This window comes from Melanostigma gelatinosum (assembly GCF_949748355.1).
Source record: "Melanostigma gelatinosum genome assembly, chromosome: 10".
Classification (NCBI taxonomy): domain Eukaryota; kingdom Metazoa; phylum Chordata; class Actinopteri; order Perciformes; family Zoarcidae; genus Melanostigma; species Melanostigma gelatinosum.
In genome coordinates, this window is record NC_136643.1 from 21,094,670 (window position 1) to 21,383,027 (window position 288,358).

At 41.8% G+C, this 288,358-nt stretch overlaps 1 protein-coding gene across 1 annotated transcript; it reads right to left on the minus strand.

The window, feature by feature from the left end:
- Positions 1 to 14,794: 14,794 nt before the first annotated feature.
- On the minus strand, positions 14,795 to 231,722 carry lrp1bb (low density lipoprotein receptor-related protein 1Bb; the record flags this gene model as incomplete). The annotated part of the gene is made up of 92 exons (XM_079277460.1): positions 14,795 to 15,763; positions 16,779 to 16,853; positions 18,206 to 18,356; positions 18,716 to 18,806; positions 19,491 to 19,567; positions 21,212 to 21,325; positions 24,056 to 24,160; positions 24,519 to 24,693; positions 25,279 to 25,440; positions 29,706 to 29,870; positions 30,284 to 30,409; positions 32,212 to 32,385; positions 32,635 to 32,751; positions 34,173 to 34,279; positions 35,017 to 35,240; positions 35,530 to 35,771; positions 35,977 to 36,096; positions 36,644 to 36,778; positions 37,068 to 37,211; positions 38,327 to 38,449; positions 38,562 to 38,684; positions 38,976 to 39,108; positions 39,237 to 39,343; positions 39,638 to 39,770; positions 40,860 to 40,966; positions 41,996 to 42,112; positions 44,312 to 44,431; positions 45,231 to 45,350; positions 45,674 to 45,790; positions 46,061 to 46,154; positions 46,421 to 46,569; positions 46,698 to 46,886; positions 47,191 to 47,390; positions 47,635 to 47,816; positions 52,201 to 52,323; positions 55,897 to 55,982; positions 56,076 to 56,259; positions 57,560 to 57,747; positions 57,983 to 58,123; positions 59,087 to 59,209; positions 59,672 to 59,800; positions 60,699 to 60,818; positions 63,914 to 64,036; positions 64,265 to 64,414; positions 64,626 to 64,739; positions 65,406 to 65,525; positions 65,724 to 65,852; positions 66,853 to 66,978; positions 69,022 to 69,214; positions 71,425 to 71,629; positions 73,790 to 73,979; positions 76,702 to 77,073; positions 77,289 to 77,413; positions 78,098 to 78,249; positions 78,413 to 78,539; positions 78,793 to 78,922; positions 82,919 to 83,053; positions 85,054 to 85,185; positions 85,389 to 85,514; positions 85,637 to 85,777; positions 90,870 to 91,019; positions 93,990 to 94,084; positions 94,377 to 94,551; positions 94,792 to 95,019; positions 95,233 to 95,364; positions 97,999 to 98,243; positions 98,587 to 98,751; positions 102,212 to 102,416; positions 102,968 to 103,165; positions 106,440 to 106,685; positions 108,878 to 109,078; positions 112,399 to 112,581; positions 114,439 to 114,609; positions 114,698 to 114,778; positions 119,473 to 119,586; positions 120,520 to 120,645; positions 122,267 to 122,410; positions 122,732 to 122,854; positions 124,071 to 124,260; positions 124,868 to 125,087; positions 129,267 to 129,447; positions 129,754 to 129,990; positions 131,239 to 131,382; positions 131,509 to 131,701; positions 133,882 to 134,104; positions 138,713 to 138,875; positions 139,583 to 139,840; positions 142,265 to 142,393; positions 143,039 to 143,158; positions 160,145 to 160,282; positions 174,956 to 175,078; positions 231,632 to 231,722. The coding sequence occupies 92 exons, from the start codon at positions 231,720 to 231,722 to the stop codon at positions 15,623 to 15,625; spliced, it is 13,935 nt and encodes a 4,644-aa protein (XP_079133586.1). The 3' UTR covers positions 14,795 to 15,622.
- Positions 231,723 to 288,358: the final 56,636 nt, after the last annotated feature.

The window sequence follows — 288,358 nt, forward strand, 5'->3', positions numbered from 1 at the left end:
TTTCATATTAATTTCTGTCTCCACGGATATTGTACCCTGAAGCTGATATGGTAATGAGATTACAATTGTCTGTTTCTATTTGATGTTGGGGGTGTGATCTGAATCTGAATTGATCCTCATTATAGTCCCATTATTGGAAGCCTCACATAAGAATGGATCTGCAACATCATTTCAACCGGCATTGTGGGTAATCATTCATGCAATGTAATTGATTCTCTAATCCTATCCCAGTTAAGGTTGATGTTGATGTTGAACAATTGAGCAAACCTCAAATAAACATGGTAAAAAAACCTGTTCCTGTCTCAGTGGTTTCAAGGGTAGCACAAATGTTTGACTAAAATAGACATATTCATATTAAAAAGCTGTTCTTAACTCAGCCCTTCAAATATATTTACAAATAATTCAAAGGAAATAACAATGAACAATAAAAACCTCTACAAATAACAATAAATTCACTTTAGTTATTAGCTTTGTGTATGACCAAACAGAAGTCAATGGAAGGGATTGCACTGCACACACCGTTCAATTTGGACACACAATATTAGGCACAGTGTAACATTTAGGGCGATTAATTGGCAGGAATGGAATATAATATGCAAAACTATGTTTTCATTCAATTGATCTGAAACTAAGAGTATTTTATTGGCATTGACAAATACTTTTAATTAATTCAGCCTCCAGCAAAAGGGTGCTTTCACAGAAACAATTTACTCTGTGTGATTATTTTCTAGACGTAATCTGAATCAGTTTCTATAATTCAATAGAATACTCAGACACCTAATCACAAACAATCGCTCTTGCAATTGTTAAGAGATGGATACCAAAAAAAAATCAACAGGCAGCCAATCACTTTATTAAATCAACCGTACATTCAATTATGCAGGATCTTTGAGTCTGTTGACTCTGTGGCTTAGTATTAATATGAAAAACCACATACTTTATCTTTTTCTATAGAAGTTAAGCACATGTAGCACATGGCATTTATGTATTTTAGAAGAAACGTTTTCGATGATTTCTCATATTTATGACTTCCTGATTGTGCGATAATGAAGTTATTGCTCTATATCCTGAGGAGAACCATTAATGTCTCAAACCAAATTCTATGGCAGTCCATTAAGTAGCTTTGGGAGTATTTCACTTCAAACCAAACATTTCAAGCTGCTGGTGGAGCGATCGAGTAATACTCAGGAGGACACCAGAGTCATTCACAGTGGATCCATCAAAACATCAATGAGATAAATCAGTCTCAGATGATGTAGAATTTAAAAATGGGGAAGAAATTGATACAAAACTGTAAAGTCACTGGGGATTATCAGCAAACTATGCAGCTTCATAACTGTCTTTTGCTTAGAGACTTTATATCATCCCATGACTTATTCCTATTTGATTTATGTATATATTTTGGTAAAATCCCTTTGAAATATCAAATAATTAGCACCTTCTAAATGGAAATAGCTTTGCAGTTTTGCAAATTTAGTTGTGTTTCCCTCACTGAAGTATACTGTGCTCTGTGCATAATTTATAAACTGCAGATCATTTTCAGACAGATTACACAGTTAGAGTAAAAATCACAATATGTCTCACTGACATGAAGATATTCAAATACTCTTTCCAAGCAACATTCCGAATTGGTTTCATGTCGGCTGAACCGTAGCTATAGGCAATAAAAGACTTTTGGGATTGTTAATGCGGAGAAAAGAATGTAGCACCAACTTCATTTGAAATGCTACAATTCTCAGATGGCTTAAGTGGGATGAGTGTAATGGCCACCAGGCTAAGAAGACGTGTATCTGTCAAAATGTTGTACAAAGTGATGGATTGTGAAACAAATTAGTTTAACTAACGAGAGTCAAAGAAATGCTTTTTTCTGCATGTGTTTTCTACAGCACAGCCACTGAGGAAAATGCATGCACTATAATGACAACATACCGGGCCCTTGCAAAATGATTACCAAATGCATTATATTGTTATTATTTATGTGGATAGCTGTTGACAACTATCGGATTGCTTTCAGTGGCTCATGGAACACATACAATATAAAGTATACAGTATGTTTTTGATTCAATGATTTTGCTTTTCAGTTTTGTTTCTAGTACGTTGCCAACATAAACTTTTACGAGGCTGCAATTCTTAAATTTTTTTTTTTTTCAATGAAACATTTGCATAGTGGTAATAAATTAGCAGAATTAGAAGGGTGACCTGAATTAAGATAACTCTACCATGATCAAGCAAGTATGATAAATGGCTGTCTGTTTAACTCCGTCTTTCTAACCAAATATTTCGAAATGTGGTGCCAGATTCACAATCATGAACTTAAAAGCAAGCCTTGAAATACATTTAGTTACTTAAATATAAAAAAACAACAGCATAGAGGCAAGAAAGCAGCAAAGGCTGTAGACAATGGTCAATTTCTATGATATTTCTTCACTGACAAGATTTGTTTCTGGCAAGTGGCAGTAAAATGCAAAAGTAGGTCGCTTTTGCCTTCAAAGATGTGTTCATGATGAATAAGTGTTACTCTCCTGTCTTGAGATGTGTAAACTGACATCACATTTCTCTTTCTGCTGCCTCGATAACACGGCGGTCTACTGGTCCTCACAGGGTGATGGGATGAGATTCATCTTTTTTTACCGGGAACTTAATTTTCGAGGTTATTGGCACCGAACATATTTTTGACTTTACAACAGTGCACTTTCTGGATCGTCATCTCGTTCCTGCAAATTAAAGGCAAACTGTACCTTTTCGGTGCCTTGCACTCTGAGGTGCTGAACACCTTTGATAATTAGTCTTCTTTTGAGACGGACTATTTTAGTGGTTGGATTTCGAAATACGAATGGGCTTTTAAGATTTAGTTTCATCTCACGGCTAGAAGATTCTGCAGTGGACTGATGTGTGAATTGGACATGAGGTGTTAATGCTCAAAGGAGAATATGCCCTTCATTTTAAGGTTGCTTGTTGAAATAGTTACCAACGGTTTGTTTCAAGCAATTACGACCAGTGTGAAAGTCATTGCGGAGGTGTCAGAAGTACCAAATCTGCCCTTTCTCTGTGCATTTTTACGGGAACACCAGAAATAAGAATAACAACTTCAACTATTGCAACAAAGTTATATGAAATTGGCTGAGCTTAAGAAGTTGGTGTGTTGATAAAAAGTAATATAATGCAACAGAAACAGGTGAGCCAACACACATTCAATTTCTTTTTTTCCAGATATTCTCGAAATTGTGTTAACATTTGTGATACATTTGGTTGGAAAATTGCCGATAGATGCTGGCTCAAAGAAAACTCTGGAGGCTCAACAATTAATTTCACTTTTTGGCAATTTTGAATGTTATTGGAAATATTAAGGGTGAAATGAAGCATGTTTGGGGCATATTTGAAAGGGATTACAGAATCCTACAGGTGGCAACAGATGCTACGTCCACGTCAACAAGAGCTTCATCGAGTCATTATAACAGTAATGCTGTCATTGTATCCCACGTACAGAGAGGATAAGACGAGACAGGATGCATCCAAACAGTCATATAGCTGATTTTCTTAAAAGGTAATTTGAAACATTAACATGTGTGAGCAGAGAATGCAGGCTTAAAAACACTGTAGACCTAAATTATGTATGTGAATCTGTCACCTTTTATCCACTGAGCAAAAGATGACACTTCATATTTTCTGTACTTTTAATAGAACGGGGGAACCTTACAAAGCTTAAAGGCGGTATATTTCGAGGCTTCTGTACTGCCTTCAAATAGACACGTATCTTGATCATTACACAAAAAACATCTTCACGTCACTGATGCTTTGTTCTTTCTGAATTCATTATACATCTGTAAAGAAGAGAAGGGATGCTATTCCTTTTTGAACATTTTATTGAGGAGAGCTTTTGTTTCAAAAATGGACACATTACGTATGATAAATGAAGTGAATGGTGTGACTGGCTCATTGCCTCTTTTCTCTTCTCGGTTTTACTTTCATAGGATTTGACACTCTCAGCCATTTCTTCCCAAGAGTAAGGTTTTAAGAGTTTAATAAAATTAATATATGGAGCTAAGGTGTTTACCACCTGAGTTTAGGGTTCACTTTAGCTTATTAGCAATAAATAACAGGTATAGCTAAGGCTGATGGATCATTTTGAATGTGAGAAGCTGATTCAATTTGGATGAACCTTGAGTGTGTAATGTACCATAATCTTCTAGATTCATCTAATGTCTGTTTTGGCAGTTTTAGGGTTACATTTATCAAACAGAGGGCTACATTATTTGTTTGTTCATGCAGTGATGCCTTTTCTCTTTCACACAAGCACACACTTTGGATCAGATTTAAACAAACATAACAATTCTCACTTCTTTATTCAGTTTCGGAGCCTGAACAAAAATGTCCTGATGAATTAATTTCCCTGCATATTATGTTTTTTGCCCAGAGGCGAACCACACCTTATTATTTGCTGGTGTCGGTTTGTCGCAAATAAATAGCAAGAAAAAGAGGTCTCGTGTCCAAACAAGATTCAGAGAAACGTATTCATGCCTTCATTTCCAAATAGGTGGACTAACGTATTCTTGTCTGGTTTGTTAAACAACTTCAGCTCATTTAGAACTATAACAAGAACCAAGAGAGCTGTGCATATAACAACTGCCCTTACATATTTACACTGGCTTCCAGCTACATATAGAAGCAGAAAGCTGCACTCAGAGTGCAGATCTCCACCAGATGTGTCTACAGCCGCTGCTGTGTTGTGTGACTGAATGAATACAACCCACAATAAGGCTAACCCCCCCCCCCCCAAGCTATCGCATAATTAAGCAATAGGCCTAAGCCTCAAGAAGACGTGGTTTACAGTGATGTTAGAACAGCTTACGACCTATTTGAGTAACCAAACTACACAAACAAAAATGAATTGCTCGGAATTGACAATATGGCTCGAGAAAAATAAGCAAAAACATGCAAGCTAGCTAAGAAGTTACATCGTTAACTATAGGTCGTTGTAGTTTGTCTGCTTCGGATGGAGATGAAATGCTGGGCGGCAGCAACAGCAAGTATTTTTTACAACGAAGCAGCAGGACAGAGTGGGTCCTCTAGCTGCTCAAACATAAATCCCTGTCGGCTCTCTCTACGGATTAAGGCTGCGGTTGGTGGTTGCCCTCCTTAGCTCCGCGTCCCATATATGCAGCTTCACATTGAAACGGAGTTTATTGCCAAGATCCTCAGCTGCGTTTGGATTCAGTGCCTGCGAGTACTCGAGTTGTCAAGGGTTGGTGGTGAGATATTGTCTGTCGTGTCCCTCTCTGCAAAGTTTTTTCCACTTCAACAAAGACGTCAAACTGAACTCTACAGACACCAGGATAGGCTGACGGGTGAATCATTGACGTTCTGGTTCAGCCCTGCTTCTAGGCCAACATCACTGCTAGAACCTAGCTTAGCTACATTTTGCTGTTTGTTTTAAATTCAATAACCAGATCTTTCTTGGCACACCAGGTCTGACTACATCATCTATAAAACAGTCCCTGCTTCTTTTTCTTGACTTTTCAAGCTCTTGATTTTCTGCAATTAATTTCAAAGTACCTCCTTTCTTTTTTTATCTTCCTCCACTATCCTGTCAGTCTCTTTCAACCACTTATCCACGCTGAGCTTACCCAGTCAATCAAAATTCACAAGTTATTCATTGGCACAGCAATACTGAAATTGCAATGTGGTGAGTGAGTATTTTACAACAGCTTTAATCAAGGAAAGGAATTAGTTTGGAAAATAACACAGCAATCTCGCACAAAAACCTTTCTGATCTCCCAGGCGAATATTAACCCAGTAGGGCACTCAGAATTTTTGAAAAAGCAGTCAACTGGTGACCAAACAAGATGAAGCTGCTTTATACATCGCACACAGATGGAATCATCTTCCTGATGGACTCAATGCACGCCAACCCCGGCCCTTTTCACATCTTTAAAAGATCTCTGATGGATTGGTTGCTCCGCTGCACTTTCATTTCCTTTGATCCATTTTTTTCGTTTTATGCGTTTTATGTTTTTCATGATGCAGGCCTAACATCTCTATAAATAATTCATATTATATTTATTAGATGCTGTTTTGGACTCCTCACTAGATCAACCTTTAAAAAAGGCGGACTTCACTACACATCTGGATACCGCTGTGCTGAATCTGTGAATCTATAATACATAGATACAGGCTCTGCGTACAACCACACTCTTTAGTAATTCAAATCCAGTCCGGTGCAGCAGAGCATCTTTCCTGGCCGGAAATGGTCATTTCCTGTACTCATGATTAATTAACTCTTTACATTGACTGAGGAACTGACCAATGACAAATACTTTTAAATATTCAGGTTACTTGCAGCGTTTCTTTCTATCATTTATATTTCAGTTAATATACAGGTTCATGAGTTCATATTCAAATCCAGATCATTGATCTTACTTGTGAGTAAAACATAGTGCCAAGTCAAATACAACTGCACAACGAATACAAAACACACACTGCACCGTGTGGGATACATAATAATAATAATAATAATACATTTTATTTATATAGCGCTTTTCATGACACTCAAAGGCACTTTACATTAAAATCATCATACATTAAAACAATACACTAAAAACAAAGTACACAATAATAGTCACACGTTAAATGCAGTTTCAGGTGACGTTGCTTTGTGAGGCTGTGAGGACTGAGGAAGGGGACGGAGATTGGACAGATTCACGTGTTGTTTGTTGTGGTGACGTAACGAGGAAGTTCGGGTGCGACAGGACCACAGGGATGGGATGGAGTTTGAGGACGTGAAGTTGGAAGTGAACATGCGACCAGAACCTCTGTGTGAAGGATGGCCTCGGCGAAGTATTCATCGTTCAATACATGCCTGCAGTGAGATGAAATGTGCCATTTATTCAAATCATCGTCGAATGTCTCTTCGCCACGATATGGATTGGTTGTCATGGTTTCTGAATTCATTGCAATAAGGATGTTAAGTTGGGGTTTAACGTGGATGAATTGTTGGTACCAAAGTGGAGTCGTAAATTAGCTCCTATTATGATTAATTATGGTGGAAAAGGGTAAACGCAAACATAATTAAAGGTTGAAGTTTAATAGATAATCATCGTCCTGGAAATATGTTCCTTTGATCTTCAACAGATGTTTATTATCTGGTTAAGTCAATTGACCCTAAGTTTTGTTTTTTATTCCAATCGAATCAAGTTGCTTCTGCCATCATAATGATTGTCATGTTGAACATTTCATCAATTATTTAACTGTAGATGTTAATGTACAGTTCACCCAGAGTTCAGCTGTGCCATGGTTGTGTGAACTGTTCTCCAGTTACAGTAAAATACATACACTGTACACACTGTCCCTGCAGGCTTTAGGTCACCTGAACACCTGACAGCAGCTCAGTGGACCTCCAAAGGACTCTTCACATCACAAACATCCCCATTATAGGCATTATAGAGAACAGTGTGTGTACACTGTTCTCTATAATGCCTACATGTTCAGTTCCCTGCGCGTCATCCACAGCAGATTAGCGAGACTCTAAGGCAGACAGGGGCACAGATGACACCACACTCACCGGTGATGAATATGGTTGCTGGCCCTTTACTTTTCATTAACACTTGCACAGATTTGTTTTTTTTAATTTTATCTCTGCTTCTAATGCACTGCAGACACATTTTTCCAAAGCCTCCATCTAAACCTGACACCCACAGAAGATCTGCTTTAAAGATGTTGTATCTGAGGAGAGCACCAAAGGTGTCGTTTAACACCTTTCTTGTTCTCTGTTCACACAGATTACTGCAAATACAGGATTCACTAATGTGCAAGCGTGTCAATGATGTGACCTTTTTTTTCTTCTATAAGTAAATGGTAATAGATGGTAAATGGACTTGTACTTGTATGGCGCCTTTCTAGTCTTCCGAGCACTTTTAAACTACATGTCATTCACCCATTCACACCCATTCATGCACTGATTTCAGGTGCATGGAATGTGCCACCTGCCCATCAGGACTAACCATTCATACCAACACTTATACACTTAAGGCACAGCCTTCGGGAGCAATGTGGTTTAGTGTCATGTCCAAGGTCACATCGACATAGACTGGAACAAACCAGCGTTCCTCGAGTAGACAAGTACACAACACTAACAGCCTGGTGTATATCACATCCCACCAGCAGTCAAAACTGTATCCGGCCTCCTACTGCATTTCAACATGTCACTGCAACAATGCACAACTATTTAAAGAACATATGATTAGCTTGAGCCCATTCATAGTGACACATTTTGATGGACAGATTATGCATGAGTCGACAATGTTTTTGGAAAATGCAAAAAATATAATGTATGAACTATAATCACTGCACTTCTTTCTCTGGCATTACACAGTTGATATGTGTAACGCTGTGAATTGACTTCAACGATGCACTTTTCACACATTCGTCGATATTTTCCAGTGGATGACAATACTGCTAGCATATGCTCCACCTACAATGTTATGTGTTGGTGGTACGTGTGCATGTACACCCTCGCAGGGGCGTTTCTGAGTTCACTGGGTCTGGGGCTCCACTCAGACCATCTGGGGTTGAGGTGTAAGGTGTGTGTGTTTGTGTGTGTTTGTGAAGGCCAAACCCTCCCAAGTCCGTTGAATAATAGCCATGTTGAACAGTTATCTTAACTCTTAGTACATTTCCCTGTAGCATTTTTCTGTGAGCGCCAGCGTACATATATTCCCAATGAGGAGAGTGCTGATGCGGCCGCCTAGAGAAAAGCGCTGCACCGAGCGTCTTTTTTTCAGAACTCTCTGAGCCGCCGCCTATTTTTTGTGCAGCCACTCTGAGCGCTTCTCTGATCTTTTAAGAAAGGCCAACACTTTCTGCCAGAAAAAAAACACTGTACGAGCAGAACCAGCATGGCATGCTGCGCAAATGGACTACAAGACTACAGGCTACAAGAGGCTACAAGTTACTCAGCCCCACTCCCTCAGTCTCTTTACATCCACACACACAGGCAGCAGCACTTTGGCATAGTCAGGAATTAAATCATGTACATTTTATGATGATTCATATATATTCAGAAAGAATCGGGGATGGATGAAAAACATTCCCGGCTAAAACTCAAAAATGTCCTGCACACAGCAGGTTTTGGTGACTTATCTCTATAAACAGATTCTGCATCCACATGTAGAATTTGTAGGCAACAGGACACAGTTTGGGCTCCGGAAGCGCTCTGGTTTCTGTTTGTTTTCCGAGTTTGAATTGACCAATCGAGTTCAAGCAGGCTTTGGTTGAATGCAGGTAAACAGTCCGTGTGGAGAGCCAAAGAGGCGGAACGCTTTGGCCGACATTCAATCTCCGAACCTACTGGCTATCTGACAATGATTTCGATTTCTATTGTTTTATAAACATCGTCTCTCAACTCCAACTCTGCTCTTGTAACTCAAGTTCCTTACTGGACTTTGAAACAATGACCAACGCACTGGAAAAGTTTTCACCTGGAAATCCCAAATACAGCCTTTTTGCCACGAGAGGCTTTTCCTCAGTCAGACCGATAGCCGATGGGTTCCGAGATTGGGGTGACTCAAGCCACACGAGTAGGTGGATTCAAACTGGCTTCTCTACTGCTGAGCCCTGTCTGGCACCACAACAATAAAAATAGGGGATGCTACAGCTGCTGTCTCTCAAGTAGGTTGCAAAGCTGGAGGAAAGGCCAAGGTTGTTCCCCCTTCCTTCCATTTTTCTTCCTTTCTTTCTTTGAAGGGAGCAAATGAAGGGATATCTCTGTTAAGCTTCCAGCCATGACAACAAAGGCAGCATACAGGAAACTACACAGTGAACAACCACCAACAAGACAGACATCTAAAGTCAGTGGGCTTTAAAATGAAAATGTTGACATTCGCATTGACACATCCCAAAAGATCAGAAGTAGAATCCTGAGTTTCACCTGCTCATGACCCTTTCACAGCGGAAAGGGTCATGAGCTCAGGTGCTTCCTGCCATGCTGTGGGCCTCGACTAGCACAGAGAATCCATGGGGGAAAAAAGCTAACATATCATTTCCTCAACATCTCCTACCACAGCAGGTTTTTTGCCTCCTGTAAGCAGGCAGGGCCTTGTGCGACTGACATGAAGAGGATTTAAACCAATAGCGTGATTATTGCTGCAGCCAGAGCTCGGACTTGCCAACTGTGAATATGGCACACAGCGAGGCAGGCTGCTGTTGAGGTTCAACCAGACGCTTCAAATGCTCTCCTACTTTAGGCCACCTTACAAGTTTCCAGATCAGGCCACAGACAGGCAGACAGAAAATGGCCAATTTGGCACTGAGGAATAGAGAGGTAGAGGCGAGCCCTGAGCTACTTTAGGAGTATTCACTTTCTTTTTTTTTCTCCGTTTGGATGAATTTGTTTGCAGATAGGAGTACACCACACACTATGGTCTGTAAGTATATCCATCATGCGTAATGGTCCATGGAAGTGGTCAGTCTGTGGCTAATAGATCAGATGTGTAAGAGCACAATCCCTCCAGCCATGCATATCTGGCCGTATCAGAACAAACAAGGGAAAACAAAGTCCTCTGTTCCAGTCCACCTCTTTCATTTCCCACCCACAGACTATATTGCTGAGGTAGGGAACAATTGTTCTGCTACATACCCCCGCTCCTCTCTCCACTTTAGAGGCAGTCTACAGGGAGGAAGAGAATGAACAGAGAGGCGGAGACAGTCAACCAGACGCTTCAAATGCTCTCCTACTTGTTTGGCTATTTTCAAATGCACATCAGTCTAAAACAGCGGCTTATGGGGTCACCAAATTTGAGTTTAACCTCACATTTTTCTCTCTGTGACTTTGATTTTCACTACAATATATAAGTTCAGTTCAGTAGTTCAGTTGAAGTTTCACGGAATGTTAAAATAAGTCATGGTGAATATAATGGTTCAAAATAAAATGTGGTCATCATTGCGTGTATTTAGAACAGACATGATAATTCCTGCCCTATATGGGCTGAGAGAGGTTAAAAGTTTCCAAAGTCTCCATAAAATAAGTGACAATAGTCTGAGAAGGTCAGGCATGTTTGTTAAAATCACCTAAAACAGGAATCATGTCTTTGATTTACAACGGGATCAGGATTCAGCACCCTCTTGGATAAAAGCATGTTTGGCCTCGGTGGTCTTTAGTATATTAAAATGATCACTGGGTCTTCTAAGTTTATCATTCAACAAAGAAGTTTCTATGATGTAAAGAAAAATAAATCGGGGTGCTGAGATAACCATGTCTCAGTGGTGACAAAACAAAAATCAAAGATTTTGAAAGTAATTAAATCATGGCATAAAACATTTATTGTTATGGGATCTGATATTTGAAACACCAAAATAAACAGGATTGCAATTAAGGGGAGCGGATAACAGAGGTTGCCAAGGGATTCCAATTAAATTGTTATGATTTGCAAGAGAGGAGTGTGATATTGAGCATGCTGCTCTGGGTCTATGACAGGAAAAGATTTTAGTTGAAAAAGAAAACATACCAGTTTAAGGGAGCTGAGTAGGGTGCAGAAGAACGGGCTGGTGGTGGTGACGTAACATCACCTGCTGTGCCGTCGTGTGATTCCTTCAGGCCAGAGTCGGTGTCCTCAGAGAGCATCTGACCCCCCCGGTGCATTGTGAACACTGTGCATTAAGAACCTGTCCATTTAGCTAGATCTGTGTGCATGGCCATGAGTTTAAGTATATTTCTGGTATGTTTAGTATAGGTATATCATCATACGCTTAGAAACAAATCCAAATGACTTGTATATCACTTATGCACTTATACTAATTCCATGTTTGAATTACTAGTGGTCCAATCAGCATGTGGTCTTCAGCGCTGCAAGGCTGCTGCGATCAAGGACTGAGAGCAGGATTGTTGCAGGAACACAAAAGCTGCCAAAAGAAAGAGTGGACTCTCCCACAGATTCATTGGCCAACGTTAGTGACAGTGCGGCTTTCACTGCGGGGATTACAATTCTGCCCCATTTCCCCCCTTAATCCGGTCATTAGTCAAGGTTTGCGAGGACACGGAACATCCTCCACTTCAGGCTTCTCTGCTGCATGTAAATACGATGGCTTGTTGACCAACATTTCAAGAACAAAAGATGTATTCTTTAGTAAAAAGCCTTTAGAAATGAGATGGATGGGAGTGCAATGCTTCAGAATGTACTTTACAGGTATTTTTAGGACTCGTTCCAAAACACTTGATAATAAAAGTGATTTATGAACGATGATATCATTTGTTACCTGTCATTCTTTTAATGATTTTCTACAAGGTCAGCACGTCTACCTTCCACACCCAAACTATACGATGGAAGCTAAATGTAACTCGTGGCTCCCACTGTTTGCAGCTTACTCAAATATTGAATATTATGAAAGATATAACAGTAACTTTGGGCTCAGTAGTACTAATAATTATTTTGTAGAAAACATTAGAAATTTGATGATTGTTAATGGACATCATGGACACCCTTCCCTTTAGGATTAAGCGTAAATCTAGAGTAAGAATGTTTTCAAATAATATCTCCATATTAGGTCGTTTTAGTCTCGTCTAAATCCCTGTCTGGTTAACTGGAACAAAATGCTCTGAACATGGAGGGTGTGTCATGTTTATTGATGTCCAACCCAAGAATTACTGATGGCTTAATGAAAAAGATTCTCAGCCGTGCTCTAATATTCACTTTTTGGTTGTTGCATTTTTCCTCGGTGCAGGCTGTAGCATGAGTATGCAGGAGCTGTGGTATATGATGTGAATACGACTCCTGCTGTTATTGATTCTGTCCGAGAGATGAGCCCTCTGGGTTTTTCTCATGTTTATGCAGGAGAATGGTGATGCTTGCTAAGTGGAAAAGAGACAATGAATCAATAGGCAAGGTGAGGGGAGGGGAGAGCCAGGCATCTCTTAGTTCAGGAGGAGTTTTCAAATTTCAGTTTTGTTTTCTTTTGATGCACTTTAGGGGCTGAGTAAGTGACGCTGAGTTCTATCACTGGAGGTCTACATTAGTTCAAGACTGTGTCGCCGATGAATTACAATGTACTGACACTGTTGTTAGTTAGCTGACCATAGATTGTAAAGTCGGTTTGCAAAAAGTATATGATACAAAAGACTGTAGATAAAGCCAATCAAACGTATGAGTCAGAGTATGTGTGCACTTCAGGTTTCGGTCTGTCAGCCGGTTTGACCGTGGAAACGCGAGGCGGCTTGATCGCAGTCATCTCTATGCATGCTGGGATTGTACTGCTGATCTCTGATAAACATGAGTAATAAGAGGAAACAACCTTTTGTTTTCCTGAGATAACGAGTTGATTATCTCGATATTTCGAGATAACGAGATTTTAAAAAAAAATAGAAAATTGCCAGGACGGCCATTCTCGGCTTCAGTACAATACAACTGAATTTTAAGCTCAGTGAGTGGATATTCATTGCAGAAATGCTCTTGGGAAGTTAGTTTACTCTTCTCTTCATGTTTATATGAACACTGGCTTGTACCTTTTGACTTTTTGAGAAAAGAACCAGATATTTCCCAATGGAGTAGCTCATCTTTTGTACCGGTGATTCAAACCAGGAGGGTTTCTTGTCCAGCCAAGCCTGAGCAATGCAACAAATACAAGTGACCCAACACATGTATTCGTCGGTTGTCCGACGAATACATGTTTTCAAAACCCTGAACTCATTTTACACAACTATATCGAGAAAACTGGACATGAGATAGCAGAGTCAAGTGGTTGGCCCTTCATCTCTTTCGACAAACCGCGGTACTGCAAACCCCATAAACCACTATTCTAAAAGAGATGGAGATGAACTTTGCAACAAGATCCTTACATGTTATAACACAGGATCCCTCAATCAGCACAGACAAATCAAACATTTGATTCATTCGAGGTAGTTTACTGCTTTGATATTCTTCAGCCACAGTTGCAGCAGCGGTGCAGCGATTCCCCTTCCTCTCAGCATACTGGCTTGTATGCTTTATCCAAGAAAAAAACATGTCCAATTACAGTCACACATGTTTTTGATTTGTAAAAAATGGGCCGGATTTATACACACCTTAATCTGGACTCGCACGTTTAACATTTTGGAAATGTCCTGTCTCATCAGAGTGGATTTCACTGGCGTCCTCAAAGGTTTACTGTGGAGGACAATTAAGGAAACTGGAAACCGGTGGCATCTATTTGTACCATCTTTTAAAATGTGGTGGGCTGCTGATCCAGCTGATGGCACAGACAGATACAGAAAAGGGCAGGAGTGCCGCTGCCTCCCTCTGGTTGCCATGGCGCAGTGTGTGGAGAGACGGACATTGTGAGTATAGTGAAAGGAGACTGAATTGTCATTCAGCAGAAGGCTCCGACGCTGTGTCACCACCACCAGGTAATGAATTGTATTGGTCTTCTTGCACACACAGGGAGGGCAATAATCTCCCATCAACCACGTTCCTCTGCGCAACAAGCGACAGACCTCACACTGTTGATCGACTCGTCAGGTCAGTGGCCACGTGTACCGCGGAAACATAACGACCGTGCCAGTTTGATGACGGGTTGAACGGGCTGCAGTGGGATCTGCTGTGGCCTCAGAAAGGGACACAACGTGGAAATAAGCCCCCTTTATTCAATATCGATTTACATTTTTATATAAAAATTACTTACATTTAATACATTTCTTCAAAATACAAGCAGCCAAACAACATACAAATCAAATACAAAATTATAAAATTTCTTATATTTATCATCTTTCCTGTAGTACCAGATGTGTTGATAATAACTCCTAATAACCTTTCATAGCTGGGGTAAATCTCTTCCTTGTCTAAATCTGTTATTCATCTGTTGATATATGAGACCTAGAAAAATATGGTATTCAGTATCTGTCTTTTCAGTGTACAGTAGAGGATCCGGGATTCTGATCGGAGAACATTCGAGGGCGGCTTCAATCTCTTTCACCAAAAGATAATGTGGTATATTACGTTAGAAACGGGGCAGATGGAGCTGTAAATCCACAGCTATGAAAAAGACAGGATAACATGTGTGAGAAAAGATCACGTTGAGAGTATGGCCTTCACTGGGAATCCAGTAAGTAGATCCTTCAGGTACCGAGGAGAACAAAAAAAATATATAAAACCTCAAAAATATAAAGCTTCAGTGCTTAGAGGAGAAGCTTTGTGGTCCGATACGTCATATGACATGTAAAAGAAGAAAAATAATTTGGCCTTAGAAACATTCCACGTCACTCTTCTCAACGACACTTACATTTGTTCAGAAAAATTGAGCCGACCTGCCTTCGCTTATCTTCACAAAACGACACACTGTCCGGATTCCACTTCAACTAGAAACAGTTATGGGTACAAATGTATCGCACTGCCAGGTTTAAACTGTGCGCAAAGTGTGGCTTGTGGTGTTAATAAAGTGTTTGCACATCAGCAGCTTAACGTCAGTGTCATAATTTATGTTTGACAAACATTAGAACAGTAAATGGAAAATAAATCTCTTCAGCACACCAACAAGGACGTTATGCTGATGCTAAACCAGTAAAACCTAAGAGCCTCGTAGGAAAGAGAGAACTTCTTGTTTCCTCCTTTATATTATACATTGTCCAATGTAGTAAAAAAGAAGTACAAAGTGTAAAGTTAGGCTATGCGGCGGTTTCATGAATTGTCCCCTCTAGTTTCTTTGGGAGTAGCTCTCTCCTCTCATCAATACTGATGACTGGCTTCCGGCAGTTTTGCCCGTCGACATAGATCTTTGCATACACTGGGTTGGAGTAGTTCATGGGCTGTGAAGGAAAGAAAAAAGAAGATCGAATAAAATATGGATTTATATAAATCCCTTTAGAACAATGAGATTCTTAAAGCTGCATTAATACACTGTTGTTGTTGTTGTTGTTTTGGAACAAGCTGAGAACACAACATCTGTCAGATCATCTCTTGTTGTTGTGGCAAAAAAACGTGAGCAAACGTTTTTAATTAAAGCCAGTAGGTACGAAACAGCATCATCATTCATCTGGAGTCGTGTTTTGTACACTTGGTGAATCCAACTCTCTCAGCTCTGTTTTGGTCTCCACCGCCTCGTGAGAGAAACATCTGGCTCTTTGGCTGCTAAATACCTCGCTGTGTTCACTACTGTGGCTAGTGGCTAACTTTGTCAGTGTGCTGTTTTTTTTGTGGTGGGCAGGTAGCATACAGATTGAGGTTGATAAGAGTTTGCAGGTTCAGTTTGCAAAAAAAAAAAAAAAAACGTGAGCTAAAAGTGACTAATTGTGTGTGGGTTCATTTCAAACAAACTCCTGTTCCACATAACACAAGGGCCATTTTTAGCTATATAGTAAAAAAAAAAAAGGTTTTAGGGAAAGTCCACTGTGACCATCAAGGTTTTAAAGTGTTCTATCTATCTGAAGCAGTACAAAGAAAAGGACAAGACAAGACTCCTAGATGCTATTAGTGGATTGTTATTTGGCATGCAATAGTACGGTAACACACAGCAACATGCAGGAGGAAGCCAATTTAAACATAAATCCACGCAAAGCCCACTGTCTGAAGTACAGTACAGCAGTAGCTTTAAACACGTTTTCTTTTGACGTTTCGGAAATGAAATGCTGATCTCACAAATGATGTAGGAAACAGATGAAGAGGACTGTGGATGTTACCGGGACTCACTTTGAGCTCATTTATTTATTTGGTACGGGTAGTTAAACGTTTGCCAGGTAACTGCACAGTGCACACTGCTTGCCTACATGAGGGTGAATTTGTTTTTCTAGAGGGCAAACACAAAGTAAAGTTTGGAACATTCACCTGTCCGGGGATTACCTCCTTGGGCACAGAATTGATGCCCAAGGTGTGAGGGTCACTGGATTTTACACACCAGCCCTGCAAAACAACAGGCACCACCTCCGTTTACAGTGCAAAAGTTAAATTCACTAACACAGCTAACACCAAACAGTTTGTCGCATTATGACAACGCATCGCCATCTACTTTTCATCCGTCGACAATCTTTTTTATGAACCAGGAAAACTGCTCAGAGTTGAAAGATTTGTCGGGGACCCGAGAGAGTGTAGTGGAACACATGAACTAGTTTAGACTCGAGCCAGCACGCCTTTGTTGAAAGTACAGCCAGATTGCACTGAGAAAAGCAGATGTCAGAGTTGGCAGGGCAAGAAGCAATAGCATTCGGCTTGAAGCTCGAGCAGGTAAAGCTAGATAACAACATCAGTAAAGGTGTTATGAGTCATTTGATATCCTGAGTATTAGTGTGGGGTTGAGGGCCATGAACAGAATAAATCACCAGCCGGGTGAAAAAGCCCTCTTCGTTCATGGCACGTGAGACATTACTGCACACGACCGTATCTCCAGAAAACCTGATGCAGTTCCCTTTTTCATTCTTCCCAACACCACATGTCACATTATCACAGTTATTGGAGCAGTTCAACTCAGAAATAAGATTGTTTGCTCAGGTTATATACACCCATGTACTTGCATTCTCGGCTGAACTATGTTCAGCTGGGCGTGATTGACAGGGCGTCACTAGTTTAATGGCAGGAGATGCGGGTTGCAGCAATAATCATTAGCGGGTGTGCTAAAGATCAATAAAATCAGCTCCTCTCCCTTTTCAAGCGCTGTACTATTTATCTAGGATGTGTAAGAGGACATGATTGAATATGGCTACTCGAGTTCTTAAAAAGTAATGCACAGCACTTTTCATAAACGCGTATGGTGATAAATTCGATAAAATGTCTGGAAATAGTGGAATTCCTGTCAAATTAGTTCTGAGCATAGTGATACATTCACACAATAGCTACATATAGATCCAAGGATGATTTACTGAAAATAATACAACTTGTTTCTAACTCGATAAACTGCAATATTTCTTTAGCACATTGGTAATGTTGGATCTCTTGTTTCAGATCCATCCTGTAAAAAAAGTACACACGATATGGTTTAACTTAAATCTGTTGTCCGGTCAATAACATGAATAACCATTAAAGCTAGGGAAAGGATTTAATGTCAGAGTAAATCAGCGAACGAGCTCGCAGCATTTTATAATATACCAGCATCAAATAAAAAAGGTTTCTTGTTAAAACTGAATAATTTGACACGTAGTGACAATGAAAACAACATGGAAGATATCATGAGAAGGATCTTGTTAAAAACAGTTAAAATGAGAAGCTGAGCATATTTATTGTTTTTGCGGTTAGTTTGTCATCGAGCTCATGAAGCCAACCTTGTGAGGGTCCAGCGTGAAGTTGGGTCGCAGCAGGCTGCCTGCATCAGCGTGGTTGTCGTGGTCCACTTCATACATGTTGTATGTCGGGTTCCCGATCTCCACGTTTATCCCTCCGTTTGTCATGGGCTGCCTCTGGACGCGTTTTCCCCTGAGGTGTGCGGAGCCAGGAGTCATTAACACGATACACAACATGCAGGTCAACATGCTGCTCAGCTCCGGCCCAGGTCCACACAAACAAAGAAAAAAAAAATGACATCATACTGCTTGGCACACTTGGAGTACCAAACGTTTTCTGGGCAGACCTAAAAGCTGAACTATAATCAGAGGCTTTCGTGCAGAAGTCAGGTTGAACATGTTGAAACAAACAACAAACCTTTCATTTATAAAGCAAATCTGTCCATTCATCTCCAAAGCTGCACAGTGTTGCATCTCTCGTCATCTGTTGTCGCTTAGAAGCCTCTTTCCTATTTATATTCTATTTATATTCCATTTTATTTATTTTCTTACCTTTGCCTCCGTCTGCAGATGAAAACACCTGCTACCACCATCACGATCAAGATTACCAGCAGGACCAGCGGCACAATGATAGCTATGCTCCCTAAGAGACGGACAGAGAGGAGATGGCGTGGAAAGATGAGCAACGACTGAAAGGAGCTGAGATGGGCTCAGATAGTGACACGTTGTGTGTAAGCGTGCCTGACTGAGGCTTTAAAAAAAGGCCTCCTTTTTTTCCCTTGGGCTTTGTATCGACGGCACACTTTACTCTGTTTTCAGAACAGCTTCCCAGTACATATGGTCTATGCAGTAATATTGATGTGAATAAAAAGAGTCTATAATGATAATATAATAATTTTGAACACCTGCAAATATCTTAGCAAGGAAATGAGGACGAGCAGAAGTCCCAACGGTGACGTGGTATTTAGAACTTTTCCTTCAGAGATTTCAATGTTTGACTTAAAATTTGCAGACAGAACATTCACATAAGTGAACTGAACTCTAATTTATACAAGGTACACCTGCTTAGGTAAAAGGCTTTTCTTTTCAAATACTGCAAACTGGAAAGGTTGGATGGAGTTCAGGAATTCTTTGCCAATCAGGACCAAGTCCAATTGTGTGCTGTGAGTTGGAGTAGGCCTAAACCTCCCTGTAAAAATGTGTGGATGCTTAAAATACGATAATTTAAGATGTACAAACATGGAGTGCGGGCAATGTAGGAGCGACATACATTTATTCATACATACAGGAAACTGTAAGGTTTTATAATTCGACTTGGAATACTCACCTCCTCTGGTGTTGTCTGATCTGCTGCTTTTAGGGGCGGGTCTCTCACACTGTGTTCCTGCCCAATTGGCTGAACATCTGAAGGAGGTCAAAAGAGAGTAAAACTTAATCTACCATTAGAATATGATTCCTAGCGGAAAACTGCTGTGAGAACAGCTTTATAACATGAATTACATTATGATGTGACCGTGGCTTACAGATACAAACACATTATGATTCAGTCTCGCTATGAAGTGCTTTGAGCCAACACAAACAAAACACCACCTGGAGAGAGAGCACTATGTATATACACATGCTGTGTCCATAAACAGTGTGTGTGTGTGTGTGTGAATTTACATGTTGAATATTCAGTGTGGAAAATATCAAAAGGATGACAGCAGGACAACAAGTCGTCATCTCATTTGTGTTCCAATGGGATTCGATGGGCGTGATGTATGACCCTCGTTAGAGGAGGTGATATTTAATTCCACACAACTGACGCAGATGGGTCTGTTAAGCATGAGTGATCTGGTGGGTGCGACTGGATGATGACAGAAAGAAATTACTCTAAATGACATGCACGCTAAGAACATCAGGCTATCAAAAATAAGAATGCAGCCCCACACAGCCAGGAAATGAATCACGCCCCTTGTTAAACGAAAGGTCACAGCGACATGAATTTTAATGAAATATTGGGAGCAATGAAAAGACTAATTCTTTAAGAAATAAAGAAATTCTCTTAACCCGGGTTTAAAGGCATAAACACTGATTACTGATGAGTTGTTTCAACCTAGCCAGTTGTCTGCATTCGTGATGACTGGTCGATAACATCTTGAACTTGCCTTCATGCAAAGGTTGCAAACGCACAGAATGATGCCCACATCACACAGACAGTGTCAGGTTTTAGTTCATCCCCTCCCGAGTCCTGTGTGCTGGGTGACGACTGCATGAGATGGGTGGCAGTGGAGGGGCAGCAAAGGTACAGAGTCATGCAGCAACTGATAATGTAATAAGTGCCACGTCAGCGAATACTTGCTCGGAATGTAACACTGTTGGTAAAAATTGAGCTTCAAGTAAAGGATTTTAGTTTCTTATGAAATAAAAAAATATAAATATTTTACTACTGAGGCCTAACTGCTGCTTCTGCTATTGCTACTACTACTACGGATAACAATACAAATAATAATACTTGTGCTAAAAATAATATTAATAATAATAAAATACATTTTGGGGAACATGCTTATATGCTGAGATAGATGAACCTAAATGTCAGTTGCTAAAGTCATCTCAGGGTAATAAGACATTTATTTTAAAAGCATACTAATTACAGTTAATAAGATAAACTATCCTCCTTTGAGCCAGGGCAGTGTGACAAAACGCATTTCAATCAAAATAGAAAGTCATGTCATTTTTACGAAAGACACACTCCAGTCATATTCAAATGGCTGAAAACAATTTCAATGAAGACCAAGAGCTTTTCTAAAAATAAATAAATGTGATCATAATCTAGGAATAAAATAACGCCATTATACTGTCTTTCAGTTCACCATTTTGGCCTACTTTTTGACAAGTCATTATCTTATTACACTTATTACATGATAAGTTGCTACAAGGCGGCAATGTGACAAAGAGCCCAAATACTGGACTGAGGCTGGAATGGAGCCGGATGGAGTTGGGGTGTGGGTGTGGACAAAAAGGGGTGAGTGGGCTCTGAATACAGCTGGAGATGTGAGAAGGACCTACTTGCAGCGTGGTTTGTTAAGAGCTGTTAATGTGCACATCCCCTCATTCTGACAGAAGTAATCGCAGGGGTTGGCCAGCTCATCACAACGTTGGTTCTTGAACCCTGACGTGCAGCTGGAAAACATTGTGTTGGGAGTGATAAAAGGGCCCAGAGAATGTATATTGCTGCTTGATGAGTGGAGACCGACATTGCAATCTCTTTCAGCAGCTTCAGTCATAAAATATGAGAAAGTCAATGTTGTGTCTGCATCAAGGAAATTAGCATAATAAATAACATGAACACAAGTCAACTTTACTGCTCACTGAGTGAGAGAACATCTGCAAGAGAAGTGTTACAGCGGTCACACCTCAGAGATGTGTTTTTTCTTGAGAAGTAAGGTGTTTGATTGTAATAATAAGACCAACAGAAAATTAATTTTGACTAAATTTCAGCTGAAAAAATATAAAAAGAGAATAAAATAAAATGTAAATATCTAAATGTATAAGATGTATTAAAAACACAATCATAGAGAAGATACTGTATTGTGAATATCACATTCTACCACATACACAGAAAAACACATACTGTAATGTCAACTGTCAGTCAACAGTCTATTACTACGTTATACATAATAATATGTTCAAGAAACACAATCACAGCCCTTTAAAATAAATGAAAAGTGCACTTATATAGAGAGCCGAACTGAAACCAGAACTTCCGGGTTCCTGTTCCAGAAGTAAGCCCCTTCAAATCACATTCACATTCCTAACAATACCAACGACAAATACATCCAACCTTGGAAACAGAGGCTGAGTCAACAGTGTGTTGTGTGGCTTGCCTCATATGTTAAGATAAGGATTTATTTAATAATTCAGCTCATTTTTTTTTTTTTTTTATATATATATATATACTTTATTGATGAGAATGCACCATATGACATAAAAATCAAAGAGCAAGTATTTTCATTTTTTTGTGCACGTGTTACTCAGTTTACAGTAGTAAAGGAGAAAATAACAAGAAAGAAATAATAATAATTCAGCTCTTCTGTTTGTCTTGGAATAAAGAAAGAAATGTTGAATGAGAGGCTGCACTGAGGTGAGGTGGTTTTAACCCGGAAGTCGTGATTTCAGCTCTCTATACTTTTGCAGTTTCACAAAACAATATTGAAAATTGTTTTGTGACTTGTTGAACGGATTCGACCCTGTGTAAACATATCAGTGTCACATTTAGTTCAATAGGAATTTTTGCATCCAAATGTTAAAATAGGATATATTCGGAAACATAATCCATACAGTGAGGGAGTAAGCTACATTTTCATTTGCATTTGGATAACTCATTCTAAACTGAACCCTAATAATAAAACCATATTACATATAATCATATTTGAGAAGAATATGGGACCTGTTCAAACTCCATTGGATCCTGAATGTGCCAATCCTGCAAAGACATCTTTAAAACGTTCTATCATAGTCGGTCTGGACAGAGTGTTATTCAGAAGTAGAATGAAAAGTCAAAGTGACACATCAACATTGTGTCACATCAAGAACATCTTTTCATCTGAAAGAAAGTAACGCTATTGTACACACGTATTCCAAAGCCAGCTTCTCAGCGACATCATCAGAGATGAGTCGTACTTCAGATAAAATACTGTTGTGGTTATCTACTGATTGACAACACAATTGTTGAAGTAAGTGTGATTTTTTTTTTTTACATTTTGAGGGGAAAAAAGCTATTGTATAGTTGAAATGCTTTTCAAGAATAATGTATAAATAAATCTCAGTAAATAACCGTGAGAGCTTGGGTGTTTACCAATGGCTGTCTTGAATCACACAACTCTGTTCAATATTTTTTCAGTGTTTAATGCGAGAATTATCTTTGCAACTGATGCAGTTCTGCCCTGCAAGGTTTTTTTTTTGCTTTGGGAAGGCTTGATGAAATATGCATTTACTCAGAGTATTAAGGGCAAACATTATGATTTCTTGACACAGACATATCCATCATCTCACATAATCTCTGTTCTGTGCAGCAAATAATAAACCACATTCTCAAGATCGATTAACCTCCTCGAATAAGATCATTTGCATAGAAATTGATTCTATCTCCTGGAATGTGTGAGTGATGACCGCACAATTTCAATTTAACTACGGTGGACAATGGGCAGTTAAAAAGAAAGAGTTTGGCTTTTGAAAAGGATTTCCAATTTCCTCCTTGGAGAGATTTTCAACACAGCACTGCATGTGATTATAGTTGAGGTGGTATTAATCTATGGCCAGCGCTTATGAGTCGTCTTTCACAATAATTCCCCCGTGTCTGCCAGTCAAGCTTTTGTCTGTTACAAGTTTTTGCCATTGGATTTCATGGCGTGTCCTAACACTGACACATTCCTCAACTTCTTTTTTTTTTTTAGAAATTCTAAAACCTACTACTGAAGAGAGTCAGAGAGGCCTGACATCAGCTCTTAACTGCAAGGAGGAACAGTGTGATATGTTCAGAATGGCAAAGCTTTGAAGGGGCTTTGAAACCCTTTTTTTTTATCTGCCTAAAAACCTTAAGCCACAGTGAGGTGTCACACAGCATAAGATGGTGTACTGGCACTCAGCTCCCTGCTGTGCCATGGCCTCCACAGTGACATCAAATCTTCCCTCAATTTAAGGATTTCTTTCCAGAGGAAGACATCTATCTTGTTCTCCGAGCAGGGAATTGGTACCCCTAGGTGATTTTTTTGAGTGTTGCTTCTAAGGCCTGTTTTTCTGGGGCACAGAGCCAGCATTTGAATGGAAACAAGACAGAGTTTGCATAATAGTGGAGAACATTCGTTTTTTTTTCCTCCCCCACTTTCCTTCACCCATTAAGCAGTGACTTACTGACAGAAAGGCAGGTTGGTGTCGGGGTCCAGGTGACAGGTGCCTCCATTGTAGCAATAGCCGTCACACAGCTGACAGCTCGGTGCTATTCTGCCATTTGTGCAACTAGGGGGATGAAGAAATAATGGATGCTAGCGACAAGCAGACAACTAGACTTTTACAAGAAGAAAATTAGTCAGTCTTGGTTTTGTCAAACATATTCATTATTCATATAAAGCGGGAGAGTTCACCCAGCTTATAATTCTTTGACATTACCACAACCTTAATTGCTGTAGGGTGTGTGGCCCAATACATTTTTCAGATTTAATCAAATCATTTAATTCAGCCTGCATATACAGCAACTGAGCCTTGAGGATACACCGAGGAACTGATGCTTTTCCTTAAATGGAGAGGACCATACAGCCCGAGCATTATAGCAAAAGGGACGAGGGACAAGAAAAGTGAGCAGATACCAAGCACTCACTTGCAAACCACATCTCCCGTCTCCTCGTTAATGAGGCAGGGAGCTCCGTGGCATCGGAGACACTTGTCCACCTCGCACTTGTTTCCCTCAAACCTCGCAGGACACACACACTCCACATAGCCGCTGCTGGACAGCGTGCAGGCCTTGGAGTTCACACAGTAGTGATGACAGATGTCTGTTCCACAGAAAGAGAGATAAAAGAGAGAGAGAGAGAGGGTCGTGTGTAATGAGAAACTTGGAACATAGTTTAAGCTGGTCTGATTAGAATTGTACAGGGCTTTAATGGGACTCAATTACCCACATCAAATGACATCTTAGCCACAGATGAAAACATATCACCCCTTGGGCAGGCAACGTTAGGAAAATACTAATGATGTGCGGTTGAAATTGTTTTCCCGCAACCCATTATGACAAAGCATTGCAAAGAAAATACATTGTCACGTCAGCACAGAAACACCCAAAGGTTTTTCTGATGGTTTTGATTTCGTTTATCTGCAAATAGAGGCGAATGCGATGTTTGTGGAAAGAAAATATACTTAAAGGGGTTGTTTTTGTTCCACACTCTGCGTTTGAACTTTGAAACGCTTAGTTCTATAGATTTCATGCAGCATAACTGAATTCAAATCAATGCTTTGTTGTGACTGTTCTTGCGGTTAGCCTTGAACGGCTAATGTCATTCATATCGAGGCCAAGTTCATGACCTCTATACTCTGTTTGTTGTTGTGTTTGCTGCCACAAAAGCAATGGGTGCAGGACTCACGGTAAAGACAGCGTTCCCCAGTATATTCTGCCATACAGCGGCACACTGGCTGGTTCCCCTGAGTGATGTCACACGTTCCCCCGTTTAAACAGTAGTTGTCACAAATCCTCCTCTCACAGAAAGGCCCTGAGAAGCCAACAGGACAGCGGCATGTAGGCTTACCTGGACAAGAAAAGGGAAGATTAAGAGAGCATGTTAAGCATCCTACTGACAAGTATTGCCCGTGTATCCAAATCCTGATATAGTTTATTCCTCTGTGCCATAGACCACCAGTGTTGTCCTGTGTTGTTGCACATGATCCATTTTGTGTCTCACATACACTGTCCTGCTGCTGTGAGTACGTTCCAGCGCTTATCAAAAATAGCCAACAAATGCACTTCCTGTTTCAGTAACCTTGCAACATGGCCCGGCTGTTTTGAAAAACAAACCTTTTTCAAAATAATCGACATACTTGTGACCTGTTTTATGAGCTGCCATGCTTATGCATGGGCCATCAATCTGTCAATACTAGTTACATGTTGTATGGAAATGACACTCCCATAGTCACCATGACAGGTGCTGAATAGAAGCAGTAAAAAACATCCAGTACTTTGGCGAGAGTAAAAGCAAAGATACATCCTTCCATCCATTCTTTTTAGACACATATTCATGTGTGGGTCAAGGTGACCACCAGTTGGCACCTATGGAAAAGAAGCAAGCGTGCCCTTTCTCTCAGTCATGTCCTCCAAGTCTGTCTAGGGGATCCCAAATCATCCACAGGCCACACATAATATGCATGAAATTCCTCCAGTGTGTTCTGGCTCTGCCCACGGTTTTCTTCCTTTTCAGACATGTCTGGAATATTTCTAACAGGGAGGCAGGGAGCATCCTAATCATATGTCCAAATGACCTCAAGTGGCTTACACATGAGGGAGTGGTGTTCTACTTAGTGTTTTTTTAACATATATATTTAATTCCCCAAGTTTTAATAGCCTTTTCGATCTTACATATTCCTATATTCCACACCTGAGAGAAAAAGCCATCCCCTCAGCAGCTATGGAACCTACATCCCCATGAATAAGACTTGTGGATCAGAGACATCCGAACCAGTAACACCCCCCAAGTGATTGCCAGTCCAGCAATTTGATTGGTCTTAAACCACTTGACAATTTAATAAAACCATTTTAGCGGTGAGCCCAGGCATCCTGTAAAAGAAACACACTCCGGAGTCTGGTGCTGCACCACAGACGTACAGTATTACAGCTCCCCAAAGGTGAAGCCAAGACAAAAATGAAAAATGAAAGAACACATATAAAATGTTCTCAAAGATGGTTCCTGTCATTTTAAGCAGTTCTCATCACGCTCGTGTTTGTTCAAGTGTTCATTTTTCTGATAAGTCTGGTGTTACTTGATTATTTGGTACAATAAAAGGAGTGTGACGTCATGATTGACAGCTGTGAATGAAAGCTGCCACAACTTTATGCTACAGGCACACGTAAGTGTGTCCCATTTATTTTTTGCAGTTTTGGTGACTGCAGTTAATGAGCACTATAGCAACTACCACATAAGCTTTGTGCTGCGCCCCACTGCCCTGTGAAAGTGGAATGAGTGTGATGTATTCTTAGTAGAGTAACTCATTATCAGCAGGTGGAAATGTTTCAGTAAAATCAGTTCTTCATATATTCCCTCCAAAAGCAGTGCACTCGCCACTATTTACTCACACGTTCATAATGGACAGGCAGGATATCAAAGCTGGTTTTTCACACTACGCTACTTGGTAATTTCACACTCCACAACTCTGTAGCTGGGATAATCTGGGTTAGAAATGTCAAAGTGACAAACATTCTGCCTCCAGTCACATCTGTTCACTCAATGGCTGCTGGGGTTTAGGCTCTCTAACCAGGCACTACTTTTAATCTAACAATCTAGAAATTAAGCTACAGGGCTGCCAAGATGACAGATAATGCATGCATTTGATGGTTCAGGTAATGTTCCATCAGTGACATCTCTTCACTGGGTTACAAATCATATTTTACATTTATACACGTACTTTATGGCCAATTTTAAGATATACATATATGTAATCACTGTCTGTCAACTCACAGCTAACAGACACGCAGATATGAGTTGTAAATAAATGTTGTGTTGAGACAATTAAAGCCTCTATTGTCAATAAAATGGTGGTAACATGTTGTGATAATTAAGGACTTTTGCTAACAAAATTCAATTGGTGGTCAGTGTAGACTGAACAGCTTTACACATTTGTGGAAATTCAACGATTGGCACCTTCGATTTTTGCTTCAGAAAGCTTTGTATTAATTATCTCAGGGTAAATACGAATCCACTGCAAAATTGTAAATGCATGTGGTCGTTGCATACGGAGGGCCAACATGGCAGCAGTCAGCCTACGTTATTCGTCTTAAGTATGTCAACATTACATAATAGGAGAGAAAGGGATACCAACGTTTAGCGTCTTTGACAAAGAAAAGCAAACATGTTTCAAAAAGGGGGCCACTTTTTTTGGGTGTAATGTGAGTTCTATGAATGAAGGTAAAGTGTGTTTGCGGATGATTTGGGTTCCTAAATGAGTCAGCAGAAGTTTCCCGAATCCTTTTCCGACAGCACTCCTTCTGCGGTACTTGCAGGTCCCTAGACCACACGCTGTGTGTACAGAGGCTGTGTGTACAGAGATTTATAAGTAGCAATTGACAGCAAAGAGTAATGTTGTGACACGAACACGCAGCGTTTCAGAATTTTCTGAACACATAGTACAAAGACTTTTTTTTTTTGTCAGGCATTAATAAAAGTCATAAAAACATAGATAAATGAGAACAGTTGTGCCTCTTTGGTTTGTGTTTTGCTGCCAAAAGTTCCATTAGAGTGTAGGTAAACCAGTTCAAGGGACCGGAGAGCAGGAATTCAATGACACCTTGTGTTTTTATAGATAAAACTGGAAACTGTCCAGCTTCTAATTGATTGTGAAGTTGCCTTCAGTCCCTTTTTTATCACCAAAGCAGGGACTTTAGGAAACCCATTTGATTATATTTGCCTCCCACTCATCTCTAGACAGATATTTTTAAGCCTCAAAGACATGTGTTTCATGCAGTCAGACCTCTTCTCATGAGAATAAAACAGATTGCCGAACATGAAAGAAACAAAATGCATGTCCCCTTCAGCACGATACATACGGTATGAAAACACTTTCACTTCCCTCTCAGCTGTCCGCCACCATAAATAGGAATACAATTCATCATTCAGTGTAGCATGTTGGACTCCAACTACAGAGCTTGTGAATGAAGAACAAAATATGACTGATTGTCACCAATAGGAGCCCTGCCTTCTCTTATTCAGCCCGGAGGCCATCCCACAGCTGGTAACATGAATCTCATGCTATCTCGATAGAAAGGAGGAAACATAAACAGATTTCATTCTTTGCTTTAAAAAAAACCAGCAGAGTGAAACATGGCCGATTTGAAGGAATAAACGTTTAATCAAAACCATTCGAAACAAAAATCAAAAGCCCACACTTTTATCTCTCCAACTGTGACTTCTCTGATGCATGCACAAGCAAACAGTCTCTCACGCAAGTTCGGCATGTGTACAGATGGAGTGAAGCCGTCTCTGTTCAGAGCATATTGTACTCCACTCTACACTGCACACTTGTGGTAAAACTACAAAAGAAAGAGCTTACAGAGACTTCAAGTCGCGTACAATGACGCCATGAGAATACTTTTAAAGAGACCGAGATGGAGTAGTGCCAGCGAAATGTTTGTGGCTGCACGAGTCAATACTTTCAAAACTGTTTTTAAGAAATCTCATGTATAAATGAATCTGTCGACTGAATGACTCTGAAAATGGGATCATACTTGTTTTAACCAACATAAGGTTTAGTACCACACGCTACCAGTCCCAGCTGTGGCGACATTGGTACAGCTGTCTCTTTGTAAGGCATTGCTAGGCCGATGTACTTTTATTGTTTGTGTCTGTAATTTTATGTATTTGTCTTTCTGGTTGCCGAGTCTGAAATAAAGTGTATCTATCTATAACTCACACTCAAACATATTGCTTGATTTGCCATTTTATCATTCAATGAATACATCTTTAATCATTTTAAACCACTTGGATGAGGCTCTGTAGTGACAAAACATTTATGTGGAAACACAAACCACTAAAAGAAGACAAATGTGGTTGAATGCCATCACTGGGTCAGCGTTACAAAGGAAATGTGCCGGCAACTCTGAATTGATCAGCTGAATATAAAGGAATGCAACACATCAACCATCTATTCACACATGCTGGATGCTTAGATTGCAGTGAGGACAACATGACAATTTATTTACGAATATATGTGAAGATAGAAATGAATCACGAGGTGGACGCAAAGTAATGCAATTGCAAGGAATGCTGCAGATGTTTTTCGACAGAGTATTTTTTTGAAGTAGACTTACCCAGGGGTGAGCCCATGCAGGTGCCTCCGTTCAGGCAGTAGTCTGTGCAGTGGTTGACCTCACAGCGCTCCCCTGAAAAGTCAGGCCAGCAGTAACACCTCCAATCTCCTTTCTCATTGGCTAAGCATCGGCCTCCATTCTCGCAGGGGGGACGGCACAGTTCACCTTCGGAACAGCAAAGCCCATAATGTTTACTGTGCTGCAGTGTGAAGCACTCAATCACATCAACCAGGGCTATGTTGCTAATGTCAGATAGAAACAACCACAGGGGTGAGAACCAGGATATTCAAACAGATGAGCATTAACAGAAGCTGCATGCAGGAGGTAGCTTTTATATACCTCAACACACATCAAATAGTCACAATGTGTGTTTTGGTCCCAGCTATGAGTAACTATGGATGTCTGATCAAATTGAACATCCATGCTGTGTTTTGATACGTTCCCAATGCTGTTCAGTGCATATCAAAATGTGATGATCACAACACAAGCCAGGGTTTCCATCATCCACTAATATAAGCAGTGCTACATCCTCCAACAAGTCATCTTTCTATGGCTTGAAGAAGCAAGAGTAGGCCTACCTGAGATCATGGCTTCACTACAGGTGCCATTGACCAGTACCCTCCCCTCTGGACAGGTACATCTGGCACCAGTTGGGTTGAGCAGACACATGAAATCACAAGACATTCTTAGGCATGGATTTGACCCTGTGGAGAAATAAAACAAAAGAGCCAAGAATATAATCTCTCCGTCTGGCCTGAGATGGGAAAGAGAGGTTTGTTTGTGAAAAGCGTGTTTGCTCTGTCTCAGAGTAAATCTATTTATTTCAAGTGTTTTAATTCCAGTTTTAAAGAGTGTTATTTTCTCGAAGGCTAAAACATAATGAATAACATCTCACAGGCCTCCTCTCCATGCAGATTAAATAATCAACGATTGTGAAACGTGTTAAGAATTTCCCATTGATTTCCCATTGATTTCCCATTGTCTGATTGATTATCAGCACTCTGAAGTGCTCTTCCCGATGCCGCTTAGAAGCAATGTAAACATGTCATAGAAAAGTACTCAGAATTAATCAAAATTACACACACTTCCACAAAGGTGGGTTGTATTCCAATAATAGTATTACTCAGCAGGCGTAAGCTATGACAAATCACTACTTTACGATTAACGTTTGGATTTAAAGCGACATGAGACAGCTGTCCAAACTGCAGGTGCACTTCACAAAAAACTGCATTGACAAAACAGATTTAAAATGTATTTTAGATATATTCAGAGGTAAAGTTGTTTCGTGATGAAATGGTATAATTATGTCCCTGAGTAGTCATTGGTGCTTACACAGCATGTAGTATATTCTAAAGATAATCAGCGGTCAGATTTTAACGACGAGAGCCCAGAACAAATCTAAATGTTCGTGAGAGCTTTGCTAAAGAGATCAGGCCTCCATGTCATATCTTTTTGCAGGCTGTGCACATCTTCTGCCCACAGACTTCGCACTACTCGGCTGGCCTAATGAGTCTCTGGGGGTGGAAACAGCTGCCCTTTAAGTGAAAACCCGAACAAGACTGAGCTGTCTGATGTTCTATAACCATTAACACCAGAGATGTAACAAATAACTCAAGTGTGTCTGGTACATGAAGAAAGTGAGAGGACATGGTTGTTTTGATTAACTCAGTCTCAGGAAACAGATGTTTTTTTTAAAAGTCGCACACCTGAAACAGTAACACGCCTCAAAGAGAGCTTCAATCAACCTTAAGAGCCTGCGCTGTTTCTTTATGTAATATGTATCCAATAGGTATCATTTATCATTTCAATGTGGTATATTTCTATTCATTTAACAACACTAGTTAATTTCCCTTTTAATTATTCATTTTCATGACAATGCATTGATAATAACAGGAAGTTTTTTTTTTTGCACAGTAAACTGATTATTCATAACTAATCATGCACCTATAGAGCTTACCTCTGTGTACAAACATTATATAGTGGCTTGTCTTTGCGAGCTATACTTGGCATTTACTAAACTGCAGTTGTCTTTGAGTGTTTGATCAAGCTGAACTTGTTCCTCCTCACATTATCCATAACCACATGTGTTAATTACAAGACTAAGACTTCAAAGACACATTTAAAGAACCAGAGTTAAGTATTGGTTGACATTTCCATTTTTCCAATATCCTACATATTCATTTAGCTTTGTTTGTATGAAACTTAGGTCCAGACATCCACAGAAAGACACGCGAATGAGACGTCACTCAGTCATGACTTATTCACAAACCATATCCTGAAGTCGGCCCAGTGATTGTTTATGATGGCCTTCTAGAAACCCTCTCCACATACGTCTTGTACAAGTGCACTTTATTGGATGTACACAGCAATGTGAATGACTGTTAATACAATTATGAACCGTGGCTTTCTTTGGCTAATACTCTCCAGTTTGTTGGATGACAGGGAGCTTTATGAATATAAAATGAATACTTTTTACATAATACAAAAAAAAGAGAGACGAGCTTACCATCTTGCTGTTTGTATCGATGAGAGATCAAAGCATTGGTGGGCTTCTCCATCCCTACATTGAGAAATTCCACCGACTGTTTGCCGTGCTTGTGAATTTTGAAGACCTCATGTTTTAATCCAGTTCCGTAGATGTAGTCTTCAAATATATCAATTCTGTATGGTTGGGAAATCCCTGTAAATCCAGCAGAGAAAGCAGCTAACATCAAGAACACAGTTTTTTTTGGTTTTTTTTGCTGTGGCAGATACAAGAAAGCAAGAACATGCATGTGGGCAGATTGTTCTCAACGCTTTGATATCAAGCTCACCCACAAGCAGTCCTATTGTTGCAATTATTTCATGAAAGGTTGAGGAAACCAAAGTGCAGCAAGAATATTATGTGTTGAAAAGAAGAAGCTGTGCTTTGTCTTCCAGTTGTCTTTACCGTGTCTCTCACTGATTGTAACCAGAGGGTCCGAACCATCCAATCTCATGCTTCCTATCTGTGAGAGCTCAGGATCTGCCCAGAATAATCGCTGGTTGAAATAATCAATGGCCAGCCCTGTGGGAGGATGAAGGAAAGAAATGTATTTACCTGAAAAAAAATGACACTGTGCTCATCGTGGAGTCCCTCGAAGCAGGAGACCTTCAGGTCAAGATGTATGTATGTAGCCGATGGATAGGATGTGGAGACAGAGCTTTTCTTGTTTCTATCTCCCTCTGGCTGGTTTGCGTTCAACATTCATTTTGCTTGTGTCAAAATAGCATCGTTGTTCTGTCATCTCTGAATGCTCACATTACAATTTCAAATCAGAGAACCACTTTTACTTTCCTCCCAAAAGTCTGACTGCGTAATCGAGCACCTCGCTGGGACGTTTAAATAGGTTTGCGTTTTTCTTCAGATGATGAATTCCTCTTTCTGTGACCAAGACAGAGCCCGGGTCCCTTGAATTAAAGGAGGCCAAAGCAGCTCTTCAAAACTAGATCAGCACTAAGTGTCTCCCTGTAGACAAACCAACACATTCCGAGTTGCTGTAGAGTATCTTCTTATACATTTTAAAGCTGTGACTGCACTGGCTGAACAATATATATATATATACATGTATATATATATATACACATATATATATATATATATATATATATATATATATATATGTATCTACATCTAAAGCATCTACAGTAAGGTCACTTAATGAGACGTCCCCTAAAAGCAGGTTTCATCTTTCTTCTGCATTTCTTTAGTTGAAAGTGTGAATTTGCTCTCGTGGTTAAAGTATTAGCTAATGAGCCTGTCGGCCAAGTCAATATCTTACAGTGCATTGTATATTCAGTGGCTCGTTATGATGGAATAACGTCTCTTAAAATGACAAAGTATGAAAATGAGGACAGCTGATCAAACATACATGTGAATACATTGAGTTGAATGGTTATCAAAGCAGCATGTTCAAATGTAGCTGTCCGATGATGAAAGTATCCTGAGGTGTTCTGATGACCAGCAGCACTATCTAACAAGTGGGCATGTCCTGAACTTACACAAGGCATGAGGCATGAGGCGACTGTGGCTAAGTAGAGAGTAGAGTCGTCCTTCCATCACAGTGTGAATGAGTTAGTCTGACAGGCAGGTGGCACTTAGCCCATGCCATCAGTGTGTGAATGATGATAAGTAGGGTGAAAGTGCTCTGAGTGGTCAGAAAGACTAGAAAAGCACTTTACAAGTACAGTCCATTTACCATGTATGTGTGTGCACGTGCCTTCAATGACAACTCTCTTACCTGCCAATGGTTACACACTAGTCCACTGAGTTGAAAATGTTTTTACGAGAAAGAACGAGTATTCAGCCTCAAGGAACACACAACGACTGATGTTAATATGACTTTGTTTTCACGAAAACTCCACATGGTGCCTTAAAGACACCAAAGTAATGAAAGGAAAGAGATCTATAGCAATGTAAATGAATTATGGACAATAGAATATACCTACCGGTGGGTCTCCTGAGGTTTTTTTCCAAGAGCACTCTGCGCAAGGACCCATCCATGGCTGATTCCTCGATATGAGAGTGATCACCTATTACGCTCCAGTACATCATACTGCAACAGACACAAGACAAATGCTGTACCTCCCATTTGCACCATCTTCTTGTTAAAGATTTGCAGATAGCCTGCATAGAAATGTACCTTTTTTACCTCAAATAACATTCATATAGCCTGATAATGTCCAATTGTGTCGCTGCTATTGCCACACATTTGGTGTTTCTCAGCGCATATTCTACATGAATCCATCTTTATTTGCCAGGTAACAAAGTATTATACGATGACGCGGCAGATGAGAACATTCGCAAAGCCTCACGATTCATTGTGGGAGTGATGTATCAGCTGGGTGTGGCAGCCTTGTTATTGTTGGAGGGCACCTTTGATTGAGCTGCTGTGAATAACAGTAAGCGATGTAATAATAACTGATTATGCCACTTCCACCGCAGTGGAGTAATTAATGGAATGTTTACATTTCCAATGACCGTTAAGAAAAGGTTAATTGATGACATTTTCCAAGTAACTCCTTTCCTTATGTTTTGGAAATGTATCTAATAACAAGTGCACAGAAAAAGGACCATATCTTAATGTTTTTGTCAATCTTTGATTTAGCATCTCACTCACATCTCACTCACAATACAATGATTGTATTATGAGGCAACAGCGGGGGATGTTTGGCAAGACAAGTTGCCTAATTGTTGATTGGAGTGATAAACTCCATGGTAGGGAGGAAAAACTACATCCCAGATCTACTGTATCAGAATGCTTATAATAAAACCCCGCTGTGCACAACTTACCCTCTGGCTGGGTTCACAGCGATGGCGTATGGCTCTCCTGCTATGTCAGTAATCAAGCGGGTGCAATTTGGTCCCTTTAGTTGCCCCACATTGATGGAATATCGTAATTTAGTCCAGTGGGCTGTGTAATAGCTGAACCAGTGCATCCGAGAGTGATCGGTCCAATAGATGTTGCCTGTGATCCAGTCGGCAGCGATGTCTCTGGGTCGACGGAAGTCTGAACACTGCAACCAAGAATAACCGCAAATTCAGGTCCTCTATCCGACATACACATCCAGAGTTGTGTCGCAGAAAAGGCATAGCAGAAACACATTTTGTCGAGTGTAGTATCCACTATGTGAAACAACTTAACATGTTGTTGTATCACCTTTTAATGGATTTGTAGAAACAAGCATGCTCTTTGATTCACTCAACCCATACTTTCTCAACCTTTGAGTTGAGAGAATATGCAACAGACGCAAAAGATTTGCCGTGACGCTTGAAAAAACAAGGACACACATTAGATATACTTACAATGTTTCTGACATTTGTTTTAGTTTGACTTCTTTCTAGATTGTCTTTGTAAAAAATCCCACCGGGATTAAACTGGGTAGCCCAGATAAAGTTTTGGTGGTGAAACAGAACATCCATCCCAATAATGCGGGCATTGTCCTCGATGTGAGTGAGCAGTTTGTGTCCGTGGCTCTGGTTAAACGGATACACAAAACTTCGGATTTCAGTATCATTAGCAATGTAGAGCACTCGATCTTCTGGTCCTGCCCGGTGAGTTGTTAATATGTAAAAAAAGAAAAGAAAAGTAAATTGGTGAAATTCCATCTTGGGTATTAGACAACAGTACAAACACAGTGCATACAAATACAGCATATCATTTTACTCATTTTACAATGCGGTCATATCACCAAATTGGCATGTCTGCAGAGTACACTACAGGATATTTGATATTAAACTTCAGGATCATACCTTTTGCTATGCAGTTGCCATTGATATCCTTATAATTTCGGTCACATGTGCACTTAAAAGATCCTTTAGTGTTTGTGCAGTAATGAGGACATGTGTCGAACTGTAGGCATTCATTTATCTCTGGAGAAAAGAAAAGACTGATTTAATCAGGAACAGGTTGCTTTAGAAAACAATATACTTTTCATGATTGCTGAGACACTTTATACACATTGAGAGATGATGGGGAATACATGACAAATACTTTCCAGCCCAGAGGAGTCATATTATGTAACATGCATTCTTTTGTAGATTATCAACATTTAATGATATTTTTGACTGTAGCTTAATGCTATGGGGACTGTGGGTCTTTGTGTCCTGTGCTCTCCACGTAACGGGGAAGACTGACAGTTTATTGTCATTAAACTCGAGGCCCTTGTCCATTTTCACCATTTTCATTGCTGAGAAACTGGCATGTTTGTTCTTAGCAGATATATTTGACTTTTTAATATGAGAAGTCACTTATAATGAAACCTCAATATTTATTACATTATATAATGAATCCTGACAGTATTTGCAACTTAATTATCCCTGTATCTTAACCTGGCGGATCTAAAGAAAATAAATTGTTCACCCAACAGTTAAATGTTAGAATGGGGGAAAAAAAGGAATACAACTGATTGTACATTACCTTCACATTGGCCTGTCTGTTGGTTCCTCTGAAAGCCAGGCTTGCACTGGCATATAGCAGTAGCATTTGTTTGGCTGCAAATCGCATCCTCTCCACATGGATTTGTTTTCTTTTCACATACATCTCCACTGGAAGCTAGAAATAAAGACAGGACTTTGATTACACCGGTCCTCTGCTTCTTAGATACCTGCTGTGTGTTTCTTTTGATGTGCAGAAGCAGAGAGGGCAGCATCTTCTTTCATATAGTACACAGCACACGTCAAACGCGGGCAAACAATATATTACCATAACTAACAAAATAGCACATCTAAAATGAGATTGCTATACTTCTTGATGACATCATTGGTGACATTTGGAACTTTCATCTCTTCCGAAACGCTCCTTTGATCTGTTTGCTCGAGTCAGCTGGTGCCGCTGTACTTACAGGCCTTGCAGTCTTGCTCGTCCGATCCGCCATCGCCGCAGTCACTGAAGAGGTCGCACTGCAGCTGGACTGGGATGCAGCGTTGGTTACTGCAGGTGAACTCGGTCTTCCCACAGGGCCGAGGTCTTCCGGCCATCACCTCCGCTTCAGTACGCACAGTTTCGGTTGAGAAGACAACAACAACAAAAACTCAAAACCTAACTCGTGCGGCACCAAATATTCAAAGGTAAAAATCACAGAGACAGCTGTTGAATGTTGAATTACTTTGCACATTTTGTTTCTGATCATTCGTTTACTTGAATTAACGGTAGTTTTCCTCTATCCTAGCGAAATATACCAAAGAAGAAGGAGAGTTTGAAGGAAGTGAAAGAAGAAAATGCGGCGACACAGAGGTGGATGGAGGGAACAGTGGGATTAAGGTGAGATTGAACGGATGGATGGAGGGACGAAGAACACAATGGTGAGAGGTAATGGAGTGAGGTAAGAGATGGATGGATGCATCAATGGAATCAGAGAGGAAGATGAATTGAGGGTCGGCAGCTGTTATTCCGTCGGGCATACCGGAGAAGATAAAAAGACATTTTCAACATAAAATCCCACCCAAATAAAAGAAAACAATGTTAACTACACCAAACGTTTTACAAGGCAGCCTGTGAGGTGATCATTTGGTATGAAAATAAATGTTAAATCCGAAATCTTTTCCATAATTTCCAACTGTGCTGGATTGTATAATTGCATGACTTTCAAATAGATGGTAAACACAGTTCATTCAGTACTAGGTTCAAGTCAGTTCAAGGCCAAGAATCCTCTTATGCATTAGAAAGCAGGCCTAACCTTTGACCCCATTTAACATGTTGTTAACGGCTGGGCTTGCTCACATTTATCGACGTGGTCAGAGTTTCATATTATACACCAAAGGGTCATAAGTAAGAAGGTCATACGATAAATGTGAGTGATAAACAAGTAAACAAAGCTTCTTTTCAGGGTTCATGAGCTAAAAACAGTTGGGAGCCTCTGATTTGGAGTTCACTATTAAGGTTTGTATGTCATTTCCTGTCTCCATTAAAAAACCGTGGTCATAGGTTGCCAAGTTCTGTCCCAGTTCATATTTTAAGCTGTTCTCTTTGCACCGCTGTGGGTCAAGCACAAGTGCATCAGGGGAGCATGGTTATCAAATAAAACAAAAAGACAATAACTTTAATTGTATTTTCACGTAAAAGCTTTTAAATCACATCTCTGTTGGTGCATTTTGTGCTCACCACACTCGTCTTCATCCGAGTTGTCACCACAGTCATCGACTTTGTTGCAGACTTGGTCTGTACGCAGACACACATGATCATTTCTGCAACGGAATGGCCTTGTAGGAGGGCAGGGAAGCTTTGCTGGAGATGATAAAAAGACACAAAAAGTTAGTAGATATGTCTTTAAAAAATAGTAGTGGTTTATAAAAACAGTTTTCAAAGGAAAGCATTGAGAGTGACACTTTCAACCCACCACACATGTCTAAGTCTTCATCGGAGTTATCTCCACAGTCGTCCTTGCCGTCACACACCCACGTGTGGAGTTTGCATAAGGTGTTGTTGCAAATGAACTCATCAGCCCGGCAGAAGAAAGCACCTGCAATTACAGAAATACGTCTTTCAACACTCTACCTTGGGTAGAAAAGTGCATTCAGGGAGTGTAGAAGATATGACTCAGAAATTGTCTCAGACAAGATTGAATGAAATATCATTTAACATAATGATCCAGAGAGCCCTGAATCATTTTGCCTCACGCATGGAAATCGATTAAACTCATCTCAAATCTTTCATTCTCATTGTATTTAAAATCCCTACCACTGCCACATGCTCTCTGAAAAATATCAGTCGTCAAAAACATAACACAACACACAAACACACTCATACCGACCCTGGCTGCAGTTTTCCTCATCACTGTGGTCCATGCAGTCCAACACGTCATCGCAGCGCCAGCGCCGAGGGATGCAGTGGGCACGATTGAGGCAGAGAAACTCATCTTCTCTGCACTCCTTTACACAGCCAGTCTGTCAGCAGAGGAACACAGTACATCACCACAAATGTCCATTCTAGTAATGTTGTCAGCTGCAATCAGAAGACACCAAAACAACTCGTCTTTTTTTCTTTTTTTTAAATCTTGTGAAGCGGCACTGACCTCATCTGATCCATCCAGACAGTTGTCGTGTCCATCACACCGCAGGCTGGCTGACACGCACCCTCCGCTGGCACACACGTACTCATTCACCGAACATGAAGGGGCCACTGGAGGACGGCAAAGCATAATGGATTTATGCTGATGAAATGATGTATACTTTCTGTTAAATTCACATTCTAACATCGATTAGAAAACGTTTTTAATATTTGTCACGATTGACGTTGACAAGAGAACCTCTTCCTTCACCCATAACGGAAAAAAACAATATGACTGATTGTATGATATAAAAATATCTATATATGCCAGAAAACGCAATGTTTAGAAACAGGCAATGTACAAGTACAAGTCAGTACACCATAGACAATCCCTTTAAAAAAAACTAGAGGACGTTCGTTTTGCACCTGTCTCCTGGCAGTTTTTCTCATCTTCCCCCATCTTGCAGTCTTCTTGGCCATCACACAGCCACTTCAATGAGATGCAGAGGTTGTTGTGACACTGAAACTGGTCATCCGCACAGCGTGCCTCACAGCCTTTCTGTGAACGCACACAGTAAAGAAATACCGTAACTATAAGGTGGATAATCCCCGTTATGATGAGGTTGTCATTCACTGCTCGTTCTTTGTTTTTCGAAGAAAGCACTTTATGTCTGGGAAATATCACTGAAGGCACCACTGATGACGCAACTGTTCTTTCCACAAGGCAGGGTTCACTGTTCATTGTCTGATGCTGTGCAAATGTTGAACAGAGCAATACGCTAACAAGAATAATGAATAGTAATAATAAACCTTTGTCCTTGAATTATGCATTGCACTGCATCATTACCACTGATTGAGTATTTGTTGAATGAATCCTGCAAAAAAACCATACAATGCATTGATAAAGGCACATTTAAGGCAATTTCTTCACATATTACGAGAGCGTAAAATCACAATGGCAATTTGAAGGTTGGTAAATGAAGATATTCCAGCATATTCATGAACTAAACGAGCACTCTTTGTTTTGCTGAAAGGTTTGGGGGATTAGCATTTTCAGAAGCAAAGAAACACAAGGTATTTCACGCAGTAATGTACTTGAAGGGACAATAACTCACACACAATCGAAGGGATATTTTCTTCCCAGCATTGTTGGAATATAGCGACCGTGACGAGGAGATTTGGATCAACACAATGATATGTGTCGGGAATGGGATTATTGTCTTTGCAGGAGGCAATATGCTTGTCCAATTTAAGCTCCCTTTCCGATTGGGATGTTTAGTCTGTGCTTGGGCTGCGAGCTCAGATACTAGCACACATTTTCAAGCGACCAATTAAAGACTACACCACAGTATTGACAGATAAATACTGTTATTTTGTTGGTTACATATATATACATATAATAGTCCATAACAGAATGGTTAACACATGTTTAAAGTGCTTGGAATGATTCCTATTCACGTTGTTTGAAAGAAAAAGACAACATGTCCAAAATGCTCATGGTTGATTTCAAAGATTTCATCTTTTCGATCTATTTTCAAGTGTGCAGTGACTTATTCTTAATATAGCGTCTTGCTAATGTCTGTGCCTGATGTGGGTTTACCTTCCTCTTTGATTGATAAGTAAGTGGTACACATATACAAACACTGGCCTCATCTGAATTATCCAGGCAGTCGTAGTCTCCATCACAGCGGAATCGGGAGGAGATGCAGTCTCCGTTAGCGCAGGCAAAGTCCTTGTGGTTGCAGGTGACTGGCTCTACGTTGAGAAAAACAGACGCAACATCTTGCCAGACTGTTTCATCTTTCAGCGGTATACATAACAAACGTACATCCCCTGATGCAGTGGTTGGCAAAACCAATCATTTTAGCGAATTAGGAGTAATTTTGTATTAGAAGTGAAGAAACTGGCAAAGCTGATCAAGATGTAAATACATTGATTGCGGCTCTCACAATGGAGGGGGGGGGGGCGACATACTTCCTGAAGCCAAAAAGCTTGTATCTGCCATTAATGCAAGTCTGTCCCCGAGGACAATATTAGGACGCAGCTAAACAGCTGCATCAGATCCAATGTCTGGGCCCTCCCCTTGTTATCATGGACTGTTAGCTCACGCAGTGTGTGTGTTATGAGTTGTGCTGCAAAAATAAATTCCCAGCAGGCGTTGCAGCAAAATCGGATTTGCTGTCTGCTGGACCACTTGCTTAATTATTTGCCGTCCAACACTTGACTGGCTTTTATTTGCATCTCAAGTGACATTAACACACACACACACACACACACACACACACAAATGCAACAGGGACTTGATTGCACATAAGATATGCAATTTAACAAGGTGGGTTACCAGTGTCATTTCATGAGTAAATACAAGTTTACTTCTAAAAGTGGTGATGAACATCCAAACGAAGGGGAATATTAGTTTGGAACATTGCAGAGAATAGGTGATATCAAGAGCTCAGGAGTCTGAGCCTCACATTATTCTCAGAGAAACAGCACAGATAATAAAAGAATGCTTGAAAGAAAGAGTTGAGCCCGGCTGAGTCGATAGTGGGAAGAGTCACCCAAGGTGTATAGATACAAGGGTGTGTGTGTGTGTGTGTGTGTGTGTGTGTGCGTGTGTGTGTGTGTGTGTGAAAGAGAGAGAGAGAGGTGGTGTGATAGTGGGAGGGGCACTCGGGTGTCTTCGGAGAAGTCCGATTCTTCGCTGCCTAAGTGCGTGTAAAAACGTCAACAGTGTATATAAGCGAACAAACTGAGCTGCCAGAAAGTGAGGAGTCAGGTACTCACTGCAGTGCTCCTCGTCTGAGTTGTCTCCACAGTCATTCTGGCTGTCACACCTCCAGTGGTCTGGGATGCAGTTGTTATTCTCGCAGCGGAATTCATGAGGTCCACAGGTCTTTTCATCTTTTTCATCAGGAGCAAACAAACACGAAGATGAAAATGGCTTCAAAGAGCATGAATATTAATCGTGTGGTAGCTATCATATTTTCTACGTGTAGTAATCAACGTTTCCTCAGGGTTTCCCTAAGCAAGTCTGACACCGAGTTCAAAACACAGTCTGCACCCCTGGAGGCGAACACGCCGTAAGATGAAATACCTGACTGTGCTAACAAACATCCTCAACAGAATTTGAGACGGGAAGTTGGCAAAATTGAACTTTCTTCCGGAAAACATCCAAGAGAATTACAGAACACAACAAAAGCTGAAGCATTTGATTCTGGCTCAGTTATCCGCACCCAAACTGTGTTTCTGATTTAGTGTCCTGTCAGTGCCAACAAGCACCAGTGCATATGATAGTGATGTGTTGACAGCAGCTGGGATGAAATGTCTGGCTATCAGCGTGTCACTTCTTTGTCTTTAAAGTTACTGATTTTTTAGGAAGAATTATTTAAAATGCCCAAAGTGACACTGATATTCGCAGATTTCTTCTTGGGATGCTCATACAACTTTTTAATACAAAAAAAACTAAAAATTATGAGTGAAACAAGACTGAATCATCTTATGCACAAGGTGTGAAAATAGTGGACACCTTTAACAAATAAGCTGAAAGTAAATTGGTAACGACTTAATGCTTCCGACTTAAAATACCGAGCCTGATAATCAGACTGAAGATCTCGATAGAGGTCTGGATCCAGGCTACAAAATGTCAATGACACAATTCAGAGTCAGCTATGGTCCTGAAGTATTGCAGTATTAAATGGGACATTCCAGTGTCAACAACATTAATGGGCAGAATTATCCAACATATTTGCATTTATTTCACAGAGAACAGATGCTTTGATATTTGCTCCAGCAACAATTCCTCAGAATTGGGTTTTCAAAGTCAAACTGAGAGCTTCCTTTTAAAAAGTCATTTGAGTGCAGACATCATCAGGGATACTGGCCAAGGTAACGCTGTCATCAGTTAGGGAAGAGATGCGTCAAAAGAGAAGCCTGGATCTCTTTCCAACATGACAGCAGGAGGAGAGAATCGGGAGGGAAACAGAGGACACAAGGCAGCAATTCATTAGGAAGCAGCTCAGTCAGTCACTAACAGCTTATAAAAGACGTGACGCTGGAAACAAATGAAACAATATTTCCCCTCTAAGTCAGAGCTCATTACGGCGCTAACAAGCAAAACTTCCTTAAACAGTCTGAGGTAATGCAAATTAAAAAAATAAGATGGCAATAGAGCGGCACCGTCTCCTTTGAGTGATCTTAAGTGATGAGAACTTTATAGGTGATGAAAAACCCGATGACACAAACTGCAGCTAATGCAGTTTGAGGGGCTGAAGTCAAACATCAGTAAACTACACGAAAGCAGCAGCAAAACCTCCACATGACACCAACCTAACATCACAACGGCATCTATTGAGAGGAGCTGTGACTTATCAAACATTGAAGCATGAATATTCTGTTAATAACACTCAAATTGAGATGTTGTACAACGACACATATGCTGATAGGACTACTAGTAATCGTTCTTATTCTTCAGATGTCACACCTATAAATAGAAACCAGCTGGCCCACGCACACCGGGGGATGATCTGTCCCCTGCCTATGCAGGCATACATTGTGAAAAAAGTCCCATCGTGTACCTAGACTTTACTATTAAGAAAGTGCATGTTCAAAATATCATACTGTGCATGATGACCGACTTCATGACTGGAGATACTATGTATTCGATCTCTTTGACAGGAACATTTTTAAATTCTGTGCGGTAAAACTTTGCATTCTTGTCCTGAATCGAAGAACTCTGGCTCTCCGCAAAGGCATGTCAAGCAGATATCACCCAGGTGCATAGTGCTGGAAACGTTCCCAAGGTGCCCTACCTTAGTAATAATGGCTTTTGTGTGTCTGAGGTCAGCATTTGAGACTGACAGCTGCTAAAAACGCCAGGCAAACGGAGATCATAATGTCGAGCTCTGACTGATGAAAGGCACAGGCTGTCCTTCAGGGCATTCTCCCTCAGCACATCATCAGACAGGCGGTGAGAACACATCGAAGTACCAGAGTGAAGCCACGTGTAAAATGAATTCAGATTGAAATCAGAGTATTCTCCCCTTTAACTGAAAAACAAGGGAAGTGGTGTGATTTATGGCGAAGTGGGTTTCAACAACTTACCGCAATTAGCCTCGTCTGACCCGTCTGCGCAGTCGGGGTCCTCATCACAAACCCAGAGTTTGGAGATGCAGTGCATGGAGGCCTTGCACTGGAACTGGTCTGGCGAGCAGGTGCTTTCAGCTGTAGGCAGAGAGACAGGCAGCGTGTTTAGGGATGGGAGAAATGACCCGAGTGATCCCAGTGTTCATAAAAACTACAGCGATATAAGAACCAGTGAGGCAGCCACTCATTTCTCCAAAAAAGCCTCGCATACCTTCACAGCACGTTATTATAGTAAGTAGCTGCTTGTTATAAAACCTCACATTGTTTCAGATAGCATTGTAATTTCAGTGGTGCAGTGCTCATTACAAAAGTGCATTCAAAACCACATCCAATCATTGTGGAAGTCTAAGGGTGAAGTGATTAGCTTCACTTTAATTAAAGACATCTTTTTCTAAGGCTCTTTCTCCTCCTTACTTTCTTGCATTCTCCCCCCCCCCACACACTCTGATCCCTCTTGCAATCACATGCAAGACAAATGCAGCAGCCTAAAAGACTGGGTGTGATATGGGGTGTGATATTCTCGTGAGTTACATCACGGCAAAGATAATCTGTTCTTATCCTCTGTGCGATTAATATCTAATCCCTTTTCACAGAAACAAGGGCTTCCTTTGGAATTCTCGACATTGCTACGTAATGTTAATGTCGCCATATAGTCTGTCCGAACACATTAATAAATGAAATATGTCAAAAAAAAAGACAATTCAGGTAATTTATCTGAATCCACTAGATTAGATCTTGACTTTTATTTTGTTATTTATCTGCAATGTCGGGGCAGACTGATCAAACGGAGGATACATTCATTAACTAACGGGGGTAACAGCTCAGTAAAGCCATTTTTAAGACAATGAATCCTTAAAGTATGAATGCAGTGCCTTACGGCAGTCTGTCTCGTCCTCTCCGTCTCCACAGTCGTCCTGACCGTTGCAGCGCAGGTTAAGAGGGATGCATTTCTGTTTCCTGGTGCACTTGAACTGGCCTGACAGACAGATGTACGTCTCTGAAAGAGAAAAAAAGGGGCAGGAGCAGCGGGAGGATGCATCAATAAGAGGTGTTAGGAGTCCAAACAAAGCTAAGCAGCTAAACTATTATTACTGACTAAGAGTCAACCTATAACAGAGCCGGTTTATGAAAACTCTTACATTTACTGTTTAAGGTTTTGTAAACACACAGTGTCTGCTAATGCAGCATTTCACCTTTGCTGTTTGTATTGAGTGAATGGAAGTAAATGAAAATGAATGACAAAAAATGATCTCGATTCACTTTCTGGTGTTCAACAAATGAATTCAGTTAAAATCATCCTCTTAGATGTTCCATCCTTACCACAGTTAGCTTCGTCTGAGTTGTCGCCACAGTCGTTCTCGCCATCACAGATGAAAGGAGGAAGAGCACAGAGGCCAGTACCGCACTGAAAACGCCCAGGTTGACATTTGAATTCAGCTGTTGGGAAAAACAAATCATAACTATATATATATATATCAGGGTTTATGCTCTGAAGGTTCAATCAGAGATCATATACATCGTTACTGAGCATTGTGTAAATGCTGTTAAATGCTAAATATATAAAACAACAATGACAACAAACGGACATTTGATTGAAAGTAGAAAAGACTCGATTCAATTTTAACATCCCTCAAAAATAGGAGTTGACAAGTTCTGGTTCACAGTAGTACTATCTTAAAGCCAGCCTTTGAATAACATCGCACTCACGGCAGTCAGTAGGTTCATCTGATCCATCCCCACAGTCGTCCACCGTGTCACACTTCCACCAGAAAGGGATGCACTCATCTGTCCCGCAGCGAAACTATTAGTGACCCAGACAAATATTCAAAAAAAAAACCTGAATTTGGAGCCAACATTAATATTTGACTCTCCTTTTAAGGTCAACTTTCTTCAAAGCCAAAGTCAAAATCAATACACGACCATTTCCGAGGACCTACCGCACATGCCAGAAGAGGAAAAGCATGTGAGAGTAAAGCAATTTGCCCTTCGGGGGAAAAGTACTGGTCAGAATATAGCAGCATCACTGTGGTACAACTAAACTTAGAAGTGGGAGGAGAGATGGCTGACCTGACTAGAAGTGCAGTTGGAGAGGCAGGTCTTATTGTCAGCAGCCAAGTAAAAGTTAGTCGGACAGGCACATTTGTGTTCTCCGCCGGGGGACAGAAGACACAAGTGGCTGCATCCTCCGTTTGCAATCTGACACTGGTGCTTGGGTACTGTACAGAAGGACAGAAGTACGTAGCTGAGTTCAGACTGTGAAACACAAATCATTTCCTTCACAAACTACAACAACTGCTCGGCATGAGAGGATCGAATGAACATGGGTGCCAGATGGACTTCAGACCTTCAGGCTGGCGCAGGGAGTGGTAGACCTTGATGGATTTGATGGCTTGCCAGGAGTTGAGGATCTCCAGCCCTTGAGCGCCAGTCGTCTTATGAGCACGTCGTAGTGATTTGGACTTCCCATCCGTCCAATAGACAAAGTCCTCAAACAAAGTCAGAGCCATTACCCCTTGGATGTGATCATTAGATACTAGAAAGGGGAAAAAATGGCTGTGGTAAGCTTCAATTAAATGCTAATTATACCCCTATACCATATTTACCGTCTTAAACAACAGTAATATTGACACTGCCATTCATCCTTTAAGTCTAACTATGCGTGTTTAACATCGACAACACAATTTAAAAGTCAGATTTAGAGCAGAGTTTAGAGTTGTGCTAAGCTAACCAGCTGCTGGCTCCAACTTCTCACAAAACAGATATGGGCTGGTAATCAAAGTGTATTTCCCCGAAAATGTCAAACTCATCTTTTAACACGGACAACACCTTAGTCCCACCTTTGCGTCTTTGGCTGCCATCCATGTTGGCAAGCAGGATGTGGTTGTCGTCTGCCCAGTAGAGCCTCTTGTTGGTGTAATCGATAGTGAGAGCAGTGGGGCTATAGATGTCTTTGTCAATGATAACCGTTTGCCCTCGGCCATCCATGCCAATGCGCCCAATGTGAGGTGGTTCACAGCAGTCGACCCAGAACACGTACCTAGTCAGAAGTACAGCACAGTTCAAAGAGCGATATACTTCAGCAGGCAAACGTGATGGGAATAAAGAATCAGCACCGACACAAAATGAAACTCCTCTAATGAGAGCTGGATCTAACGGCTTCCAGGTTAATAATCTGAAAGGAGCAACTCCATCCCTGCTCTCCCTTAAGCTGTGAAATCAATCCTTATTAAGAAAACACTCAAGCATCATGGTGAGCTTTACAGTAATGATAACAGACTTACCCTGTCTGGGGGTCCAGAGCTAGATCTGTGGGGTTCTTGAGGCTAGAACTGATCAGGGCGGTGGGGTAGAGGCCGTTGGCTTTGGACACTTCCAATGTTTTCTTTTCCGCATCACACCAGTACAGATTTTTTCCGATCCAATCCACTGCTAAGGCGCTGGGCACTGCTGTCTTGTGGACTATCTAGTGATGCAGGGAGAAGAAGATCAGTGAAGCTGTGTCAATTGCTCTAAATTCTTTCATGGATGAACGTAAAGAACTGTTTAAAAATAATCTGATATAAATAACAAATACAAAGAAATATTGTCAAAAGTGTCTCTTATTAGTTTGCTACTGTCAAACATAAGAGCATGTGCAAAGAAAAGGTCTTACTCTGTCAGGTAGGAGCAAATATATTTCAAGGAATCAAAATCACTTTTCGTTCAACAAACAACAATCTATGGCCTCAGTGAGACATTATTTTATCCTCCATCAAAACAAATACAATCTAATTTTTCAAATCGCCTTCAGTTATCAAGCTCCTCTTCTGTGGAACCAGCTTCCCGTTTCAGTCCGGGGGGCAGACACACTCACCACATTTAAGAGTAGGCTTAAGACTTCCCTCTTTGACAGTGCTTATAGTTAGGGCTGGCTCTGGCTTGCCTTGGACCGGCCCATGGACAAACTGGTATAAGCAAAAACTACAGGGGGACTTCCTACACTGAGCACCTCTCTCCTCCTCTTCTTCACCTCCGTCTGTATGCATTGATGTCCCATTAATGCTCATTACTAACTTTACTTCTTCCCCGGAGTATTTGTGCTTTCTCGCCTCACAGGATGACCGCAGTTTTATCTGGACACTGGTTCTTCAACCAGCCATGGCCCTGCTGACACCTACTACGATCTTCATTGTTAACATTATTAATGCTATTACCGATACCATTAATGCACAGTACTGATTTTGTCTCTTCCCCGGAGTCCTTGTGCTTCCTCTCCTCACAGGTTTCCATGGAGCATGGTTTCATCTGGACCCTGGTCCTTCCTCCTACCATGGCCCTGCTGACTCCAACTGCTAATATCACTTTTATTATTACTCACATTACTATTTCATATTACCGAATAATGCACATTATTGACCTGCTTCTTCACCAGAGTCTCTGTGCTTTCTCGCCTCACAGGTTCCTGTGTATCCGGGTTTACCTGGACCAGGTCTTGCCTCCTGTCGTGGTTGTGTCATACATTGAATGTGCTGTAATTACATTGAATGTGTTGTAATTCACTATCCTGTTCTACACATGACATCATTGCACGTCTGTCCATCCTGGGAGAGGGATCCCTCCTCTATTGCTCTCCCACAGGTTTCTTCCTCTTTCCTCCCCGTTAAAGGTTTTTTTTGGGGGAGTTGTTCCTGTTCTGATGTGAGGGTTCCGGGACAAGAGGATGTCAAATGTGTACATATTGTAAAGCCCTCTGAGGCAAATTTGTAATTTGTGATTTTGGGCTGTACAAAAATTAATTGAATTGAATTGAATTACAGATGTGCAGAGACTTGGCAAATGAGTCTGCTGATGTCTGAAAAAGCAACATGACACGAGGACAGGGCTGCTGGTGGTTGCATCATGGGTAAACACACTCTGTAGCCTGTGTGCAATACCCACCTCATCTAAAATATTGGACGGAATGAATAAAATTCAGAGGAAGAAAATGAAACCACAGTAAATAATGTGTTGTGTGTTGGATGGATATTTATTTACGCTTTAGAATGTATCCGCTGTGAAACAATCAGAAAGTAACTTTTTATTCTCTCATTCACAGCACCGCCGTGCAGTGTCTCTCTCTTTTAGTGCTCGCCCTCTCATCTCATCTCGCTCACAATCTCCAATTTTCTCTCCGTCTTTTTGTAAATGAGTCGGGAAGCGATATCAAAGCCTGACTTTACTTTTTATCAAACAAGGAGAAATACTCTCCCGTCATCCTGAAATGGTCCTAAATTGATGTTGCAGTAAATTGTTTTAGGAATGAAGGGCTACACATGCTGAAGCAGAAACAAAACTGCGTCGGTGATCCCAATAACCCCCACCCTGAAACTTTCTGTACTTTCAGAAAGTACTTTCCCATAAGGCAATTTTTTTGTCCCCGGAAAATGTCCCCGGATCTCAATTTAGATCCTGGACCCTGCGGTCAAAAGGCAATGACTTCCTCAAAAGGTTGCTCGTCGCTGGTGAAAGGGGCTGTGCAGAACGCTGAGTCAGATGTGATTACATATATGTCATTCATTTGATATGTGTACGATTAGGATATGTGCTTCTTGCACTTACACTTACTACTTAGTCATATTTAGGTATGTTTATGTGTGCACAGTATTTTTCACATATTCACATTTCACATATTGAATTAACTGACAGCTCATAGAGTTTTGCTGAACGTTAAAAATGTCCTGGCATCTTTATTGAGGTCAGGATTCCTGTGATTTCACTTGGACTCAATGTGAAAGAATGAATGTCGGGTGTTAAGAAAGAAGTATGTGCAGTGTTTTGCCAAATCGAGCAGTTATGTCTGAACACTTAACCAATTCATTAGGGTTTCCAATGTTGTTTGACCCACGCATAATTATGCACAACAAATTTCTCATAATAGAGACTAAAGACAAGAGGGCACAAATCATTCCTGCTGCTGTAGCTACAGTGGCAACGTTAGTAAGAATATAATTCATCTCACTCAGTACAAACTCATAATCACACAACAAAACGTATTTTAATTTGCATTCATAGCTGTGGTAGCTGCTAATATAAATACAGTGAAACGCTTCAGTCGATGTGCATGAAACCCTTTTGTGTGTGATTTTGAAGAGGCCTGTGCACTAACTAACTCAATACCCCTAAACCAGTCCGGGATTTGAGTCGTTGTTTCGAATAAACAGTCATTGTGCCAGCTGGCAGATACAGCCAATGCCTTTAAACCCCCCCCCCCCCTTTACAAAAATATGAAATGAAAATGCCAGCCATGCAATCTGTCATTAAGGAACAGGATGTGCTTTGAGGCCTTTTCTGTCACCGTTTGCAAGAAAATATATAAGTATCACTCCTTGTGTAGTATTTGACATCACAACTGGCTCCTCGGGGCAAAGAGGAGTTGATACTCATCACATAAAGTCCTTCTGGTTGACTCTATTCATAATACCTCACGGTTGATCAAAAGGATTGCTTCATGTTGCACTGAAGGTTAACTTGTGAGGAATGTCAGCATTTAGATGAAGCTCATCAAAACACAATGAATTCAGAGAAGAGTTACGTTAGATCTATGCAGTCACTGAGAGCGGTCTCACAAACCTTTTGTCCTTTCAGTCATTTAAAGTCGAACGTGTTCTTCAGAAGACTCATCATCACTCATTTTCTCCATTATTTGATCAGTCTAAAGTGTTTCGCAAGTGTTTTTTGTCACTATAGCAACATGTTTTAACAATGACAGCATCTCACTTTATGGGATAAAAGTATAAAACAAATCATTAATGTTACACTGGTTGTTTTCTTTCAGCTATAAAATGCTAAATACCTGCTGGGACATCACTGATTGCGTAGCTTGAAGAAAACAGCAAAATCCTTGAACGTTTCAACCCACATAGGACGGTGCAGCAGAAGTGCACTCTTAAGAAATGTTGAGATGAACAAAATAAATTATACAATTAAACTACCTCGTATTGATTAAACCACATAATTCAATTAATCTCTGCCTTGGTCAGATGAAACTCCCATCTTGGCAGAGAAAATCAAATCCTCAGAAATCCTCTCTGCCCACCGATCTTTTCTTCTTCATATGGCAAGCGTACACCAGTAGCACAGGATATCAGTGGCTCTTTTAATTAACCCAACGACAAAAGCTCCTCGATCTGTGTGTCAGACAGTTTCTCCTCTTGCTAAGCTGTGGCAGTGGCTCAAACAGACACTTTGGTAGTAATTGAGCTGAATAATACCCCCACACACACCAATGTTAATGAGTTGGGGATGGGCGACCCAGCAGGTGTCCCCAGTGTCTGGGCTTCCATCCCACGACCCCGATGCACCTTTGGTGATAACACCAGACAGTACCACTGTGTCATCAGGCTGATTACATTAATCTGAAAGCCACTGATGTTATTCCTATTATTACAAACACACATTCATTGTTGTGAAGATAACAGGCCGTTGGCTGCCGACAGAACAAATCCAGCTGAAAACCCACCTTTTCAGGCTGGCGTTTGAGTAAAAACCCATGTCCTAGACCTGCTCTTAAAATATGTTTTAATTTTAATTTTTAATTTTATTTAATTTTATTTTATTTTATTCTGTGTATGCAATTTATTGACCCTAGGGTCACATTGTGGTTTTTTATGCTTTTAAATTTCTGCTGTTAAGCACTTTGTGATATCATGTCTGTGAAAAGCGCTCAATAAATAAATTTCATTTCATTTCATTTCATTATGTTGACTATGTAACAGGCGCCCATCATCAGCTGATCAGTGATAATGAACCACTCAAAGCAACATGCTCGGTTTTTCTAAAACTCATGGCAGCGTATGGCATGCAGTCACAGCAACTGAACCCTGTGGTACCTTGAGGTCGCTCCCATTGAGGCGCATTCTGTTGATCTTTCGACCACTCGGCCTGGTTGAGTCGACCCAATAGATGAATTCTTTCTTGTAGTCAAAGTCGATGTGGATGATGTTGTTGAGGCCCTGAGGATACAGAGGAGAGAGAGCACAGGGATATACAAACGTCATTTGTACTTTCAGCGCCTATTAAACAATAAGAGATCTTGAGTTCTGTTTATTTATTAAGAAATTCCTATCCGTATTATGCCTAATGTTATATTAATTCCCAGGTCTATATAACCTACTTTACAGCATATCTATGATGCATCTTAATATGCATATTAATGTGCTTTATTATCATATGCACAATTATTACAGAGAAGTAGTCATTGGCAATTACGATATTGGATCTCAGGCTCCCTTCAGAAATGCTCATTAAACATACTGTATATATTTAGAAAGACAAATAATCCCACAAGTAAAAATATTAAAATGGCTACAACATTAAATGGTCTAAATTAGGTCTAAAATATAAACATAAGTCAAATAAATGAGTGTATTGAAAACTGAATGTAATCAGGAGTGCAGTAAACGTATATATGCATAATTGGAAGTGATACATATCAATAAATGAATACATATAATCAGACTCTCTCCCATTTAAACAACAACAGGCGGTGTAACAGCTCACATTGTACTGAAAGTGTATTTTTAAGCTTCACCTCTATTTCCTTCCGTTTAATGTTTGTGACTACAGTGATTGTGTGTTCTGAGATCTGCCAAAAACCCACGTAATCGATACTCAACATTGCCTCTACACTGGACACTGACAGAGGACTGGAGCTGCTGCAGTGCTAATATGCTGCTTTGTCTCTGTAAAAAAAGCCAATCCAATCCAGTGAGGTTCAGTTTAATTCATTACTTCAAATGCCTACAGGTAGGAATACCAACAGGATGAGAAACACAGCAAAACAAGCCCAACTTCTACAGTATCTGTGTGTGATGTGATATTTCCTGTACAGGCAATATTGATTCAGGAGCTTCTCCCATAGGTCCCAATGCTTGCAGCTATATAGTGCATTTGGAGAGCCATTGAATTCTCAAATGCTCTGTGAAGTTGAAGTCCTATCAAAGCGGCAGAGTGAAGTGATTCCCTACTTCGTCATGCTCCCACGACCCCACTGTCAGTCAGACAGAGATGCTCGTCAAACAAGTGCCCCCACCCTGCTGTCTCACACTGTGGGTGCTGACAAAAGGTGTCAGATAATCTGACAGCAGAAATGAGACATCTTCATCAGATCATCAGCACCCTCACAGACAGTGTCCTGGGGGAACCCTTCTCCACTCTTACATCAGTTATCGAGATGAAACCCCGCATGGCCCTTTTATCACTGTCTCTATCTACCATTCATTCTCCCTGTGGACAGTATATGGACCAACCAACTATAAAATGAATCACACGCTTGTAGAAATAGATTCTGACACAAATATATTCGATTTAAAAGTTGAAAAAGGTGTGCACACACTGTGCAAGTACTCATATTGTCATCACTGTCAACATATCATTGATTTCCTGTTCGGAAAATGCAACTATTTTTCTTTCTTTAAGACATATCTGACAGTAAAACCTTAGAGCGGTGGATACAGCTTTATTTGCCAACTGACTTCACTTTGATGTTGCAATTGGCTACTAATTCAACCTTTAAATACTGATATAATTTTGTGGCAACATGCTAAAACGTATCGATACTGTACTTCATGTACAACTGTGGCATTAAGTCATTTCTCAACACTACAGTTGCGTATTTGTCAAAACAGAGCAGCTTGAATGGCTTTCAAGAATGGTGTTGAAGTGGAACCATTACATTTAGAGTAACTTGTGTTTGTGGAGGGAAGACAAATTTACGCGAACTGCAAAAGCAATACATAATGCTGCGTTCACACCGGTCGCGTTGATTTTTTGACGCACTGCAAAAAAGCGTCCAACGCACTGCAAAAAAGCGTCCAACGCGCCGCCGGTTGTGTTCACACCGATCGCCGCAAAATCTCGTAGCGCCGGAGAGGGGGCGTGGTTTATCGTCCTGGAAGCCTCCATCTGGCCGCCATTGTTTTCCGCCGTCAACCATGACAGGAATAAGGACAATTGCTGCTCTGTACGTGTTGTGGAAGTCCCTCAAACATCGGAATGCCAAACGCCGTCATGTCTGGTTCATAATATTGTTCAGAGGAGCTCCGTGGATTGTATCGAGCTGTATTCACTGTGTCTAGCAAGCCACCGGTCGCTGTTTACTACAGCTGTAGGAACACAAAATAAACTGATTTGGCTGTGATTCAACGGCAATAAACCGACAAAAAGGGACTCCGAAATAACTACGTAATGATGCCGATTTGTACTTGTCTTCTCCGACAAAAAGGGACTCCGAAATAACTACGTAATGATGCCGATTTGTACTTGTCTTCTCCGACAAAAAGGGACTCCGAAATAACTACGTAATGATACCGATTTGTAGGTTACTGGTCTTCTCAATGGAGCTCTGATGGATCGGTGCTAGGCTATGCTAACATCGTAGCAGCTCCACCAGCACTCAATAACGTCACGTAGACGTAAATACGGCAGCGTCTATTCATTGTTTGTACCGTATGGTTTACACACACACATGCATACACATAGTTTGGTCCGGTCTCTGTTGATATGAGGTATCGTAGCGCTCTGGGTGAACACAGACGGCGACAGGATTTATTTCCTGATTCAACAACGGCAGGAAGCCAGTGATGACAGGGGGAGCAACTCAACGCTGATAGGCTATCGCGCCACAGCGTCACGCGATTATGTCGCTGAAGTTGAAAAATTTCAACTCGCGCGTTGGCGATTTTGCGGCGTCCAACGCGTCGACCGCGTCCACCGCACTGCAATAACGCGTCCAACGCGCCGCGGGATCGCAAAATCGAGGCGGGCCAGTCTCATCGCGTCTGTGCATAGACTTTGTATGTAATCTCGACGCGCGTCAAAAAATCAACGCGACCGGTGTGAACGCAGCATAAGGGTAATGCTTTACATAATATCATCAACGGATAACCTGAACAGGGTATGTAATGGTGTGGTAAAGTGGTATGAGGTCAGTCACGTATCCACCTCCACTTAGCAAAGTCATGTGCATATTTCCCTCTCTCGCTTCCATTAACACTAACATGCAGCGATTCAAGTGAGTTGTGGCTGATGAGAACGCCGATACAGACAGTAAAGTACGTGGAGTCAAGAGGTTAATATAAGAGGAGACTGCAGGATACCCATAGGTTGATTTATAGTGAATCACAGCGAACCATTTGTGGTTATCAGAAGTCAGATTCAGGCATTGCCCGGAGGAGCTGAGATGAAACCTGATGATTCAAATAGCTTTTCCATGGGGTCCTTCATAGGGTGATTGTGCTCTTTGCTAATCCGAATGGCCAGTTTACTCTGCTCCATGTGGTGGGGTTTGAGAAATATGTTTTCATTTAAACAGAATACATTTTCAGTATTACTGAATGTCTTTATTTGAGGTAATACATCATTTTCAGCATGCGTCTTTCAAGAATGTGCAGCTGAATCCGGTGCTTCCGAGACATCAGTGGGTAAGTAGGCTGAAGCACACTGATTGATTTGCAATTATGTCAATCTGATAATGACACACACTTCTTCACTACAGGCACAATGGGGGTGATGCACATATTGCTTACCTGTTTTAAGATGGTGTAATTTGAACCATCCGCACTCAGCTTCCGGATCTCATGGTGGTCTGCCATAATGAGAAAAGGCTCTTCAACTGAAACGAGGAAAATACAGCGTTAAGGGACCAGTGGGACTTACAGTTACGCACTCATATTCTGCAAGATGCGAGATGAAAAATCAGGCTGACCTGACACGGCCTTGCATGTATTCGGATAGCGCTCCAGGGCTTCATAGCCATCCACACACAGGCATTTGTAGGAGCCATAAGTGTTGATGCAGCGCTGGCTACAAGGAAGGGTAGTGGAGCATTCGTCAACATCCACACACGTTTTCCCATCATCCTTCAGATGGAAACCAGGCCAGCATTTACACTAATGACAAAACAAAACATAAAAATGGTTAAGATGAATGTCTCGGTTTAGCCGTTATGACTCTGCCGCTTAACTATTTCAAATGAAAACAATTCATTCAAGTCAATCAGTACAACCACTAGACTCTGTGTACAGAGCTTCATTGTGGTGCTGGTATAGAAACAGTGCACTTAAAGAGGCTGTGCTTTTACAATCATTTGAAATCAATCTGTAACAACTGAAGTATATTTCAGATTCCAATACCACTTTCTAAAAACAATGCAGGTAAGCAATGAAAATGGATCAAATTGTAGCATCCAACATATATGATGACATCAAAGCTGTGATATAGAGATACTGTACCATGGCTGAAAAAAAAATACATCATACGTCAGTCGTACTTCACCCCCCAAAATGACTGTGGTGCTTGAATCAGCTGCTATGGACCCAGAGCAAATCCCCTTTTTTAAATCCACAGTTATAACCTTGAGGGCCTTAGTGCTGATTTCCCTGTTCAGGCCACAGATGGATGAGCCAAGGGTCTGCATTGATGTGCTCTTTGTCCAGCTCTGCCCCTGACATGACAGGGAAGAGAGGTTTTCTGTGCTTTCAGCCAATTTTGGGATGCAGTTCGCACCGTTTCATGGAAGAGGAGGAGAGGGAACTCCAGGGACGAACGCATACACTGCAGCAGTCTGACAACAGTGATGGCCACCCGAGTACTCCAGCGGACGTGGCCTTGAACTGGATTCAACCCTGATATCACATGCCACCATTGGAGCGCAGACAGTTGTTGGAGACTCTCCTCACAGCATTCAAGGTTATTCAAAAAGTGTGTATGCGCCAACCCACTTTATCTGTTTAATAATGTGCAAAAAAAAATAATTTTCGGTCATTAATCATTAATGTCCACATTGTTACAAATATAGCATCTACATTTCACCTGCTACTACTAATGATGCTCGAGCTTAGAACTGTAGATCAAGTCTATGAATTCAAATGGTCCGATGTTAAGTGTTAGCTGTGACTCGTATTTATAAATGAGCACTCAGTGCAGTGGGTTCACTGAGTTTGCGTTAGCACCAAACCACGATGACTAGGTTGTTCTAGATGCGGTTTTATTCAGTCACCAAACTTGCTGAGGGGCTTGCTGTTGTGTTTGCTTTCAGTTTTTGTTTCTGTCTCATGTCTGTGTATGTTGCCTGCAAACTAACACTTGGATAGTGTGTACAAATATGGATCTATTTCCATCTGGAAGTGCACTCTGAAGAGGAGTGCACTTCCAAGCTACTGAACCGTGACTAGTCCACTGGTCACTTACCTTGAATCCCACAGGAAGGTCTTGGCAGTCCTGCGTGCATCCACTGACTCTGCGGTTCAAGCATTCGTTCACTTTACAGTTCCTCTCATCCGACTGGTCTCCACAGTCATCTCTCCCATCACAGAGATTCCCCTCAGAGATGCAGCGTCCGTTGGAGCACATGAAGAAGGAGCCATTGCACAAGCTTCCTGAAAAGAGAAAAACATGACTGTCACTGGCACAACGCCCTTTCATTTCTCAACAAAGTTGGGGAATGTCTTTGGCCCGACAATGGATCTCGACAGATTAATTCCTTTCAAGGAATCTCTCCTGGTTGTGGCGCCTTTTGTTTCTGCCATATGTCGCCGCCAGTTTCCTGTGCGAGCGGTGCAGCCGGTGACACTGATGAAGAGATTCCAGTAGCGAGCCAAGCAGCCGTCTTACCCGCGGCCAGACATTTGAGGTTCAGAGGTAGTTCGTCAGAGTGGTCGGGACAGTCTGCGTAGCCGTCACACTCCCACTGAGAGCTGAGAAGACACCGGCCATCCCCGCAGCGAAATTCCTCCGATCCACAGGAGGGATAGACTGAAGAAAGAGAGATAGACACTTATTCATCAAGTCACACTTGGGCTCAGCAGTGACACGGCTTCAATTGAGGATGGAATTATAACGGAATTAAGTTCAAATCATGAAAGATAATTGTTCATTGTTCATATATAATTGAAGCATCCATATAGTTAGAGTGTATACAGAATTATTCCTGATTAACAGATCAAGCCATCTGGAGGCGTAACGGGGGTGCACAGCTGCATTGGCCAATATTTCAATAATAAATGTTCAAAAACACCAGTCATCACAAATCACGGCTGTGACAGATCATTTCCTCTGGTTCAGACAACAAAAATGATATATACACAAATAAAACCTGGTTGTCCTTATGTTTATAAGTATCATAGTATCAAATAAAAAAGAAAAAAAACCCAAATAACAGAAACTCAGGCCAGACCAGAGAAACACGACCTCATCTAAAATACCTCAGCTGCAAAAGACCTGATTTAAGGAGAGAGAATCTCTTACTCAAACTGTACAAAAGGGTGATTTAAGAAGTGCTGGATCATTTACACAATATTATGCTGTATGTATTATTAACATGATATGAATATTTAATTTTCTAAATATCACGGCTATCGCCAATACTATTACATCACCCGTAATCTTTACACAGCAAATACTTGTTTGCTGCGATATTAATGGTCGGAATTTAAAATATAGAACTTAACTGGACTTTATTCTGGGCTTCATTTGCTTGCATGGTGACTTTGACTTTCATTCACTTCACCCTAATTCGTTTAAATGCGTTTTTACTACCACGGAGAACCCCTCGTCTTCAAATGTGCAAACTTCAAATGGTATTATGTAAGAAAAGAGAAACAAGTGCAGCATCGCTACGCCAGAAAACAGCAGCTTTCAATGAGGGTAATATTCATATGCTATTCGTGAATACTTTGGTGAATATTCAGAGCAAGAGATCAAAATAAATCGACTTGCCACATTCCACTGACTCATCAGACCCGTCTCCGCAGTCGTCATCGTGGTCGCAGACGAACCGCTGGAGGATGCATGCTTTGTTGCGGCAGCGAAACGAGCTGTCATCGCATGTGTTGTTGGGTGCTAACGCATGAAAAGAAAATGGTCAAAATCGAATCAATGAATAGACATGTTTCCTAAACATGGCTTGGCATGAAATATGTGTAGAACGTTAACATAATTCAGTTTTTTTTTCAGTGTTTGGTAGGCTTAAATCAAAGTAAGACTAATAAAGTTTGAATTGTCCAGAACTAATTTGTGGATGGCAGTCCAAATTGCACCACTTCAGAGAATACAATTGTACAAAAACCTCCATCGTACACTCCTTCCCAAAATATAATTGTTTTCTTCTTCATGCTTGAAATAAAAACAGCAAAGGGATTTACAGTAGGTGTAAAGTGGATTTCATGTTCCCTGCTTATTGTTTTATACAATGAAATCCACAATGTTACAGTGTAAACAAGCAATCATTTCTTAATTCTGTGTTTACACGAACTTTCTCTTGTAAATTCAGAGAGGTATTCAGTGTGTAGAACCAGTGTTTACCACAGCCAGCTGCAGAAAGCTCATCACTCCCATCCGGGCAGTCCCTTTCACCATCACAGAGCCAGCGTTTCGGAACACAGGCATACGACCCCGGGCAGCTGAACAGCCCTGGAGCACATGTCACTGAGCCTGAGAGGAGAAACAGGACCACATGCTCCATTTTCAAAAAGCCAAAGAATACAATGGGTCAAATGCACCACAGAGGAGAGTGAGTATACAAGGGACACTGAGCTGAAGCAGATGCATTTTGTTTTGTTGGGACGGGACCTTCTGTTATCAGTGAACATTCACCAGTAATTCCAACAAACTAAAGCTCTTATTCTTCTATATTACAACTCATAGAATTAAGGTTTTGAACTGATACCCCTTTATGACCTGAACAAAGTCTTAATTTTCTTCGGGCAGCAGTTTCCCTTATGCAAGCTAAACAATAAAGACAGTGCTATTGTGAGAAACAATTATTTCCTTCTGTGGATTCTGTAAGTCAGCAATACTCGCCTTTATCTTAGGGCTGCCCTTTAAGACAAAGGAGAGCAGTAGAAATAAAAATGGCTGCAATGAGAAATAAAAAGGTAAATACAGAAGATCAATTCGACTTATAGCTGGAATGCATATCTTGTTTTTGACGAGAATTGTTTCTGGGGAAACCTTTGGGCCATTTCATTAATATTTCCTTGACACTCCATTACAATCCAATTACACAACCAACGTGCACAGCACTTCTTGTCTCTTTATTGCGGTTGGATTCTTTTTATTTTATTCTACAATGCATTACGCACACTTTTCATTTGCCCATTGAAAAAGCTGTGCCTCTTGGGCCTGTGATGAAAAATCTATTTGCCTCAGTGCCTACTTGAATCGTCAGAGAGGCCTGCGGTCTCATTTGTTGTCTCATTAAGGTTGTTTCATTCTATCCATTCATTTCCAGCTCTGCTAGAGGAACACATGGAGCTGTCACGCGCAATATAGCGGCTGTGACCTTTTACACCGACGGCAGATTCCCCACGACATCTGAAAGGGCACTAACCACAGATCTGCACGCTCTCGTCAAGGCCGTCCTCGCAGTCGTTCTCTCCATCACACAGCCATTGTTTGGCAATGCACTTGTTCTTTGAGCAGGCAAACTGGTTCCACAAGCACGACGAGTCTGCAGAGGGCAGTGGGGAAATGAGCTTCAATGCCATAAATCAAACAAAGTGAGGGGGAAACAACAGAAGTGGCATACCCTATAGAAGAGGCAGATTGTTTGTAATCAGAACACAGCAAGTTGGCTGGCTTTTTTTTTTGGTACAAAGTTTTCCTGCCTTGCAGCAAACATGAGTGTAGTTGCCACACAAAAGCCTGTAAATATAACATAAATATTCTCCTTTTCTCTCACAGAACAAAGACATTTTGATGAATGCTTCTGGTTTCTGTGCAGGGAAATAGAAACATCAACTGAACCCAAACCAAGTGTCGAGACTGAATATCTCATCGATATCAAAGCACTTAGGTATTAATTATTGACGTTCATTTTATTAACTAGGCTGCTAGGGGTTAGAAGAAACAGTTGGATGTCAAATAAGAGAGCCATCTGCTGATCACTGTGTAAAAAGCTATTCCAGGTCATTTCACAGTACAAGGAATTCTGGTAGGGAGAAGGGATGGAGTGTTTCTCACACCGCGTTGCTGTCCTTCCTGTCAGGCTTTGTACATCACAGCAGATTCACATGCCTTGATACGAAGATGTAAGATACGGATAAGATAAACATTCGATGGCTAAATCTGGAAATCATGATCATCCAGACTTTTTGTCGGTGATACTAAATTTGCACTTCAAATGCCGCTTCCACAGCTGTTTCAAGTGTATAACAAAATAGAAGGTCTACAGCAATTTAAATGTATCAAAGAAAGTCTTTAATGTCTCATTTTCAATCGTGTTTCAAACAGTTGAAAAGCGCATTGTTCATTGTGAAGTGCACAAATTACTATTTCATCTAATCAGCTGTGGAATTTGAAATTTCTGAAATGTAATGACATTTTCCTCAAACCACTTTGACTTTGCAGTCAGATTATCAGTGGCTGGAGCTTTTTATATGGTAATTAACTGAGAGGAATGGGAATATTGTCTATTTGTCCTGAAAAGCTATTCAGAACTGCTCAAAGAATCGTGGCATAATTCATATGAGATCTGATATAAAGCGCATTTGAAGCATGGGATGTTATCATTTCACACAGGCACAAATGACATTTTATATCAAGGAATGGAAATGCTGTTCATGTGTTATGCATCTCTCTAACAACGTCCAACGTTACAAAATAAATCAGATAGCTCGAAGAACATAAAATATGGAAACTGGATTGCACTGAACTGCTGCCTTTCTCTATCTGCTGCGAGTGAAATGTGAACAAAGGAGCTGGTTAATTATCCAGGAAGAGCAAAGCCGACAAGTAAGAAATCAGCAACATTCAGTCAAACGTTCTCAAAGGCAAAGACATTTAAGTTCTATGGCCGAATTGTACGCGTGTTATCCTTCTTGAACTTAGTCCCTGATGTCATCAGTCCCAAACAACTTGAGTGGTTTGAAGGCCAACAGCAGAGCCGTCGCTAGTACAGAGTAAAAAAGAAAAACAGTTGAAGGGGAATGCAACGACATTCCTCATTGTTCCTCATTCAGTGAGAGGTATTTGGTGTCGGTAATTGCAACTTGCAATAGCGACATCTCTCTGACCTCACAGAGAATGCAATAGCAGCTCTGTGCACTGATGACAGCATTAACTGCTGAGTGCTGCGTGACCTCTCACATAGAATGGACCAGGGGTCGGGACTCACAGAGAGGTCGCAAGTGATCTTATTAGGGTCGCCAAAAGAATGTGCTGAATTTCTTCCATAGTCCTTGAACAGTTAGATAGATAGATAGATAGATAGATAGATAGATAGATAGATAGATAGATAGATAGATAGATAGATATACAGATATACATATAGATAGATAGATAGATAGACAGATAGACAGATAGATAGATAGATAGATAGATAGATAGATAGACAGACAGACAGACAGACATCTTTACTGATGAGAGGAAATGAAACTCTGCCTACATGCGTGTATTTGGTTTCGTTTATAAAGTATTTTACAAATGTCTTCAACACATACATGAAATTAAGTTGTGATTCATCAAACGTATGTCTTAAAAAAATGTCTGGTTTACCCTTTCAAGCTGATGTCAGGTGATGTGGAAATGGCAGTAAGAATGTTCAGTGCGGACAAATTCGCTCTTCTCATGATTTATAGATGAGGTCTGTTGTGAATTGGGTCGCTTTGTTTGTCGTTTTTTTATAAAGTGGTTCAAGACCACACAGTCTGTGGGCTAGATAGGCAACAGAATAGGCTGACAACTCAGATACTGACGACTCCATCAGATAAAAATGACATTGTGTATGCATGTGACGGTGATGAAGCTTAACAGCTCACCAATAAAGCACCCAGTCCATTGTGCTTTGGTGCCAAAAGCAATAACACGTGAATGATTATGTGTGCAAGCTATTGGTTTTGAGGGCAAATTATATTAATCCATACCATGACTTAATTATGGTCCCCCCCCCTGTTTAATTGGACGGCTCTTGACTGTCCCAGTTAGCTCTGCATACATTTGCACGGATCAAAGCACAGGTACGAATGCTCTTGCTGCTTCTGGTGAGGGAAGAGGAGTGGTATTGTAATGTGTAATCCCTTCATATGTCCCTGTTTTCTATTGAAACCACACTTACATCCTCAGTTTCACTGACTGATACCTTAATTAATTAATTGAAACACAGAACGTGCTGTGTATTGTAATTTTAAGAGAGGAATGAAAAGGAAAAAATATGTCCTCAACAGCCTCACTCTCTATTTAGGGTGCGAATTAGACTTTCAAACAAGCAGCAACACCCACTTGAAAAATCTCAAACACGCAATAAGAGGGGGTGGCAAAACAAAGTCAAGAGAAATTGCCTCATGGCATGATACACAATTGTCTCGGTATCCTCCTTTCATCTTGTATAATATGTGTTGCAGGCCTGGATCTATTCAATACGACAAAAGCAATACAACAAATAGCTTCTTGTTAATGGAAAATAAATATCCATTCCAAGTGGCGACAGTGTTGTGTACAGCAAAACAAATACCTCATCTGTTTCTATACCCTTTAGAGAACAAAACATCATTTGAGTTCATTGTGTAGAAGCCCCTCCCCCATGAGAAGTAAGACATGTTGCTTTACCACACTGGAATTCATCTGCTCCGTCTTCACAGTCTTTTTGGCCATCGCACAGCCACACGCTGGAGATGCAGTTCCCACTCGGACAAGCAAAGTGGCCTTCCTCGCACTTCTGCCCATGGGACACTAGGACGAGCAACAGAACCAAGTCAGTCCTCTGGGCATTACCAATGATTGAGGCCATTATCCTTTCCTAAGCGCTCTCTGAATATCTTATTTCCCTGTCATAATCACCTCTGGAAATGAGATCTGTCTTAAGTCTTTTCTAATTGAAGCTGGCTTCTCTTAATCTGTCCCTGAATGCAGACGCAATATAGCGCGTCACTCTGCGTGTGTTTGTCTGGGGGTGCTCACCCTGGCAGTTGGTCTCGTCGGCATAGTCTCCGCAGTCGTTTGCGCCGTCACAGATCCATGTCGGGTGGATGCACAGCGAGGTGGAGTTGCAGCCGATGAAATCCTTTTCCATCACCCCCAGCTTGTAAAAGTGAGAGCAGTCGGTGTGGTCTGAATACAAAACACAGCGCCACAATAATTATCTCGTCACAATGGAAGTAATGGTGGAGGTAAGGGTGAGACAGGCAATCTTTCAGTCTGATCCAAGTGACGAACACAGATCTAAGTTACTGGATCTCTCTGATCCACAGGTAGAGCTGTGTGTTTACATTTTCATTTTCGTACCATAATTGCAATGCAAATCACAGGCTAAAGGACTTACTGCAGCTTTTTTCATCTGAGGCATCGGCACAGTCGATGACCTGGTTACACCAGGCTGAGCTGGGTACACAGCTTCCATCCTTGCACGATGATTCTGCCGAGCCACACGTGACATCTGGGGGAGAGAATTAGCATTTCAAAAAGGTAATGGAAACAGCACTCAGAGGCAATTACAGGTACAGCTGACAACAACACTTAGAACTTCTTTCTGGGGGTGGTTGGAATTTGTCCCAGTTGAAAACTGCCGGATAACAATACAATCATTCCATTTTCTAACAGCAATAGAGGATGTTGTTGTTGATGCCAAATTAAAAACAAAATGCAAAGCTGAAGATGGCACACCATAGTGGAATAAACTTCTTCCTGAAATCCCAGTCTGCTAAATTGGAAGGTCCACATTAATTAAGAGAACACCTTGTGGGCGCAATCAGCTACAGTTCTAAGAGTTTATGTACCTTTGATGCTATCCAACTTTAGTCCAATTACAGCAAGGGAATGGACACAACTGTACTGTTTCACTGGACATTTTGTTCACCATCAAGGACAAAACAAAAATCAGTCTGGCCATATTGACGAGAGATTGAAATATTGTCCAGGCATGTGGCGGTTCAGAGCCTCTTTGCAATGCCTGCACTCTTTATGATCTTGGGGCTCATTAGACAGTGAAGGCTTAGCACAGCATGTGGCCTCACATTCCGTATTAATATAAGCATTAGTGCCGCTGGATCCTGCCCTCAGAGGCAGGACGGATTGAACAGGAGATCAAACGGCTGTGACTCACTGCTGCAGAAAGCTTCGTCAGAGTTGTCCCCACAGTCATCGATCCTGTCACAGAAACGACTGCTGGCCACACACCGTTGGTTGTAGCAGGGTCTGAAACCCTTCCGACAGCTCCTGTTGTCTGAACACAGTGAAATTCATGAATAATTAAGATATGACCAAATGCTTGCCACTTTTTCGTACCATAAATATTAACGACAGGCATCAATCAAATGTCAGCTATTTCTCCGAGGCTGCTAAATCAAACCAACACATTTGATCCGATCCGCTACCTTCTTATCCAAATCTGCTTCAGACACGCTGTGAAGTGCTTTCTTACCACAGTATTGCATCTTCTCATCTGATTTATCTTTGCAGTGGGCTACTCCATCACATGTTAGCTGGTAGTTTATGCACTCGCCATTGCCACACTCAAATTCAGTGTGGATGTTGCAGGAGGAGTTTTCTGCTGCAGAGGAAGACAATGAGGGTGACGAACTATGACTGTCAAGATCTCAACACACTTCATACAACACAGGTTAACCCAGAGGCAACATTCCACTGCCGACTGTCGTGAACTCCACATTTACTCCAGCAACCCAGTTTCGGTTCAACATTTGTAATATGTCATAACTGCATTCAAAATAACCCCGTTACCCTTATAAGCTACTTCAGCTTGCGGGAGATATGAGCTGTGAAATCCTGGCACGTTCCGATGTTCAGTTGTATCGGACATTTTCATTCCATATAGTACACTGATAACACATGTCAACAATGTACTTTTAGTTATTTCAGACATCAGCCGTGAATTCAAATTCCAACAATGAATCCTTCACAGACTTTGAGCAATCTCTGTCTCAGCTTCTTGCTCTAGTAGTGAGCGGAATCGGGGTGTGGAAGAAAAAAGCCTGTCGTCCTCTACCGTGACATCCAGGCTACCATCCAGCTCTTCTGACTCACTCGCTTGCCATGTTTAGTCTGGCCAAACCTCCCTCGTTTAAACAGCTACTCCCACCTTATGTTCTATCCTCACATTTCAAATTCAACCAGCAATCTGTCAAATGAGAAAGCCAGACAACATTGAAATGCTTTTTGTCCTTTGACGTTAAGCAGGTCACTGTGACATCCAATACTTTCAACTTTGTTTTCTGCTACCTGCTGGCAGATAACATTATAAGTGTTATTTTCCCGAAGTAATCCCGATGTAATGCTTAGGCAAAGAGGAGGAGACAACTTTCTGTTCTTGATAGTTCATGCTTTCCTGTTTGTGTTGTGTTATGCTGAAAGAAATCAATTCAAAGGTTCATGTAAAGAGCACAAACAAGAGCTTAGCCTGAGTGTGGACAGAAGCCAGGTTAAACTATGCATGCAAATGTATCCATAAAGAATGCCAATCGATATCTGGTACTGAGAACGTTCCAAGCGTTAGCATTTGTGGTGTAATTGAATCTTAAATCGTCATGACTTACACACGCATCTGCTGTCATCCAACAGCACACGTTCTCCACGGCAAGTGCAGTTGACCCTCCCATACGGCGTCAGGAGACAAAGGTCACCGCACCCTCCGTTCATGTGTCGGCATGGGGATAGCTCACCTTTAATAACAATCACAAATAAATCGATTGAGCGGTCAGATGCAGTCAAAGGGAAAAAATCTCCCCTTGGTCACAGTCTGTTAGATGTCATTGGTCTAAGATGTCCAATACCTTCGTGGAGTTATCTTCTGAACCGTCCTTGTCTCCTGTATTGTTGATAAGTGATATTCCAAATACATCTTAAAAATCTTTGGCAGAGAATTTGGATTCTCTGCGCCTACCATAGGACTTCCTAAATGGTTGGTAAATTAAGAAAGAAGCTCTTGCTTTTTTTAATCTGAGGGCCTGACACAAAACCTAATCAATAATGTAAATGCATGAGATAGCTGGTATCGATTTTTTCAGATAAAATTAAATTGCAGCTGAGATGGAAACCTCTTGGTGTGATGTGTTATGGCATGGAATTGTTTGTAATCACAGATACCAGCAGGAATAAAAAAGTACAGCACTAAACCAAAAATAGGCAGATGTTGTTATTCAACAACACATTTCTAGGACAGGTATTTTTATTTATTTGTTTTTTATATTAAGCATGGATCTGAAGTTTAAAATGCTGCCATTTAAAGACTCATATTAGAACATATGAATAAAAGGGGATGTTCTGTTGCTAAAGGCTACCACTATCCCTTACTGACAGGTAGCAAATGTATTACAATTTTTGGTCCTTCTCTGCCTGCGGCGCTGTGTGAAAATGCTTTGTGTAGCGCTGTGGGAATCATGTATTGCTTTAAATCGCATGACCAAACTGCAGACATAAAAGAAAAATCCAATGCTCGTCGAGTCCTGAGAAAAAAAACGCAGCAAAGAAGCTTAGCAAGAAGAGACATCAGTATCAAGAGCAAGTGTTCACAGACCCTCTGTTATTACCTGCCCTCCAGCCATGAGTATTTTATTCATGAGGAAAGAAACTATTCCTCTGCTCTGCAACTCAAGTAAACCATTTGCATGATTATTTGTATTCAGGATATTCATGACAAGGACAATGCAAGAGGTTAACAATGTACAAACAGAAAAAGTAGAAACTCATTATCAGAGCAACCATTGTTGGTCACTACACATGATGCTGTAGACAAGCAGGTGCGCCCATGCAGGTCATAGGATTATTTCTCATGACGAGATAAAAGAGGAACAGCGGGGCTCTAGGCATCTGAGTCCAACCAGTGGGACACGCTTAAGCCCACTCTCCTTTGTCCTACTTGGAAATACAACTTGTTACGACACTTTAGAGACTCCCTTTACAACGTAGGCTACTTTCTTTTATTAATTGCCTCTGAAAGTTAAGTTTCTAGCCATTCTAAATAAGATTACGTTCATTTGTCATACCCACTGTTTTTAACGTCACAATGAGAAGCATCGTTTAAATATTTGCTTTTATGACATACCAGTTGTCAGATATTATCCGCCAATATTACCAAGAATGCACTTTTATTCATCTTTAACAAGATCATATAAATATCCTGCCTCAATGTGTGTCACAAAGTTTCCAAAAAAATACAAAAGTTATTTTTAGGCTATGCTTGTCAAAAAACGAGTATCAGCTAAAATTTGATTCTCAGATTTCTTTATTTGAATTTAGAGTGTGTTGTCTATTTGACAGGAACACTGCGCTGTAAATTGCACTCGTTAAGCTAAAAGCTCATTTCCATCTATAGTCCTTGGACCAGCGATGTGCAGTGTTGATGAAGTAAAAGATAACAGTTAATTGTGGGGAATTAAAACATTTCAATTTCACTTTGAAACATGTTGATATTGGGGTTGGATTCAAATAACCAGAATCGATCTAACTTTATGACTTCCAATGACAAAATGTCAAGTCAGTGGGGAAGGAAACTGTATGCATGCCTCAAAAACCAAATTAAAACACAAGTGCATTCAAACTGTATTCGTGGCACAGATGATGAGATTAATGAATACGCACATGCTTACAGTAAACTTCTGCCAACAAGCACACAGTATTGCCCAGGCACCTGCACACATAATACGCAAACATTTTCAGACACAACACTGCATCCGACGGACATCTCCGTGTGTTCAAATACTCACAGTTGTTGGTGTCCCTGGCCACAGCTATAATTCCCATTGGTTGATGAGGTATGTCTGCTCGAAGCACCTTGGTGTCACCACCCGTGTACTTGTTTGATCGCAGCACAGACCGGCGGGCCCAGTCTGACCAGTAGATGAAATCTGCATAGATGGCAAGCCCGTAGAAGTTCCCAGGTCCTGATTTCACTATGACCTAAACATTATAGAGCAAATGACCCATGTTAGAACTGCTTTCCATCATGCTTTTCAGATTTAAGGTCCGTGCTGTCAAACGCCACTCGGGTACTAGCAAATTTACAGTGAATGATTCGATATGCCAGAGTAGATAATACAGCGATAATAAGAGCATACCTATATTTTACACAGTCAATATTTGCACCTTAGATCTGGCTGGAAAAAGCATTGGCAGAATTTTGAGTGCAACTCCAGCAATAAATGCGGAAGACAATGTTTTGACTCATTAATCAACACATCACCCCCGCTGCCCACATGACTGCTTCACCCAGATGTTGGGGGAGTAAATGACGGTGTCATTGGCAGGGAGGCAGGAATCCATCAGATGCATCCTGGTGGGACTCTCCAGGTTTGTGGGGATAAGGGCCACCAGCAGCTTTGTAGTCTCAGACATTAGTGGGACAGGCTTGTAAGCACCGTCACATTAGCCCTGTGCCATACTGGGATTAATAGGACAGGTGTTGATTAAAGGAGCCCAGCGTGTGGAAGCAAAAACTGGCCATCAGGCAAGTGAGAGACAGAAAAAGAGGCAGAGAGAGAAAGAGAGGGAAAGATAGATCGCCAGATGGGATTGGATGAAACATATTGATGGGAAAATTAGATTTGGGAAACATTAAGTTGACAGCCAGCTACATATTACTTTTGCACTGAAGCTGTGTTTTGGATAAATGTGAACATGTTTTATAAGTTCTCATCTTTCACTCTCAATGTGGAAATAAGGTACTTCAATTGCAATCGCCAGCAAACTCCAAACTGATGACCTCAATGAACCTCGGTTTTACATGGGAACATTAAAATGCCCAGAGAGCACAATGCTGACATTGAAATGAGACTAATCATTCCCAGACAGCTCTCAATGTATTTTCAATCTATTCATGGTAAAAAAGGACCATCTTTTCCCCCCTAATCGTGCTGAAATCTTCCCCTATAATGCACTCTCCTGCCCTTTGTGAAGCACTGTATTCATTAACAACACGGGTTGTCCGCTCTCAAAATGGCACGGGGGAGTGAGCCCTGCCACAGCTCTTGTTATTTTCTGCCGCCAACCTGACAGCATGTAATGGCACTGCTGCAGAGAAGAGGGTTAGCTGGGCATTCAAGGGCACACCACCACCATCCAAGTCTTCATTCATAGGACTCAATACGTAATTGGTATTCTGTTCTATAATGGGCTTTATTGTATCTAATCTGGGGCCTAACCCATTCATTTTTATTGTTCCAAAATGAAATTCTGCAGCCATTGGCGATTTTGCAAAATGAAAAACCCACTGGAGTGACCAGGAGCCTGAAGCTTCCATCTCCGCAGTACGTTCTTGTATATATTGGATGGGTTGTCTTAAGATGTTCACAATCGCAGTAAGGATAAGTGCTGAAGTTGACAATCTGCTACTTCTGTTTAATTTACACATTTTAATTGGAATGGTGAATTTGCACCCAGAGCGGTCTCACTGCAAAGCCTTCATTAGCAGGACTCCACTGCAGCGAGGGCAGGTGGGGACCCAAAGGTGAGGACTTGCTGAGTCGTGTGACCCGGCTCAGCCAGCATATGGGTAACTAATTGAGATGGGCCAAGGAGCTGAGCTGTTGAGGTCATGTCAAGCTAAAACTGAAATCCATAGCAAAAAAAGTCAATTTTGCACTGTAATCTTCAATATGTCCACTTATTTATAATATTTCATTCATCCGGCTGTGATTTCATACATTATACATGCAACGTTTCATGGACAAAATCAAAACTCTCCTCCCTGAGCTCCTTTACTTTAGCGGGGAATGGCTTCTGTGAATAAGGAAACCATCTGTCCCCTCAGAGCTGAAATATCAGAAAGAACATCAAGAGGTATTTCTGATCCCATCTTCTGTATAGAGGATCATGTTTCAGGAGCTCAATAGGAATGGGAGATTAAATGGAAGAAAAAAAAAAAGTTTCATTTCAGGAGAAAAAGGCAGATCAATCTGACACCCTTGCTTCTCTTATGTTGTCTAATGAAACATCTCCATCACTGAGAGTTTTGTGGAAGAAAAACTTGCTTTGATTCATGGGAACTTCAAAGGGGATATAAAAAAGGTGGACCTTTTAAACAAGACCCTGATAATGACAGAGATAAACAAATGCATTGCTTGAAATTAAGCAACCACGATTAATATCCTTTACCTTATTTTCATACTCACATATCTGCTGGAACCATCGTAGTCACATCTCTCAATTTTGCCAAGGCTTCCATCTGAAAAGTAGAGCTTCTCTGCGTTGTGGTCAATAGTCAGTCCATTGGGCGTCAGGATATCAGAACCAATGATGACCCTCATGTTGTTGCCTGCTAAGGTGGATCTCATGATGCTGGGTCTCTGCTCGTTCCAGTTGGTCCAAAACATCAGGCTAACATGTGAGAGGGACAACCAAACATGTAATTACTAGTGAGCAGTCTTCATTTACAATTCAAGCATGGCTTCATCTTAATGTATAGATGTCACCAGAGACTGTCTCCGTCTCCCAAAAGACGCACTACTTCACCTTAGTACTTCTATGAATTCACACCACCTGGGCAAGAACCACAAAGTACGTGCAGTCTATAATTAAATCAGGGAGCAGGAATGATGGCTTTTTAAAATAGCTGCTACACCAGGAAACTCTCTGCCATGCTGGCATAACAAACCCTAATGGACAGGGAAATGTTTCTCCCCTGAATTAATTGCTGGGGGTTTATGCAGTTGTTTCAGTCAGTTATCAACATGTTGCCAAGACCTCCGTGGCCCGTCATCGGTTTCCCCCTTTTTGCCCTGAAGGAGCTCATCACCGATAAAGCGGAGCTCAGTTTCTCTTTGATACAACGGATTAGCATCACACATCGTGAGATAGAGGTCATTTATTCATATTCCCTTGTGTGAGGACTTCTAAGAATATGAAAAAACACAGATGACAGCAACGGAGTAAATAAATGAAAGATGTATATCTTAGTTTATATGGGTTTGCAAGATGGATGGTTTTTAAATCCACAGAGATGCAGATAAACCGTGAAAAAAAAAAGAGGTGGATATGTTTGAAATTGTATAAAAAAACCTTTTCAGCTCCTGGGTTCTCACTTCATGCTATGATGAAGTCATGGAAGTCCTCTCTAGTGTGGTAATAACAAGTGTGGTTCCGGTCAGAAGTCACAACCAGGGACTGCAAATGAATCACTTGAGTTTGAATTCTAATTATCAGACAGTGCTGCTGGGGTGGGATATAGTGTCACATTGCCAACCAAGGATATAGTCTGAGGTCAAGAAATGAATTTAGTAATAAAGTGCAAAAGAGGGAGCAATATACTACTCACTCTTGTCAGACTGCTCGCAGAAACATTTTTATAATCATGAATATGCAAGTGTTACATGAGAACAGGATGTGACAGGAAGACTGAGGTGTTATCTTTTGAACATCAGACATCACCCTTTCTGAGAGATTTCTTTTTTTTTTTACTGGCACACGAAAGCAACTGTTAAATCAGGTATTCACAAAGCTATGAGTACAGCTCGCAACAGATAAAAACACTTACACCTGAAGTGTGAACATGCAAACCACAACACATTCCATATCCCAGACCTATTGCTATAAAGTTTGTCTCTGAATAAATCTAGGCTATGAGGTTGCCAAAATGATTGAAAGCAAATATAATCACATTGACAGCAAATGCTGTACATACAAGTCTTGTTACATACAAGCATGCACATGAATATGATTTATTCTAGTTTAAACCCTGGCATCAACCTTCCGTATTGAGGGTAAATTATCAAAGGCTTTCTAGAAAGTTCTGAGAGCAATGTGTATCCCCAAACGTTACTGTATCTTTGGGAGAAAGAAAGACCTGACTCATTGAATGACATCATTCTGTTATGCGTCTTCTGGACCATAAAGATAATAATGAAGATCAAAAGCGATGTAGAATATAGTGTTATCAGCATAGGAAAAGCAAATACTTGAAGTGGTAAATAACAGAGAGTAGCTGGACACAAAATATGTAGAATTACGTGCCACTAGGTGTCTGATACCGATGCACAATGCATTCAACAAACTCCAATGTAAAAACCGCCCACGTAACTGAACATAGTATAAAGAGCGAGATAGTCCACACAGGGTGGGCGGAAGAGGTGTTGGGTCAAACAACTGTGGATTTGATGCCTTAACTTAACTTCCTGTGAAGACGTAAATTTATTTTGAAAAGACACTGCATGTAGCGAGTGGAAACTGGCACTCCCACGTCCACAACTAACGCTAGAGGGGTACCTTGAGCCTTATAGTTTGAAGCTGGGCCACTGACCAAGAGTTGTTATTTGACAAGAGGGGACAGGGAATCTGTTGGGCATGATGTAATTTACATCCATGCCTGTCAAATTCTTTTCTATTTGTCATAATTAGCATATAAATTCTTGAGTTATTGCCAAAAACTTGTTTCTTTTTGAGGTAACAGTGATCTTTGACCATTACATGTGAACTAGATCAACCTTGAGTGCATGTGGACGTTTGTGATGTTTGTTTTTGTTACTTAGAAGAGCTACTGACTTTTGACACTCATCCAGGGCCAGGACATGCGGATGGTCTTCCTCCGAGAGAGTGACCACGGCCTGTCGACTGAAGGCACCGACTCGCTTCTGGTCCACAGTTTGTCTGGTGATGGTTGAAGTAGTGGAGCTGGTCCAGTACAACGTGTCCCAGGCTCGGTGGTAGGCCAGGCCCTCGACTGAACCCACATCTAAAATAACAGACACAGAAGACCTCTGCTCAGGTTCCACACAAAGTAAATGAATTCAGACACCACATCTTGCATGGTTTCATGAAAACTCATGTTTAAAGCTGCATTTGATAAATGTTGAACATATATCTGTCTCATCAGTCTAGATAACAAGTAATGGCTGTAACAAAGTGTACTACATCCTTTGTAAGTAAAGAATGAAAGTTGTTAACAAAACACATACGATTATTTCTGTTTTATGAATGTGTGTTCCTGAGGAGCACATATTGATCATGTTGTGGGGCCTTAGGGTAATACAATTAACCCAAATTAAAACATTTAAGTTATCTGCCACTTGCATCTGGGGCCATTAAACTGCAAAGTTCCCCCATTGCAGATTTAGGTAAAATATAGACTTTGCTTGTAACAGATGGCAGGTTCAGATTGTGTTAGAACCGGTATTATGTGTCCTCGTGATTGACAGGGAGATGACTTCATATCTCATTACAGACAGCTATTTGTTGACGCAACAGTCACTCAGCAACTGAATATGTTTTCACTGCGAACCAATTTCCTAAACAGAGAATATGATTAGGTGCTCGCAGCCTCCCAGGTCGGGTGCAATAATGTGACTGACGGAGGAGACCCTCAGAGAGAGAGTGATCACAGACAGAACACCCGGCCATATCGTTTGATCATGGACACTAGATGTTGTATTTTGTGGCTATGGTTTCATAAATGACCGTTTGAATGTGATTGATTGTGCAATATTAATACAATATTGCACAAGCATCAATTAATAACTGCAGTAATACTGTGTCACTGAGTTTTCATGTACTGGTGTAAATGAATACGACTACTGCTTCCCATGGACCAATTTATGGTATTCGTGGAAGCCTCTGATTAATGAATTGTTTCCATTATGCTCTGGGAGACTACAATTATGAAAACGTTTTTTTTTGGGGAAAAAACTGTAAGCAGCAAAACAAATGTTGCAAAAAGAAAAATGTCTAACCAGTACAACAACAACAACAACAACAACACAAATGCCCTGCTGAGTACAATAGAATGTTGAAAGAATCATATAAAATCAGTTGAACGAAGCATTCAATTTCCCTGGAAAGAGGAAATGTGATTCTTAATTACCTTACTTACCCTGATAGAGCCTATTTATTAAAATGCAATAAAGACATGCTAAGCCACTGGCCCCTAAGGTCAGATATAACAGAGTGGTTTCTCAGGGCTTCGGAACCTCACTTGCATGAATCGGGTTCTGTTTGTGTGTGAAATGGCATCTGTAAATGCAGCCCCTGATTAGCCTTAATGGTGAACATTTGGCCAATTCCAGAGATGTGTCCCCTTATCTAAAACCCATAAACGGTGCTCTAGAATACTTAAGACACAACCTGAGTCAGCCGATCACTGATTAATAGTTTGCAATAAAAGGTGTCTGGCAGTTTGGAGTTCCTCACAAATTGTTGGCCCGGGCGAGGGAGTAATTAATGGGGCACATGGAGTTTAATTCGGGAAATATGGATGATTAACATCTTCACCTTCCCTCAAAGACGTGATGCAGGCAGAATCTTTTTGAGGAAAACAGAAGAGATCTTGCTTTTACATACAGTGCAGGGGAAGCTGCATAACATCAAATAAGCTAATTTGACAACAAGGAAGATCGTGGTATCCTAAACCAGTTTTATGCAATTTAAACCAATGTTGTCCTTCCCTTATATAAACTACATGGGTTTGTTTTTACATGTATTCAAGCCTTTAAATTGTACAGTGTACTCAAATGAATTCTTTGCACCACTTTGATTTAGCGTCTCGCAAATGCGGGAGTGTGAAGGACACTCACAGATCCCGCCGAGGGTTCTTATTAACGCTCGTTCATTTCTGGAAGGTAAATAAGTAAGCAGAAAGCTCTCTCGGCAGGGTGCGCGAGTGGGAAAACTGCCAGTTTCCCAGTGTGAAGGGTGGGTGGGACGGTGCTTAGCTCTGCTCCAAGTGGAAACTTCACAGAGGATGCTAGCCGAGCATAACAGAGGGTTTCGCTGTTCATCTGACTCCAGTCAAGCTTATCAAGACAGGACTGACTGGGATTTAGTGAAAGAATAGAGAAGGATCGGTTCCATCATTCAATCTGTGACAGTCAGTAAGCAGAAACCTTTCAAACATAGGTATTATACCCCACTGATAGAGTATTAAATGGTCTTTTCTGTGCTGGGGGCAAAAAAGGAGCAGCAGAGAAGTGAGTATGTCAACATAAATGCTACGATATTGATGATAATGCTATGCTACCTACGTACATGCTATCAATAATATGTGAATAATGTGCCGCATATGATTGTAACATAAATCAATATGACACCACCTACAGCGTTGATGTAATGAGAGCAGCACATCACAATAGCAACAGCTGCAGTCAAATGGCAGTGTCTGTACTAGATCTGCTCGGCAACAGTGCCACTGTGCACTGCAGAAGCATGTTGGCAGCAAGCTCAGCCCAATACACAATCCAGGTAGTTACACATACAGTAAGCCTCGAGTACAATTTACATGCTTAAAGTGCACATGTTACGTCGCAACTCAAAACTTCAGAGGGCCATATTGATTAAAATTGGTAATATACTTGTGCAGTCCAACCTTGCATCCAAGCCACTGGTAACACTGTAGCATAAGACGTTATTATCAGTGGTGGGGATGTTGTACATGCAAAAACACTTTGGGATTGGAGAATACTTACTTTCTGCAATGATAGATCTCCCCGTCCAGTCATCGTTAATCATCTGGATGTTTCCGAAATGGACGTCACTGAAAAAGATGCGGTTGGTCCGAGCCGTCTTCTGACTGTAGTCAAAGGCCAGGGCGATGACATTCTTGAAAAAAGCAGGATTTTCAAAAGGCTGGACAGGTGAGTTGAGGTCATTCTCATCAGAAAGGTGGATGCTTTTCAGTATGGTCCTCTCAGAGAAGAGCAGATAACCTTCATAGCGCTCACAGGCAAAGCCGTCCTCTGCCAAGCGACCATGGGCGCAGGAGCAAGTCCGGCGACCGCTACCCAGGTGGAAGCACAGCTGCTGGCAGCCTCCGTTGCTCCTGGCACATGGGTTTGTGCCTTCAAAACACAAACAATTGCTCAATTATTGATTTGTTTCAGTTGCTGCCCCCTTGCAAGCATCTTTAAATTGTATGTGACTGTACATCACATATGAGAACCATTGTAGCGGTGCAGCAGCCGCACATTAAAAGTCCTAAAACACTAGGTCTAGTGAAAGACTGCAATAGTAAGCGACATCGTGTAAATCTAGACTTGTAAATTGAATCCTTTACCTTTTTCTCTGCCTCTATTGAAGACTGTCACATCCTTCAAATTGACTCCCAGACCACTCCTCACGGTCACAGCCTCACTGGTGTCAGTCTTGAAGGCACGTCGGATTGAACCGTTGGAGTGAGCCCTGAAGTACACCAACACATGAATCACGCATACTGTACTCTGACTTTTCACGAGGTACGAGTTAATGACGAAGTCAGATACATACAAAGACTGATCATTCATTTGAAAATGTTAAAGCACAATCAAAGACTGCTGTCCCCCAGTCCTGACATACAATTCAAGTTGTTGATGATCAAAACACAATAAAGCTAACAGCTTCTTTCCGTTGTGGGCCTTGTGATAGGGGGGGGGGGATGGGGAGAGAAAGAGATAATTGATCTTCAAGTCATGCAAGAGAGGTTAAAAAACATGCAAAACAGACAAACAAACAAAAGAGACACGCAATTAATTATTTAAAAACCATTTGTTTGACCAATAGTTTGAAACCTGTCTCAGTCTGTTCTCTAAATAACTGAAGGTGTATGAAAATGTATAAAGCGACCAATTCCATAAAAAGAAAATGCGGCTTCATCAAATGTAACTTTGCGTTTGAATTTACACAGGGCGAGGAAAGATTCTCCCTCGATGATGACCGTGAATTCTACCGAGAGTATTTATTTAAGAAACTAGGCTGTGACCGTCACGGTGAGGAACTGCTGATCTTAATATCTTCCGAAACCTTTGAAAGGAAGGGTTTTTGTCAGGTTAGTATTGTGGGTTTTGCAGGGCACTGCATGTGTGCGCATTTATGAAAATAATAAATTACCTGTCAGACCAGTAGATGTAAGAACCAAACACGGCCACTGAGAACAGGTCTACGTTGGCCACTGACAGTACAATCTCCCGGCTCTCCCCCGTCTCAAGGTTGATCCTCTCGATCTTATCCGTGCGAGCGTCGCACCAGTATAATGTATTTTCCTGGAAGGTAATTTTAAATTGCATATTACAAACCGAACCTCTTAGTCAAAGTCCTATTTTAGCCACAAAAGAGATGAGGTAGGGGGTACAATATTCAGTAGCAGCACAATGGAGGGGGGAGAAGCTTGGTGATTGTGTTTTTTGCATCTGTGTGCATCTGTACCTCGTAGTCTATGGAAATTCCATTGGGCCACATGATGCCTGAGTTGACTAAGGTAACCTGGTCCGAACCGTCCAGACGGGAGCGGCCGATGCAGGGGTTCTGGCCCCATTCAGTCCAGAAGAGATACCTGGCGAGCAGAGTAGTATCAATGTTCCTTTAAATTGATTAGCTCAGCGGTGTGACAAACATTTCAAATGGGGTAGATGATTTAAAATTGAACAACAAAGAGCCTCTCTATTTGCATGACTGCCAACACACTGAAACCAATATATGTGATCGGTAAACAGTGTCGGTCTGCCAATATATCGGTTGGACTTTACAGCAAATAATGCACTCAAATAGGTAAAACACAGACATGACAACACAAAGACATGGCCTACCCCTTCTGTGGATGTACAGCGATGGCCCTAGGTTGATCAAGGCCTTCAGATATGACCACTGAGCGGTATGCACCATTGAGGCGAGAGATTTCTATTAGATTGAAACCATGGTCCGTCCAATACAGGTTTCCTGTGTAGAAAAAAAAGCAATAGCCTGGTGTAAATGCAGCAGTGGTACATGAGAAGGTCCCCTTGTGAACTTACACATAAACTATGAATAACTAATCCCGCACACGCATTTGCCCTGTGAATTATACCCAACACCGTCACTAAAGCTTGGTGTGTTTTAGCATTTCAAAACAAATGTACCAAGTTAAAACTACCGCAACAGTACAACAAAATAGGATAATTAAATGTGGACTCTTAAATATCAGATCTTTGTCATCTAAAGCTCTACTAGTAAATGAGCTAATATCAGATAATCATATTGATTTATTTTGTCTTACTGAAACCTGGCTGAGTAATGAGGAATATGTCAGCCTAAATGAATCAACTCCTCCAAGTCATATCAATACTCACATTCCTCGAGGCGCCGGCCGAGGAGGTGGAGTAGCAGCCATCTTTGACTCTAGCCTATTATTAAACCCTAAACCTGAACTAGACTATAACTCATTTGAAAGCTTGGTTCTTAGTCTTTCACACCCAACCTGGAAAACAATACAGCCAGTTATATTTGTTATAGTGTACCGGGCCCCAGGTCCGTATTCGGAATTTTTTCAGTTTTTATCAAGTCTAGTCCTTAAAACAGATAAAGTAATTATTGTAGGTGACTTTAATATTCATGTGGATGTCGAGAACAATAGCCTCAGTACTGCATTTATTTCATTATTAGATTCGATTGGTTTCTGTCAGAATGTACAGAAACCCACTCACTGTTTTAACCACACTCTCGACCTGGTTCTGACTTATGGCATTAACATGGAAGATGTAATTGTCTATCCACAGAACCCTCTTCTATCGGACCATTATCTAACAACTAATTCTTACTAACGGAGTGTACACCGTTAAGCAAGAGTTACTACACTAGATGTCTATCTGATGGTGCCGTAGCTCAATTTAAAGAAGTGATTCCGTCTGTATTTAACTCGATACCATGCTTCGATGTGACAGAGGACTCCTGTGCTAACTTTAGTCCGACCCAGATTGATCATCTTGTCGACAGTGCTACAAGCTCACTGAGAAGGACACTAGACTCTATTGCTCCTTTAAAAAAGAAGTTGGTAAAACAAAGGAGGTTCGCTCCATGGTATAACCCTGAAACCCACAAATTAAAGCAAACATCGCGAAAACTTGAAAGAACATGGCGTTCCACTAACTTGGAAGAATCTCGGTTACTCTGGCGAGACAGTCTTAAGACATATAAGAAGGCCCTCCGTAATGCCAGAGCAGCTTATTACTCATCGTTAATAGAGAAAAATAAGAACAACCCCAGGTTCCTCTTCAGCACTGTAGCCAGGCTGACAGAGAGTCACAGCTCTGTTGTGCCGAGTATCCCTATAGACCTCAGTAGCAATGACTTCATGAACTTCTTCAATGATAAAATTATAATTATTAGAGAGAACATTAATAATCTCCTGCCCTCGACCGATCTTTCCACAAATAGAGTAACCTTAGAAACAGCTGTAAACCCTGATATATGTTTAGATGGCTTTACTCCCATTGACCTTGACAAACTGACTTCAACAATTTTTACATCTAAACCTTCCACCTGTCTCTTAGACCCTATACCGACTAGGCTGCTTAAAGAAGTGCTACCATTAATTAGCACAACTTTATTAGATATCATCAACCTGTCTTTAGTAACAGGTCATGTACCACAGTCCTTTAAAGTAGCTGTGATTAAACCTCTTCTTAAGAAGCCCACTCTGGATCCAGAGGTGTTGGCCAACTATAGACCGATCTCGAACCTTCCCTTCCTCTCTAAGATCCTTGAGAAAGCAGTTGCAAATCAGTTGTGTGACTTTCTGTGTAACAATAGTTTATTTGAGGATTTTCAGTCAGGATTTAGAAAGCATCATAGCACAGAGACAGCTCTGGTAAACATAACTAATGACCTTCTAATCGCATCAGACAAAGGACTCGTCTCTGTTCTTGTCCTGTTAGACCTTAGTGCTGCGTTCGACACTATAGACCACTACATCCTATCTATCGGATCAATCTCAGTTTGTTTATGTAAATGATGAAGCCTCGATGAAGACCAACATCAGTTATGGAGTTCCACAAGGTTCTGTGCTTGGACCATTCTTGTTCACCTTATATATGCTTCCTTTAGGCAATATTATCAGAAAACACTCTATAACCTTTCATTGTTATGCAGATGATACTCAATTATATATATCGATCAAACCAGACGAAACCAACCAGCTTGCTAAACTGCAAGCGTGTCTTAAGGACATAAAAACCTGGATGACCTGCAACTTCCTGATGTTAAACTCAGACAAAACTGAAGTTATTCTACTAGGCCCAGAACACCTCCGAAATCAGTTCTCTATTGATATAGTTTCTCTAGATGGCATTGCGCTGGCATCCAGCAGCACCGTCAAGAATCTTGGAGTTACCTTTGATCAGGATTTGTCTTTCAACTCTCAGATAAAACTTATTTCTAGGACTGCCTTTTTTCACCCACGTAATATTTCAAAAATCAGGCACATCCTATCTCAAAGCGATGCAGAGAAATGAGTTCATGCATTTGTTACCTCTAGACTAGATTATTGCAATTCCTTATTTTCAGGCTGCTCTAATAAGTCTCTTAAATCTCTCCAGCTGATCCAGAATGCTGAAGCTCGTGTACTAACAAGAACTAAGAGGAGAGATCATATTACTCCTGTATTAGCTTCTCTGCACTGGCTCCCTGTAAAATCTAGAACATAATTTAAAATCCTTTTACTCACCTACAAAGCCCGAATTGGTCAGGCTCCATCATATCTTAAAGAGCTTATAGTACCATACTGCCCTACTAGAGAGCTGCGATCCAGTGATTCAGGGTTACTTGTGGTTCCTAGAGTCTTAAAAAGTAGGATGGGAGCCAGAGCCTTCAGTTATCAAGCTCCTCTTCTGTGGAACCAGCTTCCCGTTTCAGTCCGGGGGGCAGACACACTCACCACATTTAAGAGTAGGCTTAAGACTTTCCTCTTTGATAGTGCTTATAGTTAGGGCTGGCTCTGGCTTGCCTTGGACCGGCCCATGGACAAACTGGTAGAGGCAAAAACTACAGGGGGACTTCCTACACTGAGCACCTCTCTCCTCCTCTTCTTCACCTCCGTCTGTATGCATTGATGTCCCATTAATGCTCATTACTAACTTTACTTCTTCCCCGGAGTATTTGTGCTTTCTCGCCTCACAGGATGACCGCAGTTTTATCTGGACACTGGTTCTTCAACCAGCCATGGCCCTGCTGACACCTACTACGATCTTCATTGTTAACATTATTAATCCTATTACCGATACCATTAATGCACAGTACTGATTTTGTCTCTTCCCCGGAGTCCTTGTGCTTCCTCTCCTCACAGGTTTCCATGGAGCATGGTTTCATCTGGACCCTGGTCCTTCCTCCTACCATGGCCCTGCTGACTCCAACTGCTAATATCACTTTTATTATTACTCACATTACTATTTCATATTACCGAATAATGCACATTATTGACCTGCTTCTTCACCAGAGTCTCTGTGCTTTCTCGCCTCACAGGTTCCTGTGTATCCGGGTTTACCTGGACCAGGTGTTGCCTCCTGTCGTGGTTGTGTCATACATTGAATGTGCTGTAATTACATTGAATGTGTTGTAATTCACTGTCCTGTTCTACACATGACATCATTGCACTTCTGTCCATCCGGGGAGAGGGATCCCTCCTCTATTGCTCTCCCACAGGTTTCTTCCTCTTTCCTCCCCGTTAAAGGGTTTTTTTGGGGAGTTTTTCCTGTTCTGATGTGAGGGTTCCGGGACAAGAGGATGTCAAATGTGTACATATTGTAAAGCCCTCTGAGGCTAATTTGTAATTTGTGATTTTGGGCTGTACAAAAATAAATTGAATTGAATTGAATTGAATAAAGTGAGAATCTTCACCAATCGATACCAACTTGACAGCCTACAGTAATAAACTCCCAGTGCCCGGGGAGTAATGACACTAACCAGCGATCCAGTCAACAGCGATGCCTTCCACCCGGCTGATGCCGGTAGTAATGATGTCTTCCCTCCAGGTCTGATCACGTTTGGCCCGGGATATTCTGTTCAGACCCATGTCAGTCCAGTACACCGTGTCATTTCCTGCAAAACATACAATAGAGTTAATTACAAGAGAAAATGGGATGAATGAATGCGGTTGCCACAAGAAAAGTATTTATGCCCTCAAACAAAGCAGCTCATGAAACTGCATTTTATTGCCGCACGGTCCATTTCACCAAATGTTGTGTGGGACTATAAAGTATGATGGCAAAAATACCCACGTAGTTCATCCACAGCTCTTTGTTGACATACAGTGGCTGAACAGCAAAGGCAATTGTCGGCTACATTTTTACAGGGCAGTTTATAGCTTCATGCAAAACATGGTGTTGGTAAAACTGTTATCGACCCTTTCTGATTCTACAGCCTCATTGCAAAGGCACATACAATAGCATGTCATGTATTTATGATGCAGTCTTCAAGTGCATCTCCATGCATGCCTGTCAGTTTGGCTCTGTACAGGTTGTTAGGAGGTTAGGTGGTTTAACATGTTTATTTGCACTTTCTTGTTGCTGGTGCCTTCCCACGCTCTTAACACAAAGCACAGATACGACAGAATAGAGCTGCGGGGCTTTCATCTGTTCTGCTCTGGCAGCCCGGCTTCTGTAATGACGAGTCAATGATGTACGTGAGCTATCAGCTACTGCTCTTGGATGGGCTTAGTAATCCATGGCAGAGAAAAAGGTCGACATAGAAAGTCTCAGTCGAGTAAAGTCCAGTACTTATACATGTTTATATAATTACAGTGGGCTTGTACACACCTTGAAATTGTTTTATAGAGACTACCATACATTTCTGTCATCAACTATCGTTCATTATTTATGTTCCTTGCGGTTGAGATCATCAATACCTACCACTGAATAAACTTCTGTTAATGGATTTTTAATTTTTGTGGATTGCATTGAAAAAAAACAAAAAACAATGTCCCAGTACCTCAATGTTCTGGTACTGTTTCTGGTACTGTCCCTTTATTAGATAGTAGTCTGTAGTAAATTATTCATTGTATAGTAGTGACAGCGTAGGCATGTTGGACTCTGACTCTGCCACAGTCAGTCAGTTGCGAAGATATTATATTTCCTCGACCTACAGCTACATTCAAATTTTCTCCTCTCATTTTTTGCAAACCTACACGGGAAATTAATTGAAAACATGTGGAATCACCCAAGCGTGCATTTTTTATCTGGTGCCTATTTTCTAAAAATAATTGTTACACATCCTTGGTATATGAAACCTTGTGTGTGTGTGTGTGTGTGTGTGCGTGTGCAGTTTGTTTGTTTCCTACATAGCTTTTGTTATCATGCTTCAGTGGCAACCAATTATACATATGGAACGCTACCGGCCTATAGTATATTCATAGCATTTGCTGGAGTAATACATCTATCATTTCTATCATATGTATATCATGTGAAAGGAAGCAGGGATGTAACAAATGACATCACGAGCTACTCTGTTCATGTTTTGCAATGCCCTGGTTTACGGAACCTTCATTTGATACAATATCTTGGGAATTGCTTTGTATTAGGATTGTGAGTGAACAGTAATACATACTGAGGTTTCTATGTACCGGTAATGTGATTTTTTTACTCTTTCATCTACGCTGCACTTTCACGAGCCCATAGACCATTATTCATAAGGTTTGAGCCTATTATAACAAAATCCTTTCCCTCCGCCTTGTTTTAAGATTGAGAAGGAACGATTTGGACTGTAGGATATTAAGGAGGGAAAGAGCGGCATGTTGTGTAATATAATGTAATTTAGTAACTTCAGTTACATTTAACTAGTTACTTAAGTATTGCTACGTATATATATATATATATATATATATAAATATATATATATATATATATATATATATGTATATAAATATATATATATATATATATATATATATATATATATATATATATATATATATATATATATATATATATATATATATATACACACTCGGCCACAGTCAGTCAGTTGGGAAAATATATCTCAGATATATCTGCTGACTTATATGCAATATCAAAATTCCCCTTGTGTGTTGCATGATACCATACCTGCGTGAAAGTCAACTCCCACAGCAAACAGTGTTCCTGTAATGGGCATAAGAGCTTCACTGTTGTCATTTGGGTCAAGCGCGATTCCCCGGATTCCCTCATGGATGGAATACATCAGAAATGAGTCAACACCTAAAGAATGACAATTGAGCTATTATTCCCGAAACAATGGTGTTAAAGCATTGTGAACAATGAATGCACTATGCTTTATGTATAGATCAATCACATGCACTCATCATTCTCATTTAGAGTCATCAATGCAGTAGATTTCAAAGATGTATGTCGATAAAATGCTAATACAGGCAACTCTTCAGCACATCGTTTGGGGAACGTACCCTCGCAAGACATGCGGTCGCTACGCAAGTTGTAGCCAACAGTGCAGGAACAGCTACGGCCGTTCTCGGAAGTGGGGAAGCAGAGCTGTGAGCATCCTCCGTTGTTGATCTGGCACTGGTTTCTTCCTGAATGTTAAGCACAACCAGCAACAGGCAAGATATCAGGCACCATAAATAGGTGCTTGAGGGTAGTGTGTGTGTGTGTTTCTGTGTCTTTATCAGTGTGTTGGTAACGTGAGCATGCTTACCTTTCTGACCATCCCTGTCGTACACTTTCATATGAACCACGCCGCTCGTCTTGTTTCTCAGGATCACAGGGTTCCGTCCGTCTCTCTTGGTAACCGTTCCCATCTGTGCCGATTCGTCATCCGCCCACCAGAGCTTCCCGCCTGAAACAATCAATGTCATTTGGAGATATTGATGTAAAAATATATATATTTGGCCACAGACTGCAATGCAAGGGAAAAGTGTACATTTTGCTTCAGGTAGTACCTCATCATTACTGTATGTCGTCTTTACTGTATGCACATTACGTTCAATTCTAACAAACATTCAAAAACACCACAGCACAAACAAATACCAATTCCATGTTGCTCTTATGCCAGAAAGCCTATTTATTAATTGAGGCGTTCTCTGATCTGATTTGAGATCAACGACTGGAATACCCTGTTCCGCGCTCTGTCCACTTGCTGATGATGATCCATGTAACCCGAAAGGTTTCAGACCAACAAAGACACATCCATGCGCTTCATCAATTTGGCTGCCTGACCATTATAGCACAATTGTAATTTTCAATCGGGGAGGATTTACACATACTTTATATTTGATGACCATGAGATGCACATCAAATTTCTCAATAATTGCTATTCAGCAGATTCCCACTCCTCATGCATGAACCGCAGTGATACTTATCAATCTAATTTGGTAACTTTGGTCACAGAACATGAAAAAAAGATTAGACCTCATTTTTCTTCTTTCATAAGATCATATTTCATGAGAGAAAATTCTCTCTCATGCGCCAATGTTTGAGTTTAAAAGCAAAGTGCTGGGTCTGGGACCAAGGGAAATGACAACATGTACTGTAGTTGTTATGTGTCATTACATTTCACTGTCTACTCCCTGACGGACCGGCTGGTCTGTCCGGTTCTGTGTGACAGCGAACCTCCAGGCATCGGTAATGCTGCCTCTGTGAGCATCAGTGATGAGTGTGTCTTTGTAAAGAGGCACATGCACAATAGGCTCCTGGCACATCCAGCCACCGACACACTATCCTCCAACCACCCAATTCTGTCCTCAGCAGAAATCAGCGATGCACAGCTCAGGCACTTTGGCACAGACTCTACAGACGTGACAGGAACTCTCAATTTTTGAAATCCCACTGAAGTGCAAAGTGGAGAAGAGTCAGGTGGGCTCCTCTCGCTTCAAAATAGACACTGTATATGGAGTGGAGATGGACTTTGAAAGGGCCACAATTGCAAAAATGAACCATTACACGGAGGAGGCGGGCTTTAAAATAGGCAGCATTATGGACAGGAAAATTGCTATTTATCAACATAAAAATTGTTTATTGAAAAGGATCATCTTTCTCAAAGATTAAAACATTAAACAAATGTTTTAGAAACATAGCAACACTCCACACCAAGGAATGACTCTGCTCAGCAGCAGCAGCCACCACAAATGAAATGACTTACAGGTAAATAAACCCGTCTGAGCTACTTTGCTGGTGCAAACAAAGTGCTGCAGTTTATTACTCTCTTCGGCTCCAGTATATTACTGTACAACTACACTATATAGAAAATGTATGTCGATGAAAAAAGCACTACCTTGCAGTCAATACACGATATCAGACGATTTAGTGACATATTTGTATTTACAAAACAACCAAACAACCAAAAATGTTGCCCTTTGGGTTTCAATCTACAAATATCACATGAAGCCTAGATTCAGTTGTGTTATCTCACCCTTTTTGATTTATTTAGAATAAAAACACAAACACACTGAAACAATTCCCACTTGCATTCATAGCTTCGGGCTCAATGTCATCCCTGAAGGGAACGCAAAACTCGCTTTCACAAATCACACAAATTCCCACGAGTGAGAATGACAGTCTACATGCAGTTTACAAAACATCTGACCCTGCAGGGCACGCTAGCCCAGATTAGCTTTGCACTCGGTGTTAATTTCATGCCGTGGGGACCGCTGGCTAGCTGCGATTGCTCGCTCGTGGCACATTCATATTCAATTTCCACCTCAACCGCTAGTTTGATTGCAGGCAAGTCAAGGCTGATGGATCACCTACATCTTCTAAATAGAAGCCCTCACCTTTTCCTCAAGCCAATCCAATTATTACAGAGCCCCGAGATCTGAGTGGATCGACCTTGTGTCACTAACAGTGCCTTCATTACATCTTTTCACAACCAGCCCTGAACAAGCACTAAGACATGTGTGCAAAATGTAAAAGTCAAAAGGAAACATGAGCACCACAGTGCGTTTGTTTCAACACACTGCTGAGTGGATCGTCAGTTTGATCAATTGTAGTTATTTTGCAGGTTAGGGTTTTAATTTAGCCGGTCACGTGTGGATGTATGAGGGAGATACAGATCCTGATAGAACTCAAGCTTTCCTCAGTCACACGTGACGTTGTTGAGTAACCTCAACCACTTTAAACACAACCAACTGATCGATCAAGCTATCACAGACCAGAAGAGAGAGTCGAAACGATCGCTAGATTGGTGTTAATTGACGTCCGTTGATCAATCAGCACAAGAAACTTTAATTACCCATAATTACTTGTCAATATCTAACATGTTATTTCCCTAGCAAGGGCTGTACATGTTATCTGTATGTCAATATTGTAATTCTAATACTTTGGTCTGTTCCATTAGGAATCCAATCAGTTTGCTGAGCTAGTAAGACAAAGAAGAAAGAAAGAGGAGATAAAGAAAACATTGGGGTATAAACCGAGTGGCTGGTCAGCAACTTCACTTAATTGCATCTTTCACCATGGAGACAAAACAACAACATCTGCAGAAGGGACATTTCTCTGTAATGGGTATCGCCAACAGACTATTCCCTTGTCAACAAAAGAGGCTCAGGACTGGAAAATGACATGTCGGTCTGCTGCCCTGCTGTCAACCCCGAGCCTCATTTTCAGCTGACCCTACACATTTCACAAGCAGCTCAACTTCTACGGAAAAGGAGGAAAGCATCTTGGTTCAGTATGAGAAGCTGAATGTCTCACTGACAACAAACAGTGTGTGAACATTACACCAGATGCAAAATACTAATCACAGGCTAAGATAACTATTAAATGTGCAGTATTTACAGTCAACATTAAAGTCGTAGTTTTAAATGGGTTTGAAATGCATGTAGAGACATCGTGAGCTGTGTTGTTTCAACACTGAATGAGGTATCTCTGCAACATACTTTAGGAAAATGGTTCTATCATTGCTGACGTATAATCTGGTAAAGGTTGAAAAAGAAGATATAATTTGCTTCATGCATTATTAAACACGAAACTTAACGTTACAAATGTAATATTAATAGCTACACTTAACAGTGGGTAAAGCCAATCACCTCATGCCTAGATTATAAAAAAGGATGTCATATCTCATTTACGGTGGTCTTATGAGTATAAAATATACTTTTCATGCTCACATGAATCCAAATGTAAATGTTCAACCACAGTGAAATTTCTCTTTTTAAAAAAGTACAATAGCGATGCAACACAGAGCTGTTCATTCTACCATTCAAGAAAATGTCATTGATTGTGATTGATGAAGACTTGCAAACACCATTTCACTGCTTTGCTGTAGCTGCTACTGTGCAGGAACCGAGTCATTAGTCTATGTCACCTCCAGTTTTATCTCTCGCGGTAACGCAGTAATGAAGTCTCCGTCATCCGTATAAGAAACAGTCCTCCATAGCCAAAGTCTGCCGATGAAATTATCCAAAAAGATGTGGCTTGGGGTTGCAGAATGCTAACGGATAACAAACAGTGGGATTCCAACTGCCACTGCTGTGTTTTTCGGAGTGTGTTTATACTCTCAGCACTTACAGTACTGACAGATATCCACCACACATGAAATGAATAAATGCCACGATAAGTAACAAGCTTCAAGAACAACACTATTGATTTCATTTTTTCCTTCAAAAATAAGAATGACTCTTTGGTCCAAACACACACACACGCACACACAGACAAACACACACATAACCAACGAGTCTCTTGTCAGTATGTTCTCTCCCTTCTCATTACCAATCTTGGCAAAGAAAATGTATTTGCATAGCTCACTGGGAAGCTGCCCAATTGCAGCACTGTGGAAGTGAGACAATTTAGAAATTCTGATTTGATTTGAAAAAATTAAAGAAAAATGAAATTGTATTAGTCACCCATTTGAAGTATACAGGTATAGCCCAAATGCCAGTTTCATTATTTACCAATTCAGCAATAAAGGTTGATTTCTGTGGGCTACTGAGACCGGGGGGTTTTGTAACACTGGGTGATTTGTAACACTGTTAGTTTGTCCAATCAGAAAGGAGCGGCGATGATGTCATCAATACCATACACTCCCACTTCTTTGTTGAACTCACGAGAGAAGTGACAAAATTGAGCAAAATTGTGTATATTACGGCGCAAAAAATATTTTCAGGTCAGAAAGTAAATCTTTTTTTAAATCAAGATTATGTTTTGCATTGCATTCATTGTATTGTATATACAATGGTTTGGCATACGCAACCTAAACAAGCGGTTTCTCAAGTGTAATTTGATGTTTTGCATGCACGCTAACTTTAAATCCACATGCCAAAACTGTTTTGTAATAGCTGCTTGGGGTGCGCGTAGTTGTCACAGTTCATGAAAAAGTATTTTCTGGGCCCACAGAGCTTGGACCAGCCATCGACATTTGCCATAGCTGTGGCAGGGAATGACCCTTATTAAGGCCGATGTGACACATGCACCTACAGCAATTGTTTTGACGTAATTATTTTTCCTTAAAGAAAAATAAGTGTTTACATTTTTCACTGAATAAAAAACAAACATAAAAGACTGTTTATTCTTCATCAAGGCCTTCCATGAATTGAATTGAATCATTTGCTCCAATACAAGTTATTACTACCATCCCCAGTCTCCCCAATGTCTCTCCAGAAATTGCAGGTATAGATTTCTAAATGAACCTATGAGTTGATGGATTACGTGACACATTGGATTCAACACCGATACCAAAAATCAACACATAATGAACATCCTCCTTCCTTTTCATTACGAACGGGGTGAGAAAATCAATCATCAATCACTGCTGCACCACGTTTTAATTATCTAATGCCCCCTGCTCCTTCACACAAAGTGAAGCACAACTGTTGCAAGGCTGACTAAATAGCTCCATTCTACAGCCACTTTAACCGGTTAAACATGTAATCCCTCCACACTCTCTGACTAATCCCTAATGGCAATCTGATGCACTCGTGACAAGCCCCACTCACCCATCACCGCCAGAGCCGTGCCTTTGGCTAACTCCCTCTTTAGAGTCTCCAGCACTTCCAGCCCATTGCCGTCCAGATTGCACCTGTTGATAGTGCCATTGGCTGAGCTTATCCAGTACAGCTTGTTGGCAGTGTAGTCTATTGAGAGACCTGTGAAGGAGGGGGACACCAGGTTAGCAATCATTTGTGTTAGGATTCGCTGAGCAAAACACTGAATCAGAGACTAACAAAATAAGCAATAAATGGGACAACTAAATCATAAAACAGTAAATCAGCTGTAAAAAAAGGAGTAGACTAGGCATGCTACATGTAACCTTCCTACATGTGAACATCAACATTGTTGGAATGAAAAGAGTGAGACTGGGCGCTTTTTAAATCCATTTCCTGATATGATGGTGTCCGGACAACTCACTGTCTCACACCATGTGTTGGATTTATATCTGGCAGATTCACAGTCACAATGCGTCATTAATTCACGCTTGTCCCCAGGTCTGCCCCATAATCATAAATGAAACCAGTGAAATATGGGTGCGCCCTGCGATCTGTTATGCTGGCAGGCAGGCAGAGGAGAATGAAGAAATGCAGAGAAGACAATGGTGCTGCTTGTGTGACAAACCGGGAGTTTGACTTTGAGCTGTGTGAAAACAGCCACTGGAAATGAAGACCAGCTAAATGTGTTTGCTAAATCAAGCTGCAGTTCCTCACTTAAGCATGCATCATGTGGGGAGAGAGTTTACTTAAAAAGCAAGCGAGCACAATTATAGAAATATCAGTCACATAAACATGACCGAAATGTTAAACATTGGGCAGCAGCAACTAATAAGTGTTCCCAATGAATTGAAATGATTATCCTCACAGTATGAATCAGTGTTGTGCTTGCTCGGAAAGATTGCTATGCAAAAATATATCTGCGAGGACTAAGCTGTACACACCTGTATCTTTAATCTAAGATTATGTACAGTTACCCTATTTACACTGAATATTGTCAGATATGGATGCTGGAGGACATTAATTTCCCCAAATTTCAATGACACATCAACAGAAACATCGTACATCGCTCACCTCCCATACTTTCAGTGCATCACAGCAGAGATAATCCACAACCACTGCTCAATGATTTCAGACACCACAAGTCTGATCCTACTCTACAGCTGCTTGAAGGAACTTGTGTGGACAATTTTCTGAATCATTGCCCTGGATGGATTTCTTGTACTAGATTTTACATCTGTGTTTCTCTTTTTGCCCCTCTTGTTTACATAAAATTAAATGTATTTACGTTTCATTTTGAGTGGATTTCTTATTCCCCTAATAGCTAATTGTAGATGGTGTTTTGAATGAACTGAAAATACAACAAAGTAATCATACAGGCACAGATATTCTAAACAACGGAAGTATTGTCCAGAAAAAAACCAGATTCTGCTGCAGACCTGGATTTGTTTCTTCTCTTGTCACCTTTGCTATCCTTTAAAAGCATCACAGATCAGTCAAAATGGTGTCTGCTGTGTGCATGCAGTAGGTAGGTATAGGGACCAGAAACATACAGCCTACCCTTTCAGAAGAAGTGAACCTTTATTTCTATTTAAAGGGACAGTGTGGACGTTTTAGTGGTTTGTGGCAAGTTGCAACCAACTAAATACCTCTCAGCTCAGCCCCTCCCTTTCCAAGCGCGTCAGATAACTACGATGGCCTACAGGTAGGGATACCCCACTTCACCCGAACTTCAGATATCGTAAAACAGAAAAGGCTCTGTCCAATTAAAAGATGATCCAACAGTCAGTGAAGGAGTCAAAATCATCGAAGCCAGGAAGGCGGGGTTGAGCATTGCTGTGAATTTGTTCAGCTTATCAAAGGAAACGATCTCACCGATGTACAACAGGTGAACCAGGAACACAAGAGCTCATCGCGCAGTGTGGAAGGCAGCCCTTGGCAGATGGGAGAGGGAGACGCTGGGCTTGAGCAACATGCGGTCCACAGTAAGTTACATAAGTTAACTTACATAAGTACGTTAAAACAACTTTTGGCTTCACATGTGAGATGAAGAGCGTACTCCTGGGTCACAGTCCTGTGTTTATTTGACCTGTGGGGACGTTTTTATGGGGTGAAGACAGTGCCGGGAGCAAACCAGGTTCATCCATTCATAGCTATCTTATTCACCCAAGTGGATATTTACTTTCTATTGTGATACTCATTTCTGTTATAGTGCAAGACTCACATAGAACTGGTTCTGTGATGCTAACATAAAGGGTGTTGACACTCTAATCATGTATGAAATGAACTCCCATGGGAAGAACAAACAGAGAAAAGCAACACCAATTGTTTTTTTTTTTTTTGCTGCAAACTAATTTAAAAGTAAATTATTTCTTTGGGAATTTTACCCATGACATTTACCCTTTTACCCATGACATTCTTTGACGTTGCCTGTTGCGATAACATCACCACTGAGGAGGAGGATGCTCTGTCTGATTCTTGTTGACATTGTCGAAATGAGGAAAAATATCACCAGGTACAAACATTGCTGATTCCATTTGCAACTGTCAGGGCATGTGCAAGCATTGAAATTAACTGATTATAAACAGATAAACTCAACTTTTGTTATTGCTATAACTTTCACGAGAACACCTTTATCAGGTAATCTTTGTCAAATTAAGGTTCAAAAAGGGGGAATTACTTCAAATGAATTTGTAATGAGGTGAACGCAGACGTAAAGTGCTGCATGCAGCAGCACAGCTGTTGATGCTCGTACATTTAATTGAATTAAATTACCATAAATTGAATCCACAAACAAGGAATACTGACACACTCCCTCAATTTCTGTCTGGTTCTGTTGGATGTTTGCAGTGGGCTACCACACATCCTTCCAGACAATCAAACAAATCAAATGCTCTTGGATTATTGGTGAATGTTATGTGGTTGCTTTAATCTGGTTATTTATATTCAGATCAAATCAGATCACAATGTGCATGTAAACATACTGACTTTATGTAAACTGAACAGACATCATTTGAAAATAAATGTAATTTCACGTATGTAGGGAAACAATCTTCTTGGCTTGGTCACCCCTGGAGCTACAGCTGGATAGAAGGTCGAACTCAGTATGCTCCATAAAGCTCTCATACTGACCTACAGGATCCCTCTGATTCTGGTGGAGGACCTTGCTGTTACTGCCGTCCATGTTGGCCATGTTAATGGTGTTGCCATCTGTCCAATACATTTTCCTGTGTGGGAAGGTGTGAGGTGAATAGTTAGTGGTCCAGTTAGGCGCGAGATATACCGTATAATCAGGTTTAAAACATAGTCGATAAATATTACCGTTTTATTCACTGAAAATTGAATGTAACCCCATCGATTTTGTTCCACCTGACAACCTTGGAAATATCTGCACAAATAATTCAAGCATATCGTCTTTACGACAACACGGCTTTGATGGCTCGTACAGGCACGTTTCCTGGTACTATGCATCGGAGGTGAGGTGCTGATGAAGTGCACGGACTGCTCCGAGCTACTTACCCCTTGGCGGGGTGCACTACAAGGCACCTTGGCTTATCAATGCCGTGGATGATGGAGGTCTTCAGGGAGCCATCAAAGCGAGCCACATTGATCTGAGACTCGTCATTTTCAGAGCTGAGCCAGTATAAGTTCCTGGAAAGCCAGTCTAAAGCCAGACCGCGGCAGTTCACTATGTCTGTCGGGGGAAGAGCAGGAAAAAACGATCACACCTTTGGTGCTTTACAAAACTCTTATGTAAATAAGCTCAAAGAGAGGTATCAAAGAGAGAACATAACAACAATTACATATTAAAGTTAGTTATTAATTACAACTAATACTCCATGACCATGAACAGTACGACAGAGTGTGTAACAACTAATCAACCGCACGCAGCTTTAGCTTTGTATTTTCATATGGATGTCTGGAATACACCCACCTGCAGAAATGATGGTCTCTAGCTGGGTGCCATTGATGAAGGCCCGTTTGATGGTTTGGGTTTTGATGTCAGCCCAGTAGATCCTCTCCTCCTGGGCATCATAGTCCACCACTGTGACATCATCAATGTCTGGCACCGTTAGCGCCGTCATGACGTTCATGTAAGGGTTGTCAACGTCCACGCCACGGATTTCAGACCGCCGCACGTACAGGAGGAACCTTTTCAACGCTGGTGAGATGATTAAGAACACAATCATTCCATACTAGCAGATCCAGGTGAGAGTGTGACAAAGAACAGCCTGAATTTGAACGCCGATGTCAATCAAAAGTTCAGAAATTCACATGTGAAGCGAAACACCTGCCCTGTAGTTCATAACATCCTATAGTTTTACAGTAACATAAGGAGGAAGCATGAACAAACGAGGAAGATGTTGTCACTCACCAAAGCAGGATTGTTTGTTGGGTGAAAGCTTCATAAGGTGCGGACAGGTGCAGGACGAAGTGCGGTTGTAATTGATGAGACACAGATGTGAGCAGGGACCACGGCCATCATTCTCCTCACATGGGTTAGAGGCTGATGGGAAGGGAAGAAAGAGGAACATATATACGAACGCTCAGTATGAGAAGTTGAGATGGCAATCAAAGAGATAGGGCCAAGATAAATTAAGACCCGAAACTGCCGACAGTTTTTTTACTGGACCAGCACAGCAAGCTCACTTTACACCGCTTTCAACTGAGCACTTAGTATCTTATAGAAGCAATACACGTGTAGTCTGCTGTCATGGATTTCTTACTGTGCCCTTTTCAGAATAAATCCCCACAGTAGAACTAAGGAAAGAAACCCTCAGTTTGATTATTTTTCCATCATGCTGCAATCACATTTCATGCATCATACACATCCAACTACTCTGGATGATTAATGTCAAAACAAGCACATTCAAAGTCCATTTTCTGGACTCCTTCGGCAACACATTGGAGAGTTCCATTGTATCACAAATGTGGCTTATTTATGACAACAACTAAAAATAATTCAACTCTGTCTCTGCGAGGTGTAAACAGCACCCAGCTAACTCAGTTATGCTCACAGGGAGACAGCTGAACAGGGCTGCATTCACCTGGATGATGGATAACAGGCAACAACAACAACAACAGAGCCACGGTGCTTGTTTGCTCTAAACTGTCAGATGTAGACCCATATTTGCTATATCTCATTGGTCATGATAACACCGTCGACACAATTACAGTGTGGTTTGTCTGCCTGCAAATACTAACTGTGTGTTGTAAATAGAATGAATCTTATATTGAGAATAACAATTGTGACTTTACAAATATCCAACTGAATTAAGCTGAGCCAAACCTCTTTGTTTATGTACTAGTACTGTGCAATACTACGAGAAGTATTGAAGACCACACAGTGAGCTTCTAACCCAAAAGCTGAGAAGAGAAATAAGTGGAGCCATTGATGATCATGGGAGCATCTGAAAAAGTAATTTTCTCCACATTTCACTCTGTATTATGGTGCAAGAGACAAACATGTAGGTTTCTTTGTGATGCTCTGTCTGTAATCAACAGCGTGACTGTTATAACTGTGATGTCTTGGGACTGCCTCCTCATTTAAAAATGCTCGCTACCCATTCTAATGTAAAAACACATTCTTGGCTTTTGAACTGACACACGTAATATTTAAAGGTTGCTTATGCCTCCAGCGGCTCGCCACTGTGGCACCTGCTGAATAGATCTGCATATTGGTGTTCAGTCATCCTTTCTTCATCCATCCCTTCTTTTTTTATTCTCTGGTCCAGATGTTTGTGGTCTAGTGGAGCATCACATCCCTAGGCCTCGGTTCTGGCTGGAGTGGATAATAACCCACCCCCACCCCCTGTTTAGCTTTTCTAAAATAGGATTAGGCACGCTTTCTGTCTTCTTTGCTAAAGCGGTCCCATTTGCTCACACTTATCTATGGTGAACAGTCAGAGAATGCAGATACAGGAAGGAAACAAGCAAATTAACTCGCGACACACTGGAGAAGCAGAGGAATCACTGAATAGATGCAAACCCGATTACCACAGTAATAATCCCCATTTAAAGATGGTGGCTTATGAAGAAGGCTGAGGCAGACACATTTGAAGCTTGGCAATGCTGAAGAAGGCCATTGAAACAGAAACGGATCCATCCACCAGGCGGTCTTGGCACACATGGGCCAACATGTTCCTTAATCCAGTGTTTTATTATTGGTTCTGCTTTAACAAATTCATCAAAAATCCATTTCAAAACAACCTATCTAGCAAACAAAAAAAAGTAAATTGAAAACAGAATTAATATGATTATCAATTTGAGCTTAGTAATATAGCTTGCAAGCTGATGACAAGATCCAGATTCCGAAGCTTTCACTGGAAATGCGATATTATATGCAAGATTAATATGGTTTCAAAACTATTCTTTTAATTTCCTCTCACCACACGACATTATTTCCATAACTAATTGATTCGATAATTGGATATGCTGCAATTATTCACTGGCAGATGTGCTTCCCATTCTGTGTAGACGCCTTTATTCACATTCAGTCGGGGGGAAAAAGCCTTAATAAAGTGGTATGAGCAACTTAGCATGGAATCATTTCGATGGTGAGATAAACACATTCAGGGGTACCATTAACTCAAGCTAGTTAACACTCTGCATGAGCACCCTTTCCATTCAGACACATGCTCATTGATTGACAGGCCAAATTAATTTCCCTTTTTGCAACACAGGAATAAATTGTGTTTTAAAAGATAATGCATCCTCAGTCAACATCCTGTATAGATAGATTGACTATGAATCCTTTTTTAATTTAGATTTTTGGAAGTACGTTTGTAGGTTAAACCCCTTAACAAGCCTGACTATGACAGACCCAGAGGAGAGTTGTTCGTGCTCTTGAACCTACTGAACCGTTGTAATTGCTGCTATGGTTCTGGTGTCGTTTGAATAATACTTCTTTGGAATTGGAAGGTCAGATGTATTCTAAATGATCCAGAGGTGCCATGCTAAATAAGATAACAAGCCCCCACCTTGAAGGTCTTCATCGACTGCAATGCAATGGGGTTCAAAGTCCCTACTGCATATATCCCAGGAGAGCAAACCTGACAAATTGTATGTAAACCTGGTTCCAGCTAACAAAGTAAAATGACCAACTCCAACAGTAAAGCCACATTAAAAAACCTCTTCTCACCTTGTGGCTGCCTGCTGGGGTGGAAGATCTGCAAGTCAAAAGGCTGAGCACTCGTCTTCTGGATGACTGTGACATTTCGCCCCGTCCACTTATTGGCTCTCGCTAAAGTGTTCGTCCTCCAGTCTGTCCAGTAGACATTGCCTCCGAAGAGAGACACAGCAAACGGATGGGACAGGTATTCGTGGCCCCTGAGGATCTCAATGACCCCACTTCCATCATAGAGTGCAGAGAAAATGGCGTCGGAGCTGTTCCAAAGAGACCGACACAAACAGCCATATCAACGTCCGAACTGCTCTTAAAATGCATTGAAAGGGAGGAGTAAAAATAGGCAGATTAAAGTGCAACACACCAGTCCACTGATGGAACTGCTGAATTGTTCAAGACCCACTTCAAACCAAATATGGGCATTGTACACTGCAGATCTTTAAACATGACACATCCTCAATTATTTAATGGCCACTGGGAGAATGGAGCTTCAAGTTCAATTTTGACTCAGGGACTGGTAAAACGTTCTGAGTATATAATGTCACACATGTAATGAAAGTTGTGAATATTTCTCCACACAGTGTGAAAACTTGAATGGTGTACCGTGCGTCTGTCCAAACGATCCTCTTTTCCAAATGATCCAGAGTCAGTCCATTAGGCCAGGCGCCGATTTCCATATCCTTGAACACAATGTGTCGACCGCCTCCGCTCATTGATGCAGCCTCGATTCGGGGGAAAGTAGCATCCCAGTCGGTCCAGAAGAGGATCCTTGGAGCAGGAACCCAAAGGCAACACTTAGTATTGATCACTGGCTGTTTGTTTTTATGAGGAAAAACAACAATAGACAAAATACCCAATTTATAGATCCACTAAAAAGGGCTGTTAGACCATAACACCATCTAAGAACAATTCCTCAGTCACATGCAATTTTCAGTGCTACAACTATAAACTGAAAAACACAGTAAATGCGTATACAATGCTGTTGCAACTGTATGTATTAACACAGACAGTGGCAGTGATGGCTGTCCAGGAACAGCACCAGCGATCCAGTGCAACCCCTCAGCATCTGCAGCATGCCTCGAAATGGGAGGCCATCTGTTTTATTGTGACTTCCCACTGCTCAATGGGGCCTGAAAACGAACGCCGTCACTGATGTGACCGTCGGCAGAATCCTGAGTCTCAGCAAATAACACCTATGTCCTGCCTTGGTCGAAAAAGTCAGCTAGAATGAAGGAGAAAATGGGTGCTTGAGCTTAAATCACATACTGACGACAACGAAACAGTGTTAGGAAGAAATATCCTTGTCCAGATCAATAGCCGTATTCACTTGATAAGGCCTCCCTGATCGATGGCCCACTCCTTTGAGTGGATTCAAGTAATTAGATTTGAATTATTGCCCTGGAATGGAAATGCGCCTTTAAGCACCAAAAGCACCCATTAATCCTGCTCTGTACAACCATGAAATGTAGTCATCCTCACAAATGTGAAAGAGTGCTACAGGAGAGAGTGCATGAGCAGATTACTCATTTCCTAGGGGTGTTAAATTGATTTTAGTAATGTCTGAGTTTTGCTTAAATCGGCTTAAACTGCTGGCTACTGCTCGGATGCATTCGCCAAAATAGTACCAAAATAAATAAAAAATACATACATGCATAAATACAAGCAACACACCTAACAGAGAAAATATAATGTGCTTTTTTACATTTTTTTAATAATTTGTACGAGTTTATTTCAAATATTATATTATATTCTTTAGATAGGGGAACTGTGTTTGCAGCACTCAGAAAGCAAACAACTACGTGTTTTAATTAATATGTCATCACTTTGTTAGAACTCTGATACAATTATACTACTAATGTAGTATTTACTTTGAATCTTTAACAAATATGTACACAAATCTATCAAACTGGAAAGTATCTTGATGGACCAAAATGTACCCTCGAAGAGATTTTTTTTAGAAATACACTGGTCAATAATGATAGTTTTACAATAGGCCACATATGATGCAACACATCTGGGGGACATCGAGAGAGCAGCTGTTGTTGTGAATTGAGTTGTGACAATTGCAATTCACAGCAAATTAAATCATACTTTCAGGTGCACGTAAGATTGGCTAATCGACCCGGATCCCACCCTTCTCTACCCAGACTACTCGGCCAACCAGTAGAGTCACAGCACAGGGACATGATCCTCCACCAGCGTCATCACCTGTTTGCACCAGCAAACACTGACGGCTGTGCAGCTGTGTTTGAAGCGGCACCCGGCCAAGACAGAGGCATCGCTGCTGGGAGGTGAACCTGGGTCTCTGCATTAGTGGGCGAGTGTTTTTTTTCTCTACCTCGCTCAGATGCCCCTGGATTTTTTTTTTAATCAGTATCTCTCCTTGCAGAACTAATTTCCCCAACTTACAGGAGTTACAGCAATATTTTTTCCCTGCATGATATATTGAAACAATATTCAATATTCAACAAAAGACATGGAACTAATTATAATTCGATTGACTTTTTTATTTATTTTTTGTTATTCTACAAAGAATCCCTCAAGAAGTATGTGGACATAGTTGCAAGAACCCAAAAACATCAACATTGCATTATTTGCAATCCACCGATAAAATGATTTTATGCAAATTACGAAATAACACCGTGGTCATTTCTTATTGATGAGCTGGAAGGACACGGAGGTCTGCATGGATACCAATCCCAGCCATGCGCACTAGAACAGCTTTTCAGTGAGGGATGGTATATTTCCTTTTCTGAAAAACTATTTTTTTTAACTTAATTTAACATTGGAGGACAGATAATAATTTTTTTCGGGATATTTAAACCTCCAACAAGCCAACCTATTAGGTCAAAACCTCAAAAAAACAGCCTGGAAATAAGAGCATGACTGATGCACTATTTTGAAAATACTGTCAGTACTACTATCCATTATGCACATCTTATGTGTAAATCAGCATCGGTCAGTGCTTATACCGCACATTTGTTTTATCTGTGCCTTGCACAAGTGCATAGCGGATCGATGGCTGCTTGTTCTCGCAGAAGGAATAACGATTCAGTTGTCAATAACCTCAACAGAATACAACAAGCAGCTACAATTAAATTGTCCAAATCATCCAATCAGAGTTATTTCCATCACCCGCAGCACGTCTGTCCCCGAATCTATGATCCTAACGCTGGATTAAAGCACCTTCAGTGCTGGACAGTGAACGGGAATCTAAAACAGATCTTACACGCCACGGAAAAACTGATTAATAAGGAAATACAATTGTATCCTTCCTGACACAACCCACCATGAAATCTTTGAAAATTGAAGGCCATGCCAACAGTGAAATACTCACAACTGTTTGTTTTCCGTTCACTATAATTATAAAATGCTGAACAACTATGATGCACTAAAACCTTTTATTGCTCTGTAAATCTCATTTACAGATTGAAAAGAAGAGGAAAAAATAGCAAACACACACACACACACACATAGCATGAAAAACTGGCATCATGACATGACAAACCTGAGTGTTTCCTCTTCAGGTAATTCAGTTTCATTTCAAAAGGGCAGATCTCAAAGTTCCAAATTCTTAACAACAGTCCAAAACAACAAACATTAACGAAGCCTCCCAGGTGCCTAATAACCAGCCCGATACCCCCAGTGCGACGTCATCTAACAACCTCATTTTACGAATCAAAAACTGTATCACAACACTTGTTACATCGAGAAAAATAAGTAATCGATGCACTGTAACAGATGTTTTCAAGTCTTCAAGATGTGACATTTCAGAGTCACAGAGCAGTCTACAAACACTCTCCACATGCATCGCAGCAGGATAAACAACCATGGTTTTGAAATGGCCCCGAGGGGAATGAATAAAAAGAAAAAGCATATTTTGCGATTTGTATTTGAAGGTCTTGCTGAAATAGTTTCAAAGAAGAACATTGCTGGGGAACAAAAATGAATGGGCAGTAAAGTGTCTAAAGTGGGAGCAATGGTTGGGGGGGTGTTAGCTACATCAGCTGTCATTATTGTAACGGAGCGTACGGCACCGTTATTGATGTTCACTATATCTGCTGCTTTAATGGACCTTAACACAGCAGAGATCTCCATACATCGAGGCACATGCAGACGTGAGAAAAACAAGGAGGTTGTAATGCGACTTCATTCCAATCGTCTCAGTGCCTGATGGATAGCACAGCTACCAGCAGGCTCTGTATGCGGGAGGTAGTGCGTAACATACCCCTGCCCCGGGTCGAGAGCGATGGCCCGTGGATGCTCCATGCCGCCGGCAATCAGTGTGGTGCGCATATCTCCGTTAAGCTTGGCCACCTCAATCTGGTCCAGATTGCTGTCAATCCAGTAGAGTTTCCCCGTAATCCAGTCCACAGCCAGGCCCTCTGGCGTGGCCAGACCATGCTGCACGACCACCTCAATCCCTGTCACCCCTGAAAACAACAATGACAACAACAACAACACGGTAGCATGACTATGTAGCACTGGCATACGCTGCAGTCAAGGGGCAGAGCTGCTGGTCGTTGTATCTTTACAGTGCTCGAGGCAAAAGGGAATGGAATAACTAGTACAACTACGAGGTGCATTCTACGGCTCCGCAGAGGAAATAAAGGCAGGTGAATGTACTGCCACCAACAACAATACAGAGCAAGGGAGGAATTCTGATTCATCATTTCATGAGGGGGGAGATATTGTACTACAACAGCTCAGGACTTCTGGTCCTGCAGTATTTTTCAACTTTGGACTACCTGTGATAAATTTGCAGGGAGAGACAAACGGACACTATCAACTCACAGCATCAGACCTGAGTATGCGTAACAACAGTCGAGTAAACCGAGAGTGTTATCATCGCCAGTGTCTCAGACCTCCATTACAGCGGCCGCAGCACAGATGAGCATGACATGACTCTCTTTAGCCAATACATCACAGCAGTCTTCAGATAGCAAATGTTGGTGCGGGCGTATGTATTTGTGTGTGAAAATACCGCCAGACTCGGAGAGCCTTCCTCTGTAGATCTTATCCTCCACCACATCTGTCCAGTAAAGGAGGCTTTGATTAAAGTGGAAGTCTAGGGCAATGGTGTTCCTCAGTCCCGGCACCAGCAGGCTGTAGTCGCGCTTGTGAAGGTCAATTCGTCTTATCTCGTGCCGGATTGAGAAAATGATGAAAGCCTCAAAGGGATCTGGCCAAGGAGAGAGACAGGAAACAAGCACCTTGTTTTTTTTTTGTAAGTTTAAATTGTGACTCGACAATGCACGACATCATGTCCAGCTTTGGACATGATGGAGTGAGCAGAGAGGGCGCTCTTTTTTCTTTAACAAGAGTATTTTCTGAGGAACATTGTTGTCAAACGTTAAAAAGATATTGCAAAAAAAAATAGTTAGTAATTAACAATACACCATGAAACCTTCACCCACAAATCAACAATGGGATACTTATGAATGGTCTCGCATTAGGAAACGTTTACACTGTCTGCATTTTTTTTGTGAAATCAAAGTAACAATTGAAAACATGACATGGGTCTCCTCAAGTGCAATGTCACACCCATGAACATACACACACACACACACACACACACACACCAGTATACACATACATTCACTCACACATAGCTGAGCTGAGCTTCATGTGTCAGACAGACACTATCGTAACAAAGACCAAAAAAAGCCTGTTTGTGGGAGCAGGTCGGCCAGGCAGACACAAATTGTTGCTGGTGAGTGTCTGCTTTTCACGCCCTATAGGTGTCTGACTGATCGTCCTACTTGTTCTAACTTCACGGCTGTCCTACTGAGTGGTGACATCCATACCGTAGTACAAATTATGAGGGCACACATCCTCCGGTTGGTGCTCATGGTGAAAAAAAAAAAGTCAAACAAATAGATAGTAGCCTAAATAGAAAAAACACTTTTCATTGAAACGTTTTTTATTACAAAGCAGGTCCAAGTGCTATTTAAATACTGTGAAAGTATCATAATGCGCAATCCATGGGGAAATATATTCCATCTTCAGAAGCTCTGCCTGTAAACAAACCGTCAGGGTTTTCTGCACAGTTGCAATGTCACAACTATACAATATATGAACATTTCACAGTTTTACATCCTAAATTTGTCCCAATGTATTTCCTTGTTGCAGTTAAGGAATATATATAAAAAGGAAAGTTTACATGAACCTGGAAATGAGCATAATATGTCTCCTTTAAATCTTCAGTCATTGCTATTTATCCTACAATACCGGTGCACTTAGAATAAACATGAAGCACACCTTCAGCTATAATCAAAATGTTCTGTGCTGTGCCTTTCTTTTTTTAAATAAATTGATTATTAAATTGTAAATTGGTTATTTTTCATGTGTTTTTAACATCAGTGCTTTGTCAGCGTTTGTAGTTTGACAGTGTGCTCTGTCAATGGATTGACTCAAGGCTGGGCTAAAAAAGGCAAGGGATCAGAGAAAGCATAGGCTTCTGTTATTAAAATGCATCAGCTTATTAACCTAGCAACGATCAAAGATCGACCTAATGCTTTTTTTTTTTTTACATTAGCTAACCAAATAAAATTGAACTGACCACCAGGTACAAAGGCAACGATAGTGCATACATATTATAGGCCTTTTTTTTAAGAATCAATGTTGACATGTTACAGAAGGAGAAACACAGGTGAAAATAATACACTAATGACGGCTGAATTCCATTTAGCTGCTTCAGTCTCAGGGTCCTCGCAGTGTGCATGCTGGCTCACGGCTTCGTGAGACACTTGAAGAGAATGGAACCATTGTTCATGTTGTCAGTGAAAGCCGTGCTAGGACAATTCAAAAATGTCTGCTGTGAAAAAGACCCGTTGTTTCTTTTGATGTGACACTACATAACTGGTGATAGCTCTATCTATTATTAGCTGGTAGAATTGGAACATGACTGATGTTCCAATCACTAAAGCAGGGTTATGCAGAATGACTGTTCGCTGAGATACAATCTATTTCCCATTAACATATGGTGGACATGTATAACAATAAAATGTTTGAATAAAGTGCATTGTGCAGATCAATTGAAGCAATTGACCTTAATTTAGTTATAAATATTCATTTCACTCAGCTCTCTCTCTCTCTCGCTCTCTGTTGATCCACTGTGCACAGCACATACTTTACAATATATCTCACTGGTTGATACCACTATGTAGAGCACATTTATATGCATCGGTTGCAGCCAAATCAATTTGGTTTCCAAGCACTCTGGGAATCAACACATTACAGTTTTCCATTTTCTGAAAAGATGGATGCATTTGAAAGTGGTCTCTAAGAAGTTGCTAAATCTAGTCCCAAGTCCTAAAGCTGGCAACAGAGCTTGTGTACTGAACTTCTCTGGCCTTGCCAACTGAGGTTTAGTTCAATCAGTGAGATTATTTCTGCTTCTGAGAAATGTTTGTGCAACTAAAACTCTGCCCACAACATTCGAGACGAAACCATTCTTTAGGGAACAGAACTGTAAAAGATGCAATTAAAATGGTGTCCTTGCTTCAATGACACATTTCGGTGTTGCGAGCTACAATGTTACTGGAGTGAAGATATGTACTTGCAAATCTTTTATTCCTGAGATGTGCAAAGGAGAATGAGGTGTGGACGTGTCCTAGGGACTTCACAAATAATCCAATAACGCCTCTCTTCTTTCTACATTGGAATGTTTGTGTTTGTATACAGAATTCGATTTATGATGAAGCTTTTAAATTCCGATCGGCTTCCACAAAAAAAATTGTGTGCTCTTTTCCTGCGTTAATGTAAGATTAAAGCTGCAACTGCCATCAATCCCGGAGTGAAATAGAGAAGCAAGTAATCAAAACGGGGGTCCATCAATCTGAATGTGACAAGCAACAGCATGTGTGTGTGTGTGTGTGCATTTCAAGAGCCCTCCTCATCAAATACATTGTTCAATAAGAGAGCAGCTGACTGTTTGAATTTGAAATGTGATACTACATGGGCGAAACAGTTGTGTCTTTATGGGATTGGTCCAGAGGTGAAGTTGCGTGCGGCTGAATGAAGTAACAAAGCTCTGGTGCTTTGAGAAGGGAGAACACGCTTCCTTCACTCAGCATCAGTACCGATAGAAACAGACAAGACCCATCGCACAGATGTCTCTTCAGATTTTGATTGAATTTGACTTGACAGTACTCTATATCAACACCTAGTACTCGTCTTCAGACTACCGCTCCTGTTCCCCGGCAACAACACAAGAACCTTAAAAGTCTGTAGTTTGACTTTTGTTAAGTTTCCTTCCCAGTTTCTTTGATCTATGGTGTGAACCTTGCATTCATAATTGATACTTAAAACTATTCTTCATTAAGGGCACCAACACGCCATGAACACGGTCAAGCTTCCAACGCGATAAACTTGAATTACTCACAGTCGCACACCATCACAGCCGCCGAGAGTTTCAGTAAAAACAAACGTTAAAAAAAGCTCGAGTCTGTTACCTGTGCTGTGACAGCTGTCTCCGTCTGGGTCGAGCGTCCATCCTGGATAACAGGAGCACTTCACCATGGTCTTGTACTGCTCACACACCTGGCTGCACTTCAGGTGACTGCTGCAGTAGTCCACCACTTCACATGTCTTGTTGCTGGAGTCTAGGTGGAGCCCAGGGGGACAGAAGCACACAACCCCTTTTCCTGGTGCCACGGTGCACTGGTGACTGCAGCCCCCTCTGGCTACAAGACACATATCTGGGGTGAAGAAAGGCCAAACATCCTTAGAAACGGTGCAGACGTTGGAGGAGGGGCTGGGATTTGAAAGAGCATTCGGAAAAATACAGTGTGTGTGTGTGGTGGCTCTGTAAGATGGTAGTGTTTGAATCCGGATCTTACGGACACATTTATTGTCAATAATTGCATGCAATCTTTAAGTCACATGGATAACATATTTTCAACTCAGAGCAAGAGATCATGAGCCAAACACAAGTCATGTGACCACAATCTAATGGAGATACAGTTGTGTACAGTGAGGAATCCTTCATTGAGCAGATTCTCTCAGGCTTCACCTGGGGCTGAAAGCTTTTTATTTCCATCACACAACAGAAAAAGGAGTATTACTCTTCCTTTCAAAAGTGATAGAAAGACTGACAAGATTGTGTGCTCTAGAGTCTATTGTATTGTTTTTTGTTTGCAGATCAAGATGGTAGGGTATATTGGTGAAAATGAAACTGCTCCAGTGTCTTTTTTCCCACCGGTAGGAGGGTGTTGGTGTATGTGGTCACAGTTGTTAATGGATGAGAGTTCTGTTGAGCTGGATCAAATCAATCAGACTCTCAAGGTCTATTTGAACACATAATTGTCGATGAGGAGGCAGAAACCCTCTTCTTAGCTTTGATAACACGGACACTCAAAGGTCCTGGAAGCCCTCCTCCCCCAGAGGCTTGGTTAGTGGTGCTCTAGGAAATGGACCTCCATGTTTACACTGCTCACTTCAGGAGATTAAATGGCTGGGGTTATTGACATGAGATCCGTTTCTTCTCTCTTTAGGCTGCTGGATGAACTCTTCCACATTTGCGGTCATCGAGAAGCCAGAATATTAGTCTGTGTTCTGTCCCTTTCTGAGACAACACACCGATTCCTGGCCAAGCGCTAAGATGCTCTATGTGAAGGATGCAGCGGGGCGCCTCTGGGAGATGTTCTGCACCATCTCATGATAAAACATCAGATTCAAGTTAGAGTTAGCATGAGTCCCGTGAGGCGCCTCAGCAGGTAACGTGTCCTGAACCGCTACAGTGAAAATTAGAGGATGTGAAAGTGCTTCAACTTTTCCAATTCATTTTTCTGAAACTCTGCACGTCTGACAAAAAAAAAAGTAAATTATGAGGAATAAAGAGCTATATTTGGAAAGAGAAGAGGAATGTGCTGCAGTTTTCATTTGCAATGTGCATGTGGTATGCTAAATTGCAACTGTTTTCTTTGTTTTATTTTCTCTAAAACAAATAAAGAAATGCCAATCAAAGGGCCTTAAAACACAGCTGGGAGCATTGCAGCATCCACAAAGCCTAAAAGTATGGGAGCCATTATTTTTGACAGTTTTTTGTTGGTCTTTTCACTTTAAAGTGATTCTTCACCCAAAATATATCTTTTGAGTATCAAACACTGACCCCCTGTAGGCTTGAAGTGTGGCTATAAAAAGCTCCTCGGGAAGAACAGCAGCTATGGTCAGCATGGATTTAGTTTTCAACTTAGAAAATCAATATAAACTTCTCAAACCTCTCAGAATCGTACTTGTCAGTCTGTCACCTTCCTCGGAGGTCAGAAGGTCAGGAAGAAGCAGAATATATTCAGCCAAAGTTGTGACTGTTTGGGACAGACTGACCACACTGATGTACAGTATTATGTCGTCATGTCTGCTGTGTAAGAGGTTACCATCGAACTATTGGAATCTATTGTGACAGACGCAGCTCAATTGACAAATAACTGACAACTACGATAAACCTTTTTATGCCCGGGGAGTGTTCGATAATCTGTCCACACACACTTGTGTGTGCTTTTAGTCAGGGGCTAGTTTCTGTCCTAGTTTGTGGCAACAGTTTGTGAAAGGCCAACACACAGGGGCATGCTGTATGGGCTACCTTGCTTAGCCTGCGAGTCACATTCTTGGTGGGTAAGAATGTGACTAGCCTGCACAGAGCCCTGATCACAACCTCGTCAAGCACCTTTGGGATGCACTGGAACAGCAGGTCAGTGCCCAATCTCTAACATCTTGTGGAAAACAGCTCCCAGCTGGGTAGCAGCTACTACGACAGCATATAAATCTCAATCGTGGTGGAATGAGATTTTTAGAAATCAAATGTTCTGATGATCTACTCTACTTAATTTTCAGGATCTTGCAGGAGGACGAAAAAAAAAAGACTTGACATGCAGAGACAGAACCGGCGTACCGCAGATGGGTCCTTCGTCCGAGCGGTCTGCACAGTCCACTTTGCCATTGCAGATCTTATCAGGTGTGAGGCAGACAGAGGTGTCGTTGGCACAAGGGTACTTGGGTGGCTTACAGACAGCAGACTCGCAGGACTCTTCATCCGAGCGGTCCTCACAGTCCATGTCCCCGTCACACACCCAGCTCTTCGTGATACACTTGCCTGTAGAGAATGGAACGTGGAGTCAGGCAGACTTTAGCTTTTTTTAATGACTTAAAAACTTCACTGCAGTTCAAACGATGTAATCTCGTTTTAGTTAGCGTTGAATAATATGGGCTTCTCAAAGAGGTGGCCCGTCTTATGACTGAAATTTAACTTTCCATGCTTGAATTTTCCAATTTTGAATTCGACAAATGTTTCATTACTTAGTTATTTTACCAAATATTTGATATAAATATTAGACAGCAAAAATCCCATGCTTTTTTTTCCCCCTGGGGGCCTCATTCAACAACAAACTCTTTCTCAGTTCTGTGCTAAATGTTCAACTTGATGATAAAAAACCCCACAAGATCAATATTCCTTACACTGACACGTACAGTATCATGTGCAATTCCCTCATTGTAGGTGAGATAGAGGCAGCTGGAATCACTGAGGGTGATGAGGAAGAAAAGAATGCACACACTGGGCTGTATCATTTTGCCATACTCTCAGGTAAAGCATGGATAGCAGCATTTTCAAATTTACATTTTTTTCCATCAAGGCTACATCATAGGGCTTTGTGTTCTTAATGGTTTATGCTCGGTGCCGGATCAATGCAAACCAACATGGGAGGCTGAAAGCGACTGCAGTGGGTGTGTGGAATTAGTGTGAGATCAAGCGTGTCTGTGTGTGTCTGTTTGGCTTCAGATCACGTCTAAGCTCCAGCTGTCCGCACAAAAATAGTCAGATGACACTTTTGATTTAGCTCTTCATTTTCTAAATTGCCTAATATTATGCAAGTGCAGTTGCATGTGAAAATGCAAGCTGATGTGTTATTCAAGTACACAAGCTTTTCATGCGTAAAATATGGATGACACTTTGGGGCACAGGAATGTTCCATTTGAACCGTCATCAAAATGGGAGTGTTTACGGTAATGAACATGGACAAGGAAGTTAATCATGTGTACGGCTGAATGAACCAGTCTGGCTCCTGATTTCACCTTAAATGACAACGGAAATCTCACAACTTCAATTTGAGCAGTTTTATGAGTGCATGAATTTGTGGCTCAAAAAAAAAAAAAAGATATTTTTCAGGGAGTGGGAGGCACAAACGGGAGGTTTACTTACTGTAACCATTGCTTATTACTTTGAGCAGGAAACTGTGAGTAACTGTATGGTCGTTGAGGTTGTTCTTTGTTGTTGTATTTTGCTCATCATTAAGGTTTCTATACTGACAAGATATTCATATTTATTGTCACATTCTATATGTTTTTTGTTTTTGAAGATTACGTCTCATACAGTACCAGGCTCTAGTTGACATTTCATTCTTCTTTATTTTGCTAGATTTCAGATGAATGTAAAGGCTACGCAAGTTGTACAGTATGCACCGATTAGATCCTCAATCAAAACACACACACACACACACTGCTGGGGGGGGAACAGCGAGTAGCTGCCAACACAACCAGTCATGGTTGAAAAAAAGTTGATGGAGGAGAAATGCTTTTCTTCTCATACTGTACACTGTTCAGAGCACTTCTCTCAACCATCGCAAGCATATTATTCAAAGTACTACACATGGACATGGGTAGAGACATGCCCAACTCAACCTACTAATGATAGTCATGGGCTGGAGGCACTCACTGCTTTCCCATCGCCTGAGCCGGTGGTCCTGGACTAAGCCTGTGAACACTGGATGATCTGTGACTCTGAGAGGGACATTGCCAGACGAATACCTGTATTTACAGGAGCAATTTCTCTGAATAATCTCTTTTTGTTGAAGAATCCTTCTCAATTCCCGTTCATATAAGGGGAGCGATTGGATAGAAATATTTACTATTGCACTCTTACTGTATGTTCAGCACTTTTGGTTTTGCCTTGTCTTGTTGTTGTTTTTCAACTGGCATTTTAACAATTAAATCAATTTTATTCAGTTGTACTGTTGCATTGAGCGGAAAGTCCACATAACAAATTCCTATCTTTGTTTGTGATTTATCTTGCACATGTGGAAATGCATCCATCCCCAAAGGTGGAATGACCGAGATAAAGCATCCATATTCCCGGCATTCGAATTGGGCATATGTCTAGAGACTGAGTCTTCACATCTTGCTTTTATCAGAGGAGTTGAGAAAAAAAGAAAGAAATACAGCTCATCCTTCCTTTAATCCATCAGAACTGTTGGCCCCTTCAGAAACCCTTTAGAATAGTACTGGAGAGGGCACTCTGTGCTTCAGAGGAGGACAGAATGAACTGCACCAGTGCACAGGGGTGTGACACTGCAGAATTACAGTGAATAATAATTGTGTGGTCCAACCAACCTTTCACCACGCAGCATTGCCTCCATTCTTGATAATACTGTCAAGGGATGAGCGGGAAAGCTGCAGAGCTAAAGACAGAGAGCAAGTGAATCTCTCTCTGACCTTCTCTTTTCAGCTGAGGAAAGGAAAGTGGATGCTGGGTTTGGGTACGTGGGGAGTTTATCCAGGCCATTTAAATGGTCTGTTCTAATTGGTTGAACAAGTACATGAGTAAGAACTTCACTGCACTGCTCCAAAGTGGAGAATGGTTAAGCCTCTCGAGCCTGTCAGAGAGTGAATCCTTTATGAAAAGGAAGACAGTCATTTGCTTAATTTATAACTGATACAAACACACAAAAAAAAAAATGTTCACGAAATGACTGAGACATTTCCGTCCTCTTTGAAGACCTGAGAAAAAGACGGGGGTGAAAATGTTGAGGAGATATTTTTCATTACAGCTTAGTTAAAATCTTCCGGCTGTGTTCAAACTCCAGAACGTCGTGCTCCATTTAGAGGTGGAACTCACGATTGTTTTTGATAATTTTGAATGATTAACCCACACACAAAACAACAAAGCTGTCCATATAATCACTGTGTCTTCACAGCATTTCTATACCAGAACTCTATACAGTCAACAATCAAGTCAGCTGATTTGGCTTTCTCTCTGTTGCTGCGTGTTACTGTCCGCAATGCTCAAATTAGTTCAGCCAGGCTGCCATGCGGTGCATCTGTCCCAGGCGAATGACGCAAGAGTTACTCACTGAACTCAAATGCAAGCTGAATTTAGTTTTCATGCCTCAGGATCTGTTTTGTACCCACACATCAACCAACATTGTCAAATGACGAATTAAACGTAAAAAAAAAAAATGAACGCTACAACAGTGTTTGCACATGTCAGACTTTAAGAGCCATGCATTCAGTGGCAAGTCCCCGAGACAGTAAAAAGGAAGCACCGCCATCAGCATCTTTATTTCGACACAAATAGTTGCCGTTATATATCTTTCACTTCTGACCTCAGTGTGTTGTTTGGCAGTGTACTGTATTCACTACCTGTATCTTTGCAGGTAAACTTGGCCTTGGGGTCGCACATCCTTTTGGTGCCCTCGCAGTCTTTCTCGTCGCTCCCATCCTCACAGTCCTTGTCTCCGTCACACCTCCAGCGTTCTGGGATGCAGGTTCCGTCTGTGACACAGTGAAACTCCTCTCCGCTGCACTCGATCACAGATGGCAGCACTGGAGCAAAGAGTCATTCAACAATTACTGTTTCACAGATCTACAGCACACTGTCATCAGCAAAGGCTCCACATTGAACTATTAGTTCACAAGACATCTTGTACTGTTTGAAAATATGTGTCTTTGCAAGTGGAGCACTTGATCTCGATTGGGAGGAGCTGAAGAAGTATTGGACTATGAACTTCCAAAGTCATTTGTGGTGTTCTATCTTGGCAACTGTTCAATGTGAGGATACAATATCTGGTTTAAATCCTGTTCGACGAACAAGAAGGCAATCACCAGGAAGTGGTGCAAAGAGGATCCTCCTACTTTAAGACACTGGCTGGACACTGTAAAAGAGATATTAGAAATGGAAAGACTCACACATGTACTGAGAATGCAATCATCATCATTTTTTGGAGAAATGGGACAAACTGACTTCTTATAAGACCCTTTACAGAGTTACCACTGGAGCCATTGAATAGAGACAGGGACATCTTGTGTGGTATAATACTGTCACTGCTCATGTTTGTTCTCTTGTCACTAAATGAAAACAAACAAAACTAAAGTTGAAAAAAGAGAAATAGTAATCTTTAAGATTTTCATTGAAATAAATGTCTCCATCTAATGCCGATTGAAATAACACAATGGCGACTGAGCCTGCGGCCCACTGATGAAAGCCCTGGCATATGAAGCATATGAAGTGTTGAAATATTACGATAATGTCTGCAGTGACATTGGCAGAACAAATCCCAAGGGCACTCTCTGGGAAGTGAGGTCCAAAAACATGCCTGCAATTACCATTAATCGCCATGAGTGCCGCCACAGAGAACGAAATGGAGATCTTCCAGATTGTACCTTAAAGGTTTATGCCTGTAAGATGTCTCTGTCTTGTTTAATGACTATGCTCACTATTTCCTTCCCCAGCTTGGGTTTAGGAAGCGACACCAATATGGTGTATGTGTTGCAGGTATCGGAGTCACTGGACCAATCATCTGATGAGAGTTCATTCACAAAATGAATGGCAGTGTGGAATACATCCCGTTCTTTTAATAACGGCTTCATATTTATAAATAATTTCAAAGGAACAAAATTGTATATTTTAAACATATAAAGACGTTCGAAACCAAATAACACCAGGAGAACTACAGTGTTAACAGCACTATACGCACGCATTTAAAATCAGTGTGGTGTCGTGTATCTTCAGTATCGATGATTTGGTTGATACTTAAAAAGTCAAACCCGCAAAAAACAACATTTCCTCAACAGCTGAGGCAAAGATAAGACGGATTCAATCCCCCGGAGTAAAAGCAGAAGCAGACACGGGGGAGTGGAGAAGCCTGCAGTTCCCATCAGGAAACAGAGTTTGATGAACAGTCAACACATTCTCGTGACAAGCAAGTGAGCTGTGAGTTTCTAGGAGCTTGCAGGAGCTTTCTGTGGTAATTCGATGAAATGATTCAACTCCTGATGCTAAAATTCCCCAGAACAGAGATTAGATAAGATTAGTCACACGTGAGTGTGAAAACAAAGTTATTGGACTCAAGCTGATTAACTGCTAAACTTGTAATTACAACACTTAAATTGAAACATGATTTGAATTGTAAATACAATAATTAGCACACTAAAACAGATATAAAAGACAGCTACGCTCTCATGAACCGACTACCAGACTACTGTGTTGTGAGGCAGATCTTTCAAGAAGTAAAAAAGTGCATATTCGAGTGAAGGCCTTTACATATACTGGACATATTATAAAGCATTGGCTTCATACAACTAACACTTTGACGTCAGCCGTGAATAATAACAATGGTCATCCTCTGTTATGTGAGGATGAGTTCGTCGAAGCATTTAGAAAGGAAGTGCAGGGATTCTTACGTGCTGATCCACCTCTGCAGGTCGTGTTCTCGTCACTGAAGTCTCCACAGTCATTGTCGCCATCACAGGCCCAGTGGTCTGGGATACAGCGCCCACTGGTGCACTGGAAGTGGGCGTTGGCGCAGGACTGGATGCAGCCCGCTTCATCGCTGCCGTCTCCGCAGTCGTCATCTAAATGCGCGCACGAACAAGACAAATTCATTCACGAACAAGCTTTGAATTCTATGTCGAGTACGTTCAAAGGATGCTTCTTCCTCACCTGCATCACAATGCCACGTCACACTGACGCATCGGCCATTGGAACAGCTGAACTGGGTGAGGGGCTCGCAGGTGGGGAAGGCTGAAAAGGTTTGAATACAGGTACACATTAAGTAGAATGCTAAGTTGCCAACCAAGATAAACCAATAGATGCACTGCAATTCTACACATCAGTCAATGTTTTTTTTGTTTTTACTGGTAACTGCCACAAACAATTGTAAACATACACTACGCCCATGTGAACCAGCACTCATTATCATTTGAGTTGTTTAATACTGTGGAGAAAAGTCTCCACATTATTCCATTTTTAGTATAAAATGAAGTATCACCAACAATGTTACGAAAAGGTGGAAGACGAAATATGTGGTTGAGATTTTTGACAGTAATCTGTAAGCATTTTAAGAAGAGAAGATGAGAAGAGATGCAAATCGATGGCCGAAGAGCAAAACCGCCAATCTGAAAAATGCCTGGATCATTTTGCAGATAGGATCTTGGCAATATTTCCATCATTTGGTGCAAGTTGGAAGAGGTTCTACAAAATGATGCTCTAAATTATGTTTCAATAAAGGGCGGGATTATTTTAAAACGGACTGAATATGAACAGCCTTCCTTGTTCTCATCCGAAATGAAATCCGGCAATCAGAACATTCTGCAGATAGGAGGTTTTGTGCTTTGGCCCTTCTCAATGCTCTTTTCAGCCAGACGACAATGCAATCATTCCAGGTAACGGTCACCCTTATTGAGAACAGCTTGTAAATGCAGGCCGTTCTGTCACCACAAAATTTAGATTATGTTGGATGAATGCGATTTCTGAGCCAGCATGGAGCAATTAAAAAAAATAAAAAAGATTTAGTCTACAGCCTAGTGACTCTGCGAGGCCGTGCTTTCTGCACAGCAGTGCTTAATGTCCAAAATACCAAATTGAATGGCAATCCACGTTGATAGTTGTTGAGACATTTCATGTAAAAAATCAGAGGATCAGCAAAGTCATTGGAATACATCACCAGGGAACCGTGCATGTCTACAGCAAACGTTGTGCCAAGTAGTTGTTGAGCTGTTTCACAGAATAACACTGTGACCTGCTTGTGACCCCTTGTGCTAAATGTTCAGAAATACTTTTCAGAGTGTTATAGGTGGCCCCGGATGGAGGAGGAAAATAGAAGTTGAGAATAATCCTCTGAAACTCCTCTTTTGAATAATGAATGAATGGAATTTATTTATAGAGCGCTTTTCACAGACATACCATCACAAAGTGCTTAACAGAGCAGAAAGTTAAAAGCATAAAAAACACAATGTGACCCTAGGGTCAATAAATTACATACACAGAGAAAAATAAAAAATAATAAAAAATAAAATAAAAATTAAAAACTTATTTTAAGAGCAGGTCTAGGACATGGGTTTTTACTCCACCTCCATCAATGCTTTAAAGTGGGCCTTGCACAGCCATGTTTTATTTACAACAAGTTTGTTTTCACTCTCTTGATCAATGCCTCCAATCACAAAGAAACATGCTCGGCCCTGAAAAAAAAAAAATAAATCATCATATCACTCTTTTTTGGAGTTGCACAAAGAGCTGCAATAGTCACATCATGATGGTTGAGTTGACATAGTGTACAAAACAGAGTACTATGAACTGAGTGCACATTGGGAGTTCATGGCGGTGTCAGGATCCAGGATCCCTGTCTGACCCGTTGTGTGTTTCCCCTGATCTCCTCTCCTCGTGTGTTCTGTCATTCCCCTGTTTGTTGTGGTGTGCCATGTGCTCTGTTTGTCCTCTGCCTCCAGACACCTCCCATGGCCGCACCCTTGATTGTGCACAGCTGAGGACACTCCAGCCGATCTCCTCCTGCAGCCTGACACACCAGACTCAGGTCCCACTAATGATTCCCCTGTCTCTATATAAACTCTGGTCCTGCAGTCTGGGGTTGTCAGGTCGTACCGCATTTCACCCACTTCAACCCCGTGGCATCTGCTGCCCTCCTTGTGGTCTACGGATTACACTCCGCCGCTCTGCCCTCCTTGTATTACACGGACTACACACTCCGTCAAGCTGCCAGCCCTCCGGTGTCGAGCCACGGGCCTCACACCGTCGATCTGCCACTCGGGTGTCGGACCACGGGCTCCACACCTTCCTGTCTTAGTCAGGCTAAATAAAACCTGTTTCCATTGACTTCTGTCTCCTGTGGTCTTGCGTTTGGGTCCTACCTGTGAACTCCCGTGACAGGCGGAGAGGGAAAGAGTGATGATGATGTGTCTGAAAAACACTCGTCTGGAGTACGCGAATATTGCAATCAACCAAATTAGATGGTTGACATTATTATCACCATGCAGTGACAGACACTTAATTTCAGTAATTGTTTATCTCCACAGACAATTGTGCTCCCTCCATATATATATATATATATATATATATATATATATAATTAAACAAACAAACTTCTCTTGCAAGTGCAAGTTAGTGAACGCAAATCACCACTTCTGTAGTCAGCCAACGCAGCGGCTGATCCAGCATCCATCACTGCAGCCGGGGAGATTTATTGAACTAAATTGCTCAACGTTACAGCATCAATATCCTCTGCCAGTGCTGCGGCATGTATCGTGTTTTATGTTACAGCACTGGACGGGTGACATTGTCAGGGCCGACATTTCTATTCCCATCAAATCCCTTTGATGTAACCAATTTTGAGATACAGTGTATATATACAGTACTTTTCAAATATCCTTACAGGATACCTGAAAACTATATTGACGTCAATATGAAATGCAAGTCTACATCTGAATTGATTTGTCTGCATCTGCTTCTGCTGCCTGGGACACCGAAGGCGCTGTCGAGAAGACACGCTGCATCTTTATCAGACAAGTGTCTACTTCCCACAAATGTGTTAGGTCTCGGTGACAGCGCATGACTGGTTGGAATTTAACACTCATTAAAAATGAAGCAAGAACACCCATAAATAATGAAGGTTTCAAGTAAACACTGAGCCTGGCAAAAAAAAAATGGAACACCAGCATCCATAAATAATGACGGCTTCAAGTGAACAGAGAGCCCGATATGAGACACTGTGTGACAACTACTAAACTACTGACAAACAAAATCCAAATTAGCATCAATCTCTGAAGCGGCCACCACCGAGCGGTTCAGGTGTTCCAAAAATCCACAGTGGTTCCACTGGAGCTAAGTGAGCTGCCAGAGCTGCACAGTGGAGTGCCTATAGAGAAGTGATGCCTGAGGAGGCTCAGACGGCAGTAAGGAAGCAAATATGTTTTTCTGCATAGCGCGATTATGATTGAATGAAGCCAAGCATGAACTTTAATTACTGCTTACAACCCTGGCTGTTTGTGACTGCATATTGAATCAGCTAAAGACACACAAAGGGAGGCTGAGGTGGCAAATATCTATCAGTATAAAAGGCTGTTTTAATACAAACAGTGATTAAAGGGGGAATGTTAAAACCTTCACCCCCATCCTTTTAATGCGTGCTGTTAATTCATCCAGTTCAACTTCACAGCTGAAAACATTTCACAATGTAAGGTGCACTTTTCTGTTACAAAGAAAAGGTGAAGCACAACTCTGAAAGGTTCGAAGCATCGTGGCGTGCCATGTGTTTTGCTCATTTCTGTTTTCCAAGATTAATCCAGAGCACAGACTGACACTTTTACCAACTGAAGCTGACAGTTTGTGTAATACCACTGAGACACAATTTCAGAAAAGTGAACTACTGCACAAAAGTAGGCAACTTACTCAGAACCACCCTCAAGGTGATGCCATCAGTGAGGGCATGTTGAGTTATTGGTCCAGAGAACACAGTATCAATAATTCAAATCCTAAGACTCACTCAACTTCATGAAGTAATGTATGCAAAAGAGACAAGTGAATATTCAAGGATCCAAAAAAAAAAAGAAAAAAAAAAAAAAGATAAGCAGCTGAGAGTAGCATTCAATGTTTGGCAATTTGGCAATATTAACATCTGTACCAATTCCATGGCATCCCATCCGAAGGTTTTTGAGATATTTGGTAAAACGGAGCAACCAGCAGATATTGCCATCCCTACAGCCATGCTGCCCGTTGGCTAAAACCAAAATCCTTTTCCTCTACCTCATGTATCAGGACATACATGTGTGTGTGTGTCATGGTTTGCACACACCACTATAGACAACAGAAACATCTGTATGTAAAATGGGAAGAAAATAACATGTGGTCCAATTAATCCCAGCAGGTTTGTCTGCAACTGTTTGCATTTTTTTGGTGGAATACTTTTAAGGACATTGTGTGAAAAAAGAAATTATTTTATCATAATGCACAAATGACATCAATTTATCCAGCGTGAGTGCTGCTCAGCACATACTTTCTGTCGATCCATTAGAGGTGAAACGGTAAATGTTGACAAGTTTCTGGCAGAGTCGACAACATAAATCCTCGAGTGACATTTGAAGAGTTCCGAGTGTAGAATGGAAAGTGAGTTTTAAAATCCCACTGCCTGGTGATGTAATCATTGAGTCGCCAGTGTGCACTGACAACCCTATCCCTCCTCAGAGATATCTTGTAAGACAGGAGAAAAACATCACACTCATTCAAGCTTTAAATATAACCCGATTAGGCACAACAGTTCCAAGAACTAGAGAATGCCCTGAATGGTCTTATTCATATTCGATTCATTGGCAGAGCTGACCTATATTACCTAGATGACATCTTGACCAACACAAATAGCAGTAGTGTTCAAATCCACGCAGAGTGAAACTTGAACGGCATGTGGTGAATAGCCAAGTGTGACTCACTGCATGATATTTCATCAGACATATCCCCGCAGTCATCCTCGCGGTCGCAGCTCCAGGCTCGAGGTATACATCGTCCGCTCTGGCATGAGAACTGGTCGGCCCGACAGGGCTGGGCTGAGAGAGAAGAAAGACGAAGCCACATAATTCAATCGCAAGTGCATAAGTCAATGCAGGATGTGCACAACAACCCTAATGATCATCACTACATCACCAGGACGTCGATGTCCGCCCAGTGCAAACTTTTTAACACTCGATCACACAGCAGAGGAAGGGAAGGTCTGAAAGCCGTGGGGAATGTGCTGTTGCTGTCAGATACATGCACGGCCACGGTGAGCACACGCATGGACAGCGGACAAGGGACGTGTTACTGATGTGGGGTATGCGTGTCAATCTGACGATGAGGGAACGTGCATCATCCTCTGGCTAATGTTCATAGATTGATTCTCTAAGGATAAAAAGCTTCTGAGAAGCAGCATTGAGAGCATGGGAGGGATGTGATATACTGTAAGTGTTCCTGACGCCTCTCGTAGGTGCTACAACCCTTTGACACTGTACTGAAGCCACGAGGGAGCAGCGAGGCATTATGGCGATAGCGGCCTTGACCAACATTGGTCAAGAATTTGATGAATAAAGCGCGAGATTATCAAAAGATGTGGGAGAAGAACATCTTCATCCTTACTGTACAGAGGAAAGGGCTGTTTGAGCTTTGAATCTCTCAGTCTACGTAAGCTGGATAGAAATGTAGTACTCAACCAGTTACAAAAGTACATCAATTAACTGGGCAACAAGCCAATCCTGGAACCACAATATGTTGTTCTGATACCATTTCAGAAAATTGCACTTCAGCGTTGATTCACAGAACAAGTGATGTCTGTTTTACGGCACACAGCGGTGTAAATAGATTGGAAATGAAGACAGATCTTGCCAAAATGCTGAAATTGAAAATGATTTTCTTTCATATGCATGTGATATGGTTGTAAAACACTGAAATTACAGCCAACGCTACACTGACTCTAAGACAAACACACAGAGTGGTAGAGTACACACCTGAGCATGTGGTGTTTGCCTCGTCCTCGCTGTTACCACAGTCATTCGTTCCGTCGCAGAGCCATCGTTTGGGAATGCAGCGATTGTTGCTGCATTTGAACTGATCGACAGGACACGTGTGATTGTCTGCAAAGAGACCAGACAGCAACATAACTCAGTCAGTGACCTTGCAACTCCCACATTAAATGTAATACATGTGTATAAAGGTAGCAGAACTGTTGTGTTTTTCTTAACATTAAAGCTTTATACATTCTCCAGCCCTGATCTCTCTGAGTTCTAACGGGGGAAACACTTCCACGTTCACACAGATTGTATTCAGAGCTGCTTAGTGGGACTTCGTTCAGTCTACAGCTAAACTAATCTTGCACTGACAGACCAGCAAGCCATGTAAGGAACCATAAAAGGGAATCTCTCTTATGTTTCTCCTTGGCAGAGTATTGACATCTCCATAACATTTTGACAGTGGTCTTAAGTATATTTGTTACACTGCTTTAGTGTACTAAAGACCCTCAGCTCATTTAAATCAAGATTGAAGACTTTTCTGTTTGCTGTTGCCTTCAATTGAACCACATTCAATTCGTATATTAATCAATTTTCTGCATTTTACTACTGCATTTTATTTCTTGCACTGTTTTTTAATGTTTTAATGAATATTCTTAATTGTTTTTAAATCTCCTTTTCTTTTGCCTTGTGTTTTGATGCTTTTAATGGTTTTATGTGAAGCACTTTGAATTACCTTGTTGTTGAAATGTGCTGTACAAATAAACTTGCCTTGCCTTAGTGCCTTGATTTTAGTTTTATTCAAAGCCACTTTCACATAATAACTAACGACCAACCAAGCTCTCCATTTTCTTTGAAATCATAAGTCATTTAACTTTAATTACACGTTTGAGCATTCAAATTCATTAAGCCTCACCACCCATAAATCAAATTGAGCCAATTGATGTGTAGATATTGCGACACTGCTGTGTGTAAATGATGAAGTACCTTTTGATTTTGAGATAACCTGGTTTCGGAAATGCCAGGTGCCGCAAGCGTGTGCTACCCTGAGACCAGTGTTTCGGTCAAATGACTTTAGTTATCATCTCGTGTCTTGACACAGGCAACATTTCCACCAATAGAGTCCCAGCATTAAAGAAGAGGTTGTGAGAGGTTGACTTATAACAGTGAGAGACTGATCAAAATGCAGTAGAGCATTTGCAATTACTATTTCAAAATATTCCCGTTATACAGCTGACACGCACATTCATCAATCTTAAAGTACAAATTTGGCCCGATGAATTCTCAGCAAGACTCCATACGCGGTAAAATAAAACCAAGTCACTTGTAAAAGTACATGATATCCCAGGAGATGAGATAATTGATTTTTAAATTATAATAATACTGGCAGAGGATTAGAAAATGGTGTTTTGCCTCCAGAAAAAAAAAAAAAAAAGAACCATTATCCAAGCGTTTAACATGGTGTTTATCCGACTGATTCGTTAAAGAGCAAAACAGCTCCCGCAAGACCAAAAGGGGAGACAGCAGTGTGGAGGAGGAACACTTGTCCCCCTCACTTACGTGACATTTAAGAACATAGGAGATGACGGCAGGAGAGAATCGGCCTTAAAAAAGCATGTGTTTTTCTTGCTCGGTGCATGGTTATGCATGTAAGTACACCAACGTGTATCAGCAGTATCTGTACATGCAATGCGAGTGTGTGTTTGCATGTAGTGCCTGTAGCACAGACAGATTGTAACATCCTCACAGCAGCTGTGGCTCTCCTCATCACTTCCATCCAGACAGTCGTCATCTCCGTCACACTTCCACAGGGCCCGTATGCAGCGCTGATTGTGGCACTGGAACTCGTCGCTTTTGCATCTCTGCGGCTCCGAGCCACCGCTGGAGGCTTCTGCGAGGAATAGTGGTGAGACAAGAAATCAACCAGAGACTTCCGATGACGTATGTGTTTAGGGGTAGTTATTGGCATCGCTATAATAGCACATAAAACATGTTAATAATGCCTCATGACCCCATGCGTAACAACTGGGAGTTGGCTTACATGTATGGAAACCCACTGGGATCATTTCCCACCCGTATTTATTCTTTTATTAGCTGATTTGCATGTAAAAAAGACGAGGTTATTGTTTGATATGTGTCCCATAGGATGAAGCCAGGATTACAGTATACTGCTACAGGACGATCTCAGGCCTGATTCATTATGTCCTCCTACCTGCACAGGTGACATTGTTCTTCTCCAGAAGCTGGTTGTCAGCGCAGGCACATACTCTGCCTCCTGGGATGGCAAGGCAGAGGGTACCGCAGCCCCCATAATTCACACTGCATGCGTTGTCACCTGGAGGAATAGATCCCAAATAAGGTGTCTTTCTCATTTAAAGCTCCGTTTTCCAAAGCCCCTCCTTAAGTGCCACAGATTCCTGTTGTTGTTTCCTCTACTTTCACTTCGCACAGTGAACAGCAGAGGTTCAGGGGTCACTTCAAACCGCGCACAAATAAATCATCTCATTGAGACAAAGCTCATCTCCTGTCTTGTAGAGGCATGTGAGGTGTATGCCACGTGATTTATAACCACATGCCAAGTGAAATATTGGGAACACTATAGGTGAGGGACATTAGACATTTTTATCTTTCTCGGAGGAATAATTTGTCTTTCTGGACAAAGAGGGGAAAAAAATACCGTCACATGTAAAGTTAAGGCGTAAGACACCTTTGTCACTTTCATTTAACACACAGCCAAAGGCAGTGCCTGAGCCAATGAGATAAAGCTTTTGGTTTGTTATGAGCCAATCACTAATACTCAGAAGACTGCACAGCCAATTAATATATTCAGCGACATGTACAATGGAGAAATGTCCAGCAACAAATGATCTGTATGATGTGAACTAGGCTGTGCATGCAGAAGCCAGCCATTCCTCTGCAGTATATCCCTGAGATTGCACTTTCTTACTTTCAATCCATGGCTTTAAAGTTCTTGAATGAAAAAAAAGACTGTCTTGAGAATGAAACTAACTCATGTCATGAGTCTAAAAAACACTGGACTGTGTACAATTGTATATATCTTTACATTGAGAGCAATAGCGTCAACCTCCCTTGATTCTGAATATGGGCGTCTGAGAACTGTTCTTACATGCCTATAGGAGAGCAGAAGACATGGCTCTCGTGCCCGTATCCAACTCCTGATCAATCTTTCTTTCAGCTTTCTAACAGCATGAATCCGTCATCATTTGCTAAAGAATTGAGCAGACCCCTTCAAGCCTTGGTCATAGAGAATAGCCCCAAGTGATTTTAAAGTCACTGTCACTGTTGATCAAAGCACTGGTTTGCACCACGAAACAACATGCCTGTTGTTGGACAACAATAGACACACTTGTGAAATCTCAAGTGTATATTTCACCTTAAGTGCTCTCCATTAATGGAGTGTGCATGGAGAATATAAATGCTTGGACACACAGCACAGAGTGGTTCTATCTTCAGTGTGACACTGTCTGTGGTTGGGGAAGCTGTGGTCCAGCGGCACTGGATGAGGAGTAAATGATGGAAAAGCAGCCAACCTTGCTGACTCTGTGCATCATAGACACGTAAGCCAAATAGTGGCGGTCTCTCGCTCCGCAGCAGAGTGACGTCGCCCGTGGTCAAGTCCAGCTGGAACACCGAGGCGTTCATGTACTCCGTCCAAAAGATGAAATTACGATAATGAGAGATTCCGAACGGATGGTTCAGCTCTTTTCCATTGTACACCACCTGGAACATGAGGCACACATGCATTGTAATCAAGAGATTAGGAGGACTACGGAAAGATGCCATTAGCAACAAAAGAATCCATCATCTCAAACAAGGTTCTAGCTGTTTGAAGATGGGCTTAGAACATATTTGATCACAGTACGCGACGAATGTGATTCAATTTCTTTGCACAGATGTATTCACACGCCGCTGTCTGCTTCTAATAATGTTTGCTGGAATCTTGGCATTGATTTAAATAGCATTCGCAAATAACTAATTTGCTTAAAATGCCGGTGCAACTACAGTGGAAGTGAGCAGTCAGCAATTTCGGGCTGTCTTGCTGGCAGTTGTTTTGGACCCTGCCACTTAATGTATATGACATTTACAACACTTAAAAAAATATATGTTTTCTGCTTTCTGTGTTCATTGACTGTTTTAAGGTTTAAAAACATTTCCAAGTTGTGTTAATGCAATAAAATGAACACTTTTCAACGTGCATGTTTTTTTCAGTTGGGATCTCAAATTAAAATCTCACAAGCAGCCTAACCCTGAAGTCTACCAGAATCACAGCTAATGGGTTTCAGAAACATTAAACTACTCCGTGTGACCTTTACACGTTGACACTCACCATTCGTCCAGTCCCATTGAGATGAATCTTCTCGATGTGATCATAGTAGGCGTCACACCAGTACATGGTACCGGTGCTGTGGTCCAGAGTCAGACCGTTGGGCCACAGCATGTTGGAGGTGACGAAAATGCGGCGGTTGGATCCGTCCATCCAGGCTTTCTCGATCCGCCCTATGCTGTCGTTGACCTCATCCTCTTCCCAGTCCGTCCAGTACATCCAGCTGTCATACATACGGATACACGCAATTATTGCACCAATAAACTGACATAATAAAGCACTGCTTTAGCTCAGACTGGGTCTATAAGTCACCCCCGTCCAGCCGAACATTGATCACATTCAGTCTAAGGCAGTTCATTCCAGCTGTCCCCTCATTCATCCCTGCCCTTGCTTCTGACACACTGATGTTGGATGGTTGTGCTTGTTGCTCCCTTCATCAGCTTCCTCCTGCTTTGATTTTCTTATCAATCAACTAGGGGTGTAACGGTACGCGTATTGAACCGTTCGGTACGAGGCTCACGGTTCGGTACGCATGACGAACCGAATACGTTTGAAAAAAAAAAAAAATGTAAAACCTTTATTTAACCAGGTAGTCCCATTGAGATTAAAAATCACTTTTGCAAGATGTAACTAACAATACTACATGACATTAAGGAGCAGTTTTTGTTTTGTATGCTTATGTGTTGCTAAGAAGACACCCCAGAAGATGGGTCACTCAGGTATAGTTCCATCATTGTTCAAAGTCAAAGAATAACTTCATGATGTTAGTTGTAATGAATAAATATATTTTAAAATCAAGTACATTTCTCTGGCATTTATAGTTTTCTACTGTACCGAACCGTGGCTCCACTGTATCGTACCCAACCCAACCGTGAGTTGTGTGAACCGTTACACCCCTACAATCAACATACACACGTGAAAGCATGTTTCTGTAGGCTTCTCTCAAAACGATGTATTCGGTATCGCAGTGAAACGTGCCTCGTGGGTTCTGTTCTGTTCACCCATGGGAAGGCATGACTGTGCTCCCCAGTGAGTCTCACACATGCTGCTTTGATTCATGCAGGGAACATTACAGAGAACACAACCGGTACCAAATACAACTTCATAACCATCAGTTCAGAAAACTAATATCATGAGAGTGTTCCCACTGAAGTGGAAATAAACTGGGATCCAGATTTCCCATAAGAAAAACCAAGCAATCAAACATCCCTGGCAGTCAAAAGAGAGTGCATCGTAGCTGAAGAAATGATTCAGGCTTATCAAGTTAAAGTGCTGCTTGACTGCACATCATGGCAAAGTTAGGAGTCTCATACCCCCCCCCCCCCCCCCCCGGAAAAAAAAGAAAAAAGTTTCCAATGCATCTTGTGTATGCCGAGACTGCAACTCTCAGTGGGCTTGTGGTATTTGAAACGTGATTGGGTCAACGATTTGACATGATCTGTTCTCCAGTAACCATGTTCAGGGCATTTGCTCCATTTGAGTGTTGCTGACTGGGCCATGTGCCCCCCCCCCCCCCCCCTGTTTCTCATCAATGATAGAGTGCTGGCTGAGGGCAGATGAAACAGAATGGGATATTGAGGTAAATGGAGACTCTCTGTCTTGAAGTCATCTTTCCGATCGTGTGAATTATTCAGCACACACACACTCACACTCAGACATGCCTATGTACACACAGACATGCATGGATACCATGTCAAATGGACGGATGGACACACCATGCACTTGCACTGTCATGAAAAGAAGAAAGTAAATACATTTTCCATTCTTTTGAATATAATAAATGTTGAATACGATTGAATACTATTTATTCCATATCTCCACGTGTAGAGCTGCAGTAATTAGTCAATTAATCAATTAGTCAATCAGCACAATCGATTCGTTGTTTCATTTATTTTTCAGCAAAAATGGCAAAACCTCAAATGTGGTAGCTTCTCAAATGGGAATATTTTATGCTTTTCTTACTCCTCTGTGACAATAATCCGAATATCCGGATTTGCTGATATTTTATCGGACATTTTATCAATAAATATAATGTAGATTAAACAATCATGAAGAAAATCGTTAGTTGCAGCCCCATTTCCTTGAAATGCAATCTGCTATTCTATGTTCAGAGAGTGTCTACATGTCCTAGACATGTCATGTGAATACATGTAAAAGACTCCTAATGTAGCAAGGATAGAGAGGTATGACACTGTTAAGTTGACACTAGGAGTCCTTATCTTGTCAACACAGGCTTGAGGCGGCAAACAGAGCAGAAAATAAGGTAGTGAGAATGCAGTCGAGAAATCAGCTGGAGAGGTGCATCCATTTTACCTGAAGAGACTCTTTCAGCAGAGCAGATAGAGATCAAAGGACTGTCGGGTTTAGGCTGAATGCTCCCTCGGAGGCTCCAAAACTAGCTTTTCTAATCATTTGTGCTGTCAGCGGGAGGGCCGGAGCAAAAGTTATTCACCCTTCTACATAAAAAAAAGCGGCATAATATTCTCCACCCCGAACACTGCTGCTACGCCATATCTGTCAGGGCTGAAACTCAAGACTCAAGACCAGCATGCTGTTGTCTCATTAGTCTCACAAGTGTATGGTTGTGTGCTCACCACAGTTGAATTGATCCTTTACACAAGATAAAGGTACAGATTTTAAGTTTTGAAATCAATGTGTTTCATTTCCTTGGATATGCAGTCTGCGACACTGTGACATGTATTTGGATGTCATTTCATTGTTACTAGAAACAGAGGTAAAGAGTAAACGTAATAGTTATTGTGGACTTGCATAGTTGGGTGTGGAAAAAATGTTTGTACAAAGAGGAAGGTATGCAAATCAAAACCAAGTATGAATAAGTTTGGGGTGTTGGTTTGGTGTGTTGTATGGCGAAATGTTTGGAACAACCCCCTCGAGGCTTGAAAACTAATCTCTGACTGCTATGGATTTGGTTTGTGTTAATACGATTTAAGCCTTAAAGTGTTAATCCTTAAGATCCCTTAAGACGCTCAATGAATTTTAGCTTTGCAGCATCTCCTCAATATGTTAAATACCATCTCTGCTGCTGATGTCCTCCATGTATAAATGTGCACAGGAATGCGAAGGAGATGATCTATGAAGACTAAGGAGAAACAGCTATGGAATTTGTTAATTGGTTAACGAGCTGGTAGATGTGGTTTATGAGCTACCATTTTCTTTTACCCCCCCCCCTCCCCCAAAAAAAAAACCCCACAACCCGGTACTGGTTAGAACAGCAGATATTCTCTAAGTTGAACCATGCTGGTTTATATTTACACGTTTCCTTTGGAAACACACATGATGTGATTGTCAGTCCAAGCAGATGTCTGCTAAAACAGATGATCTCCACGATTAACATTTGAGGCAAAGTGATATTTATATCTACAAAAAGGCACAGTAAGAATAACGTAGGAAGGAGTTCAAAAGAAGATTTCTGTTTGCCACTTCAGATCCAGTGAAAAAAAAAAAAAGATGAAAAAACAAACACAACTGCCACTGCATATTCTTACTTTACTTTTTTTTTTTCTATTTATCAAGAATATGCCCATTACTATTTTTCTTTAAAAGCACGTAGACACTGACACATACATGCTCTAGTTTTGCAAACGTGTACACACCAGAACCAACTAATTACGCAGAATCAACGCTAAATCACTTTTACACCCGACACACCCTGAAAACCTTCTTCGAGCCGGCTGCTGATATAAGCAGTATCAACACATTCTCACCCTAATGCATCAAATGCTGCAGCTTGGTCAGTGCTCCTAAGCCTCAAACTAAGACGCTTTACATCAGTTTTCCTTTCCAATTCACCTGCATCTTGGAAGTGTGTATATTTCCCTTAAAAAACACACACGTAAAAGTATATATTATTCAGGCCTTTTCAACTGAGTCAAAATGTCCTTGTATTTTCAGATTTACTTGCATTAGCCAACGCAACAGTAAGCTTGTTAGAGTCGCCCTGACGCGCTGTTAAGCTCAGAACACAGCTGGGGAGAAGATGCAGAGCTCTGCACTGCTGGTGCACCCTCGGGCCTCGCTGCCCCAACTCTCCGGGCCGGATCCGTAGCAAGAATACCGGCGGGACGCAGTCCATCACCCCTTGTTGGTCTGACAGTCTTCTAGTGACACATTATGCACACACGAGGTTCATTCCCTTCCAGAGCCCACAGAGATGGTTTTTAAAAAGTACTGTTAGCCATTATTTTACTGCCTGATTTTTTTGTTGAACACAAGAAAGTTGAGATAAGTAGCCAATTAGGATAAACAGCACAACGCCATGGCTTGCTTTTCATCCTGTGCTCCCCGAATTTTTGAGTCCTCGGCCATCACTGACCTCTTTTACTAGCTGTTGGCTGTTGGATTTTTTAAGTGTCTCTTTCATACAAAACATTTTTTTCCTGACCTGTTAAGAGGGTCGACCACGATGGCCCGGGGATGTGACATATTCCCTTCCAACAGAGTCTTCCTGGTCTGGGAGGCTCCTTCCAGTCTGGCAACACTGATTGTCTTCCTGTAGCCATCGTTGGTCCAATACAAGTTATTCCCAATCCAGTCCACTGAGATTCCTTCAACATTGTCAAGCTCTGCAACAGAATCAGCAGCAGAGAATTTAACAGAATAACAAATGTGTTCTAAATCTTTTTTCTTTATGCAGTACTGTGACTTTGATTGGTTTGATAAATGATTTTTAAACAGTTTTTGTCTTTTAAAGATGAGGTACAATACATGAATACTACATTTTAAGTATACCTGTGTTTTGAGTGTGTGAAATGGCTTCCATCTTATATTAATGCCAGGAAATAATTACTAATATAAAATACTGCATACTGTCAGTTTAATTAATTCTAGAAAAATGATGCAGTAAGTATAAAAAAGTAATTTCGACCCACCATCTTTGAGTATCGTCTCTCTGCTATTTCCGTCTATTTTCTGTCGCCCAATGAGGAAACTGGTGGTGTCAGCAAAGTAGATGTGACCTGTTTCTGCGTAGTAGTCGATTGCTCGAGGGTTGACCAGGTCCTCGATTGGCACGACGTGCTCATCGCTGGACTTGATATTCATATCCAGGCCTCGGATGACCCCGGGACGCCCCTTGCCATAGAATAGGAAGAGATCGTTTTTGGGCTCTGCAAGGCAAGAAAGGAGGGACCCATTTTTACTGTTATTGTCAATTAATTGGTCTAATTCATCAATGCTGATCCCAGCATTAAACCCTCTTACCGGCCACATTGTTGTTATATGTGAGCCAGAGCCAGGGCCATACATTCACATTAATGGTGCCAGTAATCAGTGCCAATGACTTTACTCTCCCCCTTCAATCATGGTCCTGCTACAAAGCTGCCTTGACAGTAGGACGGGGAAAATGCTTGAGCAAACAGACAATGGCAATACTTACCTTGGCTGTGAACACAGCTTCTGATCTAAAATAACATGGCGTCTGTGTAGAAAGGCAAACAGAGAGGCCTAGAAAGCTGAGGCAGCTCCTCTGCGGCCCGTCAGCCGCTCAGGGGGCTGTGTGTTCTCCAACCCTTTGGGATCCACCGAAGAGGCAGGAGGAGAAATGAAAGAGGGCCTCCAGTGAGGGAAGCAGACCTCTCCTCGCTCTCAGCCCCTACCCAGGAGACCGGGATGCTGGGGGTGAGGACCACACATGCCTCACTTAAATTCATCATTTTGTGAGAGAGAGAGAGAGAGAGACCAACTATCCAGGAGACAATTAAGCATTGCAAGAGACCCAGATATCAAACCCCACGGTGACTGCTGTATGAAGAAGCACTACCATTTAGCACCGAATCTCATTATGCTTAGGGAGACGGAAAGCGCAAGCAAGAGAAAGATAGCTGGTGTCATCAGAACATATATACGAGGGGGGAATAAATCAAATGTGTCACGGCAAGCCTCGCAATGCTTCGTTACCCCGATCGAAGAGTGGTGGGCCCTCAGATTGTGTCATCAATTTGATCTTCTGCTTTTATTGTCAAGTTCACAATGTCCAGCAATTGATCAGACCAGCCAAACAAATGCAGACAAACTTAGATCCTCATTATGGTAATAATCAATCAGGCTTGCGACAGGTCGATAGCGAAACGTCACTTTCAAATGGGTCCACCAGCGGTCGTCTTTATCACTGTCAGTCCATGGCCGAGGCCTGTGTGGCACTCCCTCGGCTCGAATATGACACATGACCTTTAGAGGCACATGTCAATATGAAAGAGAGCACTGATGCGAAACGTTTTCTTTCAGGCACGAGTCAAGATTTGTGTTCATCAATAACAGGAAGCACTGCCAATAAAAGGATGGACATTTTTGAAGAGATGTGTACTAAAATACAGAATGATGCACCGATTTAAATCCAAGGCAAAATATGTACTGACTTTTACAGGACTGGCCGTCGGAGCCCAGGCTGTAGCCAGTACGACAGCGGCAGGTTCTGGACTTGTAGCTGCCACTCAGAAGGCAGATATGGGAACATCCACCCGGTTTTCCGTATGAAGCTATTTCACATGCTTGACTCTTGACTGTGGACATAATCATGAAGGACAGAGAAATCATTACAAGCCAGTGAAGCATCCTCTTTCTGTACTTACACAGACTCCAGCTTCAGAGTCACAAGATGGGGAAGTTCTGGGGAAAACTTCCCTTACCTTTTGGCTGGGTGAGTTTGTGGTAAACACGGAGTCCTCGAGTATTCCCCAGGCTGGCTAGTGTCCTGCTCTCCGCTGTGATGTTGAACCTGTGGATCCGTAGCAGCTCCACAGGGTAACTCCCTTTGGAGGGGTCCGATTGGGTAGCATAAAGGTAGTCCTCAAACACAGCTAATGCATAAATGTATGACACCTGCAAAACAAGAAGATCCATGGTGTTTGTTTTGTTTTGTTTAACATTTTGAAGTCAAATATAAGTAAAACTAAAAGAGAAAAGAACAACAAAATGTATTTTTCATTAATTCCATCATGCAGCAAGCATGAGGGTAGTGGGGCGGGGCGGTCTGTACATTTGGCGGCCCACACGGAATCAAAAGCTGGACCCCCCCCCATGGGGAGGCCCCTGGCCCTGACACCACAGCCTCCATGCTACATTTAGCAGGTTGACACCCACGCAAAGCGCCATGCCTGGCTGAGCTGTGTTCACAGGAAGTACACCGAAGCTCACTGGGGCACACCTTTACTTCAGGGGCACAAGAAACATGTGTCAGAATAAAATAAATAAATATAAAAACAAACCACTCAACCGTCTCTCTCTGTAATTTGGCCTTGCCACTCTACTTTCAAAGCAATTCCACACATACTACTTAAAAGGGTGTGTGCGTATACTGTACTTGCATCTCTCCCTACAGTAAATGGCTGGGAGGGAGGAGGGGAAATAGAAAAGGAGGACTGTGGTAGTTAACAGATGAGAAGTTAAATGACATTATGTAATCCTTACTTCTCTACAACACTGTTCAAAAGCAGTGTGTAGCCACATACAAGTGAAGTCTCTATCCCGGACATAATTGTGTCATTTATAGGTGTCTATACTTTTACTTGAACGAATTGAGACACGTTTGGGGGAACTGAGTAAGAAATTCAGATTGCAATTCTCAAGTACAAATATTGGTCAAATAAAAAAAACTCAGGGGCAAATTCATGAAAGGATTGTGTGGCTTTTGCACACAACTATAACTGCACAAAAGAGACACAACATAAAACGTGCAATCCCAAAGCACCAGCAAAGGGCGTTCCTATGCACATATTCAAATGAGGTAATTTGGCACAAAATTGGCCCCATTCTTTGCAAATGAGCTCAATTGCAAAAACAATCAAATTCACAGAGATCAGTGCTAAAAAGTGACACTTGCGATGAAATTATAAGCATCTTTAATGAGTTGGTGGCGAACTGATCCGCATTCATAACAGGCGTCAGTATCATGGTACACTGAATCCCAAACACTGTTTCTCTCTGTCACATTTAAATACATTGGCTAAAGTTTTGAGGAATGTCTCTGCACCTCGTCAGTCAAGAGCTTGCGGTCTGCAAATTTATTCTGTTTCGCTTTTTCTCTCCGCCATCGTTCTGCTCACTATGTTGGCGCAAACTCAGCGTTTGTAATAGGATACACATGGACAGTAACAATCAGATGCCAAAAAAAAGGGCAAATTACACTCAGCTGCAAAACTCTATGGGCGCGTTTACACTGTATTATCATCAGCCCAAAATCTTTTGTAAATCAGACCTTGAGATCGGGCAGAAAACTGATGCAAGAGATGCAAAATCCACGATGCTATCAGTTGCCACAATCCAGTTTTTGTGAATTTGAAGGTCCTTGAAATGTATTTTATTTGAAAAATGACATCTAATTAGTCAAACTGTGAGCAAACCTGTTACGTCTGACCACATATACCATAGGCTATGACAGAAACAAAGCAAAAAAACATACATAGTCTCTGAAAAAGATGAAGAAATGAGCTGCAAGGCATTTGTCTTTGTAGATGCCAGATCTGACTAATGAGGCCACAAGCCACTGGAGGTGGGCATATTATGCAAAGAGCACCTGCATACAAAGTGATTTGTTTGAATATACATTTTTCCTTCCTCATAAAGGGCAAGTAACTAAGTATCAAGTTGCTTGAAAAGGCCTTTTTAATGAATAGTCATAATCTGTGATGAAAGGCTTCAAGAGTGTATACGACAGAAAAGGGACTCTATATGCTCATTTGGAAAACAGCCCACAGCCTTCAATTCAATAACTATCCCCATTCAAAAGACCTTTTCTATGAAAAAGAGTAGTGCATTACAACAACAAGCAGTGGATATACCACCTGGCTGGCAGTGATAAAGCATGATGCCCTAAATCAGAACATTAGAAAGCCCCTCTCATGTAACAATTTGGAGTCTCTCAAATGAAGAGGAAGACAGTACTGATAAGAGAAGCCAGTTGTCTATTCAGACTCTCGCTGACGTTTGTCCACAATGGATCCCTATGATGTGGAGCCGAGGAAAGACAAAAAGCGGCGCTTACAGTGGAATTTGACACTCACTTGGCTCCCGTGGATAACGGTGTGTCTGTTCCTGCCCTGGTAATCCACCACATCGATGTGATCCAGGTAGGCGTCTGCCCAGTACACCAGCTTCTTGACCAGGTCCAATGCCACAGCAGTGGGCTGCTCAATGTTATAATCCACCAGCCGGGTCCGGTTGGTGCCGTCCATGTTGCAGCGCTCCACCTTGGCCACGTTCCCATAGTCGGTGAAGAAGAGCATTCTGCAGAGAGTGGGAGTGTTTCAAATGATTAAATGCTGTCAAGGAAGTTTTCAACATTTTTCGGGAGAGCAGAGTGTCATTCTTTGCTTCAGTTCTTCTAAGACCTATTTCTTCTATCTACAATAAGCAAATCAAAACCAAATACTTTACACTAAAACACACTGTTAGGACCAATAATATAAACAATATAGCATACATTGTTCATCTATTTTGGTCGGTAAGTGTCCAGAGTTATGCGAGAATGACCATGACTTTGTCACCATCCTTTAATACTTGGGATAACTAGCTCAACACTGCGAGGACAATGCAGTATTTATGTGTTTCCATTTCTTTCACATTGTTGATCAACTGGTAAAGACGCAGACTTTTTTTTAACCTGACCTGTTTTACCTGGGACCCTATGTTTAGAGCATTTACTTGTATTAAGCTCCTTTTAAATCCTTCTGATGATGCAAGTCTTATTTGAAGACTTATTCTGTTGACAACCACAAAGAAATTATATTTCATATGGAATTAAATAAGAACCAAAGGAGCAGATGATGAATTGAGTTGGTGGGTGGTGATCCAAACCAGAGCTAAAAGTGAATATCTGGCTTACATTCAGCGGTGCTCTGTTTTTGTTCTAACAGGCAGCGGTGGAGTAAGTATGTGTAACTGAAGCATACGCTATGCATTTAAAATACTTATTACTGCTCCAGGTGGTGCTTTGTTTAACATTAAAACTAAATTTAAAACGGAATCTGCAAAGTACAGTATCAAGAAGCAACTGCTGTTGGAGCAAAACCTAAAATGATATTTCCCTCTTAAATGTTGTGGAGTAAATACAGGACGCTTACTTATTTATTTCCAACTGCTGTAAACAGATTAGCCATATCAACATGTTGATGTGGTAGAATATCATGGTTTTGTTTCTGTAAGTTTGTGAAGGAATCTTTGTATGCCCAATAGCAGTCATAATTAGATTAATTTAGCTTTATAGCAGCATTTGTGTTTGTTATCTTCAAATGGATGCAAGTATTAAGATAAAGCAGAAAAAAGCCTATGCCTGCTGTGTTGGCTTACAAAATTAAATAAAAAATAGGCAAAGTGATAACAATAAATACAAACAGATTCAAACTCGACATAAAAGGAGTTTAGAATGATTGTTAGATTAAAGCAGGATTTTTAAAAAAAAATCGGAATGTTTTTAAATGGTTTTTAAAAATACCCAGAGAGGCTGCCTCTCTGAAGCTCAATAACCTGGAGGCAAGCGCAATAAAAGCAGCATTTCCCATTTCCTTTGTGGTAATTTTGGGGACATTTAGAAGGCGAGCTGCGGAGCACCTCAGGGTATGTGAGTAGACATGAAATGATAGACAATGTGTGACGCACAGAGGAGCAAAACAATTTAGTACCTGAAAAACTGTGAGGAAGGATTGAAAATCAATTATTAAAGACACAGGGATGCCAGTGGATGAGTAGTCCTGTAATTCATGCACTGTCACTAAGTATTCAAAACTGCTCAGGTCTGCATGTACAACAATTAACATGGAAGGTGTGCCGCGCTGTCTTGCGTTGGCTCTGAGAGGACGAAGCTCCAAACAACCTCCAGCGATAACAAGCTACAGCCGGAGAGCCGCGGGAAGCCGACTTAATCTGCACGAGTCAAGTCAGGGGAGAGATGGGCTGCCCTTTGAACCCCAGACCAGACTGGGCTGAAAAAACTGGCAGCGTCAGCACGGAAGCTATAGCTCCCCAAACAGGTGCACCTCCATGTGGCATACAAATGATAGCTTTCTGGGATTACCATGGTGCTGATGCTGGAATTTTGCATTCTGCAGCTACAACGGGATCCACGTTGGATTTCTGGAAATGAGCACCCCTGATAAAATAGACTGCGTGGGACCAGTGCAAATAAGAATGTGTCTTACAGTGAAACAGAAGACTGAATAGACACCAACAATGAAAGGCATACTCCAAACACTTTCTTGATGTTTCTTACTTTTTTTTTTGTCCAATTTATTCCGCAGTAGCAGTTACATAATTCCCTTCAGCGGCTTTCTTCAGATTTGCAGTTTTCAGTCTGCAATGCACCTTCGCAGTAAACATGTATTATGTAGTCAAGGACTCTAACTTTAGGAACAACTAAAAGTATCTCCTACTGTAACAATCTGCATTTGAACAGAAAAAGATGCCCCCTGTAACATAGTAGGGCAGCATGTCTTACTCTTAAGGAAGATTAAACCCTTTTCCTTCTAAATAAAAATCCAGAATGATTATTTCACTTATTTTTACAGAGACTTTATTTAGTTGTTCAGCTATTTGTGTTGGTTATCGAGATGGAGCCACCTCTCGTCATAAGAATGATGTTCATATGCTACATAAAAAGTTGTGCCTGAATTAGCCACAGCAGCAGACTGGATCTATGGATGACTATGTGGGTCATTCCAGACAATGAATCAATATAACTTTGGTGGTTATGAACAGATCCCATGAATTTTCCTCTTGCGCCACCATAACATCAGGTTTTAGTGAAATATCTCAACAATTACTAAATGAATGAATGAATACAATGGAAATTGGTAGAGCCGTTCATGGTCCCCACAGGATGACATAACTGTCATAGTGATCCCTTAATGTTTAATCTGGTGCCCTCATCAGGTCAGAATTCTTGTTCTATGATCAAATACCTGCAACACCAATGACATACCCATCTTTAAAAAAATAACTGTTGCCATATATCATAATACAGGCAGTAATTAAGTCTTTTAAACTTAATTTCCAGGTGACAGGGTTGTATCAGTGGCATGGTGCGTAATATTAATTCTGACACTGATCAACACAGCATCATCGAGACTCCCCGACTCTTTTCAACGATGATTGTACAGGATTTTAATAAGCATAGTACATCCTTTCCAGTCACAGATATATACAGTACATGGTAAACACTAAACTAAAATAGGACTCAAATGTAGCTTGATTTGTTTTCTGATGAACAAACCATACCATCATTTAAATTCTCCTCCAAAATGCGTTTTAAAGAAAAGAGGAAAGGGTCGTCAATCAAAAAGGCTTTCCGAATGCAAAGTAAAAAATGCCGAATCTGATAAAGACAAATAACAGTACAAATGGAGTGCCAAACCAGAGCATATTCTACAAACACTGTTCCTCAACACTGTGCTTTCTAACACCTCCCTGATATACTTTGTTTTCACTCCAATGCTCCAGGCTGAGAGACCTCTCTCAGATGGGCTTCTTCACAAACAGCTGTACATATCTCACCAATTAGAGGCAGGAAGAGGCCTTGGCAAACGTCTGTGTCTTATACAGTGAATCTCGAGCCAGCAACCTGCATGTGTATAGCTCCCTTGTGGGCCAGCAGACTCTATATCCATACAATCATCCCTCTATACACACACACACACACAACAGAATGGGCACTTACATGTATGTGTGTGAGTCATGTGTGATTATGAACAGCCTTGACTTACAGCAAGCTTAAATAGGAACTCTAAAGAGGCTAAGGTAAGGGATATTTACCATCAGCCATATTGCTGCACAATGGCCAACCTGCATTTAATGAGAGACGCTGCCAACCAGATACAAATCGTCCAAGTCATTAAGAAACCAGCAGCTAATTATTCTGATTGGACCCAATGGCTTTTAGTGGTAAAACAAGCTGTTAAATTAAGTGCAGTTTATAAACTAGACATTCACAAATAAGCAGTAGTAATGTAATGTAATTCTGCCTCAATCAAATGAATTATATGTTAAGATTCAATGTTTAAATTGTCTAGGCCTTGTGGGTGCTGCGACGTGACACTTTATAGAATTGGTGCAAAGCAAGATGATTTCGTTAGTGGTGATGTTTGGAGGTGGTCTGTACTGCACTGAGAGCTCTACTGCTGCAAAGAAAAGGCACATCACGAGTATTAGTGCATCACGGTATCTAAAAATCTTGCTGAAATGTGCTCCAAGCTTGGTGTCTGTCCTGATCATATAATAGCCCTGCTCTTCTCTTGCTCACTGGAAGGAAGAGGGCAGAAAAGGCTTTGAGCTACTGAACGTGGTTCACATTCTGGTACAGCTGCTGGATGCAATTTATTTCATTTCTTTTTTTGTTGTTTTCTTTTGTTTTTCTGCACGATGACACATGAAACCTAGACAATAGCTTGTGCGTGACTGTCAACCACATGCTGTAAGTGTTTTAGAGTGGGGATATTTTTCAGTCTGCAGTTGCTAAGCTTTTCTGTGATCTCCACAGAGACAAAAATCCTGTAATGGAAAGTCCTGAAGGGGACTTTTTTTTTTTAACTGAGGGATGTGGGGTGAAATCAGTGAATACAAATGACTGTCTCGACAGTAGAAGCGGTCTGAAGCATCACCAGCTATCCACCAAATTACACAGCTCAAAGAGAGGAGGGCTGAGTCCAAAGACAGGGAATCATTTAAATCCCTTCATGGCAACTCACTCACATTCTTCCAGACAAGTCAATTGCTCAGCAGTCATTTCTTTTCCATCTTCTTCTGTGATTTGCTTTATTTTTTTTTAACAAAAGATGCATGATGATAAATGGGCCTTGCCTTACTTTTAGAGAAGGCATATTATACAGGCTGCAGAACACTCACCCCATGAGAGGATCCAGAGCTATTCCTTTAGGATTCAGCAGGTCGAGTTGTAGGATAGTAACACACGTGTCCCCACCATGGTCACAGACAAATATCTTGTCAGAGATGCGGTCCACGAAATAAAAGTTGCCTGTCAGCCAGTCAATAGCCATGTTCTCCACATCTGCAATGGAACGATTGGGTTAGATTCTTGTGTAAAATAGTTGAATAGTCTGGATTACAGCACAAGCTTAGACAACCCTGAGGACATCATCAGAGTTATTCAGGAAAAAAATTAAATTACAAAAATAGCATCATATGAAAGTAAAAACCATGGCAACTGATAATTATAATCAGTATATTTCCATTATGTTTTTGCAAAAAGAATAACCTGACACCTCAACTGCAGTTGTTCTAAATGAATGCACCAGTATTAAGCTGTAGGTAGTAACAGCAAGAGTAGACTCTGACTCAAAGCCTGAAAAGATTGCCAGTGAAAACGTTTCACATTTAACAACAGGTTTGATGTTCGTGATAATCTGGACAAGATCAACTACGCAGAGGGAAGGTGAGCACTTTTTAAGTATCGGAGCAGGTTTGAAGGACAGCTGTAGGGGAAAGGTGAGTAGCCCAAACCGCTGAGGCTAACCTGCCTTCAACCACACAGATAATGAAGAGATATAGCTCACTGGTAAGAGTGTGAGAGCGAATACAGGAGAGAGAGAAAGAGTTATGAGCATATATGTGTGAGAGAGCAGTGGGTGATGCGTATCTCATCTCACCACTATCCTTTTGGAGGGAATGTTCATGATTTGAGAGCAGGTCGTCAGTCAAAAAGCAAAGTAAGGAAATGAAAAGGTGTACAAGCTGCTAGAGATGGGAAGCACATACGTTGCAAACTGTGTTGCGTTCTTATTTCTTGTTCCCGTGTGAATCCGCGCAGGTTCCTCGTTTCTGCACAGCGGAGTTGCCCAGAGGACCCTGTCGACAGAGCCCAGCATACACTTTCCCGGTTGTGCTGGAAATCCAAAGCCAGTGATCCATTTACACTCAGAGCCCTCAGGGGCTGGAGACCTGTTCCATTTAGATGGGTGATGACAATACGATCGGAACCACCAATGAGAAGCATTGGACGGCTGTCACCAGGATCTAGAGAGAAAAGGGACATGATGTACGTTTACCGTGGACCAAGGGAAGGGTTTAAATTGCAGCCAAATTATTCAATAATATGAAAGACGGCAATCGTGCCTTGATGACAGAGAATACGTCACCATCAAAGCATCAAAGGTAGAGACATAAAGAAAGAGTATATTGCTTCCTTTGGTCCGAAGCAATACATCTGCCATGCCATAGATGCGACTCAGAAACACCAATGAAATGCACTCTGGTTCAGGGAAAAAGTACCTTCACTATACTGCATTGTAAATTGAAAGCTTCAGCTTGAACAGACATCAAGTAAATGTAAGTACATTGTGCTGATATTGTGTCTCTTTCATTGTTTCCCTTGAAATATAAATTTGAATGCAGGACTTTTACTGTGCGGTATTAGTAGTTTTATTAAAAGTTAATAGTTTTACCGCAGACATTTTTGAGAATCGTAATTAAAGCTGTTAATGCTTTGAAACCCGGCCCGGCCGTCTCTTTGTCAAGGAAAGACAGTCCGTGGTGGTAAAACTGAGATAAGCTGCTTTATGGGCTTAATTGAGCGTGTGCATTCGCTGACATCAGGTTCACCCCCTACAAAGGGCCCTTATTTATCCCCATCTCCCACACAAGTTCAAGTCAAGGGCTACCCTCCTAATACAGGCAATAAATCAGAATGCCTGCTCACATAACTGCTTCCCCTTATCCCTCTGAATCAACTTGTAGTAGTCACACATTTTTCTCCCACACTCGTAGGTAGATGGGGTTTTGACCAGCATATCTCGTTGACCCTGACTTTTAATCAAGCATGACAAATGTTAGCATACGCAGAAGTAATGGCGAAGCTTTTTCTTGGAGCAGACCATCTAAAAATGACAAAGAATACGAGGCTGTCTTTGTGTTGTGCAATATTTGGCTCACATATTTAAAATCTCACTGAAATGACATTAATTCATTCCTTTTTTGCGTGTCTGTGTTTGACAGCAGCTGGAAGGCTGAGAACCAGCAGGGGAACGAGGGACAAAATGCATTGACAGCACACGCCACGAGGACCACACCAGCATCTCGGAACAAAGTGACACATGCAGGAAGGTTTATGCCGTTTGTTGTGTTGCTGCTGACCAGGGGCCGTATTCACAAACATTCTGAGAATACTCTCGGAGAGCTCCTAACTTCGTCTAAAAAGTGTAGCAAGGAGTCCTAGCTTAGGAGAGATCTAGGAAACCTCTCAGCGCAACTCTGAGCAACGACGGGACAGGAACGTTTACTTTAGCGAGGAGGTGAGGTAGACCCTGTTGCTAGGTATCCATTCTTTAAATAAGTGTGATTGCTTGATCAAAAGAGGAAAAGAAGAATGCATATAAGTGGTGGCGTTGGTCAACATGTAGATCTATAAACCAGTCGACAGACATCTTGGTGTTGTGATCACATTTGTTCCTGGCATTATAGCTTCACTGCTTTGGATGGGAGACGTGAGCTCGAATGAGATAGACGACAAACATTATCCCTGCACGATCTAATCCGTGGTGTTTCCATTAACTCACTGCCATTCAGCGTTTGGAGAATGCTTCTCCCACCTCTTTGTCTTACCAGCATTTTCTCCTCTGCTTGTGAAACTCTTAAGCCTCTTAAAAGTCCCCCCCCCCCTGCTCATTTTCTCGCCTCCGAGAGCTCTATCTGAAATTTATATTCATGAGCTTTTACAATGCTAACCCCATAGTTATCGCCGTACCACTAGCGCTCTCTGCTAAATTAATATTAATGCATGTGAGCATTGGGTTCAGTTAAGTTTATGGGCAATCATATTCAGTTTATTCCTGGTAGGACACCAGTCACATTGATTAAAAGCTGCAGCAGTGGCGTTCTCCCCAGCTCAGGTGTGTTGGGCCTCCAGCTATTTTCAACCCATATATGCCATAGTGACAACACCCTTTAAAAGAAAAAGAAAAAATCTGCTTCAGTTTATGGTTCAATGCCGCAACACAAAAACATACAGCGCAAGGTTAACTTGTTTACTTGCAGAGGACGGACCACCAAAACACAATAGCTCTTTGGGTTGTTTTATTTCTAAGTAGGCTGTTTTACTCATGGGGACAGATGTGTTACCAGCATCGGGCATTCACATAAATCAGTGTGACGCTGGGCATTGTCTCCGCACAAAATACTCCAGACTGCTCCCACTTAAAATCACATGCTCATTAATTTTATCATTATCCTGGCCTGACCACGTCTACCCATTCTCATGTGGGTGATAGATGTGGTCACTACTAAACCACATTAATCTTGCCCCACAAAGGCTATTGAGCGCCAAGGCGATGCTAAGCTAGAATCCCACTCTGGTTGAACAAAACCGCCCTGCTTTATTATTAGACATGAAACATCCATACGATGCAGATTGCATTGTTTCCCCGATGCAAGTGTGCCGCTCACCTTGTTTGGCTTTGCAGGATCTCCTGTCAGGCTGCAGGATGTATCCTTCTGTGCAGCTGCATCTGTACGACCCGTAGCTGTTCGTGCAGGTTTGGCTGCATGCGCCATACATGGCACATTCATCATGATCTTATAGAAAAAGGAAGAGAGTCATTTGTAACAAATTAGGTGTGCTCAAACATGACCCAAATACATAAAGTATACTTAATGTGGCCTCACTTTGGCACCTCAGGCATAATTACTTTTACAACCAATGAGCCTTTTTTTTTGGAGCTGGAGTACCCTATTAAGCCCTCTCTCTCTTTCTCATGTCTTCCCCCAAAACAGGATCAAATTCAAGAAGTAGTGCTACTTTGTCAAACCCCTTCCTCCAGCATAATTATGCACTGTTGTGGCGTGTCGTTGGTATAAGGTCTGTGCAGAGTCCAAGTAAGACACTACAACTCTAGAGGCACCTTTGGCAGGAAAATCCTGTCCTCGCTGGCTGTCAGAAACCAGGCCTGTGGCACATATGTAGAGCGTAAAGAGGGAGGGAAAGAGACACGGAGGAAATGTGTGCCGTGTATACACGATGTGAGTGTGTATGCATGTGTGTTGGGGTGTAATGCACTGTACAAGAGGCCCCTGCCCGCAGACAGATGGTTCTCATATACCGAGCACCTCCTGCTTATTCATCTGAAGGAAGTGTGGCCGAGGGCAAAAGGAGGGATCGGTCAGGGGAAGAGGGAGGAAAAAGGGGGGATGGCTCCATGGCAGCGCAGCTGAATCCTATACCTCTGCAGCTCGTCCCGTCCTCGCCGACCTCAAAGCCATCAGCGCAGAAACAGAAGGTGCCGTTTCTCGTCATGACGCAGCCGTAGCGGCAGCGGAGCTCGTGGCAGGCTGACAGGAGCTCTGCAGGGGGGACAGAGAAAGAGAGTGAGGAAGTGAGGATTGGAAGAAAGGAACTGAAAAAGACGAATGTAGGAAATGCCACAGTGCTGATAAGTAAATGCAGACAGGTGGAGAGTAACACGAAGTGTTTGTACTGTAAAGCATAAATGTTGAAACTAAACTGTGAGTTTCATAAATACCATATGAATCAGTGACCCAGCAATCACAGACATCTGATGAGTGAAGATATAAGTTATTACCAGCCGTGTATTCTAATGGCATCATTTGGCACAATTGACTGACAGGTCGCAGCCCTCAGGAAGTGCCTACATTGTCATTTCCCATATATTTTTAGAATGTTTGGTGATGATGCTCTTTGTACAGCACTTATCTTTATACAGAAAGAAACAAAGAGCAGCTAATTATTGGCACGATGAAGGTTCAGCAGAACAAACGGCACGAGTCAAAGCATAACCCTGCAAACAAGGCTTTAATTGCACAAAGATTGATATGCCACGGCTTGACACTAATTAATGTCAACTTACGGAGCAAAAGACAAAAGCGCGCATTGATTGTCCTTTGCTCTTTTCCGTGCTAACCATTTTCAAGACATGATGAAATGCTGCAGCGGAGGAACGAATCAATTCTTGACGGGGTGCATTTACATTCAACAGTGCAGCGGCGACCGAACGACAATCAAAGCCTCGACTGTCATCACTTTCTAAATGACAAAACAGCCTTTGATTTGGATTTTTAAGATAATGATGTGATGTCAGTGGATCAGACACTTTTTAACACTTACTGAGCTATCAGAAGTGTCTAACTGTCTTCTAAGTGTGTCTTGACACATTGAGATGAATGGTGTCGTTGTATTGTTTGGAGAGCAATAATGTAAATCTCAGTGAGGGCTTGTTGGAGACCAATATGTCAACTGATAATCATAAAACGGACTGTAAGTGAGGGAAATCGAGCAATGAAATATGGTGACAAACTGTTGACGAACAAGCCAGAGGCATGGACACACACATTACACACACACTTCTTTACTCAAACTACAGGGGTGAACTTTTTGTCTATTTCTGTGTGTATATATATATATATATATATATGTATATATATATATTGCCCTCAGTGGAGTTTTGACTGACAGGGGGTTGAGTGGGAAATAACTGAATTTTCATTTAGGGGCAAACTATTTTTTGAGGTGATAAGAGAGCAAGCAAACACTGATGTATTAAAATGGTAAATGCCCAGTAGCCTTTGGTCTTCAATGACCACAGAGAGCCAGTTTGGTTATTTATTTATACTCCTCACTTGCTCAGAGGTGAAATGATTGAAAGGAGCTAGACCTCAATAAACTATGAAGATAATCTGGAAACAAACTCCCCGCAGAGAGGCAGGATATTGCTTTTCTGTGTTTAAAGGATATGTTGTTGACATTAATCATTGTGTAATGACAATTCTTCACTCCATTTATTCAGCCAGTGGAAGAGTGTGACTGCCAGGCGCACCTAGAGGTTTTGCTGAACTATGAATGTACAAGCATGTGTAGAAAGTTGCCCAGTGAAGTTGAAACACCATCGGACAAACAAAGACTCTGGGCAAGACAAAATGTGACACAAAATCACGAGTCCATGTATGTGAGCCAACATCATACTGTGATTCATCATAATTAAGAACACACCTTTATATTTATGTAGACAAATATCTATAAGAAAGTCTGTAAGAAGAAACTCTTCTCTAAATGGTAAATGGACTGTACTTGTATGACGCTTTTCTAGTCGTCCGACCACTCAAAGCTCTTTAACACCACATGTCATCATTCACCCATTCACACCCATTCATGGACTGATGGCAGGGGCTACCATGCAAGGTGCCACCTGCCCATCAGGACTCTAACATACCCATTCACACACCGCAGGACACAGCTTACGGGGAGCAATTTTGGGGTTAAGTGTCTTGGCCAAGGACAGATCGACATGGACCAGCGGAGTCGGGGATCAAACCGCCGATGCTTTGATTGAAGGACGACCTTAACCACCGAGCCACAGTCGCCCCACCACACGAACGCTCCTGTTGGGGAGCTGACTGAAGATATAACCCTGTCTCTAAAACATTCCGCATATACACACACATGCAGTATAACATTGGCGATTGGATTCATTTATTTTTTGCAAGACATGTAATGCTTCCTGATTATTTTCATCGCAGTAAAGACGAATGTCACCGATGTCAAAAATACTATTCTTAGGATTTGTTCATTTACTCTGTAGGTACAATTTAAGGAGAGTTGTTGTAATTTCAAGAGATGTGAAAAAGTAATAAAAAAACATTTCTAGACATGCAAGATGAAAGCAGCAACCACAGATACACATACTGCACATTTACATATGCATACATGCAAAAATACACAAGCACTCACACAACTGACTTGGTCGCTGTATCCACAATTTCAAAAATGCATTTTCAGCTCAATTTAACAAGAGACCATTAAAGTGTTACCCTCTGAAAATGAACGCATCAGCCTGTTGGTGAGCACCATTACAACATGTCTTAATGTAGCCAGCACTGACATAATGTGACACGCATTACCACATAAAATGAAGCCTTCGCATGTATCCTGCTTTGCTGAGCTCTGAATTACTCACGTTTAACTAGTGATTACCAGACAGCGGTAAACTATACGAGAAACATGCAGTGAAAAAGCAGGTTTTTTTCCCCATACAATTGGTTTTCTTCCAGATCTGAACTACACACTGTATCTCAGCCTGAGCTTGAAGATCTGAATTATAAAGACAATTACATTTATTTCCAACCTTGGCCACAACGTTTTTAAATCAGAAAGATTCAATGTTTTTTAAAGTCGAGACCTTAATTCACTGTATAGCTGCAGCTCACAGTGAGAGTTGCCCACCAATCCTGATATCAAGGCCAAACTGGAGTCACAGCTAGCAAGTGGTTGAACACATCCTTTGACAAGGCAAGGCAAGCTTATTTGTACAGCACATTTCAACAACAAGGTAATTCAAAGTGCTTCACATAAAACCATTAAAAGCATCAAAACATAAGGCAAAAGAAAAGGAGATTTAAAAACAATTAAAGAAACAGTGTAAGAAATAAAATTCTGTAGTAATTCTGTAGAAATGCAGGAAATTGATTAATATATTAATTGAATGTGGTCCAATTAAAGGCCGCAGCAAACAGAAAAGTCTTCAATCTTGATTTAAATGAGCTGAGGGTCTCAGCAGACCTGCAGCTTTCTGGGACTTTGTTCCAGATATGTGGAGCAGAAAAACTGAACGCTGCTTCTCCATGTTTAGTTCTGACTCTGGGAACAGAAAGTAGACCGGTCCCAGACGACCTGAGGGGTCGGGATGGTTCGTAAGGTAGCAGAAGATCAGAGATGTATTTTGGCCCTAAACCATTCAGTGCTTTGTAAAACAACAGCAGGATTTTAAAGTCAATTCTTTGTTGGACAGGAAGCCAGTGCAAAAGGAAAACAATATCGTATTGAGGTGGATAAGAGAGCAACACTCCCGGCAAAGTGGAGCCATGTGAAGCTCTACAATGAAATGGGAAAACATTGAAACAATCGGCCGTCATGATGGTAATGGTGAGGGGGGAAAAGGTGCAGGTTGAAAGTAATCAGAAGTACACACACCAAATAAGAGCCTCACGCCGGTAAAATGTGTCTGCTTGGATAGACACATTGTGCTTTGCCGCTATCTTTCTGCGACATTAGCATTTGAATGGCTCAGTGTAAACATACGTTCCTTTCCCCTTCTGACTGCTACTCATTTTGAACATAGCCTACTGTATGTCAATCAAAGGGAAACAGGTTCCTGCCTCTTACGATGGCCCTACAGGTGTGAAAAAGAAAGCCGCATGCTGGAATCGTAGCCTAACTGCTAATATCTGCTAAAAAATAAATGTGTCGGCTATTTCTCTTTGAATTCTCATGCAGCACAAAAGCAGGAAGAGGAAGTAGGCAACAATAGACTAGAGGATATTTCATAGTGAGTATAAGTTTGCCAATTATAATACTGCTGCACTTACGAAAACACACCATGCAGCTGCGAAGTGTGTTCGTAGACATCGCACGGCAGCTCGCCGCAGGTCACACGTTGCCGCTGCTCTGGTGTGTTTTCCGGCGTTAGAGCCAACTGTTGCATATCTGGATTGTCACATCCCATATGAGCCTCGGCAAACCGTTCCACATTTCTATGTGAGTAAAAAAGTACCATAAATCATACAGCACTATGAAATGTGTATTAAAATGCTACCTGGTGGAAATACTTCTGAGGTAGTCGGAACTTTAAAAAAAAATGTTGTCAGCACCTTGACAGGTGGGTCAAAAAAACTCCCGCTGCTTCCAGCCATCTCTGTTTACTCGCTCTCAGGCTTTGCGTGTGGACCCCATGTGACCTACGCATTATTATTCGCCACGTGGCACGGCAGCTAGCGCGCTTCCCTGTTGTGAGGCGGTATGCACAATGACGACATGGCGGGCTGGAGATATGCAAAGGCTAATCCTTATATCTGCTCAAAGACGCCGGATCATCAGCTTTCCCTTTTGGCAAACACTGAGTGCTGCAGGGATTGTATACCTGCCACTGAGCCCGCTTGATGCTTTTCACATATCTAGAGATATGCAGTGCTATCTCTGAGAACACCAGTCAATAGTGAGGTACATGCAGTAGCCTAACACTATGGTCCGCAAATATACTTTATGTGGAAGAAATGCGCTCAAAAGCTTTTCATTTTCTGTGATCTATACTCTTTCTAACTCAATGTCATAATAGTTGGCATGAATGAAGAAGTATTTCTTATATACCGTCTCCTGAAAATGAGGGATAATACAGCCGAGACTGATGCACTGGCAAGGAGAGAGTACACTCAAATTCGGATTTGTAACCACAACGGTGATGCGAAAAACAGCATACTTCAAATAATTTATTCTCCAAAAAGTAGAATGAATGCACCTTAAAAAGAGGTGACTGCTGAAGTTTGGGGGCACATGCAGAAATATTCATGTGTTGCTGGGCAAACAGATACAAAACAGTAAACAATATGAGCCTAGCCAACCAATAACCTCTCACAATGTAAACTATTTTAGATTTGTAAAATGTTTGAATGACTGAAACATGCAGTCAAATGGTCCTCACGCTGAAACAAAGAGGCATAATGCATTCAAAAAGAGCAAGCCCAGTCCAATTTGCTTTAATCAGATGCACTGTATGTATCAACAGAACGATTCTAGCAACTGCAAAAAGGAAATAATTCCATCTGTTTCCACATTGGTAAAAAGAAACGGTTGAGTTATTGTTGTATATTCTGAGAAAGTAATGATTTGCCTAAATTATACTCATGATCTGGAAATTGCAAGATCATTACGTCTGTAGCAGACTATGAGGTCCGGTTTTCACATTCGGGGAGAGAGACCAGCGTAGTCAGAGCGCAGATACTGCACAATGGTAGCAGCAGGGGTGTCAAACATACGGCCCGAGGGCAACAACAGGCTCGCCAAAGGGTCCAATTTGGCCCACTGGATGTCTTTGCAAAGTGTGAAAATTGCAGAGAAGCCATTCATTCCATTGTGTCAATAGAATGCACTCCTATTGTCTAGTGGTACTCTGGGGGTCTCTGGATCCGCTATAGAGCGCTGCAGGGATGACATGTTTTTGTAGGCCAAGCCCAAAGTTAGCATCGCCCTGGTTCCCTCAACAAAATGGCAATGGGATTTTTTCCATTGGTTTTTTGATTAATGCAAAAACAATAAGCTCTGTGGCAAACAGATGTTTCTCATCCTTACATGCACTGTTCAGCAAGATGATCTTCACAAATGAACACCACATTTAGTAAAAAGCTAACGTATAAACAAACTACACCACAGTCAAATGACGTCCCCACCAATCAGAAAAAGGCGGACTTTGATGATTTTTAGTCGTCTCATCAAGCCACTTACAGATGCGTAAAATTCACGAGTGGGGTATTAACTGACATATTTTATGTCGTGAATCAACTAAGCTTGTGTAACCACAGACCTTAGTGCAGGCATCTGAACAAAAAACGACACGAGGGAACCAGAAGTGCAAAAAAGGCTAACATGTTTCCAGACTTTAGGACTCATTCCTGCAACCCGTTATGTATCCCACATGCATTGTCGGGAGCTTTGAGGAAACAGCAGGCCGTTTGTTATTGTAGTCGAGAGATCAGCGAGACATCTCGGGCCGTTCATCATCTGTGTTGTTAATGGAATGTTCATTAATTGTACATTAAAACAAAAGACCCATTTGGAGGTGTTGTTTCTTACAGGTTACTATGCAATGGTTTCAATGAGCCGGCCCTTTAACAAACATGAGTTTGCCACCTCTGTTGTAGAGTGGCTACAAATAATCATATACAATAATACAAATGTAAGGAAAAGAAAATTCTCATTTTATTTTGTGGTATGAGATAACAATATGATATATGACCACCAAAATAAAACTGCAATTAAAATGAATGTTTGCTTAAGAAATGCTGTGACTTGTATTCATGAAAGACACACAGCTAACAACGCTGAGCTGTGCAGGCCACCATAGTACTTGATACTGAGAGTTACAATTATCAAATTTTTGGTATCATTCATGTAATTCACAAAACTACAGTAGCACTCTGTTTATTCCGGGGACATTTTACTCGCCAGCATCCCACAAACAAAAAAAGCCACACATCAATCAAGACCACTCCAGTAGAAGATTCTCAGACCTTCCACATGCAGCAACACAGATGGCAGAGTATGCATCTTGTGTGTGGCACTGTTGCTCTGCTAACACAAACAAGAAGCCTCATCGTGGGCAAGGAAAGACTAACCAAAGGCGAACAGTCAGATTGCCCCATCTGACCTAATTATGGCTTCCATTTGGGGATGGCCATGGCCTGACTCTCTGAATAGTCAGTCTTCACAAAACTCGGTCGGCAGTCAAGGCCTGTAATTCCAAATTAAGATGCAAACCCAACACAGAGGTGCACCCATGGCTGGCTCAAGGACCTTTAATGAGTGGATTTCTCGCCCATATATTAGAAGCTCAACCCATCATGTAGGTCTGTAGCTGTGGTTGGAAGGCCCTATTGGCAAAAAGTGACGAGATTGATTCCACAAATATGAAATTGGGTCATAAATTCCCTGGGGTTCGATCATTCAACAGTTTCCAGACGTGTGTGCAGGGAAATCGTATTTGTACAAAATGAGCAATGATTGCAGTGACACAATTTATTGACAAGGCTTTAGAAAGTTATCTGAGAAGCTTAAGTGTGTCAGCTTTGATGTGAAACGGAGCTGTCCGGATGGTCTACAAGGTATCATTTTCCCTAGAAATTGAGAGATACATGCGTATATACATGTAGTTTTCAAGAAATGTAATCCCGTGACAGTAAATGTTGTTAATCCCTCAAAGCAAAATTCGCTGAGGGATTTTGGAACTGGTGCACTGCCAGGCTTCTGACATGCCCTTAAATATTTGAAGACACATCATGGGTGTGGGTGTCGAAATCTTCCAGCAAACAATGACATTTTAATTCTAACCACTCCCGAGGAAGGAAATCGGCTGTAATAGGATTTGATGACACCAGATTGTTTCCTCATATTAGCAAGAGTACTGATGTGAGTGACAATATCTTGCCAGGCTGTGGAACAACAAAGTAAGATGCATGAATTATTGATCGTCAGTGTGTACTGGGGCCTGGCAGCTCCCTAACCAGAGTTAGTAAGATAACAAGAGCTGGAACCTCAACTCCTCAAACAGCAAAGCAAAATATGACAGATAACTTCAAATGAGATGAGTTTAATATGTAATACTTTTGACAAATTCTTTGGGAATTCGATTTAAATCATCTGTTTTCGAAAGCAGAAGTAGGAATTAAAACGCCATTGAAAATGACAACCTCATCGTCTGTAAAGTGACCACAGTGAGGTGGAGTCACACATTAAAAAGCAGAGCACATTGCAGAGTACCCCTGCAGAGAGGACAGCTATCACTTTGACTACTTACTGTAAATGTTCCATCCATTAGAGGGGCTACAATTTAATAAATATGCTAATATGTTGCAGTCCACGAGGCTGGCTGGCAGCGCATTTTCAACCTACTGAGAAACACTAAAAAGATGATTGAGCTGTATTCATGCCGAGTCGTTTCATAACGAGAGCATCACTTATCACCGGCTCCTTCACTCTGGAGAAAAGTGTTTGTTTGAATTGTCCTCCTGAAAAGTTAATCAAGTGAGATAATTGAATGTTGTTCAGAGACAGAGGGTGGGAGGGAAGGTGCATGTTTCACGTTGTTTTGTTTCCACCGGCTTTATCATCACAAAATGAAGAAAAACATAATATTAATGTTTTTCGAATAGTTTTTTTTGTGTGTGTCTGTGTGTGAGAGTTCAGAGTCAGAGACAATTAAGGTGTCTGTTTCCCGAAGAAGACGAACCGCGGGAGACAATGCTTTCTCACTGCCACGTCAGTAATGAGAATTGGATATTTTTTTCTGTTACTTTTCAGCCTGTGTACTCGGAGCTATAATTCAAATCCCCAAATAGCTTCAATCAGTGTGCTCTCAGCAGAGGGTAAACACATTGCCTTTGACAAGCTGTGCTGTGACATGGAAATCATCGCCGCATAAAAGTCCAGATTACCCTTACGGAGCAAAAAATAGATCCATACATTTTGGAAATCAAATGCATTACAGAGAATGTGAAAGCAGAGTGCCGGGAGAGGCAGCAGCACCTCATCACTAACATTCAGCCGCATTCAAGGGATTATTTTTTGCCGACGCTTTTATGTTGGAGTGCGACTGGCACAGGTTCGCTCTGAAAGTCCAATCTTATATTTAACTAGCTCTCTGGGAAGCAAATCATTCTTGTTCGTTCGTCTCTCCTTTCTGCATCGTAAATCCTGTTGTCAATTTTAGAAGTTATTTTCTGCAGCTCACAGCTAATATGTATCACGCATACATAAAGTCTAACTCCTCAATGAGGAAACACGGATATAGGGTCTCAACCTTGAATGCTTTCAGTGTCAGGATGCACCCAAACTTAAGCGAATCATGCCTGACAATATTTTGATATCAGACTGACAAACACCTAATAATAATGTTGAAGGCTCTGCACTGTAGCGGCTTACGCTGACGTTAGCTTCAGAGACCGACAGGACGAGCTTCAAGTCTCACGACTGTGAATCCTGGATGTCTCAATTAAAGAGCTCTTAATCTGATGAGCTTCAAAAGATGATGCGACGCACTTCAAAGTTCAACCGAGATATTCTGAAAACACGTTTACGCTCAATAGCTGTTGAGCTGCCTGCTTGCTACCGCTCTGAAGGGATCAATAGGCAATCATCTACATCCATCATGGAAATAAGCAGTCGCCACTCTGTTGGTTCGTTTGTAAAGAAGTAAAAACATAAAGCCCAGTCCTTCATTTTGAAGTACAAAAACTATACTGAGTGCTGTTTGCTCTTCCACAAAACCACATTTGGCGAGCAGAAATGATACCAGCATGCACAGAAAACGGTTTATTTTCTGTTTGGTCAAATTGAATGTTATTAACTACAGTCAACTTACTGTCGCTGTTTACTTACTTTGACTGGTGTCATAGATTAAGCTACAGTTTAAACTTTCAATTACACAGCTTTAAGACATTGGAAATGATGTAAGTCAATTGCGGTTGTTGTGATTTGGAAATTGCAATCTTCACTCAACTTTCATGTCAATCAAACCGTGTCATTAATGACTTAACTTTCTCAGGAGGGTCATTATCCATAATAGGATTTATTGACGAGTAAAAGAACCAGTATGTAATATAAGGTTCATATTAGAAAAGCAATAGTGTACTTTACAACCTCTTCCCTCCACATCAGGAGAACCAAAACACAACCAAACCAACCAATGTGCATGTTGCTTGGATCTCCTTAACTAAATGGAGGGCGGGGTTACATCTAAGCTTCATACTTCATGATGATCATGAGACCCACATAGCGAATGTGTCGATTGATGAAGCTAGCCTGACTTAAACAGAGGGACTGATTCTGGTTCAAATCCTAAAATGATAACAATCATAGCAGCACACACCGAGAATTAAAGTTCATTCAGACGACTCACGTTTCAAAATCAGACAGCGTAGATAATAAAGAGTTGATACAGCAGATTGATCCATTTTTCCCTGAGAGATCACACTTGGAAGCTCAGCACAAAGAGAGAGAGGAGTGGGGGAATAGCTGTGGCAGCTATGGTTGTATTGTGAGCAGTGAAGCAGCTCACAATACATAATACACAATACACAATAAAGCTCACTTTCCCATTGGCAATGGGAAAGTGAGCACATGCATGACAGCTTAAACAGAACACTATATAAGAGCAGGGCTGTGGATATACAGTGTATTCTGCGTGAGGGATTTCTCACGCTGTCTTTTCTCATTGTATGCTGGAATATTAACCAAGCATGAATTATATCTATTGCTGGCTGTTTGCGATATTGAAATTGACCCGTTTTGATCGTGAGTGCGATTTTCTTTTTTTTCTTTCAACACAACATTTTACAAGTCATGCCCACTGATTCTGCAATAAATGTCAAGTTTACATGAGCCACTAAATGAGGCTAAGGATGAATGTAATGGTCGGGGTCGAGCTCAGTCAGGGGTAAAAATACCAGAGTAGTTATAAACGTGTAGTAAATGTCACCGAGAGTGAAAGGCCTCGTGAACTGTGCTCATATCAGCAGTCAGCTGTTTCACGCTGGTCACCCAAACTTATGTTATTGAATTAAACGTTCAATCAGAACTATAGGAATATCTACAGCAAGTAAGTAACTTAACTGTATTGCAGTTTAGCTAAAGAGAAGATAAGGAGGACATCCTCGCAGTATTAACTGGCAAAACAAAATCAATGACTAAAATGCTTTGCTGAAAAAGGCTTTGTGCTGTATTGAGGCAGTTACTACTTGTTCCCAATTATAGTAATTGAAAGTATCTTATTCCCGGCTATAGCACTGACAAAAATATGATGGAAAAACAAACTTATCACAGCTGAACAGCTATTTTATTAATTATTGGTTGCTGCGCTGCAATTTACATGCAACTCCCATCTAATTGCATGTTCTCCTTTTCCCCATGTGCACTGAGAAGAGCACAACAACACCTTATGAATGGGCAAAGCACTGTACTGCAAGGTCATGACTGCAATCTCATTGCTCTTCTTAAGCCAATATCCACACTGCCATGAAAACTGAGCCCGGATTATGATGTTTTTTTACTGACTCATAAAAGTCAATGCTGATGATCTTTCTGGGCATTCGTACAAAAATGGCCTGTATTTATTGTCCGCGATGACACAATATGCACAGAGAGTGCCAATTATGATACACTAGTGTCAGCATACAAGTGATTAAAGCTAATATGTAGACCCGTTAATGCGAATATAGCATATTCACGGTACATATATATCTGTGTATTATGTATCTGATGGCACTTTTTTGTCAAAAAAACTGTCTTAGTTAATTTTGTTGCAGCGTATCCACCACTGCCGTCGTGATATTACAACTGAGGGGTTACCAAAGTCAGAGGAAGCAGTAGGATGATGAAATGCAATATATGGAGCTCAGATGTTATTCGGTCTCATATTATGCTCTATTCAGGGTCATACGTATTTTCATTTTCTACTAGAAATTATTATTATTATAATATATTATTATTAGGGGCGACCGTGGCTCACTGGGTTAAGAGGGTTGTCTGGGAACCGGAAGGTCAACGGTTCGATCCCCGACTGGGACGTGTCACGTGTCGAAGTGTACCTGAGCAATACACTGAACCCCCGGCTCCCCGGGCGCCGATCAATGACAGCCCACTGCTCCCTATATACAGGGATGGGTCAAATGCAGTAGTCAAATTTCGTGTATGTGTAAAAATGTATATGACAATAAAAATGGTTTCTTCTTTCTTCTTATGTTTGCATGCTGAAATGTTAAAAAAAAAAAGTTATACAGATGTACTTTCTGCCTGTATTCACCCTCTAAACTAAAGTCAGCATGTCAACAGAACCGAAGGTGGAATCACCGATCTAATATAAATGCGAGACGTCCTTTCTTGTCAGACATTTATTGCTATATTCATGTTGTGAAATGTTTGTCAAAGCTGCGGATCATGTTTGAAACACTTTCAAAATACTGGAGAGAATATTGTAAAATTCATATCGTCATCTGTCTACTCAAATACAGTTTGACTGTGAAGGAGATAAATGTGTCGGCAGTATTTACAACCTGTAGTAAAGGATTACATTTTCACAGTCAGAATGTTCAATGGACTTTGTTTTTCCAATCTGCATGCATGAAATCAAATAAGTTTTTTCATATCACCTGTTTAAACATTGTTAATACATAAAGAATAATGTTACATTGGTCGAACACAACAAGATCATTAATTGTACATTTAAAAATGTCAAAAACCCTCCTTCAAAATAAAGGTGTTTACTCATAAACAGACTGTAGATTGGGTACACATAATGCAAAAAGTAGCAAAGCCATGACTTGTAAGTAAACTGTCCAGATCATGTGCTACAACAGTGTGTCACTAATTTAACAACCTCGTGAATCCTACTGTATCATAACGATTGTAATAACTTCACACACACACACACACACACAGTCCATCTGGCCATTTCAGCCAGTGTTATTACACCGTAGCGGATTATTTAGCCGAAGAAAACAATGAAACTGAAAAAGGTATTCACCTCGCAATGGCTTTAAATCGCTCTGGTCGGGAAGCACACAGAAGAGGTTTATAGACTTTACCAATAATGTCTCCTCTGCTCTCGCTCACTCACTGCATTAATCCTTTTATAGCACAGACAAGGAATGTGTCTTGGTGATTTGGTGCATAACAATAAACAGTGCAGAAGTCCAAAGACGCAACGTAGATGTTATTTTAGCTCGTGTCACTTTCACAGGAGCCGCTCTTCTCCGTCCGAGGTAGTCACTGGGTGCTCACTTATCGAAGATGCACAATCAAGCAAAGAAAAACGTGTTTTTCTAAATTCCGTACAGTTTGAACATTTGTTTTTTCAACAACAGTTACCCACATCCAATCTCCTACAGTCACTATTTGAATGGCATCAAATGAAGCTTAATGTTCTCACAGTCTCTCTCTCGGTACGACATAATCAGCTGAAGATGGTTCAACTGTTTCACCATGGAACCCATACATGGCATACGGCCACACATGACGTTAGTTCGGGACCGTATTTTTGATCCCATGCGACGCTATAATTGGGCAGTCTGCGTTCGAGGGGCGGGACTTAGTGAAGGGTCAGTTATCATGCAACAACTAAGATTCGAACTGCTGCTGTGGAACTGAATAGTAAATGAAGCAACATATCATTGGGTTTTCATCATTACCGTATGTAATGTCCTGTACTATGTATAGTCACGGTTGTATTGCTGACATTCACTCTGAGGCAACAGTGTGACAGTGTTGAGTTGGCTTCAATCTGTCAAGAGATCTTTCACTGCTGTCACTGAGTCATGATGCAGTCTCCAGCAGAGCTCCTGAACAGTTTCACAAAAAGCAGAACGCAAACTATTTCATCATCGTGTTTTGTTCCCACAACAAAAACTGCTGCTTTTTTTTTTTGAGTCTCGCTTTCATTGGTAAAGATGAAATGGTGACTGTGCGAACCAGTATGATGAAGTGAAAACATTGAGTAAACTGTTTGAACAAACACGGATTGAGCCTGGCATCAGAGTTTAGCTTTCATTTTCAAGCATTAGGTTGACAAAGTCTCCAAATTCAGTTTCCATGTCGTTCCTTGTATTCACCATGTACATTTGGAAGATATTTGTTTATGACCACTTTCTGACCTTAGCAGAACATATGGAGTCTGAAGCTGAATTGTGTTCATTTAAGCCTTAGGCCAAGCAGGAGAGGCTTCAGAGATCCCACGGCACGGCCACGAGCATGTGATTAAGAATGAGCAAGTTTCCTGAAGGTGAACGAAGAGAGTTTGGTGGTTTTCCATCTGGGCACCTTCATATCAAGGCCTCTCGGGAGGTTCGGCATGTATATTCATAAGAGGTGGGCAGGAACGGAAGGAGGGGGGGGAAAAAAGTTTTGTAAGAGACCCAGCTGGTTGCCTAAAACTTCGCTTTGGTGACCTCAATTTCTCCTGCTTCCAAATGAGTTTGGGCTGTCCGTGTGGGCCCGAGCATACTGCACAGTATGTGTCCCCGAGCGAAGGAGCAGAAGGTCGGAGCCGCACAAACGGGAATTAGTATGATGTTTATCTTTAACATTAAATTTACATTTTGTGTAGAAAGACAACAAATTTATATTTTCTACAAGGCTAATGTATTTTTTAAGAAAGAATCAATCTTATTCTAATGCTTTTAGACATGAGACACAATCTGCAGTTTTGCATTAAGAGGGATTGTTAGCATTCAGGTCACATAGTCTTTCACATCAGATACGACGGTGCCGTACCTATTCCGTGACAAGGGATGTGTAAAAACGCCATCAGGCTGACATGAAATGTGCATGTCTGCAGTTTACAAGGTTATTGCTGTGTGGAGCTGACAGCAGTATCACAAAATCTAAAACTTGTGAACGGCACGGCATGAGCAAATAATACTATTTTTGGGGCAAGAGGAAAAGACGGGAATAATCTGGTTTGTTCAAATCAGTTCAAGTCAGAAGAAAATTCACACCAATGTGTATATGCATGATTTATTAAAATGCCTCACCACCTCATGGTCTTATTGAAGTGCATCTTGATTTATAGAAGTTTGAAAACGATTAAAAACTAAAAAAACATTTACCCAAATGACATCGGAAATCTTTAAAAAGTGTATTTATATGTAATATCTGCACAGCTTTTGCAGCCCAAATTGCTTTATGATGAATACTTCAGTAAAACAAAAAGTTGTCCTTACTGTGAAAGAAAGTACGAAATGGATGAATAGGTAATTCAAGTGTGAAATTTAATTAACTCGACACAGAAAGGAAAAATTATTTTTCAGCTTCTCTTGCGAAAAGGCCAAAAGTATTACACCAACAAATGCAGCATACAGATCCTTTTACAAAAGCGTGAAAAGAACAAAAAGCCGTCTGGTAGCTCGTATATTTCTAAATGGAATATCAAATAACCAAATATTAAGTAGGAGATTATGATATACATTTGTGATTCATTTTTCATTCATATTTGAATAATTATGTAACGACCCTCTCTGCCCTGTCTGCCCTGTTGTCTGGTTGTTTGTCTGCTTTCCTTGCAGGTGTGAAGGTGGGCGTGGCAGAGGGTCGTCAGGCAGAGTGGAAACACCTGTGAGGCTTCACATGTCACTGTTAGTTTATGTTTTGTCTTTTATGTTACTTTAAAATGAATAAATAACTTAAACTGCCTCCTTGAATGCATCTCCCTTTTTTGTCATGGCCGTTCGGCACCGGTTTGTGATAATTATTCTAATTTGAACATATTAAAATGTACAAGTTATAAAAAACACAATATATTTTATTATTTAACTGTACTCTCCAATCTTTGAGGTATCCAAATATGGGTGGCTTGTAATTTAAGAAGGTAGGGATTTGTGCAATGAAATCTGTGTTGTTGTTCTGTACTCGGCTCCTCTTTCTTTACTTTTGAGTTGCAAGTTGCACCGAATTACATTTGGAGGTTTTTTTTCGAAGCCTTGTGCTTTGTTGCTTTGTCCCCAAAATAGAAAAACATTCATAGCAACAGAATTCAATTAAAACATCGTTGTCTGACCTTTCTATCTACATTTCTCGTACTTTCTGTAAAAGACTGTGGCTAATGCAGAAGCCCTTTAGTGCTCCCAGTAAGATAAAGAAAGGTGAGGCTCAGTGCTATCATTTTTTTAATTGTATGCTAGAACTATATGAGAGCAGTGTCTAATTGGTTTCCATTTGGGGGATCTGTAATAGCGAGAGTCATTTACAATTTGCAAGCAGTATAAATGTATTATCACTATGGCTGTATGTGTGAAGGACTTTCATCTCATGTACATATAATGAGTTGGCTGGTATAGCAGCTGATAATTTAGATATTAATTGCCTGGTCCTTCCAGCATCAGTGGATGAAGTGACATTGTGTTGACACACCTGCACGTTCTACCTCGGTAGCAAGAAGTAGCAAGTAGCATGGTTTAATCAATCCTACCAATTAAATCCTTCAATGCAAGCAGTATTGTACAGGGAGTGAGACGTTGGAGGACGAGTTTCCCGTTCCGTCTTGGACTCTTCACTGCTGTGAATCGGAGGCTGTGTCATCGCACCTAGCACTCACACAGAGTAGTACAGGTCAAAAAAGGTCGTGGTCTCTGCCAGACAGGAGCTACTGTTGTGCGAAGACAGTTGCAATCATAAAGCCAACGCCGCCGTATCACAGAAGCCAGGTGTCTGGAGCAGCTTGGTATAGTTGCTAAGAATGAGAGCAACAGCCAAGCCTTGTGTACAAACACAACACCTGGTGCTCCTGTCCTGCTGAGTCTCTTGGCTGCTCTGACAGGAAGGATGATGAGAATTCTCCTTGGCGACCAGTTTTTACCACAAAAGTTAGAAAGTGCCAGCTCATGGCACCATTTCACGAATTAGCAAATCATCGCGCATTGAGAGCTGGATGTGTTTCCAATGATAGATGCATGAAGCAGTGCGTATCTAAGCGAAAGTGAAAAGAATCCCTGAACTCCGATAATCAAAGAAGAAAAAAAAAACCCCGCTCAAATTGACTTGATTAAAGTTTGGAATAATAATTCTCTATTAACAGGGAATAAAAGTGGAGCGTTTTCCACAGCTATATATCTTACAAATGTCGTGCTGATTTAATGTGCAAAATAAATTCCACAATCTTAATAATCCAAATAAAATGAACGTGACCTGATTAATTAACATGATAATGAGAGAATTTATTAATTTATGCATGCTAAACCCAAGGCAAAAAGGAATCGGGTTGTGAGAGCATCCTTAACTCTTACCTCGACAGTGAACTCCTTCATCAAAGCCATCCTCACAGTCTCTGGCCCCATTGCAGAGTTTATTGAAATGAATACATTTTTTTGTCCCGATGCACTGTATGTGATTGAGGGGACATCTGATCACCACCTCCTGCGCACCTAAAGAAGAGAAACAATAAACTGTAAAAAAAAAACGAAAACAAACCTGTTCATCCATTTATTTCAACATGAATCATAAATATACCGTATCAGTTCCCTGCAAAGCCAAATGTGCATTAACAATGTTTTTTTTTTCCAGCATATGGAGCAGCAGTTACAGTGGGCGACCACATGTGAAATACATTTGCATATTTCATTGTCATTATCGTTTGAGAAGGCAGTCGAAAAAAAAAGAAATGCTGGAGGAAATTAGTTTGCCAGCAAAAACTACAAAGTGCTGACACTTCAAGAGCCCTTTTAAAAGGAGCGGGCGAACCCATGCATATGCAAATGTATTTATATTTCACACAGCATTGTTCTTTAGACACAACAGATGTTTTGCAGACGCACTTGGTGAAGTCCCATAACAAACTGCCCGACTCTCCCTGCCAGCCAGGCAGAGCAGCTGTTTAAGGATTCATGAGGCACATAGGTGACCCTCAGTCATGTGGCAGCCACAGGAGCACATAAAACACAGTTGACCAGCACTGTAAATGTGTCACATCTCCACCCCAACTACATTGATATCAATTACCAATGTGCCGCTGCAGCCACTTAATGGGAAGATGTATCACCCATGCGACGGGGTCCGTCCCAATCCCCCAGAGTCGCCCCCCCCCCCCAGGAACTCACACCCACGCACACTTGGACCATCTTGACTGGGCAGTTACTTATTCACAGCATCCATTTTTACTTTGTAAGGTAAGACGAGATGCAGCAATTAATGTGGCCATTACAAAGAGGGCTGTCCTCTCCTGCTGATCTACAGAATGTATGCGTAGAAGTAGTTGTGAGTGTGTGTTGACACAATAATGACTCATATTAGTTTCTCCTCCAAAATCATTTTTATTGCTTTAAAAGTGCCGCGAGACAGGCTCCTTCTTTAATGAGTATTTCTTGGCCATCTCTTCCAGACCCAGTGATTCACACCATTGCTGAGCCATATTTAGGTAAGTCAAATATCAGTGGCCTTGTCTCAGAGTTCATATTTCATACATGAGAAAATTGGCAGCCTCATCTGCTGGGATCCAACATGTCTTTGAAGCACTCTTTTCATTTGATGACTGTGCTCCTTTCAGCCATTTCGTACAAAACAATTGTAATCTAGATAATACAATTCATGAGAAAATAAATAGTGTTTTTATGTGTAAATATATAAAGGGTCATAAAGGGTTCACTTGCTTTCTCAATGAGAAAATACATAATAAATGAGGAATTCATCTTCAACACATCGTCAATGGCCTTGGAAATGTGAAGTGTGTACAGCGCATTATTTACACACTTGACTTGTATGTCAGTGTTCGTTTTATAAAACTGAAAAGGAAAAAAAAAACTACATTTTTAAACTGTTGACATTTCACACATCTCACATATTTGGAATGGTGGGTCCTTGTGTTTAACTGACAAAACACACATAGGAAACTTTTACTCGCTGCACTTAAACAAAAACACTTTCAAATTCCACCCAGTGCCACAGAATAGTCCATTTGGCAAATGTGCTATTTAACACAACGCTGTAAGGGTCTCTGACAACGTAACAGCATTGTCAGCCTCTCCCCTTGCTATCTCGCCACATGGGTTCTAATCTAATGTGATAAGGGGAGGGATGGTGCATGAATATTCAGCGGCTCTGATCTGTCATGCAGGGGTACACAGATGGTCTCTCAACAGCTGAGGTATTCAGAATTCCTCTGTCTATTCCCAGACTACTGTAGTTCGTTGGATGATCGCACAAAGTCGTATAAATGGGGTAGTATACCACGCCATCCTCTGACAGCTAGAGCGACTCGAGCTTCTCTCCCCTTAGATTCCCAAATCCAAGCTGCTGAACGACGCTTTAACCCAACATCCTGCGTGCAAACCCACAAATGAGTTTTTTCTTTATTCTGGTTGATTAGAGTGGCATCTCAGGTTGAGATTAGAACCATGCTCGAAATGACCAAATCATGACCTGAATGGAATGATGCCTGGCCGTGGTGGAGATAGAGAAAGCCAGAATTGCGAGGCTTTGTATCTCTCAGCGTCATCAGCATGTCCAGCTCTTCTGCCGTTAAAGTAACCGGACGGATATCCCTGCTATCTTCAACACGAAGCTCTGTGAAGGCCTCGGCTCGTCGCCACAGCTTCTCTGTGGGCCAAAGACAGCAATCTGCGGGGTAAACGACAGCCCAAAGCAGACGGTGCCGGGGCAGGTATCGCTGCTGGCATGAAGGTCCGTCAGGAAGGATGTAGCCGACACAGCCGGTACACAAAAGGTTACTGCTATAGATGTCCCCATCTTCTTAACTCCTTCACTTGTTGAGGAAGAGAAAAATGGAGCAGAACTACAGTTGTTATTTGTCGTAGTTGAATAGTTTGGACCCTGTGCAGGCAAATAGGGCCAAAACAAGGTGTACCATGGATGTGTAGAGGTTTCAGGTAATATACTGTCGCATATACTATCATTGTTAAATTCAGAGGAAGCATAAATGTGCACTAAGTTAATGGAGTCACATCATCAGAGGCAAACTAATGCAGGTTTGCTCTTAAAGGCACATACACTGAGTCGAGGAACCATGGGGCCATGTTTTGAAGTCGGAGAAATCTCTTTGTTCAGTGCCCCTTTCTGCTGTGTTTGTTTCACGACAGAGGCATAGATAGACAGTTAGATAAAAACATGTAAACTGTTGTATTAGGCAATTCCTGATGTATAAATCTCCAATCACTTTCGATGGAAACTGGAAGGTTCCAGTAATGATTTGATAAATGAATAATGTCCAGAGATGAAATGGCCAAGCGCACTTCAATACCAGTTCAATCATAACACTGTGAGTGGAAGAAGAACAAATGACACCGTGATCTGCTTGTCCAGGTAAAGCGAGAAACATTCAAGTTCATCATCAATATTCATGAACGCCTTATTACATTCCCATCTAGTCTAAATACTGCACATATTACTGGCACTGCTGCAAGCAAACCCATAGTTGTGGTGTAATTGCACTGAATATGTGTTTCATACATTAAACATCATTTTCAGCAAATAATTCAAAGAAATGATTTAGATTTTAGATTGCAGGATGTAATTAAACACCACGCTGCCATACGTCTGCTGGGAAAACCTAATACCTCTATTAAATGTCAAAAGAGAGACTTCTAGAGGGTGTTCGGCATGTTCATTATGATAATCATATGATAACCACTGCCAGTTTGTGCGGAATAATGACTTCCTAAAAGAAAAATCACCAAACAGCAGAAGAAGCTTCGTGAACTTCTACGTACAGGGATTCATCATATCCCGAAGAAATAACAATTTCCTTTTCTTAATTCACGGTTTAAATTAATGATCAAAGTAGCATCTCTGAGGCAACGGAAACGTAGACTTCCCACAGCGCCTTTACGACTGCGGTCAATCCCACAACTACAGTGACATTAGTCGTATGCACTCTCATTATTATTATTACACAAATCCCTAATCTAATCATAAACATGATAGGCAATAAAAAACAAATTTACAAATTTGTGACGCGCTGCAAAAACAGGACAAGGAGAGCGCACGCACAGACAAGCCAGAGCAGCACATCGCAACATCATTGATGTGTCATCAAACAATGATTGTTGGACATATAACCTTACTTAAAGAAGTTCTAATTTGATCGAAAACGTTTTGTATAATAAGTTTTGCAGAGGGGCGGAATTCATTTCTGCTCAAAATGTTCCTATGACCGTTTAAAATGTGAGGTAGGCTAGTTTTACTGCACATTACTGGCCAGCTTCTGGAGGGTTTTTGGGACGGAACGTCATGTGGCACAGCCTCCACGCGGCTGCGCAAACAAAGAAATGGCGTGAAAGATGGTAGGGAGAAGGTGTGTGGCGTGGATTAGAATTGTGCTGCGTGTCTGTGTGGCGTCGGGGCGTGGTGCTCCTCTCCTGGTTCCATCAAGCTCATAACTGTGCAGTACACCAACCTTGGTTCTTTCGTTGTGGCGACCACGGTGGAAGTTTGTCGTTCTTGGACGCAATCAGAGTAATTCTCTTCGTGCCGGTTGATTTATTTGAACGTACCTTCCGTCTTTGTGTCTCCGGATTCATTACCCGCGGCTCCCCTACCCGCCAGCCGGCCTCACGAGCTACGTTGTCGCTCTCATCAGCCTGCCCAGCTCAGCTCGACCTCTCACCATCCTCATCACCCTTGGTTCCTACAATGAATCCTTTATTTACTCCACACTCTCAACCTCTGTCTGTGTTTGGGGTCCACCCATTACTGATAGTCACCGGTAGATAGAAGAGTGTCTCGTTTCGTCCCTTTACTTTCACAACAGAGTAGACATTTGTACACAGTGAACTTTGATGCAGTGGTAACTACTGTTTGCGTGGTTTGGTTGGAGTTTGCAGATGTACAAAGTGATAGTTAACAGGATATTCAACCATGTGTGAATGACATACTTTGGCAACAAACACTGTTAACTACTGGCGTCACTAGTTGCTACAGTAGTGTTAACTTTCACAAAATGCAAGGACCAGCAGTTTGTGAAAACAAACCATGACAGGAGTGGTCCAATGTTGTTAACATTAATCTCTGGGTTGAGAAGCGGCATCACTGGTGTGGAAGGATACATTTAAAGTGAACAACCCATGAATATTTCAGTTATTCTGCTTGTTTGCCTCCTTGTGCGTGTGCTAATGCAACTCGTGGAAAATAGTGAACTCTTCCCTTTTGTATGCAGTCTGTCTGCGGTGAAGTCATTGTTGTTTTCAGGCTTACAGCTTGAGGATGTTTGGGTATTAAGATGCTTCATTTGAATAACTGATGGAAAAGGATGATATATATTTATAACTTCCACGCAACAGCACTGCTGTCGAGCCACTTTCCTCGTATCTCAGCTTGATGCGAGTACCTGGGCTGTTTGTACTCGCTTCTCTTGGTTCATATCTCGAAGGCAAACAGGTAAAACTCTGCTCATCAAGCTCTGGCATTAAAAGGCACCGTGGTCCAACTATGAAGGGATATTTAAAAGAAGTATTTTCCGATGTGACCTTTACATTCTTGCCATTTGGAATGACGTACTCAGCCAAAAGAGCTTATTTTGCTGTATTTATCTGACCCCAGACAAAACCTTTCCACAGGCTGGAACCTCTAAGGACTGAGACTTTTCACAGAGAGAGGAAAAACAACGAACTGTATGACCACGGGTTTGTACGTTGTGATTTTCATTGCATTTAGAAAAAGACGTGGATGCCGTGAATGACTATGTATAGTTCTTGCCTCTTTCCTTCGCATCGACAGGACAGTGAGCAATCATTTAACTGACTAATCACACGGAGCTGCTGAACAGCAGCCAATGGCAGAGTACGAACTGGACAACTCTCAGGTGGGGAAAATGCCTTTGCATGCTTGTGGAGACACATGCAGCATTTGTTGATGCTCTGCAGCATACAGTTCTTGTTTGTTTTGGCAGCTTGACACCTTCCATCTGGTCTTCTGCACACAAAACACATGCTAATTTGGACCAAGGCCAGACTGACAATCAAGAACCTTCCAGCCTTGCCTGTACGTTAAGGATCACTGTGTTTCTGTATTGCACTGCACTGGCTTCGTGTCCCGCACAGTGTTGACCAGTGTCATCATAAATGTTAATACCCTTAATGGCTAAAAGTCAGATTAATTTCAAATCAAACTTGCTAGCAGTGTTGGTCAAGTCACTTGATGTAAACAATTGCCCTTTATCAATTTTGTATTGGAAAGTGAATGACGTCACCAATAACTGAACAGTAGCAGGTACTGTATAGTGTTCCTCTGCAGCCTTCCAACACCTTAAGAGCTTAAAAAGCATGTCTGGTGAGATTATCACGTCGTGATAATGTCAGATTTGCATTCCATCGTAAAGACAGCATTCAAGGTGAATCTACTAATATTGAGGAAATAACCGATTATCCTTTTCCTCCTGATGTGAAACCTTAAATTGTAGTGCCCTTCCGTTGCATTAACATTTATAAATGAGTGATGTGCCCCTGCTTAACACATATCACCACTCAAACTATAGAAATGCAAATCAATATTATTTGATACATGTCATACACACTGTTTGCAGTAAATGAGGGCAAAATCATGAGAGCACTATGCAAAGACTCGTAATTTATTGTGTGCAGCAGCTTATTATTTGCTGTAAATTGTGCGCAGTATTCAATCAACTCTATATGAAAGAGAGGAGGGAATCTCGCATCTGTTCAGTTAGAATGAAGCCGGGTGTTGACATCCTGGCTCTACTGTACAATAAAGAATCAATACATCAGTCCACAGAGACAAATGATCAGCCTCGGGACAATGTAGGAAAGCTTTACTTCAGAAACACAAAAAAAACACAAGCAAAAAAAGGCCAATTTATCAGTATTTGGAAAACAACGACATAATTAGTCAACAGAGATACTTTTGTGACCAACCATTATGCAAATGTGCTCATCTAATTGTTCTGGGTCCAGCTTCGAATGAATAATGCATACAGTGTATTGCAGTGAGAGAGAGGCTGAAACCAATATTCAGAGAATGATGATGTCATTAGAAGGATCATTTACGGTGCTGTGTTTAATTCTGACATTCTTTTATGAACAAAAAAATAAATAGACAATTGTCATGAAGTCATCGAAATGAAAGCAGCACTCGGGAGCAGGTGAACAAGTTTCAAACGCAATATTGACATATTATTACACGCTAGTTGCCATTTACGTCAAAGGTTCATTGGTCTTTTAGCTCTTGCTTTGGTCTCCAACATCTCCTGAGGGAAGTATTTGTCTCCTTAACCGCTGAATGCTCCGCTCTATTTACAAGTTAGCCTGCTAACGCGATCTCTCTGCTGTTTGGTGCTGAAACGAAGCATCCAGCTGAGGGGGAGCTGCATAGTTGGATGATACTTCTCTGTTGGTTTGACACTGCAGCAACCCTTAGATATTTTCTTGGCCATATAAAGGTTTATACCAAATTGTAACCCTTATTGCAGATAGGGCAGCCAAATCAGAAAACATGGGGATTTTCCTAAAACAATGACAATATTTGATTTGGAGGATTTCAAATCAAATGGAGGAGTTCTCGTGTCCATTGGCCCTGGATTCTTTCATTTAATGATAAGAGTTTCAGTAAAAAGCCTTGAACTTTGGCTTTGTTTGTATTTTACACAACGTAATGAGTCTCAGGGCTCAAACTGGTATGCCGGACTATAGTGTAAATCAATTGATTATAAGCGAGTAAATAAGTCCTGTTTTGAGGGCTTGAAGGCATCTTTAATGAGGACCATGGTTAGAGTATACTACACGCAGCAAGTGGGAGGGCATGCATTCTTCCTCTAAATATCCTCTGGCACTAACCCAGCTCCCTAGAAATAATCATTGGTCTATGACCATGTTTATGGAGTAGCTATGAAAGAAGGCATTTCACTATCAATAGACGAACCATTCGTTATGATTAATAAATGAATAAAAGGCCAATGTCACTGATTCATGCTCATTAAGATTCAAGTCCCGGCTACTGTATAACTGTGAGATGCACGGCTCTCGTCACAGTGATGTTTCAGGCTATTATTGTCATTGGGTGTTGTGGTAAATATGTGTCACTGTGTTTGCTCTTAAGTTAATGCCCAAATGGTTGCGATGTTTTATTTTCTGCTGCAGCAGCGGGGAGATAACGTCAACTTTAGTACTTGAATGTTGCACGGGGTCTGTGACCGCAAGTACGTCAAGTTTAAAAATATATATGCTCTTTTTCCTTTGGTTCTTCAGGTGACATGCTGGAACGCTGTCCTTTTATGATACTAGGATGATGTACAAGAGGGAAAATGTGTCAGTGCAGTTTAACTGTCAAGATAGGGGGGGGGGGGCTGTGAGAGCAAAGACAAAGCCCTGATGTGCTCCTCCCAGTGCATCACTTCTGACTCGGATGAGACGTGGCAGCGTTGCGCGATTGTCACCAGGCAACGGAAATCGTTCTCACACGAAAGGTTTCGCGAAAGACAAAATGTTCAAACATTCGGAAATGTGTTAAACTGCAGCAGCAGAGCAATGCAGCGAGCACATGACTGGATATAAGTAGATCACATGTTAAGGGCAAAGAGGATGACTTTTCTTTTATACAACTGTCACATTTTGACAGAAGACAGACTCGTAGAGACTTAAAAATGTATACACACTGCCTTCATGGTAAGGAATGTTTTCCAAGCACACAGACGCGCAATATTTGTTGCGTCTGTTCCCCGCCTACTGAAACGACTGTCAGACAGATGGCACAAGCCCGAGGAACTGTACATAAGTTCTGTTCCAAATATAGAGAGGAAGAGGGAGAGAACCAGTCAATTAAATGTCTTATTTTAAAGCATCTTGCTGCAAAAAAAAAACAAAAACAAAACAGCCAATTACGTTGCCTGCAAGCAAGATACACGTGTGGCAGGTTAAACAGGTTGATAGCAATCTGGTGCATTTGATCTTAAATCAGGCGTCAGACTTAAACACGATATCCAATGACACTGCACATTCAATGCGGTACAGTGGGATAACATAGCCTGCGAGCTTTCTAATAACTTTGACAGAAGACGGCAATGTGAAATCAGAATCATGCAAATGGAATTGTGTCATATAGACTTTCAAAGAGTCTTGTACTTTCAGTGAATAATCCCCCCCCCCAATATGCAGAAGTGATGGTTGACTGTATACATGCTGCATTCGTGATAATGGCATGTTTTAGGTTTCCTTGTTTTTGATGAGTCAACAGAAGGGTTGTGTGTCAGCAGGGAGAGAGAGACGGCGAGGAGCGAAAATAACCGTTACATAATGCAAAGGGCCCTTTCCTCCAGCTCAATAACAAGGTGCTACGCTACATTACCCCCTAAACCTCCATCCTACTGGTGCCAATTCTCATGGGAACCCGACACATGTGTGATACATTTATTTCAATATGGGACTTGCCAGATAAAACACCCCGTAGGATTTTGATATGCAGTCTGAAACACATGCAACTACAGTCACTTCGGCTTCATCACAGACATACAGAACAAATGCTATCTGCACTCCAAAAGCAGCGTTTCCAGAAGGGCTTTGTCATTGACTTCCAAATGTTTGAACGGCAATTTGAGTTTAATTTCGAAGAAATGTACTCCACAATCAGGATTGGGTTTCGTGATCCGAGTATATTTAGAGGAATCTGGCTGTGTTTGTAAAAAGGTCTGAATGCATCTACATCCAGAGCCAAAAAATACAAACGAACATAAAGCTGTGACGTACCAACCTCTCTCACCAGACAAGAGAATCAACATTGGACAAAACCTGAAATCAACGTTTTTATAATTCATGTGAGTTAACTTTTCAAACATGCAGAATCAGAAAACATGGAGCAAGGTAGCGATCAGGGACAGGAAAACACATAAGACGCATAAAAACAGTGTCGGGAAACCAAAAATATATTGAGTGGCATACCCATGAGATAAACATGCTGCACCCCTCTGTGTTGACTCTTACTGCATATTTTCAAACTCTCTGTAGGATAGTGATGAACTGATGAGTGTCGAGAAGCTGAGGATTTCAGAGGAAGGCACGCTGAGACATGCCCTCCCCCGTCTACAAAGGGGAATACGTGCAAGAACCCCAGAGAGAGCCGTCTTTGAACAGTTCTCATCCCCCGGTGCCTCGAGGACACCGAGATCAACATCGGTTTTGATTGGGTCGAGCCGAGCTACAGCCACAAAACACAGCTTCTGTGACCGTGTTTTTGAAGTCATCCACTGACCCCTTTTGTTGTCTTTTCCACTGGGAGAGACGATTCAATCAAAGGATCCACTGGTCTCCACGTCCACCAGATTCACAAAGCTCCTCATGGCATGCACTACTGAGACGAGCCAAAAGTCCATGAAATCCCTTCCTGTAGGATTCATGAAGGATTTAAGTTCTAAGACAGTGTTTGCAAGCGTGTGGCATCGATGCAGGGAAGAGGGCTGCATGCCGCAAGAATTGAACTGGAGGAGATATTTACAGAAAGTGAATTATGGCTGTCCCACTTTATCTCAAACGCACAGCAAACAGCAGATGTGTATGTCCCCAAACACACCCTGACATGCAGACGTCCTTGTAAGTATGATGCACAAACAAACAAATATGATCCGAGGCAATTTTGCAATCTTCCCACTTTAACCGTCACCACGAAAGACGCTGCGTGGCCCCACAACACAAAAGGTGTGACTCTTTTTTTCTTTTTCTTTTTTACTGTGAGAGTGTTTGCTTGAATGCGCACGATTGGAGAATTGCCATTCTTGCCGGGTTTTCTTCAGACATCCCGGGATAACGGTCGTCAGATGTCCAGCCCCGTGAGGCCCGCGGCTGAACGGATCAACCGGTGCCTACCCACAGGCCTTGAAGATGCAGTGATTACATCTCCCTGACTGAGCCAGTGCCGGGAATGGGGACGCCATCACAGGCACCAACATTTGTTTTATATTTCTAGACTGAATACTAGGGGTGTAACAATATGCGTATTCGTATTGAACCGTTCGGTACGAGGCTCACGGTTCGGTACGCATGACGAACCGAACAATACGTTTGAATAAAAAAAGAATTTAAATTATTTTAGTTTTTCTTTTAAACCTTTATTTAACCAGGTAGTCCCATTGAGATGAAAAATCTCTTTTGCAAGATGTAAGCAACAATACTACATAACATGAAGGAGCAGTTTTTGTTTTTTATGCTTATGTGTTGCTAAGAAGACACCCCAGAAGATGGGTCACTCAGGTATAGTTCCATCATTGTTCAAAGTCAAAGAATAACTTCCTGATGTTAGTTGTAATGAATAAATATATTTTAAAATCAAGTACATTTCTCTGGCATTTATAGTTTTCTACTGTACCGAAACGTACCGAACCGTGGCTCCACTGTATCGTACCGAACCCAACCGTGAGTTGTGTGAACCGTTACATCCCTAGTTAATACCTTACCTTTTTCTTAAGAGAATACATTTCTCTGAAATCAAAGTACTGATTGCTTTTGTTTTAATCCTCTATGGTTTTGCTCAGTGCATACGATGCTCTATAAAGGACCTTTCTTCACTGGTTATTGCAGCCGTGGCTGTCGCTCAAGAAGGCAGAATCCATTCAAATCCCGCCTCCTGTTTGCAGGGCAAAGCTGATCTAATTCCCCTTCCCATCAACATATAATCCATAATAATGAGCTGTGCCAAATTCCTTTGATGAATATGCAAGGTCTTCTTTCTGAAGGCACTGTAAATAAAATGGAGCCAACATTAATTGAAGGGAAAATGAAGTGCCTTCTGGAGATTATCTGACTTGGCCCGAAGCAACCGTGTCGAGTTTATATTATATCTATTATATTTAAAGCCTGTACCACCAATGGAGAGCGACAGATCAAAGGTGACGGAGAAACCAATCAGAGAGGATATCAGAAATGTGCTGGGAACCGCCATCGGTGGACAAAATGTCACATACAGTAAAACTAAATAGGACATTAATAGGACAATAACTTACTTTGAACTTAACTTAAACACGCATAGCTCATCCTTGTCTTTCAGGTTGAAAGAGTCTTATATACAAAGAAAATCTGTTAATTTTTGCTAATGTTTTGCTCACCCTAGAGTCAGCAAATGTGGGGTTTTAAGGGTAGTACTCCATCAATTTGTTCTTGTATTTCCATGAAGCTGGGGGACTTGTGAAAAGCAAATGAATGGTCAGATTGAATGCAGGAGAGGCTGATACATCCGGACTTTAAAAAAAAAAGCATGTGCTCCTCCGAACACTCGGAGACAGTCTTTCATTGGAAAACAATCTGGCACACTTCAGAGCAAAAAAACAGAGCATTCAATAAGAGAAGCACATGATATTAAAGGTGAACCGATATACGTGGCTATCCGTAAGACCTTGAGCAACACAAAGAACTCATGGGAAAAGATGCAACAGGCGTCGGCACAAAATCTACTTTTGCTTTTTAAGTCTTGAGGAAAGACAATCCATCTCTTTTCTATATCTCCTGACTCATATCTAAGACCTACGCAGCCACACCTACCATTAGGTGTATATGATTACAGCCAAAAAATAGCTCTATTTTGGTGAGGCAAATATATTGTACATTCTAAATTGACATGCAAATATCAATGGACCCTGTGTTGACTTTCTTCACTGAAACAGACAAAAAGTAAAAGGCTCTTTTGGAAAGGGAAACGATACGGGACAAGATGAGAAGACTGAGATGAAAAGAATGACAGGCGATGTGAGAGGTGATGGAGATTAGAGAGGAAGAGCGGGTACTACCCACTGTGCCATAGGATTAGCATTATGTCCCTGTGCTGTTCAGCACAAACAAAAACTCCCGTAATCCAGTTCAAACAGTGTAATTAGCACAGAGATGCATCTGTTTTTTTTGTTTTGTGGACCCTAAAGGCTCAATTTAGCATAATCATCGTGCAATAACACAGCATTGGTGTGTAGATGTACATCATTTTAGATTTGTATCATAGAAATGTGTCTCAAAGATAAAATCAAGAATGAACTCCTCTAGCAAGCTCAGTTTGTGGCCCTTTGTATTTCTCAAACACTTTGCATACAGCCTTGGCCACAGAGTTGCGATGCCTTAGCTCAACACGCACTGAGCCTGCGAAACTCAACAAGCAACCTCTCTATTCTGACACTACAGAGCATGCATGCAGATGTGAACATTTTAACAGCAGGGGACTGTCATGATATAGTTTTGATGTAAGCAGTGAGTCTTCGATTTTTTTTCTGCACCAAGCATTGCCTACTTAATACATGAACTCTTGCAAAGGGCACTAATAATCATCGTGCGATGCGGTCAATGTATGCACAGATGTCATTGCCAGAACTATGAAGTCCTAGTCACAGCCAATATCTGCAGGAACCTGCAGAGAATGTTAATAATTTGGTTTTGAAGTCCTTTTATGTCTGTGATAGACTGTGTGACGGTCTCATTGGGATTTACAAAGGCTAATCCAGCTCATAATGACGTGAAATTACTGCTCCGTGTATCCATTAAAGAAAATCTACGTCCCAGATGTGTGTAAATAATACCCGAGAGCATGCGTGCGTCTGCCTGTTCTGATGTGAAGGACAAATGAAGGTTTACATGACTGCAGTCGGAACCTGCCAAAAGCACATTTTTCACAGCATAATACATCACTTTCACTTGCTCGCGGAATAATACAGCCCTCCCAATGAAACCCCATTTTCAAACAGACTTACAATCTTCTGCGTAGCTGCTTTTTTTTTTTTTGCTGTCCTGCCCTTGGAGGTAAGCAGCAGTCAGGTTCAAATCAAAAATTCAAAAAGAGTCAAAAAGGCCCGAACAAAACACCATGGCAACATGCCCGTCACACTTTCTGCTGCTCAACTATAACATAGGTTCCCAATGGCTGGATCAAGTGCTGGAGTTTATGCGTGTGAGCCCAGCAGTCAGCGTGGTGTTATGTCATAGACACGGCGTCCATCGCAGTTTTGAGCTAAATTCGATCAGTTCAATGCACCTGAAAGGAGGCACGCCCCATTTTGCTGCACTGAAAAAAACGTTGTGATCTGTAAAAACTAATTTGACGGGAAAATATGCTGAAACTCTGACCCATGTGTACAGGGGAGACTATTTGTGCTTGAGCTAGTGAGGCATGACTATTACATGAGCACAATGCAATTGTAAAATATCTATATAAACAAACTCAAATGTCAAATCAAATTGTGCTGCCTATTTCATCAGCGCTGTCTCACCTCATCACGTTCACAAATCAAAGCCTGCGCCTACGGATTGTGTAAATTATCAAAGTCGGCAAATAAATCCGCTGACAGCTCTCGCACATCAATTACACTCTATATCATCGGTACGAGTCCAAATCATATTGCCGGCCAAGTTCACCGCAGCAAAAGTTAAATGAATAAATAAATTGTGTTAACCTATCAAGCTTCCATTTTCAAACGATATCCAGGGAGGGTGATACACGGATTGACACCATCATTTTGGCAAGGTGTGAAGCAATCAAGTCTGATTGATGTAAACATATAAATACTGTGCTGACACCCACGTGCGTAATGCCGCATGATGGATGCACTGGCATTGTGAGGATTACGCGAATGGAAGAATTAGGAGGGAACGAGTGTTCAGGGACCACCTCATCCGCATCGATTCGTGTGTCAAAAAAGTGTGTTTTCTTGGTCTCCGTGGTTGATCAGCGGGCTGGTTTCTTTGCAAACACTCACGAGGTGCTTTGCATCGACCATGTAGGGTTGAATGTGGGCGGACATTTCCAAGTTGATTTGGGATTTATAAAGGAAAATTGGGGCACTGGCAGGCGTACGCAAGGTTTAATAAATCTGGATATTTGTTGATGTACATACTTCCTCATTTGGACATACACACATATTTAGTGTGGATCCTGTATGGCTTGTTGTTTAAATGAGCCCCCAGCTGATTGTATGAGGTGCTTTTGGGTAAAAACACATCAGTGAAAGAGAGATTGTTAATGAGGGGGGGGTGGGTTCATACTGGAACACCACTCAAAGTATGTTCACACGAGTGCTTACGCTATCAAAGTGACACTTGCTGACGAATGAGGCGACGTGGCAGAGTTCCATGTGACAGTTCCGCATTAGAGAGTAATGGATAGAATGAGTGACTTACAAGTTTTGTCAGTTTCGTCTGAGTCGTCGGGGCAGTCGGCCTCGCCGTCGCAGAGCCACGCCTCGGGGACGCAGGTCTCCTGGTCGTGACAGTGGAACTCGCCGACGTCACACAAGATGGCTTCTGGGTGGCATGAGGAGAGGGGTGGAGAAAGAGACAGAGAAGATGTGGCATGAGGTGATGACGGTGAACTGGGTTGATCACACGTTTCACCGGAAAACATGCGCACTTGAACATGAGTGTGAGTGGAGGGGAAGTGGCTTCGCTTGAACTTTCTTAAAAAGCACATTCAGTAAATGGATTGGGTGAGGAGGCATTGATGAAAGAAAAATGACAATCAATGGAAGCATGAATCTGAATGACACAAGCCAATGCTTTTCAAGCTGCTGCAGCTCGGTGTATGTTTTTAAAAAGCTGACAATCAAAATAAAAAGAGTACTGTTTGTCCTTTTTGTCAGTGGTATGTCTTTTGCAACCCGCAATTCTTTGTCAGATCAGGACGCAAATACATTTTCTTCTTCACAAGATTAAAATGTTACAAGAATAGGCAGACATAGATGCGGCCGAGACATTGTGGTTTTGACAGCGGCTCTTCCTCTAACAAAGACATGATGTCCTCTGTGCCTCGGCAAACTATTACAAAGCGGTTTGGCATGTTTGTTCTTATCTTTTTGCCTCCTTGGTGCTGTGCTTTCATTGATGCCGGGACTGGGGGAGTTCAGTGAAAGCCCAGTCAACTAAAAAGTCATCATAGCCTTTCCAATATGGCAAGCATCCGTCACAGTGTTGACATGTTTCCCTGCCGGTAGCTGTCAGAGACTCGGCTCGATCATTCTGCGAAATGACACCAGCTTTTGCTAAAAGATTTGACGGCACAATGTGACCCTCCGCTGCTTCTTCTCGGTGACGAGCAAAAAGCGGTAATTTGTTTCTGGGCTTAACCCGCAGACAATCAGACCAGGGCTCGAACTCCCCCCCTCCCCCCTCGCTCTCTCTATCTCCATCGGTTTTTTTTCCCAGTGTGTTCCTAACCCATTAGTGGTGGGAGTGGAGCAAGTGGGAGATCAGGTATGCGGCGTTTAAACAGTGAGAGTGATAATTCAACGCACCGCTGCTCCCTACCCCGCCACCCAGCACATTCACTATCCGGGGAACAATCTGAAAAGGTCAAACATCTCATCCATTCTGCCTCTCTCCTATTCCCACTGATGCAATATATCTGAAATCTTACAATTTAAATAGAGGTCTCTTTTGAAATATTCAAAGCCCTCTCTTTTTACTTTCGTTTTTAAAAAAAGGGGGCAGGGAATTCTTAAAATTGCACACAAAAGCCAAAGGGAAAAAATAAGAATTGAATGCATGTGATGTTGAGCGGGGAAAGGGGTATCTCAAGGTTGCCCAATAATAAATGAGGAATATGCTCACGGTCATTATTTGTGCTTCTAAACAGCGGAGGAGCACCAACACAGTGAATGGATCTTGCCAAATATTTCTCAAAAACACTGTTAACTTCACAACAGCACGGACTATGTTCATGCTAAGCCAAGATACTTGGCTGCAGACAAAAGCTGCTTCACTTTAACCGTCATCAAGCGACACAACAGTTTGATCTTCATCAAAACGAGCTGGTAGTTCAGTCTAAACGCCGGCACTTTCTAAAAAAGCCGAACGTCTGAAGCGCATACCAAATTAACTGCAGGTGCGCTGAATGTGTCGACTAGATTATTTACATTTCCTCTCAAAAAAATAAGCGAGGCATCAATAAAAGGCATGCTGTGCTCGAGGTTGGCCGAGGCATGCTCGGCCCGCTGAAGTCTCTAAAGGGATATCTCCCAAGCCTTTAAAGCTGAATTGATTTCCATTGAAAAGCAGAGGGTTTGGTGGTAGGAGGACCATTTCCTCAGCTAGCAACGGAAGCCATGAAAGAAACTGCCCCTGGACCTCGGAGCAGCCAGTTACCTATTGATGTTCTACCTCCTTTCATGCCACTTCACCTTGAAAAGCTAAAGGGCCAAATATGAGGCAACCAAATGACCTCTTATGTCAATTCATCTTTCCCTGCTGCTGCTCCAAACACTCCTTGACACGGGCTGCATTGTCTCGGAAAAAAAAAAAAAAAGGCAGCAGCCGCCTTCTGTGAGTGGGGAAAAAAAAGAAAGAAAACTGGTACCATTACCATAACAGTGGGAAATACACAGTGGCACTCAGCCGGGCACATTATCATGAGCTTCATTCCTGACACCCAACAGCCACCACTGGCACAACATTGTGGCTCATTAGCGCCATTGAGCCTTTGAAATGTGCCAGATTTATTCGAGGGGGTGGGGGGGGGGGGGTGTAAGACGCTTTGCAAACCTGCTGAAGGAGGACCAGCCAGCACTTCTTGCAGCACATATTTTTGATCAAGTTTGTTTCGCTTGAGATGAGCTAACCCAGTTACTCAACACATCCGTTGTACTGCAACACGAGCACGGCAAAATCATCATCTTGCATTTTGCTACATAGCAGCCACTCTCCTATTTCTCAGTCCTATTAAACTCTGAATTACATGAGAGCTCAGGTCTTCATTTATCTTTCCAAACAATGTTATATTCCAATGAGGTAAGCTACAAACCACTACGGCATTACAAATCCCATGAATTGCATCAGACAAACAGTTCACAATGTGGTACGGTGGATAAGTCGTAAGCCAAAGGCCTATTCAAAACAAAACCCGTGTTAAAAAAGCAGCAGTGTACAGCTCAAAGTGGCGAATGAAACGTGAGCGGTGTTGAAGAGCGGAGAAAAAGCAGATCTGGGAATATTCCTCACGCAGTAAAGGCCTATCTTACAGCTGCAGGTTGAGAAGGAGCCGCTTCTTGAAGAAGCTATTTGCGGCTCGTCTAACTTGCTCGGCTCCGGAGAGCTGTGTGTGCACTTGTCGGGGCGTTGATAGTCCGTTACACCTACGTTCACAGCTAGCTTTCAGGGAGCTCATGGTCAACCAACAACCAGTGTGGGAGAAAATTATGGTTAAATATATCTGGGTAAAAAAAGCATTGAACAGACGTACTCTCACACACAAAAGGGAATCTAACTCTTAAAAGGGAGTCAAAATATTTAAAGACAATTGAAGTCCAGCTACAATTATGTGTGATGGCCAGAAATATCTTCACAATTGGAGACGAAAATGTGTGACGCTTGGTTTTTGTAAATGACATAAAAGCCGTGTGTCTCAAATAATGGTTGTGGTGTGTGTGTGTGTGTGTGGGGGGGGGGGGGGGGGGGGGGGGGGGGGAAATAAGGTGGGCAGTTAAACTTCTGGTGCCTGTTATGGACATTTTGGAAAATACGCTTATTTACTCTCTTGGCTAGAATGAGATGAGAAGATCAATATCACGCTCTCTTTTTCACACACACACACACACACACACACACACACTACATACAAAATCACCAGCAGCAGCAGGTTAGCTTCGCTTAACACAAAGGCTGGAAGCAGAGGAAAACAATCCAGAATGTCTCCGTCTGAGCCTGATACACATGTTCTCATCTAAATCATGGCAAGACAACAAATAAGCGTACTTCCTAAAATGAAGTCAAACTATTTAAAGACAGAAATATGGATTATTTTATGGACTATAGCCTCGGTGGAAACCAAAAGTTGCATGCAACAAGTTTACCCTTATTCTCTGAGGTCTTCTATGAAAAGGTATTTTGGGAAAAGCGTGACATAACAATCTGAAGAAGACTGGATGGGTATAGGGAGGAACTGGGTGCTCCAAAAAAGTAAATCAAAAAACGCTTCATAACAAAGTAACTGATGTCAGACTGATGATGTATTAGTCTGAGTATATGAGGGAGGAATAATCTGCTCAAAGATACATGGGTTGGGTAAAATACATCACATATAAATGCTTCACGAGTTATTGAGGCCACGTGTATTGGGGCGCAACAATTTAAATGTACTTGGAGAGTTTCTGTCTGTATGTGCACACACACACACACACAAGATAAGCCCTATGAATCCATGTACATGCACATAGATTAGTGATTTTAAACCCTCATACACTATCAGAGCAGACTTAGTGTGCTGGCCAGCTGCAGGTCATATATGCATTATGGATGAGCATAAGGCCTGTGAGCCAAACTAAGCAGGTTATTAAGTATAACAACAGTATAATGCGATCTCGCCCTTAATCTTCATATGTTTAATCTGCCACAAGACGCAATGTGGTGCCGTGCATCCCAATGACGCCTAATACCTGGATAATGAATCTTTATTACGCCCGTATCTCCAGAAGTGACATGTGCCATGTGGTATTCAGACTTAAATGCCATCGCCGTCAGGTCTGATCAGAATACGCAGACTAGAGAGAGAGCCGTGACTCGGCTGACTGATGGACGATTTGGGAATGTCACAGGACTTCTGGACGCATGCCCACAGCTCTATATGCACGTCAGTTGTGCTGCACTCCAACTTCTCCTCCCCCCCCCCCCCCCTAGATCCTAGAAGAACTTTGAAAAACATTATTCTTAGAGATCACTAAGTCATGGCGCGATAACGAGCTGTGTTAGAGAACAAAAGGGAGACGGAGAAAATAATGATGTGCTGAAAGTAATAATAGTAATTGCGTTCATGGAATCCGAGGTATAACTGCCTCTGGGAAATACCAGTTCGTACCTGAGGCCTTCTTCTGATATTTCAGAAGTAATCACTAGGTGGATTCACACTTTGCTGGCACAAAAAGGCAGGATCCACAATGCGATCAAAGCCCGTCTTGTGGACACGGAAACATTCACACTGCAGTTAAACGTGTTGAAATAGCAACCTTTCCACTAAGACTGTCCTTTATGATGCTTATTGCACATTACCGGTACTCAAACCCACCTTGTTTACCCTGCTGGCTGCCGTCGCCCTGCTCTTCTGAAGAACAGCACGCAAGTACCTGTGAGTGACAGCATTTCACTTGGTCTGCTTGTTGGTACGCATCGCCAACATCTTAACTCTTACAGCTCTATAAATGTATACATTTATGATGTGCCCCTAGAACCCTTGAAGGTGTGCTAATTCAAGATTTGGGGAGTTTTGAGGCAGCGTGTGGGCAGCCATAAATGTTTATGACTCATCAAAGTTACCAAGAGATTGCAGTAAACCTGCTGCTTGGGGCCACAGTGTTTACACATAACTGAATCTGGGTAAATAGGATGAACCTACGGTACCTCATTTTGTGCAAATGCATTATGATTGAGGCTGATAAGAGCATTCAAGTGAGTTGTAATGTATACTGTAAGAAGTCAGTCCACGCATTTTTGAAGGGCCCTGAGCTGTTCAGCCGGTTTGAATGTCGCCTGCATATGTGAATGTAATTTGCATGAGAATGTGTCATTATACTGCCAATGATCGAAAAGTAAATCTCCCTCAGCCTCCCCCTTCCCTGGCCCCCTCTCCATGCTCCATCCAAGGTCACCTAATCACTGTGTTTTTTTTCCAAAGACCTCTATCTTAACCAGCAGCAGTCTGAGGGATTCATGGCTCACTCCATGTCATGATTACCAATCAGGTAGAGTAATAGCTGCTTAAGCAGATGGGGGTTTTGCCATCACTGAGGGGTGAAGTGCCAGTCAAGGTTTCCACCGAGTTTGTCCAATGCCGGCTGATACTCTGTGGGTCATGCGAGTGCCTTGGCTGTAGCTTCCAGATCAAACGACATTATCGAAGTGGAGCGAGAGAGTTGTTATGGTGAGGGACCACATCCGCCATGCCCCCCCCCCCCCCCCCACTGTACCACTGCAGACACCAAGGGAGCTGTCCATCATCGAACAACTCCACATCCATACACATCCACGTCGGAACCTCAAAACGAATGACCAGAAAGCACTTTTCCGCCGCATTGGTTAAAATGAAATAACTATGGTAAAATAAAATTGAACAGAATAAACATATACTTATTAAATGACCCCCCTGATTAAAGATCATTTGTTGAATTGGAAAATTGGAAATAAGAACATTGTGGCACTGATCGGAATACATATAATGGTTTCTAGAACATAATTAAAGTCTAATGAGGGAATAAAATAAGGAATGGGTGGTTTATTAGAGGGAGATCTCCCAAATCCTAAAATCAAATATGCTCTCCCACATATGATTACTGCTTTAAAAAAAACACACTAATTACCACAGGACAAAACAGTAAGGCAAATGTATGTTCTCCCATTTCCATTGACTGAAGTTGATTGTTATTGAGTATAAATACTTAATTTCTAATGCTGCAGGCCTATACTCGTTTACATCTGCATGAGCCTCTTCACTAGAAGGAATTAAGGAGCTAAAACATAAGAGATAAATTGCTGAATAGGACTGACAGGAGGATTTTATTTAAGCCTGATTTACCCTCCAGTAAATTGTACTATTTGCTGAGTCCATGTTTTTTAAATGCAAGCTGTCTACGAATGTACAATGTAAGGTATTGAATGAAGATTAACTCGCCAAAATGCAAAAGTCCAAAATCAGCAAACGGCACTTGGATGTACCTGTCTGTATGGTGTAATAGACCACTTGGCATTGCTAATCTGACATTTCTGTCTCATTGCCTGCCACCAAACCATGGAAGCATGTGATCAAGATGGACTTGCCCTTTATTTAAGCTTTTCCACTTTACTCCTCAGTGAATTCTGCAAAGTTGCACAGCTGGAAGTCAGTTTACGCAGATCTGATTAGCTTCGTGCCATTAGAAGACGGGAAACATGTCTCTTCTAATGTGCCTCACAACACAAGCCAGCCTCAGCCATGATGGCAGCGTGGCTGTTTAAACTGCGATGTGAACCGAGAACTGGAGTAAATGCCGTCTAGGACCACTGCCTTGTTCTTCTTGAGATATGTAGACTGTAATCCCCTCTTACAGATGCTGGAGTTTACTCAAAAACGATCTATTAATTGTTAAGAAATGTATTGGAGAACATTCACTGAGATTTGTGTGCATGACTGGCTATGAACTCCACTTTATCTTTACAAAGCAAATAGCTGTTTGGTGCTATATAAAGCTTTGTATTTGGGATGTAGCGCCTTCGGGGAATACACTCTAAACACATAATTGAATTGTGGTAACTAGCCTGGTAAAGTATGCCTTATTGCCCAGGGTTGCTTTTGCAGTATTGGATAAACACTGAACAGTTATAGCTTATTAAGAGCCACATACTATAATTGTTCAGACGGTTCGCCCTGTATGGTCTGTGACATTCTGTACTTTCTGCCCTTACACTTGGACGAATGCAAGACTCTACAAAAAACACGTTCAACCGGTCTCATTAAAGACTCAGGAGGTTGTTTGCGTAACACCGCTGCTATCTGTAGCACCATCAACACAAGGAAACGACATGAGAAATGATGTCCAGGACTCGTTTTATTACTATTGCCCTTGTGACAAGGTATTTGACCCAAAGAAAAGTGTGAATTCAGTCTGACTGTATAACTTCCACAAAGCAAGTGCAGTAACTACACGGCGAATATGAAATCTATTTTGATCTGTTAATTTTCCGCTTTACCTGATTTTCTGGTTACCCTGAAGAAACTAGGACAATCAAGTTGAGAATAAACCCCAAGGATAGACACATCTATATAGTTCTGGACCATTATTAAGGAAATTATATGGGCATTACTTTTAGTTTGTATTTTAAAAGAGGTCGCTAATCTGGATGAAAATATTGGCTTGTTTCCAACCTGCATAGTTGTCGTACCTCTTGTGTGTGTTGCCCTGTTGGCCTTTTTCTTAAGCAACGTTTACGATCCAAGCAATCACGATGGTGAGTACATATTTAGAGAAATTCCATCCAGGCACTCCTGAGATATCGCCTTCACAATAATGGTATACGGACGGATGGCAACCCGTAAATATACTGCCTCCGTCTACAGATGTTGCCAGTTGTAATAAACTGTAGTTTCACCTACACAGGGACAAAAGAGTACAGATAAAGCCACGCTGACCATTGTGTGGACATGAAGATCAAGCACTTATAGCCGGTATTCATAAATTAACCACAGCACTAAATGGAGTCATGAATAAAAAATGACTTCACATGGTAATTGTCAATGATCACTGTTCACGCCCTCTGTAATGTCACACACAAATTGACATGGCGGTTGTGTCATTGCACTTCTGTCCATCCTGGGAGAGGGATCCCTCCTCTATTGCTCTCCCACAGGTTTCTTCCTCTTTCCTCCCCGTTAAAGGGGTTTTTGGGGAGTTTTTCCTGTTCTGATGTGAGGGTTCCGGGACAAGAGGATGTCAAATGTGTACATATTGTAAAGCCCTCTGAGGCTAATTTGTAATTTGTGATTTTGGGCTATACAAAAATAAATTGAATTGAAATTGAATTGTGTTTCAGCCCACAACACAACCATTATGTATCAACATGCAAATGCACACACAGTATATACGTGTGTTTAGTATCAGCCGCAGGTCCCGAAGCTGATGAAGGTAAGGAAATGATAACACATATTACTTGTTCAACAAAGCTCAGGACAGAGTGTTTCCCACATCCCGGCCTGCAGCGAAGATTAATATGGCTCCATTAATGCTTTCTCCGAGAGAAAATATCTACCGGTACATTTCTTTCCAAAGCTGTAAGACAGGAAGAACAGACTTCTTTTTTTGGCCTGCAGATATATAATGTGATTTGTATTACAGGCTCACATGAGCAAGCACTTGTAGAATTCTGAACAAACCAAGAATGTAAAAGCAAATTCAGACATTTGTGGGTTTTAACCGTGACCTTTTGAACCCGCTCATTAGCGGCTCGTCTTTTTCTAACTTTGACAAAGCTACCATGGAAATGCTGAACACAATGTAAAATGTATTCAAATGTATTTGAATGTGAATCTATTGTTGTCCCGATTCACAGTGCTCACTGCAGCAGTTTTAGCACTAATGCCCGTTATATTTTGCAATGCTCAGGTTAGGCAAACACTTCAAAATGGACCTTAAATCTTAAATGCGATCTATGATGGACAAAAGACGGTGAAATGATGGACCTGAAGGGTGGCATCTGCCCTTTATCTTTGCATGAAGGTCACATTTTAAAATGAAAACCTTTTTTTTCTACCAGGGACTCTGAATTTTGCAGCTTTGGAGATTTACTGTCAGTTTGCAGTGTGCAAGTTTTCTAAAGCCTTTAATTCTGTCACCTGGTGCTTTTTGTAAAACAACAGAGAGACGGAATGTACGAGATGACTGGTGGCGCTATTTTCACTGTTTTCATTGACTGCTCTAACGAGACATGAGCTTTTCTTTTGGATTTGAAATCGTTGAAATTAAACTTAACGGATTCAACTGTTTAATATGCACAGCTGAAAAAAAACAAACTTTTTTACGGCTTGGATATTTCAAACTGTCAGTTTTAAGATTTAAAAATCCTGACAACCACTTTTGAATGTTTTAATTCAGTAAAATGATTTTTTTGTTCCTCTCTGATGAAACTGGAGATCTAGTTTAAAATATTACTATTTTGTCCTTTTGGAAAGAAGACATTAACCTAGATCTTAAAAAATGAGTCCCTTAATTCCATTTGCACCAGTCCTTAAAAACTGTCTGAGTCCAACAGTATTGTTAGAAGTTAGATCCCGTGGGCAGCTACACGTTTATAAGAAGAAAACAAAATAAAGGTCTCTGCCAGCAAAAGCAGGTAGACTGATTATTTCAGCGTCTCCTTGGTAAAAGAGCATGTATCCGCCCATGCTCCCATGAGCAGCTCAGCGAGACAGGAATTAAAGGATCAAAGTATTTCATAAATAAACTGTTGAAACCTCACAGCAAACACAAACACAGCATCAGTCTTCTCCGAATGCGGCTAATATGAAAGAGATTGCCCGTATTGAACAGGGCTGTGGGCAGTTATGAGGGAAATCCATCAGGAAAGTCGATCGGGTCGGCCTCTTTGGGGCATGAAAGTGAGTCAACAGCGGGAGGATCAGATACAATTCATTGCCTGATTAAAATCAATTTGGTGTGTCCAATGCTGAAGGTGGAGGGATGGAACGAGCAATGTGAGATTGTTAAGCATCTCCTCCTCTCTCACTACACTGACTGAGTACTGTGTGAGGGTGAGAGCCGGCTTTTGACAGCTCCGTGACTCTGCGATTCATGACATATGGCACTGGGGGGGGCAAGAAAGGTCATCTGATGTGCACTGGCATGCAAAAACAGACGGTTATGATTAAAAGATTATGAGACGACTATTGTGACGGCCTGGCGATGATCACTCTTATATGAAAACAAACAGCCGCTCATATCGTGCGCTGCATGCAGAATCTGATTCACTGAATCCAATTTCATGTTTTCACTCATTTTAAACAGCAGTATAATAGTGTTATATGCAGCAAGCTGTCTCGGCTTATTATACTCTTGGTGAAAATGATCACATTTATACGTGGTGAATTTGATTTGGCTTTACCAACCAGACAGAGGAATAGCGTAGCATAAATACTGAATAATGTTCAGGCAAAGTGGTGCTTTTTCTTCTGCTCTCCAGTCTAATTAAGTGTGACAACAACAGCCCAGCATTACTGCTCGAGTGTCTAGCTGTGATGGAGTTTTGCAACTCCCTTCATTACCGGGTATGTGACCTTTTATACAGCTAATTAACAAAGTTGTCACAAACGTGTGGGTTATATGTAGAGCACCGTGCATGGAATCAACACAAACACAAACTATGAAGTATCCTGAAGCAAAGCTGCAACAATGCGATGGAAGAAACTCATTTTGCTTTACTTTTAAAAAAGCAAAAAGGAAACAACAGCAGCGAGAGCTCACGAGCCATATGGAGACCCAGGGGGGGCAGTTTGCAGAGTGAGAAAATAAGTGTGCGTATAAATGCCCACGGCACACGTGAGCAGATTTGAAGTCAACCTTAGTGTGTGTCTTGATATTTTGGAAAGGATAATAATGAATGCAACAAAAAGTATGATATTCAGACCAATCCTGTCAGTGCATCAGGTTATTTGAATTTATAACAAAAATAGATGAACAGTCTCCCACATCTGAATTATTTTACTTCCACCACATCTTCGAACAGTGCCACAGGAACCACAGGGTTCACATGGCGGTAATAAGTTGTCATGGCAACGTAGAGCACAGATCTGTGGGAGCACCAGTGTGTTAAAACAGACGTGGTTTATGACCAGAGGAGAGGGATGATCCATCAGCACCGGGGCTTCAGATATTTCTGTGAATTACTTTGCAGGAATGTGACCAGAAACTCGAATGGGCAGTGAGTCAATAAAAAAAAAAATCACCTCCACTTATTTCTCCCTCGTGTGCGTGCTTGTACACACACACACACACACACACACACAAAAAAACTTATATATGTGTATAAAAAATATTGAATGACTTAATCATATGTCAAATAATTATATCAAGGCATTTAACACCACTGAAACATTAAAATGTATGTGTAGTATCTAAGGATAGGACGATATAGGATCTGGCGGATCTCAATAAAAATAAAAAAAACACTCACAATAAGATGATTGTGGAGATTTTCCATTATCGGGATGAATACGGTCAAGAGTGAGCTCCGAGCAGTGCACAGCTGCCTCCCTAAACCTCGTCTCAATCAGAGAGAGTCTGTCTGACGGGGATATTACCATACCAGCAGAGCAACACCGCCACGCACAGAAGACTGTAGAATATTACCTTCTCCTTGCTGAACCACAGGAGCTATTACAGTCCAGGAGTAAGTCAATGAATTGAAAACTATTTAATGTCGCTTATTACTGAGGTGAACAGGCGACACATGCCTATTTAAAAAAGTCACTTTCCCCAAAGGACACAGAGGATGGGAGATTAAATCATGCCTTGTTGACACAGTTATTCTCTATTACTTTCAAATGTTTCATGAGAATCTTACTGTAGCGTGTATTTTAATGTTTTTATTGTCACCCGCCGCCCGGATTTTTCTTTTCCTTAACATATCACCAAAATGCAGGAAAACAGGTGTTTGATGCTCAAGATGTCCCCGGGGAGCTCATCAGAACACCCTGCTTGATAATATCCACATTTCTCATTTGGAAAACCTTGCTACTGACCAGCTTGTGATTCCACCAGACGCGCCGCAGCGCATTTCTGAAGAAGCGTCTCTGTGCTGTGATCAATCGATGGCGTTGTCCGGGTTCTCGAAGGAGCAACTTTTTCTCTGAGCAGGGGGGCAAAGCATCCCCGCTGTTAAAAATGAATCGTTTGCCCACTGGATACAACAATCCAAGTGAAATCATCTGTAAATAAATAGTCAGGCTGTTTGGACAGTCAAAGTGTGCTCGCCATATAAGTAAATAGTAAAGCAATATATACTTGTTTATTGTCCGTTTAAATGCGACTGAACAGTCCGTCTAAGGTAGGCATCATTTTTCTGTCCTGTACTTTTCACTGACATATTTTACCTCTCTGTCAAAGACTTTTGAGCGTTGTTTTGCTTATTGGTCAATGAATAATAGCAATGTGCCTTTTTTGGAAAAAGAAGCTGAAAGCTTCAAGCTTTTCAAGACAAACGATAGCAATTCCTACCCTTGAAAATGTGAGAGGCTTTCAAGCTTTCAAACTTGACAGGTAAAGAAAGGGTTTTGTACTTTGAATGGGTTCTCAAATTATTAACTGAGCGACAACCAGAAAAAAACACTGCAAAGTTTGGAGGACAGTGGTGTGTGTGTGTGTGTGTGTGTGGGGGGGGGGGGGTCTATTTCAGAAGTTTATCAAATTATTTACCTGTTTTAAGCAGAAAGCTATGAAAACAAACCTTGAGCGGCTGAAAAAGCAGCTTAAAAAACCTCTGAATGTAGAAATGTAAAAGATAATGTACTTATTTTTAATCAACGTTGTTATGTAAAATCTAAGGAAGTAAACTGCAGCGACTATCCAAGCTGTGTGTTCCTCTATAATCATCTCCCTTTGGGGATTTGTTATAGGGAACATATCCTGAAGAACAAAAACACCTTCAGTGCTTGTGGGCATACATTTGGGTGTCTGGAGTTTTTATGGAAAACATGTGTATCAACAAGTTATTCAGATTCGGTTCTACTCTATTTTTGAACATTGAAGCAAGTAAACATGTTAGAACATGTATGAACACAAGGTTTATAAATTATAAGGGTTATGCTTGGAGACAGTTGCGATGCCAACGCAGTGCAAGCACAGCGGGGGTGTTGGAAGGAGACATGAAATGGTCATTCACAATTGAAATTGTTCAAAGTGAATCAATGTCCAAAGAAAAAAAATGTAATGAATAAAAAAGGAGGGGAATGCTACTGTGAGTACAGATGCATCCTCCTAGTGGGTGATATTGCCCAAACAAGAAAGTGATGCAATGTGAGGAGAGTACACAGTACCATATTAAATGCCTCAAAGAAATAACATATTCTTCACTGAACTCTCAAGGCAACTTTGTGTCAACACCTGATTTGAAGCATATACATATTTAATAAACGGCCGCGGGAAAATATTGCTTTGATAAAGACCTCACTGTGTACAAGATGTGAAAACCTTGTTCCAGCTTGTACGCTGACAGTCTCAATTACTTTGGCACAGGGAGCTGTCTCACCTAAATCCTGTCGAAAAAAAAAAAAAGCCACACCGGTAATATATACTCATGTACAGCCATGACTCATTTTCACCAAATGTCTGCACAGGAAACAGGTGTGTGGCCACCAGACTCAACATATGACTTCATTCAATGAATAACTTTCCTGTACCTGCAAGCCAATGACCCTTTTGTTTTGTTACAGTATGCTGTTGGGATCCTGCAGACTCCCTCAATTACAATTCTAGATTAAATGAGAACACTAGAGATTGGAAATAATTACGGAACAGTTTCATGAGCGTTGTACCCCATGGATTGAACATGCTGTAGGCTGTGTTGCTTTAGTTGGAGTCCTGGATGGTGTGTTTCTTTTAAAGTTAGCAGATAGCATACACAACACCAGTTTCAATTGGACAAGCATGAATGATGAAACTAAACAGTAAGACAACAGTGAAAATGAAAATATAAGCCTCAGTCCTCAAGACAACTACTGAGGCTTGTGAGGCATGAACATAAGATTGTACTGAGCAAAAGAAACAACCCGAGGATAAGGGCTTCCGTGAAGATTTAACGCTGAAGTTATTTAAAGCGCTAGCCAGGCCTTGCTCAGAAGTTTAGCTTTTTGTGTTTTTGTCTTATTTGCTTCAGTTTAACAGATTTGTCTCAAGTTATGTATCCTTGATACGAAAATATATTTTCATGACAGTATGAAACAATTCTCCACGCACAACCAGCCTGTGCACCTGTGACATCAGGTCAGAAGTGAGCTGCTGGATGGGGAGGTGTATATTTAATAAAGTAAATGCTTTATATACATGAATTATTCTGCATAGGTTATTTTTGTTTCAATAGAGTGAATGTCCATACTCTCATATATTACAGTTCATTAAACCACTGGGAAACATGTTTGATGTGTGTAGTTGTAAAACAAACTCACAGTAAAATACTTACAATTAAAGTTTGGTCCATTCTAAGGAGTCTGAACTTCCTCAGGCAATACAATCGCTGCTTCTTCTGATATGAGGAATCAACGTGTGCTTCAAATGACAACTGTTGGCAGGGATAAAACCAGAACACTTATCTACAGAATGAATGTGGTTCCGTGGTTGGCATGGGACTTCTGCTTAAAATCTACTCGCGTAGTACAGATCAAAACGAGACACGATTGACAGTTGATATCCTTGCCCTGCGTCATTTAAGTACTAAGCCCCGCCTCCCGCTGCCACTCCGTCAACTTGTCAGAGCTGCCATGGAGCCCACACTGTCACTAACTAAACTGCTGGTTAATATCTGCGATGGGAAAACTAGTGATTTAATGTTTCCATTCGGTAAATGCCAGTACACCACAACCACTATGTAAATTCCTTACTTTGCATTCATATTTCAAGAGTGAAGGAGTTTCAGCAGAATGGATTAAAAGTAACTCCCTTTCGTGTTCAAGGCCCCAATTCCAGTTATAGTTTTTACCACGAATGTGCAAAGACAAAAAAAAAGGACACGGAGGGAGAAAAAGACATGTCCAATACCTGATTGGATTCGTCAGCCATGCATATGGCCACAGGCAGAAACATGCTGTCTTAATTTCACACCAAAGCGTGGCTTGACGTTATGGCACTTTGTTACTTTGTTGAGGGTATAGGGGACATTTCCAGTTCAGCAGGACCCTGCTTACTACGACCAAATCTGCCCTATTTTCTCTTGTCTAGTTGCACATGATGAATGTTCCCCTCGAGAGAGAGAGAGAAACAGGGCCTGTCATTATTGATGTTCTCAATTAATAACCCCACACACACCACCAAGGAGTCACACATGCTTCGTTCAGCTCACTGCAGCATCTCAACAAGCAGCTATCAGACATTGTGTGGGATTTCCCTCAAACACTTATCTACAGGGAAGTGCAAAGGAAGGAACATTTCCATTTCATGCTGGACTGGCGTGGGGAATAGTTTATAATAGTTAGTCATGATACATATTTGGGATCTCCAAGTCAAGGCAAGTCCATCGTATTGATCCAAGCCAAGATTACCATCTGTTACTGAAGAAAATCAGTTGAAGAGAATCACGATTAGCACTCGCATCTTCCGTCTCAAAAAAATCAAGTTCAGTGAATGTCCGCAATGCAGAGTAAGAATATCCTGATAAGATTTCTATGTTCATTAAAGACTAATGCCAAAAAAAAAAAAAAAAGATGTCCCTGTTGGCAGCATGTTCCTGCCACCTGCTCCGCGCACGAGGCCGAGCCTGTGAGCAACAGCAGTCGACGAGTCCCTCCACCGATGGGCAAAAGGCCATCCGAAGGTGACAGACACCAGTGGCCTTGGGCCAGCGTGAGTCACTGGCTCAGTTGTCCTCAGCACGGACATCAAGTTACTCCAGAAACTGCATCGGTCCCCCCCAAGGCAAGGTGACTTTAGTTTCCGTTGAAATGTTTTCCCACCTGGCATCTTGAACTCTATCGCCCACCTCGCCACACTCTGATGAGCAGAGGCCGAGTTGCCACTCCTCACAGCACAGAGCCTGGATAACAGCAGAGGAACGCTCCACTGCTTCTACAGTGACCATCAGGCTAATCTTGACCGGTACATCGGTAAATAAAGCCAAAAAAATACACCCAGGATCAACCAACAATAAGCATTTTACCAGAGATTACGAAACTTCCATTCAACCAGATGCTATTGAATTCTTTTGAAAGCTTGTGAGTGGACCTTAGATCGTTTTTTCCACTCGTCAACTGTTCCAAAAACACAGAATGCGCGTGAAAACTTGTACAATAGTACATTGGTTACAACCCTGATCTTACCAGAAAAAAAAAATCTGTGATGTTGTTAGATTTGATTGTTTATTCACACACTGTTAAATCGCTGTTGCATGGTGTTAATTGGTGATGGAAAACAATGCGCAGTGTTTTCCAAACCTTTTCCTAAACAAACAACGTATTCTACACCATACCCTTGCATATTAGATTCAACGCTTTAAGTAGGCTGCAATTATCAGAACAATTTCATAGGTGATCTGCAGATGTATAAATCTTAAATAGAGACAATGGAAGAAATACTGTGGATGTATTTAACAACCCAAATGAAATCTCCTGCGACCCACGCAGGAATCCGCAATCCCATTCAATATCGACTCGATTAGGGATATTCCAGTTACAATACGAATATCGCTTGGATGTGAAAGAGATTCTCTGTGAATGTATAAAGGTAGATAGTTTATGCAGCTGTGCCACACGTCACAATGAATTAACGTCGCTTTAAGATGACGGCTGGATTCAACTTTACACAAAGAGGTGCGATCACATCACACCTGTTTCAGCCACTTTGCAATGGCTCCCTGTTTGTTTTAGGACTGATTTAAAGATCCTATTGATTACTTTTAAAGCTCTTAATGACCTGACTCCAGATTATATTTTAGACCTTTTAATCCCTTATGATCCCCGATCAGTGGTCTGTTGTCCCTTCCAGAGTCGAGGCAGGAAACTAACGGGGCCCAGAGGCTCTGGAACGACCTACCCGAGGAAATAAGACGCAGTCTGAGTCAGTGTCTTCTATAAATGTTCTCTGCAAGAGATTTAGAGCATTAATAACAGCAAACAACTATTTGCTTTGTGAAGATATAGTGGAGCTCAGTGGGTAGGGAGGGTCGTCCTATAACCGCAAGGTTGGCGGTTTGATCCCCAGCTCTTCCTGTCTTCCTGGCAATGTGTCCTTAAGCTTGACGCTGAATCCCAAGTTTCTCCCTGAGTGCTTTACAGCGAGCCCACTGCTTCTCACGCTTTGACAGGGTTAACTGCAGAGGTCAGGTTCATGTGTGTATATTACGTACGTGACGATTAAAAATAAGGTTTGAAAAGCTTTGTTTTTCATTATTGCAGCACAGATTTGGTTTTCTACTGACTTTGTCACGGTTCAGAAAATCGTTGAAGTGTTTCCTCTGTCAGCTTTACTTACTTGTGAATTGGCCTTCTAACAGGCCAGGGGTCAAAGGTAACCCTGTCATTTCTGAAAGCACTTCTGAGAGGGTAACCTTTTTCAGAGACATTTGCTACGAACCTCAAGCAGACTGTCTTTGGATGTTGCTCTACCTGACAGCAGACGTTAGCCAAACATAGCAGGCAATCCACGGAATGCAAAATAATGCTTTGTTGCGTAATAATACGACAGCAAATCCAATTGTCTCACTGTGCAAAGCTCCATTTGGCCTTTCACTGCACATACATTACATACTTGAAATATGCAGTACAGACAAGGCTGAGATGAAAGAAAAGCCCTCCAGCCTTAACAAAAAAAAATGTAACTTCAAGGGCAAATTAGCCATGAGCGTCCCCGGAGGGATGGATGGAAATGGAATGATAGAGGTCTAGAATCAATCTATTCTGCATGTTTTAGTTAATCTATAACTGCGCAAGTCCTGCGAGAAACTCAAAGAGCTGAGACTAAAGCGACAATGTGAGAGTAATTGTTTTGGTGCCGGAGAAGAAATCAGTTTGAATGTTTGTCGTGAGCTAAAGGGACTCAGATTCACTGCTGAATGACTCATTTGGACGACATGAGCGATGGGGTAGGGCAGGTCTGTCAAATGTGAAGATGAAATGAAGTTTTGAGACAAAACACACTACCCTGTTTGGTAATCAGCCCTATCCACTCCACAGACTTGATGAATGGTTCTAATCAAGTGACATCCTCCACTGAAACGGCCCTGCACAGACCTCACCTAATAACACTGAGAGCAAACAACTCCAAATTGAATATTTACACACTCGGCCGTCTTTTCTGGTCCCTCTTGTTTGGTTGACATTAGTGGTGTAACGGACCACGGTTGATCCCTGATCCGGACAGATGCCGTTGCACGGTTCGGCACACACGTGCGTTAACTACTGCAATCAGTGTGAAATAAAGTTTTACTGACCATCGTTATCCGCCAATATTCAGTAAAATATGCGATCAGGACATTGCCTGTATGCTTTTCTAGTCACTGATCTCTGAAAATGTTACATTTAAAAAAAAAAAAAAAAACGTGTTTAAATTGACAGGAGGAGAACGAAGGTTCCGTTCGGTTACATTATGATGCGTTCAGGCTCTGTTCAGTGAAAATGAGTATTGGACGAAGGTAAATTATAACGTTATCATGATGTGGCCACATGTAATCTCGTAAAATGTAGTGTTGGTGAGAAACTTGAATGAATCCAGTTGTTTAAAGGAGATGTTTTCACAACATAAATAGTTATTAGGATCTGTTTAACTTCCTAACACTCGCTCTAAGCAGCTTATCATTAAAACTACGAGTGTCAAGATTTGCTTTAATTTGCTAAAGATTCAGTTCCAAATACTGAAAGACTCTCCTCCCCATTCGTGACATACACCCTGCCCGTTCCTGTCCACTAGCAGCCACCATCTGGTCATGCCAGTCCATCTGGGCAACTTGCCTCCTTGGCAAAAGTTGTACTGTCCCCTAGTGTTTTATTCCGAGTTCTTAACATGTCCTTAAGGATGAGGAGTGTCATGTGCTTCCAGTTGAGCTACCCTTGAAATGCTTGTTTCTTGGAAAATGTACTTTGAAAGTCAAGATCTAGAAATAATCTGGAAACTCCATGAGGATCAATTATTTCTTCGAGCCGCAGGTTGCAAACAAGTGTCCACTTTTCTTTGTATGTGCTCTGCTGCGTCAGATTACAAAAGAGTTTTCAAGTTTCCCCTGAAAGTCATAAGGAAATAGCATTGCAATGCCCCCTGCATGCTTCTATTTCAACAACTCTGTATGACTGAAACGTTCGAATGTAAGGAGAGAGTGCAGAAAGCGGATGAGATGAACTGGAACAGTGATAACACAGTGCTGGATGTAAGCAATTCACTGAAATATTGTATTTGTTGGCGTGGCCTGTCATAAATATCAGATCACTGAAACTGAAGGCACTCAATTCACCGGAACGCAACCACCATATCTTAAAAAAAATAGGGAAGTGGTGTGGTTCCAGACTTCTGATTTTTCCATTTGTTCAGCCATTGAAAGCCCGTTGATGGAGGTGTTGCCTACCAGATAGCGCTTTGATGGTTACATTACATCATTACTTTCCAGGAATCCAAATAAGCATTTTCTCAAGTTGTGATTGTTGCCTATTCAGGAAGCTGGGAAGGGCTGCAGGGTGGGTATCGTTAGGTTATCGATGCTGCTTATCGGCCCGGTTCCTTTTTTCCTTTAGTGAGAAAAAAAAGACAATTAAAAGAATAGATATTGCTTTATTATTCTTGTATGTAAACAAATTTACTTACTTTACTTAAATTTACTTTCTTAAGCAGCAATACAAGAAGTTCCAAAATATTTAAAATACATTCGCAGCTAAATAATTAGCTGAGTGATGATCAGCCTTCGTTTATTAACCTTTTCGTATCATCAAACTCCGTCTTGGCATCGCTAGCGCTACCTGCAGTGGACGAAGATGAACGGCTGCTTGGCAAACAACAGAAAACTGCATTTCTTCAGATTTAGGTTCTGCTTGAAGGCCAAATGTTTTGATGAATTGCTGGTATTACCTCCCTCGCTTTTGTCAGGGTGCTTTTGGATTTGTGATGACGAGAGTTCTCAGCATCTACCCGAGTGAAATGTAGCCAAACTTTGGATCTTTTTGTTCTCCCTGCCATTATGTGTGTCTCACGCCGCACTGAGCAGCCGCTGGTGTGTGTCAGAGTAACGCACAACTCATGCCCGTCCTGCAGAGACAGGCACAGAGAGAGCTTTGCGACGATGCTATTTTCCGCGGAGATCTCACCCCGTAACTTCTTAGTAAGTCGGTGTGTGTGTGTGTAAAAGAGTAAAGCACAACTTTGCCCATCGTGCAAAGACCGGCACAGAGAGAGGAGATTTACGACACTGTTGATCTCACTCCATAACTTCTAAAGTACCGATAGCAGAACCGTTAACTCGGTACCTTATCGATACTCTGGCATTTTACTCATTTGGAACCGATCCGTGTTTAGAACAGAGTTTCGGGGGGCACCTCTACTCCTTGCTCCATGTATATAACACAAGAAAACACTAACTTTGATTAGTTTGAGATGTTCTCTTGTCCCTAAATGCAAATAAAAGTGATGTCACTTGAAGCTCTGTTTCACATTGTGCCAATTGAGAAGACTATTAGGAGCCTGGAAAGAATTATTTAAAAAAACAGCGGTGTGTTTTATTAAATCATCTTCTGAGGTTTGCCAAAGATCACTGGGTATTTATTTTTTGGGAAATTGGATGCTTAACCGTGATTCAAATAGATGTAATGGTAATGCATGAGGCAAAAACTGGGGCTGTAAGTATTGTTTTCTGTCGTGCATATCAGGTCTGGAGGGGGATAATGGGATAATGGGATAATGGACTGATACTACTAATTCAAATCAGACTGGATGCATCCAAAGGTTCTTGAAAGAACTCCATGGAGGCATGCTGAAAGCTCCAGATACCCTTATCTCTTTCGAAAATATCACCTTTGCAAATTACCAATGCAAGTGTCCTTTATAGCGCAACCAATGGTCAATAATTCAAAGTTTAATTATTGTTATCAAACTCATTATAAGTTCCCGCTTGTGTGTGATGATTCATGTTTATAGTGCAGTACGTAGACGTCGACATTGTTTACCAGGGTAGACCAGTAATTAGCTACAGATGATTAGTATCACCTGAAGGTCAGTTAAGCTTATGAGAACGTTCAAGGGATATAATGAGAACAGCATTTGCAAACACCGTTTCCTTTTTGTTTTCTGTGTACTTGAATTTGGTTCTCATTGGCTATCATCTTTGACATGTCGCAGATCAGCTTTATTATGTGCGTATGCATTGATAAGCAGTGCTTTGGCGCACCATTCAGGACTTCAAAATGCAGTGGTATAATGGAATGCATTCCTACGACAGTAATAGGAAGCCTCTGTCGCTATTCAGGTGATTTTGCTTTGTCCCGGCCGTCCACAGATCCAGAGACACCAGGCAGTGGTGCATGGCAGTGCCCGCCAAGGCATTGCAAAATGAAGTGATGTGCCAACGCAACAGTCAGCTCCCTCCGACGTGATCAGCCCAGGTGTAGGATAAACTGATCAGAAGTGGGCAGAATGCAGGTCCAGCATGTTAGCTCAAACAGCCGCTCCTTACATCCTCACCCCCTGGTGTGAAGAGCTAGACAAGTTATGTTTCCCCACGCACTGCTGGGTGTCGCCTGTAAAGTTATCTTCCTCAGAAATCCAGTGCACGCTGCTTTGCGACAGCCTTTAATGAAACTCAATGTCATCCTGAGCTGATGTAACAGTACATCATTCACGCACATTCTTAAAACCCAGCAGTCACTTTTATTTCACTATGTTAGGATGCATAATTGGTTATACAGCCCTAAAACAGCCTTTATTAGATTAATTAACCTTTTCTGCTTGTCGTAAAGATCTCAAGATATTATGTGGAATCCTAACTATGAATCAGGACTAGGACCGTAGTGTCATAATCTCTCTACAAAACAATATTTGTATTATTTTTAAACTAAAAATGTCAGCCAAAAAAAAATAAATCAACACAACACCACCCTAGTGTTTGCGGTCGGCATGTATCAGGCACCATTTGCCATTTAGGGAGTCAGGCAATGAGCCATGCCTAACATCAAGAGCTGCACCCAAAATCCTCAAAGATGCAGGTTGTTTTCTGCTACTAGAGTAATGTGCCTGTAATTTAGTTCATGGTAATTCCGCCTTAGGTCTCAGTTGACACATTAAGAATGCACCCCACGTCAAAAGGCATTTGCACAGCCCAGCGGGTCCATGGGAATCATAAACGAGGAAATCAATCCCTGCCACAGGGTTCTGTTGTGGTGATGAGAAAAAAAGAGTTACCCTCTGATGTTTTGGACAACGACAATATCTGTGCTCTTTGATGTACAGTTTTACAATTGAGTTCTTTGAAAACTGGAAAAAAAGATGAAGATAGAAAGGGGTGGAGGAAAGGCTAAAATCCAGGAATTGCAAAACTATTATGAGAAAGGAAGGAGGGTCAAGGTGGTTAATCCTTACACATTTTGCTCAGTTATTCATAGATTCATAGATGTCAATGGCTCCAATATCAACAGTGTAATACAAGGGATTAGGTAGTTACATCGTAACACATTTCCTAATGCACAGTCTTACTGCACTTGCCGTTGGCATATGGTGTGATTAATGTGCAGACAGAAATAGTCATTGAAAAATATATCCTTCCATTACCGGATTGGATCATTTCCTTTGAAGACCATCGGTTGTACTCAAAGTCACTTTGTAGCAGCATGTAAGAAGAATAAAGTTGTCACACCTCTAGCGAGTCCCCCGGGTCTATAGAAAGGAGTGCAGCGGTGCCTTGCGGGTGTGGCTGCAGGCTAGCTGGGCCTCGGAGGCTGCTTTGGGCATTAATGTTTCATCCTAGCCTCCCTATGTGCATCAGCACTAATCACTGCTCCACATAGACACAAACAAGCACCCACACTCTCGGCTTACTAATAATCTGATAGCACTTTGTCTCCAGAATTGCTACAATGCAATCTTGATGTCTGCTGCATTAAGAATACCAATCTTTTTGATCTGGGAGCATCGCAGCAAAACAATTTTTTTCAGCTCAGTCTTAGAAATCCCCCATTACCATTAACCTACAAGCGAGCTGAATTAATGACAGGCAGAAATCTCTAAGAAATATGGAGGCTATATTGCCATATTCAGGAGAGTGATGGAAAAACAGCATCATCACTTGATGTTACAGTGTCCTCAAACTCACAGCGTTAAATCGATGTTCCTCCATGTGACCAACAAAAGCCTACAAGGTATTATTGTATGAAGCACAATTAACACCCAATTTATCTCCCTCTCTCTCTCTCTTGTGCGTTTATACATTCCGATTTTGTCAGTAATGTGGAAACCCTTCCAAGATCATCAGATGGCCTTCCCATCATGCATTGCTTCAAAAACGAGAGGGGAACCTATGTCACGAGCAGGTGGGGAGGAGGCAACAGTTGCACCTTGGCACCACATCCATCATCATGTACACCGTTTATGCAGCAGTTGGCAAGGTGGGCAGGCCATGTGTTGGATTTTAAGAGACTCATTAGCACCCCGAGCATCGACAGAAATGAGGTTCAAAGCCATTGCCTCAAAACGACGTACAGTCAAACCTGTAAATAAGCAGGTGCAGTGAAATTACACTAATGTCAGCTGCAGTGTGTGCAGAGATGACAACTTCGCTGCCAGGTCAGATTGGTTTAACGCATTTTCAGCACAAAGTAAATGCAATCTCAAAATTGTCATTCTAGGGACTGTGAGTAAATGCGATGATTTAGGGATGCAACTTTAAAAAGGTGGAAAGTAATCATTTAAAAAGCAATTCACCATCGAAATGTTATGAAAGCCTTACAGGGCAAGGTGGAAAAACATTCATTTTAACCTACTCGGAAAACATAACTTACACAAACAATGTCGTGAATTGCTTAGATGAATTGCTATATATTTCATGAAATTAATCATGTAGAAAAACTGCTGCCACAGTAACATTTTAAACGCTCCCATCCTTGTGCAATGAAACGGAGGTTCTATGCTTCAGCACTACACACAGCACTTCCATCAAAGCAAACCAACATGTGAAAAAAGGTTGAACTCTGTCCTTTCTGTAGCTACTCAGGGTTCATTTTCATGAACATACAAGCAACACCTTGTTCCAGAAATACTTAATGACAACAAGATATATTAGAAAAGCCACGACAGACACAAAACAAGTAGCCTACAAGGAAACGAAAGAAGAAGAAAGAAGCTGTGTCAGAGTATTGACAATCCACTTTGAACTTGACTGTTGTTTACATGCACACAGATAATCCAATCACAATGTGATCAATGCAGTGATGTGAGTAAAATGAAGCCCATGTAAACAGCAGTCTCTGCTTATGTTAATGTAATTATACTCCTCGTTGGATTTAGCGTCAAGATGTGTGTATTCCAATTATAGACACACTACTGAAGGGCATTTTAGCGATGTAAATAATTCAAACATGACTTTATCGGAGTTTGACACATGCCAAAATGCAGTGGCGGGCCGTGCATTTTATACCTGGGCCTTCTGTGCTGTCCTATTGGTGTGACAATACACGTATTCGTATTAAACCGTTCGGTACGAGGCTTACGAACCGAACAATACATTTGAATAACACTAGTGCATTTGGAAAATGCAGAAGCTTAAATTGTGGGAAATATAATGTTTTCGGTGGACTGCGCTCACGTAACAGACAACAGGATGTGTGACCTTTTGAACTCGGAACAATATCAAAAAACCAGCTGAGGCCCGGCATGTGTTCAGGGAGCTGATAGACCTCCAGTGTAATGACACTCAAGGCAAAGTATTACTCTGACTCTGGCGCTGTAGTTTCCAAGCTTCACCCCAGAAACGATGCCTTAACTCCGCCTACATGCTGCTCAAATGCTCTGCATGTTTGGAAGCACATACCTGTGTGAGCAGCTTTTCTCTGTGATGAAGATGAACAAAAACCCACACAGGAGTCGTCTCACTGATGCACACCTTCACTCCATCTTGAGGGTTTCCACAGCACAGAACCTCACCCCAGATATGAATGAACTGGCAGCCAAGAAAATATGCCAAACATCTGGCTCTGGCACATATGCATAAAATAATGTAGCCTACCTAAACATGTATTATTTTTGCACTTTGTCCAATATCCCTTCTATCCTGTTTATTAAATGGTGACTCTATTTGGCCCTCAACGTCGTCCCAATTTTTAGTTTTGGCCCTCCCTGGGATTGAGTTTGACACACCTGGCATATATGCTGTGTTATGCTAAAAGGTGTCATTTTGTAATGTTTTTGGTTGTTGGTGTGCCGCGGCTCAGAATAGGTTGAAAAACACTGACCTAGAGGACCTCGGGCCTCTCTCCTTACATAGATAAATAGGGGCTGAATCTGATTGGATAAAAGCTCTCTTTAAAACAAGCTGTGCTGGAAGCAGAGCAGGACAGGAGCTGTGCAATGAGAAAAAAAGCTAATGGGAAAAAAAATTATAAAACACGTAGTGTATTTGTGAAAAATTATTAAATTATAAAATAGCTATAACTTTGTGATTCTGGTTAGGCCAAAATGTTCTCTGATTTGTCAGTTTCAATCACATTCTCCTATTTTGAATTAGAATTTTTTGCTGAAATTATAAAAGGGCACAACGTGCTGTTCCACTTATTGCGTAACAAACAAAATAATGTACCACCATCAGACGGCTTGGGTCTGAGGTTAACAACTGGAGTGTAACCGTGCAGAGGAAGCATAATATGCGTCTATTTATCTGACTGCAGCGTGAAGGCAGGAACACTAATTAAACAAAGCTGACCATTACTTATCTAATGGCTCCATTGATGCAAACGTAGGCCGCTAGACTGTTTTCCAAAAAGAAGTTGAGGACAACAAGTATTTCTGAGTTTTCTTGTAAAAGCACAAGGCCGTCAACTCCTTTATAGCATTGAGGGCTCGCAACGCTAATAGAGAGTCTATGGATGCTGCTAACACAGATGTTGCAACTTCTGTCCCTTAATTGTCTCAATGCAAAGTCTGATCACAGTTTTGTCTTTAAAAGAAATATATATTGAAAGCTGGTTAAGCCATTTTGAATCTGTGCTCACATGTGCTCCCATGGTAGAGTTTTTTTCATTGTGTTCTCATTTAACTAAATTCATCCACACTATTCATAAACCCATGAAAAGTACTTTTAAAGCTGGTTGCTTTATGTTCCCACTACAAGTCAACATATACGAGGCAGGTTAGGTCATACAGTGGCTATTACGACTGACAGTACATATTTGGGCAATGATCATGAACTCTTTATCCATGACTTCTCATCAGCTTCAATTACGCTTTCTGCCCAAATTCAACAGACACAACCTAATTCACTTGAGCCTCATCTGAAGAAACCGCTCTTGTTATCTCACAATTCAATTTGCTCTAATTCTTTACAACAGGATGATCTTCAAAGACACAACCCTCGCTGCTAACTTCAAATGCTCTCACTGCAGATGTGACATTTTATTTCTGGAGTCTCTTCCTTTTTCCATGAATATGGGTGCACTGAAATGGCTGTTGCTGGACAATAGGCACACCATGCAATAGGACAGCGAAAGCTAATGTTAGCAGTTGTGAGGAATCATTTAAAAAGGTCTGTTAATTGCAATATAGTGCAGCTGATGGTGTTATACAATACAAATATGTTGCAGTAGTTTGTAATGATGTCTCGATTATCAAATCCAGTGGCTGAACAGGGAGTTCACCATTCACACTGTCACAGCAAACATCTGCTACATTTAAGAGCAGAAGGGCTTTTTTTTGTTTGTTCAAAGATGGAGCCAATCGTAATAAAAAGGCCCTGTTGTCACCTAAAATCCTAGGATTCACTGCTACCTACCATAGTATGGCAAATATGCAAGTATTTAATAACTTGTAATATAAAATTCCCACCCTTATTAGAGTAACACCAGAAAATCACACATGTTCTAGTTGCGGGTATGCACATATTTGGGACAATCAAGCTAGTTTAATCGCGTAAAGCTTGTCGTAAAAAAACTGCCGGGCTACCTTCAGTCTACCAGGAACAGAAGAGTGGATCGGAGGTGCATATTTGGGCGTGTGTTTGTCACATCCACATCCTCCATGACATGATGGATCCTTGTGTCTTTGTTCTGCCTACTTTTGAACTCTCAAATCAACTTCCTCTTGACAATACGTCCCCTGTTTTGTGTGGAAATACACGAGAACGTTCTGAAATCCATTTTCCATACAATTGTAGTTTTGAAAGGAAGAAATCAACAAATAATTTTCATTTGGATGAAAACTGCTTACATTTCAAAAGGTGCACTGATACCAGCATTGAGTCACAACTAGCTTGGCCTTTTCCAGTATTTGTAGGATAACCAATTAAGGTCAAACGCATGTCCTTTCTCTGACTTCATTGTAAGAAGGGCAGCTATATTAAGACTATTTATACAGAAAGAGAATCAGAGTTCCATGACCATGTGGTAAATGTCCCTTTTAGTGGCCTGAGGGTAAACGGGCTGCTATCAAGAGGCAGTGCAGGGTGAGGGGGGGGGGGCAGTGGAAGGGGTTCTGAGGGGAGAGGCAGCACAGCCGGTAGCGGGCTCCCTACTGTTCCGTTATGTGACATCTGGAAACCATCCAGCACCGCGTCTGCAAGACACAACACGACCTGACCTTTCACATCACACAATCTCAGCGAAATCCCACAACCACCAGCCAATTAAAACGTGATGCATAATTTATCGTGTAATTAGCCAGCAAAATCCAACTGAATATGATTTGATGTTAAATCTTGTGAATTTTCAGTCTGCCAGCAAGGACAGGGGAGGAATTTGAAACCCGATTCTATCATTCACCCTTCCTTGACTGCAAAAAAAAAAATGGCCAGACTTCACTTTTGCTGATACGGTGAATGCAACCCCTCCAGATATGTGATGGCACATTTTTAAATACAGGGCCGCTAATGACAAAGCTGAAAAATCTCACATCCCCATTGTGCAAGGCCAGCACAAAAGATGCATCAAGCCTGTGAAATGAAAGTACCTCGATGGGAGAGCGATCCCTGACTATTAAAATGGTGTCCTAGGGGTGAAACCATATTACAGAGGCAGCTAGAGATTCTTATTCTTTTTCACTCTATTCTCTACAAGCCGAATGCAGGTAAAACACATTTCCTTCATCGCTGCTATAAAATGACTCCCGAGTTCCTCCAATTAAGAGACAGCAGTAAAATACAGCAGACGTGGAGCTGCGACAGCGTAATTGCCTACTACAGTCGGCACGGGTGCGAGCAAAGCTTGTCCGTTTGAGCCTGGAGGGGGGCAAAGCAGACAAAGGCGGGAGTGACACGCACGGGGACATTAGCGGACATCTCTCATGATCCAAATCCTCTCTTTTGCTTAACAGCGACAGTTTAATTGTCACTAGCTCTGTCAATCGTTCAGTGGCAGTGCACATACTCTTCTTCCTTCTCGTCGAGAAAAAGAGTCCGTGGGACGAAAGCCAGACATCTCAATGACTAATGCACCTGCGGGTGTATGACTGCTGCTTATTATTTTTTTTTCTGCACAGATACACACTCCGTAAAAAAAAAACAGCAACACATGTGTCACACTGATAGCATTACACAAATGTAAAATTATGAATGTCATTTTTGTTCGTCAACTGTTATATGATTTGTTTAGAGCATTACCTTAAAGGAATAGACTGGGGATACAGTAGATCATGAAGGTCTAAGCAAAGCATCCTTTTTTAATCTCTGGGAAGGCAGACAGCAAATCATATCAGCTCACTAGGCGGCAGTTTCACTTAGTCAAGAGTCAATTTGATCAAGTCCAGTTTGGTCGGGTAAAACCAGTGTTTTGTAGGTTGTTTGAAGCGATGGCCTGGAGCCACCCACTGCTTAATGATCAGCTAATCTCACAGCAAATCAGCTAACAGTGGTTTGGCTCCTGAAGCAACCTTCTAAACTCCACTGCAATAAATAGTGGAGAACATTCCGCTGTAGTTTTGTGCTATTGAGCAGATATGAAGTTTGATACCACGAATAAAAGCCTTGCTTCTGACAACTGTTGAAGTTTCTGCAGCATGGTGGGAGTCAAAGGATTCTCACTGTACTTTATTGAATTACTCTATTGTTCCGATCACAGCTAATTCCCTCTGTAGACATGATAAGCTTGCCGTCTAGTCTCCCTCCCTCAGTAACCTGCATGTTGGCCACGTCTCCTCAGATGTTTAAAACTGAGCAAAAGAAAAAAATAGAGCCGCCTCGCTCTGTCTGTCTCTCTCTCTCATCAGTGTGTTACCCGAAGCCATGCTATGCCAAATTTCAAGCAATTTTCTCTGCTTTGGTGGAACACCGTCTTCCATTGTTTCTGCCTTTTGTAGGAATTCTCAGTTGAGTAGTCATAAAAGTTTGCCCCTTTAAAAAAGGACACACAATCATCACTATACTCTCATTTTCAATTATAAACCTAAAGTGAAAATTACAACCGAAAAGAAATGACATTTAAGTTCCTAAATTCAATCAGCCACTGTCATACTGGATTACACTTCATTCATGCTGTAATTGTTGAAGTGAGTAGGGGAGTCATTTCATTTGATCAGCCATAATGTACTCCTCCATGAATGAGACCCATCGACATCCATCGAGATTGGCAGCATTCGCGTATCTCATCCCGTCATCTTATCATCATGTGGTGTCATTGTGATGAAAGGGTCCATGTGCTCCTCGATGAATACAAATTTATGCTTCCTAAATACGTTGTCTTTCTGATTGTTTGAAAGCTTTCCTGCTGGAAACATTACATGATAATACCAGTTATTGAAAGTGTGGGGTTATCATCTTTGAAAAAGATGTTTCTGAAATCGAAGAAATGTAAAAAAATACCACAGCAGTAGAAACCAAAGACCCGAGCTGATGAATTGTGTTCTGCCAACTCTCCAGTGACCATAAATGAGAGCATAACGAGCATGTGTTTCTCCCCCTCACTGGTACTGAGAGACACACACACACACACACACAGGCAGACAGTGACTGAGCAGGCCAATTGACCAGTTGTCTCTCAGACACACACACTTGCCTCCAGCCAAAGGAAAAAAAAAAGATATAGCATATCCTGACTACAGTATATCTTTCAGAAATAGTTTAAGTACAGAAAGAGAATCAAGAGGCACCTTAGTCTAATCAAGGTGTTCAGTACAAAACCACATCACAAAATAGGAAAAGGGCAGAGCATTAACATTGACGGCCAAAAGCAAGGTTAGAAGTTCCACTACCCCTGGGTCACCATCTATATTTAATTTAGCTGGCATTTGACATGCTGTGAGAGCTTTACACCTATACTCCCCAGAACAATCAAAAGTTACCTCACGTCAGGAAACAACGAACGCAGGTAGCGTCCCAAAAAAAGTCAATCAAATGAAGTCAAAGAACAATTGTGAACTTTGGAGTGAAGGTTTACTGTTTATTTTTGGAATCTCCAAAGCGGGAAAAATCTGACAATGTGATCACAAAATATCGTTTAACACTATTAAAATAATCCTCTTTAACTGACAGTGACAAGGAACAATTCCTCCTTCACCAACATGTTGTCTGTTATATGTAAATTCATTTAGCCAAGTCCAATCATGAAATTAGCCACACACACAGTTCCCCAGTGTAAAGGCACAGTCTAAAACAGTTCCGCTATTGAGATTATATTCCGTTTGTGCCAGATAAAAACCAGACGTAGCGGGTCCCCTCTCGCAAGACACTCAATCTGCTACTGCTCCAATGGAGCTGCTCGCTGGCCAAAAGTAAGAGAGTGCGGTTTTATTGGACAGTGTGTTGAATGGGTTTGATGGATTTAATTCAACAGGAGGAAGAAGCGAGCCAAATCACCATGGCATGTCCGTGGTTGTAATCTAAAACCAAACCTGCCACAACACAGAAGCATAACACGAGCACAGTCTCTGAAACAGAGGCCGTGTGGTGCATGACAAGCGTGCAACCAAAGAGTATTGGGCACCACACGGTGCTGGAACACTCCGACCACAAATCCATATAAAAGTAATGTGTAGTGCTTTTCTGCACTACAAGAGATAACATTCAGAATTTTTGACCAATGCATCTCTACGTATGGTAATAGCTTTTACCTGTAAAAAAAGATGATCTATAGTAAAGCCTTGAATATAACTGCAATTATGTATTATGTATTGCCCTGATCTAGCATACATTAATACGACATTATTTTTCATATAGGCTATAAAAATCTGTATTATGTAGTTTTGCATACATGCTAAAAATGTGAATATAGGCTCGGGTCGCATATATAATTGCAAGAGATATTGGGCTGCGAGAAACATCATTTATTTCACAAACAATATCTTTAACGATTAATATGCATTGTCACTGTGATGATCATTGATCATTTGAACATCATAGAGGTGTGTGAGATCTCCAAACCACACTGCTTCTCTGTTGGTGGAAAAGAGTTAACTTTCCATCCGGAGTTCTTGTTTGGTTCAGGGGATGAACAGTCATTTTACTGTCTCGTCTAATCTTCTATCGCCCTGAAAACAATAAACCGGGGCCAGCTGTTAAGTCACAGTCATGATTTAGTTCGGAGTGTTCCAAGCTAAAAGTGAGCAAAACATTCGACAAACACAGGTTACATAAAAAGAGAGACAAATTGGATTTGACATTTCCACCTGCTGGTTCTATGAAAATGTCAGGTTTCAGCTAGAACAACAATTTATAAGGTTAAAAGAGGCTTTTGGTCATGCTGAGGGAGAGAACCTTTTGCTTAAAATGAAAAAAAATTTAAGTGGAAGTGACTTGGAATTGAATCGAAGTTGTCTACGTTGAAGGTAAACAGATGTGACTTCCACATCTTCACATTTCCTCATGTCAATTCAGTGTCCAGCTACTAACTCTTTCTAGTACAACATTCCTTTGCTGTTAATGTGTACTTGTTGAGATAACAGTTTGAGGGAGATTCTTTTTTCAAATGTAAAATAAGCCTTTTGGGCTGGTTGTATAATAAAATAAATTGCCTGTAGCAGCTTTAGTGTGTCGATTTGGGGAAATCTGTTGGATCTCTCGAGCGAGTGGTAGAGGGAAGGAAGGCTCGGTTGCCTTCTGCCTCTCCTTAACCAAAACCACAACTGAATCCAACAGCCAATCCCTTAATAAAACAGGCCTCCTCATTAGGGTCTGGGAGCGATCGAGCCCACAATGGGCCAGCTCCCTCCTATAAGGGTCTGGGGTCGACCCACAGCTGGATCAGTGTCATTCACACGTGAAAACATAATAATGTAACACAAATAAACAATATTAGGAATATGGTAGTAATGGTACGAAGATGTTCCAATAATTACAAAAGTCATCGACAACAATCCTGACGACCCAGTAAGCCTGACCCTGCTGACCCAGTCTGGAGTTCCTTCATGGTACCCCCGATCCACTTCACTGCCAGTGGCCCGGGCCGGACGTCCTGTCAGCCCTCTCCCTTTCTTTATCATATTAGTATTGGTAGTGATGGTAGTCGTAGTTATAAGGGGTGCTAAAATGATCATTTTTGGTAGTAGCGTGGTAGCGTTATCATTAGTTTATATTTATTTTCTTTATTTATTGATCTACTTTTTATCAACCATGTGTGTGCTTCTATTTGTCAGTCTGTCCGTGGCTAATCTCGCATACTGTTGGACCCATCGATCTGTTTTTTTGTGTTCATTTTTATGACTGTACGCTCAAGAACCTCTTGCAGTGATTCACTCTATGAAAAGATATTTCATTGACTGTTTTGTACAGTCATTGTCTGCTCACTCCTCACTACTCTTAAATGGTCCAAAAGTGAACGGCACCTGCTTCAATTTGGACGACTGTTTCCGTTATGGTTTGAAAATAGGTCCTCTCTTGATTTTCACTTTTAGGTAGATAATTGTACAGTATGAATGTATACATGTATGTATGACTATCGCTTTGCAAACGGAGAGTAGTTCCAAATGTTTACCCTTAGCTTGCCGCCTCTCTTTCTCCCTCTCCCCCCAAACCTTTATACTTATTTTATAGCCTGACATTATAAAACAAACGTACACACACACACACACACACATATACGCTAATATCAAATCAATACAACACCAGATAACTTAAAACACCTTGTTCTTTGAATGCACTCTGGGAATTGTCCTGTATTCATTGTTTTCGTTCTCTAGTGTCCTGTTAATGTTTTGGTTTTTGTCTCGCAAAAAAGAAAGAAAAGATGGATCGGGAAATGCATCAAACGGCAGTGAGATATATGGGGGATTATGCACAGAGGCTGATATTCTGTTCAAGGATAACCTTGTGTTTACCAAAGACAGAACTGCTGGGCTAGTGCAGTGAAAAATGGAAAAGTTCCATATTGTGTGTTTACTGATTCTGTTTCTCTGCAGAATGAATTGGTAACGAGACAGATGGTAAATTGGTAATGTTAATGTCAGGCCTACCTGATTTTCTATCCCACCAGAGCCACAATCTATCACAGCGGCAGCCTCGCTAATGATCTCTGACAGATTGACACGGCTTCTCTTCTGAGAATTCTCATAAAAATAGGCACTGTATTGATCAGCGGGTCTCCAAATCGCATCCAGCTGATGCATATTTTATTAGTTTGCAGAAAACAGCACAGACGTAGAACAATCTCATTTCCGAGTGCTTACAAACACTGGAATTGAAATGTCTCTCAACAGAGATTGCAAAAAGGCTCGGACGATGAATGCAATGGAAACATGCAACAAAAAAGGCCACAGAGTATAAGAAGTTGTTTCCCTTAAATGCTTTTCTTTAAAAAAGGGGACAAATACACAAAAGCCACTTGCTGTCGGACACGAATTTAATTGTCCTCGAAACTGCCCTTCACTCCCTTTTTTTAAAGGAGCTCAAATTTGAGGTCCGACACGATAAAACAACAATGATGAGACCATATTTTCACATTGGAATGAGGTAAAGAAAAGTCCCAACTCTAGCAGTAAATTTGTAGGATTTCCCTTCATACCTCAATACCTGAGCAAAGTCACTTCAAGGTGATTCCTGGGAGAATAGGATCCCGTCGCGGATTGACTTTCTTCATTATTAATTCAAGCTCGCGGCAGCATAATTTCAAAAGCAGAGATGAGAAATTGGAACAGCTGGAGGTGTAATACTGTGGCTTGTCTCTCTGGTCCGCCTGTCAATACCCACACAAAAAACAATGGAGGTTGCGGACAACATCTCGGGTCAAGACAGAGTGCCACTGGAATCCAAATTATTTTCTATGGCCATGAAAATAAAGTGCAAAAGCATATTTTTTTATCTTTTGTAAGTTGTCATTCGAGAAAACAGAGCTCAAGATTGGATCCAACTAAGCTTCTTCTCACTGCAAGACATCTTATGACTCACACACAAGAAAGGCCTGATGGAATATAACCAATGCAATGCGGCTTTAAGAGTCGATGACAGAAAGACGTTATCGTCATGCAATTCAGTTAAGATATTTTCTCTTTTTCGGGAGGAGACCTTTTTTTTCTACTGCCAGAGAGTGCACAAAAATCAATGTCCCATGCAACGCCATTGTATTGGAATCTTCCACTGGCAGCAGTGATTTCAGGGAAAACATATCTACAGGAATTGCAAGACACTGGCGCAAACCTTGTGGCCATAATGCCCACGGAACAGAAAGCAAACATTAACCCAACTTTCAGCCTGCAGTGATAAGAGAGGAGCAGTGTGTAATGACTGCCTTGGACCGTCAACAGATCTATAAAATGTTATTACTGCTCCAGATAAAGCAATGTCAATGGAAGGGGACAGATGTGCTGCTGTAAGTATTTGTCAGCTTTGTTCCACACCCCAGTTTGTCTGACAGGCCTAACCTTTCACTGCAACACACCTGACAAACTAAATCTGCCTCCTTCCCCTGGTTATCCTGATGCTGCTTTTCTACCGCGAGAGACAGTAAATCACTAACAAGCTCGGCCCTCAGGAGGATCTGGAGAAACGACCATTTTGGTAACGCTTTACTGTAAGTCCCTCTGCTTGGCATTCATGAGAAGAATACACATTAAATAAATGGTATGAGTTTGTAATATAGCTGCAGTGTGGAAAGTAGAAAGGAAAGCGGCGTAGCTGTCAGGATTATATAATTATTCAATGCATCGCTAAGATGTTCTGCTGCAGAGGCCTTCAGAAGTCGTCAATGATGGGAAGATTACAGTCCTTGTAAAAGGATGACACTTTTGACAAGTCAGAAGTGACGCTTTTGTCAAAACACATCTCATAAATATTCACTCAATAGCTAATCCCTTTTGAAAACTATGCAGTTATGAGGTGCAAAGTCAAACAAAGAGGAATTTCATGGAAATTCTTGATAACAAATGAACATAAAAAAAAAAGACGATGATAAAAGAGATATGAAAATGTTTTTGACAACTCATTTTTCTGGTATATGCACTGCTTTTAAAAGAGCCAATTAGTAATACACGTATCCAAACAACTGATAATGCTATCGCAATGTGTGAAATTATATATATATATCCCCATCATTGTGGATTTTCGAAAATGAATTAACTGGTCCTGCTGACTTAAGTGTTCATACTGCATTTCCTCTTCCATACTAATGCTACGAAATACTCGTAAAATGTAATTTTGTTATCAACCTTTTATTTCATGACAAAAACCAGACTACAATGTAATAAAAAAAAGTCAAATATAACCTTTGAAAATAAAAACGAATGCACAAATGTGCTTATTTTATAAAATGCATCCACATATGTATTTAATGTGAATGCATCCACAATCCCTACTAGACAGGAAGCGGCAACAATACAGCTTGAACAAACGACTAAAACATGCACAATGCACTCACATTCATTAAAAAGTAAGCTGACATCAACACAATCACATCTTTGCGGTAGTAATGTTAATGTTACTTGCAGTCTGCTATATTTTGTGTTTACAGGCTATATGTAGGAATGAGTCAGCACAAATGACAGTGAGGGAGCAACTACTTTCTAAGGAGTGTGGGTCTGTCGCCAACTATAATAAACAGTGCTATTCGTGCTAACCTTGCAATCAACAAAAAATGCATGGAAAAAGGGTAACTGCAAATGAAGCCTCAGAATGCTTAGAATACAAAAATAAAGTAAATTCTATACTGAAATATGAGATGAATATTTAATTGACTAAAACTTGCATTAATCAAATGACTAAAATGTCACAATCAAGAGCCAAAATGAACGAGCCATTCATTTTAATCATGTTAATATTGTGAAAAATGTCAACAGCTCAGCAGCAAAGTCCTATTGCAGATAACGCAATCAAAGCTAAATTTCATCCGAACATCAGTACCAGAGAGTTGCACAACCTCGGTGCCGTCTCGAAAATGGTGCGACATGAGCACAATGTAACCCCAGAGAGGTACTCCATCACAATACGTCTGCAGATTAATGGCTGAAAATGTCACAGGGAATAAGGTCACGCGCTGAGAGACCTGGCTATGAAGAGACATCTGAGCACTTCCAAGTCTGAGTTGCAGTTCCATGGTCCACTGAGAAGCCAAATGTGCTGCTGTCAAGACCTGCCTTGCAAACACACGTACACACACACACACACTTAACACCAGCATTAGCGTGGCCTCTGTGATGAGGGAGGACAGAGACAGGGTAGACTCTTACATGGAACATTGGACATGATTAAAAACCATTCACTGAAATGCATCTGTCCCCTCGATGACACAGCATTACAGCCAAGGCACGGGGGATAGTGAGCGCATTCGTCACTGCGATACGTGACGTACAACAATCTCAAAACGTTGCCAATGTCAAACTCAGTAATCTATACTATTTTCACACAACACTGGGCCTTTCCACATCTGGCACAATCAACACTTTGGTGAAGGTGTATATGAAGAGGATATGTAAGCCAAATTACAGTATTCTTTCCATATTTGTCACAGATGGCTGTTAAACTTGTTCTACTTAGCACCAGACAGCACAAGTATGTGATGGTTATCAGTCTATTCAACACTTTGGTAAGACAATGATATCTCCACAACACGTGCAGATCGTACTGCCAATATTCTAATGAGGGTAGAAACCCATTTGCAGTGGAATCCCTTGAAAAAGCCATATTGTTCTTAAGTTTGAGCACTTTTGTTGACTTTAGACTTGTCTTGAGTGAATGATGATCTTATTATCTTCTCACATAATGTGCCAGGCAGAGTAGTGGATAAAAATGATCATCTTGTCCATTGAATAAATTGCTTTTTTTTTCTTCCCATAATTAAGGCCTAGGGAATGTCCCCTTACAATACTTGTGTGAACTAATATGCCATACATTAAAATGTGTTATATTGGTTCTTTCTCATGTGTCGCTTTTGACAATCTCCCAGATATGATGTTGCCGAAGCAGCAGATTGACCAAATACGGTGCAGAATAATGGAGATCTGGCTTTTTAATGCAATACAGTTGTATTTAACACAAACACACAACGTGACACCTGATTTCTTAACCTCTTGCATGTAGAATCAATAACCGTGCATGGCCTTAAAGCAAGGAGAACATGGGGTTTAGCCTCCAAACATCCACCAATTAAAATCACTTATAGCTAAGTTAAAGCAATACAAACTGTCAACCGAATAAGAAAGTGTGTTCGCAGTGGAGCAAGACCAGCAATATTCTATGTTTTATTTGGCACTAAACAGGGGCCAAGATCTAAGGCGAGGTTGGGAAAAGAGGGGGACAATTTCAGTCTAGTGTACAAGTGTATATGCACTTTTTCCTCTCAGTCAATGTTGAAGAGTCCTTGCCACCTGTCTCTGTCCTTATGGGATGCCATCTGGGGCGTCTTACAACTGGCTTTAATGTCATCTGCTACTGGTTTCCCTCAGAGCAGCACAAGACACTAATGATGGACAGGCACACTGATTTTTTAAGAGCTGGGGAAATATTCAGTCAATATCAGCAGTTTTCCAATTCTTGACGAGCAGGACAAGGATTTACTCAGACTCACAGCCCTTTACTGTGAGCACATACGTTTCTTTAAGAATCACTTTAATTTACACATAATCTAATACATATATTCTTTGTTCTTTGTTCTAGTTTATTGATCAAATGATACACTGCAGCCCAGTGCTTGAAAGAGAGGTTATCATATCTGGTGATAATACGATGGGCAGGCTGGGATATAGGCTGACTGGGAGGAAAAAACTTTTGTGCCTATTTTTCCCCTGGCGCCTGTCATTGGCAGCCCACTGCTCCCTATATACAGGGATGGGTCAAATGCAGAGAAAAATGTCCTCCTTAAAGGGATAAAGATAGTATCAATTCTATACCTATGGTTATGTGTAATTTGAGAAATATCTGTGATTCGAAACATTTTGAATGGCTGTTATTAAAGAGCAAGTTTCTCAGAGCCGGAGCAATCGCTTCATCAATAGTTCCTCTTTGATTGAATTCCAGAATCAACAACCTGCAACAAACCAGCATGATCATGTTTGGCCTGAGAAAATCTAATTCTCAGTCAATTATCTTGGCCTCAATGGAACTGATAATGGCTGCTCTTAAGCAGTAAATTGGCACCGTTTAAATGTAAACACAATGTATCACACTGAATGTGTTGGCTCGGTGTATCAGGTTTCCTTTTTCTGGTCCGGGGCCACTTTTTCATTGGTGGGCGCCGGTGGGGGCGGGAGACAGGCCGCTGGTGTACAGAGGGGGCTCTTGGACCACATTAACATTATCAGTAAATCCCATCACAGCCACAGAGCAGTGAGCCGGATGCTGTGGCAAGGCCCCAACTAGGCTCTCCGCCGGCATATTCCGGAGCCAAAAAATGATGTGATGGCATCACAAAGGGCTGTGTCACAGCACAACTGAAGGCGATATGTTGTCTTCCAGTCAGTCAGGATGACAATGGTATATAGTGTGACACCTACACAGTCTTAAAATACAGCGCCTCGCTGTGAAGCGCAGCAACAGAAATCAGTACATGACAGAGTTTCTGAATGTGGAAAAAAAAGTGTGGCATTGCGGCACATGAGATAAATGCTGAATTCCCTACAGGTAAGTCATTCACACCGACAGAATAGTTCACTTTGGAGGCTGAGGGGCTGTTTTTTTCCATACAGCTCCTTTTGTTTCTTAAATGCTATTCCTCCAGACACAACATAAACCTTGATGAAACGTTCAACACCTTTTTATTTAGTGTATAATGTGCGCTGTTGCAATATATCAGAATCAGGTGCCATACTTTTGCAATTGTATGATACATCTTTTAAAAATAGTTTGTTTTAGTTGTTTTCTTTAAACTGCATGACCAAATGTAAATGGTTATATTTGAATAAAAGCATCTCTACAGCCAAGATGGGCTTAACTAACACGCCACATTGCTATATAACACATCACTATTAGAACTGAGCAGCAATGCCATCACATGCAGTTATATAAAATAAATACGGCATGCCATGAGCCAGCAATGAGCAGCCCATTTGAAAGACATTTACATGCAAAATGTTTTAAACATACCGCTTGAAGTTCATAATTAGTTGCTGCAATTACTGTTTGCTAAAAATGAAAGTTCGGCTGACACTTTTAAATAAGCTGTGTCAAAACTTTCTCTTTCTCTTTGACCATTTCATTGAAGTCTTGCTGTTGCCGTCTTCTCTAGAACTCGGAAACACTATTGTGATTTCACTTTCCTAAAGCAATAAATAGCCCAAAGCTACAAACCACCATCTTTGACCTTCTTACTCTCAGTTTTTACAAGAAATAATGAGGCTTATATCAGCCAGGAAGATAGTCATTTCACTCATATGTCAATAGTACAGCCTTGGGATCCAGATGTTTTTTTTATGGTCAGGTTTATAAGCCCATTGATTTTCTCAAATGACCTGCATTTGAATATATAACCTGACCGAGTTCATTGCTGAAATGCCCTTAACATGAAGGCAATAAACTATCCAACAGTGCATCCATACACAAGAGCTGTTTGGTATTTCAGTCACCGTGTTCTTGATCTTCTCCTCAGCGTGGGCCAGTGTTTGGTGCTTTTCATAGACATGTAGATAAGTAGTGCTCATGTTGACAGCACTATTCTCATTCAAAGGAAAGTGAAAAGTTCATACTTTTCATGCCAACAGCAGGTTTTTTGCTGATTGAAACGGTTCACAATGTCTCAGTGCTCTCTATTCGTGGAGCTTTTTCACCCTCTGCTTTCCCAATTTACAGCTTAATTCCAGCTGTTCTGATGCCTCTCGCCTGTAGTCCTCAGAGTCTCTTGGTGAGATTAACGGTTGACTGCACATCCTATGGAAATGATGATGCCGTACAGGGAGGGTAGGACTCTCCTTTTACAATCGACGCAAGCTTTAAACATGCAGCAACCACACGAATACGGTATAAAAGAAAATGTGCAACCTTTCATGGAATAATAGCTTTTAAAAAGGTTGGTCTAGTTATACCACCATTGCTGACAAAACATCCCTCTTTGTTGTACACTCCTAGCGTAATCCTTCATGTGAAAGCTCATATACTCCTACAGTACAATGCACCAAGTGCATGGCTTCAGATCATGGCGTACCAGACATTGTGAAAGGCAAAGTAGAAATTAAATTTTCTCCTCAAATGACTGCTGTATATGATCAGTAACGCTACCAGTCAGAGGTGCCAGGTGAAGGTCCTCTGCAAAATACAACCAGCTATTAAAATGAAATATGAAACGGTGTGGCTCCCCACAGGGCAAGGTTCCTTAACGTCAATTAAAAATGCAGTGGGACAAAGACTGCAGCTGAGCTTCCTCTCTCCAGGTAAGAGCGGCTTTCATATGTTCATGAACGATGGCGGTGAGATATACCGTTTTCAGGCCTGCCCCCGGCCTAACGGTGAGAATACACACACACACACACACACACACACACACACACACACACTAGTAAGCCCACATCTCTATCTGGACACTGAGCAAAAGCCCTCCACGACCCTCCAAGGACGTGGTAGCAGACATTAATATTTAAACTGAAAGCTTTAATAATGCTTTATGGATTCTTGATTTCATACAGTCAATGTAATATACCCAAACAAAACAGTGTAACACATGCACTTGCTGCCTGTGGTATTATTTGGAGAATTTGAATTGTTTTTTTTTCTTAAACTACCAGTGTACTGCATGTATAAAGCAAGCACAGTACACAAACACTAGCTGGACCATTCATAGTCTAAAAATGTATCCAGTCCAACAATGTTTTTTTCATAAAGATAATACGACAAAAAGTAAGTTCACAAATTTAAAAAAATACTTCCAGAATTTGTCCAATTGTCCAATAACAATCATAAGTTACTCCTATATGCTCTGTGAATAACCACGCATCGATAGAGAACCTTCAATATTTTAGCACGACATGCGATTTGGTGCGATGCTCTGTGCATGAGTGTAAAAGTGAGCTGTAGACCTTTTTTTCCTCTGCTGTTTCATAATTAATTAATTAATAAGATATCATGTATCGTGCAAATATCAGGGACTGGGACATTAAGATATCCCAGCCCCAAGGAATACTAAAACAATATTTGCAAAGCAATGATTCAAAACTTGAGTTTCTTGCCTTGTATGGTTTGTGCAGTTTCATTTTGAGGTGGATATCATGGGGTGGTGCTGCATAGAAACGCTACATAAATAAAGATTATTTACTTAATAACAGGATGCTCATTTTCAACATGCTGAACAAGCTTTGGAGGCCTCTGAGATGTGCCTCTCCTCTCAGTTATAATATCCACAGCCACAGTCAGACAGGCTTTTTGAGAGTCATATTTCCAAAAAATAAACTATATTTAAAAAAGAAGAAATAAGGCGGTACAACACCAGCTATTTTTGAAGTTGACTTCATTCTAAATCAGGTATCTCAAATCAAAATCTCATCCGTTGATTCTTGTAGAGCGACTACATGCTGCTTGTCTAAGTGTGCAGGCAAGACTGATGCCCAGTGTCAACTCAAAAAATAAAGATGTTTCATCATATTGATTGTTTGCTCTAAAAGTTGACATTTGTATTCAATGAAATACATATAATGAACATTATATAGTCACTGACGCCCCCATTTCTGTGCAGTTTGTTTCCTCTGTCGACCATCTGCAATTGCTGGTCTGCGTACCTTATGATGTAAATTAGTGCAGAATTAGAAGCAAAAGTGTAATGCAGACATGCCTCATTACGCAGTGAGAGTCGTTATGAGGAAAATGACATGCATTGCTTTAGAGATTGATTATTGGGGAGTGCATGCATCCAGACGAGCAACTAGCTTTAGTGTGCAAAGCAAGCGAGATGGTCTCTGTGCTTCAAATTGTACAATAAGGCAATAAGGCTTGTACTTGAACATTTAAAAATAAAGTGTCTTGTATAAATATTTTACATTGTGCGAACAAGCTACAAGAAAATAATAGATTTCAAACAACTTAGATTGCTTCAAATTAGACTTTGGTTTCATTTAAAAGCAGCTCAATGTTGCCACAGCAGAAAGTGCAAATATTCAAAGAAGGCAATTGTGTTGAATACTTTCCCAAGGATGAGATTGATGTCCTAAAAAGACCTTCATAACAACACTCAATGGGGAACCTTCTGTCAACTTCCATTTAAAATAAGACTTCCATTCAACAATTAAATGAGGTAAAAGTCACAAAACACACTCGTCGGCTTTCTTTTGTCTCGTTCCAAGTTAGTTCTCTACTGTGTTGTGTTCAAAAGGGCGATAGCACTTTCTTCTCCTTCCATTTGGTATAAAAACAACAATGCTGTGCTTTGGCTGGCGTTCCAGAAGAAGACAGAGAAGGAGCAGAACAGGGATAAGCTTTAAACTGTGGCTCCGCTCTCCAGAAAGTCATTAGGTCAGACAAGTGTGGAGGATGGTCGGCGAGGGGCCTTTAATAATGAAGAGCGCATGTTCCAGAGGGAAACACCGCCTGAAGCAGACATTCGCACTGAGGCTGCTATGGAAATGAAAGATTTTGAGGTGAAGAAAAGGTCCCACCAAGCTCCTTAAAGTGATAGTTGTTTGATTTGGTTGACAGCATTTTAATATCCGACAGGATCACAGCCTGAATTCTATTTCTCACTACTCACTGTCTGAAAACGAAATTCACAGACAGACCTAACGTCCAGGCAATGGCTGAAATATTCATTTCCATGTGTGTAGAAAGCTGTTGAACTGAAAAAAATAAACATTTTATCTTCCAAAACAACCCACATAACAGAAGTTCAACATGCAGTAGAAAAGACCTTCTGGAATTGCACACATGCACCAGAGTACTGGGCAGATGGAAATCCCCTCCCGAGACTCGCAGGCTTTGAATGAACATCCAAATGTAGGCCTTGGTAGCAATTTAAATGAAAACTGTAGCAGCTCCAGTCGCTGTTGCACACATGGCACATTGTACATTCTCAAACAGCTCTAAAGCAGGACTAAATTCACGTCACACAGTGTGAGCAGGGCTCGACTATCAGATGACACATTCATAAGCTCCTATCATACTTCAGCTGACCGGTGCAATGTGCTTCTTTTTAGCAGTAAGAAAGCAACATCGTTCTTCTTCCTTTCACTTCCATATCTTTAACAATAAAAACCAGCGACTTATCAAAGCATTCCGACAGTACAGTTGTATTAACGTTCCAGTCTTTGTCAGCAGGGATGCACCAATCTGTCTTCTTCTCTCACAATACCTACCTACGACCTAATACCTATACCTACACTGAGCACTAACCACTGACCCAAGACCTTTTTTTATTTCTTTAAATCTGTATATCTCACTATATCGAATTACTTGGGATTGTACAATCACTACTGAACATGTGCACACGTACATAAAACTGATGAAAATCATTCAAATGAATAGTTCCTTTGGGAAATAAAGTTCTTGCTGCGAGTTAGATGAGAAGATTTGACACCGCTCTCGTTTCTGTTAAATATGAAGCTAGGGCCAGGAAAGGGTTACCTTCGCTAACAATAAAAATGGTAGCTTGGTTAATATGTGAAAAATAAAAGATTAATAAAGAACAACTCTTTCTTGTTGGAGCCTAATAACTTCCTGGAGTGACATCTCACGGCTGTAGCTTTATGTTTACCGGACGGATGTCGACCTTCTCATCTAACTCTTGGCAAGAAAGCAAACGAGTGTATTTTTAACGTTGTTCTTTCACGTCTGATTGATGCACGATCCATTTAATACGGTTAGTATTGCTGCCAATAATGATTTACTATATTGCATTTTTGACAACACAATTAACAATTTCAAATGTCCATTTAGCTGTTAAGTTAAATTCCCCTGAGACCTCCTTAGAGACGCTGTAACCACGGAGCTGAGCGACATGTCCCGTGTGAGGAGTGTCGTGTGCAGACAGATGCTGGAGCCTGACCTCTGATAACTTTGTCAGGGAGCTGGGTGTGATGGCAGAGAAATCGGAAAAAACATATATGTTAAAAAAAACCGATGCAAGCACAGGCTGCCTGGAAATATCTCCAGAATTAATTTCTGCAGCGACTACACCAAAGAGTTCAGGGAGCTGATGTGCCTCGTCGTGACCGACTGTTATGAGTGATGAATCAGAGCAACTGAGGTAAATTTGAGTCAGACATGAAAATGTTGGTTAGACGAACAAGACCGAGGTCAAAAAGAGAGTATCTAAAAATGAGAACCGTCATGTCATGCTTGCCACAACTGATGAAGACAACCCTTGAAGACAATCTTCTTGCAAGTCTGTTTATTTTTAGACTTTTTCGTTTTTTATGTACTGCAGTCCCTTTTAAGGGGCCTCACAGAAGAGACACTCCTGACAAGACGACAAACTTGTCAACACAGCTTATAGGCTGCTTTGGAGAGTTGAATCTCAGGAGAGGCCGCTCAGTCGTACGCCACTTGTCAGGTATTTTCTACCTCTGCATAAGAGATGAGGGGGAAGATTCACATCGCCAATTAGTGTCATTACAATGTCTCAAGACATTAATGCGCATACGACAGATCCATCTCGATTGTTGTACGGTTTTAGAGGTTAATAGCGGGGGGGCAAAATGTAATTGCTCTACGTTTGATTGAGCCACGAGTTCGAAGCACTTTGAGAACAATCAGCCATAAATCAACACTCTGTCACATTAGTCAACTTCATCATTAGACAAGGCTTTTGGATTTATGGCTCTGAATTAAAGACAAAATGTAAATGTGGGGTGTTTATATCTGCTTGTGTTTATATCTGCTACTAACCTGAGATATTGATTGGAGGGATACTCTTTGTTTTTTTTATACTTTTTTAAACAATTAGTCGCCGAATCAATTCTTTGTCAGGAAACTAATTGTGATCAACAATTTTTCCAAGCAAAAAATGCCACACTACTAATCCCAGCTTCTCAATTAAGATGATTTGCTGCTTTTCTCTGTCTTATGTGATCGGAAACTGAATCGTACATCCAGACATCACAGACGTCAGGTTTCTGTGGCTCTGACTCAAGGCTTCTCCTCTGTCTTTCCATGTTCAAGTGAATCCAAATGAACATGTAACCCAGACTCGAACCTTAATTTGATAAAATGCCATATTTTATTTAGGTTTATGATTGCTTTTTGATTAGTTAGCTTTTTCTCTGTGTTTCTGACTCTGTAAAGCCTTTTTCTTTAACATGACAATGAACAAACACCAAAGGAAACTATAAACCCCCAAAGAGCCACAAAGGAAACTGACACAATGTTGTCAACCTTGGGTGTCTAATTGTGATGCTTCTCACTCTGCTTTTGGTGAGTGATCCCTATTTTCGCTTGGAATTTCCTGGTAAATGAGGCCAAAGTGGTTCTCTAACGATCAGAACAGATGTGACGTCTCTGCTGGGACGTATACCACACAGTCTTTGGCTTCGAGGGCTTGAACAATCAGAAGAACTGACAAGGATTCATCAAACATCAAACCTTTTTTTCAAACGGAAGAACTGCAACAGCAACTGCTGTTTGTACATGAATATGGGGCATTTCAAGCTGTTACTTCAAAAAAGCAAGCAAACCAACATGAATCAACACCCAAACACCGCAATAACACCCATGTCACCAAACAACCCTCGAGCAATCTGTTGCCTCGAACAAGTGCGCAAGCGTAATGCACATCAATGTGAAAGTCAGCAGAGCGTGGCTTCCTTCACTTGACGGTGATTGCACTTTTTTCACCACTTTCTTCCGACCCTAAAATACCGTTACTAGTGCTGTCTGTGCTGCCGTCTGTTCAGCTGGCCCCACCAAACTGTAAAATGTGCTTTCCTGGAATTATGCCTTTGATTTGTATCCACCGAAGGCTATTAATTCCTTGAACAGGGATGAAACGAGGAGCAGAACGAGAGAGAGAGAGAGAGAGAGAGAGAGAGAGAGAGAGAGAGAGAGAGAGAATGTTAAAACAATAACAGAAGCCTGTGCTGTGTAAGTATGATGAGACAATAATGTCAGACAATCGGTCACGCGGTATTAACCTCATAAGTGCCCCGGCTGAACACAAATCAGCCGGCACGTACTGGATTACATAAAACGAGTCAAAGTTGAACTTGTGTTCGGTCACTCTACGCCTATGTTGTTGCTTAAAACCAAAATAAGCGTTTCCTTTGAACAGACCAGCACTCGGCATAAACGGTTGCTGAGGGATTTTGTTTCTTGCAGGAAAGACCGTCACACCGTATGTGGATAATTGCCATGGTAATACCTATCACGTCCTTTGAAAATGCTTGCAAAAATATACAAATGTTGTCGGCCGTACAGTTTGTTCCACAGCTAAAAAATTAAAAGTAGTTTCATTTATATGAATATTTAGGCTTAACTGTGACTGTTAACAAAACAAGAGGAGTCACGTGTCGCCTATAAAAAAAACCTCCTTTTCAAAACCAAGCAGAACTTAATTAAATCACCTCTGGTATTAAATCCACATTTTAAGCCATTTCTCATGTCTGTGAGCTAATGTGTTTCCAATAGTTGAACACTATCCTGGTTTGACCTTTACTTGATCATTTTCTACCATTGATTGGCCTCCTCCTACTGCATGAAGTTTAATTTACACCTAATGACGTCTGCACACCTTAAACATACGGTCTCCGCACGCGTCTGCTCACTCAAGCACGCCTGCCTACTATACGCTCACAAACACACAGACGGTCGCTGACATTTGTATAACGGCACATCGATTTTGAATCTCTTGGATTCAGATTTTCTTCTTTGAATCGAACTTTGCTCAGGTCAATGCACTCAAAATATTTCACACTGATGTCTCAATGTGAGCTTTAGGGCTAAGTGGCTGGCACTGTCATCTCGCAGAATGAAAGGCTGTGTTAAGTTTGAATGCTTTTCATATTTTCAAGTGGTTCGGGTTTCCTGCCAAGACCCAATATATGCAAATCTGGTGAAGTGGAGGCCCAAAATTGCCCTTAGGTGTGAATGAGAGTGTGTTAGGCTGTGACAGGCCGCTAACATCGCCATATGTTTCCCTGCCTTTTGCTTGGCGCATGCTGGTATAGTCTGTTGTACTTCAGACGTCACATTGTGAGAGTATGAAACAAGGGGATCAAATCGGCAGATTATTGACACAATTCCATTAAAAATCAGTAATGCAAGAAGCATTATTGAACTTTGTGATACCTATGATTTATTATTTAAAGCTTAATATACAATCTATGCAGTCAGTCATGTGGTTACAGGGTCAGAGAGCGTGACTCTTAGTTTGCCACAGATCTAGTGGTAAATAATAACAAATAAATACTTCCCGAGGAATATTTTTGATTCATAAAAGACATTTCTGAAACAGTAACTTAATTGATTCATGACTTATGCAGCTAGGATGAGCATTAAATATATAAAAGCTTTTAAAGCTCCGTTCTAGTTTAACATCTTGAAACAAATGCTATGACGCGTTAACTATCCCAAGTTACTCCCCATGAACCTAATTTCCCTTTCATATGCACACAGATGAGTCATGTCCGAATGTTACTGCAGAAAACGATATTAGAATTAGAAGTCTCACAGAAAAGTGTTCAATTGGCATTCGGAATGAATGGCATGATGTCTTAGGGAGACACCCTAAGGAAATTATTTTTTGTATTGCAAGTTTTCTGAAATGTCGTGTATAAATATGCAAATGAGGCACAATCCAAGTAAATATTAGCTAATTTGCATATATTTACATGGCACTTGCAAGTACACCAGCAGCTAGCATATTTATTTCTTCATCACAGGCCGGCATTCTATGGATTTCATTGCCTGTAGGCTTGCATTTCTCGTTAGGTGAAGGAGTGTTGTTTCACGTGGCGAGGATGTTGCTCCACTTACTCCGGTCTCTGAGTTTTGGTTTGCCGATTGCTCCGGAGAGAGGAGGCCACCTACGTCCATAATCTCTTCGGTGTCAAGACCAGCATCAGACAGTTCCTGAATCGAGGCACTGCAGAGGAGTGCACGTGCTACGAACGTGGAGATTTCTGTGTCATTTAAAGGTAAAATTCAACACATTTTGCCAGACACTACAGGAGAATAGGGTACCATATATATAAGCATGTGACTTCCCTAGTTGATTACTGTTGTTTTTTGGTGAATTTAGGAGGAATGCAAATAGACAAAGATTTCAAATGAACACTAAATATTTCTTTCCACGAACATGACAGAAGACATGTTATGGAAGCAAACTAGAGTTATATTGCCTTCGAAGTATGAGTAATCATAATGTATCCATGTAAAAGATGGCACAATCAGCATTTAATGGAAAGAGTAAGAAATGTAAAAAGAAAAATGAGGAAGAACATCCAATCATTCTCCAAACTGGTGGCCACTAGTCTTCAATTGTTCACTTGGCCAAGACTACAAAAGCAATCCGAAGAATGTACTCCCAAAGAGACACATATGCAATCTCAGTCCAGAGGTTGTATTTTTTATTTTTGTATTTCTCTGATGTTTTCTTCTTGGGAAGAGCTGTTTCAGGAATAAGTGGCCCTCGTCAGGCCCCGAGCAGTGAGAGATACCTGTGACAGCAGACATGTTCGAGGCCCAAGTGCTTAATCTGTGGTCTCTGCTACGGAGCAGTGAGGCAAATCACTGAAGCAGGCGGGGGAGCAACCGCACGCATTTCAAATCAGCCGACGCGAGAAACGGAACAGGAGAAAACCACGTAGCATGAGTGCTGGAGCGCTGCTCTAATCGTATCAAAGACTACAAACAAACATGGGTGAACTGTGATTGATGGGAGCGCAGTTAATAGGACTTCCAAGCCAACACAGTGCGAGAGGGGAGGGTGGTGGGGAGCGGAGATCAATAGCGGCTCGGAAGCATGTTGGGGAACAATTCTGAATCGGATTGATGACAGCTGGTGATGATGTATTTGGCAATCTAATTTGAACTCAATCCTCGTGGGCCAACAGTATCACAGCTGTTGAGAGTGAATTGTGTGTCTGCTGCATGCAGGTGTAAGTAAGGGCAGCAGTGCGGTTTCATCTTTGATTTTCAATTCATGCACTATGCCGTGAAAGCGCATTCAATTATTCATCCTTTAGTGGCAATCTCACAAATATTTTAGGCCCAAATACCTCTTTTAGTGCACCGTCAGGCTTGGACATAGACTTCTGCTGGCTCTTCCAACTTGAAATTGAAAGAATCAGACCGGTAGATATTCTTAGAGCAGCCGACAGTAAACTGGCTGCACATTTGATGTAGCCACTCGTTGCTTTGCACACAGGCGTGAAAACGATGCCAATGATTTCACTTTCTATCCTCCATCTAACTGGACTGGGCTACGGTGAGCTCTGCCAGGGAAGACAGCCATGACACACACAGGGCACACACACACACACACACATTCAGTTTTAGAAAAGCCTAGCTTGTGTATTGTGTTTTCATGTGTGTTCACACATTTGTGTACATGGTCTACTCTACAATACATACTGTTTGTGTGAGAGAAGGTTTGCCTTTGGCAAGCCTAACCAATAAACATTTAATGATCTCTGCCTCTTGTAGATACTGCACAGCATACACTGCCCTGCATCTTTACTAAAGATCATTACATTCTCTGTATTAATCCCCAGGGTAATGGATTAATATTGTACAGGTCTTTAAAAGGCAATGGCTTGTGAGAGTGACTGAAAAACAAATCGGGCAAAAGAGAAAATATCTTCAATGTCTGTAGTTGGCGGTGACCGCATAAGTATTATTTTATGTTTGAATCCACACAGGGGATTTATGGATGAGTACAGAGGTGTACATTAAAATGAAACACCTCGATGCCTCAATATTTCTTAATTACTCCGTGTGCCAATTTTTCTTTTAAGAAGGACATAGCGCAGCATCACCAACTGGCCTTAGGTTTGTCTGCTGAACGAGGCTTGTTGGGGGATGGATGAATCCCTGCCCTGTTCTGGTTTTCTGGGCCAAGTCTGCATGATGGAGCTCTGAGCCTTCGGCCTGTGCCAGGTGGCAGCTGGGAGAGTGAGAATCCCCAGCCAGGCTTCGGCAGCCCTCACTCTGGTCCTCTGGCCACCACCGTTGCCACCCGACACCAGCACTTCTGACCTGCAGATTGGTCATGGTCTGCCTGCAGTATAGCCAGTTTGTCGGAGCGTCCGCCTCTCGTGGATCTGGTCAGCCGACAATGTCAGGTGTGTCCCAGCATTCACCATTTAAAAAAACTATATGCCAGAAACTTTAATCACAAAGTAGGGCTGGAACACAGCAGAGCATCCAGCTCCAGACTATTCACCGAAATTAAATTCTGCTGCGTCTTGTATGGACACTCGAAGAAAATGTTCTCCCAGCACAAAGTGATGAATCAAATCTTTAAGTATTAATCAGCAAGATGCCTGTTGTTGGGGCTGGGCCATAGGCTCAGTGCATACAACCTCATACATTAACCAGGGCATCTCCATATTGCCAATTTAATATTTCGATGCGAGTGTGCCAAGAATTATAACGGCTCCATCAAACAACAATGAGCAAACTCTCCATGCAGGTTGAGTTCCTCCTACGAGAGATGGCTACTTTTTCCACCACCTCTTGGAAGAGGAGAGCCCCTTAACTCTGTTTTAATCAACAGTATGTTTCATCGTGTTAACTTTGACTGCTCTTAACACTAATATAACACGTCGTGTGTCATGTTTTTTTCTGTCTGGAGACTTCAATGAAGTGCAGAACAATGGAAAAGCACCTCCAACAAAATGACTTAGGTCAGCCAACCAGTCTCCTCCCATATATCAGGCACATAACATCACCCTTACCTTTCATTTTATGATGCATGATATCTTATCCATCTCCCACTAATAACCTCATACTCATCTCGACTTGTGAAGGGAGCGGTTTATCCCCCCACTGCCCTTATGAGCCCCATTTTCATTAGCATATTTAGTAATAAAACAGTTATGCTTTCCTCCATTAATAATTTATCTACACTTTTTTTTTTTATCAAGCAGCCATTTCAGTATACAGCTGAGTCTCGCTCTTGGATTCAACTTCTGCAAGATGGGGCTACTCTGAAGAAAAGACTTATTGATTCATTATTTTTATCATTTTTAAATTATGTAACATTTTGGAAAGAAATCAAATACGAAACCCCATGCCACCCACATAATTAGGTCTGGCCAGAACGTCAACACAAATCAATCACGTGCGTCAAAAATGTAACTCCTCCTGCTGTGGGTAATCAATGCCACAAGTCAATTTACAGCCAATGGCTTTCACAGCCCGAGCCAATCCATTACCGATTCAATTGTAACCCATTAGAACTGTGAGAGGTGAAAAAAGGTGACACTATCAAAATCAAATGGCTTCAGTCAATAGTTTTGTTCTACAGGAGTCAGCCCAGCTCCACCGTCACACTGCGGACCATAATGAAACGCGTCACTGCTCCCTACTGTAGCTTGAGGCCATACTTCCACCTCTGCCCCGAGATAGATGGAAGAGCTCATTGACAGCAACACTTAGCTGACGTCACCACATAGATGCGTCAGACGTTCAAATGTATTTTCATAGCGTGTAAAAGACTGAATGCATTCTTGCAGAAATGCTGCCTCAGCACTTGGCTCACAGAAACCTCAGATCACCGGGGATGACTGGTATGATGTTTGAAGCACTTCTTGGGAAAGAAAACTAAACATTGAGGTTTGATGAAAGTGCTTAGTCTGCTCATGTACAAACTGAAGCTGACCTTTTCAACACGTTACCAGCTTGACAGGCTGCTCTGACAACTCGTCTGGTTTTCCAGACAAGACAAACTTGTAGAGCAATAGGCAATAACAAGCACTTGAAGTACAGAAAACGGGACCCGTATGCCAACAACAGCACCATTCAGTGCCCACTCCACAAGTTTTCCTTCACCGTGCTGACATCACCTCCCTCTCAGACCCAACCTCCCCTTCATCCCGTCCTCAGGGTTCACTTTGTTTACTCTTTCCAAACCAGCTTTGACTGGACTCTACATGTGGTTTCTCCAATCACTGGGTGAAGACGGCATGTAGCCGGGTGAGTACGAGCCACCTTCCGTCCTGAGGATCACCTATTGCTGAGGTGGACACTTTCAGAACAGGAATGCGGACAGAGAATCGAGCTGCAAAAGGAGGCCCCGCAGCTGGCGGGCTCATTTTGTGTTCATACTTTCCAGAAAAAGACGTGAAACAGCTATGAAGACAGAAATCAGTTCAACCTTTGAAGGTCAACCGTCTTATAAAGACGATATCCTGATCCTCATATAACACCAACTCAGTGGAGGCTGAATGTCACAGAAAGAACCGTATGCATTTTTTGGTTAAGTGTTGCCAAAGACAAGTGATTTACATAATCTCCATTTGGTTGCAATCTATCATGTCCAACTGCAATTTAGTGACCAATTTCCTGCTTCCAAGCTATCTATTAAATGAGCAAGGACACAATGGTGACATTAAGTAGAGTGAACATTTATTTAACTCAGCAGCACTAAGGAAGCAGAGTTATAGATAGTCACTGTGCAGATGTCAGAGATTATTAATGCTCAAATCCTCAAATCGTGGCATGGTGCCCCTCGCTAACACAAACACTCTGGCTTTGAATACACAGTGATTCAGTGGAATTAGGACAGTTTTTAACTCTGATTAAACAGTAAGAACTGAATAGGGGTGTCACGATTTTGACAAAAGAATCGATGGAATTGTGCTCTCGATTTTGAAGTCAAAAGCAGGGTCGGTGATTCTCACAGTATTTTTTTTTTTTTGCTCTAACCCCGACTACTTGTTCGCGTCTGAGGGGAACAAAAACACTTCCTTTTAAGACAACAGCTTACCGGTAGCCTGCAGCTGCACTTTTCGAGACACAATGGCCGCTGCCGGACCCGGAGATGACGGAGAAACAGTCAGTCATAGGTGAGGCAACATTTGCCTTCCCCCAGGAGGTATGTAGACAACTTGACCAAATAAACTACAGTTTGTGGGCTGCAGAGGATTGAGGGACTGCACTTAAAATTGATCGTGCGTCTACATAGCTTTGAGCGGTAAAGCATGTGGGCGCCGACAGGGACATCATGTTGCATTCAGGTGTACCTCGCAAACCCGGAGAAACTCAAGTTGCAGATGTGAAGTACCCTCCTGTCATCAAGTGGATCATAAAAAAAAATATCACGCCTATACCATGTAGCTTTCCGTTTGGAAAAAAGGATTTCAATATATATGTGACAGCTGTCAAGGCATGAAACCAAGGATCTGTTGATCGAATCAAGACTCCATCTTCTAGCTATGGCATAGTCGTCTGTGCTACAATCGTGACACCTCTAGGACTGGATATGTGACACTGTCATGATGCATGAAAAAGAGGCATTTGTAAAAAAAAAAAAACATTCTGTGCTTAAGAAATATCTATCAATACTACAGCATTACTGTGTAAACTGTTGTACACACCACAGAGAAGAAGGAAATAAAAGCTACAGCCAAAGGTTCGTCCTGAGGCTTTTTTCCTCAATTGCCAGGCTTTTTTTCAAGTAACTGGCTGACTTTAAGCGGTACAGTGATGCACTTCCATAAGGTTAGAGGACTCACAAGAGACAGATTTTTTTTAAAGAATGGTCAAAATCGAAGCAGCACAGACTGAAGTATCCTGTTCTACACAGAGTGTGAACTATACAATGACAATATGGGGATCAACTTCTTTTTTGTACAGGAAACCCAGAAATTTCTTCGGTGAACTGAAGTCTTGCAATCCTAACAGTATCTCGCGTGCCGCTTTGATGAAGTCCATGTCTTATATGTTGCCAAAATGTACTCTCTTACGTAAAAATATTAATTTAAAAATACTATCCGAAGCAAGTGGTGACTATTTTTGAAAATGTGAAAGAAGCTAAAATAAGGGGTCTAAAATTCTGAAAAACGTGGAGACTTTGTTAGCATAATGCATATCGACACCTCTCCATCTTCTAGATTTTCTGCTGGCCTTTGCACACATACAGGCACACACACACTTGAGTGATACTATCTCACTATCTCACTTAATTAGCTTCCAAAGGCGGCCTTCCTTACATGTATAAGTGAAGGGACCAATCTGTGTCTGCCACTATACTATCATCTTTTAAATGGGGTATACATTTCAAACAGCCTTGAGCTGTTTGTGCTATGTGATGCTTATCTGGCGCTTAGGTCACTTAGATCAAGGTTATTTAGTTTTATATATATATATATATATATATATATATATATATATTATACAATAAACAGGACGCAGCCTGGTGTGTCTTGCCTTCTCAAGCCTGCCTTTGAATTGCATCAGCAGTGCGCTGCCATGCCGGCCGGGCCAGGTCAGCCTGCTGAATGTTAGATGGACACAAGTGATCAGGAGTGGGACACAATGGAGGAATTTTGAAGAGATATTGCCAGAAAATGCCTCAAATTCACACAGAGAAAACCACGGGCTCACTACTTGGCATTCAATGTAACACTGCTACCACAAAGCAAATTAATTTTGGACTAATTAGGCTAACAACCAGCTTTGGTGTTGGAAGAAATAAGAAATGCTGTTATCATTAGTGTCCATTTAGACACAGCTACGAGAGCTTTCATTTATTCTCGATGCAAATACAGAGCAGAGAGCAGGACGGCATCGGCTAGCAGACAAATATGCAGGTCCCGACCACACTCAGATCTGCGTCTGTCTGTCTGAATATATCTCAGCTTAGCTGTTCTCAGTCCGAATATGAACATACCAGCCCGAGGAGACAATCCAATTCACACGTAATTCAAGCTACATTAATAAAGCTCAGTGCTGCAGTGCTGACAAACACAGACTTCAACAATCTTTAAAAAAATGCAGGTGGGTGTTTCCCCCCCCCCCCCCCCCTCAGAACAGAGGCATCGTCAGGGACTTCAGGAGACAAATTCAGCTTTTCATTTCATGCACAGAGAGAGGTAAACAGGGTTTTTCTTGCCTACTGCGATTGCCAGGCAGACTCCGAGACCTTGTTTTTCCACGCTGTGTTGGGGGGACATTTGGTGACATTTGCGACGGTCTGTGACAAACAGCCAAGCAGGTCATTGCTATGCTGGAGAACGAAGAAGTGAGGGGGCATTGTCCTTGAGGCCAGCAATCAATGGCTAAACTATGTTTCTTTAGTTGTTTTTTTCTTATTGCTTCATGTAACTGCTATTGTTCCGACACTATACGGTAGGTACAGTAAGACCAGTGCCCATAATTCAGCATGTCTAAACTCAAATGGCAACCCGGTAAAAATGAAAAGCCAATGCAAAATAAGTAAAAGTATAAGCATAATGACAACTAGACTATTTAAGCAAAACAAAATCACATTTCCATCATAATTAAGTACGTTCATTTTTCCTATTTTGTGGATCCATATGAAAACTTCCTGATACGTTCAACCAGTAAGCTTCTGTGAATATGGAAGATGTAGACTACACAAACCGAAAATGTGCTTGAACCCTGTTGTGCAAATGAAATAGCCTAACCGGTGAAGTGAGTGGGTCCTTGCATCCCACTTGACACCAAGAGGAAGACTGCTCATTATGGTGACCCTGTGAGACTAAGCCCTCAGCATGTTTCTGTCATTTTGAATGACAGCAATTCTGTCACAATTATATCGTGACAGATATCACGAGCTACGGCTCGGGGAGAGACAAAACACACTTTGGCACAGGGATATTTTCACCTGCTGCACCGGAGGATGTACCGCTGGCACGCGCCCGCAGTCCGAATCTATTCAACCTCAAGAAGGTTCCTGAAAACGCAAAAATGCGAAAGCTCTGCTGAATGTGCAGAGCAAGTTCAATCCGTTGCAATAACAGGTGATGTCGTTTTTTTGTGGTTTATCAGCTGACGCGCATTACAATGCAACATTTTAACATCCTGGATGACAATAGGAAATGCAGACTTCCAGTGAACCAGCAAACACTCGGCAAGAAAAAAAAAAGAACTAGCAATTTCAGATGATCAACTCTTTATCATTCATGAATTGTGGCTTTGAAACACAATTTTAAATCCAGCAGCTGCACAACATTTGGCGCACGTAACAAAACCAGACGGCCCGTAGAGCCAAGTTTCATCGGACTGCGCATCCCCGACGGCCCGGTTCTTTCTTACCTCTCTCCTCGCCCGACACTGCCGAGGGCTCGGCGCACGGAAATAATCCCGAGAACAGGGCTAGAAAGACGAGTAGAAAAAACTCGGACATGTTTTCGGAGAGCGGGCGATATAAAGAGCCACGGTGATGCTCCCGGTCCTGCTCCTACTCCCGGTCCGGGTCCAGTCTCCCCCTCCACCGCCACCCGGGTTGTCGAGTGCCGTTACTCGGTGATGTCCAGCGGAACCGGTGCGCAGAACAGTGCAGCGCTCCCTCCGCTCCGCGACACATGCACACTGCCGCTCTAAACACCGAACAGACGCACCGGAGACGGGCAGGGAAATTGGAGTCAGAGGCTTCGGGACAGAGGGAAGGCGGGGTGGGAGTGTGGGAGTGTGGGAGGATAAGGAATGAGTACGTTTCCTTTCTTTTCTCAATGATTAAATGCCGTCAAGGTGGCGCAGCTCGTCTGAAATTCATCATATCCTATTGGTTAGCTGTGCAGTCAGTGCAGTGGGTGTCAGTCTGAGGTGGTTCGGAGGAGGGGGGTCCTTATGAAAGAAGAAAAAGTCAGAGAATGAAGGATGAGACAGGAGTAGTCTCGGCTCTCATCATTGAGTTCAGTAGTCTGTATACTACGGATTTAGCTTGTACCCTATATATATATATTTTATGAAATAGAAAAGTGCTCAAATATCGATGCTGAGCTGTGGGACCACACAGAGAACACTGCAATCTGGTATCATTTAGCATTGATCTGAAAAAAAGCAGGAACACCTCACTACATGACAATAATTTCAGGCCATGTGAGATGCTGTGGTCAACAGTGCTTTGGCCTGTAATGCACCAGCAGTTCATGGAGGGCCAATTACTGCTTTGTAGTCCTTGCGTTGCCATGAAAACTCAAGAAAAAAAGGCATTTTGTGTCGCTGCTGTACCTTTTGTAAGGGTGGTTATTTTTGACAGGGGGGGGAAACAGAAGCTCAGCAAGAAAAAAATGACTTGTGGCCTACTGAGATAAACGTCTCTTTGGTCGTTGCAGTCAAATTCAGCAACAGAGACATGTTGAGCTATAGCTGACAGGTTAATTAATGATGAAAATGGTGAAGGATGTTGGATAAAAATTAATGGAACGACATCATTTGAATTTGTACAGTGTAATTTGAATAATTGCACTTTGCCGGCAGGAGAGTGGGCAGCATTTCCGGAGACAGACCTTCAGTTAGTGGTGACCAGTAGCAACTCCAAACCCCAGCGCTGTTGTCTGGTCCCAGACCACCTCGACTCCTCGTCGGATCAGCAAACGTTCTGCTGCTGTTGCTACACAGGTTAGACCCAATGGACCCCCAACACTGGCTGGATCCGGAGGCGCCAACTGAAGTATAGTAGTTAGGTATGCAATAGTTGGATGTTCCAAGCGAATAGAAACAGGAATAGTAACAAATCATTGACATTTACTTGAATCTAATAGTCAACTTACTCAGCTATAAGCTATTTCATAAGAGCTTTTTGACCTTTTTGGTGGTGTTGTGGTTCCTATAGTGTTTATTATACCAGATTAAGCATTCATGTCTTCCAACTGCAATGAGCCATTTCTAACAGGTCTTAAGTTTCCATTTGAGTTTCCACATGAATGCTTGGAAACAGAAGTTGACCAAACAATCTCTCCTCAAGGTCCGTCGAGCTGTTCTGAAGGTCTCGATCATTGCGAGGGACCACGCTGGCGGGCATGAGGAGACGCGGGGGAATCTGCTTTTTCAACTGTTTTATTCAGCAGAAGACCTTCAGAACACATGCAGTGTGCTATTGGTTACAAAGGGTTGTTTTCGTATCTTATCAGAAATTATGTCTGCAGAAATACGACCTGTGTGGTTTTCAACACCAGTGTTTGCAACAATGAATTGTAGAAACGACGAGAAGAAGAACATCGTGCTCTCTCCTGAACTGCTCGAGTGTAGCAGAAGTGAAAGGTGAGGAAATGCGCAGCCTATGAAGACTGCCCATACAGCAGGCTGCCCACGGTTGGGCCACGCGGCAAACTAATGCAGCTAACGTTCCTCTGCAAGCACTCTGAACCTTTAGGCGGTTATCTTCATCAACTTTCGACATTTCCTGTCGCGCTTGTAGCGATGAGAATAGACTCTTTGCGAGTAATAGAGTCACTCAGTATCCTGTTGATAACTATCTTGACCTAATGGCATGTAAAAACTAAGCGCTACATTACTGTAGAAAAAAAACAACCGATTCATATTTTCTCGTTCCTCCTAAATGCATACGATACTCCGACACATTAATTACCCGCTGATGAACCACGCTATTGGTGCTACTCAAACATAAGCAGCCATGTCCTGTCACGCCGTCATGAATTCATTAAGCGAAACATTGTTTACGGTGACAAAGAAACGTATCTCGGATGAGATGGCTACGCGCCTAACTTTCATGCGGAACGATCTGTCGTGTTTTATTATTGAGTTGTCACAAAGAATGAGGTAGTCCACGTCTTCAAGGGCACATCACATTGAGTCTCTGCTATTTCTTGCTGCCAGGATTGTGCTGCTTTCTGCTTTTGAAAAAGAAAAAATGAATAATTTCGTGATGATTTCTGATTTCTTTCTTTCGTGAATGCTGAGAGCAGACTGAATGTTACCTTTGCAATCACAGTGGCTACACTTTGATTGTACCGCGTCAAATTTTTTCAGGCCATCATGAAGTGCTCTACTTGTGTTCTGAATGAGTCACTAGAGCCGCGTTACATATGGAAGTGGTGCGCTTAATTGCCTCTTCTTTTCACCTTCATTTGAACAAAAGTCATCAACCAATACACAATCACATCAGCTCACATTTAACTCCCTTTTTGGTCAATTTCAGTGTTGCCAATGCACAAAGGGGGCATGCACCTGTCAATAAGGGCAATGCTCAATGCGGTCCAGTGGGTTTGGCTTCAGTGCAGATGTGTCAGAGGGAATTAAGAGCTAGCGGCAGTCGTACCACTGAATGGCATCGAGGGCAGGCTAATAGCCACCCATGCGTTGCGTGTCACTCACTTGCAGTACAGGTCCTGACATACAGGACTGGATGGGGCCTGTCCACCTGTCATGAGTACACACTCGCATGCAATGAACACCCCTCGTGACCCCGGGGTCATACATCTGTGTGGAGTGGCGCTCTGTGGGTCAGATTCTAGCACCGTGGCCTTGGAGGTCCGCCCACTGACTAACATGAGTGATCACCATACCAGCAATCAGCATTCGGCAGCGCTTAGCTACTCCTGCTTCCGATGATGACGGCGTCCTCCAATTTGAAAAAAAAAGAATAAATTCGCAGCAGCTATTGAACCTGTTTGACCCTGTCATAGTTGCAGGTTCATTATCAGCCTGATAGCTTTGCCGCTGTGGTCTTTTGCCTCCGCTTATACCGCAAGACTCATCATTCTACCTAAAGATTCCCCTCGGAAATCAAAACCAATGTCATAACGTGAGGAATGAGCAAGGATCGGCCGGCAAATCTCGTCCGACATGTGTTTTGTTTCTTTTGACAGTAATGAGTAGGAAATGCACTGACTGGAGGTTGGTTCCGTCTTGTTGCGGAGGGCGAGCGCTGCTCCGCCAGGGCTGTGGAGAGATGTGGATCCACCAGTGTCCCTCAGGGTCTCTGAGCTTGTTAATCAAGCAGTGGGATGACAGGCCATTTGCTGCATGAATCACTGCACTCTCGTCATGCTGAAAATGACTTGCATTGTCTTATTTTTAATTTTTAAAGGCTGCTCCCTATCAGGATAATGTGAGGGTAGAGCTGCCATGTGTGTGATTCAGCCGGTTGTACTGCCATCAACCTGATTCATGAGTCTTCACTCACACATCGGTTGGCCATAACTAGAACAATGACGTGTTTTTGTACCAAATATGGCCATTTTGGGGGTTTTTCTTACTCGTTTGTATCCCACAGAAGTCATCAGCGGGAGTGTTGGTGTAAACAAACATATGTTGTGCAAGAGTTGATAATGCTGGTTCCTCGATGCAATTGCATGCACATTTCAGGGGAAATGAACACTGTGCATTTAATTCACACGCATACAGAGTAGCTACGATGCCATCTCCTGCGCTTGTACTAAGCTGTTTGACGAGCAATTTCAACAAAGCAATTTCAAGTTAATTGCCTTTGTGTGAAAACTAAAAAGAAAAAAGCTTCCGCAATCTCTATTTATTCATGAGTGAAGGAGAAACCCTGGTCCTGTAAGTGAGGAACAGCATGGCACCAAGAATGTTTTGAAATGACCATATCTCTTTTCTTCTGTCATTACTTGCTTTTTAAATTTATTTTTGAAATTATACCAACACACTTCACCAACCTCAAGGGAAAACAAACAAGCAGACACATGCTTACAAACGTTCTTCTCTGTGGCGGCAGTGCACTGACTTACTACTGCCATCTAGGGATACATAAGGATTCTGGTTCAGTGCTGCTCCTTGTGTACATCATATTCACGTTGGGGGCACGAAATTCTCGACACTACATTGAACCGATACAATTACCGCCCAAAAAGGACAAATAAAATGTAAACATAGTGCGATCTAACGTTCCAAAATATAACCTTCCCGGAGTAAACAAAGATCCAGCCTTCATTATTCAGCAAAAAAAGCCCAAACGCTATCAGTCCATTGTGTGTGACAGTAAAAGTCTCCTTTGCAATATTTTACGCAGATTCCCAGTGGGCAGCAGGGTTGGAGGAGCCACAACACAGACAGGAGCAGCTCGCCATCTCTCTCCTCCCACAGCTGGAACCCACTCCGACTGAATAATGAACTCAATCTCAGCTCTGCCCCCTGGGGGGGGGGGGGGGGGCCTTGGAGCCGCCCTCAGCTTAGTGCCCGCGGTTTAGTGCGCGAGCCCCCACACACAATCCAGCTCACTGTCACTCTTTCCTGCCACAAGTATAGCTCTGAGAGAAATGCTCCACTGATTGGCAGAAGAGGAGAAAGAAAAGGAAAAACAAAAAAAAACCACAGAGACAGGAGCAGAGCCGGGAGACGTTGAAAGATCGTGATGGTTTCAACATGAAGGAGGGTGATGTGGAGGCAGCAGGGGAGAGAAGGGGGAGAACGGAGTGAGTGTTTGTGTGAGCTGGAGGGGTTCAATTGCAGTTTCCCATCAGTTTGACCCTTTTACTTCCATGGATCCACGGGAAGTGTTTCTGCTAAGGAAGGGGAAGAAGGATCGGTGAACAACGGGCGGCAGTTGGGCATTTTTAGGGGTGAGATGAAAGAGACAGCCGCTGGATACCAAGCTGATGAATGGCCACGCTTCCCATCCATGACTGAGATTTAAGTGGTGTGGGTAGGTAGAGCTGAAGGGGGTAAGCAGCAGCAGCAGTGGTGAGTCAGCTGACCTTTCAGAAAGGCCTTCACCTCAGCAGCGTCCACATGGAGCCCATTAACCGTAGAAATATGACAGCTTACGATTAAATCCACCGTTATAACCAAGACACTCATGGAATTTGTGGGATGCATGGAGAACCTCAAAAAACAGCAACCATGACATTCGAAAAAAAACAGTGTCAGAGTTTGAGTCTTTTTGCAGAGCATTAATGTACGCTATCTGTTTCTGAGGCTTTGATAGTTCAGTTAAGAGTCTTGTGCTTTTTTTCCCTTGGTGGCCAGCAATCCTTAGTCTCTAACTCATAGTGACAGATCCACTTCATGGTGCTTCTTTTCACAAGCAGTGGCAGCAGGCCAACACATGCGTAGGCAGGGACACACACACACACACACAAATCTCCTCAGCAACATCTAAATAGGTAATTATCGGACTTCTAAGAGTGGGAAGGTGGCAGCCAGCATGCGCCACGTGATCAGCCTAAAATGGCAATGGAATATTAATTGCCTTTTCCAAGTCGACAGGCGGTAAGGGAAAGAGAAAGAGAGAGTTGCCTATCAACAAGCAGCGGCTACCAATTTCCCAGCAAGGTTACTGAATAGCCTCATTGTTGTCGTCTCCTCGTTGGAGGGACCAGCACCGCAATCATGTCGGCGGTTACGCCTGCTTCAACCTGGGAGAGCTAAAAACAACAACAACAGAAGAGAGAGAGAGAGAGAGAGAGAGAGAGAGAGAGAGAGAGAGAGAGAGGATTTTGGAGGAGACCATAGGAGAGGAAATGATCCGTTATACTGCAGGTTTTTATCATGCCTTTGTGAATGGTCAGAAATCTGTTTCCTCTGATCAGTGGGGGAAATCTAATACAATGGTGATCTGGAAATGTCCCAGGTACTGACGTAAAAACAGCTTCACAATGTAGAATATTAGCAATGTCTTCAGGGACAGGATTTTTTTTTAAACTTTTCTTTGCCTGGGCTTATTGATATGCTGTGCGCCGTGGTTCTTAGACTGATAATTGCCTGCTGAGCTCCCGATCAATTCTGCAATTTGCGCTCAAAAATCCATGATATCATGTGTGTGCAGTATTATCAGACTAAAGTAAAAAAAAAAAAAAATTGAAAATAAAAGGCTACAATAGACAGCGACAAGGGAAAAGGTGAAACGCAATGACTTTAGAGAACCTGGGTACGTGTTTTTTCACTGAGTATATTACCTTTTTCCTACATAGGCAGTTTGGAGCTTTCACTGATAAACAAACATTAGAGTCACACTGGATCGAGAGGCTTTTCTCACAAACACAGCTGAAGCCCGATGGGTCTAAACATAATATGCAGCTTCCCTCAGGTCATAATAGATGCATGCTTGGTTTGAGTTCGGTTATTTCTGAATGTAATTAATTTTGATATTTTCTCTCTCGTTCTCTCCCTTCTGCATCCATATGTGCAAGTAAGAGGCAAAATGCCCAGCGGGGCAGGAGAGAGACAGAGTGTAGCTGTAGCTTTACATTATTCTGACGAGCTAACAGGCAGATGAATGAAATGAACTATGAACGCATTGTGTAATAATAATGAGATAAAGCAAGCACTCGCTAAAAGGAGGCTTCTAAAAAAATGAAGTGATTAGGGGAGAGGTTCTTTACTGTGAGAGCATCATGGGCTTGTGTGACCCATGAACGTACCTACTCCCACAGTATAGTTGTATTCTGGATTACGACTGTTGGGGAACTGTCAGGATCCCTGTCTGACCCACTGTGTGGTTACCTCTGTTTCCCCTCCAATCTCCTCTCCTCATGTGTCTGTCATTCCCCTGTGTGTGTTTTGTTATGCCATGTGCTTGGTGTTTTCTCGGACCTGCCTCCACCTCCCACCTGTCTACCAAATAAACCTGTTTCATTGGACTTTGTCTCCTGTGGTCTGCATTTGGGTCCTACCCGTGAACTCCCGTGACAGAACAGACTGACCATAAAATGGACGCAGCGACCACAGGAGCAGCTACGCTGGCCGGACATAGCACGCAGCTGGAGGCACACCAGCAGATGCTCATGGAGATGCGTCAAGCCCTGCAATCCATGGCAGGTGAGGTCTCTGAGGTTGGCCGCATCTTGCAGGGACTGGTTCGGACAGGCCAGCTTCAGCCGGCTCCAGCCCCGGACCCATCACCTGCACTCCCCTCTCCAGTCCTCGCCCCGCCGGTTCGGGAGTCCCCCGTGCCACCTCCGGAGCCCTATGACGGAACGCTGGGGAGATGCCGGGGCTTCCTGTTTCAATGCGGGCAGGTGTTTGACCGACAGCCCCAGATTTTCGCCTCAGACAGGTCCAGGGTTTCTTACGTGGTCGGCTTACTGCGGGGAAGGGCTTTGGACTGGGCCACGAACACACTGAGCATCGACCAGCCTAATCTTGTGGATTATGTCGACTTTGTGGAGGATCTGAGGAGGGTTTTCGACCACCCAGTGGACTCCGAGGATGCAGCTCAACGCCTCCTCCGCTTGCGACAGGGTCAAGCGAGTGTAGCGGAACACTCAGTGGACTTCCGCATTCTCGCCGCCGAGTCCGGGTGGGGAGAGACGGCGCTCAGGGGAGTGTTCCTTCACGGACTATCCGAAGCCATGAAGGATGAACTGGCAACCTGTAATAAGGCCGGTTCGTTGGAGGAGCTGATTAAGCTCTCGATCGGGCTGGATAATCGGATGCGGCAGAGGCGACGTGAGAGGAACTACAGGTCCCTAGGGGCATCACCCGTGACATCGCCCTCTTCCAGCTTCCGCCTGCGTGCTCCGGCGTCAGCCTATCCGGAGGAGCGGAGAGGGCCTCAGGCTTGGGATTCGGTCCCCTTTTCCACGCCGGAGGAGGAGCCTATGCAGCTCGGGCGTGCCCACCTTTCGCCACGGGAGAAAGATAGGCGGATCAGAGCAGGCGAGTGCCTGTACTGTGGCCACCTGGGACATTCCCTTTCCTCCTGTCCGGTTCGGTCAAACGGGGGCGCTCGCCAGTAAGGGTTGGGATACTGGTGAGCGGACCCGAGCCTTCTCGAGACTCCCTACCAAGACTGTTGTTGCCGGCATCTCTCTCGCTGCACTCTCGCTCTCTCTCTCTCTCGGCTCTGGTGGACTCTGGAGCAGAACAGAATTTCATGGACACGGAGTTTATCGCCAGAGTCCAGATTCCCTTGGAGAGACTAGAGCGTCCGCTAGTGGTCAATGCCCTAGACGGCAGCTTCCTAGCCCAAGTCACTCACCGGACCCAGCCGCTGCAGCTCATCCTGTCCGGTAATCACAGAGAGAGACTTCAGTTTTACGTTTTTCCTTCTCCGCAGAACCCCCTAGTTCTGGGCCACCCTTGGCTCACCACCCATAACCCTCGGATTGACTGGGCGGCAGGGAGGATTGCCGCATGGAGCCCCGACTGTCATGCTAACTGCCTAAGATCGGCGCAACCCCCTGGAGGACCTCCCCAGGACTATCACGAGCCTTTGCCAGATCTCGCCTCCGTGCCCACCGCCTACCATGACATCGGGGAAGTGTTTAGCAAGAGTCGGGCCCTCTCCTTACCACCTCACCGTCCCTACGACTGCGCTATTGACCTCCACCCGGGCGCTCCGCTCCCTTCCAGTCGGTTATATAACCTGTCTAGGCCGGAGAAGGCATCCATGGAGGAATACATCTCACAGTCGTTGAGGGCTGGAATCATCCGCCCGTCCTCATCACCACTCGGAGCTGGATTCTTCTTTGTCTCTAAGAAGGATAAGAGCCTCCGGCCCTGCATCGACTATCGGGGTCTGAACAGCATCACTACCCGGAACAAGTACCCTCTGCCACTGATTAATTCTGCGTTTGAACCCTTGTCTGGAGCCACAATCTTCACCAAGCTCGACCTTCGCAATGCATACCACCTGGTGCGGATCCGAGCAGGAGATGAGTGGAAGACGGGGTTCAACACCCCCCTCGGTCACTTCGAGTACTTGGTCATGCCGTTTGGACTATCCAATGCCCCAGCAGTTTTCCAGGCGTTGGTAAACGACGTACTCCGGGACTTCCTGAACCGTTTTGTGTTCGTGTACATCGATGATATCCTCATCTACTCTGCGGACCTTCTGGAGCATCAGCGCCACGTTCGGTTGGTCCTCCAGCGCCTACTGGAGAACAAACTGTTTGTGAAGGCGGAGAAATGTGAGTTCCATGTGACCTCAGTTCAGTTCCTGGGATTCATCATTGAGAGGGGTCAAGTAAGAACGGATCCAGAAAAGGTCAAGGCGGTAACTGAATGGCCGACTCCCTCCTCCCGGAAACAGCTCCAACAGTTTCTGGGGTTTGCCAACTTCTACCGCCGATTCATCAGGAACTACAGTAACCTCGCAGCCCCGCTCACTGGGCTCACCTCTTCCAAGACCATATTTGTATGGACACCGGAGGCCGGTCGGGCATTCAAGCTCCTCAAGGAACGGTTCTCCTCCGCCCCCATCCTGATTCAGCCCGACGACACCCGTCAGTTCGTTGTTGAGGTGGACGCCTCGGACACAGGTGTGGGGGCCATCCTGTCTCAACATTCGGACTCGGACTCGAAGTTGCGCCCTTGCGCCTACTATTCCCGCCGGTTGAACCCAGCAGAGAGGAACTACGATGTGGGAAACCGGGAACTGCTGGCAATTAAGCTGGCTCTCGAGGAGTGGAGACACTGGCTAGAGGGGGCTGTTCATCCGTTCGTGGTCTGGACAGACCATAGGAACCTAGAGTACATTCGGACGGCCAAGCGGTTAAACTCTCGCCAGGCTCGGTGGTCATTATTCTTCGGACGGTTTGACTTCACCATCTCCTACCGCCCAGGCCACAAGAATACCAAGCCTGATGCTCTCTCTCGCCAGTTCTCTCCCGAGGGTCGCTCCTCCAGTCCTGGGCCCATCCTCCCTACAACCTGTGTGGCAGCCGCTCTCACCTGGGAGATCGAATCAGTGGTGCAGGACGCTCTCCGAACCCAGCCAGATCCCGGAGGCGGGCCTCCCGGCCGCCTCTTTGTTCCCCTGTCCGCACGCTCCCAAGTGCTCCAGTGGGCGCACACCTCTCGGTTCTCCTGTCACCCTGGCGTCAGACGCACCATTGATCTGCTTCGGAGAACCTTTTGGTGGACATCGCTGGAGGCCGATACTAGAGCCTTTGTCCTCGCCTGCTCAACCTGTGCCCGCAATAAGGCGTCACACCGACCTCCCGCCGGCTTGCTGCAACCCCTCCCAGCGCCTCATCGTCCCTGGTCCCATATCGCCCTGGACTTCGTCACAGGCCTGCCACCCTCTCATGGAAACACGGTCATCGTTACGGTGGTTGACCGCTTCTCCAAGGCGGCTCACTTCCTCGCTCTGCCCAAGCTTCCCTCAGCTCAGGAGGCGGCGGATATCATGGTCAGCCAGGTGTTCCGTCTGCATGGGATCCCGGTGGACATTGTGTCGGACCGAGGCCCGCAGTTCATATCCCAGGTCTGGAGAGCCTTCGGCCGGGCCCTCGGCGCAACCATCAGTCTGTCCTCGGGGTTCCATCCCCAGTCCAACGGGCAGACGGAGAGGCTTAATCAGGAGCTCGAGGCCTCCCTCCGCTGCGTGGCAGCATCGAATCCCTCCAGCTGGAGTACTCACCTGCCTTGGGTGGAATATGCCCACAACTCCCATACATCATCGGCTACGGGCCACACTCCATTCGAGGCCTCCCTGGGTTACCAGCCACCTCTGTTCCCCGCCCAGGAGGTGGAGATAGCTGTTCCCTCAGTGCAGCGCCACCTTCGTCGCTGTAGGAAGGTGTGGAGGGAGACCCGGGCCGCCCTTCTCCGCACGGCGGAACAGAATAAGCGTTTTGCGGATCGCCGCCGCATCCCTGCTCCACATTACCAAGTCGGTCAAATGGTGTGGCTCTCCGCCAGGGACATCCCATTACGGACCGAATCCCGGAAGTTGTCTCCCCGGTTCATCGGTCCGTTTGAGGTCCAGGCAATTATCAACCCGTCCGCAGTTCGTCTGAAGCTTCCCTCATCCATGAGGATCCACCCGACGTTCCACGTGTCGCTGATCAAACCGGTGTCCACCTGTGCCCTGTGCCCTCCGGCCAGACCCCCACCACCCGCCCGACTCATCGACGGAGGTCCAGCGCATACGGTCAACAGACTGTTGGATGTTCGCCCTCGGGGTCGGGGTTTCCAATACCTCGTGGACTGGGAGGGTTACGGTCCTGAGGAACGCTCATGGGTGCCCCGGTCTAGGATCCTCGACCCCACTCTAGTTCGGGAGTTTCATCGACGGCACCCGGACAAGACTGGCAGACCGCCTGGAGGCTCCCGTTGAGGGGGGGGGGTACTGTCAGGATCCCTGTCTGACCCACTGTGTGGTTACCTCTGTTTCCCCTCCAATCTCCTCTCCTCATGTGTCTGTCATTCCCCTGTGTGTGTTTTGTTATGCCATGTGCTTGGTGTTTTCTCGGACCTGCCTCCAGACTCCTCCCACTGCTACCGCTCTGATGGATGCCAGCTGCGGACAATCTGGCTCGTTACCCGGCAGCATATAAGCCCTGGTCCTGCAGGCTTGGGGCGTCAGTCTGTATTGTCTTCTGCCTCGGTAGCGTCCGCCGTTTCGTGAGTAAACCCCATGGTATCTTCCTGTGCTAATCTCTCTCCTCTCTGCTACGGGTGGAAAGTACTGGGCGATCTACGAACTCTCCGGTGTCGAGCCACGGGACATCACACCGTCGATCTGTCAACTCTTCAGTGTCGAGCCACGGGACATCACACCGTCGAGCTACCAGCCCCCCGGTGTCGAGCCACGGGACTCACACCAGCCACCCACCTGTCTACCAAATAAACCTGTTTCATTGGACTTTGTCTCCTGTGGTCTGCATTTGGGTCCTACCCGTGAACTCCCGTGACAGGAACATGTTATTGGCTTGGTAGCGTTCCAACAATAACCCAGACGGCTGCTTCATTCACGAGGGTGAATTACTCCGTATATCCTTACCTTTTAAACATGACTGGAAGTGAATAGAGGTATAGAGTTGTTATGGTGGACTGAGATGGAAAAAACATGCACTCAAGGTTTTCTAAAATATCCAGTACTGTAGTCTAAATAGACCTTTGCTGAGATTGATGAATTTAGAATAAAATAGACAATAAAGCAGGGATTGCTAAAGTATTCCATGTACTCCAAGTATTCCATCCAGTTCGTGGAGTATTCCATGTTTGAGTCTTTTAACTTGAACTCTTTCACAGTGTTCTTTTATTCATGAAAGTTAATTTTAATATTTCAAATGAGCACTTGAGGTGATACATTAGGAAGCTAATAAAGACTTGCCATCGGCCTGTAAATGTTTTCGGTTACAGCTAAATAGCCATAACTTAAGATTTAGAATTCTGTGGTTCCTTGTTTCAGTGAGTTCAACGCAGACAAACCAGGTGCTTTCAACCTAAACAGCAGTTCTGTCTGTCTACGTAAACCCACAACCTGCAGCTGGATTGCATAGTTTCTGTCAGGATGCATCCACAGACAGGAGCCATCTGTTTATTGACATAGACGCCAAACGTGAAAGTCAGTCAAAAGGAACCCTTGAGATAAGGACCGTGATCTTCATGTTATATCACAGTGGCGTATACGCAGCCAATCATTCATGGAGACTTTATCTCGAGATGACCACTTTCCATCCAGCTTAGCCATCAAGACCCTGTCGAGCTGTCTTTGCTCTGTCTTCTCCGTTGCTGCTCTCTTTGTTGTTTATCTTGCATGAGTTGTGTTGATAGCATTTATGGAAGCCGACGGTTTTTGGTTGTGTCTCGCTGCCTCGCCTAATGGCCTACTATCATATGATTGATGGAAAGCTGGGGAGAAAGTCGACCACGTTCTGGAGTTGTGTCTCCCCACCCTTTCTCTCTCCTCATGCTCACCCTTTATGCAGCATTAACTCTTCTCTGAACAAGGTTGATGGATCATAAACAGTTATGAACTGGACATTTAGAATTTTGCAGTCACAAGTGCAGGGCATCAATGCTTCGGGAGGTGTTTTCACAGCACAGTTGTCATTATGCAAAGATCAGAATAGCACTCATTGTACAAACTTGTTGCAGGTTCATGATATGACCAAGCGGCAACCTGCGAGGCTGAAAAATTTAGAATAAAGTAATATATTACCGATGCGACAAAACTGCAGCTTCTCAAAAGCGAGTCAATCACGATGGACCCCCATGTTTAAATATTTTACAGCATTAATAAACATGTTTTTAAACTGGTAAAAAAAACTAAAAGAATTACACACAATTGTACGTTTGTATTATAGACTCAGAATTATGCCTAAATAAAGACTGACCCGCTTTGAGTGACAGGTGGGTGCAGTCACAGGTGCTAGCTGTTTGTTAGGTGTCACTTCGGCTAATACGAGTCACTGACCGTGCCCGTTCAGCCCTGATGTGCATTTGGAGAATTTTCCATGCAAATACAGGAGAAATAATAAGGCTTTCTGTGCCGTTAATTCTACGCCGGGCATCCTACTGGGCCATGTGCTACCACTCGATAGCCTCCGAGCCTGCATCAGTTTTCAACAGGATATCAAAGAAGCTATAAGAAGGAAGGGGCATTGTGTCACGGACCCGGAGACCGGTAACAAGGTAAACAAACACGCACGTTTTGAAAAAAAAATCAATCAACATCACATATTGTGTTGTTTTTTTATTTGGTGCATTCATTTTTCTGTCAAAAGGTAAAACAACACAGCTATAGTGGTTTATAGTGGGGCTTGGCGTTAACTTCACTAGAACTGGCATCAATAGAAAATTAGAATTCTGTCAGGATCACAAAATGACCCTTCCTTCTTTTATAGGTTACATGGGGGATATCAAGAAGTGTAATGTCTGTGAAACGGGGCTAAATCCTGGAATAGCGCCATTAAACCGTGACTCTTCTTCTACATACCGATCTGACAGAACAGATGAGTCAAGGAAAAAAGGAGGAGGCGTGTGCTTCATGCCGGATACCGTTATTGCACAAATTGAAGGAGCTGACTGGATTGCATTTCACTGGAGCTGTCACGTATACCTTGTACGTTTCATGTGGCAAATAAATTGATTTATTGAATGAAAACGCACACGCTCCAGTTTTTTTTTGTTGAGTGAAATTCTAACATTATATGTTCGTACAAACCAGGAGCCAAAAGACCACATGGTCAACTTGATTGGGTTACACAGCTTAGCATACAGTATAGCCTAGCTTTTTAGCCTTAGCTAAGCTTGGTAGCTACAAGATATAGCGGGTGTTTTTTGTCTGGCATCCAGGCTTCATTCGGCCCGCCTCAGCCTTGTCCATGCTCTACCTCTTTGCCCATTTTTCAATTCGCCGGTTTCGTCATTGCCAAGATGGCGACGGCAGTAGAACCCCAAATTTGATCTTCATTTTGGCCCAACTAACCCTACGGCAATGTTTTATACGGTCTATAAACACGATCAAAGTAAAAGAAAAGCTTGCTCGTCCGACGCAAGCACCCTTCACATGTGCCTTTTCCTTTATATATTTCCCATTTCTCTCTTAGACTGAGGTCAGACAGATCAGTCTTGACAAGTGCAGCTGAGACTGTAACAACTGCTCTTGAGAAAATGCTTGTCATGCTGTCACGAAGCTGTGCACGCAAGACAAGAGACAGTCAAAGAGGAAGATCACAAAGTACCCTTCATCATTCTATAACATTCTCTCATCTGCAGAGAACAGCCTGATACAATATTAACGACAAACACATTCTACGATTATTTCTTGCTCATTGGTGCAGAAACCTATCTGTACACAGTGCATTACTATTTGGCACAGCACTTATTTCTCTTCGTTCATCATTGCATATGCAGAATGATCGAGGTACATTTTAAACCAAAGGAACAGTCCAGGACATAACACCTTTCATGTATGAAATATTATCCGCTTTCACTTTGCTCTAAAATTCTGCAGCGTGTGTTAGATGAATAAATCTCTCCGGCTGTTCCTGAGAACTTTTGTAGCATTATTGACCTTTGGGTTTATGAAATAGCTGTAGCCATCAGGCAGCAGCAGGAATGATAACCCACTTGACCTGTTTACCAAAACAGTCAACAATTGCAGCAGCAGCGGTTGTGACACACAGCTCGTGGAGGCAATTAAACCACTTAAGCTTCTTCTCAGAGTCATTCGGGGTTACTTACAATCTCCGCCGTCCATCGCAAATAAATGGACATGAATCGAATCATAGAAAAAAAAGAGATGCTAGTTAACGCACTTAGTTTTCTTCAGCATCAAAGTATTGCGGTGGTAATTGTCTGTACATCCATGGGTACATTGCAAATATTTTACTTTTAATTGAGCAAATGTAATTGTTTTTCTGGAAGACATTAGTTGTTACCAATTTATATTGAGGAGGCGTATAGATATTTCAAGTCATTATAATTCGCTAGTTGTTGTTTCATTGATCATTTTATTTCGTATAAAAGGCTCTCCTTTTATTGTAGAGGTCAGTTTGTTTAAAATGGGTGTAATTTGTATCGTTGCGATTGTGTTTTTTGGTTCAGTTGAAATTATTAAGATCAACTATTGTTTGTAATTATCACCTGAGCCAGAACCATTGGGGTCAGTTGTTTTAAAGCTATAGTTATCATACGCCTGTAATTGAGTTGTGTATCTTAACTCCAAGGAGTAACGAACTAGAAAGCTGCCCTACAACCTCCGTGTGTTAATAGAACGTGCAACAGAGTCTATGGCAGTTTGTGATATCGTCACAAAATTCAATCTATTGGTTTCGTGATGAGCAACACAGTTTCGTGTCACTCTGCAAAACATATTTTTAGGGACAACATTATGCTACAAAACAAAAGTTAGGTTTAAACAACAAAACCACTTGGCAAGGTTTAGGAAAAACATCATTGGCCTTAATATAGCAACATGTAGTTAGGTTTAGATAGATAGATAGATAGATAGATAGATAGATAGATAGATAGATAGATAGATAGATAGATAGATAGATAGATAGATACTTTATTTATCCCCAGGGGGAAATTTGTATGTTACAGCAGCAAGACACACCAATTAGCAAAGTAACCAAAAATATTAAGTATTAGAAAATGCACAATAGAATAACAGAGTAGGACAAATTAAATATCAGAATATATAAGACAACAATAAAAATGCACGGTATATACAATGAAATATAATAGTGTTGAATTATCTGACTAGGTGAAGAACAGTAGTGCAAAAGTCAACCCCAGCAAACAGTGAAGCAGTGTGTAGTTCTGTGGAGGATGATCTGGCCAGAGCTGTTTTATTGTAAAGTCTTATAGCAGAGGGCAGGAATGTTCTCCTGTATCTTTCCTTGTGACAGCGGAGCTGCATCAGTCTGTTGGAGAAAGTGCTCCGCTGTCCCTGCAGGAGGTGATGGAGAGGGTGATCCGGGTTATCCAATATGGATCATAGTTTCTTCAGTTTCCTCCTCTCCACCACCTCTTCCAGATTGTCTTGTTTGCAGCCAATGATGGAGCCGGCCTTCTTAACCAGTTTGTTAAGCCTGTTGGTGTCTCCGGCTCCAATGCTGCTCCCCCAGCAGACTACAGTGCACTGGCCACAACAGACCGATAGAACATCTCCAGCATCTTGCTGCACACGTTGAAGGATCGAAGTTTCCTCAAGAAGAAGAGTCGACTCCTCCCCTTCTTGTACACAGCGTTGATGTTGGTCTTCCAGTTCAGTCTGCTGTCGATGGAGACATCCAGGTACTTGTACTCCTCCACCATGTCCACATCCTCTCCCGGAACTTTCACCGGTTGTGTAGCCGTCGTCTTCCTCCTGAAGTCGACCACCATCTCTCTGGTCTTGGCCACGTTCAGACGCAGGTGATTTCTACCGGCCCACTCCACAAAGTCCTCCAGTACTGCCCTGTACTCCTCCTCCCGTCCGTCCCTTATACACCCCTTTAGGCAACAAAGCCTCTTAGGTTCAGGATAACTGTCACAAACGCGTCACTTCACAAGTACACTTTGGGACACGCGCCGTCAACACTGGTGCCATGATTCATGTAGTCCTGTGTGTTTTACCATTAGGAGACTATTTAACTAACTGCCATCATACTGGGCTGGAATGTAACACAACTTTTCTCCCAAATGTATCAGAAAAAAACATTTGACAGAGATGTGTGTGGCCACACATGAACACTGTTACCATCTTTGTTTTCATTTCACTTGTTTATTATTATTATTAACATAAAGCAGGATGTTATTGTGGTGACATTAAAGAAAATGGGCCTCATTGTTTACCGAACTTAAAAGACCTGTCACTAAGACGTAATAAAATACACTTAAGTCATTCTTAAAGTTATTTATTTACTTTTTATTACGGCAGTAGTTTCGAGAGAGCAAGCCAAGTAAATACAGGCCAACTCATCTCCATGTCATTACAGTACAAATAATGGCGTCCAGTCCAATCTATTGCCAAACCACAACAATTTATGCGGGAGAGGAGTTCAAATTCGGTCTGGTCCAGATGCAGAGGCGACAGCGGCAAGGAAAACTTCCCTGTGACAGGAAGAAAGGAGGATCCCCTCCTCCTGAGGGCTGGGAGACATCCTGTTTCTTCTCGACACAGCACGAGCTTGTAGTCCATCCTGAAACACCACCTTCATGTTCACCACCTGCAGCAGGGAAAGAAACATGCTTCCCTGTGGAGTCCCCGTGGCCACTCACCTGGGTTGGATCATCTACCATTCATCATTCCCACCATCACCAGACTGCTAGTACAGACACAAAATACTGAGTCAGTCCAGAGTCGATGGACTTCAAAAACATTTGTGGACTCACTGGGTTAAAGAAATTCAAACCACATCAGAATCCGTGTGACTTCGGGATGTGTGAGTGTTGTCCTTTTTGCTCTTCGCTGGTAAAAGAGGATGTGGGCTGTTCAGCGAGGCCGCTCACAGAAAGAGGCGGCGGTTTTCTGTGTGACTGCTGAATCATTATAAATGAGCGAGCGGTCAGCGTGGTCAACCAACTCTGCGTCTGGGTACACCCCGTCACTCCTGTGGTGTCCTGACAGCAGCAGGAGACAGGAGGAAAAAAATCAGTTTGTGTCTCAACACGTGGAGCTTATCCGACGTACAATAGTGATTCAGAAAAACATCAAGAAACATTTTATAATGTCTTCCTCTTTCCCAAGAAATCAACATCTACAAGACTTTCAGTGAAAATTACATCCAGACAGAAGCTGATGGAGGACAACAACATTAAGTTCCACAGAACACACACACACACACACACACACACACACACACGTACACACTGGCCAAATATGTCTTTGTATTTAGTTATTTCTTAACCAGCTGAAGGTCTCCCTGAACAGATCCACATGGTTGTTCAGCTTCTCAAGAGGAAATGACTTCAGATGCAACATTAGTGGTCTGTAGATAGGAAATCAGAGGAAGTAGAAGAAGAAAAACACAGCTGGGTCCACAAAATAGTTTGTGCTTTTGCTCAATAAATTAACAACCAGTAAATTGAAAATCAAAAAGGCTGATGACTAACAATTCATCAACCCACGCGTTTCAGCACAAGTTGAAATTAGCTGAACGTCGCACTGAATGCTGATTTTTGTCAGAGTTGCATCACCATGGTGTGGTAATTAAGCTCAGACTTGTAAGTAATCAATTTCTTTGTCTTGCGTTTTTAAGAGTCTCTAAATAGAATTGCACATTGTGTAGAAATAAACGGAAACCATTGGCTGCCTGAATCTGTAGGCAGGAAAAATGCATCTAAAACGGTACAATGTTCATCAAAAACCACCTTTGAGGTCAGTGGATGACAGCTGGATGTTGGTTGTAACTATGATACAGAACACAAAAATATGTTGTGTTCTGTTATAATAAACGTGACAGACAAGAGGCTGGAAAAGGCATTGCCTAAACAGCCTAAACAGTTTGATAAAGAATTATAATTCAAAATAGGACCTGTCCAGTGAATAAACAGATCTGATTAGACATCATTGCCATTATTTAATAAAGCCACACTTCATTACCAAAATAGGATTGACTTTCAATACCCAGCCCTGCTCTTGTCATTGTTGTTTGTAGTTTTGAATAAGAACAATTAGAACAAACAAAGTTGGCCAGACCTGATGCGGTTGGCCAGTTTCTGGCACACTGCCCGGACCAGAAAGGCGGTAAGAATGGGAAATGTGTTCTTCTCCTTGTCTGCTCTCTTCTTTCGCAGCTTCCTCCTCCACCTTAGTGTGAGCTTTGAACCCCACCACCTCATCGACCTCCTCTGCAGTCCCATCTGGAGCTCTGGCAGGGCTACAACATGTAGGGAGATAACAGGAATTCTATTGTTGATTATATTTATTGCAGACTTTTTTTTCCCCCTTTCTGATGAACACAGTGATGTGAAATGAGTCTCGTTCCCTCCCGTGAGGTTTCCTCTGCTCTCCCTCATCATACGCAGCCAAAGCGACACCGCTGTCGACAATACAGCGACACATTTGTTACCGGTAAATATGTGGTTCATGTGAAGCGCTGGAACTTTGTGTGAAACCTATTCTGCAGTGAGTCTTCGAATCTTCTCTGATTGTCCGTCTCCAGCTGTTGTTGTGGAGGCTGGAGCGTCTGAGGAGGCGATGCTGCGGACAAATACTACTGCTTGTTATGCTGGTGCCTCAGTATTTTGTTCTGTGGATAAAGCACCTGCAGTGATTGTTTCAAACGTTGACTCCATCTCTATTCTGTAATAGAACTACAGCATTTTGCTAACACTGCAGGACAAAGACCTCTGCTGTGGGCCAGAGTCTATGGAACAGTCTGCATCGCCGGGGTGTCCTCCCATACATTCTTTTGCAGAGGCTTGGCGGCGGGGACTCTGATAAACAGACAGTTGTTTTTTCTGCTGTGAACTCATGTGTGGAATAAATCAGACTTCAGTAAAAGGGCTTGTTTGAAGGGATTAATCTCTATAGTGAATACAGCATGTTAGTAAGCACTGTAGTGCTTAAATGACTGGTCAGCCAATTCATTTGTCAACAAATCACAAGAATTTCAGTAAACAGAAAACGAACATTCATGTAGTATTGAGCAAGTATTTTGAGCAAGTATTTTTTCTAAATTATGAACTCAAGTATTGAGCAAAAATGCCAAACATTCTCTGGTCCCAGCCTCCCTCATGGGAGAATTTGCTGTTTTTCTCTTTTTTGCAGAACTTAAAATTGAACATAATTGAGTTTTAAAGTGCTAGTCAGACAAAACAAGATATTTAAAGATCTTGGGCCGTCGAAAACTATGTTCGACACCTTTCAGTATGTTTCTATTTTTTTTTAATAAAGCGAACATCCCTTTAAATCTGCATGTTATATTAACAAGGTAGGCCAGTGCACTCAACCAGAGACCAATCGACACTACCCAACCAGTACAACTGCAGCAGGATGCGATGACACACGGACAGAGACAGCATGGCACACTAAGTTCGGGAGCAGCTTCAGCGAGAGAGCTGTCCAGAGGGCTCCCCCATCCCCCTGCCGCCCACCATTTTGAGAAGATCTTCACCAAATAAACAGATAAGTTGTTGCAAACAGCAGAAAATTTCCGGCCAGTGAGAATGGCTGCGTAAAAGCATATCAACCAACCCAATGACCAGCTGACCAGAGGGTTACTGTCAATCTATATCGCTCTTTTGAGTCTGTCAAGAGCTTCTATTTATATGAGTGTTTGACTATGCACTTACATATATACATCTCTGATGATGAAGATTGACAGATGACAACTGACCAGTAACAGTGACAGAGATAATGACAGCTGCCGCAGTTACGTACGCTATCTTCCAAAAATAGCCGCGCCGCCCCAGAATGCTCCCTGATTCAACATTCCAAATATGTGTGGTTGTGTCTGAGTGTGTTTGAGTGACAGCTCTCTGACTGATTTCATAACTCGCCAGTTCTGTCATTAACATCCATCTTCCGTCTCTCTTGGGTTCTCTCATCACTAAGTTTCTGAGGCGAGCACAAATGATCAGTCTTTTATATGAATCATATATGTAGCCATTAAGTGCATATGTAAGACCCTTTTACAGTACGCTCAGCTCCTCTTACCGCTAAGCTGGAAGTCCGATAAAAACATTGTGTTCAACCAACTGCTGCAGCTGACGTCAGCTTTATGATCTTGGCCCCGAAAGAAAATTTGTGAGCAGCAGTGAGATGTCAGACGGTAAAATAAGCGGTTTGACTTATTGTTAAAAAGAAATGACTATAAATTTCAATGGGAAATCTTCTTCAGTTATCAATGCATATACGGTTTGTGCTGTGCAAAGATGGAAAGCTTTACATGCGTAGCAGCAGTAAGTACTCCCATCTTGGCCTCCTCATCCCTGCCCTTTACCTCCTGCTTTTCAGTCTCATTTATCAGACAGGTGAATCAGAAGGTTTTGACCCTCAGATGATGTCTGCCTATTAGACTCAAACGATCAACAGATGATTATCCTCCTAGCTGCTCTAGTCTGTGCTACAAGGCTGATAGAGCCCTCAATGAGCCGGCTGCTGCTCCCATACAGACCTAATAATGGGCAGAGAAAACAGGAAATGGATGCCCTCTGTCGAGCATGTTTTGTCCACTTGTTGTATTGAGAAAGAAAAGGCCGACTTTAAAGAATTGAATCTGTAACCCCAGTAATTGGGTTAGTCGGGAATTTACTGGAGCCATGTGGCAATCTTTTCTCTTTTTTGCAAAATTTGAACAGAAAAATGTTTCCTCAGGCTATACGGCCAATGGCTTTTCAGAGACATTACAGCAAAGTAGTTTCGGGTTCCAGAAAGATGTATCCTGACCTAAAATGGAGCAAGGAAGACTCAGATGGCATCTGCTATTTGGATGTTATTCAATAGGCAAGAGTACTGCGGTATTTGTGTTGCCACCGTCTTTCTAAATGATGGACTAAATTATTAAAATTAAGAACTGTACTGAAGATGTAAACATGTTAAAATGTTACCTATTGTCCATTCATTCCCTCCACCATCTTCCAGTCAAAAACTATAGGCAATGATCAGAGAGTGCAACATCAGTCACAGCAACCTTGGAAATGTTTACACCTTTGGTGATGATTAGGTCCAGAGTGTGCCCCCTGTTGTGGGTGGGTCCTGTCACATGCTGAGTCAGATCATAGTTATCAAGGACACCACATAGTTCTATAGACTCTCTGTCCTGGGGATTATCAACATGGATATTAAAGTCACCAACAATAACAACACAGTCAAAATCAATACAGATTACAGACAGCAGTTCAGTAAACTCATCAAAGAAGGTTGCACAGTATTTAGGCGGTCTGTAAATGTTTAGGAATAAAGCTTGAGTGGAATTCAGAGCCACATATTCAAAAGAACTAAAATGACCAAAGGGCATCTGCTTGCATTGAAGAGAATCATTAAATAAAACAGCAACTCCACCTCCTTTCTTATGCGCTCTTGTTTCACTCATGAAACTGAAGTTGTGAGGTGTTGATTCAATAAGAACAGCTGCACTGTTATCTTGATTTAACCAAGTTTCAGTTAAAAACAAAATGTCCAGTTTGTGCCCAACAATAAAATCATTGATTAAAAATGTTTTTCCTGACAGATACCTGACATTTAATAAAGCTAGGTTTAATGTGGTTAAAGCTTTCTTTGCCCAATTTATTTGGACAGGCTGACGAGGAATGTATGCTAAATTTGATAAGTTTGCATGTTTACTGTTGTTTCTTCGCAGCCTCACCTTTCTTTTTCTATAAACTTGCAAGACAGGAATTGAAGCGGCGAGCTGCATACAGGGCCCCGACTTTTCCTGGAGAGAGTCATTGGCGTCATTAGCCTTGTAGCCTGGACCCAGAATATATCAATTATTTAGGGGAGACAGAGGACGGTTGTAGAGCCGTCGGGGAGTGTGAAGAGGAGTGTGTTTGGTTCCAGCAGTGACCAGCTTTTTCATGTCGTCAGTGAACTCCAGGTGGGGGGAGGATGGGGAGAGTGTGAGAGAGGATTGCTATCCAAAGTACGGACCCGAAATAGCTGGGGAGGGAGGTAAAGACTCCTCGTCTAGGAAGGGTGGGGAAAGTGGGAGATCGGAGGCGAAGGCGGTCCCTGATGATGAGGTTGGAGACTCCTCCTTTTGACTGTCGTTTGGCGAAAGTAAAGGAGATTTAAAACATACATTGAAACAATAATCGATGTCTCCCTGAGACATTACGCTGCACGCAATCAACCATACACTGCCGCAATTCTGCAATTACTCGCACACAAACCACGCGGCAGTATAAGCGCTTTACTGCCCCGTTTTGTTTTATTGCAAAGCACATATTCCCCGCCAAGTCCTTCCTGGAGACACGTTGCGTTCAGTATAAAACTCAGCAACAAATGTCCTTCACTCAGACACAATTGTCGCTTAAATTGGCCTTGAGTGTTTCTGAGTCACAGCCACTCAGATATGCTCAGACAGATGACCATACTTTTTCACGGCGAGCTGAGCACGCAGCAATGAGAGAAATGCCATGATAAGTGGGTCCCCGAGAGCTGCCTCTCTCCAGAGGCGTCTTTGTCTCTAGGGACACATCATCCTCTTGATAGTTTCTAGGCTGAGCTTCGGCCGTGCAACAGATGATGGAGAGAGACGCCCAGCTATAATCTCTCTTCTTTTCAGGAAGGCGAGCGGCTGCAGCGTTTTATTTATCCTCCATGTTTGACGTCATTAGTGGGTAGCAATGTTTTATTTCACAGCTGGTAGTAGTGGCTGTAGCGACTGAGCTCCAGATAGACTTTTTGGTAGCACTTTCCATTATAGTTCTGTAATAACATGGTAACAGTGAGGTAATTGCTTGATCATAAAGAGTTGATAATGAAGTAAAACAATGTAATTGCTCAAGCAATAACCTGGTAAAAGCTTGGCATTAACATTGGGTATGTCTAGACAGAATATAAGAAGTGGACGTAGTCACGCATTGGTTTGTAGACTACGGTTTTGAAGGCTAAAGTTGGGCATTTTGGCCATCGCCATCTTGTTTTTTAAAAAGTAATAATTACCTTTCATGAACTGAAAACAGTGCTAAAAATAAAATAGTTATATATCTGTGCTTTATTTGTATGGAAATTGTGTAGTATGGTGACATTAATGGGGTAATCACCTGATAATGTCGTCATATTTGTTGATCTTTTTACAATATTAAAAGCTACTGTCAGCGTAATACCTTCAAAAATCACGTTAGGTCAGCTGATAGTGGCCTTACGGGCCTCGTCTCTGTATGCATTTTCACCTGGTTGTTCTCCATCTCCCAATGGCCTCTCCTATCGTTCGCTCTGTTGAGAGGGTGATGGGCTGCAATCTACAGTCCCTCCGGGAACCTGTACACATCCAGGACCCTGGGGCGGGCAGGAAAGATTGAAGCCGACCCCTCCTACGCCAGACAAAAAACTCTTTGAATCACTCCCCTGCTGCGGTCAGGACCAAAGCCTCTCAACACAAAAACAGTTTCTTCCCATCTGCAGCTGGCCTCATCAACAAGACCTTGGACCCCCCTGTGACGCAGACCCCTCGCTGCAAGGCTGTGTGAGTGTGTGTCTAATCTCACCTGGACGCTGTTGCTTTGTTACAGCTTTCAAACAGAACAAACTGTCCATCACAAAATGGATATAACATGACAAGATTAAAAATATGAGGCCACTAGCAGAGAATGTGTGAGAAGAGGCCGCATAGTTATCATTGTACTGGTGATTACAATGTTGGCATACAATTTGAATATTTCTGTATTTTTTGGATGAGTTTATTTTTAATCTGCAATCACTTTCAACGGTCTATCATTCATTTCTACATCTGTCTTCTTCAACCTCTGATGTTTGTTGTAAAGTTCTTTGTGCTGGGAGGAAACATATGAGGTTATGTTTATTTCGGAGGAACATCTGGATTTAAAAAAGGCCTGATATCAGTTTCTCATTTCCGTTCACAAAGGATGAGCAAATCACAGGGTGAGATCATGAAATAATGGATAAAAGAAGATGAGCCAGTTCTTCAGTTTTGGAATAACAAAGGATGGAAACGGAACAAATATGATGGAACCCTATTGTATTGAAATCGACTCATTGCTCACAATTGTTTAGTTATTTGACTGGATAACAGAGGCTACCTCGGCATGGGATTCAACGTAACAACAAACGTAAGGTAAGATTGCACAATGCCCCCCCCCCTCCCCACCTCCTACACATACAATTGGGTTACATAATATTTTGGGCTAAATCCTACCACGATGCCATCAAAATCACTTGCACTTCTATTAATAATTGAAGGTTATTGTCTGTATTGTGTTTTAATACAAAACACCCATGAAATTGTATTGACATATCTATCACCCCCCCAAAAGAAACAAGTGGGTGGTAATCTGGCCGATTCTAACTTTACTGGGACCACACCCCTTTCCCATCTCTGGTGATATTTAGATAAATATTGGGGTGACGAGAAAAAATGTAAGATGTGGTGCTGAAAAGCTGAGAGAAGAGATTGAACTCCTTTGAGGCTGATGCAGCCAAATGTTTTAAAATAACAAATTATTAATTTGGCACAGTAACCAGTCATCACATCATCTCAGCCGAGCGAGCCTGAAGGCACTATGGCAGCAGAGAGGAGAGGGAGCAGCCCGTTGAGCCCAGCGATGCAATATCGGTGAAACTGTTTTGCAGCTGACGCGGTACAAAAATACTACCAGCAAAGTTACGATTTGGCTAGCTGTCTGTTTCTGCTTTATTCGGTGCCTTTTGTTGAAAACATGTCCCTTTTTGTAAAGCGACAAATTACAGCCTGGGTGGGGCGGGATGGTAAAAAAAGTTGTTCAAAACTCACTGTTATGCATGAATGGTTTTAATTAATTAAGTTAATACTGATGGCAATGTAGAACATCTTTCTTGCACAATGATGTAATGATTATTGCTGTGCTATTATATTAACATTATACTTGGTAAAAGATTGTGAAATATTCTAATTTATACTAATTACTCATCCAGGTTGAGGACAGTGGATTTAGATCCAGCCAGGATGCCATTGTGCCAATGTGTGCTCCTTCTAGCCAACATACCCTTTTGTTCTAAATATTATTCATTAATCTTGCTCATATAAATTGTAGCGTGGGTTGCGTAGGTGTTGGTGCATCACTGGGGTTTTTTTAGTGGGTCGAGTCAAAAGGTTATTGGATGGGTTGTTTGCTAATCAGTACAGAAGCATTTGTATAAACTCACTTAAATGCACTCTGATTAAAAAGTGCTTTTTATTTGTCAATATTATGTGTAGAGAATGCAAATATTGTTTTCCCACCTGCAACTTTCCAGCTTTAATGTGAAAAGTTCAGCATTGTTAATGGCTACAGAAAGCCCACGGCTACAGCAGTAAGCTTCTTCACGCGTATAATCAGCATAATACTTGTCCCTCCCATACAAACAGATTTTTACATTGACACCCAAGCAAAGGTATTCTCTGCTGGCATATGGTGGGCTACACAAACGGAAGATGAAAGCTTAAACATGTCCTGCTTCTCGATGAATCCCTTGCGTTTTGTTCCATAATTAATACAATAAATTAAAAGTCTGTAATTGTACTTCGGTCGTAAAATGTTGATGCGCCCATGAGCACCCTTTTAGGCTTCAGTTGATATGCTCCTAACAGCCAGCTGAAGTGGCCATCTCATCACTGCAAGAAGTACCAGAGCATCTTCACGTTATTGGTCTCATTCGGGATTTGTACAGCTGACCTCACAACCGGAGAAAGTGCTGCAGCGTGAAGTTCAATACCAGGTCTTGAGTGATGTCGAGGGTTTCACTGATTTCAATACATTTTTCCATCACCCCTTTCTTCCCCTGTTTAACAACTGCAAAATAAATGTGATCTTTTTTTTATACTTAAAACCCTTGTGTTGTCCTCCCGACTGCCATACACTAGTTGTCCTCTGGGGTCAAAAATGACCCCACCTGGTTTGACTGTTTTTAAAGCATATAGTATAAATTGTCAATCAATTCTGTTTTACACCTTTAGTCTTACTTCAGTCCAACACATTACCACAAATGTTTTCCTTCATTTTGGAATTCAGGGCATAAAAGTAGACCCTGTTTTTGAGTGAAAATACAATGAAACAATGAATTATTTTGACTTCATATTATTTTTTACTATTTGACTGATCACAGAGAGGTACATATCAAAGTTTAGTGAGGATGCTGTTCTTCAATCATTTTAATTTTTCTAATGGCAGCACATAATAACACCTGTTGTCCTCTGGGGTCAAAAATGACCCCGTCAGTTTTGACTGTTTATAAAGCGTACAGTATAAATTATCACCCACCTCTGTGTTTCAACTCCTTAGTCAACTTTATTCCAAGTCATTACCTGACATATAAAACATGTCAACATTCATTTCTGCAACATTTAAGCCTCCTGTTACCTTCAAATGTACTAACACTTGTTATCCTGGGGTCATTTTTGACCCCAGCAATTTGAACCTGCAGAACATTATTAGAATTCAAATTGCTACCAAAGTTTATGTGTCAGGTACTTCATTTTTTGTTGACTACCTAAATAGCCCTTTAAATAAAACACCATTATCTCTGTAGACACCTGTATTATTCAGTTTTAGCAGTATGAAGTCATGAAAAGTATCAGGCCCTAATTGGTGAGTACTTGGAAATCCATGACTGCCTTGCCGTCTGCGTTTGTTTTTTCGATGCTCCATTAAAAGCTCCCCGTACATTACGCAGAGTCCTGTGCACCTCTCTGACATATGATAAAGAGCCGTCCTCTAGCTGCTGCGTGCACGTGAAACCAAGAAGAAAGGTTTAAACATTTCCTGCTCTCAGATGAATCACCTGTGCATTGTTTCATAATTAATTGGCCCATAAAGAGACTGAACAAAAGAAAAAGGAAGAGGCAGCATCTTGTGTATCCGCCAAGGTAATTAACATCCCTCCCTCAACCTGTAACATTGCAGCTTTCTCCAAATAATTGCCTCTTGCACCCACGGGGGCTCAGTGGTTTTGTGTTTGCCTGTTTACACACAGAAAGGTAAGACTGAGTGAGTTATATTTAGACCAGGACTTGAGTTCAAAGGCTCGCCAGTAATAAACCACCTTTTGAAAGAATGGGAAATAGAACTACTGAGTGTAAATCCTTGCTTATGGGTTTTCTTTGTTTAAGTTTTGACCAAATCATTTTCAAAAATGAGAGCGTTGGACCTGAGCATACTTACAATATATTGCATTGTATAAAAAGTAGCATAGATGAAATATCCCGGAGGCTTCCATGTCCAATATGTTCATGTATGCAACTATATCCAGCATCTGAAACTTGTATTTGTCAGCAGCCAAGGGAGAGTTGTCAGAATGAAATGGTTGAATGCAAAATAGATGCATCCCCCATGGTTTGTTTTAAATAGCAACAACCATTACCACGTAGGACTCAGCCGGGGAGGCAAGCCAAGCAAAGATCAAGGGAGTTAGCAAGTTATCCTCCTTGCACCGCATTCTCCATTTGGATGCACATGGGGCGCCACCCAATGAAAGATTGCATAACATATTCAATCTAAAAAGATGTGCTCCAAAGGCAAATTTGATGTAGGCAAATAAAAAATTGATGGGTCTTTGAAAAAGCTGTGCTTTCATATTTCTAAGTTTAATATCTAAGGGTGTGATTTCTGTTTGACTGATAGAACACAAAAGGGATAAATAATGAATTTACTTCTTTTTTGATGGGGCGCTTCATGAATATTAAGAGCTTTAAAAAAATAATTGATGGAACCACTTTACTAACCTTTAATAACCACTTTACTGTCGGGCAGAGACATGCTATTGATCTTGGTCTTGAGGGAATAGTTATTTGGGAAATACGCCAGTTCCCTTTATTTGGCTCGCCTTAGCCATGTCATGTCCTTATGCATATATATATGAAGCTACTGCCAGTACAGTGCAAAGACTGGAAACAGGGAAAGCCTAGCTCTGTCAAATGGTGACAAAATATTACAGCGCCCACAAAACTCACTAATTAAGACGTTATATCACATTTGTTTAATCCGTGCAAAATGTATTGGTATGTGTGCGTACCACTGCGCAAAGCTGAGCTCAGTGGATACTTCATATAACTGCACGGACATTAATGATATCTTCTGATCTTTATCTCTGCGAATATGTATTTCCCAAAATCCAATTGAACTTCATGCATATTGAGCTATAGCTTTATGTACATCTGGGCTTCTGCTCTTACAGCCCTTACCCAATGGTGTCTCAATCTGACTTTTAACGGGCATTCGTGTTTTTAGGCTCAATGCCCTGCCACCCCTTGCCATGCATGCGAGAGTGAACAGTCAAGGTCAATAGCTGATAACACTCTTAACGTGGGAGTCACCTTTTGGCATCTCGTTTCACTTGAGGGAACCCGCAGCGGTGGAGGCAATTTGTCATGTTCACAATGTAACCGGCAATTACCCTGCATCCTTAAAGGCATCATGTATCATTGACTCTCAGCAACTATCTGTGGACTTCACAAATCCCAGCTGATCCAAATAGGCCAAACATAGCTGCCACATTAGAGTCTGACCTCAAATATGGAGGTTTGTTTTCTATGAATAGAAAATTAAGAGCAAGCAAGCAGTTTTTTCAGCAGCAGACCATACCCTAAAAGTCACACTGAGATTAAAACAGAAGTCTAATATTGGGTCTTTGTTTTTTGGGCCCACAGGGCTCAGTATTTGGTGAATAATTCATTGCTCTAAGTCATTACATTTTTTATGTTTTATCACTATCGTTAAACCACATCTTTCTTGGTGTGCTACAATCCCAAGAAGAGTAACCATCTGTTTATTGAGCTGCTGTTTATTAAGAAAGAAAGACGATGATGTGGCCGGCATGATGATTATCCGCTGGCAATAAACTTGAGCAATTAAAATGTAGGGAACGATACGGACAGCTTTTTTCTTTTACACGCCCTCACGCAGCGCCTCATTCCTTCCTCCCAAACACCCTCCATAGATTACCTTCACATATGGGTCTAAAGTGGGTCAACCCGTGCCTCCCTTGTTCAGTGGGAAAGAGTATCCACATTCATCATTGTGGTGTAAACTCTTTGTTTCCAGACGCAGTTATCCCGAAACAATGGCACTTGCAATGATTTATTTTGCTTTGGAGCGTTTACAATTTCCAGGATATATAGATGCCTGGCTCGGAGCGAGCCACTTTTTGTACAGATTCAGATGTCCTTTTCAAGTTTTATGATACTTGAATTCCAGATTTCTTAATTCAATTGGGGTCGGGTTAGCGACACAATGTCATGAAGTGATTGCTGTAAAAAAAATGCTGTCTGAAATAACAACACAGGTCACTTATTCAGAAATGACCATAGGGTTTGAATTGGTACCCAACAAAAACGTTAACGTTTTCAACTACTAAAGGTAGTATTTTGTATTGATTTGCATCTGTCTGTTCATTATTTCCACCCCAAGAGCTGCTGGAGTTTATGGTGAGCTTGTTTCATTTGTCATAACGATTCCCTTTAATGCCACTGGTTGGATTTTTGAGGAAACCTGCAGAATGATGCCTCTCACCATTATATCCAATAGTAACACTGCAGTTATAGGTTTTAAGGTGGAAACATAAAATGGAAACTGAACGCGAAGCGTGGCTTGGTTAGTGAATGTCTCGTCTGTTTCTGCATAATAAAGTAAAATGTTCGCTGAGCAGGGCACTAAAGATCAACCAAACTAATTATGTCCAAAGTCCTGACCCAGATTTAGACCAGAGATTATAATAATATACATAACAAAAGGAAATATAACAGTCTCCTCAGTTTTGTCAGAGCAGAGCCAGAAGCGTCTCCATGCTGTCGTCATACCTGGCTGTGAGGGAACATTGCCTCCCAGACAGAGAGATCCAATCTGAACCGCAGGGTGAGAGCCACCCCAGGACAACAACAACAACACCACAGCAAGTACACAAAAGAGTGAATGTGCATCCACAGTGCAGAGACAAAACAAATGATACAAATATGCCGTGACTTGCCTGGAACGGAGGGCTGAGGATTTATTTTCAATTAGACATCCGACATATTCGCCGAAAGCGTTCCGAACATAAACGTGTGAAAATGGAGATATTCTGACAAGCTTTCACTTGTGACCTTCATGCGCCCCTCTAATTAATGGCATTCAGTCAACATTAACCTTTCTGAATAAAGACGTGACATAGTTCTCAGTATTCAATTAAATGATTCAGTTCGAATGGGATGTCAAGGTTTCTCTATACTTGCCAGCAAGACTTGCCTGCTCTAGTTTTTATTCTTTCATATTGACAGTTACTATGTGCATTTCAGTGTTTCTCACATTTCATCTCTGAGTGCCCATCTGTAACATGTGGCCAGTGGATTTTGATTTGTTCTATGTCTGTGATTGGTGTTGACGGTACTTTTTACACAGCTCTACTCCCAGATCCCGTAAAAATCGATCAGGATTTTGTCGTTTTACAACAGCTTTTTATATAAGGTCTAAGGGAGACTTAGGTCTCTCTCGGGTCTAACTGTAGCTTCACTCTGTACTGTTACTGTATTTTTCTTTGTCTAGGATTCTTTGCCTTTTTGGCGAACAAAAATAATATATATTTGTCGAATGGATAGCCCATATGATACATGAAACATTAAATAATGGTTTATGTATGGTGTTCTCTGTATTTTGGCACCTTCAAATGTGCAAATCCAGCTTGGGGCAAAAGGAAAGGTTGTTTCTGGGAAACATCCCGACATATCGGGTTTTAGTAAGGTACGAAAAAAGGAAAAAAACTGTTTAAAAGAAGAAATTATTATTTTTACTGATGGCAGTGGCACCCCAAACAAAAAAGGAAGTGAAGCCATTGTCCACACAGCACAAGGATTAAATCAATTTTCCACTTTGGGGCACTGTTTGTAATTTAAGGCAGACATATGGGATCATAAAAACTGGTGTTATCCTTTCACTCAATGCTTTATCGAGTCTTAAAACCTATCCTTTTAGAGACAGGGCCGCACCTCACTTCAGCGTGTGAATCAGCTGTGGCAATAAAAGCACCTGTGGTGTCGCTACAAATTTAAGTACAATGTGGAAAACATTATCAGGAAAAGAGCAATTGCCAAAAAGAACACAGAATGTAATCAATTTTCTTTTTGCACAGAAGCGTCAAAAACTACGAAAGGTACAAATACAATACAATGATGAACTGAGCTAAGGTGATCAAAATAATCTGTTCCTCCCCCCCCCCCCGGAAGTTAGATATAATTTAAGCTGAAGACCGGTTTTATTTTAATGAGGCAGTCAGACAATAAAAAAGGCTGACAGCCTCATAATAAACTGATGTTAATTGTTGAGGAAAGAATAGGCACCTTGAGGCTTTCTAATGCAAACTGGGCACCATAATGAGGCCCGACAGTTATCTGAAGCAACTGACTTATTCAGAAGCATAAAAAGTTATGAAGAACATCATTTTCAAGGAGCCCTCAAATAATTAGTCAACCTATTTGCACAAGGTTGCATCAGACCATGAATGACACCTTCGACTTTTAAAACTCGCATGCCTTCCATTTATTCCAAGAAGTCATCCATTTAAATAGACAATGCGGCTTGGGATTTTTGGTCTTCTTTTATTTCAGGTCGTGGACTTCGCTGAGAAAAAAAAACCGTGCAGTGACCAGACTCACTGGTGTAGAAGTTTCACGTAAAGAATCAAAACTGCATTAAAAACCTGAAAACAAGTTCCTTATAGAGTCATACTTAATTGTGAATGACTCCAGTTCCTAAACAGCCCTGTACACCTAGAATGAAATTTATTCAAACAGTCTCATTCAGTGCACATCAATTTGATGCAACACTGCAGCAATCATTCCTCGTTGACATGCGGACGGTTTTACGTTTCCGTCTCCAACATCATTGGCTCTGACAGTGGAAGCCTATTCCTGTGACATATGACACAGATGACTTAAGTCCCCAATGGGGGGGGGGGGGGGGGGGGGGGGCGGAATGCTGCTGATCTAATGTCGACAATATTTTGTTATTTCTGTTCATTTAATCCAACAGTAAGCGGGTCTGTAAGTGTAAGTCTGTCCTAATGGGGTTTTATAGCTTGTCACTCTGAGCCTAACATAGCAACAAAGTCTCATGGGAGCTAAATGTGTTAATCTAAAATGATTTAAGTTATCAGTGCTGCTCATGGCAGGCAGAGATGCCTTGAAATACAATTACAGGGTTATTGGCAGACTGGCACCCATCTATCACGGTTTAACTGTGTGAGATAAGCAGCTATTTACATTCCATTTATGAACCCTCATCATTATTTGCACAAATAGTTTCAGTTTATGTGTAATCATTGTCTGCATTCAACGCATTTGTTGTTGATCGGTTCATAAGGCGCTTGAGTCGCTAATGTTCTTAAGCTGAAAATGTACTTGGGCAAAATGATGTTGTATTGAAGATGTATTTGTGTGTGGCACTGTTGAGAGGGGTGAGAGAAGAAGTCACCTTTGGACGTTGTGTTCATTGGCACTATAAGAGACTGTAAGGAAGTCTGAGTGGAAGGTAGTGGGAGGCAGACGCAAGAAGAGTATCTTATTTACCATCTCACCTTAACTGAGAGAATCTTGACTCAAAGTAACCCAACTGACATGAACATCAGGTGTACACAGCCACACACTGACATCCAATGAATGTGTGTCAAAACAACAGCAGGATAGAGCCCTGATGATTTGTGTGTACAGTGATTTCAGCAGTTTGACTTGCTTCCCTCTAGGGTTGGAAGCATCAAAGGCCTCCTGCTGTCAGTAGGAGCCCATACTTTTTATTGTAGATGTCTGTGAAGCACGACGATTGACGAGATTCTAAGAAGGGAAGGACAGTAATTCAGTGGGTTTGACTTTTAAAGGGGATTTTCCAGAAAGCGTGTACCACAAATATGTCTATTCCAAGGTAAGACCACATGAGAGGGCCCCTCTGCGATATCCCTGCTGTCAGGAATGCGAACATGTTGCCGCAGCATGTGGAGTTTGGAGGGAAGAACAAGCACTGTGAGGAGGAGTGCAAAGATGAAGAGCAAGACAAAATGCCTGCACTGTGTGGGAAATCACCATGCAGGGTCAGCACAGTGTTCCATGAAGGAAGTACGAGTGAATAAGCTCAGAGCTGAAAAGGGTTTGCCATATGCTGAAGCTGCCAAAGAATGTAAGTAACGACGAAACGGTGGCAGTGCAAAATGAACTGGAGTAGAAAGGAAATGAAGCTGAACAGAATATCTGCATGGACAAGAAAGGGGGTTTGGAATATATGGTTATAAATTGTGCGGTTGAGATATAGGGAACTTCGGAAAAGATGAAGATGGTGTTGTTTGCTGCCGGCAGAGTTTTGAACATTGTGGCCATTTCTGGAGAAGATGTAGTTACTACACTGCGGGAAGGATTTGCACCAACTCGGGCAACTGAGTCTGGGTCATGTAGCAGACAACGTTGGGAATTATGAACGGGATCACTTTTGGTGGTCACTGCAAATAGTTTGCACTGTACAAATGTAGGCGGTGCAAATCATGGATCGCAACCGCCATAAAACTCAATAGAAGAAGAAGTGCCTCCCCCTTTTGTCCCTGGAACAAATGGAGACTAACTTGATACCGGTTTGTGTTTTATTTCCACCACAAATAGCAACAATATATGGTGTGGTATGTGGTTTGGATGAATTCTTAAGATGTACTTTTGTCACTTTTGTAATAAGTCTCAGTGATGAGAACACACTCGTGCTAGTCTCCATTCAAAGCATTTACTGTATACTGTTAAACTGAAATATTCGTTCATTTGGACCCAGTGGAAGTGATCTATCTTTTGCAAAAGAAAGTAAATCTACATGTCAATGAATTGACAAGTGCTACGGGAGGAAGCGCAAATGATTCTGGTGCAACATCAGATGTCACACAAGAATGAGCAAGACAGAAGACTGAGTCATTTTTTTCCCCACCCTGTAGAGAAATTACAGAAAATAATTTAAAAAAGGCACAGGCATGTGTTCGGTGCATATCGAACAGGGTGGGATTTCTTCAAGGCGCTTTCTCTATTTTTACACCAGAGATCTATGAACATCGGGGGCTTTAATCTTTATTCGCATACCCCCTCAGGTCAACTCTGCGGGTTATCTGGATAACCTTAAGGGCTTCTTTCCATTTTGACAACGTGCAGAATAGAACACAAATAATCAGGAGCTTGGTCACCTTGCACATGCAGTAAAACCCCTCAAAAAAGCCTGAAAATCTCAGTACATTTTATGACATTGGACCAGACTTCATATCCATCATCATTATAACAAATCTGACACCATGCAGAGAGAGCAGGGACTCGGGACAGCATGTCACTGAGAACAATGTATGGCGAGATCCTTTATTTAAAAGACATAAATCCCCAGGTCCTAAATATCTTCTATAGATTTTGTAATGTATGATTTGATAATAGAGTTCTAAAACACTTGGTGCGTGATGAATGAGATTGTAGAGATATAAAAAAAAATAAGAACATACTGTATGTAAATTCCATGTTTTTGCATGAACTGAGCCTGATTGAAATGCTGTTCTGAAAACTAATTCTACTGAATCCAGTTCTGAAGAAAATAGAAAGACTACCTTTGGTTCTTCAAATACTGAGAATTTCTAAGACACTAAACAACATGTACGTACACTGTGTTCCACTTCAGGCATTATCACCTTCAAAGACCAAGATCAACGAAGAGGAGTTCTTCATCGATCCACTGTGGCTACTAAACAAAAACCTGGTCCAAATCACATGCACAGTAGGTGCAGGTCGGGAGTCTTTGTAGCTGTTGCAAAGCAGCAATGCAGTGAATTAGGGCAGACATGCCATCCCCTCTCATCACAGGGTGCATCATACTCATCGCAGGAGTTGAAATGTAAAAAAGTAAGTAATTGAGGCAGACAGTGTCAGCTTTAAGGGACAAGAAACATGACGTAATGTTCTCCTCTCGACTGCAGCAGGTGAAGACTCATCATGCTGCTGCTTGTGCCGTGTTCTTTCTCCATTTATCCGTGTGTCGGGTCATCTGAATTAGGATTTCAGTCTGCTTATACTCGCTGAGCTCAGGTTGGTCATCCATGGGTCAACTCTTCCTCTGTGAGCAGCTTGAATGGACAGTTAAAATGAAGGCACCGGAGTGAATTAACTTTTGATCCAAATCAATTACGGTTTTGTAAATTAATTCCCATCAGAAAAGCATTCATCTCATAAAACTGAAAGCTGAAGTTCGTCACTGTCGGTCATGGACTCTGACCCTGGAAGAATTTCATTAAAGGTCTGGTTAAATTAAAACACTTGATGCACAACCCCCTCACAGACAGCTTTAATATTTAATGATTGCTTTTGTCTATTTCCATATATGTCTTTTTTGTTTAAAACAAAGCTTTCAGCAACAGCCCTGCACTCTGTAATTTGCTGTTGAAGACTGGCCTCCATCATCAGAATCTACTGCCCGTACACAGAAAACAGGCACACTCCCTAAGCAGTTTTGAAATGTTAAAATGGAGGCATAACAGTATCAAGCAGCCTGACTGTGGCTCCAGATTCACAGAGCAATCTCCCCTCACTGAATCCCTGCAGCACAATTCAATTCCATACACTGTAACTGCAGGCCAGGGCACCCAGGAAGTAATTTGACAGCCATGTAAGGGGGGGGGGGGGCAGGGCGTCTAGCATGAGGGTGCTCAATCAAAATAAATGTAGATCGATAGTTTGTCGTAAAATAACATATTTCTGTCATAACAAATGAAAAAAATGCAACAAAGTGAATGAAAATGAAAAAAACAAACACAAAAGGCAATGCAAACCGAGAAGGGTATTCTTAATATGGTCCAGGCTGTTTTATTAATGGCAGTACATCTGAATGTTTGCAACAGTTGTGGGAGAGCAAGAAAGAAAGCACTGCTTGAGACGGAGTGATTTTATCAGCGCCTCAAAGAGGAGGTGGAGGCGCTGAGGTGCTGGCTACTAATAGGTTTCTCCAGGCAAGCCATGGATATAAAAAACGAATTGCAGGAAAAAGTTATGTAAATAGCAGGAGCGTGATGAGCTGTGATGTGTTTGAAGGCCACTCAACGCCTTTGTCTCGTCACAAAAACAGAGACCTTTTCAGTATGTTTCGCAAAATGTCAGCTATAACTACACGGAAGTCTTTGGCCGTGGAAACAATATATACACTGTGCTTTGATGTACGCCATATAGAAAATTAATCGAGTTTTAAGGTGAACCCGAGTTCTCCAAAGAATATGCATGAATCGTGTTGTATGGCATGTTGCTTCTGTATACAGAGCTTTAGAGAATCATTTTTTCACGAAGAATTCATTTTAATAAGCGGGTAAATTGTGTGATGAGTTTTAGCCTCTGCTTAATCTCTGGTCTCAAAGAATAAATACATATTGATTGTACACACACACGCACACACACACACACACCGAACCTAATTCGTGATTAAATACGGCTTCATTTCATAAAACCGCTATACGAGTCGACAGGGAGTTTCCACATAATTACAACCCAACTAATAAATAAATGTATTAAAAATGCAACACCCTACAAGGAAACTGCTTTTTTTGAACAGCCTGCAACAGATACATTTTAACAGCACTTCAAGGCTTGGTTTTGAGAAAATCTGGAATATTTCAAGCATAAATGAGTCTCTGGTTCTATTGCCCACCAGAGGCTTCCCCAGAGAAACCTGCCCACAGCCTAATAAGAGAGGGAGCAAGTTTGAGATTAAATAATGAATATTTAATATCTGAGGAGCCTTCAGTATGATGGCATATTAGAGCCATTGTACAGGTAAAAGAATATTTAAAATAAATATGGAGCCAGTGGAGGGTGGGTTATATTGCCAGACAAACCTCATAAGCTATCTAAAGTGGTAAAATGTACAAGACAAAAGTCACATTTATGAGACAAAACCTGAATATTCTCTAACATTATTAAGTCAAAATGTTGTATTACCATCACACAGTTGTTGAGACAGTTCACTTAAAACCACAAATGTTAAATAATCAGTGGATCACCGGAATCATCAGGGTACATTTTCTGGGGACAATAAATGTTCGTACCAAATTTTGTGTCAAACCATTCAGTAAATGTTAACATATTTAAATGGCAAATTGAAAACTTTGGCCTGCTGTTGGTACTACATGAAAAGTCAGGAGATTACCAAAGTCAGTAGGATTCATCCTCTGTGGACCGTGCATATCTGTGCCAAATTTCATACATCTAATAGTTGTTGCAATATTTCAGTCTGGACCAAAACACGAAACTGACTTTATCCTCCCTAAAGTCACACAACCAGCATGGCTAATAAAAGTCAATACTGCTGACTTTTGGTATCTAAGAGGTTTTTTATCGAAAAGCAAAAGTAATCTGATCACTTGCACAATATTGTCACGGCGCATGGTGAGGACTCCAGCGCAGACAGCCAGGTAGAACACAAACAATGGCAGCGAGGGACTGAGAGACAGGGGTTTATAAGGAGACTTGAACAGGTGAGGAGAGTTGTGCTGATGAGGGAGTGCTTGACTACTGATCTGGGACAGGTGAAGGGAGTTAGGCTGATGCTGAGGGAGTGAGGAGGGTGAAGCTAAACAAAGACACACAGAACACACAAGGCAAAGCCTGATCGTGACAAATATTTATTGTTCTGGTCTACCCTGGGGCCTCTTACCAGTTAGGTGTGCCTGAAAAACCTCTAACGGTAAGCAAGCACCCAGGAGTCATTATCAGCTGACCGAACCTCCTCAGCTGGCCCCTTTTGATGCTAACGAGCAGGGACTCCACTCTGAACTGCCGCCGAGATCCTCACCCTATCTCTAATGCTAAGCGCAGCCCCCCTATGAAAGAAGCTCATAGGGTGTGATGAAGCGAACAGATCTAAATCATCTGCAAAGAGCAGAGATGCAATTCTGAGGTCCCTAAACCAGACAGTCTACTTCTTGCAACTGCCCTCAAGGGATAACCCTGGCGGAGGCCATCGTCCACTGGAAACATGACTTTCTGCCGAGTACACGGACACAGCTCTCACTTTGGTCAAGCAAGAACCAGGTGGCTCATTGCAACAACCCAGAGACTCCCCAGAGAACACGGTCATAGGCCTTTAGCAAGTCCACAAAATACATGTAGACTGGATGGGTGATCTCCCATAATTCTACCAACAGCCCTGCGACGGTAAAGAGCTGGACCAATGTTCCACGGCCAGGAATCCGCATTGCTCCTCCTAGATCTGAGGTTCAACGATCGATGGGCGCCTCCCTTTCAGCACCCTGGAATAAACTTTCCCTCGATTGGCTGAGCGGTGTTATGACGCAGTAATTGGAGCACACCCTCCTCTTCCCTTTGAACAAATGAGAACGGCCGCTTCAGTCCGCCACTCTCAGCGTTTTAGAAGCGTCTCGGCCAATCTACAGAGTCTTCAGATATACGGGAGAATCTCTTCCACCTCTGGTGCCTCGCCAGTTGACATTTTGTCAAAAATCTGTATAAAACATCTCACAACACAGCAGATTTCAACTGACGGCAGTTTACCGTCTTAAATAACGTGGAGTCTTAGGTTTGAATATTTCGCTCAGTGTAAACATCATGTAGCTTCAATGAAGCAGAATATATACCACTGAAGTTAGATAAATCACTGCCAGACAGTAAATTCAGAGTAGAGAGTGGTAAATAGTGCATGAATACATTTTTCTTGCCGCTATGCCAATCATAGAGTGTAATGGGCGCTCTCTGCACTCTTTTAGAAATCATCTGTCAATCACCACGTTCCAAGTGAAGTCTTCTAACGCCATGGTGGCTCTAAGCGCTAACCCTCACTACCCGGATCAGCTTAGTTATTCCAAACACACAACACATGATATCATTTCCTGTATTTTTCTACCGACTCGAGATCTCCCTCAACAAATGTGAAACCTTTCATCAATGAGTCATAGGTTTATAAAAAGTATTATATGAATCATATAATCATACAATAATTATTACACATTTATACTTTATAAGTAAATTGACTGACAGTAATTTGTTCGACTGGAGGATTGCTGATACAAGCAAGATCCCCAACTGTCAAAAGTTTCTTCTTGAACAGAAATCTCCTCTATTTCAACACAGCACATTCCAATTTATATTTCTTTCCCTCCACATTGTGTCCCGTCCTCCCCTGCTGTCACTCTGCTGTCCGTCTTACAGTGCTGCCGAGCTGCTCGTCCCTGTCGTAATGACCTCCTCGGGGACACTGTCTGCAAATCCCCATGCTGTTTGGTGAAGGTCCTTGCCACTTCATGTGAAACAATAAAGAGCGGTGACAAAGCGTGGCGCCGACTGTCCTCTTGTTAAAAGCTCTGATGGCAGAGTGCATACAGAACCTTCACACCAAGATGAAAAGGACAGTGAGTTACCGGGTAAAGCCTTCTCTCTTGGTGCGATGATGGGGTGGGAGGGGGAGCAAAAAGCATCTTTGATATCGGCTCTCTTTGTTCGCCTGTGAAGTATACATCCTCTGAATAGAAATATGAAGCAAATTATCTGAAATAGGAGCAAGCTGAGACACATGGCGTAGTATTTAAAGTGAGGTTTTGAATGCAGCTTGTGATTCTATTTAGGATTATGTGTCTGCAGAGATAAGGCATGTATGTTGTTTTATGTAATGGAAGAGAAAGGGAAGTAATTGATGATTTCAGTCAAGCTTTAAATATCATATAATTCCAGTATATAACTGTTTTGTCGATACAGACAACAAGCTGGAGACTATGAAGACAATCTAAATGATTCAAAGCAGACTTTGGGAGCGTCTATTGTATGTGGCAATGCTGAAAAGCAAAGTCCTTAACTGAAGCTCTAATGGCGCTGCAGGCCTTACACTCTGTGGGGAACAAGTAGAGTTTATGCAAGAGCGGCGTGTTTCCTCAATTTATGATATGTAACCTCGACTCTGGTGCACTTAGATAACCACTTTGGGATGTGCAAATATTTCCCCAAGTTTGAGTCTGTGTCCCACAGCAGCGTTCTGACTTTCCAAAAAGTGGCAACTCTGCCAAGAAAACACAGATTGCCCCCCCCCCCCTCGCTGCACTTCTGTGATGATTAAAATCCAACAGAATCATTGAAAACAATTAGAATCACGTCCAAGCTGTCATGTGCTTGACATGTGGCAACCCCCTCTGGCTTCAGCTCCAGATCGACTGGTTTCTCTTATGGTAATGAAACTGTCTATTTTGGGATGAGGTTGTGACAGTAGCTCCTCATGCGACTCTGCCATCAGTCTGCTGGTTTGGCATGAATCGTTTTGGAAAACAACAGTGGTCGTTGAGGCGTCTTTTATGAATTATTGCTGGAGGTAGCTTCCCCCTCTGGATAAGCTTGATTGTGTTTGGATTTGACATATTTTAAGGTGATGTTGAAACATGGGGAGGATTTATTGGGATAGTTGAGACCGTGTTCTTGTTTGACACAAATAATGTCAAACCAGTGGTGGATAAAAATATTCACATCCTTGACTAAACTAAAAAAGTACCAATTGAACGGTGTAAAAATACGATGAAAAAGGTGCAAAATCCTACTCAAATTAAAGTACAGAAGTATTACCAGTAAAATATACTTAAAAGTATCAAAAGTTTAAAAACAAATAGAGGAAATATTAGATGTAATATTGGTTGGGTAGTTTGGCCCAGTTGTTCCCAACTGAGGATTGGGTCCCATCCACACGCTCACAATAGATCTCTGAGGAGTTATGGGATCATTAAAGTTCTGATACCTACATTATTATTCACTTTTGGACTTTTCTCTAACATTTTCTGTTTTATGAATTACAGTTTAAGTTAACCTTATCAGGCCTAAAACTATTATTTAAATGAAACCATCTGAGAAGTTTGGTGGAACTGCTCACAACTCGTAGACATCTGAAATGTGACGAGACACTGCTGTTTTTGAGAGCTCACAAGCAAATTGGTTGGGAATACCTGGTTTGAATTCTAGCAACGTGCTGCATTTTATAAGCTTGTCATATATTTTTTGGGGAAAAAGTCTGAAAAGTAGAGTAAGTACAGCGGGCAGACAAATGTAGTGGAGAAAAAAGTATATATTTCCCTCTGAAATGTAGTGTAGAGGTACAAAGTAGCATACAATGGAAATACCCAAGTGCCTCAAAATTTCACTCAAGTACAGTACTCGAGTAAAGATACTCAGTCACTTTTTACCGTGCCCAACTACAGTATGAATTATTAATGAACAGAATTGAACTGGTGCAAAGAAATTGCACCAGTAAAGGTGTATAAATGTGTCTAAAGTATGCACTACTGAAAACAAACATATCTTTTGTAGGGCAGGGTCCTTGTAATGCTAACATGAGATAAGCAATTAGTGAATTCTTAGATGTATACGTGCAGTACAAAAACAAGTATAAATAGACAAAGCTTAAATGTCTTAGCATTGTACTTTTTGTGTTTCGGTCACGCTGAGATTAATCAGCATCGTACCTCTATGGGACTGGCTTCTACAACCACTTTCTAAGAGCTGTGATCCGGATGATCTTTTTCGGTCCTTCGGAACAAAACAGGATACATGAACAGAAGGAGGGGAAGAGCAGCCCCTCCAGGCCTCATAAATAACGGCATTAAGCGTCCTTAATTAAACTGAACTCTCCCCTTCTGAACAGCGAGCATGCCTTTGGGGACCTAATAGAGCCTCTTCGGCTCCTCTCTGCCTCATATAGGTCTCCTGCACCAGCGCCACTGCTGGAACACTGCAGGCTGCAACAATCAATAAAGAGCAACTTCCTGAATAGAAAATATCGGACAGAAACGGCTTTGTTTCTGTCCCAGCGGAGTTCATTTTGGATCCCCATGAAAGCTGCAGGTAAGGCCGAAGTGCACAAAGACTCACTCGCAAGCATCAGAATACACTAAAATCTTAGATTTTGACATTTCATTGAATTGACGTCATTCGACACTGCATGATGAATAACGACTCCTCTGGTAGATGATGGTGAGTTACTCCTTCATTGTCAGAATAACGGAAACAATACTCCCTGTCGTCGAAGAAAAGCACCATACAGTCAACTTTTTCAAAATGACTGCCCCCACGATGCTTCAGCTACTGTATAACATGCACGAACAAGCTCTAAAATAATGTGCATTCAGCCCGGTTATGTCAACAAAGCACAGAGATGCTCTGATAACGACGCACACACAGGGAGAGGGATTCCATTCTCTGCTCAGGAAAACATTACTCCACCATATCTTTACATAACAAATAGTTGTTTGCTGCTGTATCAAAGCTGTGAATGCCGTGTACTGCACCCTTTTAAACACTAAAAGAACAACAATGAGCTGCTCAGCTGAGCTGGAATATGATCAGATCAGAACAAACACTGGATGGCAGAGATCCAACGCGAGTCTTCACTGGATTACAACAGCTGTGAGCCAAAGGGACTCCGCCTGTCCATCCTGTTCTCCTCCACTTGCCAGAGGCACCACTGCTGCGACCTAAACATTGCCCTCTGCGATGCTGGGCGAATGATTTTTCACAATCAATCCACACTGTCATCTCGTCTGTATTTACTTACTCTGAGCACATGAATGTTGCTGGTTGACTCGATGTTGTTCCACCGAAGTGATAATAATAATGTTGCATTCGGAGAGATTTAGTTACATTCAGATGAGACAGTGATGCTTGCTCATCATTCTCTAGCATCATTATTTTCTGATTTTAGGATTCACGGAGGAGTCAGCAAAATGCTAATTGACAGCACTCTTCCAAATTTGTGATTTCCCAATTCTGGTATAAACATTATTTTGTGTTATATTTGTTTCAATGTCTGCCGGCGTTCTTGCCTAAACTCTTCTTTTCTTCCTTAGATAAGCATATTACCGGCTTTGTATGGGAGGATAAGCAACCATGGATAAGTAGAGTGACGCTACAAAGACATCGATCTCAAGGTGGACTCTCTCTTCCTAATTTCAGATATTGCTACTGGGCAGCAACTATACAGACGAAAATACTGGATCAGGCTCCCAGTATTCATCCAACCTAGTAATTACAACATTAATAATTCTGGCACAATTCCGTCCAAAATTTGGCTTCACGGATTTATCCACTCTTCCTCCGATTCATGACCAACACCTCTTTCCCCCACTCAGACTGTATGCATTCTCTCTACGGCTTAAAACCGGCATTTCCAACATTGGTCAATTTTACATTTGTGGGATGTTTGGAAGCTCCGGGGATACATTGAATTGATATAATATCCCTCAATCCCATCTGTTTCGCCATCAAATCATCAACTCAATTACTAGAGACTAACATTGTCAGGATCAAAGTGGATTTGGCGAAAAAGAACTTGACATACCAGATGAATTTTGGATCCAGGCCCTATAATTAGGGTCAATAAAAGCTCTTTGTGCACATGGTTGAATATATTACAATTCAAGGTACTGCGCCACTCTAACTTCAAATTTTCGAAAATGCACTCAAATGTAAAGTGGATAACTGCAATAGATGTCACAACCCACCTGCAGATTTTACTGTCAAATTACTCATGTCAAATAAACATAACATATTTGCTTTGTCGACCCTTTTTTGGCACAAAAGAGAATCCTAATGGATTGAAAGTCACCTCATCCCCTAAACTCTTCTATGTGGTTGAGGTATCTCGTGTTTAAAAAAATGAAGTTTTCGCTGCGGGGACATCCTGAGAAATTCAAAATCCACTTGGGGTCCGATCATACAGTACTTTGATGAATTGAAGACTCTCTCTTTAGATTCATAACACTTTTCTGATACGTATGCAATGTAACTTTGCATAAAGAGTGCTATGTATAAAGTACAGGAGACACCTTCTGGTCGGTTGGTCAATACGGTCTTGTTTGACCAAATTCTCATTGGTCGAACAATAGCTGTGTGAGAGAGAGAAAGAGCTCTTTAATAAAGGGTTACTTGTTTCGCGAGTATTCAGCAATAAAGAACACCCTTTTGAACAGTTTGACTGTCTGTTCAAGCCCATCTTCCCAATACTGTCGACTGGGGGAGAAAGAGAACAGTCTTGACAGCTCTCGAGCTGAAGCTGCCCCTGGAGTGTGCCAGTGTTGTCTCTGTCCTTGTCTCAGTCCTCTGTCTTGAGAATTGTGCTACTATAACACATAAAGTTGTCAGTTTGCCGATCGTGTTCGGGTGGTTGATTAAAAGATGTTTTTGCAGGTTGAGCAGTGCGGATTGGCTCTCATAAAGGGTCGATATAAAAGAAAAACCTGACCCGCACGTCACTTCTTGATAGGTTTTGAGTGTAAACATGTCAGAATTGACATATTTCAATATGTTTGGTCTTATAAACGTCTTTTGTTTGAACTGCAGGCGTACAAGCAGCAGGAAGGAACTTGCTGTAATACAATAATCTCTATCTGCTTCTCCTGTGTCTACAGGAGTCGCTACTCCTGCTGAGTTTTCCGATGTTTCCTAATGAATCATATCAATTTGCCTGTACTGTTGCACATAAGATAGCTGTGCCACCCATGAACAGCTTGTTTCAATCCCGAGTCTTTACTGTTTACAATAAGTGCTGAATACTCATAGCTAAATTAGTGATTAGCCAATAAAAACACAGCATTCAAGGCTGCAAGTCTCACTGTTTTATTGGTGCTCATGTGGCTCTTGGTGGGGGGGGGGGGGGGGGGGGTGAATGTGTGTATGTGAATCATGAAGCTACCTGCATGCAGGGTTATGAACTGCTGCACATCAGATGGGACTCTGGGCTCTCACAATGAAAAAGTCTTGACTCCAACATTAACATCTTGATGTTGTTTTCAGGATATCTGCTGATGTGGTCAACTAAGTGTTTGTTAATAATTTAGCACCACTTCCTCTACACTTTAAGCTGGGGTAAGCAACTTTGGAGAAACCAGCGAGACTAAACGCGATAAAAAAAATGATCTGACTGGAAAAAATCGGTGCGCCTCCCTCGAAAGTCGCTCCCCAAAAACACGACAACTGCTGGACGGCGAGTACTGAAGCGTCGCGCATCGTTTTATTGCGAACCGTATCCAACTGCCTCAATGAGTGCACTGGCAGTGTGCACAGTAGGTAGACAGGCAGGGAGGCCAACCAATCATTGAATGCCAGCAAAATGAAACGGTAGGACGAGCTTACTACAGAACTACGACAGCCCCAGAAACTGTCAGAGCGTTTGATTTATTGATCGCTGTCGGGATGTAAAGAGAATTTCAACAAATAGAACAGCACATGCTTCTAAGACAAATTGCCTACCCTAGCGTTTACCTGGAGAATGATGCAGAATAAGAAATTCAAACCGTAATGATGACGGAGGGTGCTTGCCTGAGTGTTGAACACAGTGTCACCAGGCAACATCTGATCTACCAAAGCTCTAAATGTCGAAGAGAGGTTAGAGATATTGTACATTGAAGCATGAAGCTGGTACTTCTTGCTTCTTTCAATATTATGTGACAAGTTGAATTTGCATCATTTTCCATTCTGACCTGCACTCAAACTAATGACTACCTTTCAAAAATGGTCTGTTGAGGCAGAGGTAGGTGTGGAGTACAAGTGGAGTGCAGGAAACCAAAAGACTATCTGTGAAAAGAAAAAACGGCCAATGTGTTTCATTAAACACGAGGTAATACAGCTCATAATCCCTGTGCCTGGGACAGAAGGGACATCCACTCGTCCACTGCACTGACGTGAGCCTCACACCTCCAAGCAAGAAATGAGACGAATCATTGTTGTGTCACGTTGACACGTGTGGAGGATGCTCATGTGTTCAGAACATGAAGACAAGATAGAGATCCGGCCAGACTGACAAACAGGCATGGACTGCAGCTTTAACAAATACAGATAAAGACAGGCAATTACATCTCGCATCAAAACTCGCCAATGCCTTTATTATTGATATTAGCCCATCAAAAAAAGTACACTAAAAACTGGTGCAGGTTTTCTCCACCTGCTGTGATTGTATCCGTCTCCTGAACAACTTCCGGCACACTTAGCTGTGGTAATTGTTGGATTCATCTTTGACTGTGTTCCATATTTCTTTACCCACTGAGGTTTTCCTTTGACTGCCTCTTTGTGCAATTATAGATTCTGTGTTTGATAGAGCTAGTTTAGCTTTGGTTTTTCACTTGATTTAGTTTGAGTATTCCTGGGACCGTAAAGACTTCTGAGAAATGCTACAAAAACGTAAACCTGGACCAGAACTTGAATGTTTCTTAGTAGTGTAATTCAAAATATGAACAGAAAAAAAAAAGTTGAAGCACCACTTTCACAATGTTACTGCTGAAACGCTGAAATGTCCAACGATGCAACCACTTTTCTTGCGTGAATTTATGCAATGGGGGAGGATTCACTCCATGAAAAAGAAGCTCAGTGGCTCAAAACAAAAAGTGATTATGACCCAAAATTCAATGGCACATGAAGGCCAGGTTCATCAGCAGTGAATTCCTCTGGATGTGCTTATTTTACCCTGTATCAGCTGCCAACATCATTTCACTGTAAAAAAAAAAAAGAAGAAGGGATTACTAACTATTCCCATTGCTAATTATATTACTGGATGTTTATCAACCAAAATTAAATTATTTTAGAAGAGTGATGCATAACATCAAATGATTCATTTCTCACCTAGAAATGTTTCTATGTGTGGAACCAGGTTTCCCACCTAATTAGGGCAGAAAAATGACTTTGAAAAGTTGTTGAAGTGTTGATTGTGGATCCAGCTCCTCTGCTCAGGCTTCATTAAGGGCTTTGTCTAGCTGTGTGAAGACACAATGATAGCATGATGTAATCAAAACAAAGCAAGTCTGTCAACAGTCTAACTCAACCATGACAAAAGTTTTGAAAGTGTTCGAAAGTTAAAGTCAGTATTTTTCTGTAATGTGCAGTTTAATTGCCAGGTCTACACTGTCAGTCCTGTTTACCGCTGAGATGCTGTGCAGGATACTGCATTTTATTTTAACTGCGTGTTGTGGTTTCTGCCCGTATAACCCACACAGATACATATCACTGGACTCAGAGTGGTTTTGGACATTTCAAGTCATTGTTTTGGTTTTCTGGGCTGTATTTTTACCTTTCTGGTCCGACAGCTCTTATTAGCCTGGTTTTCAGGCAGCTGCTGTCAGCAAAAAAAAAATATTATAAACCGACCGTATGCTACATGTACAGTGCAAAAAAAAAAGGGAGACAAACAAGTTGGTGATCATTTTGGAGCATCCAGCGAGTTAAGGAGCCAGATATGTTTTTGTTGGGAGTCGCTGGAGACCAAAACAGTGCTTGAATGAGTAAATATTGGACTTGCATTCGCCAGGTAATACCAAATAAATGCTCAATACTTTGCCAACACATATCAAATTTAAAAGGTCAGAATTTCAAAAACGAACGCAACTTTAAAGATGAGTCCACCTCATCCCTACATATGGTCTGATAACATATTCCTCCAAAATTGCACATGGATTAACACAACACATGTAACAAGCAGCATGTCAGCTGATTAGTAGTAAATAATAAAAAGCCTCAGATGCCGCATCGTTTAGTACCTTTACACTCATGAAACAGACTAGGGTCATCTGTATTTTGGTTCATTATGAACAGTTTCTGAAATACAATGAATGGTTCAACCATTTTCAGTTTTTCAATGCCTCTTGTGGGGAAGATGAGCCCCTCATCTGTCTATGATTCAAAGTTCAAAGGTTGAGGCAGATGGGGCAGCTGTATCTCAGTGAGCCGTCCTTTAACCAGATGTTGGTGGTCCCATGCCCGGCTCTTACTGTCTGAATGTCCTCCAGCAAGACAACCCAAAGTTGCTCCCAGGGTACTTTGCAGCAGCCCACTGCTCTGGTGAATGCTTAGGATGGGTTAAATGCAAAGGTCAAACTTCATGTATGTATGTGGCCTGTAAAACCAATTCACTATCAACCTGAAAAGAAAGCAAACCACTGATAGCAGCACTTTCACCTTGGGAGGAGATTCAATCCAGTCGAGCGACCAGGCTCTTCTCGATTTTCAGATTTAAATATTTTGTACTTTTCCTTTCAAGTGAAGTATTTTCCACTCTGTCTTTTGTCTTTTATCGTCTCTGAAGAGCAGGGTATGCAGTGTGAATGATGTGCAGTATGGAGAGAGGTTACTTTTGCGTACATATATTTTTTGTTCACATCTACAACCCCATAACCTTGCAACTTTGAATTCCAAGACTTTATTTATAAGTGAAATACAAATGAATTCACTCCATTTATGCCATACTTTTACAGTTTTAAGAGCAGGCATCAGGGGATGGACCCACACCTAGATAAGAGATGAGGGGGCAGCAGGAACAATGCAATGATTCCATGGATGCGGAGTACAAGCTAAGGTTCAATTGCAATCGGTTTGTTGACACACTAACAGCTGAATGAAGCACCCTTCTTCAAGATTTAAGCTAGAAATACAGCTGCATGCTTCAAGAACACCTTCTCTCAGGCTATTAATAAATATCACAATCAGAAATACAGTTTTGATCCATGGGGGGGGGGGGGGGGGGGGTTGAGTTACGTTACAGCTGCTCCCATTCCCAAAACAGAACCTAGAGTCATATCAGAAAACACTACCATTAAAAGACTTGTTATGTTGATGTCTTTGTTGATGTTAAATACTGTTGGAACCATCTTTTCCCCCAAATATACTTCAATTTTTGAATTTCTTTTCCAGTCCAGACAATCATAAGTCACCCTCGATCATTAATGAACCACAACCGTGCTTTGCATTTTGGCTCTAAATATTTTGGCCGAACACAAAACGCTTTTGCATGTGGTCAGCAAGGTCAGCTGGTTAAGTCAGCTTCATTGTAGACTCACCGTTGGAGGGTTTTATAACCCACCTCCCCCACTAATTGGTTTGGGATGGCACTTAATATGGCAGGACCCTCCACGCGAGTGGAAGTGGGTAGGGAGAGGGTGAAGGGGCCGGAATAGTCCAACTGACGCCAGTGTAGCACTTGAATTGACATTTAGAGACATTCTAACATTGAACAACAGTGAAGCCAAACATGAATTTACTACCAAGTACAATCTGAGATGACATTACATGTGTAATCTAAAAACACAATGAGTGTTCTCAAGAAGGTTCTAGAGGTTACAGGTCCAGGCATGGCTCTTGTACAATGTGATGGTATTTTGTAGTTTAAGGGCTTAGTTTAAGGGGTTCTTGCTATTCTGACCTACTATTGTCTGCTCAGCGAATATGTGAGCAAGAGGGTCAAAGTTCATGGTGTGATGCTATGACAAAGTAGTCTGTCCCAATTAAATTCATACTGCATGCAACAGTACATTCTTTGTAAGGGCAGCTGCAGTATGCACTAAAAGTAAAAAGATGAGGTATGCGCTTTGGAACGTAGTTACATGCATCATCACATCATCTCGTCACATGGTCAAATACAGACTTGACATTGGAAAACATCTATATACTGTATTTCCCTTACATTCCTCACTATGGCAACTGCGAGAAATGGAGACATACAGTTTGTCTTTTGGTCCACTATTGTATTTTATTTCAAATTAAGTGTATACACTTAGTTGCTATACTATGTGAGGAGTTCTCCACTCACCTCACATTGAAAGAACATTCAGGTCTAACAATGTCTGCAGTGTTGCTGATTGCACTGATATCCATAATCTCCAGAGCGTAGGACTTTCCGTTCCTGCCTTTCTTTTGCAGAATGAATGTGTCCACGAAAAAGAGGGCAATCATTTGACTCAGAAGAGGCGTGTTATTATGTAACACTTCCTCCAGCTAAGGACCACAATCAAAATAAAGTCATTTCAATATTGATAAATAATACCAATACTTAGATAAAGTAGTCCGTGTTTTCACTTCCTCTTGATTTGATGACTGAAATTGACGTTATTGGGGCTTCGCCGGGATGTAATCGCACACCTTGATCTTATTCAAACTATGCTGATAACTTCTCAGCCTGTTTGGTGTACAGCAAGATATGCAGGTCCATTGCATACCACAGTGCACCCTCAGCTGAAAACATGGTTCATGACACAATCATGCAAGAACAATCAACATTGATTAAAGTGTTTACTACGTGTTGATTGTAATATATTTGAAATTGACTGCATGTACTGTATCATGGCATTTATGTTGGGTAAATAGATAACTGTAATTCCACAGCTTTGACAAGGATCATTTGATGAATGCATTATCCCCCTACACACATTCACCAGATGGGATCATCACGTAAATATTCATCATGTCCTCTAAACTGATGGTGAGAGTTACGCATAAAAATGTCCCAGCAGTCAGTGGTAAAAATGTGAATTTGCTCCGGTAACCTCAGAGGCCACTCTATGGTATAATAAGAAATGTCATGCAAACTTCAATGTTCATGTAAAATTTTAATTGTAATGTACATAAACGTGACGTTGATTCAGGTCTTTGTAGATGGCTGGGTATGCTTTGTGAGATGCTAATTATTCAAACTTTGTTCTACAGAATTACCGACCAATGAGGAACTTCAGTGAGTGGCACAATGGTGCAGTAACTTGAACTCCTAAACTGAGCATCAGTCCTGCAACCGCTTTACAATCTCTAAACCCTGCTTTCGTGTATGGCAGTAAATCTGTGCTAACACGAACAAGACCTCTTTTCCCCTGGTGATCTTTGCCCGTCGGGATCTCCGTGTCTACTTTAAATGTAAAGCTCCAATGAACTCTTGTATAAACCCCTCCATGTGCAGAAATGTCATCCTGCGGTGGCTGTTGTACTTTTGGATTCAGGACACTTGTGTTTTCTCAGGAAAAAGAAATGCCAGATCTAGTCCCTGAAGACGAGGGGCGTGCCTTTAATGTGGAAGTATAACTCTAAATCCTGCCACTAATCCAACTTAATTCCACACGATAATCAATACTTTGCAACCGGTTGTCTCCATGCAAATTAATTCCCATTCTATGATAATCTTTTAATACGGTCTTAGAATCTCACAAGTGTACCTGCTTTGTTCTCTCCCATGTTGACAAAGTGAATCATAGACTTTTGAATTTGCACATGATAAATTGTAACTGACACTACGTTTCATTTAAAGTAGAAGGAACAGTCTAAAGCTTATTCTAATCACATCCTCTGAAAATGAAAATGGGACACCTCAATCTGCCCGTAGTTGTACAACTTAAACCCACAGGTACTCAGACTAAAATACACTGAAAAGATAGCATCACATCTGGAGCACTACTGGGATGAACAGACTAAAACTCGGAGTCAGGTAGTTCTCTGAGGACCCAGCTGTCTCCCTCTGGGCTGGAGACCACAAGATGCACAGGGCTTCATGCTCCCCCCCCCATGAAGGGACACAGTATGCATGACAGTACGGCACCCAAAGAAAAAAGGCTGCGAGAATGAATTGGCAAGTGGAACAGTCTTTAAGTGGAACAATGTTGCCCATCTTTTCTGATTGTCTGAGCTATTCAAGATTGTGTGAGTTTGTAACGAGTAGTGCTTAGAAGTCTCCTTGACTCTCCGGTCAGCTTTGTTGCACCTGTAAAAGTGGGACAAATTACATCTCATTCTTGTCAGTACCAGTTCACCAGTGACCTTACTCCCATCACAGCTCCACCCACCTTCAACCTGAGCAGAGCAACTAATCAGCCAGGCTGTGCAGATGTGGTTGGACTAAATCTGGACTCATTTAATTCGCCAAGAAGACAGAGAAAAAGTAAAATGCGCCACATATTTATTTATTACCTGTATTTGGAGGCATACAATTTAAAATGAACACATCTATGTTCAAGCTCATACATCACAGCTTCTCATATTAGTCTAATTTTACACCTGCCACTACATCGTAACTTTATGGTGGTGTGACTCTGAGCGTTGCCAAAATGACGGGTGACCTACTGTTAACACTGTGCCTGTGTGTGTCCTGTGGACACAGATGGAGCACTGAAGATGCTGCTTTGCAAACGTGCTGCTCACGCCACATCACCTGCGTAGAAACAGTGTTAACACTCCGTCTTCACACATGCTGCAAAGCGAAAGCAACACCTCAGCAGCAGATCCAGTCCTCTGTCAGTGTCCACGCTGGATGCATTAGGTCAGAGCGCTCAATTAGCCATCACTGGAGTTCACGTAAAAAACAGACGGAAATAAACCTGAAGTTTTAAAGAGGCTTTTCGTGCTTCCATGTACTTAAGTTGTTAGGGAGGAGAAGTACATGGTGGTGTGGACAAAGTGTGTGACTTTGACACTGGAGATGACTATTTTCCTCCTGTACCACAAGTCAAAACCGGTTTCTGTTAAACATGACGACGATCTTCCAGTTATCTAAAGTTATTCAAGTCAGTTTAGTTGCCTTTTTAAGCATACATTATTAAAGCTGCTACAATCAATATGTCTAGATGAACTAAATTAAATGTTAAGGTGTAATGTGAAAGGGGTCACTCATAGTGACAGACTTTCATCCCCCGACTCAGCTTCATGGAGTGTCTCAGAATCTTTCAGCTCATTGTTTTGGTTTTTACTTGACTGTTTTTGGTTCAGTTTTACTGCTCTCATCAGCTTCCTTTCCTCACGCGGAGGCAAAGCTCTGATAGAGAAGCTGTGTAAAACCAAACTGTTACCAACTAGCTGGTCTACACCAAAACAGAGCTGAAAGGAGAATGGATATTGGGTTTTGGTTGGTGGCCAGACTGCTAATAATGCTAATACACAGGCATCCACTCACAAGTTGGCCATATTAAAAGGTCAGTCTTGAGTTTACACTCTTTTTTAGCTTCCCACAATTGGCCAAACTATATATAATTAGTAAATATATATAAATATAAAGCTATATATATAAGTAATGCAGGTTTTAGTGTTATTTATATTTTTGGAAATGCACTGGACTACAACCTATTTGGTCGTTTATAACTGAGGATGTGTTGCAGGATCCCAATTCCATTTCATCTCTCTAGCTTGGCAGAACATAAAAGATACAAACACACACTGTACAAAACATGTACACACAACCAAATGAGGTCATGTTGTTAGCTTGCCACAGCACTGATACAGTAGGTGTTTGTGGTTCATTGACATGCATGGACTGAAAATTAAAACGAGTGGTCAGACATGAACTCATAAAAGAAGACACAAACCCACTTCTCCGAGATGGAAACTGATAAATACTTAAACAGCAGTAGCCTAGATGCATGCCATGCCTTTGCTTACAAATGCTGTGTATGAGAACAAGTTTCACATCACCACATTTGTATTTAACAAGCGGCCTGTCAATCACATGTTGTGAGGTGGGTTTATATTCGGATGAAAAATGGGCTTTTATACTGAGGAGCTCAAAAAGCAAAACAAGAGAGTCTGCAGTGGTCTCCGCAGAGAACAGATGCAAAAACATCTTTTAAAACCCAGTTGTCATCACTCATTTAGTCCCCCTATCGGTTCAGTTGTAATGCCCAAATGATGCCCATGTTCACATCCTTTTATCAGAAAACAAGGGCGATATTAGAGCACAGCTCGGGAGTGAGCTTCGTGCTAAATGAGTGACCACGGGGTGCAGTGACTCGGTGTACCGGCTTCTTGTTCGGTTCTGTGCTCATCCGCTTCTTTTGCATTCACAGCGGAGCACCCTCCTTGCCAAGCAGCTCACACAGCGAGGCCAAGGTCAGGTATTGTCTTGCTGCTCGTACGCATCACACTTCCCAGGTCCAAACCCCTCACACCTGACTGCCCCCACAGCTAAATGTCTTTGAACAACACTGATGCATTGTCCACGAGAGATCAACAAGTCTCGGATCTCACAAACCTTATCGGTCGGAAAAGAAAAGCCAGTCAAGTCATCGTGCAGAGGACGAGTGTAGATAGAAATGATCGTCTTATTTCCCGCAGCCTGCTTGCCGCACAACCTCGATGCAATACCAGAAAATGACAGAACTTTACTGTAAATTTACTTTACACCGAGACTCTTTATTGTTCTGGAAGGATAAAATGAGTCAAATGAAGCCACGGTGCCATCAGTTGGCAGTGTAACGCGATCAGACGCCATCATGTCTTTGCGAGTCGCTGCTCAAATATCCAAACACTTTTTGACAAAAATAAGACACCGCACCATGATTGTTTTTTTTCTTTTGTCTTCTGTCAACACTTTAACAAAGTAATGCCCATAAAAGTTTCTAATGGTGTCAAAGAAACTTCCGTATGACCTTTGCACAAAGCTTTACAAGGCATATTTTGTCAGGTAAGCTTTCCACGGCATATAAATGCCACATTTAGAGTGAATTAACGTCTTGATCTGTTTTTAATGTCACACTTGCGTCGCTGTGACCTTGCATGAAACATTTCCTTTTCATCTCACGTTGATGATAGACTGCTGCATTTTGGTTTATGAGGATTTCATGCTCTTCTCCTCCCTCGTATGTTATACCAGGTGGCAATCTGACAATTCAACGATTCCATCTTCATTTTTCAGACATGCCGTCGCTACAGCTTTCAGCGAACGCTTGCCAACACATTTTTTTTCCTTCCTCCATAAAATTGGAATTGTTTTACTTCCCAATTTGTCAGACCGTCAGTGACCAGTGTATGAAGACAGAGCTAATCATGCAGTAGAATGCAAGAATGTGTCAATTTATGAATATGTTTTTATGGGTATTTTGCATGAATTACAATGGATTTTGTGCTAGCATATGCCACCTATCATGAAATGAGCAAGTGATCCACAAAAACGTACAAAGAAATGGGAACAGAGGGATTGTCAGACGCTGGGATGCATATAATTCCGAATGCAATATGCCTCTCACTCGCCTGTTATGCCATCTGGAATCGTTTGGGGAAATGCTGCAAGGCACATCGTTTCGAAGCAGTAAGTGAAAATGAAAATGTTGTGTGTTTGTCCCGAACTTTTGCATTCGTGTTGTGTGTTGCTCATGGAGCTGAGCACCAACACAGTCCACAACACTTCTAGTTGTGTGGAGCTCTGACGGTGTTTACCGTTTCTGCACAGGTGCAATGTTGCAGAAATGAATCTTATGAGCACTGGACTTCACATCTTTTATTTAAAATGTTAATGTCATTTGAATCACTACAAATATAATACATGTTAATGAACTTAGGGTGGCTCAGACAAAAACAAAACTGAATAATGTGCATCTGCACCTACTATGCTCCTGCCTACGTGAGATTGTTCTACATTATTTATCATTCAAAGCACACCATAAGTGAGACTTACAGCATGTTCATTGTTTTGGAACAATATTTTTGTATATTTCTGACTGACTGGATGAGCCCTCAGACATAGTTCTGGTCAACAGTTGAACCATGAATCAATTAATGGCTTAATGAGCTCGCCCTTGGTGCATATCTGTACATT